At 32.2% G+C, this 288,358-nt stretch overlaps 12 protein-coding genes and 1 long non-coding RNA gene across 30 annotated transcripts; 5 read left to right on the top strand and 8 right to left on the bottom strand.

Annotated features, from left to right (window-relative positions):
* Window positions 1-28,720: 28,720 nt before the first annotated feature.
* On the bottom strand, window positions 28,721-52,985 carry LOC132747627 (uncharacterized). The gene is made up of 3 exons (XM_060737060.1): window positions 52,541-52,985; window positions 36,594-36,989; window positions 28,721-34,866 (listed from the first exon to the last, which is right to left on the bottom strand). Exons 2-3 carry the CDS (start codon window positions 36,985-36,987, stop codon window positions 31,538-31,540), a joined length of 3,723 nt encoding a protein of 1,240 aa, XP_060593043.1. The 5' UTR covers window positions 36,988-36,989; window positions 52,541-52,985; the 3' UTR covers window positions 28,721-31,537.
* A 20,216-nt stretch (window positions 52,986-73,201) lies between these two features.
* LOC132747615 (uncharacterized) lies at window positions 73,202-81,065 on the top strand. Its single transcript, XM_060737033.1, has 4 exons — window positions 73,202-73,462; window positions 78,987-79,120; window positions 80,225-80,371; window positions 81,030-81,065. Exons 1-4 carry the CDS (start codon window positions 73,360-73,362, stop codon window positions 81,063-81,065), a joined length of 420 nt encoding a protein of 139 aa, XP_060593016.1. The 5' UTR covers window positions 73,202-73,359.
* A 4,208-nt stretch (window positions 81,066-85,273) lies between these two features.
* LOC132747625 (nuclear envelope integral membrane protein 1-like) lies at window positions 85,274-107,348 on the top strand. Of its 3 annotated transcripts, none has more exons than XM_060737059.1 (5): window positions 85,274-85,413; window positions 94,372-94,465; window positions 96,092-96,456; window positions 99,418-99,579; window positions 101,668-102,274. In XM_060737059.1, exons 1-5 carry the CDS (start codon window positions 85,310-85,312, stop codon window positions 101,843-101,845), a joined length of 903 nt encoding a protein of 300 aa, XP_060593042.1. In that variant the 5' UTR covers window positions 85,274-85,309; the 3' UTR covers window positions 101,846-102,274. The 3 variants fall into 3 exon arrangements, with proteins under 3 accessions (XP_060593042.1, XP_060593040.1, XP_060593041.1); XM_060737057.1 differs by lacking the exon at window positions 85,274-85,413 and adding an exon at window positions 90,872-91,716 and having other exon boundaries at window positions 101,668-102,255; XM_060737058.1 differs by lacking the exons at window positions 85,274-85,413; window positions 101,668-102,274 and adding exons at window positions 90,877-91,716; window positions 103,357-107,348.
* Window positions 107,349-110,344: 2,996 nt separating this feature from the next.
* LOC132747624 (collagen alpha-1(XII) chain-like) lies at window positions 110,345-116,255 on the bottom strand. The gene is made up of 8 exons (XM_060737056.1): window positions 116,137-116,255; window positions 115,498-115,638; window positions 114,121-114,200; window positions 113,671-113,742; window positions 112,500-112,707; window positions 112,087-112,172; window positions 111,583-111,733; window positions 110,345-110,676 (listed from the first exon to the last, which is right to left on the bottom strand). The coding sequence occupies exons 1-8, from the start codon at window positions 116,162-116,164 to the stop codon at window positions 110,363-110,365; spliced, it is 1,080 nt and encodes a 359-aa protein (XP_060593039.1). The 5' UTR covers window positions 116,165-116,255; the 3' UTR covers window positions 110,345-110,362.
* Window positions 116,256-121,724: 5,469 nt separating this feature from the next.
* LOC132747622 (cytochrome P450 2D20-like) lies at window positions 121,725-173,498 on the bottom strand. 12 transcript variants are annotated; one of them, XM_060737052.1, is made up of 7 exons: window positions 173,326-173,498; window positions 126,435-126,999; window positions 125,359-125,571; window positions 125,024-125,144; window positions 124,308-124,567; window positions 123,503-123,630; window positions 121,725-122,331 (listed from the first exon to the last, which is right to left on the bottom strand). In XM_060737052.1, the coding sequence occupies exons 2-7, from the start codon at window positions 126,996-126,998 to the stop codon at window positions 122,112-122,114; spliced, it is 1,506 nt and encodes a 501-aa protein (XP_060593035.1). In that variant the 5' UTR covers window position 126,999; window positions 173,326-173,498; the 3' UTR covers window positions 121,725-122,111. The 12 variants fall into 12 exon arrangements, with proteins under 12 accessions (XP_060593035.1, XP_060593028.1, XP_060593034.1 ...); XM_060737045.1 differs by lacking the exon at window positions 173,326-173,498 and adding an exon at window positions 165,539-165,664; XM_060737051.1 differs by lacking the exon at window positions 173,326-173,498 and adding an exon at window positions 164,450-164,577.
* LOC132747614 (uncharacterized) lies at window positions 160,748-162,353 on the bottom strand. The gene is made up of 3 exons (XR_009628146.1): window positions 161,727-162,353; window positions 161,273-161,349; window positions 160,748-161,029 (listed from the first exon to the last, which is right to left on the bottom strand). It is a non-coding gene; the product is annotated as an uncharacterized LOC132747614 (long non-coding RNA).
* Window positions 173,499-175,176: 1,678 nt separating the features above from the next.
* Window positions 175,177-177,773, bottom strand: LOC132747621 (uncharacterized). Its single transcript, XM_060737042.1, has 4 exons — window positions 177,361-177,773; window positions 176,675-177,068; window positions 176,111-176,298; window positions 175,177-175,747 (listed from the first exon to the last, which is right to left on the bottom strand). Exons 1-4 carry the CDS (start codon window positions 177,641-177,643, stop codon window positions 175,284-175,286), a joined length of 1,329 nt encoding a protein of 442 aa, XP_060593025.1. The 5' UTR covers window positions 177,644-177,773; the 3' UTR covers window positions 175,177-175,283.
* A 393-nt stretch (window positions 177,774-178,166) lies between these two features.
* On the top strand, window positions 178,167-201,250 carry LOC132747620 (galactose-3-O-sulfotransferase 2-like). 3 transcript variants are annotated; one of them, XM_060737040.1, is made up of 4 exons: window positions 178,167-178,185; window positions 192,373-192,430; window positions 194,395-194,426; window positions 199,375-201,250. In XM_060737040.1, the coding sequence occupies exons 2-4, from the start codon at window positions 192,407-192,409 to the stop codon at window positions 200,639-200,641; spliced, it is 1,323 nt and encodes a 440-aa protein (XP_060593023.1). In that variant the 5' UTR covers window positions 178,167-178,185; window positions 192,373-192,406; the 3' UTR covers window positions 200,642-201,250. The 3 variants fall into 3 exon arrangements, with proteins under 3 accessions (XP_060593023.1, XP_060593022.1, XP_060593024.1); XM_060737039.1 differs by lacking the exon at window positions 178,167-178,185 and adding an exon at window positions 189,701-189,874; XM_060737041.1 differs by lacking the exons at window positions 178,167-178,185; window positions 194,395-194,426.
* Window positions 181,198-219,390, bottom strand: LOC132747619 (uncharacterized). Of its 2 annotated transcripts, none has more exons than XM_060737038.1 (4): window positions 219,247-219,390; window positions 183,332-183,579; window positions 182,130-182,924; window positions 181,198-181,834 (listed from the first exon to the last, which is right to left on the bottom strand). In XM_060737038.1, the coding sequence occupies exons 2-4, from the start codon at window positions 183,468-183,470 to the stop codon at window positions 181,371-181,373; spliced, it is 1,398 nt and encodes a 465-aa protein (XP_060593021.1). In that variant the 5' UTR covers window positions 183,471-183,579; window positions 219,247-219,390; the 3' UTR covers window positions 181,198-181,370. The 2 variants fall into 2 exon arrangements, with proteins under 2 accessions (XP_060593021.1, XP_060593020.1); XM_060737037.1 differs by lacking the exon at window positions 219,247-219,390 and adding an exon at window positions 189,458-189,607.
* An 8,313-nt stretch (window positions 219,391-227,703) lies between these two features.
* LOC132747613 (galactose-3-O-sulfotransferase 2-like) lies at window positions 227,704-233,531 on the top strand. The gene is made up of 3 exons (XM_060737032.1): window positions 227,704-228,161; window positions 228,620-228,660; window positions 232,154-233,531. Exons 1-3 carry the CDS (start codon window positions 228,159-228,161, stop codon window positions 233,367-233,369), a joined length of 1,260 nt encoding a protein of 419 aa, XP_060593015.1. The 5' UTR covers window positions 227,704-228,158; the 3' UTR covers window positions 233,370-233,531.
* A 4,517-nt stretch (window positions 233,532-238,048) lies between these two features.
* Window positions 238,049-261,264, top strand: LOC132747617 (uncharacterized). The gene is made up of 6 exons (XM_060737036.1): window positions 238,049-238,259; window positions 257,738-257,896; window positions 258,216-258,912; window positions 259,567-259,742; window positions 260,054-260,277; window positions 260,751-261,264. Exons 1-6 carry the CDS (start codon window positions 238,236-238,238, stop codon window positions 260,977-260,979), a joined length of 1,509 nt encoding a protein of 502 aa, XP_060593019.1. The 5' UTR covers window positions 238,049-238,235; the 3' UTR covers window positions 260,980-261,264.
* LOC132747629 (uncharacterized) lies at window positions 241,274-246,809 on the bottom strand. Its single transcript, XM_060737064.1, has 5 exons — window positions 246,374-246,809; window positions 244,915-245,617; window positions 244,357-244,532; window positions 243,477-243,700; window positions 241,274-241,502 (listed from the first exon to the last, which is right to left on the bottom strand). The coding sequence occupies exons 1-5, from the start codon at window positions 246,512-246,514 to the stop codon at window positions 241,274-241,276; spliced, it is 1,473 nt and encodes a 490-aa protein (XP_060593047.1). The 5' UTR covers window positions 246,515-246,809.
* A 10,654-nt stretch (window positions 261,265-271,918) lies between the features above and the next one.
* On the bottom strand, window positions 271,919-281,710 carry LOC132747616 (uncharacterized). 2 transcript variants are annotated; one of them, XM_060737035.1, is made up of 7 exons: window positions 281,437-281,710; window positions 280,520-280,613; window positions 276,251-276,400; window positions 275,133-275,833; window positions 274,496-274,671; window positions 273,600-273,823; window positions 271,919-273,429 (listed from the first exon to the last, which is right to left on the bottom strand). In XM_060737035.1, exons 4-7 carry the CDS (start codon window positions 275,167-275,169, stop codon window positions 273,201-273,203), a joined length of 666 nt encoding a protein of 221 aa, XP_060593018.1. In that variant the 5' UTR covers window positions 275,170-275,833; window positions 276,251-276,400; window positions 280,520-280,613; window positions 281,437-281,710; the 3' UTR covers window positions 271,919-273,200. The 2 variants fall into 2 exon arrangements, with proteins under 2 accessions (XP_060593018.1, XP_060593017.1); XM_060737034.1 differs by lacking the exon at window positions 280,520-280,613.
* Between the last annotated feature and the right edge of the window lie 6,648 nt (window positions 281,711-288,358).

Genomic DNA, 288,358 nt, shown 5'->3' with positions numbered 1-288,358 from the left:
TTGTTGTGTTTCCACAAGCCTTTGCCATGTTTAAAGTCGTCTAATTTTAAGTTTAATATTACAATGGAATGGTCTGATTGGTAGCTTGTAGTTATGGAAACATTTTCTACAAAGTGGAACAAAGTTGAAGTTATTAAGAAGAAATCTAGTCTTGCTTGCTGAAGAAGCGTGCGTTTACGCCATGTATATCGTCTTAAAGTTGGATAAGACTCTCTAAACGGGTCAACCATATCTCTTTGACCAATATTAATCAAAACCGTATCTCTAGCTTTACTGTTATTAATATTTTTATAGTTAAAGTAGTCTTTTAATGGGTCTAAAACTAAATTGTAATCACCACATAATATATATGAATCATTCCCTATCCTGTCAATTAAACTGAATATTTCATTAAAAAATTCGGGTTTATCAGTATTTGGGCCATATAAATTTACTAGAGTAATCTTCTGCCCTTCAATGGTTAAGTCTAATACTATAAAATTTCCAATTGGGTCAATAAATTTGTTATGGATTTTGTAGTCAATGTTATTATTAAAAAGAATCGCTACCCCTCTGGAGTTACATGTTCCAGGGCTTAAAATACACTCATTATTCCATTCACAGTATATCTTTTTGTACATATCTAACGTAAAATGTGTGTCTTGAAGACAATAAATGTTACACTGTTTTTGTTTTAAAAAATGAAAAACGGATGATCTTTTTTTAGACCCATTCAGGCCTCTACAGTTCAGAGATAAGACATTTATATTACTTTCAACCATATTGAAGTAATGCAGAAAAAATAAAAGAGATAAGTTAAAATATAACCAAAAAATATCATTAACATTATGGCAGATTGCGTCTCACATACAATACAAAAAACGAATACACAACAAAAAATACTTGAATTAATATTTCAAAAAGGTTTGACAATAAACCTCTTTTAACCAAGACCATTTTACTACAAATAAAAAATTGAAGCATTTATATTTCTTACACTTTTGATATATTGGCGTCAATACTTAACATGATTAGAAACTTTGCAGTCTATACATATTTATATATAGTCATTTTGAAATTAGAAAGTAACTGCTAGAAATGTTTTTTATACTTGTATTTTAATGACAGAAGAAATGATATCTTAATAGCCAAAGTAAAAAAAAGATTTATTTTTGAAAAACTGCACTTAATAGATGTTACCATTAAATACAGCTAAATTGCATTTGTAAGGAATTAATATATTAGCGTCATTTTTTTTTTTTATTTTGTCTCCTTTGCCTTTTATGTTTAACGGTTTATATCACTTTTAAGTTTGTGTACTTTAGTTTCGATATAACTTCCTTTTTGTTTACAGCGTCCTGACTGATTTTTCATATGTTTATTGAATTTCCGGTGTCAATGAGAGTTTTCGTTTGAACTTACTTAATTTCGACACTTTCTAGTTCACTCTAAATAAGGTTAAGATGCGAGAACCTTAGCCCTTCCACTTGTTGGTTTACTCCATACCCTTCTGCACACTTAACTTTTTCAGTTTTTTTTGTCCTCTTCAAGACATTTTAGCCGTAGCCTCTTTGACTACCAAATTTGACTTATTTGACTTAATTTCCATCATCTTTGTGCAAAAGTTAACATTTCTGTCTCTTGACGGAAGCGATTTGTTGTCTGTTTTGGTTCTGTGTATTGTTGTTTCAGATTTCTTAAATTGGACCACTCGAGTCATCTCTTTTCTACAGTTGGAAACAGCTTGTTTGACATTGTCGTTCGAATCATTGTTTTAAATATCCAATGTTTCTTACATTTCGAAAACTCTATAGTGAGGTTTTTAATACCTGTGATAATGTTTTCTTATTTTGTCACGTACTAGTATTATGTCCAAGGGTGCCAAGGGACGTCTCCTTCCTGTACACATTCCAAATTCGGGATTGGCGCTTATCTAGTCAGTGTTCGATAATCCTATCAGTAACGTATGTATATGTTAATCCACTAGCATTTCTTATCCTCATCCTCCCCGACAATGTTGTTTACAGACCCAAAACAGAATGGTTTAATATAGCTTTATTACATTCATACAGACACATGCTTCTGAACATTACCTGATCTATAAACATACATGCAATTGCCAGCCAGAGATGGGATTATCAGTACACAAAGACAGGTTTATAAATACTTGACACTGAGTGACCGCTACAGTTTCTTTGGTGTAAAGCCTATATCAGCAAACATTTTGCAGTCCTCTCTCACCTGTTGGTACGTGTAAGTCGTTGAGAGGAATATGGCAACGACAGAAGATTTGGAACTTAGAGGAACTTCACTTCACCACGACACGTTGACTAGTTAAGATCCGAGCGCGTGTTTGCACATATAGGGCAAATCATAGAAGGCAAACTACCAACACTACAAAGTTGAAAAGTAAAGCCTCTATCTCAATCTTCGTCTACGGAACAGCTGTCAATGACATTGACAAAAGATTTATTTGATTTTGGCCTCCGGCCCATATCAACAAAACATATACATTACAAGCATGACATGATGTAGTGCCAGTGTACTATATAGATCAAATACAATTTATAACTACTAGTATAAATGTATATGAAGTGACAGAAATAAACTATTTTAACATATATGTATAGTATATACCCGCCAGAATGTGTAGATACATAAATGATTACATATTTAACAATATCATTAAGCAACAATCTACGTTCTTGAAAAGCACAATATGCAAACACAGCCAATCTCATTATAATATCTACATTTTTCGATGACATCAAAATATTGAACATATTAATATTAGGGGACTGATAGAATTTAGATGGGATATATTTCTCTCTAAAAGAGGTTAATCTGGGACATTTTAAAACAAAATGAAATTCAGTTTCGATTTCAGAATTACAAAGTTTGCATATTCATTGAATTCATTCAGTGTAAGAATACCCCCCTCTTTCTATTTCTAAGTCATGTGAAGAGGTCCTTTATTCACCCAATGCATTTCTAAATTTTTTAATTGTTACACAATTCAAATATATTTCATGTTAACTTATAATTTACATACAATGACAGTTTAGAACTATTTCCCACATCAGAATACCAAGTTTGAAGATACTGTAATCCCCCCTTTTTTGGGTAGCTACCATAAGTGATTTTCCCCATGGGATTGGAAATTCACCAGTATCATATCACTGGTTAAAAATTTTATTCAAAAGAGGTAAAAGAATATCAACACCTGTTATGAGAAATTCAGGGATAATATTATCCTCCCCTGGGCTTTTCCCACGTCTGAATGATTTAACGGCATACAAAACATTATTCATCAGTAATTTCTGCATTAAAAATGGAATCTTCTAGGTCATTATCAATAGTCATTAATACTGTCATTATCACCTAGAATGGTTTAACAATCACCATTAAATAAATTTTCAAAATAGATTTTCCATGCATCTGTACTAATATTATATTGAGCATTTTCTGTATAAATTTAACCTTTCTCCAAAAAGCTTTGGGATTTTTGCATTTTTCAATTAACTCATTTAACTGTTTTCATTATATTCCTGTTTTTTTTTGTTCACATATGTTCTTATATTTTTCCTCGAACGTTTAAATTCATTTAACAATACTTCAGATTTATTCCTATAATTTCTTAAACATCTATTTTCTGATATTTTAACTCAGTACAATATCTATCAAACCATTTTGAAAATTATTTGTCTCTTGTAAAATCGTGTACGTTAATTAAAAAATGTGAACAATAGAGATGTAGTCTACGAACTTTTTGAACAGCCCTCGTACGTCGCTGTTAAAGATACATGTACGTGACTGATAAGAGATTTAAGTCTGTTTCGGGGCAATTCGTACTACTGTCAATACGGACCCGATATTTTCTTTCTAAACGATACTCATTGTATCGTAGGTCAATAGACATTTCAAATAAAACATTGTGAAAGCTTAACATATAATTTATGTATTGTGTTTATGTGTATATGATAAAAGAGATGACTTTGATTTTGGTATAGTAAATTATCCACATTTGGATGGAGACGTACCGCATGCGACATCTTACGGGGTTTATATATCTCAGTTAATTAGATTCGCTAGAACTTGTAACAACGTAAAGGATTTGAACGAGCGAAATATTTTCATTACCGGTAAGCTACTCAAACAGAGCTACCGCTACTATTAATTACGTAAATATTTTACCAAAATTTTGCAATCGTAACTTTGATTTAATTTCAAAAGTCAATAGTGATCTAAAAACACTTCTGCAACAAAATATTAGCTAGCCTGATTTTTACGGGGATGTTGTTTACAGACTTCGCAAGATCTTGGGTCATTGTAATTCTTCTGTTGTCTTTACTAAAATTATTAAACGTTTAATTAAAAGGCGTAATGACCCTACTATTTTAAGGCATACCGCATGCTTAGTGTTTAACCCATTTACAAGTTGGACGCTACGCTTCCCTCTTTTGATAACATCTGACGGACCAAGTGGGAGACTATATGATGGGACAGTTTTTAAAGCCTTTTGGGACTGAATTGCCTTAATGTTCGTCTTCTGTCATGCTTCGTCGGGCCGTTGTAGGTGATCTTCTTGTTGCTCTGTCTTCCTTTTTGTTATGGTCATTGGGTTTTCTTTTGTATGTTTCTACATCAGCATTTTCGTGTTTAACTTATTTCACCTTTTGTAACCATGACAACTGTTAGAATTTCACTTGACAGAGATTAATTTTATTTACACTGTCTCGTTTATAGGAACATGGTGGGGCTAAGAGTGAGGTTTATTGCACCATCGACCAGTTTAAACTCCCCAGCAATACTCATGCTGCTGACCGTTCCAAGGCGGCGCCCCTCTGTGTTCCTCGGATGTATGTCTTTGTTGTTTCATACTGTTTTTGTGGCACTTGTGTGTCCCTTGTTGTTTTGTCGTCTACGGTTAGTATCTTCCCCTTTGCCACTAGTTTTAATTTCTTTTTTCTACACCTCCCCCCCCTTTCGCAGGTCTCCTGTCCCCTTCACCTGTGCCCTTGACTTTATGGGCCTATTACTCAATCATTGATTAGTTTCTTAGAATTCCGTATCATTTACTAATTATTTCTTTTTATGTATGATTTTAGTGATTAACCTGCCTGCCTTTTGCCCTGTCCTGTTTATGTTTGGGTTCTCCTGGGCTCCTTGCCACTGGCTCTTGTTGCTGGATTGTGTGGGGGTTGCGTTTATTGAACGCCGCCTTTCCTTGTTGATCTTGTTTATCATATTTTATTTCGGCATAAACAAATATTGATTATAATTCATGTTAAACAAGTAATTGCTCGAGACGATGGCGGAAGTTTAGATTACTACACACCTCTATTTCATTTTAGTCTTTTATCTGTGAAAAATAACGTATTGTGTAATAATCATCTACAGTAGAACTTGAACATATGGCTGTTTAAACTCAAAATAGGTCACTTTTACAGCAAAGTATATGAAACTGAAGTTGGCTACACATTATATTACATTATCTAAAACCGTTCATAACATGAGCATATTGTTTGACATTCATAAATATAAAGAATGAATTGCAGCATTTTGTCATAAAATAACAAATTGTTTCGTTATAATTATACGGAAAATTGATTTTGCATATTTCATCGTCTTGTTAAACGCATCCGAATAATAATATTCGAAAAGTCCGCAGTGTCTGTAAACCGTAGTGTCTTGAAATCTTGACAAAAAGGTTGATTTTCATAATGTACGCAAAATGCAGCCTCGTTGCCTTTTTAACCATACTACGTCCAGTTGGTGAGTAGATTTCATATCTAAATAAATATCTAAATAAATACAAATAATTTGCTTTATTTCTGGTAAGAAAATAAAGAAATTTTACAATGAATAAGGAAGTAGATTTGTAACGTTTCGTCCCCGTACAGATTCGCCTCATAACGATTCGTATGTCTATGGCTTATTCCTTCGGATTTTACACTTTATATCATTGTGACCATGATCTTTCTCACAGTGACCTCAAAATCATTTGAATGCCATCTACTGATCGCTGACGATGTCCATATTAGGTGATGTAAAACCATGGCAGAATCTTGTCACGTTATTTATCGAACAAGTATTTACATTAAGCGTCATTGTTACCCTGGCCTTTGACCCTATGACATCAAAGGTCAAAAACTGACAATGGGTACTGTTCCTACCAAATAAAGTAAAGCAGGGCACATTCCTTCATAAGTTGGATAAATAAAACCGGCCGTTAGTACGTACGTACTTAACAAGTAGGCGTCTATAATAAGATGCTCAGAGCTATTTACGTGGGGATGCACAAAAAGGCCATAATTTAGTCGAAATGAATGTCAGCTTTATTCACCTTACACGGTGACCTCCTTAAATGACATGTATCAAGTTTCAAGTGAATTCATTCAGTTGCTTCAAAGATAAGTGTTGCATGATCAACTTTTTTTAGTTTTAAAAATTCATATATTATCATATATATATAGTGCTACCAGATTGGTTAATTATATTGAGCGCACTACATTATTACATTGTATCGGTTCAAGAAAAATTCAATTTCCTGATCCTACAGGTGAAATGGTTGTTAATGTAGGTGGGTATTTTTGATGAAAGGTACATTGTCTTTGTGTTCTGGGTATTAAACACCGTTGCATATTGTACATGTTTGTTTGAAGTTTGGTTTTTACTTCTATGTAGTTCTTTTGTTGAATGTCCTGATGCTGTAAGGGTGATGTCATCTGCGATTATGTCTATTTCTGAAGTCTCAAATTGAAGTGGCAGATCCTTGATATACATTATACAAAGAAGAGATCCACGGACATATCCTTGAGGTACACCTTATGTAACCCTCTGCTGACATAGACAGATACACTGACTGTCCGTGTTTTGTTTGCAAGATAAGATGAATTCCATTTAAGTGTATAAGAAGACAATTTGTTATAATGCTTAACAAAAATTTTAGTATAAACAAGGTCAAAGACTTTGGATAGCTGAATCATTTATTGCAGTTTTTTCAATTGTCAACTTTATTTTATTGTTATTTTATTTACAAAAGTGCTTAGCTTTGAGCCCTGAAATAAACATGAGATTGTAGAAATTCTTAAGATGTTCAGATACATGTTTTTCAAATATTTTTAAAATGAGTGATAAAAAGGTATAGATCTGGTCTGTAATATTTTCAATCAGATTTGTTTTACTTATCAATGGATATTATTGTTTTAATATGGAAGGGTACTTTATTGTTTTAATACTCATAATGATAACAAATGATATCGGTCTACATATTACAATCTATGTAGTTGTTAGAAATCTAGCGCTGATTCTGTCAAGCCTTTATGACATCAAATGAGACATAAAGCAAGACTTATGTTTTCTTTACATGAACTGTTTCTATTGGTTGTTTCACAAAGTTTTGAAAATCCAAATCAGTTTTTCCATTTGACATTTCTTTGAACAAAATAGTATAGCCCTTTGATCAAATTTGGCCCCCCATTCAGGAGAAATTAATTATCAATCAGCTAAATTTTGAGCATACATTTAAGGAAAGCTCGGACAAATATTGTTTTTTGTCTAACAACAACTCTATCTAGATATTATATTTAACATTTAATTTACTTCATATTTATTTTCATTCGTCATCCTTCAGATTTGTATTCACTTTAATACGGTGTTCCGTTTGGACACGTTTGGACAATCGTGACATTTTATTTATTCTGTACCCGCGATGCACGATGGTACGATGGTGAAAACGCGATGGCACGATGGTACGATGGTGAAAACACGATGGTACGATGGTGAAAACACGATGGTACGATGGTGAAATCGCGATGGTACGATGGTGAAAGTGCGATGGTACGATGGTGAAAACGCGATGGCACGATGGTGAAAACACAATGGCGCGATGGTGCGATGGTACGATGGTGAAAACGCGATGGTACGATGGTGAAATCACGATGGTACGATGGTGAAAACGCGATGTAACATCGCGTTTTCACCATCGTACTATCGCGCCATCGCGATTTCACCATCGTACCATCGTGATTTCACCATCGTACCATCGTGTTTTCACCATCGTACCATCGTGCCATCGCGTTTTCACCATCGTACCATCGTGCATCGCGGGTACAAAATAAATAAAATGTCACGATTGTCCAAACGTGTCCAAACGGAACACCGTACTTTAATCATTTTAACTCACTTAACAAATAAATTAATGAATACTAATACGTTATCTTGATTCCACATTAATTGTCGGCCTAATAAATGGCTCCGAGGATTCTCATTTTAAAATCGAGCGGATGTGCTTAAAATAAAGAAACACTTGAATCCCAAAACAACAAAATTGTAACTGCTGCATGCTCAGCTAGCTAACTCTTTTGATAAAGTAAAATTTGACCTTGTTGTGTCAGTTTATGCACGTAAACCGCTCATGATTATGAGTTTCCGGCCCATGGCCGCAAACTCATAATCGGTCACTTGCACGTGACACTCATTATCAATTGAAATATCAGGTAATTTATTTCTATATAACAAGAGCATTAAATGTTTAAATATGTAATATTGTAATTAAGTATGCTACATGTATTTTAAATTGAGGAAGATCATTTCGTATTTATTTGCATAAAGGTTTGAATACCGAAATTATGCTGTTGTCGATTAAATATCATGTAAAAAAGTCGAATGGCGTGTTTTCACTTTCTAAGATATGAACATTTTTGACGAAATAACGAAAAATTTATACACTCGGTTTAAATTATGAAAAAATAGGTTTTCTTTTGATAACAGTTTAATGCATTTAACACTTTTATCGATGCACTAGTACTTAAGATCGATTTTCCTGCAGACGCATTGAAAAAAAGAAAGAAATCAATGTGATAAACTGTTTCAAGTTTGCGTTTCATGGTTTCAATATGTAACAAAATGCAAATGGTTATTTTAGCCTGCAACTTGTGTCGGCTTTTCAGTCGTCACACACTAACTGAGGTGAAAGAAGGCGATGGCTGGTCTACTTTGCTTTTTATTTTTACAAACATTTAGAAATAAAAAAAATTGAAGATTATTTCTCAGCCATTTGTAATTATATTTTAACGTTCATTGTTCCGTCTTTCTTTTTAAATCTAAAACTGACGAGAAACATGCATTTATAAGCATTAAAAATAAACGAGCGTGTCCGTTTAGAAAACGGGCCTGTTTGTATTTTGACTGGAGCCATTGTGGCGAACATCTCTTTCATATTTTAAGGTATAAAATAAACTCAATACTTTAAGCCACATTGGAAAATTTTATTCTTCATTTTAACAGTTTAAATTTCACAATATCAAGTTATATCCAATAAGTAGTTTACTACAGTTTTTGTAACTATAATTTCCGAATTTCATCATAAACGTCCAAATAGTCCGAAAGAAAGAAAAGGAATGTCTGCATGTGAATGTATGATAGCTTTTATACAACATGTACAAGTCCCTGAAAAAAATCATTAAATCCGCAAGTATGCTCCGTTGGACGAGTCAAATGATACAAACATACTCCGTCATTGATTGCTCCTCTTATAAAATTCTTTGTATAAAGCGCTCCGCTAGCTACTTATAAACTCCGCCTAACTGACACAGATACGATTTAGTCAATTTCGGAGATAAAATAAAAACAAAACAAAAACAAATAAGCAAGCAAAATTAAAGAATATTGTTCACGACAGCCATTGATATGTACACACAAAACTCGTTAATTACTTAAGCTTGGTTATATTCCAATTGAAACATTGCTTACCCGTATTAAAGGAAGGGAATGCACCTAACGGTTGGTTACTTCTCTTCTATACGTAAATACATCAGTCGGACTAAGTGGACACATCCAAATTGAATATATTATTTCTTTATATTCATTCTCAAGTTTAAAGGATGATTAACTTCTTTAATAAAGTAGGGTTATATTGGTTGAGAATAAGAATGTAAATAAATCATTATCAAACGATGTACAGTATATTGCAATTGAACATAATATTCCTAAAAGAAAATCGTACCGTATAAACTAGAGCTATAAAACTAGTTTTGCATCAGTGAATTGACACATTTTTTTCTAAAATGTATCATAAATATAATTCCAGTAAGATTGTCATAGAAATTAGTCTTTTATTTGCTTCAGAAGGAGCAATATCAAGTCCGGCAGATATGGAAATATGTGAAGGAGATGATGTTACAATTCCTTGGTCTTATGATGATGCTGACTCTGACATTGCTGCAGTAATTTGGTCGGTTAATACCACAACAGATATAATGACGTATTTTGGTTCAAGTAGAAGTCCACAAAATGGATATAATGTGATTGCTGCGAATAATTATGGTAGCATAACCATAACAAATGCCCAAAGAAGTAATACTGGAATATATCAGATCGATGTTGCCGCTCTGCAATTTAATTCAGACAAGGTGGATCTATTGGTCTGTGGTAAGCGTTATGATAAAAAGCACAAGATATAGAGGATATAAAGGACATTTGTTTGTTTTTCATGCAAGATCGAACTATATTTCACATAGTAAACACCAGATGCAATATTTTGTGTGTAGATGGCGTATCCGAGAGTGAAATTATCACAGCTGATGTTTACTATGTGAATTATATTTCATTCCTACATTCAAAATAAACAAAAAAGATATTTCCATAAATCAGTAAAACACACTTTATTGTTTTGCATGCAAGATCGAAATATATTTCACAGAGTGAACGCCATATGCTATGTTTTGCGTAGGAATGGGCCGATGTTCACTCTGTGAAATATATTTCAATCTTACATTTAAAATAAACAATAAAATATATTTCATGCTTTTTAGTGGTTTTAGTCAGTTTGACTTATTTTGCCGCGTAACGCCATGCGCTTTCCTTCTTGACGTCATTGCATTTATAGTTAATTAATCATACTTATTAAAAATGAGTTATTTTCTTAGCTACAAAACATTATTATGTCATTGTTAAAATTTCTTTATGTTTCGAAAACAGCATATGCAAGTTACAAGTCTTTCTTTGGTCGAGTATTTTTCTAAAGATCCTTATTGTTATTGAAGTTTTATTGGACGTTTTAAAATCTTCTAATTAAGAATTTTCCATTGAACGTCTTTACCTCGCATTGCTAAAAGATTGAAAAACTGTTATAAATCAAGTTCAAATTTACGTTTATGATATTTAAAATAAAATATCTTCTCATGTTATCAGGAAATATAAATGATAAATCTTCTTTTTCCGATACCATAAGTAGACGTTTAAAATCTTAAATGAAATAATGATAGAATAAACTTTTTCTTGTTGACATCCTTTGAGAAAAGTCAGGTCATTTGAGTTATTCTTATTAAATTTCAGAATCAGCATCATCAAGTTTAACTGGAACATTAACTAATTCTGTTATACAGTGTACATCATCAAAGTTAGGAGAGCCAGAAGCACAATTGTATGTCAAGGTAAATTGATCATTAAGCAGTATTCAAAGAAATACTATCATTTTCTGAAAATTGATAAATAGTGCTCTTTTTTATAGCTTTAATAATTTAACTTTTACCATTTTATGTTAAGTTATTATGTAAATCTAAACAATGACTACTTCAAAATATCATATCAACGACACCGGGCTATATATAATGATATTAAGTCTTAATGACTAAGTCTATATAGTAATATGTACATAAAATATTAACATTATCGGTTGCCAATGATTAGATACTCAGAATATTTGTCCTTGATAAAAATTTTCAAAATCCGGACTTCTTAGTAAAACCCCATAATTATTATCACAAATATGTTAAAATGTAAATTATGCTTGATTATGAATACCAAAATGAATTAGGTTTATGCGTTTTCAACCAAGTAGGTCATTGATAGAGAAAAAATACTGACGTAATTTAAAGATGTCTAAAATAGCATTTAACAGCTGATGTCGACAACAAATAGCTTTTGAATTCATAAAAAAACAGCGCAAATCTGTTATATAAAGACGAACGTAAATATTATTTTAATTAAACATGTTATGATAATAACTATAATAATAATAAATAATTATTTTAGTTGAATGGTTCTTGCGTGACAACATAATAGAGAAAATAAGAGTCCCTAAAGAAAGCCCAACACGGCAAAATTGAAAATATTGCAGGCTCGTTTTGATTGAGCCTGTTCATGGACGGTACTGTCAAGTGCAAACTACCGTCCACACCCCCTAGCACCGGCTTAAGCAGAATTCAACATTTAACATGAACTGGTACAATTTTTAAGAAGTTCACTTACTGACCGACTATAAAAAACGTATGTGTCATTATGTTTGAAAACAATATATGTACGTAACGTCTTGTTCTTGAGTGAAGATGCAAGTTCAGGTATTGACCGACTTTATACAAAACGCATATCAATATGTCAGTATGGTAGTGTGAAATGAAATGAAAGTATATAGGTCCAAAACAGTTTATTACATTTTTAAGCTGTGTGGTTGAAACTTTATAAGGTAAACGGTTGATATAAATACGTAGATATTTGCTGTAACTTCTTTTTCGACACCAAGGGACATAAGCAGGCTGTAGTTATGATTAAATCAAGGCAGTTATATGAAAATTGCTCTAGTTGATGTATACTTGCTGACTTAATGTGACTATGCTCAACACGTATATTAGAACCCCAGAACAACTAAGTTTATTTATATTTGTCGGTACAATCAACTATCATTGTAAAGTTATTTTCGTTGATAAAATTTCGAAAAATTTCGTCTTCTTATGAGGTAACGCCAGTTAGACAATTTGTCATATTACATGACATCATGATCTGTGAATAAGGCTTTTTTTCTATAATTAAAGCAAAAGTGTAACTGACTGCAAAGTATCAATGTAACAAATAGGCTTACACGAACGGCAAGACATGTAAGCGGTTTTGAAGGTTATTCTCTGATAAGCATATTCTACAAGCATCTTAATATTTCCCCCTGATTACAACACAAATGTACTTAAATAAGCAAGCCTTTTAATGTGTTGCCACTGATTAGGATATTCTACAACACATATATATTCAAATTAGCAAGCAATTTTAAAGTTCTGCAACAAAGATGCACTACAATTGGCAAAGGTTTTCAAATACGTAGGAGATTTTAACCTTTCAAAAATGGGCGAGAAACCTCCTTTCATAACGCGTGTCAGCCTGGCAATTAATACAAATCTGGAAAAAGAGTGATCCCTCGGAAGCATTAATCACAACGAAATTACATGACAATTGAAAATTCGGTTTGACCCTTTACTCCCACCGACGTTTGTAAGACACTGTTAATTTTTTATCGAAAACAAAACCATCTCCGCAATATCAACAACAGATACCAGAACGTCTCTATATATGCAGATTCATTTGATGTTTTCTCATCAAACTTATAGATTATATTTAATACAGTTAATGCTTAATGCGACGCTTTTCAATGCCTCATGACCTTGTCATATAGATTTATAATTAATCGGGTAGTGTTTTAATGAATTTTATAGTAATTGTAATTGTTATCCTATTTATATAAATTATAAGAAACTATATATTTAGATAATGAACTAAAAAATCAATGAGAGCTTCTTTCTATTCTACAATCTACTCATATCCATATCGCTCTATTGACGATTCCTTACAGGCACTAAAATATCTGTTTAACCATAACAATAATATTTATTTTGTTTCTTTTTTTTACAAGCAGATAAATAAATTAAGGAAACAAATCAGCATATAGTTGTAATAACTAGTAAAATAAGTTCAAGACAGGGTGTTGATTCCACCACAGAGTCACGGGCAAGGAACCCAGACGAGCACCGAATATTTACAGGTTGCAATTTTTTAGTATAGATGTTCGGGCGAATCTCATATTCTATTATAATCGTATTTTGTGCAATTTTTTGTGTTGTTTTGTTTATTGGTTTTATTTTTCATCATGCTGGTTGGACTGAATTGACAATCATCTGTTATTATGCCATAATAATTGGTATGTGTACGAGTAAATTTAAAGCCCAGATGCAGTAGAATTTTATTCTCCCCTGTTGTAAACGCCACTAGTAAGAAGTTACATTTTCAAATACATTTAAACTATATACATTTCGTGATTTTTTTCCAGGTAAATGGTGTAGCAAAGTCTTCAAGTAGTGCAACAGTTAAAGATAGTGATAAAGTAGAATGTTGTATATCAGGATGTGCTGCAAAATGCATTGGTGGCGGAAATGAATATTGCGTACTTGTGCAAACTGTCAGCAAGAAACGAAGTTTCAAATAAATATGTATTTATAACATGTATATTCAAACTTCTTATGTGTTATGCCCCCAAAGGACGGCATATTAAATCGAATCGTCCGTCTGTCTGTCTGTCTGTCAGTCAGTCCGTCCGTCCGTCCCGCTTTATATATATAGACAGTGTAGTTGTGTCCGCTATGCATGAAAGGATTTAATTTTTTCTTTTATATACGAAATAACCATAGATATATGGTGTGTCGTGAACAAGACTCCGATTTCTACCACTAAGGTCAAGGTCACTTTGGAGGTTCAAACTTTGTCATTTTATATTATATAAATTTAGAAGGTGGTGGTCGTGTTCGCTCTGAAACTTCAGTATGCAGAATAGGATTTTAATTTTTCTTTCATATATGAAATAACCATAATAATTTCTGAAAATCGATGTACTCTATTGTAGCATATATAACAAAAATAAGTTTACATAAATAAGTATACTTAAAGTAAGCGACTTTTATTGTGGAGCCTTCTTTAACTTTGAGGTCAAGATTGATGCAAATTTGTAGAAGTCCACTAAGCAATGCTACATATCAAATAATTTAGGTTGAGGTGTTGATAATGATTTCGACAAAATGTTAACAAACTTGATAAAAGTTATAAAAGTTTAACAACACAAATTATGTGTGCATATCTTGTCAAAAAGTCATTGTTTTATTCATCCACCAATAACTAATTATAAACCAAACACAATCTTAAAGTACTTACCTGCATCAGTAAGGGTGTTTTAATGTCATTCGATAGTCAGGTGGCAACAACTTTTGAGAAATTTTTAGTTATCTAGTTGACAGAAATGTTAAGGTATTGGATACCTAATGCAGAATCTCCTTTCTGAGGAGTATTCGTTTTCCGTGAAGACAAAGAGAGTCGATAGGGCGTGGGTTAAACCCCCAGAAGAGTCATTTTTTCATTATTTTTTTCATTTCTATCTTCTTTTTGTTTTGTCATATTTTAATTTTTTTTCTTATTTTTGATATAAAATCTGAAATCAAGAAAAAATCAAATTTGTATGCATAATTTTTACTATGAATTGTGTGAGTTGGATAGAGTAACAACTTTAAATGATTATAATTTGAAAACGGCAGGATAAACTTTCTTTTTATTTTTCACAAATGTTGGTTTGAACAATAATTATTTTCAATAAATTGCTTACATAATATATCATACAAAGTACAGACAAATAATATTTAGACAGATTCAAAATTGAATAACACTTCAATGTATACAGAAATTAATAAGTGTACTTAAAGTGTAATCTGTCAGAATAGATAGAAATGTTTAGATTTGTATCAAGATGATTTAAATTAAATAACATTTTGATGCCCCAATTTTATAGACAAAATCTAACAGATTTGCATACCCCATCCTCTTCTTATTTGATGTAAAATAACAAGAACCTGTCTCAATAAACTTAAAAGAATCTTTTCATTGACATTTGTCATTGGTTTTATTTCTAAGTACCTTTCCACCTAGAAAAATATGAAAATAGCAAAACTTTTCTTCAGATAATGAAAACATATTCTTTGTTGTTGTTGTACGAAACTGATAAAAAGTTATACTTCAATTGTCAATATTTTTCAAATAAGATGGTAAACTTTTGTAATATTTTGTATGTATGCTCAGAATATAGTACAGTTTATTAATATAAAGTTTTAAATGCCTTTTGAAAAAGTGTAAATGTATTTTCTTCTTTTGTGCCGAAACCAAATTGAGCTATTCGTTATCAATGATATTCTTCATCAATTCAAATCTAAATCTGAATTAAACCATGACACTTTATAATATCACTATCATGCCTAAAAGTAGTAGTGATAAAATGATACTTTTTTCTTGATGCTAGCAATTACGAGACGAGTGATTTGATTAAGAGTTGACCTGTGCGTTGGTCACGTTACTTTCTACTCACAATTCTGAAATATTATCTTCATTTTATTTTTTTGTAAGTAACATTGATGTGATGTTTTGAAAGGCACACATATTGTAGCGATTGCGTATGTTTCTAACCATTTTTTTATTGTTGATTGTGAAGAAAATAGTACTAGATATAAGTAAATAAACATGTTAATATATTCCGCAAATTCCAATGATTGTAGTATTTTAGTAGTACTTGATAATAGTAAGTAAACATGTATTTATATCTCGCAAAATTATCCTTAGTCAAATTTCGTGTAGAACACAATCAAGTTAAATCAATAATGGCTCTCAAAACCAAAACCTGTCACCGAAATAGCTTAACATTTGTATCGACAATGGAAATCTTTCATTTACTTCAATTAAATATCTATCATTAACGATCACATAGTCTTACTTTTAAAACGTTGTAATGATTTTTCATTTTCTCTACTTTTCTCTTTTTTAAAACTTTTTTTGTCATTTGTAGTAATACCAGACTAACTTTCAGACGTCTCTTTGGATATATATGTGTTTTTGGCATGTCAGAACGTTCTGATGATATCAGCTACATTTGACTCATGACGGTGCTTTGTCTTTTTTTGCTTTCTACCCTGACAATTACATAAATGAAAAAACATAGACTAAGTGCCGTCATGTATGTCTGTAACTGTAACAGAAGATATTTTGTCTTCCTTCATGCAATTATTCTAATATCCATTTATCTCAATTCTCTACAGTTATATTCAATATATAAATATATAATGTTGTTGTCAATAAATGTATCACATAACATACAAAATAAAAAAAGTTAAGGTTTTTCCAAATAAAAAGTACTCGGAGAACTTGGAATTTACTCTAAGCTGTATTCTCGTCATCGTTTTCGCGACTACCACTTTATGGCTTCATGTTTTATTAACAATGTGTGGAGATATTCATTCAAATCCGGGACCAGATCATTCTCAATCTTTCTCGAGCTCAGTCTCATCAGAATCTTTTCTTGATAACACTCTCCATGATTTTTTTAAATGTTCAAACTATCTTACAGTTGTTCACTATAATGTTCAAAGCATATTTCCTAAGCTTGACATCCTTTATGCTGAACTAAGTAATCTCGATATTCTTGCTTTCACCGAAACATGGCTAGGTGACTCAGTGTCTACAGTGGATCTCTTGTTTCCTGTATTCCATGAACCCATTTGAAAAGATCGCACCAACGATAATCATGGTGGGGTTCTTATTTATGTCAAAGAATCTATCTCATATGTACGTAGAACCGACCTTGAGCTAATCATCTAGAATGCATATGGTTCGAACTAAGAATGTCTAGCGTTAAGAAAGTTTTGTTTGGCGTTTTCGATCGGCCCCCTAGTTCCGATAAGATTTATTATTCTCTTATTGAAGATTCATTGGGACTAGCCATAGATACTGGCATTTCAGATGTGATATTAACAGGTGATTTCAATTTGAACATTGACTCTCAGACTTCTTCCCGAAAAGTACAAGCACTATGTCAACAATATGGACTTACCCAAATCATTGATGAACACACACACTTTACAGAAAATTCTTCGTCACTAATTGACCTGTTCTTTACTAACAACAATGTTATAAAGGCTGGGGTTGGTGATCCGTTTCTGCAGCAACATGTCAGGTATCACTGCCCAATCTTTGCTGTTTTTACCTACATAAAACCCAAAGCTAAGTCTTTTGATAGAACTGTGTGGCTCTATGAGAAAGGCAACTATGACTTGCTGCGTAGCAAGATGAATCTAGTTAACTGGGACGAACTTCAAGATGATGATATTGACACCTTTGTTGAGAATATTACAAACACTATCATAAACATATCAAAACTTTGTATTCCAAACAAAAATGTAAAAATCAAGCCTAATGACCCTCCGTGGATGAACAATCAAATAAAAACAAAAATAAGGCAACGTAAGCGCGCCTACAGAAAAGCAAAAATTTCTCAAAGTCAACATCATTGGTTAAAATTTCGCAAACTCAGAAATGAAGCAGTTCAGCTAGTCAAAGACAGCAAATCTCGTTACTTTCTTTCATTGTCTGACAATCTTAAATCAACGTCCATATCATCAAAAGATTGGTGGAAAATCCTCAAATCCTTTATATCATATTCATCAAAAAAATGTATTCCTTCTCTTATTGATCCAATTACTAATTCCATTGTATCTGAAGAACGTGAAAAGGCTAATCTACTAAACACTTTTTTCAAGAACCAGACAATGGTTGACGACTCTAACAGGGATTCCCCCAGACCCTCAGACACAGACAATCAACAGACCTTGGAAACGATTTATATATCTCCTTCTGAAATTGAGGATGTACTGAAATCTTTAAAAACCGATAAAGCATCTGGACCTGACACTATCAGTTATCGAGTTTTACATGAGGCCTACCAACAACTTTCTCATCCCTTTCACCAGCTCTTTAACTTCTCACTAAGATCCAAGAAAATGCCGACATCCTGGAACTTGTCAAATGTCTGTGCTGTATATAAGAAAGGCGATCCTGCTGTTGTAAACAATTATAGACTTATATCTTTACTCAACACTACTGAAAAAGTATTTGAACGAGTAGTCTTTAAACATATCTTTAACTTTTACAGAGACATTTTATTCTTCACTCCATGTCAGTCGGGATTCTTGCCAGGTGACTCAACTGTAAACCAACTTGCGTATCTTTACAATAATTTTTGCAAGGCTTTAGATGATGGCCTGGAGGTGAGGGTCGTATTTTTTGATATTATTAAAGCATTTGATAAAGTTTCGCACCAAGGTTTGTTAGTGAAACTTCATGAATCTGGAATTCGTGGAAATGTACACCAATGGCTTTCTGATTACTTAACAAATCGTAGACAACAGGTTGTTCTTCCTGGTACCATGTCGGACTGTGTTACAATTGCATCTGGAGTCCCCCAAGGATCAATACTTGGGCCTCTTCTATTTCTTGTTTATATCAACGATATTGTTCAAGATATTGGTTCCAACACCAATCTTTTTGCAGATGACACTACTCTACATCTGATAGTTGAAACACCTTCTGAAACACATGATACAATGCAGAATGACATACAAAAGATTTGTCTTTGGGCTGATAAATGGCTAGTTAACTTTAATCCATCTAAATCCGAGTCAATGATTATATCTAGAAGAATTAATAAACCACATCACACACCTTTCTCCATGTATGGCCAACAAATCCCTCAAGTTTCTGATCACAAACATCTAGGAGTGTTTTTTTCTGATGATTGCTCTTGGCATTCCCATATCAATTTATATAAAAGAAAAGGCATGGAATAGAATAAACATAATGCGTAAACTTAAATTCAAACTAGACCGAAGGTCTCTAGAAATCATATATACATTCGTCCTATTATTGAATATGCTGATATAATATAGGAATTGTACATCCTACGAAAAACAAGAATTAGACAAAATTCAAAATGAAGCGCAGCACGTATTGTGACGGGTGCAACAAATCTGATATCGTTAGCTGATTTATACAATGATGTAAATTGGAAATCACTTTCTGACAGAAGAAGGAAACATAGCTTATTCAACTTTACAAAATGAAAAATTGTCTGACGCCATCCTATCTATCGTCTATTGTACCAGATCTTGTTGGCCTGAATACTACATATAACTTACGTAATTCTCAAAATATCGATACAATTCGTACAAGAACAACTCTATACTATAACTCCTTTCTACCAACGGCACTTCGTGAATGGAATTCCTTACCGGTTGAAACCCGTCAGCTACAGTCATTGAATTCTTTCAAAAGCTCTTTGAACGAAGACAAAATTAAAACACCCCGACACTTCTATTATGGAGATAGACGGTCACAAATTCTTCATACAAGACTTAGAACGAAATGCAGCTCTCTTAATCACCACTTGTTCTTAAAAAATAAAGTATCATCTCCATTATGTAGTTGTGGCCTAATTGCAAGAATTACACACAAATAAGAAATGCACTTTTTCAAACTTTGACTCCAATATGTTCCATTGATCTTCGAACCCTTCTATATGGAGATCCGTCAAATGATTATCAAACAAACATATGGATATTAGATGCAGTATTTGAATTTATAAATAGCAGCGGACGTTTCCACTAGATGTATTTTATACTACTAACATTTAATATACTGCAATATATTCAATTTGACCTCTGTTCGTTAGTCTGGTCTTTCCAAAAAAATTTTATTTTCTTTTGATATATATTATATATACATATAATATTTTTCTAGTTAGCTTGAAATAGTTAATTTCTAGACTTGCTAAATTTGCTTTAAGTGCCAGTCTAAATAAAAAAAGTACTTATTTTTGTCTGTTTTCTTTTGCTTAGTACTCATCTGAAAATTGTCTTATTTAGTTGCATTTCTAATTTCTTTTTCTTTTTTTCTCATTGTTTATGTTTAAACTAAATCTTGCAATATTCTTACTTAATAATTTAAATGAAATAGCTATCCTGCCATATATGTTTGTGTAAATATCCTTTGTTATCTAGGGAGAGGAACTATATAAGTTTTCTTTCGTTCTAATCCCTTTCAATTTATGTAACAATTATACACATATAAAATGTAATATATGTAAAATATTGAAATAAATATGTTTAAACTAATTACGAGACGATTCTCCCCAAAATCCTTATCTTCATTCATTTTTAAGCGAGAAACCCTAATGACAAAAAAAAAAAAAAAAAAAAAAAAAAAAAAAAAAAACTAGCAAGAACTTTCATGTAATGCGTTCGAAAGTATGATGGTGAAAGTGAAAATTCGAAATAACGAAACAATGAAACCTGATGGTGAAAGATTGAAGGTGCGATGTTATTTCGAATTTTCAATATCATAATTCCGTGTCGTTTTTTTTGTTGTTGTTTTTTGTTTCTAGTTATGTGTGTATCGTGATGTGTATCGTGATGTCCCTAACAGGACACCGTAAGAAAGGTTTTTGACTTTATCTGCAAATTATCATCGTCAATACATTATGAAAGAGAGTTATTTTCACTTCTTAATTTATGTAAATCTTTATTGAGTGCATATCTTCATGAAAATTTATGAGAAAAAGAATCAATAGGACACGAAAAAAATGCACAAGGATGGATGGATGGATGGATGGATAGATAGATAGATAGATAGATAGAATGGCATCGGTTAATATTGTGACAGTTTTTAGTATTTACTTATTATGTGGAACATAACAGGACAGACAGTAAATAATAGCCCCCCTTTGTATCTTTTCCACGTATTCGCCCAAAAAATGGCTAAAGCGACACCATTTTGCCTTGTTTAGAGTTAATGAATGGTATTTTATCTCCATAATAACTTTTTAAATAAGAGAAGTAAAACCCATTTAAGACAATTTCAACAGTCCTTTTGCATTTTAAAGGTCTTAACATAATTTTACGAAAATATTCGAATGTCATTGTTTATAATGATATCATAAATATATAATTTAACTCTATACTCAGTCATTACTTAGCCATTAACCGGCTGTCAGAAACCAGTATACGACCGTTCACCGGTATCTATAGTCATTTGTTGCTTGTCCTTATATGTCATTAATCATAGAACCTTTAAATAAAATAAAATAATCAAAGAACCCTTAAATTTTATATCGCGTCGACTGTACATTAACTGAATTTGAAACAGTTATTCACCAACTGTATACCCAGTAACGCTGGAATTCGCAAATAACGCAGGAATTGTGCAAAAGTAACTCAGAATTGTGCAATTCTGTGGCCGAAAAGAACACCACGGACTTTTGTGTGTTTCGTCGATATCTTTCAATACAAAAACGTAAATATTACATTATGATTTTTGATATTCGTGTACCTGAGACATTTGCCAAACTACTCGTTTTATATTCCACTTATATTAGTAGATAAAATGTGACTGAGGTCAGTTTTACGAGGTAACGCCGATTTCGTGGATGATGTACCGAACAACTGCGGTTACCTCTTTAAAAGAGAAGAAAATTATTTTACCTGCTTCAGTGTATTGTAATACACGACACTTGTAGTTTGCCAAATGTGTAAGATATACTGAATATGTAGAAAATAAAGTTTTAAATGCGTTATTGTATTTATTAATTTCGCCGAAACACAAAAGTCGCCTTCTAAACAAAAGTCAGGTTCGTCATTCGCACGAATGATCTAAAAAAGTAAACATATTCCTGGAGAAATGTGTAATGCTCGTTAAAGTGTAATGTCCCAGCAGCCGTATATGTGTTCATTCATTTCTTTTAATTTGATTTATAATAAAATATTTTAGCTGGTTTACTTACCATGTTATTCGTTTTGGCCATGGCGTTGCACAGAATCGGCGTTACTTTTGTTGCATTATTTGCGCATTCCTGCGTTACTGGATATACACGATGGCCTTGTACATATATCTTTAGGAGTATGATAATGAGATGGATTTAGAAGAGAATATTGGAAGAGCAGAAAGATCGGGAAGTGTTTGTGGTGAGGCGATGGAAGGAGAAATGAAAGCTGACACGTTGAAAATGGATAAGGGGCGTGATTAGAAAAGAGATCTAATAGTACATTTAAGCATTTCAAAATATCTTAAATGTTATAATATTTTTTTTTATAATTTCAAATTTCAGATGTTTTTTTTTAATCTTAATTGTTCTGTTTGACAGGCGAAAATATTTCAGACAAATCATCAAAGAAATCAGCTAGCTATATTATTTTTTACAATAATTGCTATATCATTCCTTAATACATTTTGATTGTTTCTTTTTGTTCTACTGTTTTGCTGTTATTGCTAATCAAAGTTAAACTGTTAAAAACTTCTGAGATAAAATCATGATATTAATTTGCTTTTTTTCTGTTCCACTAATGTCAACAAAGGAATTCTCATATTGTTACATTAGCCATAAGTTTATGTTTGAAAATATTAACTGTTGTATTTATCTTTCAAATTTCTTTTTAATAAAGAGAACATAGTGTATTTTCATTAAATGGTTGTCAGAATATTGCCATGACTGGTTGAAAGATTACAACATCTGTTCATTGTAAATATATATATATCAAGAAAGCAAATGTCATCTGATTGTACTTTTCTTTACATTTTATGTGTACATTGTTCTTTGAACATGTTTTTATTAATGAATGTTTTAATAAAAGTATTAAAGAATTTGTTTTATCTCTCTTCTTTATCTTGAACACTTATACATGAAGATTACTCAATAAATGAACAAAGAGGAGCGGTGACACTATGGTTAAGGTCTCTGCCAGTTAACCCAATGATCGTCTGGTCAAATCATACTCGGGTCATCGCTATGAATACTCATACGATACCAGCACGTGTTAGCTCTAGGAAAAGAACTCTAAAATATTAAAATAAGTTGCATGGACTTGTTTCGAAATCAAACTTAAACAAGAATGTTTACACTAAACTAAGTAGACGAACAGCTTCAGCTATGCAAGTAAGATGTCAATTATCATAGTTAGTTACAAAATAACATATAACACTAGTAAATGATTATATGTAAGAATTTCTCCATATATCTAAACATTTAGCAATAAAACAATAAAGCATTTTATAATTAAAAACTTACTCCTAGACAGGAGATGGTTTGTTCAAGCAAACAAAATGCATTAGCTTTACCTTCACGGTCAAAGACATATACGCATTATTTTATGCTAACGTTCAAGGTAATCACACGCCGTGTGATCGCGGCGGCTAGTAGATGCATAATAATATGCATTTTTCCATTCAAGAATGGGGATAATTTTAGTCTGTATGCATTAGGTTCTACTTTTTCCACAAAAATATGCAACTTACTTCATAACGAGCACATACCAAGAAAATTGATAAGTGCTTCGGATATTCATCTTTAATAGAGAACAATTGTCAAAGCTGATTTTGTACATTACCTGTGACCGTTCACATCATTTGGAGGCGTCTTTGATGTGCAGCATCAACATTTGACTTGTTTACAGGTTAATATACATTGACAGTAATCTTAAAATCTTGCTTATTGAAATAGGATTTTCCTTAAAAAATGTCTTTCTCAATTTTCCAAAGAGCAGAACTATTTATTAAGAATAATTTCCTTACTATAAGATACTTGCATGCTAAGTTCAGTTTCATTCAAATCAATAACTTGTGAAATTTGGCTCAGAATGGCCTTACTAAATGCCCCTTTAAAGTAACAAAGGGCCATAACTCATTCATGCACGTTTAGATTTTAAAGTAAACTAAAAAAGAAAAAAACATAGTACTATTATTTGACTCATGCTGATTTTCATCAAAATCTTATAAACAACTAGTAAAATATAGCTCAAAATGTTAATTGTCTTTTTAAAAGCGCCTTTTTGAAATAACAAAAGGAAACAACTCAAAACGCATGTGCCAATTTTCATTTTTGATTGATATTCTTAATAGTTTTCTAATTCTTGCTGAGTTTCAAAGTGTTATTAACCAGTTGTAAAATATAGCTAAATATTGCAATAACTAAAAATACCCCCAGGCGAATTTTTATAACTTTTGGTCGTCCTAAGCTGCCCCCCAATCCATCGCTACAACCCTTATCCATACAACCATTCCTACCAAAATTTATGCAAATGGACAAACAGTGGTTCCCTAATGTTCTTACGGGACATTTATAATGTGGTTCTCTCTATTGTTTTTTTAAGCCATACAAAAGCAAAAAGCCACATAAAAGCATTACGGAATGAATGACATCAAAGAGAAAGAACAGTTACCTATTGTCCCTCTAGCCACTTTATTACTGTCCCGTTAGAGCGGACAGACCGACTTACGGACGGAAAGTACTCGTATGTATGACTAATGTGATTCTATTACTTAATATGACCGATTATATCAGGACTATATTGCATAGTTTTACTTTTATACGGAATGTTTCTGAATTGTCATGATTGCTATTACCATTACATTGACGTTATGCTTGTAAATATTATTGTATTATAGATGATGTACAATGTACAAATCTTAATAAAGTATATGTTCTCTTCTGTTCTGTAAAACAACAGCTTGACAAAAATAAAGATTCTAGCGTCTCTTGTAATGTTGGTATTAAATATTTCCTCAAATTCGTCCCTGATTATATCGCCCAAAAATGTTGCCAGTTCTAGATAAAGTACCAACCAATTAATCAGCATCTTCCTTTGTGCGTCTATGTATCCCCGTTCCTCGTAATAAGCTGGATGAAGATCCAAGCAGCATATAAATTACTGTTCGCTATCAGTTTCTCTACTTGTAATAGAGTTGGTAAGGGAACAGCATGGATCCTGATCAAACTGCGCGGATGCGCAGGCTGGTCTGGATCCATGCTGGTCGCAAACCCATTATGTTGGTTTTGTCGTACGCGGCTCATTTATTAGCTTTAATTGAAAATTCCGTATTGTATTGAAATAGAGAAATTCTACGACCGCTTATTACGGTCTTCATTTCTTCTCGCTATTTTTAACTCTTTAAATCACCATTATCAATGTCATATCATAACTATATGTTGGTGATTCTACTCTTGTGCTGGCGGCCCGTTCATGCCTGAAATAATTTACAGAGCATCTGAGGTTTTCCCATCAATAAAGCTGGAGAGTCACCCATATAAAATTTACTGTTTGTTCAACGTTAACCTTAAATCGCACGAAAACACAAAATCTTAGATTTACGTCAAATAGGTGATTTTTTTTTTACTTAAAACAAATGCATTTTTCTGCTTGGAACTTGAATGTGTAAATCAATTAATGACATAAAGTACAATTATATATGTATAATCACTATTTAGCAATTATAAATCAGAAATTGGTTTCTTGCAATCTTTCATTCTAGCTTGCCGTAATTACGTCTATTTGTACGACAGAATTGCCTGCAAAAATAGTTGCTCGATAAACTTTTGTTTATAGTGTCGTTTTTAATAATGTTAAAAAAATAAAAATACATAAACCAATTTATCTCATTGCTGAATATAATATTGATGAATATGTCTTTTTGTTGTTTTTCCCCCTCTTGTTTTTCCCTCTCTTTTTTCACATTTTTATTTTCTTGTATATTGCAGTATAATCATATTATTTAACAAGATATGTTTGTAAAACATGTATGCCCCCTATCAGCAGCCAATTATTCATGTGATAAGGTAATTATGCATGACTTCTGACCCAGTGATCAAACAATTAATAAGGGTTATCAAGTATCTACTGGTCATGACCTTGACCTTTGACCCCTTGACCCAAAACTCAATAGGGGTCATCTGCGGGTCAAGACAAATCATCATACAAAGTTTGAAGTTCCTAGGCCTAAGCGTTTTTACTTAATTGATCAGAAACCGTTTTTACTTACAAGGTCAATGTGACCTTGACCTTTGACCCCTTGACCCCAAAATCAATAGGGGTCATTTGCTGGTCATGACTAATCACCATGCCAAGTTTGAAGTTCCTAGGCCTAAGGGTTCTTTTATTATTGATCCGAAACCCTTTTAATATACAAGGTCAATGTGACCTTGACCTTTGACCCCAAAATCAATAGGGGTCATCTGCTGATCATGACCAATCACTATGCCAAGTTTGAGGTTCCTAGGCCGAAGTGTTCTTTAGTTATTGATCAGAAACCGTTTTTACTTACAAGGTCAATGTGACCTTGACCTTTGACCCCTTGATCCCAAAATCGAAAGGGGTAATCTGCTGGTCATGAACAATCACCATACCAAGTTTGAAGTTCCTAGGCCTAAGCGTTCTTAAGTTATTGATCAGAAACCGTTTTTACTTACAAGGTCGATGTGACCTTGACCTTTGACTCCTTGACCCAAAACTCAATAGGGGTCATCTGCTGGTCACCACCAATCATCATACAAAGTTTGAAGTTCCTAGGCCTAAGCGTTTTTAGTTAATTGATCGGAAACCGTTTTTACCTACAAGGTCAATGTTACATGACCTTTGACCCCTTGACCCTAAAAACAATAGGTCATCTGCTGGTCATGACCAATCACCATACCAAGTTTGAAGTTCCTAGGCCTAAGGGTTCTTAAGTTATTGATCGGAAAGCATTTTTACCTACAAGGTCAATGTGACCTTTCCCTTTGACCCTTAACCCCAAAATCAGTAGGGGTCATCTGCTGGTCATGACCAATCACCATACCAAGTTTGAAGTTCCTAGGCCTAAGGGTTCTTTAGTTATTGATCGAAAACTGCTTTTACCTAAGAGGTCAATGTGACCTTGACCTTTGACCCCTTGACCCCAAAATCAATAGGGGTCATCTACTGATCATGACCAATCACCATACCAAGTTTGAAGTTCCTAGGCCTAAGGGTTCTTTAGTTATTGATCCGAAACTGTTTTTACCTAAGAGGTCAATGTGACCTTGACCTTTGACCCCTTGACCCCAAAATCAATAGGGGTCATCTACTGATCATGACCAATCACCATATCAAGTTTGTAGTCCCTAGGCCTAAGGGTTCTTTCGTTATTGATCGGAAACCGTTTTTACCTACAAGGTCAATGTGACCTTGACCTTTGACCCCTTAACTCCAAAATCAATAGGGGTCATCTACTGATCATGACCAATCACCATATCAAGTTTGAAGTCCCTAGGCCTAAGGGTTCTTTCGTTATTGATCGGAAACCGTTTTTACCTACAAGGTCAATGTGACCTTGACCTTTGACCACTTAACCCCAAAATCAATAGGGGTCATCTGCTGGTCATAACCAATCACCATACCAAGTTTGAAGTTCCTAGGCCTAAGTGTTCTATTGTTATTGATCGGAAACTGTTTTTACCCAAGAGGTCAATGTGACCTTGACCTTTGACCCCTTGACCCCAAAATCAATAGGGGTCATCTACTGATCATGACCAATCACCATACCAAGTTTGAAGTTCCTAGGCCTTAAGGTTCTTTACTTATTGATCGGAAACCGTTTTTGCTTACAAGGTCAATGTGACCTTGACCTTTGACCCCTTGACTCCAAAATCAATAGGGGTCATCTACTGATCATGACAAATCACCATACCAAGTTTGAAGTTCCTAGGCCTTAAGGTTCTTTAGTTATTGATCGGAAACCGTTTTTGCTTACAAGGTCAATGTGACCTTGACCTTTGACCCCTTGACCCCAAAATCAATAGGGGTCATCTACTTGTCATGACCAATCACCATACCAAGTTTGAAGTTCCTAGGCCTTAAGGTTCTTTAGTTATTGATCGGAAACCGTTTTTGCTTACAAGGTCAATGTGACCTTGACCTTTGACCCCTTGACCCCAAAATCAATAGGGGTCATCTACTTGTCATGACCAATCACCATACCAAGTTTGAAGTTCCTAGGCCTAAGGGTTCTTAAGTTATCACTCGGAAACCATTTGGTCTACGGACCGACGGACCGACGGACCGACAGACCGACGGACCGACGGACCGACAAGTGCAAAGCAATATACCCCCTTTTCTTCGAAATGGGGGCATAATAATACTAGTAATTGTAAATGGTCAAAGGCATATTACATGACCATTTTGCCAAATAAACATGTTGTGTTTTTGTTTACTGTTTGACAAATATGATAAAAATATAATAAACAAACAAGGCGTAAATTTAAAAACTGAAATTTACTGAACAAAACAGCAGGGAACAGTGATCGGAAATTGAAGATCATTGATAAAACATAAAATGATGTCATCATTACATTACAAGCTTTCGTTTATAAAATGGAAAAAAAAGTTTATGCAAACAATGGCATCCGTTCGAATTTAACAGTGAAACGAAGTCTATTTGCAGCTGAGCCAAGTCATGACAGAACCAACATAATGGGTTTGCGACCAGCATGGATCCAGACCAGCCTGCGCATCCGCGCAGTCTGATCAGGATCCATGCTGTTTGCTTACAGACCCTATAACAAGTAAAGAAACTGATAGCGAACAGCATGGATCCTGATTAAACTGCGCGGATGCGCAGGCTGGTCTGGATCCATGCTGGTCGCAAACGCACTATGTTGGTTTTATCGTGACGCGGCTCAAATTAATTGACAAAGAAGACAATGGATATGCTTTACATTAATACCATAAATACCATACATTTACATTTATGTGGAACGATAAAATGAAAGTGAATAAACAATAACAAACATTATGAAACCTTTTCTTGTGTCTGGAAATATAAGAAAACAACACAGAAATATTTTCCAAATTAATTAAGTGATAAAGCATCAACTTAAAACATTTTCGTTCATCCAAACATAGAAAGGGTGCTAAACATTTTGAGCAATAACATCAAAAACAATAAAATCTTTTGATAAAAATATTTATCATCAAATACAGAGAAATATACAGCAAATGACATATAGTAATGCTGTGTTTTAACATTTCCTTACCAATACCATTAAGGCAAATGCATGACATGTAAAGATGTTTTTATCACTTCCTTGCGCATACCATTTAGGCTAATGCGCGACATGTAATTTTTTTTTGAACACTTCTTTACGCATACCATGTTGGCTAATGCATGACATGTAATGATGTTATATATTCAGCAATAAAAAGGTTGTATTTATATTATATAATATTACATACTTGAAGCATTCCTTTAACATGTTTAATGCTTTAATGTTTAAAGAAGTTATAAAAATATTAAAGTACAGTAAACCTGCAGTATAGATTAAATAACTCGACACGTTATTAATGTTCTACAACACCTACCGCTAAAAGTACTAAAATATGACCAATACTTAAAGACTTAAAATTGCTTTTTTAACAAACAAAATCCTTTCCAACAAATATAATGCAAATGATGACAAGCAAAATTATTGGCTAATATCTAATTCCGTAGATTATTTGTTATAAACAAAATCGCGACTTAACTACCAAGGAACCTTATAAGATATGGGAAGCACATAATAGCGATCATCTACTTGCCTTAAAATGGAGTATTTAAACAGGTAATAATCAAAGTACAACATAAAATATTCATAAATTTGTAAGTTCTGGATATTTAAAGTGTCCATCCATGTTCTGTAGGGTATATTAAAAATGCTAATTAAAAAGCTGCCAATATAAAAATTACCAATATGGATAATGATTATACTAATTGTGACAAACATTGTACTGATAAACTGATACATCAATAATGTTTATAGACATTATACAATTTAAGTATTATGTTTGGAATAAAGAAGATTCTCTAGCAAATGAAAATAAGGTTTCTTTAAGTATATTAGAGCCGCGTCATGACAAAACCAACATAATGCGTTTGCAACCATCCATACTGTTCGCTTTCAAACTCTATTACAAGTAGCGAAACTGATAGCGAACAGCATGGATCCTGATCAGACTGCGCGGATGCGCAGGCTGGTCTGGATCCATGCTGGTCGCAAACCCATTATGTTGGTTTTGTCATGGCGCGGCTCATTTTCATAAAAAAAACTACTATTCACGCTACAAGATACAATGTCATTTTCAACACATCATTGAATTATCTTATAAAATGACGTAAATTATTGTTAAAGTGTCTTAATATAATTTAGCAAATTTACAAAGTATAAAGCCTTCACTACATACGTTTTCTATCCAAATTGCATGGAGATTCAAATACATGTGCAATACATTTCCAAAATTGACTTATTATCAGTAAAACATAAATGTCATAAATGACAACTTTGAAGGTTGCTTAATATGAAATGATACTTAGCTGGTTCTCTAAATGTAAGCCTTAAAAATAGTTTGCAATTTAATATCCAGTAAGTATCTTTCATTAAGGAGGCATGTAATTGAAATGAATTACATATCATTAACCTGAAGTCCCAGCTTTTCAGTATTGTTTTACATTATGTTATAATACTGAACAACTAAAATAATTTATTAATTATCATTCATGCTAAAATAACCATCTCTAGTCTTTACGTTACATACATAGTCCTTTATGTATGTTTATTCGACAAAATGAAAGTACCATTTAAGACAGCCATGTACTGTACATAATATATACATACATAAATATGCCCTCCTATTAACACAACAGCATTTCTAAATCTAAATACATAGACATTGATAAAACCGCGTTTATTTAAAGACTGGTCACATTTTTCAAATGTTTTGGCAGTTCTTAACTATCCATATAACTAATGCATGGTACAGTCCAAAAGAGCCTTTATCTTGACGCAAAACATTTATTCCTCTCGTAATATTTATTTAGTTTCATTCTTTTAATTGAAAACTGAACATTTTGACTTCAGATGAACTGCGTCGAGTAGGAACATAGTTACATACACTATGTATGTTGACTTTATAGCAGTTTACATAAAGGTAAAAAGTCTAACATTTTCAGCCAAATGGAACAGATGGGACCTACATGATTGCTGTTCATGAATCAATGAAACAAAATCTTAAAAAAACATAACAAGTTTGAAACGTTACAGTTAAGTCCAATTCTTATTTCATTTAGGTACGTTAGTTCTAATTTCTTCTACTGCTTTTTGCTTCTCCTTTAAAAGTTCTTTTAAACGCCGTAATCGTTCTTCTCTTGCTGTAACTGCCTCCTTGAAGGGCAATGGTTCAGTGGTGTCCACAGTAGCTTGCTCTGTCGTTGAATTACATGCTTCTTCTGACACAAACGCACCCGACTTCTCACAAAGTTGAATAGCTTTACAATCGTTAACATACTTTTCTCCATGTTTATCTTTATTATTTATTGTTTGTCCCTGTGTCGCTACCGATGGACTTGTTGATACGTTCTTTAGTAAAGAAACACCACCTAATGACTCGGTTCTTCCTTGTAAAGTTTTAGTCTCCTTTCGGGCCTCTAACTGACTTCTTACAGTATTTGATTGCCCCTGCTTAATCACCGAAGGGTTTTTAAATGGCGAAACAGGTTTTTGAATCGCATGTACACCTTGCATATTTGTAACGCTTTGTAAAGTTTTTGTTTTCGAGTCTGGCTGAGAAACAAATTGATTTCCCATAGCAGACATTGCATTTTTTAAGTTGACAGGAACAGTCTGCAACTGGAGAATACCAGGCACTGAAGAATCCATAGGTTTCAGATAAACTGGAAGTACTGTCAATGGACTTGACTTCGCAATATCTGTATTTCTCAAAACAGGATGTGAAATTACTGGCTTAGGTGCTAACTTATAACTCCCAGAACTAACAACATTTGTGAATGCCGTTTTCATGTCACTTTTTATTGCAGTATTTCCCACTACGTTATTTGCTACACTAAGAATGGGCGTTACTCCTTTTAAAGTATTTGCACTTCCTGCCAGGTTTGTATTTTTTATTGTAATATTTGTCCCACTTAATTTTCCACTGTTGGCAATTCCTGTCTTTGATACAGCTCCCACATTTGTTAAAGTTACAGTTTGCAACTGACTTTTGTTTTCAGAGATATTTTTTGTATTTGATATTAATGTCATTTGCGTGGGAAGTACCAAATTTCCTGGTTTCACGTTGGGTACCACTGCTAATGTTGGCTTTTTCTGAGACTGAACATCTGAATTTGAACCTCCTAACAACGTTGGTCGAATTCCATCTGTTTTTTGAAGTTGACCTACATTCCCAGTAGTTGCAGTAGAATCCAGATTATTTGATTGTACACTTGAAGTTATTATATCACTGTTGACTACGAAGGCTTTTGGTTGTGCCTGGTTGCCTTCTATTGGTATGAGGACATTTTTGCCGTCAATCTTCAGCAAATAGAATTTACACTTTTCGATCTTTTGAGGAGAAGTTGTACTAGGAGTGCTTTTAAATGGAACTGACTGTTGTTGTATTGATGTTGAACTGTTTTGCTCCAATTTATTTTGTACTGCAGGTGATGGTGATACCTTGTGGACAACTGTATGAGTTTGTACTGACGTTGCACATGTTGGTGATTTAACAGCTTTTACTGTGTGTATGTATGATTTGTTTACGTATGGCTGGCTGACAATAACTGTTGGTGACATGGGTTTGTTAAATGGAATCTGCAATACAGTCGGCACGCCACCACTTACACTAGATGGTGACGCTATTGTGGAAATACTCGATGTGTCAGACTTTGGTGGAAGGAATTTGGCTTTGATTGCATCAGAATAAGTTGGTAACTTCGAATACATCTGATTGGGAACAAAATAATGCAACTGTCCATTATTCGTATTCACCAAAATAGGCGTTGATGCTACATTTGATGGTTTTGTTGTATAAGAAGTAACTGTCGTCGTGCTAGGAACGCTCATTAAAACTTTTTTGTACACACCGTTACTATATGCTACTGTAACAACTTTTGTGGTGTTAACAGCACTTGAACTGACAGTACTTGAACTAGAAGAAGTTCCGTATCCATCATCGGGTGGTTCCTGCTTTATCTTTGTATTATCAAAAAGCTTTTGAACAGTCTCGGGAATTTTAAGTACTTTATACTTTTCTTGAACATTTGCCTGTTGTGATGTTTGTGCATTTGAATACAAGGTTTCTTGCTTTGGTACAACGGTTTGCTTTATCTTAATCCGTGCTTTATACATATTTCTGTCTAAACTGTCCCTAAGCAATTGTCTAGCACGCACATATTGGTCACCGTCTTTAACTTCAGAGGCCATGCATTGTTCAGTAACAAACTCCTTTTGCGTTGAAGGTTTAACCGTCTCTTGTAAAAATCCGCTAATCAAGTTCTCCTCTTTCGGCAAATCTTGAATAAGAACAGCGTCTTTGTCAACATTTTTGCTACGTTTCTGTTTTGCATTTTTTACATTATCGCTAGATTTATGCTGATTAGCATGCATACCGGAAACCAGCGGGGATTCCAACAAAGACTGTAAAGCAGTTGTCTTCATATTTATCTTTTTTGAGCTCATTTTTGACTTTTTACTATTGACTGTAGTTTTAATTACATCATCATTTTCTGCGTTTTCAATTTGAACCATTGGCTGTTTTACTTTCTTATTACTGGCCATTGATACCTTTCGTCTCTTCTGTAATAAGAAATCAAAACTGATTTCTTCCTGTTTCCGTTTACTTTCTGTTTCAGCACGTTTCAGTTGAGATTGTGCTACCTCAAATACGCGCTGTTCTTCGAAATCTTTCCTACTCATGGCGTAATCGACTCCGTACTTCGGGTTCACTTTTCTTACACGACCGCTAACATTTGAAGTAACATCTGACTTTAAAAAACTTTCATATCCTTCAGGTCTTAATCTTTTACTTTTCTTCAGATTCTGATTCAGGGAACGCTTTATTCCAATCAGTCTTTTAAGTGAATTTAATTCCACTTTGTGTTTCTTCTTCACAAAAGCCTCTTGAAGTTTTTCTAACTCTTCTGTACTGTAATCTTTCTCGTTCGCATTAATTGCATCTTGTAAAGGACTTACAGGTCTATCAGCAAAATCCTTTGGTAATTTTGATATCGTTCTTCGCACACGAGGGTGAACTTTTTTACCAAACGCAATTTTGCGTGCAGCTATTTTCAAGTCATGCTTTTCTATGATATCTTGTATCTTTGTACACTGTACAGTGTTCTTTTTATTTTTCTTAAACCTTTCCTCTTCAACTTTCATCAAATAAAGCAAATAGTCTTTTTGCTTACTGGGGGTTTTCACATCAAACACATCTTTTCCAGCTTTAAGACGGCGCTTGAACATGATCTTTTTGCACATATTCGAGCACTCAACAAAAGATCGCTTGAATGCTCGAGAAGATATAGATACTTTTGTCTGCATCGCTTGTTCAATATTTGTAAGAACAATGTAGCAAGGATCTATTTTTGTGCATTTCTTCTTTTCCACAGGTATGCCTAGAAAAAATAGATTATTTTTATAATTTTTCACAAGTTTAATATTATTTTACCTTTACTTAATAAGAAATACGAACTAAAACACAAAGCATACTAAAGCAACAAAGTTTATGAGATCGAATATTATTATTATGACTACTTTTTAAACTATATATGCTAGCCAAAATATAACAATGACGTATGTCCAATACTTCATCGCTTCGACTTGTACACACGCTTTAATTTTATTCTTTTGTATTAATATAAATATAGCCAGTAAACATGAGCTTCATTCTTTCAAGAATAGTGGGGAGCGCAATTAGAAGTAAAAACTTCAGAAATATAACATTTACGTATGTCCATTATTCACTCCGTCTTCATGTTCGTTCCCGGCGGTTTAATTTTATCTTTTGTAATAATAAAAATGATCAAAGTTAATCATGATAAGATTATCAAATTATACATTAATTTTTGGTAGATGTCAAATAAAAAAATCGTTATGATTACATCCATATGAAAGGTCACATTGGAGAGCTATTTGCAATCCGTATGAACTCCGAGAGGATTATGAATAATTGGCGAGGTCGTCAGAGTGTACTAGTAATTATTTAGCAAATCGTCACGATTATCCACGTTCCGGTAGGTTACTACATTTTTGTAGATGTTTTTCTAATCTTGTAAAACAAGGAACAATGTTATTTATAAAATATTTACATGTATACTTCATTAAGAAAAATATATTGCAAAAATATTTCATTAATTGCTCATAGAATACGCTCTTCACCAAAACTTTATAAAGATGTGGGCGATAGAAAGTGTGGCAAGCAAGTTGGTCCCTAACTCCTATACATACGTATTTCGTATTTTAATCTGAAAATTTACCTCTATGTGTGACCTTGACCTGGGTTGCAGGGCCTGCATTTTATGCGCGACACTCAGCCACATAATAATGCAAAATTTGTTCCAAGTTACATTAGAATCCCTCAATGCGTGTTAAAGTTTTTTCCCCATAAGAGATTTGAATGTGACCTTGACCTTTGGCCTAGAGACCTGGCTCATATGCAGGGCACTAAGTTTTATAGTGGTAAACAATTCTATAAAGTATCATAAAAATTCCACCATGCATTTAGGAGATATGCTCTGGACAATATCTCGATAATTAATCATCTCTAGTGACATTGGCCTTGCAAAATTAACCTAAATTACATGTGTCATAGCCGTTGTCATGACAGTTACCATTTGTGTCACAATCCCTCAATAATTGATGACAAAATGGTCCCTATACATATCTTCATATTTCTATCTGAACTTTGACCTCCATGTGTGACCTTGACATTGAAAGCAGAAACCTTAATTTAGCGCGGGCTACAGCCAAGTTATATTGAAATCCCTCTTTGCCTGTATAAGTTTTGCTGGTGACAAGCATTTTTCAATGAACTCTGACCTAGTGAACTGGTAGATGTGCGCGACAAGGCTTCTTATAGCGGTGAACATTGCAATGAAGTTTCATCAAAATTCCTCCATGCGTGAAGGGTGCTCCGGGCAAAATTTGACGCCTAAGCCTGCCCGCTAGGTGCGTGTCCATTATATGTCTAGTATTTCAAGCACAGGTGTGGTATTCTATGGCCGTTCATCGTTTAAATATGTTTCAAACTCACACTTCGGACTGGTGTAAACAAATAATCAGTTAAAACGGTTCAACCTATAAGAATTGTTCACACATGAAATATTTCCTATATACTACCTACCTCTTTTCAATGGTTCTTCCGGCGAAAGTATAGGTGGAGAAATACAATCAATATTCGTATTCAGAGACTGTTGAAGAAATGGAGAAGAATCATTGTCCTCAAGTAAGAGAGAAGGTGGGGCATCTGGGTCCTCCATAAAAGACATCGCCGATTCAGTTGATTTGTCCGAATAATCTGCCATTTGTTCAGAAATGGCTTCGTCAATGTGAGATAGAAATGTACTTTCTGAATTGGTTTCGGAACCGTATAAGTTTATGCCAACTTTCCCATTCTCATCTCGATCAGGCAACAATTGACCCTGGTCGTCATAGAGATCAGTTCTGTGGCTGTCATGACTTTCCTTTCTGTCATCCGCCAATGAAAAAACAGCGCCAATCTTAAAATCGAAGTCCATACCTAAAAATAAATGACCAACTTGTGAAATAATGCAAGAATGAAAACATCGATATAAGGAGACTATAAAGTACAAATGTTGTTAAATTTTAGCTCGAGGTACAGTATTTTTATTTATTAAAAAAACGTACATATTCGGTCAAATTTGTCAGTTTCCGCTGATCTTCTCAATTTTTATATGTGTATGTAAACAGTATGGTTATTCACGAAACATCGCAAATTTGCAGACACGAAACCTTTAAATGTTAAGAATACGTTTTTAGGCTCGATCGTCAGACTGCAAGACCATTCTGAAGTCTTTAAACAATGTTTCCAAAATAAGTGCAGTCTAATGTATGTTTTTATTGCAGTTTAAGAATTATAAATGTACGGTTGTTTTAGTTGTGTCATAGTTTTGCACGATTTATATTGAAGTGTATATGTAATTGACAGGCGGATAGATACGCCACTCGAGGACTTTGCAATGTACTGTACAGGTCATAGTGTCCACCCACCCATCCTTTTAACCGTTGTGCTAGCTTACGGAACGTCGGTGGTTCTACTCAGGTACCCCTTCGTGCCTGAAATAATGCACGGAGTGGCACCTGAGGTCTTCCTCCACCAGTAAAGCTGGAACGTCGCGATAAGACCTATACTGTGTCGATGTGACGTAAAACCCAAACAAACCAAACCAAATTAACCGTTGTGAGTCTTAGACAATATGTTCTGACTTAAAATAGCCATTAGTCTATTTAGTTGCATAAAGATAAGCCATATGTTATAATATAATTATAACTGCAGTCAGTGAATTAAGCACGTTTTTAACTTTACTGGCAGTAAAGCTTTTGGTTGTTGTTAAATGTAGATATCATATCGACGTGTTAATAATCAAAATAATAGTATATTTTACAGACTGTGAGTTAGTTCAGAGGTTCATCTTCCGAAGACATAAAGTGTTATATTTTGTATTGATGTGTATAAAATGATATTAAAACAATGCGAAGGCCTTCATCCTATTTCTTCTCCAAATCTCTCCAGAGGCGTGCACGTCGCGGAGAAGGCACACGGCAGGTCAAGGTCAAGTCATCTTAAGTACCAGAGGTGATTGGTTGACCTGTCGTGACTAACTCTGGAGGGTGGCGCTAACAAGAGCCGTTTTATGTCAACCGCCTGTTTGCAGCCGTCACGGAACTTGATGCTTTTCCGGTATTGTCTTTCCTCCATCGAACGAAGAACAGGAATTAGGAAGATCGGCATGAAAAAGACGTCCCCGATGAGACTACTAGAGTGGACCGGCATGGACGCTGAGATCTCGGACATATGGAATTTCCGGCGCCGAGCTAAAATAAACCTAAAAACAACAACAACACCCTATTTCAGTGTTGTTGTTTATTCTGTCCCAGACTAAAGGTCTTATAACTCTTATTAGGTGATAAATGATTTATTTTCGTTTAAGCAAAGCAAATTAAAAAATAATTGCCGTTACCATGGAAGCTAAGACATTCGTAGCCAACATATGCAATAATAAATCGGATCAATCGTATTTTTACAGAATTAAAGAATTTAGTTAACGACAGCTCAAAATCAAGTACACGTATACTTTCTTTTATTTCAAGCTAGTTTTTGTAATTTCTTTTTTCAGCCATGATGCAAAGTTTAAAATGATAAATATTAAAAACATATATTGTTGTGTTTCAATGAGTAAATAATTCAAAAAGAGGTATAACTCGAACAACCTTAGTATTATTCCGCAAATTAGATATAACATAAAATTGGTTGCATAGAATTTCAGAACATTTTGCATCGTGGCAGAAAATTAATTAACACATTGAGTGTTGTAAAATAATGTGAGCCGCGTCACGACAAAACCAACATAGTGCGTTTGCGACCAGCATGGATCCAGACCAGCCTGCGCATCCGCGCAGTCTGATCAGGATCCATGCTGTTCGCTTTCAGTTTCTCTACTTGTTATAGGGTCTGTAAGCGAACAGCATGGATCCTGATCAGACTGCGCTGATGCGCAGGTTGGTCTGGATCCATGCTGGTCGCAAATCCATTACGTTGGTTTTGTCGTGACGCGGCTCATATGTTGCTTGCCACAGTTTTTACTTCAATAATCATGTAAATGTTTTTTGCCATTTTTATTATAAACTAAGCAACAGGAAATTATTTATTATCGAATAACAAATTTACAAAATATTGTTAACTATAAGAACAAAAGACTTAAAGTATCATTGGACAGGCATTGTAACGTAAATCATAAGGTGTAATTACGCGTAACAAAAGGTGGGGTAATGCGAATGAAGGCGTAATAACGCAAACAATGCAGTCTAACGGAAAACTCTATCCCCACCGCGATACTTTTGTAGCAATACAGCTGACCATTATCTAGCACAGCTGAACGAGTTCTTATAGTGTAGTTTTAGAAATTTAGATTTTAAGGCATGACCTGACTCTGGGTTTTCCACAAATAGCAGATCTCGGTGAGTAGAAAATTGGCAGTTTAAACATAACACATATATTCCAAATAGTTCATGTACATTTCTTGAACAACTAAAAGTTCATATTTACACAGGAAAATTATCTACAAGAAAGGTCGTATGCTGTTTGGCAGAATGGAGACAATATTCAAAATGTACACACTTTTTCTTATAAAAGTTAAGAGGCAAATTGGTAGATTTCACGAGCTTCTAAGACCGTTTATTGGATAGACATGATTTATTCTTAATATTTTAGTAGTTCCAATATATTTCCATGATAGGATTCAAATAACGGCAATAACTAGCTAAATAAATCGTGACAAAGAAGTTGAACGCCTACGGACCAGAAACCATAATTGCTATTTTCATAATTTTATAAGTTTGATTATTATTATTTGATAATAGCGCATAGAACACATAAAATTGGTATTTTAATCACATATTAATGTTTAATAAAGTGCCTGGTGCATTAGTTTTTCATTTCATGCTCAAGAAATTATTATTACAATATCAGACAAAGCAATAGCTGATAAACTATATTTGTAATCCGATCGAGTGGGTTTACAAAACAGATACATTTGAATATAAAAAAAAATCCGCCATCAAAGTGTTCGTTTCACAAGCTAACATCTTAAAAATTAAACAATGACAAATTGTTGACCAAATCAATCCAAAACGCAAAAAGTGTCGCCTTTTCATATTTATAAAAACCAGGTACCATTGGACACGAACATCAAGTATTTGTAATGTTTGATTAAAGACCGTTTCGTAATGCTACAAACAAAGTTAAGTGATAATTAATCTATTGGTTCAGAATGGGAAGGTGTTTACAGGATTTTCTATTTTATTGCTTTGGTAGCTTCTAAAAGGGGCCAAAAGTGGCAAAAGGATTAACAGAGCAATTTTGACGTTTCAGATTATTAATGTTACCAACGGACGCTGCAGCATATAATCTGCTCATAAAAAAACTCGTCCTTGACCATGAATCTGATACGGCCTTTTTGTTGCTGTTGTTGTTTTTTTACTTACTATAATCACCTGCCTTACCAAACTTGACAAATATGCTACAAAATGTGTAATGCAAGCAGTTTATAGCGGTTTATGGTCAATCAGTTTGTATCCATTAACACCTACATAGACATATATATAACGAATGTGCCCCATCATGTAACGTATGCGGTTAGGCGGCTACTATAAACTTTCAATTCAATGCATAAAACACATCATAAATATACAAGTTGAGCGCTGTATACAAGACAGACCTCAAAAACATTAACGGACGTGAGAATTATTATTATCGGATATTTCTTAGAAATCGCAAATGAAAACTTAACAGTTTGACTTTTTCAGTGTATACGCCTATATAAACAGTCTGTCCTTCCAACAAGTGGTCTCTGTTGATATATGGAAAACTCAAAAGCAAAAATCGGTATACTGCAGACAGAAAAAAAAATACCAGTATGTTTTATTTACAAATGTACAGAATAATTGACGGTCGAATTGTTTGACATTTCCTGAATATAAGCTTCCTTCTAAGAAAACTTTAAAACAAGACAGTCAATGCGTTACTGAGGTTACTTATGTTGTTTGGCGTCAGACTAACCAACTGTTGGCCTTTGTTGAAGTTTTTCTTTAAAAGAATTTGGATTGAAAATTACAACAGTTTTCAAAGTGTTCGTTTCACTAGCTCACATCTTAAAAACAATGACAAATTGTTGACCAAACAATCCAAAACCAAAACGCAAAGAGTGTCGCCATCTCATCTTCAGAAAAAAACAGGTACCACTGGACATGATGAACATTGGACGCTGGCATGATTTTATCAAATAAGTCCCCATCGTGACCTTTTAAATGCATGGTAAGAGTTTTACTATTCAAATAAGTTTTTCTATCGAATTTCTGCGTTTGGGGCAATTTATCTATCTGCGTTGGTGTTTTTTCCCCTAATATTAGCTACGATGACCTCATAAAGAGGCTGACTAAATGACTTCACAAGTTTGAAAGATTACAAACAAAGTAAAGTGATAATTTAATCTATTGATTCAGGAAGGAAAGGTGTTTACAAGGTTTTCTATTTAATTGCTTTAATTTTGGTAGCTTCTCAAAGGGGCCAATAGTGACAGAAAGATTAAAAGAGGGCCATGATGGCCCTGAGGTCGCTCACCTGTTTATAGGCCCCCGGAGCGGGGCCAGTTTAAACCCCAGGGCTTTTATTTGAACAAACTTGGAAGACACCCATTAGAAAATGTTTCATGATGTTAAGTTTTTACTACACACATATAATGAAAAAAATGACCCCCCCCTTTGGCAGGGCCAATTTTAACCCAAGGGCTTCTACTCGAACAAACTTGGTAGACACCCACAAAAAGATGTTTCCTGCTTAACAATCTAACCTCTAGCTCATTGGGTTTTTTAAAAAAAGATTTTTTAAGTTTTTACTATACACATATAGTTAAAAACAATGACACCTCTGGGGCGGGGCCAGTTTTAACTCCAGGGCTTTTATTTGAACAAACTTTGTAGACACTTACTAGAAGATGTTTCATGCTTAATATCTAAACTCTAGCTATTTGGGTTTTTTCAAAGAAGATTTTTAAGTTTTTGCCATACACATATAAGGAAAATCAATGACCCCCGGGGCGGGGCCAACTTTGACCCCAGGGCTTTTATTTGAACAAACTTGGTAGACACTTACTAGAAGATGTTGCATGCCAAATATCTAAGCTCTAGCTCTTTGGGTTTTTTAAAAGAAGATATTTAAAGTTTTTTCTTCGGTTGCCATGGCAACCAGAGTTCTGCATGGAATTAAATTCTTTGAACAATTTTAAAGGTGACCACCAAAGGAACATTCCTGTGAAGTTTGGATGAAATTGGCTTAGTGGTTTATGAGGAGATGTCATTTAAAGTAAAAGTTAACGGACGGACGTCACTTTGTGACAGGTGAGCTAAAAAAGAGAAATTTGACGAAAGTTCCAGATTATTAGTATTGCCAACGACGGACGCCGGAGAATATTATATTACCTTCTCGTCCTTGACCTTGGTTCTGGACAAGACGCGGTCTTTTTGGCTTGCAGCCACGGCTGCAAGCCCATTTGTTTTGGTAAAGTTGTTCCGGTTAGGTGGTTTCCTGCTTACATTTGTTAGTGCATGATTGAACGAGAAACCAGCTGCAATCGTGCCAATCGCAACTTTTTGGCCCTTTCCGTCACTCTTCGGTTTAATGATTATAGCCGATGTAGTTCCGATTGCAATCGTGACAATTCGGGCGATTCCGTCATACTGCGGAATCAGACGAAGTAATATTACGGAAATCTAAGCTATTTTAGTTACTTCGGTAATCCCAGTTTGTTTATATAAATAGGATTTCTATTTTTACTTGATTTATCGGTTTAAACCGTAATAAATTATAAACGAAATTGTTCCGTTTCAATTCTTTTTCAAGACGCAAAAGTTAGTTTCTTTTATAATTGTTTTTGTCTGTATTAGTTTTATACAATCAGGTACGTATATTAACATATATACCTGATACAATAGAGGATGGTTACGTCTCCAAAGGGTGGTCTTGCTTACCAAATCACACAGAATATTAGTGCATGATCGAGTTATATTTAGATCTAATGAACGCAGTGAGGTAATCTAAAAATAGCCCATGCATATCATTAACCTTACCACGTTAGCGCATCGTATCTGTGGTCGTGCATGCTTATTAATTGGTACCACGTAACGAAGTATTTTAGTGCATTTACTTGTCCATAAAGATGCTATATAAATGAAATTAGCAACTGCCAAAACGAATGATTTCTCTGGAAATGAAATGTGCACACTTGTTTCCTTTTCAGTATGATAGAATAGTTAGTATTTTTATGATTGATTATTTTCTTTATAAGTTTTATACAATAGAGAATAGATTTCAAATCGTTTTGACAAAATATATTCGTTTTTACAAAAAAAAAACAACAACTAAATAAACACTTTATGATATTCAAATACCGTAATTCAAAAAAAATTGTGATAATAAATTGAAAAAAAAAAAATTTAAAGGGTTGGGATGAAGGCACAACTGTGCAAGCCTTTCCTTTTAAAAGGAAACTTTATTTGTTGCTGTTGTTTTTTCACGCCCGTTTAACTCACAACGAGTGTAAAATGTCCATCGGTAAAAATGTTGTGAGCAACTTCCGTTCCTCGTTGTGAGCACCCAGCTATGACGTGTGACACGATAAACAAGGTGAGTTTTTCATAATTTTTGAAGATTACAGACATTTATGTAAAACTATCGGAATGCAGTTAGCTAGCGATGTGTTTTCCGAGTATGCACATGTAATGGTGGACAATTTGATGGAAATACCGTGCGACGCAGTCACTCGGGGTAGCTGGAAAACTGGAGACAACTTCTCTCCGGACCAAATTTAACATTGAAAACGTCGTTTCTGGTGAAGTTTTGTGCATTTTAACCTAAAACAGATGCCCACAAGTCTTCAGCGTAAATTATTATCTGAAAGTCTTCATAGAAACGAAGATAAACCCTTTTTTGCTTTAATCCTCGTTGTGAGCACCATAACCTCGTTGTGAGCAAGACAAGCGCAGTGCGTGTCTGGTTTTAATATGTAATTCAGATGGTGAAAATACAATTTTCAATCTACCAAAGCAATTAAAACGTTTTTGCACAGCAGCATTTCTTTGCAAGACGTTGTGCATACCCCGAAGGGAGGCATATTAGTTTTGAACTGTCCATCCGTCAGTCCGTCAATCCGTCCGAAAATTTTAACATTGGCCATAAGTTCCTTATTAGTGAACGGATTTGATTCATATTTGAACACAACATCCCTAAGCACAAGACCTTCCTACGGACCTGTACTTTTACCTTGACCCCTGAGTGGCCTTTACCTTGAAGGTCAAATTGTCCAAAAACATTTAAGATTGGCCATAATGTCCTTATTAGTAAATCAATTTAATTCATATTTAGGCACAATACCTCTTTGGACAAGGCCTTCCAACTGACCTATATTCTTTTGACCTTGACCCCTGAATGACCTTCACCTTGAAGGTCAAATTGTCCAAAAACTTAGAAATTGGTCATAACTTCCTTATCAGTATACGGATTCTACTCATATTTGGACACAACACCCCTTTAGACAAGACCTTCAAACTGATCTGTATTTTTTTTTACCTTGAACCCTGAATGACCTTCTAGAACAACCAAAAATTTAACATTGGTCATAACTTCTTTATTAGTAAGTGGAATTCATATTTGGACACAATGCCCCTTTGGACAAGACCTTCCAACTGACCTATATTTATTACACCTTGACATTGAATGACCTTCAAATTGAAGATCTTATTGTCCAAAAACAAATCTGGTCCATAAATCAAAGGACAAAGCACCACTCCGTGGGCATTGTCAACTTAACGTGACAGTTCTTGTTCTACATACCTTGGTCAGTCTTTAGCTCAGGATTAACACATGTATGTGTGTATCACACAGATTGTGAAATTGTTGAAATATTCATAAACTCCCCGTGATGTTCACTCGTGCCACACTATAGTATACGAAATAAAATACCTGATTTACCTCCCCTGATTAGTTTTTCGCGGAGGATTACTTATTTAGTGTGTTGTAACTTTTTAACACTACACAAATATATTCTTAGCTTAATAGATGATGGTAAACAAAAAAAATACATATACCTACGATTTTGCAAAAGTTTTGTGTTTTGTGCAAATGGTGGTGAACTAATAAGGGGAGGTAAATTATGTATTTAATTGCATATACTTCGTGTTGTCAGAGTTAACATCGAGGGCAGTATGTGTGATATAAACATGCATGTATTTATCCTGAGCTTCATTCATAAAGAAGAACTATTGCAAAGAAAAACTATTGTGCAAAAATGTTTTGATTGCTTTTGGTAGCTTGAAAATTGTATTCTCGCCATTTGAATTACATTTTAAAACCAGACAAGCACTGCGCTTGTCTTGCTCACAACGAGGTTATGGTGCTCACAACGAGGATTAAAGCAAAAAAGGGTATAGCTTCGTTTCTATGAAGACTTTCAGATAATAATTTACGCTGAAGTCTTGTGGGCATCTGTTATAGGTTAAAATGCACAAAACTTCACCAGAAACGACGTTTTCAATGTTAAATTTGGTCCGGAGAGAAGTTGTCTCCAGTTTTCCAGCTACCCCCAGTGGCTGCGTCGCACGGTTTTTCCATCAAATTGTTCACCAACAGGCAATATCTTTACATGTGCATACTCGGAAAACACATCGCTAGCTAACTGCATTCCGATATTTTTACATAAATGTCTGTAATCTTCAAAAAATATGAAAAAATCACCTTGTTTATCGTGTCACACGTCATAGATGGGTGCTCACAACGAGGAACGGAAGTTGCTCACAACATTTTTACCGATGGACATTTTACACTCGTTGTGAGTTAAACGGGCGTGTTTTTACTTACTAGAATTACCAACCTTACCAAACTTAACAAATATGATACAAAATATGTAAATGTGCAAGCAGCCTAAAGCGGTTTATGGAATATCAGTTTGTATTAACACTTACATAGACAGATATAAATATATATAACGAATGTGCCCTATCATGTAACGTAAGCGGTTAAGCCGTTACTATAAACGTTCAATTCACGGCAGAAACAAATCATAAAGATACACTAATCGCTGCATAACAGATAGACGTCAAAAACATTAAACGACATGAGAATTATTAATATCGAGTATTTCTTAGAAATCGTAAATGAAAACTGTAACATTTGTTTAGTGTATGCACCTATATATACAGTCTGTCTCTCGAACAAGTAGTCTTTGTTTATATATGGAAAACCACTGTGCACTTATAGTCAAGAGCAAAATCGGTATACTGCAGACAGAAAAAAAAATACCACAATATTTTATTTTAAAAAAGTGCAAAATAATTGACGGTCGAATTGTTCGACATTTCCTGCAGGAAAACTTTAAAACAAGACAGTCAAGGCGTTACTAAGATTACTTATGTTGTTTGGCGTCAGACTAACCAACTGTTGGCCTTTGTTGAAGTTTTTCTTTAAAAGAATTTGGATTGAAAATTACAACAGTTTTCAATCAGCAAAACAATCACAAAAACATAATAAGTAAGTCATTGTAAACTATGCTTCTTTATCAATTATCTATCCAATGGTGTCCCGTATGTTCTGTTGAGAAATTATAGGCTTAGCCGGCATGTCTTTGAATATCTATTACCTAAATAGACACTTAACGACGAAAACACACATATAGCGAGTATAGACTACCCTACTTACAGTCACTGAAACGTGTCTTTCTTAGCTATTTATATTTATTCATATTGACATGTGAGTTAAATATGCTCTGCGGATCTGACTAGCTCGATATCATCACATTTCTATCTTATATGAGCTCCACAGATGTCTGAATGCAGAAACAAAATGAACAAGAATTTGTAACAGAGTAACCAACGTCCCCTGCCTCGGGGAAGTTTTATATGAAGCATAAAATTGTGCTATTTCAAAAGATTAAGGTATGGATCTCAGGACTTTCAGTCCAAAATTATCATCAATGCAAGATCTGCAAATGCAACAATAAATTTATTAAAGAAATAAAATGAAACACGGAATTAAAACAAGAGCTGTCACAGGAGACAGCGAAGCTCGACTAATAAAATACTGGACGCAGTAAGGAGGACAAAACTATGAAAGAAAAATCAATTATGTAAAATTATGTATTAAGTTATAGTAAAAAAATAATATTTGTTAACATTAATTCCAAGGTCAAGGGGAATAATTCTAGAAATAGTCATGCTAGTGTTATGGACCTTGTCACACAACAGTTGTGTAATGATAAGAAATATATATTTGAAGTTTGAAGTAGATACCTTAAAAAGTAAAGAAGTTATTATATTTCTTAAAGAAAATCTTAAGTTCAAAGAGAGATAAATCTGTAAATATTGCTTCAAGAGTTATGAACATTGTCACATAAAATGTAATTGATGATAAGGAATAAGTATTTGAAGTTTGAAGTAGATATAATTAAAAATAAAAATGTAATGATAAAAAATAACATTTTTCTAGTAAAAAAATCTAAGTTAATGGGGAGATAATTATTGCAATATTGGTGCTAGAGTTATGAACCTTGTCACATAAGATGTGGATGATGATAAGGTAAATATATTTGAAGTATGAAGTTGATCCCTTTAGAAATAAATAAGTAACAGTAAAAAATAATATTTTTTATGGAAAATTCTAAGTTCAAAGGGAGATAAATCTGAAAATATTGGTGCTAGAGTTATGAACCTTGTCACATAAGATGGGGATGATGATAACGTAAATATATTTGAAGTATGAGGTTGATCCCTTAAGAAATTAAGAAGAAACAGTAAGAAATAGTATTTTTTGAGGAAAATTCTAAGTTCAAGGGGAGATAAATCTGAAAATATTGGTGCTAGAGTTATGAACCTTGTCACATAAGATGGGGATGATGATAAGGTACATATATTTGAAGTATGAGGTTGATCCCTTAAGAAATAAAGAAGTAACAGTAAAAAATTGTATTTTTTAAGGAAAATTCTAAGTTCAAGGGGAGATAAATCTGAAAATATTGGTGCTAGAGTTATGAACCTTGTCACATAAGATGTGGTTGATGATAAGGAACATATATTTGAAGTTTGAAGTTGATACCTTAAGAAATGACAAAGTTATAGTGAAAAATATTTTACTGCACCAAAACTTTAATCTAAAATCTGGACGCGGACGCCGACGCCGGGGCGAGTAGGACAGCTCTCCATATACTTCGTATAGTCGAGCTAAAAATCTATCATGTTCAGCTTTGACCTCTAAGTGTGACCTTGACCTTGGAGGTATGGACACAGGTGTTACGCATGACATATCATCTTACCATTGTGACTATTTGTGCCAAGTATATTCAAAATCCCTTGATCTATGAAGAAGTCATGTACGGGAAACAAAATATACCATATAACAGGCTCTGTTTAACCTTTGACCTCTAAGTGTGACCTTGACCTTGGAGGTAGGGGTGCAGATGTTGTACTTGACTTATCCTCTTATTATTGTGACAATTTGTGCCAAGTGATTTCAAAATCCCGAAAAAGTTCTAGATTGGACACAAAATATACCCTAAAACAGACTATGTTAATTTTTGACCTCCAAGTGTGACCTTGAACTTGGAGGTAGAGATGCAAGTGTTGCGCATGACACATTGTCTTACTATAGTGACTATTTGTCGCAAGTATTTACAAAATCCTTTGATCTATCAAAAAGTTATGGACCGGACACAAAATATACTCTGTAACAGACTATGTTAATCTTTGACCTCCAAGTGTGACCTTGACATTGGAGGTAGGTGACCGGTTTTGCGCATGACACATCCTCTCATTATTGTGAACTATTGTGGCAAGTATTTACAAAATTCTTTCAAAGATAAGAAAGTAATGGACCGGACACGACATAAACCCTAAAATACACAATGTTGACCTTGAATGAGCAAGTGCGACCTTGCCCCTGGGGATAGGGGTCTGGTTGTTGCGCATGACACATTGTCTTATTATATCAAACATTTGTGCCAAGTTATTTCAGTTCCTTTGACAAATGACAAAGTTATGGATCGGACACGAAAGTGTGACAGACGGACGGAGCCTATTTCTATATCCCCCTTTTTTCTTCGAAAAGGCGGGGGACAAAGAAAAATGGGGGGGGGGGGTGAGAAATTCTTACATAATTGCATGCGATCGTACAGAAATATACTCACAATCAATATTGAAAATCAATATTTTGTGAACGTTTATTTTTTTTTTTGAGAAATCTTGCACAATGAAAATGATTTGGGGAAAAAAGAAGAGAGCAAATGATCTCCAATTTGCACACAAGTTATTGGTCCCGACCTTCAACAAATTGTACACAAATCTCGAAAAATATTTCCAGTCCCGTCATGTCTAAAAACCTCAGCGGGGAAACCTTTAACCAATGGTAGGATACTTCGTCATCGCGCACCTGCAAGATGCTCCAGTCGGACTTAAGTCAATCTTTGGTGCACTACATTAATGATTTTATTTTTTTTATTCTTACTTTTTCTTAGAATGAAAAAAAAACATAAATAGAGTCGACCAAAAAAAACAGTCCGATTCGGAGCATTTTACAGGTGCACGATGACATATCATTGAAAGATTTTTCTTTTTCTTTGCAAAAAAAGTAGTCCGAGCAGTGTAAGCAGATTAGACTAGAAAAAGAAACAATGTTTTGAGATTTATTTCACCAAATGCCTCCGACATCAAAAAAATCCATCCAAATGCATATAAAATGAAACGGCTTTAACAGGGTTTGCAGTTCGATAATATGATCCTTAGAAAGAAGCATACACTCTATTTCATCAAATAGGAAGAAATGAAATCCGGACCAATCTTCCAGGGATTTTTTTAACAAGGAAGATTTTAATCGCTTTTTGTTACAGAACAATCACAATACTGGCATAAGGTGTGGGGGAAAATCCACATCATGTGATTAAAAAAAACGTTTAATACATTAACACGAGATATTTCAACATAGAATATTTAGATAATTTTGATTTCGAGTAAGAGGAGAAGCTATACGAAAGTTGTTGATTTACCAATCAAAGACACTTTCGATTGTACTGTAAAAGTTGTAAGGCTGATATTTTTGATTATTATGATAAGACCTAGCGAGGTGGGTGGGGTGGCTTTTTTCGGCCCCTGTTATATAATGAAAAAGACTAGTCGTCACAGGTCATTTCCAACAACCTCCGTATTACATGTATATAACTGTTGTCTGGTTATTAGATACAGACTGAGGAGTGTGGTCACTGTTAAAGTTCTGAAGTGTATTCTAAATGCAATCACGTACATTGCTTGCATTAAAAACTACGACATTTTTTGTCATTCATGTGCAAGGTGCAATAGAAGAATCTACATCATATCCTATTGTTCTTAAACTTCTAAAACAAAAGATTTAACATTTATTTTGGCCCAATAAAGTTCACCAATCTTTTACTTTACTTGCTGTCCTTTGCTGTAAAAATCTAATATTGTTGAGAGTTGTGTTGTTGTTTGTTGTTGTTGTTGTTGTGATGGTTTTGTTATTGTTGTTTTGTAAAAGAATATAAAATAAAAAAAATGGTTATTCACCATAAACTACATTACAGTACTTCTGATCCGACTTCACCCATCTTAAAGAATCGAGGTACAATATAATTATATACAGTATTCAAAACCGTTATTTTTTATCGGTATTTTATGTCAATCAATATTTTTGTTATCATTGATAGAAACGTTGAATTACTGGATTGTCAAGCTATATTAATTCTTTCTTATAAAAAAATAAGCATAAACCTCACTACAGCTTATTATATTAGCATCACATGCTTTTCTCTGTCAAGGTGAACTATCAAGGTGAACCGTCATCCACGCTAGTTTAATAGTTCAAATTGTAATTAATTTTCGAACTGGTTGGAGACATCAAAATCGGCCACCATGAAACCCGGACCCCCCTTAACGCTTTAGTTGTTCAACAACAATCACTTTTTTTCAAAAAGTTATTCTCCGTACATGATTGGTTAATCACCGTTGTATGTTTTTTTTAAACTGGTAATAAAATCTATACTTCATTTGCACACATTGTAGTTTCAAATGGGTACATGAAAGAATATATTCCAGTGCAATTAAAAAAATAAAAGAATTATATGTTAACATGAAAATATTATTGTAGTCTGTATCATCAAGACGTTTGAAAGAAAATCTCAAACGTCTGGATGATACATACGAGTGACCTACAGGCTACTAATCGACCTTCTCAGACTCCGGTCTCCGACGCTCACCGGTCTCCAAAGACTTTCTTCTATCGATCGATTATTTTCAACTGTATTCTCGATACAAACGTTTTTTTTTTTTTTTTTTTTTCCATACAATTTTGAGAACAGTAAAATGAAAAATCTCTAAATTATTAAAACTTTCACGCATGAAACCATTTTAACTTGTCTTTTAAAGTTTAATCTGTGTGTGTTAGATAACGATAATGTTTCTTTCATAATTTACTAGTGGAAGTGATGAGTCTTTTTAAAACAAGTGTGATTCGTCATAATCCACGAAATAAATACAGTTATACTTATTTTATATTACGTGCAATAATATCGGGATTCCATTCGTTCATTCTTAATGCAGTACGTACTGCTTAATTAGGATTACATAAATATAAGACACTGCTCACAACTTGAACGCTGATAAAAAAGAATATGAAAAAATAAATAATATAAAGTATAATATAGGGTCTACTGCTTTTTTAACCTTTAAACAAACACATACGCCTTTTCACATGTGCAATGCTTAAAATTACTTAATATTTTTCTTCACAGACCGTAATTAATAGGCTACATACATCGGTTATAACCTTAAACATTACTTTATAATAATGTAATAACTGATTGAGTGTAGTAAATTGGTTTGTTCATCTCATCTCAGTAAGCAAAACTTGGAAATAGATAGAAATGTGCCGCTCAGGAGAAAAGGAAAATATGAATATGCATATTTGAAACAGTTTTGTAATTTACTATATAGATATCATCTATATGTTTCCCCTGTGACAATGTAACATAATATAAATTTTGTTGTAATTTTAAAGGTTATCTGTATGTTTCAGCAAATATCAGCGTCAGAAATTGATTAAAATCCTACAAAATTCAAACGGCATTGATAACGGCCATATCACGGTACGTTTTATTAATGACCGGATTCCGCATAACAGCATTTAAATCACCCGCTAGTCGTCAGTCATTTGCATTGTCACATAAACCATTTCTTATTTAATACAAAATGTACACTAAAGAAGTTTATTAATTTAATCAGTTGTTAACAGTTTCCATGATACGACATTTCGGCAAATAATTTTATACAATCATTCGATCTCTTTTTACATATTTGACAACCGGAAGAACACGTGATTACGACGTCACATTATAGATGAAAAATATATGAACAAAAAGGCGAGATATCTTGATGTTCACTAGCTCTTTACTGACGTTAATTTCACAAAAGATAAATGAAACAAAAGGTAATGTGTTCTCTTACCCGTTAAACTGTATGACTCAAATAAACTACGGCAATAGTCGCTTTTCCTGTTTACTTTTGTCTATCTTGTAAACAACATGGCGGAATAATTATTGCTTCCCACAATGCACTGCGTGTATGTTAAGTGCCGGACACGGAGGAATAACACCTAATATACCTTTCTCTACACATAATGATTGCATTTTAAAATGAAATATATTTTATTACATGAATATAAATGGTAAATATCACTTTTGAACATTTATTTCATAAATAACATATGTTTCAAGATCTACTTCTTGACACATAGATAAGGCCAGTATATATTAATGCGCACTGCAAATATAGTTCTTTTTTAAGTTTATAACTAATCGTGCCAGTGTTTGCTGAGACACCAAATTTCTAAAACTTGATAAAAACTGGCTTTACTTTCTTTTTTAAATAAATACGTCAATGAAATATGGATCTATATCCTCAGGCATATAAAGTTTTGATCGGTGAAAGTCACATGATACACACGCCTTATGATCCGGTCCCGGATGAAAGTGTACGCCTACAGTTAGTTTATTTTCTATTGTCTTAGCTATTTTTAAACCGCTTAAAAGTTATTTGTAATGAATTTAGAAATTTTTATTTGTTTCTGAGTTGATAACTATCATAGATAAAGGAAATATATATTTTTGTTTTCAAAGTTTATAATCACTATGTGTATTAGTGTCCGTGTCGTAAACTTGATATCATTCATAATTGGAGCGGAAACCACAGCAGAGCGGTGTTGTAGTAAATATCGCTATTATGCACGTACGGAAGTTATGTAATTTCTAGCTGTACTTAATTATACCTGATTTCTTGTCATAACGATTGGAAGCATTTGTTTAAATATTTTTATTACGTTGGTTTGATCCCATGTTGATATTTTATGGCTACCCTTGTTTAAATGAATAATTTATAGAATAGTTTGGACATTATAGCTCTATAAAACGTGAACAATATGCATTTATTACTTATTAATGTATCACTTCTGGAAATAAAATGAAGTTAGAAAAAACCTTATATTCTTATTAATTATAGATTCTAGTGATCTGGTAGTTAAATATAAACTTACTTATTTACATGTACTTATATCGTCCCTTGTCTAATAGATTCTAGAGCATAAACAAGTGAATATAACACCTAAATTCAATATTTTAAACAAAATATGGATCTACATATTTGATGAAGGGGTTTACAAGAAAAAAAATCAGAGGGATGGTACTTTTTGTTATTAAAAGTCTTGTTCCGGTGAGTATGTAGCCTCTGTTTAAAAAATAAAATCAAGCAGACGACACATTAAGAAGAGATTTAAATTATTCTAAAATGAAACAGCAAGACAGTTTAAGGTAAAACGTAACTAAAAGTTTCATGGTGTGAAATCTGCCCAAGATTATTCTTGCTTTAGAGTTTTACGTCTCACTTTACAACGGCTCTACGGAAATTTAAGCTATTGTTTAATAATATTTTATTGCTTATATAAACATACTTCAAATATGTTAAAATTTTTAAATTCAAAATGGTTGGCCCAGCTGTTTTTGCAACATTATCAAGATCGATTCCTGGAAAAGCGAAAATATACCTGCAAATATTTGTATATTTATGAATATACATGTATGCCTTAACACTGTGCTTATCACGTGATATTGTGTGGTATGCGCGGAGGCCTACAACGCCAGTTCTGGTTTTATTTTCTTCCATTACAATCGTTAAAATTTCCTTATTTTTTTTTCGAGGTAAAGTATACAGCCCGCTTATTATTGTGAGAAATCCATAGGTGGGGGGGGGGGGGTCAATATTTCTTCATTAAAATGAACCGTTTGTTTGAAAAATCAGAAACTCACGAGGTTCCGCTCAAAATTTAAGACAAAAAAGCTGATATTTCCCCAAGAAACATTGGTCATTGGTGATGTCGAAGTTCCATGACTTATTTTCCCAGCATATATTTTTCAGTTTCAGCTCTTCCAGAATTTATAAGAGGTTGTTTCAAAAACACTTCCGTTGTGCATACACACTACCTGTACATCGCCATATTTATAATTTTTTCCAGCTGCTCAGCACATTTACTACTTGATTTTTTGATTATTTTGGACAGACTTTACAAAGGGTGTAGACAAGTACTTAAATCGACACAAAAATAATGTGCTTAAATTAAAACAACAACAACAACAAATGCCTGTTTGGTATCTGTATATATAACGCAACAGTGTAAACTCATCAAATGATTTTATTGATGATAAACCATCAAAAAATATATTGGTAATTACCATTTTTATTTTTAGAATACATGTACATATTTTTGAAACCAAAAATACTTTGACACAGATATTGTCGTTTAATTGATTATTTCCGGTTGATATATACATTCACTTCCCATCATCAATTTAATATCAAGATACCATATCCCACCGGAGCTTTTCCCACCATTATGCATGTCATGTGCGCCATTTTGTATAGGTTAGCGCTAAATTTTATGAGTGGTTAAAATTATATGGTTTGTTTATAATTTTTCAAATACTTCGGTAAATTTAATTTATTTAATCGGTACTAAATTGTCATTAAATACTACCCAGTTGAATCAGCGTATCACGTTAAATCGCACGTGTTAAGATTCAAAAAATAATTTCAACCACTAAGTAGGTTAGTCAGCATATTAATTTCATTTTCCATTTTCCAGATTTAATTGAATTTATGCAGACTTAACAAATACTAACGTAATATTATATGGTTAGCATCTGAGTATGATTTTTTGATGTTGTTGATTCTTTTCCCTATTTTTTCTTTTGTTGCTGCTGCTGTTGTCGTCCAAACCGATAAGCTTACATCGACCAACACACTATTTGACCTATTAGCGAGGTATGTTTACTACATCGTAATGAAATATAACCGTCGTACAGAAAATTTAATTTTATTTCAGAATATTTCCATAACATTGATAAATTATCACTTTTGCGTCCACCCAAATTAAATGCATCAATTAAAGAATTTAAAACATTTCGATTTCATTGGACAAAATATAATTCTAGCCACTAAAGCTTATTTAAGTTTATTATCCCTCACTTGTTTCGTAATGTTTACTTCCCATAGGCCTCTGTGAGTTATTCTTACTGTTAATGCAAGTGTACCACGTGACAAAGAATTTTGTACTGTTACATAGGTAATAGTACTTTTTAACAGTATAAAATCTGGTCACGTGGTCTATTTTCTAAATAAAATGGCCGCCATTTTTTCTCGATTCATTCTTATTTTCCACGATAGGACATCACCAAAGTAACTATGATACCCATAAAATTTAGTTGTTTTCACCCTGGAGTGCTTCTCGCGTATAGAATATCTTTTTGTTGAATAGTCAAAAAGTAAGCATCTGTTTTCAACGGAAGTAATTGCAATGTGAATAATTATGTGTCAAAGCATGTTAAAGCATGCAACAAAGGATTATTAAACAAATTTTAATCAGTGAAACGTTACAGATGGTGGACAGTCATAGGATATCATCGTTATTTTGTCAAAAAACATGCGAAGAATATTCTGGATACAAAAGGACCAGATTTCACAGATCATAACCGTATAAATGGGCTAGTGTTTTGTTTTCCAAATAAAACACAGCTTATTCTATGTTTATGACTAGTAGATATCATTACTTGCTTAAAGAATAAAAGGAAAAGAAAACTTCTCAAGTAGGCCTGAAGTACACTTAAAACTTAAAAGGTAAGGACAGTTAAGTTATTGTTACTCTTGGTTTATTTTTGTTACAGTTAGATTTAGTTGACAATTTCAGATCATCACAGTATTTTTGTTCGAGGTAATAAAATAGATAACACATGGGTTTGTGAGTAACAGTAAAAACATCATCCCTCGTAAAAATACTGTTGTTACCCTCGGCTACCATCGGGTAACAGTATTTTCCTCGGGATGATAGTTTTACTGTTACCCACAAACCCATGTGTTATTTATATAATATCAGTATGTTTTATAGGAATATCGATTTTTTAAACAAATTTATTCACAGACATCATGGAAGTACACTAGCTATAACTATAATATTAAAGAGGAGGTTCCGTTGGTAACAATAAAGTTAAACAGAATCGAAGATATATCAATCATAAATGGTACAGGTCTTGATAGTTTCTTTGAAACAACTAACGTTGACCCATGTTACAAAACAATAAAGCTAGCCGAGTCAACGCCAACTCAAAACGCCAAGAATAATAAATTATACATATTTATTACATGCTTTTCAGTGGTTTATAGAAATATATCAGTGATATAAAACTGGTAATTTCACTGTCTGAAACAGTGAAATTACCACTTTGATAATTTCACTGTTTTGAATTTAAGCCCCTTACGTTGTTTCAGTGAAATCCCAGCGTGCACAGTACTGGGTACCAACTTAATGACGTGACGTCGTAAATGACGTCACGTTGTATTATTATTTAGAGTGCTTTTCATTCAGTATTAGGTTTAATGTCTTTTATAAACGTTTCTTTGCATATAATAAAAAGAAAATTTGTTTAGTTTTGTGTAAGATCGAAATATATTTCATCTTGTGAACACCAAAAGTTCATATTTCACTCGTGGCTGCGCCACTCGTGAAATATACCTTTTGGTGCTCACTCGGTGAAATATATTCCGATCTTACACTGAACTAAAGAAATATCCTCTATTTCTTTGATTTTATTTGTAAAACATACAAGGTACTTGTCAATGTCATTATGATGTTGGTATACTATTATTATTATTATTATTATTATTGTCATCATCATCATCATCATCATCATCATCACCATTATCATCATCATCACCATTATCATTAATAATAATAATAATATTATTATTATTATTATTATTATTATTATTATTATTATTATTATTATTATTATTATTATTATTATTATCAAACTAGGCATGGAACTTTTCAATCGGACATTATCTGAAAAAAACAACCAGAGGACCGGTACTTTTTCAAGATTTTTCTGAATTTTCGAGATTACAGCTGCCTGCCAATTAAGTTCTGTTTTATGTTTTTTCTTTGTATCTTTATAAACATGCATTATTGCTACCTAAATTCAAATATTGTTTGTTTGGTTTTGCTCTATGTTTACAGGTTTTCTAATTACATCACTCTCTGTGCCGGCGCCGACTTTCACTCTCATCTTATTCAGCTTACTCAGTTCTGAAACTTGAATATACGTGTATTTGAAGCATTATGATATCATCCTGTTACAATGACAATGTTAAAGAAAATTGTGACATCCCTCTGTCAAACATAAGATAATATCAGATACCAACAAATCCACGGCATGATCTACTTGGAAAAAAAGCAACCTGTACTGTATGAAGGTAAAGTCCAATATTAGAGTTGTTACGAGGATACAACATTGGCTGGGGCGACATCGAGGGATTTTTCTGCTAAAGAAATTTCGAGGCCGACAGTAGGAGACAATGACATGATATAGAATATTCAATATGGAAACATTAATACCATGAATACTATCTAGATTCTATATAACACACCATTTACATATCTAAAAGTTGAATTCTGAACAAGCCTGTACCGAGAGACATTGGAGCATAGCTTGTATTTACCACTTAAGATTCAAAAGTTAATTTAGAAACATATATGCGTTAATTAGGCTGCAAATATACTAGTATGACATTTTTTAATGAAATGGGTAAATACTAGTGGTGACTATTATATATACAGTTTTAAATAACAAAAACAACATAACACTAAAAGAAACTTGTCAGTATATTTTAATCATCGCCAAACCTACTAAAAAAGCGGAATATTTTTGTTCCGAACATTTTATTCTGTTTTCGTACAATATTAATGTGTATCAAATTACAGAGACATTCTATGTTAGAAATATTTCAAGGAACGACCATATGGTTATAAAAACAACTTAATTTAGAAGGAATGTCTTCATACTTGAGCACATCAACCTTAAGGACAATTTTAAAATTGATCAAACCCAATTTGACAATGACTGATAAATGGCGTTGACCTTGAAGGTCAAGTTATTGTAATTGCAGTCTTTTTTGCTGTAATGAATATACTTTGTTAAGTATTTAATTAGTTATTTTCATACTTAGAAATCACAATCCATGGAACAAGACATAAAAGAAGACTTAATTGAACTTGGCATTGACCTTAAAGAAATAGTAAATTTCGCAACGATTGGTAATATCTTTGTTATTTGTTTATGGTTTTGAATTAAACTTTTGGAAAAAACTTTGACTAAACTGACATGTAAGTTACCTCAAATATGACATTGACCTTAATATATATGACCTTGATCGTCAATGTCAAATATTCAATTTATCTTAGATTGTTATTTATTTACGGATTTCGTATATCAAAATCGACATGTTGAATTATTTTGATATGACCTTGACCATAAACTGACCTTTACCGTCAATGTCAATGAGACATAGAGACAATGAGACAATGAAAATAGAACATATAGTGCTGCTTAAAATTATGAAGCCGTAAAACATATGGATTTGTCCCATTAGATGGCGAGCATTGTGTATTAACAGAAAACTAAACAATAATTAAAATAGAAAAATGACAGAGTGTACACGTAACGAGTACGCCTTGGTTACTGGGGATAGACATCATAGACAGCCCAAAATGTGATAACAAAGATCAACAATTGAATGCGGCATTCAAAGAATCCACCCCTCTACAAACCGCGGCAACACCGAACCACCAACACGGAACCCACTAAGACTACGAGCAAACGCAGAAGTGGACCAAGTGTCGAGACGCCACAACAACTAAAAATTACATTAAGGAATACTTAGTAATCACAAGAAATCACTACGGAATGTTTCAAAAGACTGTCGGGTAAATGGGTGAAGGGGGAAATGGACCTTGGGGCATGGGAGGTGTGTTAAAAAGTTAGGTAAAAGCATTGAAAGGATCTAAGCCTTCGGCTTTGCAATTATCAGTGTACTATTTCTGAAAGGAACTATGGTGATGTCAAGTATAGCCTAAAGACATAAAGACATAAATTAAAAATGCTTACATAGATCAACTGATGCACTGGGGGAAAGTATGAAAAAAGTGATAGAAATATATTTACAATTGAATTAACAAGAGCCACCGCCGAACGGGGACAACGCTCGACTTTTCTTCTTAAAGCAAACAAAATAACCGAAAAATTCAATCATCTGACATTGACGGTAAATGTCATTTAAATGTCAATGTCATATCTGAATTATTCAACATGACTGTTTGGTCACAAGTGTTGTTTTGTCCATATACATGTATGTATTAAATCTGTATATGAATAATCAAATTATGACATCTTAACCAAAATTCAAGAATTTGACCTAGACAGTCAAATTCCTTTAAAGGTCAAGGTCAAAGTCAGTTCAATCATCTTTAGCAGTTCTTGTCCAAAAGTTGTTTTAACCAAGTATGCATCAAAATCCAGTGACGTCACGGAATGGAGTCGGCGACAAACTCAGATCGCGGGAAATAATTAGAAAATGTTGAATTATTCCTACACAGCTACGCGATTTTAAAAAGTTATCGGTATAGGGGGTATATTTTGGATATTATCATTAATATTGATAGAATTTCAAGTTCCTGTGATTATACTGAAAGCCAAACGGAGTATGCGAATGATCTGAAACTTTGCACATAGACCTACATTAAGTGGTATAGAAATATAAAAAAAAACACCAAAAAACGTAAATTCCATTCATGATTTTATTTGTTTAACAAAGTATTAAACTTATGAATAAAGTTCTGTTTAGAAAAGGGTCGGATTATTGTTTTGTAATACTTTGTAGTGTGGTCTTTAGATGGTATTTTAATGAAAAGTTAAAGTACATAGTAAACTATTTCCTTGAGAGATTGTGAAAAACAATTATATAAATAGAGGATATTGAATGCAATGAGTGTAGGTTTAATACTGAATTTATTGAACAAGTTGAATAAAATTATATTATGCTAGCCTTTCAACGAAATCAATACACTTAGTAATGAAGCTACACGAACATACTATTTTATTACCTAATGCCGTCGATAAATACAAATTTCTTATTTACAACTTGTTTATTTCCGCTGAAATCCTTTGCATGCCCGGTGATAAAATGAGCTGTTGATTGGTCAACATTTTTAAATGATTCACCCCTGTTACTATGCCACTATTCCGTAATCGAACGTCAGTGGAAGTGGTTTTAAGAAAATCAAACATTTGTTGGATTCAGTTGTAAACAGTTTACAATTAAAACAGGTGTTAAAATGCTATTGGTATGTTTTTGCAATATATAATATAGTTTAATTGCAAATCATAAGGTAATAAAACAGTTATTTAAATAGGCGAAGCTTTTTAATATGCTCGCTCATAGTATATCGCCATTATTCAGAGTGCTATAGACCTTTTTACATTACGATTTTTCCATAGAAACGGATGTTGCATTTTGCGCATGCGCATTTTGATTAGGGCAAAAGCGCATTTACGATAGACTACATTTAAGCGTCCTGAAAAGACTTTAAAAGATGTGATTTCAAATAACATCATCCAGAAAACAAGATTTTTGGAATGAATTAAAGCGGTAAGTTCTTTATCGTGTATTGATATTTATAACAGATATACAAAATTAGCGGGACTTATAATTCAATGACCAAAAGTCATCTGTTCAAGGCATTATTAGATGACTTTATCATCAGTAGTTTTAATTGAAACTGCAAGGTGTTAAAGATAAAATTTTATTACCCATGTATCACATAATACATGTATTACACAATTGGTATTCCTTGGAAATGGATTGGCAAGGCGGTAAGTGTCAAATGGCAAACAGATTTACACGTGACCGGTTGTTATTTGCCAGCTAGTTTACATTCAACCGAGACGTTTTAGTACCATGAATAGTTAATCACTTAAAATTATGAAAATCGTAATTTAAGTAACTTTTATATCAATGTTTATTAATTTTGAAATTAAAGTGGCAGATAGTGTACTCACGTGCATTTTCATGTATTACGAGGAACCGGAAAAATTGTGTGTTATTTCACCACCCATGTTAATGATCCTGTAACACAAAATTTTATGGTTTTATATCATAAATATGATGCTCAAATTAAGATTTATCAATTTTGTAAGTTCCAAAAAGCATTATTTATAAAGATATTACCGAATTTAACAGTTCATGTAAATAAAGGGAGGTAATGAAAAAATTATTTTCTATGTGTGGTATACAACCTCAATAACAACATGCAGGATTTTTAGTTTAACTTTAAAAAGTTTGAGAATTGTTAAATATATACGTGACTTAAATAATTTCTGTTTGGGATCACAGTGGATAAAATGGGTAAACTGAAAACTAAAAATACATTATCGCGTGTTCCGACTTTTTTCATTATGATAATTAACCTCGATTTTATATGTTATAAAATTTCTTTAGTTTTTATATGGACGATTTCAACAACAATTAAATTGACTTCTTTATTTGCTAATACATGAATATATATCCGCAATTATTTTACTACATTTACCTCAATCTCAGGTCCGTGATCGTAAGGGGGAATTCTTATAAACAATCGTCTTTTCCATGCCTTTTTATGGCAATCTTGGCCTTTATCTTTTGTGTTTCTGTTAAAATCTTTTTTAATGATTTTCTAATATTTACCTTAAACTAACTCGGAATTGTCTATGAACTTCTACTACATTTCTATGTAGGGCGATGCTCTTTTTGCCCTACGCAGATTGCGCACGCACAGGAAAATACTACTTCCGGTCAATTTGTCATAGCAACGGACCGCATCGTAAAAAGGTCTTTATATATTTTAAAAGTCTCTGGTTAAATTTGTTTAGCGGAAATGACGTCACGTCAAAAAAACTGCACGGCCGGGCAATACCGTTTCAACAGAGTCGCAAAATCGGCATGGGTATGTGATAAAAAAGTATAATGATATATCTTTAAAAAGTGAAAATATAATAAAAAATAAATTTCAAAAAACATCACAGCACCAGACAGCCTTTGAGTAAAGTTGTATTTTGTATTGCCAAAATGGCGCCATGTTATGAACATATAATAGAGGAAAACAGCTTCTCGTCAACTGCCGCTATCGAACGTTTCATGGTATATTATTACTTTGAAAAACTTGTAAAACAAGTACAAATGTTGCTGCAATGCAGCAATTAAGAAGCTCCGCGCAAAAATGCGCTCATTACAGATACCTTACCAAATCATTTCTACGTACATGTCATGTGCTTTTCGTACTATTGTACATTATTCTAGATGTTTTAGAATCAATTTTCCATAATAATACTTATCGGAGGCGCTGTCCATAAGAGAGGGGTCAGATATCAAATTAAATAAAATATGCTTTAATTGATGCCTACCTGGTATGGAAAGTAATTCCAATACAAACAAGACTTACGGGACTTGTAAATGTAATGTGACATGACAGTAGTGCAACTGTCACCACTGTAGTCAGTAATATTAGATGGTAAAAGATATCAAAGCATGTACATTTTCTTTTTCACATATAATGCTACTCATTTTCTACTAATAACAACAACTAATCATGGTAAGAAATATAAATCAAAGCACAGAAGGCGCTGAATTTGTTTGGGTCTCAGAATGTAAGAAAGGTACAGGTTGTGAGATTATATGTATAGTGCCACCAATGCTTTCAAGCGTTTTAATTGTAGTAAATTGACTATAAGACTAATTGCAACACTGATATTCAATCCAATGTTTATTTGACTTAAACAATTTGGAAAAAAATGAGTTGCCTTTACTGGGATTTGAACTCCAGACCTCTCGCTTCCTAAGCGAGCGCGAAAACCCTTCAGCCACGGTGAATTGATATGTGAACGGCCTGAAGAAAACCATATTATTCTAAATTAGGACTTGTAACGACTTTAACTGTTGTTTAACACAGATGTAAATAATCCTCGAGCTTACTATAAGCATGTATATTTATAAAGAATCAAAGGGCTACAAGCTCTGTGGTATTTTCTGATCTTTGCAATCTAAATCGTGCTGTATATCTGTATGTATTTTCCTGTATAAGTTTATTTTTATGTACTATAATTCATCTTGCAAGGCACCAGAGTTTGATACATACGGAATTTTGCATAACTAGAGTTGCATCAAAAAATCATTTATGTTCATTTTTTATGACAGCCACACTTTATCCTTGCATATCATGGCTACTTCCTTAACAAAGACACTTAAAAAAGAATTAAAAAAAAATTAATCGAATGGGATTCGAACGCCAGACCTCTCACACACTAGGCGAACGCGTTACCCCTGCACGACGGAGAAGTTATACAAACGATGCCTGAATAAAATCAAGTCATTCTAAATTTAGAACTTGCATTGCATTTCGGGTTTGTAATCCTCATTTTAATTTCGAGGTATTTTGTTCACGATAAACCTGTTGTTTAAAATTGAAGTAAATAATTTAGCGAAAATCTTCTCGCCCAAACAGTCCGACATGTAGAATCTATATATTCCACTACTCGGCAGTCAGAATTCTTTGTGAAGTATTCGGTAATCGACATCGCTAGAATCTATATATTCCACTACTCGGTTTGTATAGTATTCGGTAATCGACATCGCTAAAAATAGTATTTTCATTGATAAAATCATATTCATCCGCGTAATTTGTGATTGTGCATTTATTGACAATTCTATAAGCCAACGCTATTTTTAAACTTTGAATGCGTTGTAATTTGTTGGATACTTGTAACAAAATAAAACTATTTCTTTCTTTTAAAACGCTAGTTTTAAGCTGTTTTGAGAACTACTTGTTGTTAGGTTTGTCGTGAAACTTCTGTGTCAGAAATTGAATGTCCGCTTTGTATTAACTTATTTTCGATCAGAAAATACAATAAAACAATATATTATTAGAAATTTTCATCCATTCGGGAATTATTTTGCTTGAAAATTAATGCGCCTGACTTTGACCATCTTTACGCAGTGATCTCCCTTGAATTTTTCGGCGTTAGTGTACATATAAAAGGAAGTAACCGCTTCAAAAAAGTGGACTACTTTCGGCATTTGCAATTAACAGCATTAGACTCTGAAATTTCGCTACCATTATTTGTTTGGTCTGACGACCCAAACAAATAAAAACCATATGTAAATAAGCCAAAACAAAAACTTTCATCGGCTTTTATTCAAAATGTCCTTTACATACATGTTTCGCGGCAAATGGTTTATCGTTGGTATATTCACAAGAAAAGCATTGATGCAAAGCATCAGAGAGCGTCCAAGCAAGAAATGCAACAAATGACGATGAACTAGTAGACATCTGATAACCAGACATTCTTTTAAACTTTTCAATGGTTAATTGGATTTAACAAGAATTGTATATCATGGAAAAATGGGCGGACGAAAGACATTGTTCATCATGAACTTTGGTAGGCTTGCTAGAGATTAGAATATTAAATGTATTTTCTTTGGAACATACAAAACAGTAGTTAAAGTGAACAAAGTCTGTTTTTCTATCATTATAATTATAACAAATATACAAACAGTAAATAAAAATAGTTACAAAAGGGACATATATAAAAATATTACATTTTTTCATGCCAAATTAAAAGAAAATGGTTTCTATTAATAACTGGGACTTAAGATACAGTAGTTATATTTCAAGTCCCAGATAAATACTGAAAGTAGAACACACACTGGAATGAAAAAACTGGGATGAATTTCAAAAAGACCAAATTTAGGATTTTTTTTTTGTTATACATGTTATATGGTGAAACATTATTTATCAATATAATGGAAGACTGTTACCTGAATTTTAGACAGTATGAGGAAATTCACATGTTATATGGTGAAACATTATTTATCAATATTATGGAAGACTGTTACCTGAATTTTAGTCAGTATGAGGAAATTCACAAGCATCATGTTTGTGCGCGAGTCAAAGACGTTAAAGCTACTTGACATTGGTGATAAATAAAGGGCTATTGTTAATTGATAACGCTTTAACAGAAATGTGTGATTCTTTATAGGCGGGGCTTAATATGCTAAAAGTGATTCTATCCCATAATTCAAATTATCGAAGTTACTGTATACAATGAATAGTTTAATTATACAATATATATTTTCAAATATAGAACATACATATTGAATATTATCGCAAACAAATATTTTACGATGAACAAATATTCAGTAGGATTGAATAAATATGATGGTATTGAATATAAAGTTAGAGATATACAATATAAATATTGGATAAAATGCAACGTTTAACATGCCATGTTAGGGTCGATTTAAATATTCACGATAAAAAATATCAAGGCCGTAAAATATGAAGGTGCTATTAATTAACCGGAAAGAACCTACGGAAAAGACAATTACAAAATGATAATACTATGATATAACAATTCGTGAAAATTATCTTCCTATTTTCTTTTCGATACACTAAAGAGTGCAATTTATTATTTAATGTTTGCATTTTATTTCCTGAAAAATTCTCCAGTTCGTTTATTTTTATTTCAATAGCGCGACACGAATGACCGTACTACTTCTATATATAGATTTTCGTACTTTCACAATGTTAAGCTAGATCATCCATTTATAGCTTTCGTTTACAGCAGTATGTGTACAGATACAAAACGAATTTAAGTTGTTTTTTGTTTTGTGTTTTATACTGCCTAACCAGCGGTTTAGGTGTACAATTTGTTCCCGTTTTCATTCATTAATATGAAATGCTGGGAAACAAATATATGACTTGCCTAGGAAGGAATTCTTGATTCCGAATTTATTTTTAGCTGTAAATCGAAGGGATTATTTGACAAGAATCGGGCCCATGGAAAAAAATAGTAAACACAAATATCTCCGCGCCTGTGGGCATGTAAAGGACCTGCAGAGTCAACATAAGTTTTATCAATAAGATAAAAAGAATTATTATTTTTGTATCACAGTGCATTGTGTATATCATATTATGGCTTTCATTTATTTCATTTATTGTTATTTATGACATGATAAATGCTTTTCTTATTCCGGGTAGACATGCAAAGCCTCCTTCTTCAAGGGCCCTATCATGTTTCTTCATAGAAGAATGCGTTTTCCGAGGTGTTCTGTCTGTTTAGGTCAATTCAAGATATTAACCTTTAATAACACAATTTTCAACGGACAAAGCTTCGCATTTGCCAAAGCTTCGCATTTGCTTATTACGATATTATTCTTGCTTAGACGATATTTAAAGATCCGACATTTTTCTTTCATATAACCCCTTTGTTAAGCTTTAACTGGCAAAATGTATATGTACTGTAAATAAAACTTTTTTTTATTATTTCCGCCATATATGAAGCAATTTCTAACAAGAAGCGCCTTTGTTATTTAAAAAATTAAAAGTTTCTGAACAAGTTATTCGACTGTTATTTTAATAATTATTTCGTGCATGCGCCGCCTGTATAATCAGAAATTAACAAACATAATTCTTCCATTTAAGTTCTTTGTTGTGATGTTGTTTTGTTTTTTTTTGTTTTTTTTAAGATAATAAAATTCATTTAATTTTACCCATGAAATATGGTGCTTTATCAGTTAAATATATTTCATATTTTTTAAAAATAAATATGAAATATAAATATGAAAGTAGGCGGAGTCAAAAGTCATATCTATTTTAAGGGACTTCTTTCGCCATTTTGTTTGAAAAATCTGATAAATACAAAACAACTTTCAGTTGAATTTTGCTTTGAAAACTATCTAAAATGATAGAAAATGGTCTAACTAAGAAAATAAATCCGAATACCAATATCTTTAATTCAGTTATTACACCGTAGGGAACGTGTTACAGTATCGCGTTTTTCGGTTACAGTATAGAATTTTAAAGATGGAGGATTATTTGTTGGGTGGACAGGTAGGTGATTTTTATTCCGGTCCATACTACAAGTAGTTTAGTTTCTAAAAGTTGTTTTTGTACTTTGCTTGTAAGGAATAGAATACGGTATCTAGTCATATATTTCTTCAGACTCTGCACCGCAGATTTATCGTTATATTGTCTAATAAATATGCAGATTTGACAGTTTGAAAATTTGAATCGAGAGACCAACGCATTTTTCTCCAATTTCGACATTATTTATGCATGCCTAGAAAAAGTAAATCTGCAAAACGTTAGTCCTTTATATTAGGAAACGTTTATAAAAGTAAATGACCAGTTGAACATATTTTCCTGTTCGTTACATGCGTGTGAAAAAATAAACAATGTTACAGTATAGAGCGAGGTGATTTGTGCAAGGTTACAGCATAGACCTAGCGATTTTTATCCGATTTTGTTACAGTTTATACTCAGATTTCGGTTACAGTTTAGACCTCGATATTTTCTATATATACTAGGTAAAATGTATGAATATTATATAGACTTTTTAATCTCTGTGAGCTTATTGGCCCGTTGGCTATTCTTTCGTCTGTCGTACACATGTGTGTTCAATCTCATCCGCTCAGTAACTACTTGACTAAATAGTAAATGTGATGAAATGTACATTACTTTCTACCAATTAGTTGTTCAAATGGTTTCGGTTGCAATCGGGGATACGAAAACCCAAAACATAGATTTTAAAAAAGGCAATGTTTAAAGACCCTTATCGTCTCGAACCAAAAGCATTCAAATCAAATCATGATCATGGCGTCATTTCGAATGCTTCTTTGTTGAATTTACGATTATTTTGTCATTATGAAATCAAAACTCGTTTTTTCTTATTTCAGACATTCTGTATAGCAGTTTTCATGTTTCTGAAAAAGAATATAATATTGAAAGATATAAAGTATAAATTAAGGTCAGACAATTACAATATCTTCTCTAGTGTGCCAGATGGAGGTACATAAAAGTGGCAGAGTCGGGATAAGGCCGACCACTTCAAATTATCTTTCATTTACTGCTGTAGTTGAAATCCAATCATTACTTTGGATTCTTTGTATGTGAGGAATTTATCAAGCTAATTTACGGAAGGTCGGTGGTTCTAGTCAGGTGCCCGCTCGTGTCTGAAATAATTCACAAAGGGTATCTTGGGTCTTTCTTTACACTAAAGCAGGAATGTTTTCACATGACCTCAGTGTCGTTGAAATTTAAAATCCAAGAAAACCAAACGTAATAAACCCTTTTAAATACTTACAAAATACATTATGGTAGATGGAAATTCCAACTTAAAATAAAATTTAAGGTTGAAATATTGCTCACTTAAATACTGTTTAATCATTCTTCGGGTATTGCCTGCTTGTTAATTGTGTCTTTTAAGAGCTTATCTATGGTATGCAGGCTTCATAACCCCGATCCCCTCTCAAAATTTCCTTTTATTTAGTTTCACTCATTGTATTCTCGTTTAGGGCACACGAAATTTTTAACCTGGGGGTAATATGCCGCTTTTCATAGAATGGCAATAACGTGTCACATTGAAGGTTCCATGATAACCGCCATATGTACACATCCACAGATGTTAAAAAATCTAAAGTGTACCAGTTCATGTTTAATGTGAATTCTGCTGAAGGCGTGGACGGTAGCTTGCAGTTACCACTACCGTCCATGAACAGGTTTAATCAAACTGATCCTGCAACATTTTCATGTTTTCCGTGTTGGACTTCTGTTAAGGATTTTTTTCTCTATTTTATTACTAATAAGCATTATTATAATGTGTAATGAAATCAAGCAATAATCTTTCTTCTCTCAATACAATTCGATAATAGTTACTGTTGTTGTCGTGAAAACAGTCCTTACTTAGGACATTACTTATTCTGCAAAAAGTCTCAATCTGAAACTTAAAGTAAGAAAAATAGCAAACTATAACTTTTCTACTGAAGAAAAAAAGTAATACACCCTTTCAAGAATGTATTAAATGGAAAGGTATGAGTTAAATAATTATTTCAAAAAAATAATGGATACACGAACTTTGTTTGAAATTTGGCAAGTATCTAAACTGTAACCGAAATCCGGGTATAAACTGTAACAAAATTGGATCAAAGTCGCTAGGTCTATGCTGTAACCTTTCAAAATTAACCTCGCTCTATACTGTAACATTGTTTATTTTTTCAAACGCATTTTACCAACAGGAAAATAGGTTCAACTGGTCATTTACTTTTATAAACGTTTCTAAACACAAAGGACTTACGTTTTGTAGATTTACTTTATCTAGGCATGCTTAAATAATGTCGAAATTGGAGAAAAATGCGTTGGTCTCTCGATTCAAATTTTCAAACTGTCAAATCTGCATATTTATGAGACAATATAACGATAAAACTGCGGTGCAGAGTCTGAAGAAATATATGACTAGATACCGGATTCTGTTCCTTACAAGCAAAGCACAAAAGCATCTTTTAGAAACTAAACTACTAGTAGTATGGACCTGAATAAAAATCTACCTACATCTCTTCCCATAAATAATCCTCCATCTTGAAAATTCTATACTGTAACCGAAAAACGCGATACTGTAACACGTTCCCTACGGTATATTAACGCTGTACAGACGTTTAAACAGTTCTGTACGTGACGTCACAATGTAGCGCCAAATATCGCGTGCAAAACAAGACGCAATTATATATTACTGCGCGCTGTACAATTGCAGTTGCGTAGCAAGCAATAGGTTTCGTAACATTTTTCTTTGATAATGAAATTAAATAGAAAGGTTATTTTTTCGTTTTTCGTGAAATATGGTATATATTTTCACTCAACATCATAAAATGCCACATATTTTATCATGTTTCGTGAAAATATATTCCATATTTCACTCAAACGAAAAAAATATCCTCTCAATATTTTTAAAAAAATATATTTTTTAATCCTTATATAGTTTCATACTCTTCAATCGTTTTCCTATATCCAAGTGACGCATTTCAACTATGCAAGAGATGGTTAAATTCTTATCATTGTATACGAAGATTTTTTGTCAGAATCGAATGCATATATGCAGTAATGTTCGAGTTAATTACTTAAATTCACCATTGCACCGGTTATTATCAAAATAAACTATTCTAAACTTATGGTGTATCATTAAGATAACATCAAATAATTAGTAAAGTTGTTCAATATTGATAAAATCTATTATTTCGCCCTATGCAGAGTGCGCATACGCGAAATGCTGCTTCCGTTTCTATGGATATATCGTATTGTAAAAAAATGTATTTATATATTTAATGTTTTAATTGATCATCTCTGACATACGACGCAATATTATATTGATACTTTTAGAGATAAAGCTAGTGTATGCGCTTTTTTTTCTCTAAATATATGTCCTTTAATTATCATGGGTTATAGGCCTTTCTTAATTAGGCCGTGTATGTAAGGAATCCAACAATGAAGTGCAATTTATTAATAAATTTAACGTCAAAGACCTACAAAATATATATATAGAGTCACTTTTTAAAGTTTTTTATTTTATAATTTTTTATATGATTACTTATACTTTAATCAGAAATGATTAACATGATATGTCCATCATTTTACATAGCTTAAAACAGTAATACACAAAAGATTGTAATATCTTAATTTCATAAATCAAATATCATCTCAAATTAATTAAGGCAGTTTAACAGTACATGAATATAAACAGTAAATAACAATTGTAATCATCAGTATGATCTATAATCTGCAGTAATCTGAAAAAATATACAATTATTATCTAACTGACCTTATATTCACAGATCATTTATTTTTTAACTTTACCATTTTTTTGTTAACTTACTTGTAATATAAAAAAGCACATGTATTTATTATACCTACAAATACATTCAGGCAAAACAAGGGAATTAAGTGACCTAATGTCGTTGAGCGCGTTATTTAAAAAAATCTGCACGGGACTGATTAATATAAACATCAAAAGACAAAAAGAAGCCCGACCTTATGGAGTAAACACTAAAGAATAACGCGACAGACGGCACGCACCGCAACGGCGGGCGTTGCTCAATGACGTTATATACATCACTTTCCTTTTTTTGTCTGAATTAATTAATATATTTGTATGTATAATAAATGTCGTACGCTGAAGAAGGTCGAAAGCTAATATTCCAAATTCAAATCTATACATCTTCCATTGAGTCAAACATCTGCTGGGGACCTAGACTTTTCACGTCACTAGTCAGACGGATAAAAACATGTACATTAAAGCAGAATTAGAGTTTAAAATGATAAAAACATGGCAGATGTGTCTAGGGGGAGACATGTTCAATGGCACCAGATATGAGAGTAAAGTATTCCAGTGGAAAATTGTCCTATGGAGATATGAATATTTGTAATACTAGTAGTCAGTTTAGTTTGGATCTGTTTGAAAACATGGGAATCATGGGAGGTACGAGTTATAATTGATCTTAATTGAAACATTACTGGTATGAGATAATCTGGCAGGGGAAAGGCAACCTTATTTGAAATAAATGATCAGACACGTACTGATCTATGCGTCTTTGTTCTAATTAGGCTTCTTCACCCTAGGGAGTCAAGCATAGCGCAAAACACTTGATGTACTAGTGTTTGCCATTTTCATGGCATTAAATTAAGCAGTGTGCTTGATTGCAAGGACTTCGGGAATAATTTGGACAAATTGGGGATATTTCTTTATTGACCGTCTTTAAAACAAATGATATTATTTGGTCTAGTCATGCAGCCTTAATTGTGGAGATTGAGCTTCTCAATGCCTTTCTTAGAGATTTGGATATCATTAATTGGTTGATGGGGGCTATAGTTTTGGTATTATTAGGGTATCTCTGGCGTGGTATCTGCCATATATCCTTGACTTTCATTCAAGCCAATGATTTGAGACACAGAGCTAGGAGACTTTGATGAAAAGACATATTGAAATTTAGTGGTTATGAATTGTGGCTTTGCATGTCTGCAGTGTGGAATTTGTTTTGGTTATTTCAGAGTCTTAAATTGTTGGGAATTCTTGAGCAGTGTGTACATATAGTTTTTTTTTAATTATTTTTATTATTCAGTTTATGTTGAGATTGCTTTTGATTTATAAATATAAAATTATCTAGGCAATAATCTAGGGTCGTTAAAATTCTCAGACCATTAATAATATCTTAATTTGCATGTATACATTCTTCAGAAAATTTATAAATAATGTCAATTGTTATTTTCTCACTTTAAAAAGATGTGCATCATTAATTATCATTTGTTTGTAAGCAATGTATTTTGTTTTATGCTTAATAAATTCGTACATAATAAGTCGTATTTTAATTTTTGTTGAATATAGAAATTATTTAAATAATCAGATTAATATCTTTGAATATCTAAGAAACTGACGAAATATATTCGAAAATCTAATAAACATATCAACATTAAAACAAAAAAAGGATGTAGACAGCTTTGAAAAACCGGAAAAAAGCTAGTTTAAAGTTTCAGAATTATATGAATGGAAATTAACTGGATTGAGAGTCTGCTGGTCTGCACAATCAAATTAAGTGGGTTATTCATTTTGTTGGAAATGGTTTAGAAGTTTACATTTTCAATTCTAAATGAAATAAACATTGATCATATATATTACGTATATTAAAATGTAAAAAACAATACATGTTGCATTGCATTGATCTGAATAAATAAACAAAATAATGTCCAATTAAACTTCCATAACAGACACTTTTAAATGATCGAACGCTTGGCCAGGTCGTATCCCTAGCCAATTACGCATGCGCTGTAATCGTAGTGCTCAAATAATCTCATAGACAAAATTTTGATGAAATTATAAATTCTTGTAAATTGATAAGCACTTATAACTTTTAAACAATAAAAAACAAATATTAAATCGTAATTTACCTTATGAGGCAAAAACAAAATCTCTGTACTTTGCCCCAGATAAATTATCGAGATTATAAATGGCGGTGAAAACTTCTCGATTTGAAAAATGTTTTGCCTTAATTTAGAAAACTTTTTATTTCTATATTTATCACTTTGGACAGTTGCAAATGGATCCGATTCTTCAAAAATGGAATGTTCTAAACCACAGTGTATGTTGCTAATTGTATACATTACTACGTAATTTTCATTTTGTCATTTGTTTTCGCGATGTTCAGCCGTCAAACTCGTAATGATTTTCTTCCGATTGTTGTTTGTGTCGTTCATCTAGTAATGTTAAATTCCATGAAAGACATAATAAATATTATTACAAACGTGGAAAGATGTTTTCTTTAATTATAATTGCATTTTTGGTAATGAAAGAGTTGTCAATGATTTGGTTAATAAAAACTTATTACACTTAATCCTTGGGACATTGAAAAATATATTGCATGTTAATCAATGCATTACATGTTGTTTTATGTCTATAAGAATTAGGGTGATTCCGCTTTGTCAGTCATGTTTGTTTTCACAAAGTCTGTCCAAAGTGAAAGTAGGCCAAAATTCATATAACACAAAGCCAACCTTGTAATATGATGAGCCATTTGCAAGTACACTTCCAGAACTTTCTTTGTTTTAAAGACTATTTTAAACAAAAATAAAAATGATAACAATAAGAAAATTTACTTTGAATGGGCTAAATTTCGAGTGTAGGACAAAAGCCCCCCCCCCCATGTAAGCCCCCCCCCCCCATTTAAAAATGACAAGGTGGACAATGAATTATATATACAAATTACACAATAAGAACTTTTGTACCTTTTAATTTAAATCTAAATGTAAATTATCTTTCAAAACAATTGCATTTATTTGTTAAATTAAACATACAGATTTTGACTTGTGTCAATACATCAAGTACCAGATTTAAACTGACGAGATTCTTATTAACAATTGTTTGATGGACTGGGGGGGGGGGCTTTTGTCCTACCTGTATTTTTGATTGGGGGGGGGGAGGGCTTTTGTCCTACGTGTAAATTTCATGGGTGGGGGGGCTTTTGTCCACCTTGTAGCTTTTGTCCGTATCCCCTAAATTTCTGATGACCAAGAACATTCTGTTGCAAAGTTTTATGCACATTTCATGAATGGCAAAATCCAGTTAAAAGTCTGTTTTAGTATCAAAAATACAAAAAACTTTAAAAAACATAAATCTTAGGAAAGTAGTTTATCTGACCTTGAAAAAACATGGCCACCATGACATGTGTAAAAAAGTAGTACCATGAAAATAAACATAATTTACCTATTTATTGTGTACATGACAATCAGACACACTTCACTGTTACACATAAAAAGATTAGATTTTAAAGTTTGATTGTGTTTTCATTTTAATTGTAGTTCATAAGGCTATAAATGATGATTGTCTTCTTGCACTACTTTTTTACAAAAAGAATGGAGGCCATGTGCTTACAGGGTTGTCATTAAGAGGCGGCAGGAGGCCAAAATGCCTGTCTCAAATGCATTATGTGCCGCCTCAAAATTAAGAAAACACTCTTTGTTATGCATGATAAAGACAGAAATGACCGCCTCAAGTTCAAAACAAACCTGCTGCAAAAAATGTTAATGACAACCCTGGCTTGGAAAGACATGAGATACAGATTTATTTGGAGTAAAGTTTTGAAAGATTTTTGTATTTGCTGCAAAAAAATAGCATTTGTTGGCACTAAAACAGACTTTAAAAAGGATTTTGCAATTCATGAAATGTGCATAAAACTTTGCAACAGAATGTTCTTGGTCTTCAGAAATGTAGCATATTCAAGGTAAATATTCTTATTGTTATCATGTTTATTTTTGTTTATAATTGTCCTTAAAATATAAACCTGGAAGTGTACTTTCAAATGTTTCATCATTTTACAATGTGAGCTTTGTTGTTATATTAATTTTAGCCTACTTTCACTGTGGACAGACTTTGGGATTTAAACCAACCAAATTAGGAGTCCAAAGCTCTACCTCTTTATCACTCTTCATACATGCCATGACGTCCGGGAAAGTCCCGGAAATAACTTGGTGTCTGTCCCGGAGATGATATTATATATGTCCCGGTAAAAAAGAATATCTAAAATAATCTACTTTGTAGACAGAAATTTTACATTTTTTATATAATCTTATTGTCAAGTTATTATTAACTATTCTGGATTCTGGAACGCTAATAACGAACAATTATCCCCATCCAGCACATTGCAATATACAGTAAAAGGTGACACTTATCCTTTGATTGGTAAATCTATGTGCCCCTTCCAACTAACAATTATCGGGCCGGCAACCTCCAGGGTCAAGGTCCCACTTGCTCATTCAAGGTCAACATTGTCTATTTGAGGGTATATGTCGTGTCCGGTCCATAACTTTCTTATCTTTGAAGGGATTTTGTAAATACTTGCCACAATTGTTCACAATTATGAGACAATGTCATTATGTGTCATGTGAGCAACAACCGGTCACCTACCTCCAAGGTCAAGGTCAAAGATTTACATAATCTGTTATAAGGTATATTTTGTGTCAAACTTTTTCATAGGTCAAGTGATTTTAAAAATACTTGGCACAAATAATCACAATAATAAGACAATATGTCAGGCCCAAAACATGGGTCCAGTGATTTTTCTACTTATATAACAGACTCCGAAAAAAGGCTTCTTCCCAATTGAAATTTTCTTTAAAATCATGCAGTTTTCCCAAAAATCTGAACTTAAACCAGCTTTTTTACTTCCCAAATCAGCAATTTTAGCGATAATTTTTCCCAAAATCAAAAGGCTAAGGCCTCTTCCCAATAAATAGAGAAAAAACACTGGGGTCCCTACTTAGAGGTCAAAGATTAACATAGTCTGTTATAGGGTATATTTTGTGTCTGATCCATAATTTCTTCATAGTTCAAGGGATTTTGAAAATACTTGGCACAAATAGTTACAATAATAAGACTATATGTCATGCACAACACCTGCACCCCTACTTCTTAGGTCACACTTAGAGATCAAAGCTTAACATGATAGATTTTTGAATTCCGTGTTTCATTTTATTTCTTTAATAAATTTATTGTTTCATTTGCAGATCTAGCATTGATCATAATTTTGGACTGAAAGTCCTGAGATCCATACCTCAATCTTTTGAAATAGCACAATTTTATGCTTCATATCAAACTTCCCGGAGGCGGGGGATGTTGGTAACTCTGTTACAAATTCTTGTTAAAAAAAAAAGTGTAACTTGCAATCCAGGACTAAGAAAAGTTGAGCATTCTGTTCCTTTGACAGCTCTTTTTTATTATATGCCCGAAAAATTTCGGGCATATTATGTTATACCCCCTGGCGTCCGTCCATCTGTTAGCAATTTGGTTTCCGGAGCATAACTTAAGTTCCGTTTGGCCCACAATATTCAAACTTCATAGGATGATTGTCCATATTGGGTAGAAGACCCCTATTGATTTTGGGGTCACAAGGTCAAAGGTCAAGGTCACTATCACCTTAAAACTGAAAACAGTTCAGTGATTTTCCTACTTATATAACAGACTCCGAAAAAGGGCCTCTTCCCAATTGAAATTTTCTTAAAATTCATGCAGTTTTCCCAAAAATCTGAAGTTAAACCTGCTTTTTTTCCCCAAATTAGCAATTATTTTCCCCAAAATCAAGAGGCTAAGGCCTCTTCCCAATTAAGCGAGAAAAATCACTGCAGTTTCTGGAGCATAACTTAATTTCTGTTTAGCCCACAGTGTTTAAACTTCATAGGATGATTGTCCATATTGGGTAGAAGACCCCTATTGATTTTTGGGTTACAAGGTCAAAGGTCAAGGTCATTATTACTTTAAAACTGAAAACAGTTTCCTGAGCATAACTTCAGTTCAATGTGGTGCACAATATTAACTTCATAGGACGATTGTCCATATTGAGTAAAAGACCCCTATTGATTTTGGGTTCACAAGGTCAAAGGTCAATGTCACTATTACCTTAAAACTGAAAACAGTTTCCAGAAGATAACTTAAGTTCCATTTGGCCCGAAGTGTTCAAACTTCAACGGATGATTGTCCATATTGGGTTGAAGACCCCTATTGATTTTGGGGTCACAAGGTCAAGGTCACTATTACTTCAAAACTGAAAACAGTTTCCGGAGCATAACTTTAGGTCTATTTGTCCCACAATATTCAAACTTCAAAGGATTATTGTCCATATTGGGTAAAAGAACCCTATTGATTTTGGGGTCACAAGGTCAAAGGTCAAGGTCACTATTACTTTAAAACTGAAAACAGTTTCCGGAACATAATTTAAGTTCCATGTGGCCCACAATATTCAAACTTCATAGAATGATTGTCCATAATTGGTAGAATACCCCTATTGATTTTGGGGTCAAAGGTCAAGGTCACTATTACTTTAAAACTTTTAAAAGTTTCCAGAACATAACTTAATTTCTATTTGGCCCATAGTGTTCAAACTTCATAGGATGATTGTCCATATTTGGTAGAACACCCCTTTTGCTTTTGGGGTCTGAAGGTCAAAGTTCAAGGTCACTATTACCTCAAAAATGAAAACAGTTTCCAGAGCATAACTTAAGGTATTATGACCCTAATGGGCACTATCAGGAACTAAAAATTGACATCATAAGTCAGATGTATACCTTAAAGTACACCTGCAAAATTTAAACAAAGTTTACTGTACGGAAATCAAGTTATGGCCACTTTTCTGAACTCAAGCTAGGATGTTATGAGGGCCCTTTTTTAGAATGTAGGAACCTTTAAATAATCTGCAATAACATTCTAAAGAAAAATGTTTTCCCATTAATTTTTGGTAAGAAACAAAAAGTACCATTCAGCTAACAATCCAAATAAGCAAAATTATGGTTTATACTTTATGAAATCTGTATTAAAATGTTACCCTACCCCACCCATTTTTACCACGTGTCTGACCATTTTTCTACTTAGGGAGCCTAATTTAAAAAATTCTTAAAATTTACCCAAATGAGTGCCTGTTTTCAAAGTTTCCCTAAATTTTTAAAAAAGTATATTGGTTGATCTTGTAAAATATGAAATACTTTTACCGTCTAGTTTTGATTATATTACACTTTGAAAATATCAGGTACCATATTTATTACTAGATTTAGCATAATTTAGCCAATAAATACCTATATAAATTAAAAAATCAAAATTAAACACTTTTTTCTTTCCAAATGGGACATGAGAGATACATAAATGATGTTAAAAGAAAAAAAGAAAGAAAAAAAAAGTTGGCCATTCTGGGGATTGAACTCATGGCCCTCATTTTCAATGTAGTTAACAGTAGTTCTAGCCTATTTGAATACTCTTCAAAGCGGAGGTAATGCATTAGGGTGCTAATACCTTAAGTTCCATTTGGCCCACAATATCCAAACTTTAAAGGAGGATTGCTATTTGGAGGATGTAATACTTTATTTAATTTATGTAATGTCTTACAAATGCTTTATCCTTACTAAAAAAGAAAACAACACTTTCGGGCATATAATGCTCCGCCTAGCGGTGCTCTTGTTACAAATGGGATAAAATACATCCAAAGAAAATATTTTTTATGAAAGTCAAGCTTGTTCTATATAAATTAAATATCAATCTTAAATAAAGCATGTCATAGATAATTACTACTGACCGGGTACTATTTTGTTTATGAATTGAACACATTTTAAATTTTATTACTGCAGGTTTTATTTATAATAAGAGGAATGCTTCAATTGAAGTGAAGGTCCGGTACAGTGAACTCAAAAAATCTACAGTAACCACTTTCTGTTTTGGAGGTCTCCTTAAGTCAGTGTTACATTTGTGGATAAACCCTGTAGTAAGTGTGATATTTCTATACTGATTGATTTGACAACTGTTTATTCTATATACATGTAGTATTAGTAATAAGTTATTATGCAGGAAAACTGGTTGGAAGAACATAACAATAGAATGTGTTAAAATCCAAGTCAGTGTGAAAACAAAAACAAAAATTCTTACACGCTTTTCTCCTATCAAACAGATTAGCAAGTGAATACTTACATAAAAAATGAATTATTGCACTTTGCCACAGCATAAAAAGGAATGCTTACAGGTAATATTATAAATGTCAGATATGACGTAAATAAACTAAATGACATCATAAAAATTAATTAAAAGAATTACACATATTTTTATCAGTTCTCTTTTAAAGCTCACCTGAGCTAGCTCAGGTTGAGCTTTTAGGATCGTTGAATGTCCGTCGTCTGTCCACATTTGTTCGTTAACACTCTAGTCGTCACATGTTTGCCTCAATCATCACCAAACTTTGTCAGGATGCTTGTCTAGGTAATTGCTCGGATGAGTTTGAACATGGGTCATCTCAGATGAAAAACTAGGTCACAGGAGCTAAAAAAGGAAAACCTTGTTAACTCTCTAGTGGCTACTGTTTTTATTCAAATGTCCTGGAAATTGGTCTGCAAGTTTGTTTTGATGATTTTTAGATCAAGTTCGAATATGGGTCACCTGGGGTCAAAAACTAGGTCACACTGCCCAAATATGGAAAAATCTTGTTGTCACATTTTTGATTCAATTGTCATCAAACTTGGTCAGGATGCTTGCCTAAGTAATTGATTTGATGAGTTCTGTGGGTCAGGTGTGCGATCTAGGGCCATCTTGGCCCTCTTGTTTTAAGGATGGAAATAGATATTATTTTTTCTTGCATTCAAGTATATTAATGCATGGCTTATTATTCAAATACTTTATAATTAAACACTCATTCCTGTCAGTCTTTGTGATTTTTAATTCCGAACCGTGCATTATTCTACAATAACAGAATTCAATATGTAGCATTTGAAAGTCTTGAGCCAGATTGTAAACATTGATAAAAGTGGGCTTTGGAGTCCAATAAATAATAGATATTACACTGTATTTCAAAACGATTTAATTTTGTATTCCACACCAGCTACATATAGCTAAAAGTGAAGCATCTCTCAATGAAACAAGTAAATTCATCACCTATTATGGAACTTCTGTATCTGATGTCCATGAAAAGAGCAAACGACAAGGATATGTTGTCATGCAGGTAATGAAAATGTGTTTATTCGTTGTTGTAACTTTTTGTTCAGTTGTATTATATTGTAATTATTATTTATGAAAATAAAGACTATCTTGTTTTAATGAGAAATTCACCTTATTCAAGACCAGGCCTATCTAGACGTTAATGTTGAGTAGCTAGTCTTAGTGAACACATGACATTGATGATTAATCATGATGACATACATAATTTGCATGGATGAATTCGATAATTTACCGTGATGACATAGATAATTTAACTATGATGATATAAATGATTAACCATGATGATATAGGTAATTTACCATGATGACAAAGATAATTTACAGTGATGAATTCGATAATTTACCGTGATGACATAGATAATTTACCATGATGACATAGATAATTTACAGTGATGAATTCGATAATTTACCGTGATGACAAAGATAATTTACCGTGATGACATAGATAATTTACCATGCTGACAAAGATAATTTACCTACATTGATGATTTAGATAATTTATCATGTTGACAAAGATAATTTACCATGATACCATAGATAATTTACCTTGATGACATAGATAATTTACCATGATGACATAGATAATTTACCATGATTACATAGATAATTCACCATGATTACATAGATAATTAACCATGATGATATAGATAATTTACCATGATGAATAGATGATTAACTATGATGACATAGGTAATTAACAAAGATGATATAGATAATTTACCATGATGACAAAGATAATTTACCATGATAAATAGATGATTAACTATGATGATATAAATGATTAACCATGATGACATAAATGATTAACCATGATGATATAAATGATTAACCATGATGACATGGGTAATTAACAATGATGATATAGATAAATTACCATGATGATATAGATAATTTACCATGATGACAAAGATAATTTACCATGATAAATAGATGATTAACTATGATGATATAAATGATTAACCATGATGATATAGGTAATTAGCAATGATGACATAGATAATTTACCATGCTGACAAAGATAATTTACCGTGATGACATAGATAACTAACAATGATGACATAGATAATTTGCCTTTATGACGTAGATAATTTACCTTAATGACATAGATAATTTACCATGATGACATAGATAATTTACCATGATTACATAGATAATTCACCATGATTACATAGATAATTTACCATGATGACATAGATAATTTACCATGATGAATAGATGATTTACTATGATGACATAGGTAATTAACAAAGATGATATAGATAATTTACCATGATGACAAAGATAATTTACCATGATAAATAGATGATTAACTATGATGATATAAATGATTAACCATGATGATATAGGTAATTAGCAATGATGACATAGATAATTTACCATGCTGACAAAGATAATTTACCGTGATGACATAGATAACTAACAATGATGACATAGATAATTTGCCTTTATGACGTAGATAATTTACCTTAATGACATAGATAATTTACCATGATGACATAGATAATTTACCATGATGACAAAGATAATTCACCATGATTACACAGATAATTTACCATGATGATATAGATAATTTACCATGATGAATAGATGATTAACTGTGATGACATAGGTAATTAACAAAGATGATATAGATAATTTACCATGGTGACAAAGATAATTTACCATAATGACATAGATAATTTACCGTGATGACATAGCTAATTTACCATGATGACATAGATAATTTACCATGATAAATAGATGATTAACCATGATGACAAAGATAATTTACCATGATAGATAGATGATTAACCATGATGACATAGATAATTTACCATGATGACATAGATAATTTACCATGATGACATAGATAATTTACCATGATGACATAGATAATTTACCATGATGACAAAGATAATTTACCATGATGACATAGATAATTTACCATGATGACATAGATAATTTACCATGATGACATAGATAATTTACCATGATGACAAAGATAATTTACCATGATGACAAAGATAATTTACCATGATAAATAGATGATTAACCATGATGACAAAGATAATTTACCATGATAGATAGATGATTAACCATGATGACATAGGTAATTTACCATAATGACATAGATAATTTACCATGATGACATAGATAATTTACCATGATGACAAAGATAATTTACCATGATAAATAGATGATTAACCATGATGACAAAGATAATTTACCATGATAGATAGATGATTAACCATGATGACATAGATAATTTACCATGATGACATAGATAATTTACCATGATGACATAGATAATTTACCATGATGACATAGATAATTTACCATGATGACAAAGATAATTTACCATGATAAATAGATGATTAACCATGATGACATAGGTAATTAACAATGATGACATTAACACATATTTTTGTTCTATTCAGATGTATTTAAAATTCACTAACCCACTAAAACGACAAGACTTCCGAACCTTTTTAATTTTAGCTTTATATCATAGATAAAAACTTTTGATTATAAAGCTAAATTTAAAAATTTAAAAGGTAGCTTTCAATTCATGAAACAACTACCATAATAAATAAAATTTCTTTATTGCAATTTTCTAGGGAAGGGGAAACATTCAGGTGTGAAATAAAAAATTTTTAATCAAATAGCATGAAAATTACTGATTTTTTAAAATTGTTTAAAACATTATTTTTAAAAGATAATTTTACTTTTTTTTCCTTATTCAAAAAGCATACCTTTACAAAATTTAAAATTTTCCTGCAACTTTGAAAAAGGGGTTTTTATTTTATTTTTTCACCAATTAAAGAGAGATAAAAAGGGGGGCATATGGCTTTTTGCGTTTTTTAAATTTTAAAACCTTAACCTGCTAAATTCATAATTAATTTGCCCCCCTTTAAATTTTGAACAATACATTAAAGTTGAAGGGTTTTTAATAAAAAAACAAAAAAAACCCCAAAAAAAGAGCCTTTCAACGATATCGGTCACCAGTATGTTGTTTTATCACTCCAGGTCCCAAAGGTAATGCCATAAGTAAAAAAATTTAAGTAAGGGGGAAGGGAAAGGGTTTTTGAAAAGTAAATTAAATGTAAAATGAGTAAGTAAATAAAGTTTTCATTGTGTTCAAACAAAAAGTTTGGGAATTTTAAATAACAAATTAATTATTAAGTTAAGTAGAAGTAAAGAAGCAATAAAGTTAACAAGTAAAGTAAGCAAGGAATGTAAGCAAGTAAAGTTAGTAACTTAAGTAAGGAAGTAAAGTTAGTAAGTAAAGTAAGTAAGTAAGTAAGTAAGGATTTCATTTAATGAGGCGTACACATTTGTTTAAGGTATACAGTGTAACTTCTGAATTCCGGAACTTCTAAAATCCGGAAACTTCTGAAATTCGAACATTTTTCAAGAAATCAAAACCTCTGAATTACGGAACTTCTAAATTCTGAACGATTTTCTGGTAAAATTTGGGTAATATCAATTAAAATTTACTTCCAAAATCCGGAAATTAAAAAAGTGTGGAGGAATATTATACTAATTGAAAAACCTTCAAAATGTCAGTATCTTCCAATTAACAGTACCCATTTATCTTGACACCTATTAGAATTACAACCTGTCAGACACTTGTTTAAAGTGTGAAAATTAAGAAATTGAGAAGAATTATGACATTATGCTACCGTATAAGTACTTTTTTCTGCGGGAACTTTATTTCTGCTATTTCTGAGGTTCATAATGACACCGCAGATTTAAAAACCTCAGAAAATTAAGCCTTTCCCTATGTCTATGTCGGAATATGTCAACTACCGGTATTGTATAATTACATTACCATGTACCGTTATGGGCTTTTGTAGATGGGATTTTTTCTTTATGTATCCGTCATGAATAAAATATTAGAAAAAAGTTACTTTACTTGTTCTGTGTGTTTAAATGAATATCATGTTTGTATGATTTTCGCTCACCCTAAGCTTGACTTTTTTTTGTAAAATAAAACTATTATAGTTTGACGGTGTAATAAACATACCCTTTTGTATTTGTACAATATCTTGTGTCTACGTGCGATTTTACCATTGTTTATTTTTCACACCTCATATTGATACACATGCAGTATTACAATTAATTGTTGTCATTGCACGTTGTTGATTTTTGTTAATCAACGTTTTATATAACGATACATGACGATTGCGATGAAACACATTATAAGTCGTCTGCATGTTTACCGGAAGTAATGTACATGTTACATCAACAAATCTTGAAATTTTGTTTGTTTGTATATGTTAATTTTGTAAAAATATCTAAGTTAAAACGCAGAAATAAAAAAAAACATCAATGCGAGAATGATGACACCGCAGAAATAAGATACGCAGAAATTTAAAACCCCTTATTTTAACAAAAATCGCAGAATATTCAGCCCGTAGAAATAAGTACTTATACGGTATTGTACTATCAGCAAATTCATTTATAGTGATAATGAAATTTGAAATAGGCAAAGTCCTATTATTTTGCTATTTTATTAATTTAATCAGCTTCATATATTTTTCATCATATCTTTCTTTAAAACAGTTGATGTATAATAATTGTACTTGTTCAGATGATTCTGAACTTCTGAATTCCGGAAACTTCCGAATTCCGAACTTTTTGGCAAGTCCCACAGGTGTTCGGTTTTCAGAAGTTACACTGTACATACAATGTTTTAAACAACATATAAACAAAAAACATCATAAAGTTATTAATTATCTGGAAACATGATTATATAAAATATTTATTTTTTACACAAAAAAGCCACATTTTAAAAGGGTGAGGGTTAAGTGGTTTATTTTTGGTTGTAAATCCTGACTCGAAACAGAATATCTTGATTGTAAATTAAATGTTATAATTATATACAAGATATATTTTGTGATTGAAAATATCTAAATAATTGTTGTGTAGGCTTGAATTATGCCCCTAAAAAAAGTGATTACATAAATTATGATATAAATCACAATAAAATGTTAATGGAGAGATTTATCATACTTTCAGCTGCTGATTTATGGTTCATTGCCTACTTGATAATAGGGATTGTCATCTTCTTCTCTGCCAATTCTTGGAGTCAGTAAGTAGCCTCTCTTAATACATAATTGAGCCGTGTCATGACAAAACCAACCTAATGTGTTTAAGACCAGCATGGATCCAGACCAGCGTGCGCATCCGCGCAGTCTGATCAGGATCCATGCTGTTCGCTATCAGTTTCTCTACTTGTTATAGGGTTTGTAAGCGAACGGATGCGGATGCGCAGGCTGGTCTGGATCCATGCTGGTCGCAAACACATTATGTTGGTTTTGTCATGACGCGGCTCATATATTCTGCCAAGCTACAGTAAGAATAGACAGCTGTGTTACAGGGTACATTCTATAACAGACATTTTATATCCAATTTTGTACAAAATAATTCCATGTTGGTTCCTTATGTTTTGTAATTGATTTTTTTTTTCCATTACAAAGAAACTATGTGTGGGTGGGGATTTTATATACATCATATGCAGATGTAGGTGTAAACTTGTTAGTAGGACAGTCATTTTCTAGATGATAAGATTTAAAGACCAGGATTGATTAATGTATTTTAACTTCCTCTTAAAACTATCCAATGATGTGACAGTCCTAATATTTTTACAGAAGACAATATGAGTTTTAGGCAGTCTTCTGTAGCAACCTTTGACTTTCTGTAGCAGCCAGTAACTTTTTTATGTCGCCTTTTGTTTTTTTGTGTCGCCTTCAAAAGGCGACATATATGGGTTACTTTTGTTGGCGGCGTCGTCATTGTTGGTGTCGGCGTCCCCTAAAGCTTGTCCGGAGCATAACTTAGTCACTTTATGTCGGATTGACTTCAAACTTGGTATGCATGCTTCTTTCAATAACTCGAAGTGCAATGCACAAGGACCGGTACTCTGCACTTCTTAATTTTTGAGTTATTGCCCTTTGTAAATTTTCATACTTTAGTTTTGTCTGGGCCTTTTCTCTTCATCTATAAAAGCTATGGACTTGAAACTTCATAGGATGATAGATCTCATTAAGAAGTGCAGTGCATAAGAACCGATACTCTGCACTTCCTAATTTTTTAGTTATTTCCCTTTGTTAATTTTCATACTTTATTTTTGTCCAGGTCATTTCTCCTCAAGTATGAAAACTATGGACTTGAAACTTCATAGGATGATAGATCTCATTAAGAAAAAGTGCAGTGTACAAGAACCGGTACTCTGCAGTCTGCATGTCTTATATTTGAGTTATTACCCTTTATTAATTTTCATACATTATTTTTGTCCAGGCCATTTCTCATAAATTATAAAAGATATGGACTTTAAACTTCATAGGATGATAGATCTTATTGATAAGAAGTGCAGTGCACAGACACTGCTGCTCTGCACTTATTATTTTTTGAGTTTTGCCCTTTGTTAATTTTCATACTTCATTTTTGTCCTGGCTAATTCTCCTAAACTTTATTGTTCATAAGGCGACACATCCGACTCATGAGTTCTAGTCCATTGCAGTTGTTAACTTTCCATAGCAACCAATGACTTTCCATAGCAACCATTGATTTTGATGAAGGGCTGATTTTAAGGGTTCAAGCATCAGATATGCAGCAACCATTAATTCCTATGTGATTGTATGAGGCAACTAAATGTGTTTAAGTCTATGCATCTTTTAGCTTCAGCAGGTGAGGTTGTTTTGACCCCTGGTGTTGCTTAAAGTCTGTAACATCTTATGCCCAAATCTTCAAAAAAAAATATACATGTATTATGGAAAAATACATGTTTGGGTTGGGAAGAAGAATCTAGCCACATTTTGTCAAAAATATCGTGAAAAGTGGGTCCTGTGTTGGTATGGCAAACCTTATTATTTAGAAAGGAAAGACAGATTACTTTTAAATGCTAAGAATGAGTTTTTGAAAAACAAAATCTGTCACTTGACAGTGATTATTATACCTTAGTAATGTCTCAATTTCAAAGTTTCAACATGTGTCATAAATGAAAGGTAGGAGTCAATAATTGTAACCTTCACCTTTTAGAAAGAAAGGGATGTTTCTTTTGCATACATGTGACATGTCATGTTCATAATTATGCAGTACAAAATCAATGATTTTGCAATCCTTAAATTCTAAGAGGATTACAGTCTGGACACAAGTCTTTGCATGTATACATGAATTCTGTACATGTGGCCTTGACCTCTAAGGTTCTTACAGTTCAATTTTGATACATCATCTTCAGGTACTCCTCAATGGTACCAAATTGTCTCAACCCCTATGACCCTAAATATCATAAATGGACTTGCCCATCTTTCATTATGGACAAAACCATTTATCATTTTTAGGGAATTTTTTTAAAAATGTGTTTAGATTGAAAAGCAAACTGATTGCAGACAGCATCTGTGTCGCCAATAGCCTTAACGGAAATAATTATTGTATTGTGGTGAAAAGAAGTAATTTTGGCATGAATGTTGAACATATGCGCTAGGTCTGACACCTGAAATCTCCCCGAGTGTGACCATAATATGTTAACATTGGTACAGGAGCCTTGCATGTATTATTAATATAGTCATGATATGTTAGTAAATTTGCATACAAAGTACCAATGGTAATTCTAATCAAATGTTAAGGATTCTTTGTTCATATTATTTTGATTAATCTATTTGTAATAAATTCTTATTGTTTGCATTCTTCATAGTAATGTGTATGCTTCTCAAAAAAGTCCATGCTAGCATTGATTTTTCTTTCATTTTGATTTTCTATAATAAATATATAATGCTCTTAATTACAATAAAAACAACTTTGAATTGAAATTGAATTGAATTGATAATTAACTTGTGAAACATGAATTTGAAAATTCCTGCATGAAAAGAATAATTTTAAGCCCTGACATAGAAATAAAGTTGGCTAACAGCACTTGCGTAACACAGAAAGGCAGCTTTAAAAGTACTCATTAACCATCTTCAAACCATATCACAACTCACCTGTTAAGACTTATAAAAGCAATCAAAGAAATGTCATACTTTAAAAATATAGATAACAGTTAATTATAATTGTAGGTTTAATATTTTTACATTAAAGTATAACTCCAATTTCATCCTCTAATGATCTTCACAGAATGATGTATACTTTTAATAATTTTGTATTTTTCTTTCACATATTGAAATGAGAGAATGAAAATACCTATTTGAATCTTAATTATTAGACTGAAATGAGGTGAAAATGAAATTGGATGTTATAAAAATCTTCAGTTTATACATTTAGGAGTGGCATTTATAACTACCATGTTATGAGGTGTTGATTTTAGCTCACCAGACCCAAAATGCCCATAGAGAGCTATATGTAGCTTTGTCTGTCCTTGGTCATCCTGAATCACTTAAAAATAGTGATGAAACTATACAGAAATGATCCTTAGGTGGCCTTTCATAAAAAAATGCCCAAATAGTTCTAGTCTTCTGGACAAGATGGTTGCCAGAGCTTAAAGTAGAAAAAAAAACTTCCATTACCACCTCCTTTTCAGTCACTTAGAAGATTTTGATGACATTGTACAATGTACATATATTCCTTTACAAAAATTGCTTAAATGGTGTTCAGGTCTTTTCTTCAAGATTGCTTCCAGAAAAAAAAAGGAATATGTTTTAAGTGTCATCTCCTCAACTGCTAAGCCAGTAGTAATGTAAATATACAGGAATGATCCTTAGGTGGTCCTTTCCTGAATTGCTCAAATGGCTCTAGTCCAAGATGGCCACTAGATCTAAAAAAAGACAAAACTTTCAACCATATCTCCTCCTAAACCACCTGGCAGATTTTGAAGAATCAGAACAGCAATCATCATTAGGTAGTCCTTTATAAAAATTGCTCAATTAGACATTTCAGCCTTTTTATCAAGATGGCTGTCGTAGCTTGAAATAGAAGTAAGCTTTAAATGACATCTCCCAAGTGGCATGTTTATTTTGATGACCATAGGTGGTCCTTTGCTAAAATTTCTGTAATTCTTCTGGTTTGCAAAAATGGCCACCAGAGCCAAAAAAAAGAAAAGAGAAGGATTTAAAAGACACCTCAATCTCATGGTAGATTTTGACGAAACTGTATTGCAATGATGGTTATGTTCTAGAAATTGCTTGTATTGTTTTGGTCTGTTGAACAAGGAAGATCCTGGTAATTAGATTTTATCTGTGTAGACCTTGTCCTCTGATGAGCGAATAAATGTCATCATGGCCCTCTTGTTTTATAATTACTATGTAACATTACATCAACTAGTAAGTTAATGCAATGGTAAGGTTTTAAATATTAGACCAACCACCTACCTGACTATCCCACAAAAGTACATTGTTATTGTTATAACTACAGTTTATTTGTGCATAAAGAAAAAAAAACCAGTACATTGGTAATATTAAGCAATACACACCACTCCTTTTGTTGAATGCAGGGTTAAAATTTAATGCCTTATTAATATATAGAAATGATATTGGTGTATTGTCAATATTTTTCTGTCAATAAATCAATAATCAGTTATTGATACACATTTAAAATCAACCCGATAATTTTTTACAATAATTAAATAAATTTCTAGAAATTATGAAAATTCATCCAAAACATAATTATACTGTTGCATGTGTCCATGTTTAAAAATATGCTGCTGTTACAACATAGGCATAATTATTTCATATTTAGAAATAATGACAGAAAAATCATGCAATGGACATTTATAAACAAGACACATCATAATATTTAATCAGGTTGAAAAGTAATTACTGATATCAAGGTTTTCATTTTTATCCGCGGTAATAGCTGTGCTTACTCAAGTTCAGTGGACAGGGTTAATATTTTAATGTTCAGACTGAAAATACTGCAGATTCTAACAGCATTTTTACCAATTATATAGATCACCAATCTGTTACAATGTAACAAAATGTAATAATGACCCTCCCCCCCCCCATGCATATTGATAAATTTTAATCAGTTATTAATATCATTATCATTGGTTACATGGTATAAAATATTTTTCAAAATTATTTAAAAAATAAAAAAAATTAATATTCCTTTTTTGTGTGCAAATTTTATTGTCCATTGGGGGTGGTGGTCGGATTAAAAAAAATTAAGTTACTTTATGTAACATTCTTTGCTTTATCCCAAAGCCTGACCAGGTATTGTATTTTAATTACTATATTCCTCATTAATACTTGCAATAACATTAAAATCACCAAAATATATATATCTGCAGATTGTTATACAGTGTACTTTTAATACAATGAATTTTGCCAGTACCAAGTCCAACAACTAAAAGAGATGATGTAAGACAAGTTTGATACTAAAGTGGACTACTTTCCTACAATAGTACAAGATACTTTATTTTATTATTTAAGTCTGTTTTGCAAATTATAAGATAAATGAGCTAATACAGTAATGTTTTACAAACACTTAAATAATGTACTATGTTATAAACTAGAGTATAAACTGGAGTATAAAGTCAAACTCTTTTTTGACCTCTGACCTACCAATTCGTGCATACATGTAAACATGAGTCACTCAAGCGTGCATGTTTACTTTCCCAATACACATTTATTGACATTAATGCAACACAGGTTGTGCATGATCATTATTGCATAAAAGTAGTATTTGAACAGATTTATGTTAAAGGAAGTTAATGACTTTAAATTCATAGCATACATTTATTCTGGAAACTAAGTAACAGTGAAGGATTTTAAACCTAGTGATAGTATTGCACTCAGCTGGATTTACTACAAAGTAGAATGTCGGCCATTTTTGTTGTCATGTGAAACTAGGTCAATCTTGTTTACATGCTTAGCACATAAACAGCTGAACTGTAACTGTACTGAGTTTGATACTGATTAAACTCTCAAATTAATATAGCTATTTGCAAGGGAGTTTAAATGAACAAAATATTTACAATAATTTGTGTTGAGTTGAAATGACAGGTCAATATTAATGCACATGTGAATTGGGGGAAAATAGGTCAAACTTGTTTTGGTTTTATTTTTGGTTTGCAGAAATTTCTGCTTTCTGTTTCACATCTCCAGATAAGGAAGTTTTTCATATGATGTATTACTACGCACTTTATGTTAACATATTTAACTGATAAGATAATTCGATCTTGTGTAAACAAGTTGTGAAGGAGGAATATAAAAATTATGTTTAACTATCAAGGTAACATTTATCACCAGGTGGTGGATACCTGGAATAGAATAAATGTATCAACCTCAGGTCTGTCAAGACCTTTTACTAGAGCTGTTGACGGGTTAAACATGGCTGCCAGTTCGGCTTATTACACCCTGCCATCGTTTATGCAGACGGGACTATATGATTTTTATCGAGAATGGGAAATGTTTTATGTTGACACATATAAATGGATTCATCCAAAACTTACTGAACTAAGGTGACATATGTTAAGTTTATATTTTCTGATTCTGTGATAGCTTGTGTTTTTTTGTCATTATTTAACAGATTATCCTTACTAATATAATTTATAGTTTTATCTTTGATAGTTTTGGAAACTCAGATTACATGTATCAAATTGGCCATTTCATACGTAACTTGACCTTTAAAGTTCTATACACTAAAATAATATAAAGCAGTGTCGGAGGAAGTTCAATTTTTAACATAAATTTGAAAGATAACACACAACAGCACAAAGTCGGAAAAAATACTACTGTTCATAGTTTTTAGCTCGACTATTCAATAAGAATAAGTAGAGCTATTGCAGTCACCCGAGCGTCGGCGTCGGCGTAACCACTTATGTTAAAGTTTTTGTAATAGTTCAAATATTTTCAAAGTCCATTGACATATGGCTTTGAAACTTTGCACACTTGTTCACCATCATGACCCCAACCTGTAGACAGGAGGAGGTAACTCTATCAAGCATTTTGACAGAATTATGCCCCTTTTTCGACTTAGAATTTACGTTAAAGTTTTTGTAATAGTTCAAATATTTTCAAAGTCCATTGACATATGGCTTTGAAACTTTGCACACTTGTTCACCATCATGACCCCCACCTGTAGACAGGAGGAGGTAACTCTATCAAGCATTTTGACAGAATTGTGCCCCTTTTTCAACTTAGAATTTACGTTAAAGTTTTTGTAATAGTTCAAATATTTTCAAAGTCCATTGACATATGGCTTTGAAACTTTGCACACTTGTTCACCATCATGACCCCAACCTGTAGACAGGAGGAGGTAACTCTATCAAGCATTTTGACAGAAGTATGCCCCTTTTTCGACTTAGAATTTACGTTAAAGTTTTTGTAATAGTTCAAATATTTTCAAAGTCCATTGACATATGGCTTTGAAACTTTGCACACTTATTCACCTTCATGCCTCCAACCTGTAGACAGGAGGAGGTAACTCTATCAAGCATTTTGACAGAATTATGCCCCTTTTTCGACTTAGAATTTACGTTATTAAAGTTTTTGTAATAGTTCAAATATTTTCAAAGTCCATAGACATATGGCTTTGAAACTTTGCACACTTGTTCACCATCATGACTCCAACCTGTAGACAGGAGGAGGTAACTCTATTAAGCATTTTGACAGAATTATGCCCCTTTTTCGACTTAGAATTTACGTTAAAGTTTTTGTAATAGTTCAAATATTTTCAAAGTCCATTGATATATGGCTTTGAAACTTTGCACACTTGTTCACCATCATGACCCCAACCTGTAAACAGGAGGAGGTAACTGTATCAGGCATTTTTTTTTACTATCAAGCACGAAGAATAGTCGAGCGTTGCTGTCCTACCGACAGCTCTTGTTTTAATTGTGGTAACCTTTAAATTGCACAATTTACTTCTGCTATGGAGATGAATATTATTATTCAAAAGTAGCCAGAGTCAAAGAGTTTTTACCTTTTATTTTCCCCACACTGCCATGACAGTATGGTGGATCTGTGCCAAAGTAACAGGGATATGTCCACTGGTAGGAACATTTAGCAGGGATTTTACCATGTCATTTAATCTTACACGTGGGAAGTGGTGTTACATGTACTAAGGGTTATCAAAGTCCACTCTTTTCACTTGGGATATGTTGGACATGTGCATAAGTAACATGTTTTATGATATTGATTAATCTTTAATCCAATCAATTTGCAAACTTTTTGAAAGCCATCTATACATATTCAATGTCAAAATGTAGAGTATGTAATATCTTTAAGTTGCAAAATTTGATCACTAACATCTAGCCTTTACACCTTGATGTTTGGGATGGACTTGGAATGATGATTAGTTTAAAACAGTTTATCTAGTACCACTCTTCAATCTGACATGAATCATATGGTTGGCAATAACAATCCTGAAATGGAACAGAATCCTGAATGGTGAAATGTTGTTGCAACATTTGGATGAAATTAATAGACCTGGTTTTAAGCTTGACTGTGTGATGCATAGTTTGTACTTGTACTCATTATGCTTTACTATCATTAGCACTGAGAATAGTTGAAAAGCTCTTGTTCACCCAGTAAGAAATTGTAGATCAAATGAAATATCACATTTTCAATGTGTTTGAAATCATTTTTGTCCAATAGACAGGGGCTTTAAAAATCAATTGTTCATATTGCCAAAGTTGTCCCACAGTCTTTACAGACAACTATCATACCAATGAAAGTTTTCCAGAATTTACTATACAAATACTATACTGACTATTGAAGAAATACATAAAATAAATTCAACAAATATTAAAGTGAAAATTTTGCCTGCACTGGATTTCAGTGCTTCAATATAATGAATCTTTTCAAATTTACTTTGGAAAATCAGCTAACTATTATTCAGCTGTTTGTATAATAATAAGTTATATTCAAAATACTTAATTACTGTTTGTGACATATTTAGTTTTGTGAATGCTTACTATATTAGCTCTAGCCTATACATAAAGTAGCCTTCTGTTATAAAGGCATTTTGAAAATATTGCAAGCATTATTAATGAATATATTTTCATGTTGTGTCTGTGTTTGGTCATAATGATATTTCGTAATGTCAGCTAAATAAGGGATTAGTTGATATTGTATAATAATGTTAATAATGTCTCTTTTATTATTTTCTATAGTAATACGGCTCTTCACTACAGCACAGGTGTTTCTGTTGGCGTTATTGCATCTGTTCTAATCCTGGTATTCATAATCTCACGCCTTTTACCGTCGGTAAGTCGAGAAATATTTATGTTACACTTTGTCCAGATTCTATGAATAATTAATTCTTATTGTTGTAGCTTGTGCCAATTTTGACAGTTTGGTAGACGTATTATCAGAATGGCTGCAAAATCAATTTCATTTATCTTTATTTGATATTTTCAAGGTAAATCATGGAAAGATATTACGTATTTCAAATGAATGGTTTGCTAAATATCAATTTCTGAGCAAAATGTTAGTTTTGTTTGTCTTGTGTAACAATTGACATGTTTCATTATATTTTGTCTGTCCAGATAGTTATCTTAAATTGCAAATTATTAAAAGGAATTACATGTACTTTCTGTGGTGTACACCAATGTATATAAATAAAGAATATATTTTGTTGAACTTTGTTATACTCATTGAAAAGATGGTACATAATATTTAATTGATTCATAATTGAACAAGTTAAAGCCTTAAATGCCTAAAATCATTACACTATACAGTAAAATTTGCTGGGGCTACAGATGACTTTGTTTGATATACATTGTAGACCTAAGTTGTCAGTCAGGAAAAGACACTCTAAAAATGTTCTTGTCAGAAATGACAAAGTATAGAGATTTCATTTATAGCATCATTGCCTTGGAAACCTTTTTGTGTCGTCTTGAAAAAGGCGACATATAGGGGTTACTTTTGTTGGCGTCCCCTTAAGTTTGTCCGGAGCATAAGTCAGTCATTATAAGTCAGATTGACTTCAAACTTGGTATGCATGCTTCTTATAATGACTTGAAGTGCAGTGCGAAAGAACCGGTACTCTGCACATCTTAATTTTTGAGTTATTGCCCTTTGTAAATTTTCATACTTTATTTTTGTCCGGGCCATTTTTCCTAATATATAAAAGCTATGGACTTGAAACTTCATAGGATGATAGATCTTATTAAGAAGAAGTGCAGTGCACAAGAACCGATATTCTGCATTTCTTATTTTTTGAGTTATTGCCCTTTGTTAATTTTCATACTTTTTTTTTGTCCAGGCCATTTCTCCTAAAGTATAAAAGCTATGGACATGAAACTTCCTAGGATAATAGATCTTATTAAGAAGAAGTGTAATGCACAAGAACCGGTACTCTGCATTTCTTATTTTTTGAGTTATTGCCCTTTATTAAATTTCATACTTTATTTTTGTCCAGGCCATTTCTCCTAAAGTATAAAAGCTATGGACTTTAAACTTCATAGGATGATAGCTCTTATTGATAAGAAGTGCAGTGCACAGAAACTGCTGCTCTACACATCTTATTTTTTGAGTTATTGCCCTTTGTTAATTTTCATATTTCTTTTTTGTCTTGGCCATTTCTCCTAACAAGGTGACACATCCGACTCGCAGAGTTCTAATTAATTCTTCTCAAGTAATGATCCTTGGGTCTTAATTGTCAGTGACAAAGGGATAGAAAAAAATATTTTTGCGGGAACAATCCTTTACTTACACTTTAAAAGATTTAAAAATCTTTCTGTTAACTGACAGACAAAAGTTAAAATGTTAACGTAGCAGTATAAGCTTAATTTTAGTTTAACTATTATCAACAAAAATATTTGATAAACTAATCATGTGCATCAGATTTTATCATTACCTATTACGCTACAATTTATTTAAATTTTTCAGAGATTGAAGAATCTGGGATATCTTTTAATGTTTTTTGGTGGCTCGGCCTCACTATGGATTCTCACAACATTTACCAGCATATTGAACAACCCGATGGCGGACACAGTTGTAGAAAATTGGCAGTATGTGTTAGGTTATATTGTGACAGCGGGAGTGTTGAGTTTTGCTATAGTATATAGATACGGACCAGTGACAGACGAGAGATCGTTAAGTTTGATACAATGGTTTTTACAATTACTGGGACTCGTGCTTGTTTATAATAGTACACAGATACGTGAAGTTTCTATAGCATTGATTATTATACTGCTGACTATTTATAACTTTCCGAGGAGACTTATATTGAATGAAAGAAGCAAAAACTGGTGGTAAGCATAATATTCCATATCTAAAAATGCGTTTTTTTTTATAGTTTTCATTTATATTTTCATGCCACTCAATTGTTTACATTGCTTTATCACAATTCTTTTTTCATAATTATCTCAACATAATGGTTTGACAGAATGTCATTTAAAGGAATAGGAATGGATGGGTTGATGTCTGTCTAATATAAATATTCATCATTAAAAAAGAGGTACCATGACAGTTTTTTTGTTGACATCAACCCTTTAAGTGAGAAATTCGTGTTTTAAGACACTGTTTTTTACTTGAGAAATAAGTTCATGGGCGCCGCCATTTTGGCGTTCTGTCATTCTCGCGAGACAGACGAGACCGAGATTGTGACGTGTTATACCCACTTCCGGTAAAGGTGTACACGCTGGTACAACTGAAATATACCTTGACGAAGAACTTAATTAATCTTATTGCGTACATTATTTATTATTTATGAAAACATCATATGGAACTGCATTGCTTTAATTAATTAATTGAAGACGCCGCGGCATTAATTATCATTAATTTTGTCCGATTTTCAAGCTTGCTGATGATCCCACCACATGATTTAAGCAATGACTGCTTAGTTTTCAAAGATAAACCATCAATTTAATTTGGGTACTTTGAGAAACTTCTTCAAATTGATATATCCTTTTATTTGGTACTTAATTTTCGCTAGACAAGCTGTCTGAATAGGGTACATCGCCGGTCATGTATCTTTTTCTCAGCGGTAAATATCAACTAAATCCAATGTGCAGATATTTCCTGAGGACGCGATTTTCCGACATTGACGCTAAAAATAAAATGGCGCAGGAAAATCGGCAGCTAGACTAATATCGTATGAAAACAAAACTGTCCGTTCGGTTAATTAGGCACCCAGTCAAATCTGGTACCAACAGCAACAGGTTGCCCATTAGGCATAATTCCCCTATTATTACGCATATTCTCGGGTTTATCCAGTTCCCTATAGCGTTTTTCCACGTTATCTACTTACCACACAGATACGCATTTCTACTACCGTAAATTTAATCCAATAAAACAAAAAACATAAATCTACTTAATTAATATTCAAAATGATTATTGGTAACTGAAAAAATGTGTTGCTATTGTATGAAATGCTGTAATTTACGGTATAACTTGACTCCCCTAAGGTCATTCAGTTCACTGATGAAGCGTAAAAAAAAGTCTATTTCGTCATTAGAATATTTGACAAGGGTGATTAACCAATCAGGGCAACATTGTGCATGATCAAAAGGTCTGTCGGCACAGAGGCATACAAGGAGCAATAAAAACCGTTAGTACACAGTGTGACAGGAACATTTGGTGTAAATTAGGAACAATTAAAATGGATAATGCACAGTATTGGCCATAAGTAGTAAGAACCAGCAATTGTGTGAATAAATTATGCAAATGAGATTTTTGAGCAGCCAATAAAAATGTTTTGCATGCAGTTAATATTAGGCTACGATTACGATGTAAATAAATACCACGAACCATCATTGACAGACATGTAAACAATTTACTTTTCAAAAGAGTTGCTTATATTTTTGAAATGTGTACATCACTACCAACATAATTATGTTCACACCTTTTAATTTGAAAGTCAGAATCAAACTGCAAAAATTTAATTACATGTACTATTAAGAACACGTTTTAGTAGGATTTTAATAATAATGATAATTTATCGCCGTTCAATAATTAACAGCCAATTATTCGTTGGTGCGTTTGTTTATTTAATTGCATTATTTGATTGTGAAACTTTGTTAAATAATAACATGTGTATTTATTAACTCTGTGAAATATTGTTTAATTACATTAAGATGAGACTTTAATGAACATAGCATTGTTTGGAGTAACGGGCATCTTTGGCCTGAAGTGGTGCGACCGGTAGACGTTGATTTTTTATTTGTTTCTTTATTTTATTTTTTTTTTTTTTTTTTGATATTGTTACGTATTTTGAACAATAAAAAATCGCCTCTACACCTCCTGTGAAAATTAATTTGTCTGGTCAATACTTTATTATGTAAATATTTCGCTACGATTCAACTAGATTTATCATAAATCTAAGATGTGGGGAAATGACATCACGCGCACCTGTTTTTATACGGCCAATACACAAACATGGCCGCGCCTACTGATTTGTAGGCGATTTAGCGATTTAGCGATTTAAATTTCGTTATCATTGGTTTAATATTATTATTTGGCGGCATAAAATTTGCAGATTTATTATTTATAGTATTCGTTTTCTGAAATCAAGTTTTTATTCTAACCTTGTTTTTCCCTTTAAGTCATAGTTGTTTTCCGTTGTGTGAAAATCTATAAGTTATACACCTACTGTGACTCATGAATTTGGTGAGTATATAATTATGAGCCGCGTCACAACAAAACCAACATAGTGCGTTTGCGACCAGCATGGATCCAGACCAGCCTGTGCATCCGCACAGTCTGATCAGGATCCATGCTGTTCGCTGTCAGTTACTCTACTTGTAATAGGGTTGGTAAGCGAACAGCATGGATCCTGATCAGACTGCGCGGATGCGCAGGCTGGTCTGGATCCATGCTGGTCACAAACCCATTATGTTGATTTTGTCGTGATGCGGCTCATATGTTCCCATTCATTGTGGAAGAAAGACTTAAGAAGAATAGCATACTGTCAGTTGCCAATAAACTTGATATGCTATTTAGAAAAAATGGTGTTAATTGTGTCTTAGCATTATATTTTCAATAACATACAAATTTGTATGATGATATATAATGATCTCAGATGAGTTCCCTCAAATACTAGTAAATTCATTATTGGATGTATATGCTGACAGTGAAGATATTTATAGAGTAGCCTTTGTGTACAGGGTTTTTGTCTTATATAAAAATGTAAGTATTTCACATGAGAAGATCTGAAGGAAAGATTGAACTGTACTTTATATGAAAGTTAATTATATTCTTACTTTATGTATCAGGTACAGGTTATTCCCCCCTAAAATAAAGCTTCTAACTGAAGACGAGTACATCATTCAGGGAAATATAGAGACAAAGAGAGAACTTGATAAGCTTCGAGAATACTGCAGGAGTCCAGAATGTCAAGCATGGAAAATGATTAGCAAGCTTAAAAGTCCACAAAGGTATTTTATGTTTGTAACATTAACTTAACCCTTAAAGCTGCATGCCTCCAGATGAACCAAAATATTTCAAGAAAATCAAACTTGAGAAAAAAAGCACTGAGATTTTAAGAAAAGTAAAAAGATTTTAGATAAAAGTAATAATTTTCATGTTATGTGAGATTTATGACTGATTTGATAGTACTTTTTTACCATTTTTCTATTCTACTGCGTTACTAACGCAGTTGGAGCTATTTTTGCATATTTTAACCTGTTTTGGGTTAACTACATGGGTCATAAGTGCTGTTTGCAATGTGAATTCTTTTTTCTTTGTTCACTTAACAATACATTTGTACTTTACTTTTTAATACATTTAAAAAAAATTCATGAAAATTAGCATGAATCTGGAGGCGTGCTGCTTTAAGCCTACTGAATTTCTAAAATGGACTGGGTCCGTTTCTGTTCCTGGCACTGACCATTGTCTATTTAAGGGATATCAAGATGAAAATGAAAAGTCAGTCAACCAACACAGGCATTTTTTTGGCTTATTTTATAGTCGATATTCAGTCATATAGTATATTATTTTCCAAATCCACAGGAAAAAAATACCAATCGAAAGTTACAAAATAAAAATATTGAATAAAAAATCCTAAAATCTTTGAAAATAAGGGCTTCTTCACTGTTGTAGTGCTTAAATATTTGAAGATGCCATCCTAGACAGTGATTGTTTGCATTCATTTAATCACTGCAAAATTTCAGTCATGCACAAGCAGCTTTTTTTCCCCCAATTTTTAACAAAACCGCTGAAATTCCCAATTCCATGGGTATGGGTCATGTTCCGAAGATCCTGGGGAAAATCCTGCAACAGTATAGAGCCTGACTGGACTACAGTTAAGTTCAGACTGGCCTTACTCTATACTGATCTTAAAGACCTACTTCTTTACTGATCCGGTAGGTTAAGGGTTAAGTTTTTTTGTGTGCTGTAACTAACATAACACTGGTATTTTCTGTAGCAAAATCAAATCTTTTGTGTAATTTAACAAAGGGGAATGTCACATACACATTCTTTCTTCTACTTTTAAATAAAGCTGGTTTAAAATAAATGGATTGCTTTGTTAAGTGGCTTTGTTCTGCTTACATGTGCTTTATCTTTATCTGTTAACTTTCAGATTGTATGTTTGTTTATTGATAAAGCAGTTGATAAATTATGTTTAGGTTTGATACATTTGTAATGATAGGGAAGATACTACTTGTTAGTTTTACCCTATAAACACTGCTAAGTTTATGTAATGGATTTGCACTCCTTTTTTTAGTTATCAATATATCAAAAATGTAAAATTATGTAGCAAACATTCTAATTTAACAGGTAGAAAAAATCTAGGTACAGGGTGTTTCATAATATCCGTCCTTATTAGAAAGTTACATATTTGGTATATTTGTTTATCTATGAGATCAAATTAGATATCATTTTAAAGGCAAAAGACATACTTTCCTTACAAACATAAAGTGAGGAAAAACATTGACATCATGACATAATAAATGATGTCATTTCCTGGCGCACTGTTTCAATAATGATGCCGTCAAAAGAACATTAATGTGAAATTATAAAATTGTACTATCAAACAAAATCACAGAAAACTGTAATAAACACAATGGAAAGAAGTTCTCCAGATCTGGGAAAACTAAGTACAAAATCAGTACAAATTCACACTACAAAGAATAGTAAGATTATTTGAAGAATCTGGCACATATACATATTGGAACAAATTCCAGTCTGAAAATATGTTAAATAACTGCATGGTACTTTTATCATTATGACTGAAATTCTTTTATATCAAGTGCTTAACCTAATGAAATAACATCAAGATCTTATTTTGCTTAACAAATGGTTCTTGCTTAGTGGCTAATTTGCTTGTTGGTAAAAAATGTAAACACTAGATAAAACTGTACTTGATTATGAAGATTTCTGTTCTTGCTGGTATCGTCTGAATTAAATCCTCAATTGTTGCATCTTTCAGCAATAAATTGTTAATTTTAACTGGTGGATTTATCATCATTGAGTATCAGGCTATGTGTGTTGTAATTATTTAATAATTTAACCGTTTCTTATAGATTTGCAGAGTTTATCATGAACGGGACATGGCACGTATCGGAGTCAGAGATGGTAGAGTATGAGACCCAAGATGACCTGGGCGATAGTGATCCACCCTCTGACACCGAATCTGAACTTGTTTTTGTTCTTGGCTCTCCATCTAGGACAGTGCGTACCTCGTTCACCAGAGGATGCTGAAAGACATAGATCTTTCTTCGTGTGAAGTTCTTTGGCATTGTGTTTTTGCCAGAGGGTTAACACAAACAAACTATCAGAAAACATTTTGTGACAATTGGATTCTGCACTATTTTGTGTAATGGTGGCAGGTCACTTTTGTCTTACAAAACAAACTTATAACACATTGTCATGTATTGTACACAAAATAATGTATTCAATTATGTTTTATATAATCTGTATTTTCTTTTTATAGTAATCTTTATACTGCATTTATTATAATAATTATTTCAACTACATTGTTAGGAAAGCAACTGTATTTAACATTAGTTTCTAAGATATAGGATATATGAATCAACAATCCAATTTTTTATTTTACCTCAAGTATGATATTGACTTTTATAATTGTACTTTTTATTGAATATGCACTGAATTTTTATATCATATTTGTTTGAAGAGGACTTCAATATAAATAAATCATATATGTAAGATGGCTATACATATATTTTACTGTATCTGTATATTAATTACTTTTAAAATGAAAGAAGAAAAAATGTTTTTACTTTATTTAATTAAATTTTGATATCTTAATTAATTTAGTAACAGAAATTTGCTTTGTTTTAAATATTCAATATCAAACTTTTTTGTCTGTGTTTTTCATTAGTTTACATATAGATCTATATAGTGGTTGAATGTTTTATTATATCACAATTATTTTTCAAAGCTTGTATACATTAGCTTTCAGAGTAAGATAATGGTTATCATTTACTTTCAGATAAAATTGTTAGTAAGGACCACCTAAAGTAACGATCGTAAAATTCGTGGTCATTTTTATTTTTCAAGTTTTTTGATATGACAGGACTAAGAATAGTTTTGTACCATGTAGTGTTGGTCTGGTCACATGGTTATAATACTTTCTATTTTGGGAACTGTATCATATATTTCAGGGTTTTCATTGGTCTTTGCCTTTCTGCACAAGTTTTAGAATCATCAAGCATATTAGAAAATTTTCTTGATTAACCTTGGGCACTGGACCATTAAAGTGTGTAATATTCTATATCATTCAGTCACTGTGTTTTTTTTGATTATGCAAAATTACCCTAAAATGAAGGGTTTCAAAGCTTGTTCATATTGAGGAAGCTTCGAAATGAAAAAACTGATAATGAAATTTAATTCTGACCTTTATTTCTTTATTATCTTTAGTATATTTGCTTTTTAGTGCTCATTTGATTTATGTAAAGAATTAAGAAATGTATGCTTTTTACAGACCGCAGTGAAAATTCTGTAATGTTTTTAACAAGTTTTAACTTCAAAGCAAAAATATGTCTTATATCAAGATTTATATTATCAAAATCCAAAAATGAAAACCTTTGAAAAAAGAGTTTATACCTCAAAGCATTATGATTAGGTGGTCCTTACAAATTTACTGTGCATGTATATACATTTTGTTTAGTTGTATGATATAAATTTGGGCATTTAACTGAGTAGAAATTTATATAGTATATACCATACATGTTGTGTTTATTTTGCTGTAGATTTGCAGATTTTGTGGAGGGAAATTCGTGGCATGTAACTAACGAGGAGCTGCTGGAGTATGACTCGGGTCCTGATCCTACACCACCCCATCTACTGAGTGACGATGATGACCTCGAGGAGGAAGAGATGGATTTTATTTTGAGCTCACCATGAAACAAGTGGCAAAGTTGTCTTCTAGTCCCATTTCAGCAAGATGCAATATTTTGTACTTTCACCATATTAGGTGGCATTATAACAATAACTGACGAGAAGATAACATCTGTAGTGTTTGATCTCCTTATTTTATATAAAGATGAAAAAAAATAACTCTACTTTATGACTATAGATATGTTATCTAAGGTTTGATGTTGTTTTTTTTAAGGGAACAAAAAATGCTAGACAGATTTCATGGATCGTACATAAGAACAAAAAATAAGGTTTATCCGTCCAAACATCAATGAAGCAAAACATTGAGTGAGTCAAAAGAGTTCTTGCCTCTGTCTTGTTACACTATACAGACTATTTACATGAAGCTATAAGCCAAACATTCTTTGTTTTCTTTTGCAGTTCAAATATTTGTGTAATGAGAATTTAGGAGATTTTTCTCTGTAGAAGGCAAACATCACAGTAATAATATATGACAAAAGTAATTTTATAACACTAGTGCTGCTTTTGTGCCTCCCTAAAAACTGCACAGCCATGAATAAATTTTCATGTGATTTCATTTGGGTTATACAAACATAGCATGAAGAAATGAGCCAGGTCACAACAAAATCAACATAATTGGTGTGCGACCAGTATGGATCCAGACAAGCCTGCGCATCTGTGCAGTCTGATCAGGATCCATGCTGTTCGCTATTAGTTTCTCTACTTGTTTAATAGAGTTGGTAAGCGAACAGCATGGATCCTAATCAGACTGTGCGGATACGCAGGCTGGTCTGGATCCATGCTGGTTGCAAACCCATTGTGTTTGGTTTTGTCATGACACGGCTCAAATGTTAAATGTTAGCCTTTAAACATGTCAAACCAAAAGAATGTCCTTTTTTTACTGCAAATACTTAGTCTTTATTTTAGATATGTGATAAATAGAATATTAAATTTGTGTAGGTTCAATACAGGAGTTATTAAACTGGTTCAATAAAATAAAATAATGCTGGCTAAAGGCTCGTATGTTGAAAGTTTTATATTTTACTTGTTCAATAAATTCAGTATTGAACCTACATTAATTCATTTAATATACTCATATAAATTTGATTGCTATCGCTCATTGGTTTTTGTAGAATAATTTATTTGAATATAGGAAATAACATTGGAAACTAAAAAAAGAAATATTATTAAGCATTTCTTCCATAGAATATCTTATTGATTCTCCTGTTGAAATATTTATGGTGTTTGAGATATATTATTAGTTATAAGGATTTTGAAAGGTTATAAAGCCCTATATAAAAGTTTGTTTGCATATATTTAATCTGAGCCTCTAGGTGAGGTAATATTGCAAAGGACTGTTTATATACGGTCATATAACCAGGCTGTGAAGAATCTTTATAACAAATTTATAATACAGCAAACTTATTTAAGTACAGAAAGAAAAAAAATGATAATACTTCATAAATAGACAATAGCCTTGCCTATATAAATGTCATAGTTATCCGAAATAATAAAATACAATGATAAATGCATTATGGGAGTCTGATGTTTATTAATGAGCCGTGTCACAACAAAACCAACGTAATGCATTTGCGACCAGCATGGATCAGCACCAGCCTGTGCATCCGCGTAGTCTGATCAGGATCCATGCTGTTCGCTTACCAACTCTATTACAAGTAGAGAAACTGATAGCGAACAGCATGGATCCTGATCAGACAGTGCGGATGTGTTGGCTGGTCTGGATCAATGCTGGTTGCAAACACACTAGTTGGTTTTGTCATGACAGGACTCATTTGTAGATGCAGCTGTGTTAAGACAATTTTTAAACAAAATGTAGGACTAGTATTAACACTGTAAAACTGATAAATAAATGGCATAGTGGCATTTGATACTGGGGCTGTTAAAAGGAAGAACAATACCATTTGTTATACCAAACATTGCATGATGTTTAATTTTTACCAGTCATATATATTCTTTAACTATGTTTAATTGGATTTAAAGATTTGTAAATTTTGATCCTAAACTTTTTGAATTTATATAATGGAATTGGTCAGCTTTGAATCTCGAAGTTTTAAAGATTTCAGTAGAGATAACAACAGTATAAAGCCTTACCAGGCAATATTAATGCTCTATTCTAGTGGCAAAGGCTAATTTATTTTTCTGGCAGGTTAAGGGTTAACAATGTAAGTATAGACTATCATATGATACACTGTAATATATATGTTCTTTTAACAGTAAAAAGAACTTTTTGTAAATTGTAGCTAACCCCCTAGGCTATTTATTGTTTTATCTTGTCTTTTCTATCTGATTTTTATGTGCTGTGTATATTTTTTTTTGTGTTGTAAAAAGTTGAAGTAGAAATAACAGTATTGGTTGTTTAATTTTTAATATAAGCTCTACAATGATGGTTGGAAAGTGTTTTATAATTTAATCATGATGTATGGTTGCTAAATTCACTATTTTCTTGCTGCTTAAATATCCACGTGACTGACATGTTGTTAAACTTCATTGAATGATTATTTGTATAACTGTTGTTTTGAAGGTCACTGTGCAATATAAAAGAAAAAACAAGTAACTGGAACCATTGTATGATCAAATAGGGGAAACTATCCAAGTCTGAGTTATATTACTGTATAGAATGATCACGCTCAGCTTTAATACCTGTTAATTATCATTTTGTAAGGATTGAATGAAGTTCAAGGTCATGGTGCCAAGACCAGCTATTGTAACTTAGCCTATAAGGATGAAATAAAGGTCAAGGGCATAGTGACCCAGACACATGAATTTGGCTTTGTTAATAATTATTCAAGGCACCAAACAGTAAAAAGATGAAGGGTTTACATGGCCCAGTGGTTACCGTTTTTGCCTCAAAATTACTTAACCCTCATTGCTGTGGGTTTGAGTCCCAACAGGGACTTTGGATTCTTTCATGTGTAGAAGCTATCCAGCTGGTTTATGGAATGTTTGTGGTTCTACCCGTGCCAGTGTGTGCCTGAAATATAGCACAGGAGGGCACCATATGTCTTCCTCAACCAGTAAACCTTGTTAGTCCCCCATATGACAAAGTTTAATTCGAAAGTTTCCTAACTTAGTGTGTTTACTTTTTACCAAAAGAATCTGATAATTCCTGTACATGATGAATAAAAGAAAATTTTTAACCTATTTTGAACTTTGCAATTAGATACATTTGTACTGCAGTACCACACAACACAACTGAATTTCATCACTTTACCTTCTCTTTTTTAACTCCAAATATGAAATGAAAATCCAGTCCATGTATTATTTTAAATGGCTTGACTACTCTGTTTTATATATTACCTTCTTCTGAAGAATGGCATGTGTAGGACTTGATTATTGATATTTCTTGTTCTTAATTTATACTCTTTACAGATATTTGTACCACTAGGTTAGGGTAAGACTATAAGGGGCTGTTGAACTGGTTCACTGTATTATACAAAATAATAGTGCATTACTTTTTATAGCCGAATAATACTTAACAAAATTTTCCATTGTGTTTTATTTATTGGTATTACTCCAGAAAACATGATTTGCTGTAAGTTGCAGCTTCCAAAAATTGTATCGCATAACTCCCTGAAGACTAACACCTAATAGGTATATTGTGTTTCTCTGAAATTTGGAAAATATTACTGCATATACATTACTATTAAAAAGATGTTATATATATTCTTAAATTTACATTTCTAAGATTTTTACCACGGTTTCATTATTTAATTAGTAAAATGTATTTTTGTAAGTTATGTTATATATTTAGTTATATATCATACTTTCCACATCATTGTCATCATTTGTCATTAAGGTTATTATTCATTATGTTTTATCACAATTAAACCATGAGAGTTTTAAACAGTTTTGTTTTATTTCACATTGTTAGTTTATCCACCAGAACGGGAGCGGTGGCCTAGTGGCTAAGGTGTCTGCCTTTCAACCCAGAGATCATGGGTTCAAGCCCTACACGGGTCACGACCAAGTTTCTTCATATGACACCAGTACAGGTTGGTTCCAGGAAGAAGACTCGAAAGTGATTAATATAAGTTGCAAGAACTTGTTTCGCAATCGGGCTTAAATAAATATGTTTAAATCTCCACCAGTCTATAAAGGTTGCCGTAAGTGTAGAAGTAGCTCAGTGGTTAAATTGTCAACCCAAGGATGGTGTGTGTATGAGACCTACAGTGGTCAAAATAATTAAATTAAAACTGGTTTATTGTTGAGGGTGATTCTAACGGGATATAGGTATGATATAGGCGTTGCTGATTCTAATATGCTTCTCATCACAAGCTATTATAGTTTAATACTGAATTACACGGAGTGGCACCTGAGGTCTTCTTTGAAAATCGCCATATGACCTTAACTTGATTGCTGTTGCCAAAGATATGGACAACATCTTAAGAAGAAAGAGTCGGACTGTTATGATTGCTACGTTGTCAACATCATGCATAAACTTTAATGTCATTATTATTATTACCACTTATTCAAACATTTTAAAAGTTATTAACATGAAAATTAAAATGCATGCTAATCGTGACGTGGTGCTTTTGTTAGACAAGGGGCATTATTTTAAAATGTTTAGCTTGACTAATCGATAAGAATAAGTAGAGCTATTGAAGTCACCAAAGCGTCAGCTTAACCACTTGTGTTTAAGTTTTTGTAATAAGTCCATTGACATATGGCTTTGAAACTTTGCGCACTTGTTCACCATTATGACCCAAACCTGTAGAAAGGAGGAGGTAACTGTATCAAGCAGTTTGACAGAATATTGCCCCTTTTTCAACTTAGAATTTACGTTAAAGATTTTGTAATACCTCAAATATTTTCAAAGTCCATTGACATATGGCTTTGGAACTTTGCACAATTGTTCACCAACCTGTAGACAGAAGGAGATAACTGTATCAATCATTTTGACAGAATTATGCCCATTTTTTACCAAATATTTTCAAAGTCCTTTGACATATGGCTTTGAAACTTTTCACACTTGTTCACTATTATAACCCCAACCTATAGACAGGAGGAGATAACTGTATCAAGCATTTTGACAGAATTATGCCCTTTTTCAACTTAGAATTTACATTTAGGTTTGCATACGAGTTCAGATATTTTCATATTCTTTTGAAACAAGTGGAAATTCTATACTCTTCTTTGAGAGCAAAACAGGACTCTGTATATATGCCTATAACTGTAACATTGATTTAAAGAAACATTGATTTAAACATAATAATGTACTTTTGTTATTAACTCAGAAAATTTTACATTATCAAGGCTCTTTTATTATCAAGCACTAAGAAAAGTCGAGCGTTGCTGTCCTACTGTCGTCTTGTTGGGGTTATATCCCCTTTTTAGTTCACGTGCGCACAGTGCTCAGAGGTGAGCTTTTGTTATAGAAGTATATATGTCCGTTGTTGCGCACCATTTCTTTGAACAACATCTCCTAAACTGCTCAAAGGAGTATGCCCAAACTTCAAAGGAATGATCATTAGGTTGTCCTGTTTAAAAGTTATATAAATGTTTTCAGTCTGATGCATACGTAGGTCCAAGGAGCTAAAGATAGACTTCAAAAATGAAATCTTTATGAATGTTCTCCTTGGATTTATTGCCAAGTGGACCTCTACAAAAGTAAGATAAAATCTGCCCATGGTTCAAGTGTTCCCGCACTGGTGTCGCTTAGTATATCTAGACTGATATAGTAGTAATCCTTGAAAAACTTCTCAGAAACTGCAATGTATAGAGCTTAGATAGTTTGCATTTAGCATTATCATCACAAGGGCTATTTATATTTAGTATTTTAATACTGCTCCTGTGGTCAAATTTGACTCTGTCCTGGGTCACATTTCTATATAGACATGTATAGGAAAATACAGTTTAGTCTTTTTTGCGAAAAAAAAAAAAACAAACAAAAAACAAACAAAAACAAAAAATACTATTCCGAGACTTTAGATATTTGGCATAACCCAGTGAACCTCCACAAACATTTGTGTAAGTCAAGCCCCAGGGGTCAAAAATGGTCCCACCGTGGGGTCAGTGTTTGCAAGATGTATGTCGTTAAAATGCCTTCAAATTTTTCTTTGAAAGAGTGCAGTGCCAAATGTTTTGATATTTTGCATGTAGGGTCACTTTGTTGTCCTTAACAAAAGTTATATTAATCATGAACCTTGGTTCAAAATCGACCCTGGATAGGGTCACTTATTTTGTATAAATTTGTGTAGGAAAGTACATTTATGTCTTTTTTGTGTAACTGCAATGCCTAAGGCTTAGACAGTTACTTGGCATGTAGCATTAAAAGAAGCAGACATCTACAAATATTATAAAAATTGTCAAAATTCGGTTAAAATTGACCTTATTACTGAAACCGTAACCTTTTCTAGCAAGGTATCTCAAAATGAACGATCAAGGGCAAAATTGGTTAATTATAGTCGATTTCCTTATGCTCTTTTCTTTCATCTGATCAGACTTTTGTATAAATTGTTAAAAACAAGCCTTAAACTGTTCAATAGAATCCTGAACAAGTAATAAAGATGGATGAAACTTTGTCTGTTAAAATAAGGGTTATAAAAGTAGAATTTTAGCGAATTAAATTTGATATAGACATGGATATGTGCCAATATGTGGATTATAAAAGCTTTCAATTTGTATTGCATGGGTAAAAGTTTCCACGTATTTGCATAAAGTTCAGGTTATTTATACTTCTGACAGCACTCTTTCTATAAATAGATTAAGAGTTTTCAGGGACTTTTTTATATTTTCAACTTGCACTCATGGTTTTGAAACATCTTACTGTATTTCTAGCAGTATAAGTGACCTGGAATCATTCTTGCAATGTTTTAACTATTTTGCCAACAAGTCTTTATAGCCGGTTGGTAAAACACTTTATTCACATAAGTTTTGTGCAATTGCACTGGTAAAATAAGGCAATGTGAAGAAAGATTTCACAGTGTAAACGTGACCCGTCTTCACATACTGCAGCAATTCCTGGGTATCGGCATTTGGTCCAACACCAATAGCAATGATTGTGACACCATCGTCTTCAAGCTTTTTGGCCTCGTTAACTGCAAGATCCGGTATATCGGTTCCACCGTCTGTTAGGATGATAACAATGTCTTTGGCGTTAGGCCGGGCACCATGTCTGCTGGTAAGTACGGAATTGTGCACGAGATAAAATGCTGCGTGCGTTCCAGTAGAGCCTGTATAAATTAGAGAATCATTAAAGTCAAGAAAGATCACAAGTTTAAAAGACAATAAACAGTAAAACGTTTGCTATATAGTGTTTCAAATAAAAAACTTTAAAAATGTGTGATTCCATTGGATAAAATATTGACAAATGAATGATTGACCAGAGCCCAACCACGACATCTTGTTCCATATTTGTCTAGACCACTCTGAATATATAGAGGAGTTTGTCCCCATTATGACATTATTCTCAAGACACTATATATAGTTCAGCTAATTTACAGCAGTGTAATTTATAAGGCATTTGTTCCATAACGCGTAAAGTGATTGTGAACAATGTTCTTAAAACCAAGTCCGTTATAATGATACGCGCTTTATATGTTGGAAATAAATAAAAAACCTTAACTTTAGTCAGATAGCGTGGTTCACTGATTACAGCAGACTGACGAAAAAAAAATTCAGTTGATATTAGAACCGAGTTATTACATCCTTTGTCGAGTTTGGAAGTTACACTTATTTACGGGACGTACACATGTACAAATATATAGTACGATAACATATAATATGCTGTTATTTTCTGGACAGAATTTAAACGAACTTTAATCACTTCAACAAGAAGTGCCTATACAGTGCACGCCCTTGTTTGAGATAAGCTTTTAGTCTTATTTTACAAGACAGTTTTGGATAATCTGCAAAAAGTATGTGACTAACAGTGTCGGTCAAATCGAAAAATGATGAAATAAATCATGGTCTTTCAAAGACATGTACAATAAACAAAATCTCTAATAAGTTCCGTAGTCTTTGTTCACAAATATTACCAATTTATAGTCAAAATACAAAAAATGTAACACATTTTATTCCCTTAGTACTTTTAAGAATAGTGCACAATATATAAAGAAATATTTTTGAACGTTGAATACCTTGTACATATGGGATGGTCATTGCAGCATTCTCTAAATCTCTTATAGATGTATGGTCTGTTAGATACCACTCGACGCGAGCAGTGTCACTATATTCTACCACTGCCACCTGAGAGTCCATAGGTCCAATTGTCAAACCACCGATCAATTTCTTGAGAACATAACAGTCGTAACAAATAAATTTGACGGAAATGTTTACGGTCCATAAAATAATAGACTAGAACCTATTCAAAATAGTTGCCTATTAAGGAAATCCTAAAATTATTAACATGTTTTAATTACATGACAATAAGTTAAACATTATATGGTTGAATATGTTTTGATTATCTCCGGAACTTAAAATGTACGTTTATAAGAGCATTTGAAAGAACTTTAAATCGGCAAAAGTATGCATGCTACCTTTGAAATTACAATACAAGTTAATAATCTCTGGGTCGTGATTCAGTTAGAGTAGTGATACTTGGAATGAATATTGCATGCAGAAAGTATACGAAATTCGATTACCTGCACGAAAGATTTCATGTAATTATGATTTGAACTACCCACGCTGGTGGAGCCGTCTAGAACAAACACTATATCTCTCGAACAGTCTGGAAAAAAAACATACATATGAAATCGTAAACATTAATTTAATCAGTTTGTTTAAAATCGCTTTTCACTTGTTTTGTGAAACTAACCACGTAGGAAATAATACAACTTATATTTATGTTCTTGCCAGTCTTAAAACACCAATTATGTACCGGAAAACAGAAAAGATTATAAATAAAATATTGTAATTGCTTTTTTCACATAATTTAAAATATTGTCTTTATTGTCTGCTGTACTAAAACATTGTTTAACTGTCATTAAGTCCTTCTGGTTACAAAATAAAATAAACATAAATGATGATGCGTTTTTATTGGTATTACTTATCTTACTATGTAACGGTTTAAGCGTCGTCGTCGGTAACGTTGTAACTGTTGTAGTCGGCAATGTCGTAGTTGTTATGAATTCCGTCGGATAATTGCATTGATCCACATCGCAACAATGGAAGCTTAAGTCTCTTCGCGCATGCTCGACAGAAAACATACCGTCACTGCGTTTGCCAATGATGGCATGGAAACCTAGGCCAAGACCCTCGCATGTCTGAAAGAGTACAGCGAGCCGTTATGACAGATATGGCTTTATAATATAACTTTATGCTTTATATAGTTGCAATATAAAAAACAGGTCAGAATTGTTAAATCTTACACGCTGTCTTGCTTGTCAAATTATCCTTCAATGCTTTGGGGTTGAATCCCGACAAGGACCTCGTATTTTTTCATGAAAGGAAGTTATCCAGCCAGCTTACGGGACGTCGTTGCATCTACATAGGTATTTGTTTGACGAGAGTGGCACCTGTGGTCTTCCCCCACCAATAAAGCTCGAACGACGCCATATGACACAGTCTGTGTTGGTGTGACGTAAAACACAACAACACAACATTGTTTGTACTTAAGGTTTATGCGTGACGAGAAACGCTTTCAACTATTACTCGCAGATTATTCCGTCAAATATTATTTTTAAGGTTTTGTTTTCATAACCATATAAAAATATGAAATATAGGGGTCACCTTATTTTACAACAGTATTTGTCTCTCGTCAAATATGCCCTTTAAAATTTTTTTTATTTTGTGATATTATTAAAATTTCCACAAAGTTACTTTTTGGCCATAATCCCTGATTCATCTTTTGCATCCGTTGCTCTTTGTCCAGTACAGTTAAAGTAATTAAGTATTTTGTATGGAAGTCAAAATACTACTTTGTTTTCAATTTTGCTTATTTGAAAAATAATTTCATATTCAGCTCTATATTCTCAAGGCATCTTTCATGCTTTAAAACCATTATTTAATCGTAATAAAACTCATGTTACACATTTCTAAAGATGGAAATAATAATTTGTTTCTGAGGCATAATGTGCCTTTAACATCCAAGCAGCCTTTAAAATGACTTGGTAAACGCCATATCTGGACCGTACAGGGTAAGTTTCAAATTCTGTATAAAGCCTTAAGAATTTTATGCAAGACCAAAGATAGTAAGATCATAAAAAATCTTCACAAAAGATGTTTACCGTTTTAGATTCACACGACATGATAAACTCTTTGGACCCATCTGGGTTAACATGGGTTTTCTGCATGCATACCTGGAAATCAAATCGTGCAAAGAGCGAAACCAACTTTAATATGTTGACAAGAACTACTCTCCTACTTACAAAATAGCTGTTAAAATTAATATAATCACTGTAAGACTGTGTGTATTTTAATTAATATTACGATTACAATTATCTACTTCAGTTATTATAACATTTCAACGTTTTGTGTCAAGAAACGGTTGGCAAGTAGTCAATAAAATGAACGAAACCACAAACGATATGCATGGTATGGCTTTGTAGAATCAAAACGAGATACTACTGTAAACGATAATAATAAAATGATATGTTACAAATGTATAAGAAAAGCTATTTATATGATGATATTTATGTATTTTGTCGCAAAAAAAAGATGAAAGTAAGCAGAATTACCTCCCCAGGGGAGCATGCTTTGGTAGTTGTACAGTTGTCCGGACTACTGACACCTATGGGGCAGTCGTAACACACGAGAGCTGCGCGACAAGAAAAAACACCCAAATATATGAACAAGATATAAAATCGTATAGCTTTGTTTACAAGTAAAGAAAGTTCATTGAAATGGTTATCAAAATGTGAAACTGTGAATGTAATATATATTTATTAGTGGTATAATTGTCCTATTTGATTGATATAGTTAAGATCTGTATTTATAAAGCCTGCGCTTTAAAAGGACTCCACTGATCGTTGTTGTTGTTGTGTTTCTTTGTGTTCTTTTTTGTGTTTTGTTTGTTTGTTGTTTTTTAGACATGAAAAGACTGTATTTCCCCCACCCCGAGATTTATGTCACATCGGATAAATATCTGAACAATAACTTGTGTGCAAATTTTCATCCCCTAACAACGGAATATATTTTCCAGACTAATTTTTTATTATGAAAAAGTATTTTTCAACGTTTTCATCAAATCGGTTAAAAATTTCACTTACCACCTATTTTCAATTTGATTTAGAGTATATTTATATATCATCCATTGCAGATTTCTTCATTTTTTTAAAAGCTTTACTTTGTGTATGTTAAAAGTTCAAATTTTATATTTTAGGCTTCTTTCTTATATCAGTGGTGTTCCTTTGGTGCATACAATATTTTGAGAGTTATACTCGTTAAGAACAAAGCAATAAAGCTCAAAATAATCCAGTCAAAAAACTTGAAATAAGATTTCATTTTGCATTTCATACCGAAAGACTTTTATTTATTTTGCAGCCAGAACACTAACGCTATAAGCCTGCATTTTTTTTTATTTTTTTTTTTTTTTTTTTTTTTTGGGGGGGGGGGGGGAGTAATGATAACAGACTTAAACATTGTACGTTGTTGTTGTTGTTGTTGATGATGATGATGACGACGATGATTTTGTGTTAAAAACGGGATAGACACTGTTTGTATTGGGTGTTTGACCTAAATGAATTTAGCAATGTTAAAAATTAGTTAACGTATGTGTTTCAGGTAACAAAAACAAGCAGAAATATATTGTTATACCAGATCATTTTTATACGGGACGAACTATCCGTAAAAAAATGGACATCTTGACGTACAAAGTTCCCCGTTGTTGTGGGCTAAGCCTATATTCGTTGCTATTTAAGTTAGATAACGACTTCCTTTATTCACGTAGAAATATCAAATGATAAAATGTATCTCAAGTAATTAAAAGTTACTGAATTATGTAAGTGTAATTCTTAAAGAGAAAAGGAAGGCATTCTGTTTGAATATACTTTATCTGTCTCTATTTGTTGCTGAAAATATTTATAATTTTTGGTGATAACAACATTCTTACTTACGACATTGTCCACAAAATCGTTTACAGTTCGCCGACAGAGCCTGGTCCTGACACAGGTCTGGTTTGTTGGCTAGAAACAGGGAGCAGGCAGCCGTGCTGACGTCTTCACAAGCTGGCTCGACTCCGACAAAGTAGGCAAATGCTTTTGATAAATAAACATGGTGATTTCAATTATTTTTTAAACGTATGTGAAATAATTCTGTCAAATTAAAACACGTAAGTCATGCTAATAAAATGAGTTTTGATCATTTTGGACAATGAATGAATGCTATTCATTGAATTAGGGAAACTGCGTTTATTTCGGAAAATTTTAAGACATATAAATCAATTCAGGTGCCATGTCCTAGATATTACACTGTACTTGAATACAGCACAACAATTATTTAATTCAATCTTTCCGAAGTAGATTTGAATTTATTCATAATTCTGTAAGACTTTGTATATCATTAATATTGTTCATGTACATGACAAAAACGTTATAATACAAGTCGTCTAGGATTAATTTCGTTTAGATCTTTAAACGTTTAATACTAAAGCACATTAACATCGTGGGCAATATAGTGAACTTCATACCGAAAATTCTTGTTTCCTTGTTTTGTGAGTTAACAACTAATATAAAATCATTAATTTAAGATCTTACCAACACACAGAATATACCAGGATTCCATTTTAAGCCCTTAAATGTGTCTTATATGTTTATATTGATAAGGGAATCATATCAGTTAGTACGGTCTATCTAGACATAAAGATTGCCAATCTTACACATGTTAATAACTAACTCATTTACACCGTACACAACCACGATAATTGATAAAATCTGAGACCAGGGGAGACAAACGAGATGGATAGACTCAATGTAAAAGTAAAGTTTAGATAGGTTTAAGTAAGTTCAGGATATATTTCTTTAAATGAACGGCGGCATAGATCAAAAGTTTGGAAAATTTAAAGCTACTTGCCCATTTACGGCTTAAGGCCCATCATTTCGGGTTTTCGTGTGCGCCTGACAATTGCTGTGTGCGTCAATTGCTCTGAGGTTCGAATCATGTATTTAGTTTTGTAGTTTCATTTAACGCCAAAGTGATTACATGTGTACATAATAGATGTGGAAGAAGACCTGCCCTTTACATGACGAGTTTCACATTCGGTCAGAAATAGAATCGAATAAAGGGATTTACGAAAGACTGATGGGTACGTTTCAACTTCATGAATTCGTGATGAAGGTGAAATCGGGAATTCATGAAGTTTAAACGTCCCCACTATTTATCCTCGTGAATTCACAAGTTTACCTTCATGAATTCACATTTTCCACATACGAAATTCCTCAGTTCGTGTAGTAACCACGAAGAATTGTGAATTCACGAAGATGAAATCAGGAATTCACGAAGTTTAAATATCCCCACCTTTTTTTTAAAAAGCAAACGGGTGTGCAGACTGACCTGGCTTTATACTGGTTGGAAAGAATTATAACGTTTGGTCCTAGTAGGTAAAGGGTTAACCTTTCATAAAAAATAAAATGACACAACTATAAACTTTCAATGTTAAATAACTATATAGCGCTAAGACATGTCTTTGTCTTGGTAATGCATGTTTCACGTAACGAAACGTGAATCACCCTTCGGGACTGCTTTTATATGTTGTTTTTTCCGTCGCACGCAACTCTGAACGTGGCGTTATCCACCCACTATAGTTAGTTTTAATAACAGTTACAGTTACGCCGAATCAGCTTAACGAAATATATATACAAATACATTCTTATTATTATCCCTTTATTTCTAAAACAGACTCCATTTTTTAATTCGCCGATATCAAGTTTCTTATTATACACTAATTGTCCAGCTGTGACAATCGGCATTAATGTTAATTAAATAGTGTTACATATTCATTTCTAAAATAATGCCAATGTTTTAGGTATTTCATACTGTTTTCCAGTTATTTAATTGTTATAATTGATCGAAAATGAACACAATATCTAAATGATCTATATTAGATACAGGATACATGTATTAAATATTTGTCGCAAATAGGCATGTTCATAATAAATATTATTTCTGAAGACAAAATGGAAATCAGATGGGTACAATATTGATCATGTTGTTATTTTGTAAAGATATGACAATTTAAACTTTATAAGTCTAAAACACTTAAAGATACAATGTTAAAAGAATCCTGATATGTGAGTTGTGTAGCAGGATAGCTTTATTTCAAAGAGACGTGGCCTTTATGTACCGCAAAAGAAAATGATCCATTATAAAAGAGGGTAAGTACAGAAATGGTTCGTTGATAAAAGCGCTTGAAGTATATTTTTTTAATACAATGTACTTTGAAGAGGATTGGCCATTGTTGATGGCAGATTGATCTGCGGAAAAAGTTAATTAAAACACAAACATGTATATGAATTTAGTTGCGTTGCCTTACTATTATGTCCTGCAAAACTATTGTTTAAAATTGAATATAACCTTTACATTATGTTTTTATAATCATTTACCGTATTCAAAATAAGCACTAAACTATGGTGCCTGATCTCTGCCATTCGTGTCTTTGCCCTTCAAAAGTCGAAGGCGAAGACACAATAATATGCTCACTTATCGTGTATTAGCCTTTCACTTTTGAGGGCGCCGACACGAAGACACGATACATTTGGGTGACACCATACATTTTATAACGACATCTTTATAGGCGAAGACACGAGACTTTCTTCTGTAAAATTATCTTCGTATTTATTTTTGTTTCATCTTTTCATATATACATAAAAATATATATAAAACATAAAACACAGACATAAGATATATGAAAAGCCATTCTATTCTAATCAGAATTACAGGAGACTGTTTACTTTTGCTTCTAAGGAAGACAACTCCACAGGCCATATCACAGCAGTTTACTGTTTTATGCACTGAGGAATTGTCCCCCCTCCGCTACACAAATTTCATATTATCATTACCATTATGAAAAGAATATGTTATATTACATCAATTTATTCACATTTTTTCTTTCAGAAGTTTACTTTGTGGTATAAAATTGTCACAATGAATAAAACATTAATGTGAACATTATGAATGGGAACAAAATGAATGACCATTACATATGAGCCGCTTCACGACAAAACCAACATAACGAGTTTGCGAGCAGCATGGATCCAGACCAGCCTGCGGATCCGAGCAGTCTGATCAGGACCCATGCTGTTCGCTATCAGTTTCTCTACATGAAATAGGGTTGGTGCGCAGGCTGGTCTGGATCCATGCTGGTCGCAAACCCATTATGTTGGTTTTGTCGTAACGTGGCTCATATATCATTAAACATTAGAAAGTATGTCATTTGTTATATACGTTATACATTACATTCTGCAATGTTACCAACTAAAGTATGTCAAGGACTTACAATGATTTGTTTTCTCTAACATAATTCTGTCAAGATTATCAAAAATTTGTTTTGTACTGAAACACCAGTTTTTACATTTTTTTACTACCAACTATTTAAGCATAAAATTATATAATAAAACGTTTTAGTTTAATCTGGACCTAGGCATCTTACACAGTCTGTGCCAAAAATTAGAAACACTTATCATCTGTTTCCTGAAAGTTGTTTGCCAGCCCATATCGCCTATCAGAACTGCCGACGGAGATAAACTGGATGTCCCTAGGAAAAGACACACATAACACGGTGTTGAATTGAGTCAATACAGAAAAACGATTTGTTTCATCAGATAGCTGCTCCATATGCTACCACTGACCAAACCAACGAGTCAAATAACTTTGTATAGACATTGTAAGACATTCCCCCTAGATACATTTTTAGTTGTTAAGAGACCTAAAGCTCGGCTGGCTGACTGAGCAACAAACTTTGCTGTGACAGAGTAGTCTAAATTCTCTTGAAGTGTTAAACCTAAGTATACATATTTTGGAACTCATGCAAGATTATCTGGTCCACATTTAGAGGCAAAATTGGTCTTATTTACATTATTTGGTCTAAAATGCATTACATTGCTCTTTTTCGGATTAATTTTCATATGACAGGCACATGACCCTTCATACAGAACATCTAACATACTTTGGAAATCGTCCTCAGTTTCAGAAATGAAAACAATGTCATCAGCATAAAGAAATATAGATAACTTTTCTCGTTGGCAAGTAACACCTAAGCATATCACGACCTTCTGTGTCTCTACAGAGTTAATATAGAAATGACAAAATGACCGTGGTTTCATTAACCATCTTTAATACAAATTCTTCACAAATTCCCTATTGACGGAGTCTATGCTTGCTAAAATTTTATGTTAAAGTTCAACAATGTATATTGCTTTGGATTATAACGTTTTTTTCAACAATATTGGTCAAAGTTGACAATTTGTCAACTGTACTACAACGTGTTCAAAACAAATTTGTTCATCTTCAAGATTGGTATCCGACTCTACCCATGCTGACAGACGTTGGTTATGAGTACTACAATACAGTTCATACATTGCATCAGCTTATGCAATTCCTCGATATGACATTGGGTATTTCCTATCTTGGGGATTGGACTTTGGGATCGGGTTGATGATACACTTTCCCCAATCTAAAGGAACCATACCTTTGGAGAAACAAATATTAAAAAGAAGTTGGAGACAGGAGACTGAAGCGTCCTTTTTAAACACCTCACTCGGCAAAGCATCTATCCCACTAGCCTTGTTATTTTTGGCCGGCTTTATAGCATTCCTGACTTCTAAAACATATATCTACCTTTCATATTTTAAACATGTGTTTTGTCCAGGAGGTGCATCATCATCCCAGTCTACAAGATCGTTTTTATACATGTATTAACATTATATTAATTTTCAAAAGGTGTTTTCCATTTATCAAGTACAGATGGAATATCTGATACTTAATCTTCGTTATCATTTACAATTTGCATAGGAATTGTTTTGGATTTATGAGAAACAACACCAACTCTACCAATACTTTTCCAAAATGACCGCGAGTTGCAATAAAACAACTGACATGGTTATCTTCGCTGTCATACAAGTGAAAAAGAATAAAAAAGAAGGGAGGTAACTAGTGTAAAAATAACGCCACCTTTGTATAGGTGGAATATCATACAGAAGTTTTGTATGGACCAGAAAGTACATGTATATAAATTACAAAGATAGAGTGTTAAGAAAGCTTTAAGATAGATTGTGTAATAACTCAAGAAAAAAAGTTGTCTCGGTCATTTTCTACAAACAGTAGAATGTTTATCTGAAATTTGTTAACATTATCAATACAAGGTAAAAACTAACCACTAGTTTCACTTAATGTGTCGTCTCTTGGACTTTTATTATTAGTCAACAGGAAAATATTTTCCCACGACATTTCAGCCAATCACTCTACATCACTTAAATCCATTATGAAAAGGAACGACCAATGTCGAGTATCCATTGATTATGATAATTATTGAAACTTTACCTCGCGTTCAGACGATTTCAATTTAACAGCTAGGTTGTCCGAGATGTTAAATAGTGTTAAACTGACAGACACTTAATTGGAATTACACAAGAAGCTACATGACTGTACATGTATATCCTTCTGTGTTGAATAAATTATACGGGAAACACTCTGATGATTAAATCAGTAATGATAAAATGAAAGATAAATTGATTAGTTTGTTAGATCAAGATAGAAACATGTCCTTAAAACCCTTAATTACAATATTCGTTTGTTTGTTTCATTTTACGCCTTTTCCCAACAGTATTTCATTTATATAGGCGGGCAGTTTCCTGGAGAGTTACACCAGTACTAGACTACCTTACTCTGCGCTAAACTACCAAAGCATCTCCCGGGGATCGAACCCATGCCAGAGAGGTAACTGGATTAGAAGTCATCGACTCTATCCCCTCGAACACGAAGGCGGTAGTTACAAAAAACGAAACATTCTTTTTTAATTTTGAAAACAAAGAAAAGAAAAAAAGCAGTAAATGAAATATTCTTGCTCATATTTACATCTCTTTCTAATGCATTTTAGCCATTAAATGAAAATATAAACTGCAATTTGTACTTTTAAATTGATGGATTCATTTTAGCATTATAAACAACTGGTGGTATTTCGGGCTCCATGGCAAATGATAATTGTATGACAAATGATATTAATTTACGACTTGCCACTGGGCAATATTCCTATTTGTTAATCGGGCAGATAAGTTGAACGGTTATTTTTACTTTCAAACATTGACAAAAATATTTGTCAGAATATCAGATATTAGAACAGAGCGAACACTATAATTTATAACATTTATTCATATCCATTTTAATAAACCTTTGCCATTTTATCACATACTCGTGCCGCTTTTGCAACTTTTTAAAACGGTTTTATATTTTGACGTAAAGACTCGCTTCACTATAGTGTCAATGTAAAAATGATTCTTTTTCACTTTAAACAGTATTTATTTTGTGTATGTGATAAACAGAATTTCATATTCGTGAATGTGTATTAATTAATTTAATGAATTAAATGATATAATAATTCAGTAAATTCAGAATATTCTCTATAAATTGCACATAGTGTCATTTGAAGTACCATCTCTTAAATCAAAACACTGTTTATATCACCGAATAAATGCACTTGTTTGTTCTTTAGTGTCATGGACACTGTAATACAACAATTTCAGACTTCGGAATCTGGTTTTCGAACCATACATTTAAAGTTTGGGACTCGCGTAACTACTCCTGGTAGGAACTCTCTCGGATCACAAGCTGGTAACGGTTCCTTGTCACATGGCAAGACTTGCAAGTTTTTCAAAATATTGGCAGTGATCAAAAAGATCACATTTTCTGAAAACTTTGATCCAATACATTTTCGAGGACCAACGCCTGTCACGACAAAACTGAAAATAGAAAATAATAGTCAGATTTAGCAACCTACAATGTAAAGGAATTTAAAGTAAATGTAATGCAAAACCATATACCACGTGTTAAATGGGTAGTGAACAATTTTTTATCAATTGACCGTATATAGTCTTGTTGCTCTTTGCCAATTAACAATACAATGTAAAGAATTTTAAGATGCACAGTTTCCTAATTTAATGTGGGAAAGTTAATCTCCAAATTAAATAATTCAACACTTATTTCGGCTTGGTCATATTATATGGGATAGGTTTTTGTCATACCAACGCAATGCAAAAAAGTCTTACAATCCCGCAAAATACAGAAACACAATATGCCAAAAGGATTTTTTTATGCCAGCGACCCGACATAAACATATATATTTACTAATTTGATTTTTTTCATATAGATACTGCTCGTTCTCACATCTATATACATGTGTTATATACAAATTAGGGCAAGCAATGTTAAAATCTGTGACGTTAACTCAAGTGGGAGCAATTACTGTGGGAAAGAGGCAATTAGGGTTGTGTAGATAACTTAAGTGAAATAATTTATGGTGAAACTCAATGAAAAACAACAATAGGATGCATTCAACTTTTGATCATTAAGGGGAATCATTGAGACAAACCTACATCAATGTATTTGCCTGACCTAATTATGGCCATTACCACTTTTCTGTTTTTAACTGACATGCAATTTTAGTTTCTTCTTCGCGTGACTGCTATCTCCAACAAAATATTATATAAGGCCAAAAGGACTTAAATCGTACTGCAACTTCATCAAGTAAATGTAGTAGAAAACCTAAGTGACTGAGTGGTAACTTCAGTACACTTGCCACTCATAGCTGTATGTTCGAAATCATGAGAGAGATTTTGTATTTATTTATTCATGCGAGGAAGAAGCTACTAAGCTAGCTAACTCAAGTCATGAGTTCTGTCTTCTTTCTTTTGTCCTAATCTGACTAAAGTTCAGATCCATACTTAAGTATTTTTTTGCATGTAGCGTAAATAAGGAGCTGATTTTAATCAGATTGCATTTGTCCTATATAATCAACCAAGGGGCGCTAAGATTTTTCTTTGCAAGTAAAACTGGAACGTCACCATGTGACGATTTGACTTAAAACCCACCAACTTTAGAAGTGATTGAGGGTGATATACTTATTTGACTTACTTTTTCATGGTTGGATGATCATCTGCTATCAATTTACCCTCTTGTGTCAGAAACCGTTCAGGTTGAAATGTCCATGGATCCGTCCAGAATCTTTCGTCATGGTGAATTCCAAACAAATTTGAAAATATCTGGAAGTAAAAATATTAAATTGGGTTTAACAATCTATCGCAAAAATCTTTTTGGCTGGGTTTTAAGTGGCACTAACACAGTAAATATCATACGGCGGCTTTCTAGATTTGAATACCAACAAAATGTAAGTATTCACTTACCATTTAAAACAACGTTCATTTTTTATTATACGGATGTAGATTGGAAACTTTTATCTGTTACAGTGTAACTGCTAGATACTCGTTATCTTGCTAAACAATTATTTTTGTTACAAAATACTGATGATGTTAAATTTAAGTGCCTGTGCAAAAATTTCTCGTTAAAGATATTTTTATACATAGCAAATGAAAGAAACTTTCTCTCAGGCTAATTGATGATTGAAGCACATTAAAAAATTGAATAACTTCTAATTATTATACGCTTTTTCATGTATATATACACATTGTAAAGCGATGAGAACTGATAAATGTGATTTTTCTCCTATAGTTTGAAGCGATGGTACATAATTCAAGAAAGATGTAGACTAAAACAGAGATTTATTGCTACAAAATATCAGTACATAAAGCGTTTCATTTGTAGAATTTCAAGTGTAGCCTCTCAATTGATTTAAATGACAAAATGATAATAGTTGTAACATAATGCTCAATATAATCCCATTGCTTTTGTTTTAACTGTGTAATATTTGGTAATCTTTTACCTGTGTATTTTTTGGAATATTGTATTTCTCAAATTTTGCTGCTCCAGACCTATTGCAATGCCTTGCTGATATAGGTAGAGGTGTGTGGAAGCGTTTAAGCTCCAGAATACTTGCGGCGGTATATGGCGTCTCGGTGAACCGGTCAATGGTTACTTGTTCAGAACTGTTTTGTACTTCTTGTCTGATTCTGTTCTGTATGTCTGGGTGGTGTGTTAGCACCAGAAATAATACTGATAATGTATGTTTCAGGGGAACAATGGCTGCAGAATAAAGAAAACACTGTTTGTTAGCTTTTATCATAGACAATTGGCATTAATCAGTTACTTTAAAATAATTTAATTGATAAACTTCAATGCAGGAGAGACTGGCCCAGTGTGTACCTCTTTAAAGTATGACCCAATTATGATAAGCCATTTTGGACGGAAACCATGATAAAACAGGGAACTAGATAACCATTCTTGAATTATATGGGACCAATTTTACATTCTTAAAAACATAACAATTTGAATACTAGTTATATTATATAACACACGCATTGTGATCTAAATTGTTTAGGGGAGTGGTGGCCTATTGGTTAAGGTATATGCCCCTTTAAATAAATATGTAAACTAAATAGTTTATGTTAGTTTAACATAAAATATCAACTATAATATCTATATGCTCAAAATAAGGGGTTGTATAATAAAACTAAAATAATGATACAATAATAAACATACCAGCTGCGGTGAGATCCATGATTACACCCATCATAAAGTCTTCATTCAGCCAAGTTTCCCTACTCTCCTCAGCTATACTAGCAGCCAGCTTCTTTAACATTGCCACCAGTCCATCTTCACTCTATAAAAGTCATTCTTTTGTTAGTAATTCTTAAATATAAAAGTGGAACTTTCTTGTCAATTAATGTCAGAAGTCATTAAACAGTGACTGTGAGACGTGCAGAGAAGTCATTCAACCAACAAAAACATACTGAAAACTTAAACACAAAAGAGAAAAGACGTGCTTTTTAAATTATGTCAGTACAGTAATTACTATATCAAAAGCAATGATTTACCTTATTTTCTGTGATGAAAAACTGTTTTATTTTTTCTTTCTCGTCATTGATTTGGTCATAAGCGTCTTTTAATTGACCAGGAATCTTGCGCACACCTGGTATTGTTGTAAGAATCGTTTGATTTTTAACTGTTCCAAGTTCATTTCCAGCTTCCATAAAGTTACAGAGACTTTTAAATTCGGGGTCTTCTTCTTTAATCCGTCTACCAGAAATCTGTTAAGAATTATTTTCGTTACAGAACATATGTAAAATTAACAGCACCTACACAATTTCCCCATAACTTTAACACTTAACTTGGTGGATACTGACCTAGCGGTTTATCCATTAACACTGACCTGGCAAAAACAAGTTATACTAACCTGGCGGATAACACAGTTTTACTGACCTGGCAAAAACAAATTATACTAACCTGGCGGATAACACATTTATACTGACCTGGCAAAAACAAATTATACTAACCTGGCGGATAACACATTTATACTGACCTGGTAAAAACAAAATATACTAACCTTTAGGATGACACTTAGAGTGACCTGGCAGTCTTTTTTATCGACTACATTTCAGTAACTTTTTTTAACATTTTCCCGTACAGCAAACGATACCCCAAAGTGACATTGGGATCTTGATATAGTACATTTAAAACAAACGTCCACTGAGTTAGAAATGACTTCTTCAAAGGAAATTAAATATGTAGGATAATTTTCAGTGCGTAGGTAACGCAATCTATGTTGTCTAATGGCCTTATTTGTGTAAAACGTTTAGTTTGATTCTTATATTTCATTAAACGGTAATGTCATGTAACACTTTCAAAAATAAGAAAACAGTGTATAGTTAAGAGTCAACATTGGGGAAGTAAAACTTTATCTTCCAGTTAATTATTCGTAGGTCGAATGACAAAAGTTAACATGTTTCGGACACCAAATCATGGCCATAAACTTATATTACTATTTATCATAATTTGATCAAGATAAGTCAAGAAAATTATAGTCTGCAACTGAAAATAAAATGTATTAGTAAAGAGCAAACGTTCAGTTTATATCAAATTACATAGTACTAGTAAAAGAAGATTGCCTTACCAAAAGTCCTATGACCTTGACACTGAATCTGTCTAGTATGTCAACAATATCAACCAATGCTGAATCTTCTGTTTGTTCTAATGTTTTAACAATGTCCCCACACTCTTCACAACATTTTTCATAGAACCATTTTTCCTGCATCAGCGTATTTTCTACATAATTCATAGAAGCTATCTTTAGGGTCTGTTGTATATCATCACAATTCCTAAACACGATATCTTGAGTTCGGTTTATAACATATTTACCCATGAAACTTGCTGGTCGGTCGTTAAATCTGTTGGCATGTTCACAAGTGATAAACATACTGCGTAGAATATCCGGATCGCTTATAACAAGAAAACTTTTCCCAAACACCTTAAACATGAACATGTCTCCGAAACGTTTCTGCCAGTCCATGAATTGTAAGTGCATATAGTCCGTGTCCAGATTAAATGCCTGCCCGATGATAGGTGGGCCACCTGGCCCCGGGGGTGCAGCCATGACTGGTTGTACTGTTTCGGGCTTTATATAAGCGGTTGCTTTCTCATGATTAAACGGACACCCGTTAGCTTTCTCTTCATGCATTCTGCAACAAAACATGGTAAAATATAACGGAAAACATATAGAAAAAACACTGTTAATTCGGCAAACATAACGTAAATCACAGCAAAACATAGAATGAAACACAGCAAAGTAACGTAAGATATATTTGTTTATTTCTCTTTATAACTAAGCTAATTATGTAGAATATATACTTATATTGCATTATGATCAGACAGCGTACACTTTTTGAAAATTTTAATATAATATTGACTTAACAAGATAATGCGTGAAATGATAGCAGTCATTACAGATTTGATAGACTCAATTAATGTACACATTTGCATACAAAATTACTAAATTGTTGACTATTAACATACTTCTATCCTGACCGATATTTTATACCGTGGGTAATATATAGTAGTTTTAAAGGGGGCAAAAAGAAATGAGCCGCGTCATGACAAAACCAACATAGTGGGTTTGCATCCGCGCAATCTGATGAGGATCCATGTTGTTCGCTATCAATTTCTCTACTTCTCCTGATGCGCAGTCGCAAACCCATTATGTTGGTTTTGTCGTGACGCGGCTCATATGTAATTACGAGCCACTTATTGCTGGTAAAACAGTAGAAGACATTTTGGATATCCGTGTTACATTAAAAAAAGGAGTAGTTCAAAACAATGAATCCACTTATACAAGCGGAAAAAATTCTTAAGAATTTGAAATGTTGTTAAGGGTGGGTAAATTGATTGATTTAATCTCTATGATGGGATTTTTATATGTTTGATACACGTTTAATTACTATAACATAATTATATTGAATCCAGCACACAGTAAGATAATCAATGTAAAATGAAAAAGCGATGACCAAACGAAGTTTGTATATTTATTTATTATATTATTTTATATATCTCTATCTTAGTGACAGGCATTTTTAAGAACCCGGATATATACAATATCTACAATTCATTGTCGTCACAATAATGATTTATCAATAAGCATTTGTTATTGTAGTTAAATAGACTGCAATAAAAAGAGTATTAAAATAGGGTATTCTGATGGGTTGACAGAATCGTTTGTATATTAAGAAACGCACAGGTGTCGTTTATCGCCGAAATCGTAACTTAAAACGACAAAAGTTTAAAGATGTATTGCTTTGGTCACGCGAGCTGGCTTAAGTGACAGGGTAATATGGTCAACAATTGTCAACAATAAACAACAACAAAACACGTTTGTCAGAAATTTATTAGACTTGAATTGAGTTTAACAGAAATAAAGGTTACTGTAGGTTGGTCATTGTAAATTGATTACACATAAATGAAATTATTAACGCGATTTAATCTACTTATAAACAGGGAAATTCAGCTTATTGAACTTAATAACATTTTACAAAGAAAGCTACGACTATAACCGAGGTGTTAATTTTAACTTGTATAAAGTCACTTAATCTTCTCTAAATACTTAAAACTCTGAATACCCTATGACAATATACGAAGTGTTAACTCATTCCCAAGCAAAGAGTAAGCTTAGCTTGATATAGATATGACCTGACTTACCCGGAGCAATTTAACATGTTCTGTATATCCGATAATACAAACAAATAAAAAACAAACTCAAAATAATTAACACAAGTATACAACGTCCTCGTATTGTTATATCGTACGTGTATATTAACGCTACCGACAAACAATTTCAGCGACTAATGTACTAGCTATGCTAATAAACTATCCAAGGTTTACAATAAAAAGAAAGAGAAATAAGATGCTCTCAGGCCTGACATACTGTAGAAGGTACGTCACATGTTTACACTATAAATGACAATGTAAATGGTTCTTTAATGTCTCTGAATAAGTAATTTCAATATCAACTTCCGTTGAAAGTAAAGGTGACACTGTCGGGTTACCTCAATAGAATCGGGCGACTCGGGTTCGATTCCCGGACAGTACAGGTCACTTTCGTTGTTATTGAAAATTAAATCCTTTCTACGGCCATTCGCACTGTACTTCTGCTTTGACATGTTTAGAAGTTTCAGTTTCTTGCAAAAGTGATGGCAGGAAGGATGCCGTGGCTAAACTGGTGACACACAAACAAAATTTCTTATGAATCATGTGACTCAATGCTCGAGTTTATCTTATCAATGAACAATTATTCATTTAAATCTTATGAATCAATGCTCGAAATTGATCATTCTTTTTAATCTTATGAATAAAATGCTCGATATTGATCATTCGAAAGAATCTTATGACTCAATACTCATTCTTATGAATCTCATAAATCAATGCTCGAATTTGAAAACACTTATGAATCACGCAATGTGAAATTGGTGTCATTATATTTTCCTGGACATTTGCTTCCTTCAGATAGATGAACATATGAGCCGTGTCACGACAAAACCAACATAATAGGTTTGCGACCAGCATGGATCCAGACCAGCCTGCGCATCCACACAGTCTAATCGGGATCCATACTGTTCGCTGTCAGTTTCTCTACTTGTAATAGGGTTGATAAGCGAAAAGCATGGATCCTGATTGTCAGACTGCGCGGATGCGCAGGCTGGTCTGGATCCATGCTGGTAGCAAACGCACTATGTTGGTTTTGTCGTGGCGCGACTCCAATATCCTATGTATATGATTTGAGGCGTAAGATTGTTCTGAAAAAACCTTTTAACATTACTTTTGGTGATTCACAAAAAAAACAACATTAAAAATATAACAACAGCAACAAACCAACAGGATGCTGTAATAGAAAACTGATTTGCAATATTAATGACACTTACCTTTCTATCCAATTGTTTAATTCACGGTTTTTATCAGTAAATATGAGTCTTTAATTAATGCCTGGAACTGTTTGAAAGATATACTTATTGACAATATAATAGTAATTTACTTCATTAATGTTCCAAAACTTTATGTTGGTTTTACATGTGACATAACTACTTAAAATTTGTGTTTGACACAAATGCAACATTGCCTTTAGTAGAACATTCCTTTTGTACTACATAAAGACGTTTATTGTACATTGTTATATTTATGTAAACGATCTATTTTGTACACGGTTATGTTTGTACATCGAGCAACGCATGTAAATTTACCGAATTTAAAGAATTAATTTAAAGAGTTAAAGTCATTTAACATTTACTAACCTGATATCTTAAAAAAAACGACGAAAATGATATCCTTTTAAGCTAACTGTTCAGAACAATCCTTCTTCATTCACTTGAGAGGTAATAAAAAAATGAAGTAATTAAATAGATGAGATCGGGGGAAAACCATAAGGATGTTGAGGTAACAGCACTTAGAAATTTTTGTTAAACTTCCCCCCTATATAAGTACGTCAGTATGTCATACAAATGGGTTTTTAAAGCGCGAAAATTTGTACGGTTGCTAAACAAAGTCTTAAGTCGAGTAGATGAATTCTCCTCTCTTTAATCTTTTAACTTGACAGCATGTAAATGAAAGCAACAAACTCTGTTTATTTTTGCGTAAATCATTATTAACCCTTATTATGCTAAATATCTAAAATGGACTTATTTTTCTTTCCATCTAGACAAACCGTCTTATGTTGTTAGTATAGCCATTTAGTATATAACATTACCAGTTTTTCACAGACTTCTTATTCTTTCAAGCATTTAAAAGAGTTTTTTTTTCATTGGGTAAAATTTACTAGACCCTTTCTAGACCTTTCTAATATATTTGAAGGTATAAATAAATAAAATGAATAAAAAAAACAACAAAACTGGTAACTGTTGGACTATTGTCACAATGCTTTACATTAATCAAGCCAAGTTTCATAACACTAGATGTCCCTCTTGATAATATTTAACTTAAACATGTGTGTAAGTGAAAGACTTAAAGAAGTTATTCTATAGAAAAAAAGGGTTTGCGGATATTATAAGCAAGCATTTACTCATTTTCAAAAGAAACTAATTTATTACATTCGATATAATATTTTCAAACAACAACAATATCACAGCCTGTCTCGTGAATAATTTAGTGTAGGAAAGAAGCTACTATCAATATTTTATTTCGAAAATCGAAGTTGTAAGAATATAACCTTTTACAGGTCTGTCAAAACAATTGTTAATAAGGATAAATGATGAAATTCAAAACGTTTGTCAAGATCAAAATGGCGCACTGCAGTCTGACAATAGTTTCTATTGTTAGTGCTGATAAGAACAAGCTCGGGTATATGAACATAGATATCTCATCACCGAGTATTCTGCTTCTAGAATATTGTATATTTGCACGTGAAAATGATGATATATTGGCCTGGGCAAGATGTCGTAAATTTAAACCAGAACTTATCAAATAAAACTCCATTATAGGTTGTTTTGAAATGTTTATCGAAGCAGTACACGAACCCTAAGATGGAACAATTTTAAACCCAACATTTCATAATACCCGTTACCAACCGTCCGACGTGTGTCACCAATGACAGGTCATCCGGGTGAGGGACATGGAAATCATTTTAAAATCTGGACATAATAGTAAGAAGAAGTTATCAGTCATTCAGACGACATCAAAGAAATTATCACATATACACATGTACGGGGAGATGATTCATTGTTCGCATCACTTGAATATAACACCTATATATGATAATTACATTTAATTGATAATATTGTTATTACTTTAACAGTTCAGCAAATAACTGCTGACAATTAAAAACAAACTACTAGCAATACTTGTATAAGCATCATTTGGCTTATACAAAATATATTTCAGTGCGATTTGTAGACATCTAAAAGCGTACAGACATACTTTCGCGCCTGTTCCCGGAATCAACTAGTATTGAGCAATGAGTGTAGCCCCTGATGGGGTTTGAATCCATACGTCTGACGATTATTTGGTTACTATTCCGACGCATTTACCACTATTTAATCCCGCATCATTTGAATGCACGAAATTGAAAACTTGCAGAATATCTGTAAAACCACCAAATACGCTAAAGTTGTTTTAAAGCAGCACGCCTCCAGATTCCTGCTAATGTTCATGAAAATTTTGAAAATGTATTCAAAAGTAAAATATTGTTAAGCTGACAGAGGAAATAATATGCACATTTCAAACGGCACTTATAACCTATGTAAATTACTATAAAGAGGCCAAAATATGCAAAATTAACCCTTTCTTCGTTAGTAACGCAGTAGAAATATGGTGAGAATTACTGAAAAAATTGCTATCAATTAAAAATAACATGGAAATTATTACCTTTATCTTTAGTCTTTTTACTTTTCATAAAACATTAATACATTTTTCTCAAGTTTTGTATTCATCCAATATTTTGGCTCACCTGGAGGCATGCAGCTTAAAAAAGAAAATATAATATATCAAGAAACACCTACCATATTTTTCATGTAATACGTTTTGATAATAACATGAAACGCTCACAATATAATAAGAAAAGTCCACACAACCGGTAATCCAGATCGACCAATTGCGGTATTTAAAATATTTCCAGATTGTTACGAAATCTTAACTCTGTAAGTGCACCTGGTGCTGTTTTGTTTATATCAGTTTCATAATTTGTATCCGTTTCTACCAAGCATGTGGCAAAAACACGATGAGAAATAGTCTTCGAAGTAAGTTTTTTCCAGACCAAACTCTCTCATGGAGTCTAAGATTAACGTGTAAATTACATCAGTAATGAAGGGATGTGTTTATAACTGCAGAATTCTTATACTTTTTTTGAGGATGTGATTTGTTGGGATAAAGTGCATCTTGTAACACCCTGGACAGCATTTTTTCTTTAATCTAATATTCTTAAAGGTTGCCTAACCCGTACAGATGTTGACTTTTAATTGAGTCTTATACTTGACGGTATGCAGAATGCAAGATTCGCCTCATCTGAAAATTTCTGAAATTTAGAATGTATATAGTTGCTACAGCATATCTTTCTAAATTGTTTTTTATTTGATATTTAATTAGAGGTTTTGGTAGTACATGTATATACAATATATGGTACATTTAAATTTGTTCTCAATGATATACAGCTGTACCTGACGAGAAATATCCGGTATATATAACATTATAACAACTGTGCAAAATAAAATAAAATTTGAAAGGATGAAAATCAAATTGCAGTTTCACAGTTTATAATCATATAAAGAGATCAATTTGTTTAAAGTAAAGCTCTTTGTGTGTTTATTGGTCAAGTAAACAGAAAAAGGTCAAGTACACTAGATTAGGGCAAATATACAAAAAAATGACATTCATTAGTATGACGGAACTGATAAACATGTTCGTGTGACAGCCAACATACAGCGTATCTTAATCCTGGTCATACATTAAGTACTTAAACTCAGTAAATCGAACGTTATTTAATTTGTCCTATTCGTCTTCGGGATTTTAATTGAGCTGATGCGGATCAATTTGAATTTATCGTAGATTATTCATACTCGTATTTTGTTTATGAAGTAAGACAGAAGGAGTTAAAAAAGGTGTTTTGAAGCGCGCATGACAGTATTGTCAGTCAAACAGGTGTTATTCAATGAATATAAATGAAATGTGCAGGTAGTTTCTGACATAAAAACAACATCGGAGCTGCATCATATATCTAAACTTTCCTGAAACAGATCTAAACAAAAACAGTTCTCTTTAATTTGAACTTTTTGACCATTAATTCATCGTCTGGAAAGGTTTCGGAAAAGATTAAGAGACAGGTGCCTAATGTTTGAATATTAGCTGGAACAAAGTTTAGCGCTCTATCAAAAGAAGGAATTTGTAATGTAATTAGATGGCAATTACATTTAGAAACAGCGGAAATCTGTTTCCTTTTACCCTCCCAGTTTTTACTTCTGTTCATATGAAATATCTGTTTTAATAAATGTTATTTACTATTTTAGTATGTAGCTACAAAAAGTATTGGAATGCTCAAGACCATACAAGCATTAAAGGTTTATGAAGCTCGGAGAAAAAGTAAAAATTATTGTAATTTCGACACGCTTCGTCGTAGCTTAGCGTTCTTCGGCCAAAGGGCGTCTGATTTCAAAACTGAACAGTAAAGAAATGCATATAGGCAGAATTTTCATAGGCCATTTTAACACTAATAATCTGTTCGATTGATACTTTTGAACATCTTCCGTTATAGGTAGAGGTCTGTTCGATTGCGCGATGGCAAGAAGTGTTGGAAATATAAGTTATAATAAATATAAAAACAAAATAATGATATTGTATAGATGTTTTTAATTAACAGTTTTTCTACAGATATATGGAAATAAATATGACAGATCGCCTTTTTGATACTTTAGCGTTCGATTGGGTTTCTCTTCTAAGGTGTTCTAATCATTAAATTCTCTTCTCGAAACGGGTATTAGACGATTGAAACGAACTTTCGACTTATTTACAGTTGCAAAATTCTCCGTGGATTAGTATAGATTATCTACATAATGTATGGGAACATAACCGAGAACAAAATTTTTATACCAATAAAATATACCCTTTGTCCAAAGTCATGAATTTTATTTTTAGTTCTGAGAAAGATATCAATCCATTCATATATGACATCCGTTGTAAATTAGGAATATTTAGCAACATTTAAAAAATTGAAACAACTTTAAAAGCCAAGTAAGCTGATATGCTTTTTCATCGTATGTCTTATAATTCTTCATTGGTGATTAAATTTAAATTATTCAAAATAGAAATATAAGGTAAAGTGTTGGTATCAATGAATTCCATCGAAAGAGTGATTTAAAGTTTAGGTATCTTTCTAAGGACGACATTTAGTTAGATTTCAACCGAGGGTAAAATACAAAGACCTTTCAGATAATTCTTCAAGCAAACCACTTCGTATGTTAAAAGTCAGTTATCTTACCCAACTTATTTCATCGAGACCCTATGCTCAAAATCAATGTGGTTCCCAAAATTCAAAATGGCCGCCAAGATGGCGGCTGAATTTTATTAATTTTTCACATACTCGTTTATTAATGTTGAAAATACCAAATTAAGATATTCTTAACATTTTTAACAATAAAGATTGTAATTTAATTATATGTATATATTTATATGTTTATTATAGGAATAAAATTAATTTAAACAATGAATTTTAAAACAATTAAAAAAAATATTTAACACCAGAATTTATTTGTCGTCATTAACTATAATAAACACACATACAAATTCTATAGATATTCACGTTACATGCTCTACGGCCGTTATTAAAGCCGCCCATATATATTGACTTGCAGATTTCACTTATTTCACGAGTTATTTTTTTCAGTAAATCGAGCCTATTTTTGGCAAAAGTTACTGGCACAAAATATTGACGGTAAATGTTTTAAATTTTTATATCATATGTATCAAAAGGCTAAATCCTGTGTAAAGTCCGGTAATATTTTGTCAAGCTTTTTCACCAGTGATTCAGATGTCCATCAGGGTGAAAACCTTCCACCCATATTATTTTCAATTTTTCTTAATGATTTTTCTAAATTTATGTCGACATCGTTAGAGGGACTAGGATCATTCTCAAAATAATCATTTGATTTATTACGTAGGAATGATTTTGATGTACAGTAAAAACCCTCATATAAGACCACCATCGGGACTGGACCAAAGTGGTCTTAATTGTGGGGTGGTCTTAATTGTGAATATTCTTATCAATGCTTACACACTTTTTGACCATGGTCTATTTTAGTCATTTTGTATGAACAAATAATATATATACCTGCAAATACAACATAAAACTATGTTATTAATTTACATCTGATGGGAAGAAAGAAATTTAATATCAAATTCTATTTTGTCTGATTTCAATATCAATAATAATTATAATATGGTGTACATAATTCACCCATCAAATAGAATATTAGTTCTTCGCATAATCAATGTGCTTAAAGCAAGATTAAACCACTCTAAAATTTACTTTCTCACCTTATTTCATACAATATCCCAAAGATATAAGGTGTTTTGACACCTTGTGAAATTAGGTGGCATGCCTTAGAGCATTCAAGCTGATAATGACCTAGGTAGGTGTTGACCCTAAATCAGTGGTCTCATTAGTGGGGTCAAATAAAGAACAAAACAAAGAATTGGGACTGAATCTGGTGGTCTTAATAGTGGATAAGCGAGATGGTCTTAATTCTGGATCATGTAACCATTGACCTAAAGAACAGAAAATTCCATACTTTTAAAAAAATTGTCACAATAGCGGGGTGGTCTTAATTCCGGGGCGGTCTTAAGTAGGGATTCTACTGTATATCTTAGACTTTATTTGTTGCTTTATGCGGATGATACGGTACTGTTTGTGGAGTGCCAGTCTGATTTTCAGGGTGCCTTAAATGTTATGTTTGATTACTGTTAGAGTTAAGACTTGCAAGTTAATGAGGATAAGACAAAAATAGTTTTTTTTCTAAAAGAAAACTTCAAAGTATGACTTGGTTCAACTTTTGATAAAAAAGCTTTCGGTCCAATATGCAGCTTGAATATCATCAACTGGTAAAAATCCTGCTAGAAAAGTTATATTTAAACCAAATTACAGCGACAATATTTTAACAAACTTAAGGAAATAAGACCCTTGTATAAAAGATAGTTAAGAAACACTTAAAATAGACCCAAAATATATTCTTCAAAATGTTGAAGATTTTTCTCCGTGGACATTCTCCAGAAAATCAAATTAGTCAAATTTAAAAAAAAAGCATTCATTTTTTATGTTCAAGTTTTTTCAGAACATTTTTCAAATTTCAAAGAACATCTTCATTTCATTTATATTTACACGGACGATTCCAAAGATTGTTGGAAAGAAGTTGCAGTTGTCTTTAAAAATCATTTGTAAATATATTCTAGTTGCAGCTGTTACATATAAAAAAGAAATAATATAAAAGGCATTGTATTTAGTCGATTTTAATATATACTGAATTACAGTGAGAGTTCTTGCCAGGATTTAGTCTTCCAAACTGATAAGATCAGCTATTCTTTTAGAAAAGCATAAATGATAAATCATTTACTTAAATGCAACTTACGAAACAATGTAGAAATGTTGTTCAAAAGTGCTCGTACATGTAGTTGGATGGCTGAATACTATAAATATGAACACCATCATTATATAGCTTTGCAAATCTTTATCGAGGTACGTGTGTTTGAGTTTTTGTGTCGCCTCTACGGAGAAGTGGCGACAAATAGGGATCACTTCTCCGTCGTCTGTCTGTCCATCTGTCTGTCTGTATGTCTGTCTGTCCGTCCGTCACAAAACTTGTCCCGGCTACTCACCATAAACTACAGGTGCAATTCCATCCAAACTTTACAGAAATGATCAGTACCAAGTCTAGTTGTGCATATTGTCAACATTTTTTGGTTCAATGATTTTTGTCAGAGTTATGACCCTTTAATGATTTTTATTTTTAAAGTTTGTCGGGACTACTTCTTTTATACCACTTATGCAATTTCAATGAAACTTTTCATGATTGATCTGTAGCTCAAGTCATTGCGTATATTGCAAGGGTTTTCTGGTTGAATGATTTTTGGTCGAGTTGTGGCCCTTTGATAAAAAGGTGTTGTTTACTGTGTGTTGCCAGATACACAAAAGTTTGTCCGGACTACTCCTCATAAACTTCTGGTGCAATTTCATCCAAACCTTACAGGATTGATCAGTACCAAATCTTGTTGTGCATATTGTCAGCCTTTTTTGATTCAATGATTTTTGTCAGAGTTATGGCCCTTTAATGATTTTTATTTTTAAAGTTTGTCGGGACTACTTCTCTTATACCACTTATGCAATTTCAATCAAACTTTTTAGGATTGATCTGTAGCTCAAGTCATTGCGTATATTGCAAGGGTTTTCTGGTTGAATGATTTTTGGTCGAGTTGTGGCCCTTTGATAAAAAGGTGTTGTTTTCTGTGTGTTGCCAGATACACAAAAGTTTGTCCGGACTACTCCTCATAAACTACTGCAATTTTATCCAAACTTTACAGGATTGATAAGTACCTGGTCTATTTGTGCACTGTCCGTCTGTCAATCCGTCTGTCACAAAACTTGTCCCAACATGAAATTGGCCATTATGAGGCAACACATGTGATCACTGATCGCTCTTGTTTACTAAACAATTAGCAGCGTTCGTATTGAGAAAAAAGTACACAAAAAAGCTTTTGATGAATAAAGTCATTTCTGTGCCATAATGGCTAGGTCCTTATCCAAAACCATACTTTCGAGTTTTAGATTTTTGTCAGTAAATCATATTTTGGATACTAACGCTTAACCAAATAATACTTCTTACATAATGATGAAAACATGTAAACTGCTGAGGAATTTATGGCGAAAGATGTTTAGAATAGATATAAACATACCAAACAATGTAACAGGAAATACGATTCAGTAATTCCTCACACGTAGAATAAAACAAAACAGAACATGTTAGACTCTTTCATAAAATATAAGTGTTGTTATTTTTTCTTTCTACAGACGTGCTTATCTTATCACTATCCAGGTACCATGTTCTACGCCGATTATAAATAAGTTTTATGGATACATTCAGATAACACTTGGTCTAATCTGAGACAATGTAACATGTGATATATATTGCTTCATGAATTCATAGAATTTATGAACAAACTTTTACCACTTTCTCGTACGAAAAGAATTGTTCATTCAGCATGTATATGTATTCCCAAACAATTCTAAAAGTAAAAAAATCACATTAATTAGACCCGTAAGGAATGAATCAAAAGAGTTCAAAATGCTATAACTGTAATTTAGTTTCTACATCAAATGTGGTACAATAACAAGTTTCACAAAAAATGTTCGTAAAAGAGTTTAGCTGCAGTTACTGCTTTATAAATTCCACGAATAACACTCCCAGTAAGAACCATATTGACATGAATTGCTGGAAATTACGTTTTCTACTTCATATTCATGTAGGTAAATGCTCGTACACACGTAAGTACGTAATTCAAAACTTTAATTCATGATATGAATCCGGGAGCGAATTTTGATGACAAATGTTACAATAGTAAATTACAGTAACTTTATTAGATAAAAATAGTCAATGATGTTATATTTTCGATCCTTGAAGATCGTTCATCACGACATCAAATAATGAAATATAAGTTTTATATTCCACTAATATAAAAGCTTGAAAAGCTTGAAATAAATAACATAATATCATGCTCAAATTACGTGCATAATAAATGGACGTGATGAATTTTTATTGCACGTTTAACTAAAAAGTTGAATCAAAATCTTCTATATGTCAACTAATATCATTGAGAAATTTTCGTAAGTTAAATCTTTAATCACAGATAATTCTTTCCCGTGATATATCTGTTTTGATGACCATGTTTCACAATAGTAAAGTCGCTATGTTCGTCACAAAGGATTATTTTGAACGGATTACATCCAAGCTGAAGCTATGCAACATTGATATATTACATTCCTTATGTAATAAAAGTGTTTTCATGACAGCAATAAACAGGTTTCTTCTCTTGAAAAACAATCAGAAAATATAATAAATCCATGCTGCACTCATGCAATGCTCCTTTGTTAATTTCAAGTCATAGTCATACAATAAAGGATATACAAATTAAACGTAAGCATTGATGATTCAACACCAATGCGAATATCAAACATTTTTTCTAATCTTTCTAAACCCAGTGAATGAGTTTAGCTTAGTCATTTGTAACTTAACATATTAAACTAACATATTCCAAGGTAATAGTAATAAAGATTAAGAAATTAATCTAAACATATCTTTTTACTACTATGTGTGTGGCAGATTCAAACTAAGCGTAAAATATTTAGCCAAACAGCTGGGAAAAATACTCGGTTTATCTTAACTTGAAAAATTGTTATCTTTTTGGGGCAATTAACTTCTTAACCATTTACACTTTATAATATAATGTGCTTGTATATTACATTAGTGTTATATTGTTTTATGACAGTCTTTAATGTATTCAAAAATAATACTTTAATCATAGTAGACAAAAAAAAAGATACTACATAATTATGAAATTTTGAAGTAATTAATATGCGATATAACTTTTTTAGACCCCTAAAAAGCATAATAAAAATAAATTATAAAACAACATTGCAGACCAATTTCGTTTAATCTATGTGTGGAATAAAAAGTACAACATATCTCCATTCCCGTGTACATGCGTAAGCGGTGTTAAATCTTTAACACTAAAAGTCTACAAATTATATTAAAATTTCAGTTACTTCAAAAATATGTTTATTTAGAAATGTCTTAAAAGCCTTTATTAGCAGTATAAATATAAGATAGCCTATGTAAAACGTAAATGACATGGAAAATGAGGGACGAGATGAAACAAATGATAATAGCCTGGTAGAAGGTGACAACGCGACGAACTTGACTATAATGATTGTGAACAGGAAAGTGATTACATTAATACGCAGCAAAGAAGTGAAGAAAGTGATCATGATTATATTAGTGATAACTTGAGTGCTACATATGATATAAATAGTGACGTAAGTTCAAAAGACGAAAACAACAACGACTATGAAAGTGATGTTTGTGATTACCAGTATAGTGATATAAGTGTTGAGGATGATGAAGTGATTTTAAGCAGTGATGGTGAGTCTGCACATGGAAACATTGACAACAAATGCACAGATGTAGTGCCGTCAAAGGCTACAACAAGGACTCAAACTTTGATATTAACATTTACAAAGAAGACGACATACATTGGACAAAATGAAATTGAGACACACATGAGTGCCGATCAAGAATACTATGATGATTTTGAGTAACTATAAACTTTGGCCGGGAGTGTCGCGAAGAACGCGATAATATTATTGTTTATTTTGTTTTTATCCGCCGGCTTGGCACTTAATTGTTGTGACCGCCGGGTATTTGTTGTAACCGCCGGGTTTGTCACCGGCGGGTTTATGTTTAATTATATGTACATGATTTTCATGATATTTACGTGCATTACGTGGTATATAAAAGGAATTGTTATCTTGTTTGAGTTAGTTCGTTTTAGTTCGTTAAAAGTAAAGGATTGTTATGTTGAAAATTAAAGAAATAAAAGTTTAAAGGATGTAAAAGACTTATTTTAATTCCAGCGTAGTAAAGATTGCTACAACTGTCCGTCTGTCAATCCGTCTGTCACAAAACTTGTCCCAACATGAAATTGGCCATCATTAAGCAACACATGTGATCACTGATCGCTCTTGTTTACTTAACAATTAGCAGCGTTCGTATTGAGAAAAAAGTACACAAAAAAGCTTTTGATAAATAAAGTCATTTTTGTGCCATAATGGCTAGGTCCTTTAATCAAAACCATACTTTCGAGTTTTAGATTTTTGTCAGTAAATCATATTTTGGATACTAACGCTTTACCAAATAATACTTCTTACATAATGATGAAAACATGTAAACTGCTGAGGAATTTATGGCGAATGATGTTTAGAATAAATATAAACATACCAAACAATGTAACAGGAAATACGAATCAGTAATTCCTAACACGTAGAATAAAACAAAACAGAACATGTTAGATTCTTTCATAAAATATAAGTGTTAATATTTTTTCTTTCTACAGACGTGCTTATCTTATCACTATCCAGGTACCAGGTTCTACGCCGATTATAAATAAGTTTTATGGATACATTCAGATAACACTTGGTCTAATCTGAGACAATGTAACATGTGATATATATTGCTTCATGAAATCATAGAATTTATGAACAAACTTTTACCACTTTCTCGTACGAAAAGAATTGTTCATTCAGCATGTACATGTATTCCCAAACAATTCTAAAAGTAAAAAAAATCACATTAATTAGACCCGTAAGGAATGAATCAAAAGAGTTCAAAATGCTATAACTGTAATTTAATTTCTACATCAAATGTGGTACAATAACAAGTTTTTCAAAAACAAATCGTAAAAGAGTTTCGCTTCAGTTACCGCTTTATAAATTCCACGAATAACACTCCCAGTAAGAACCATATTGACATGAATTGCTGGAAATTACGTTTTCTACTTCATATTCAAGTAGGTAAATGCTCGTACACACGTAAGTACGTAATTCAAAACTTTAATTCATGATATGAATCCGGGAGCGAATTTTGATGACAAATGTTACAATAGTAAATTACAGTAACTTTATTAGATAAAAATGGTCAATGATGTTATATTTTCGATCCTTGAAGATCGTTCAGCACGACATCAAATAGTGAAATATCAGTTTTATATTCCACTAATATATTTTTATGAACCGCCACGCGAGGAATAACAAACTATTAAATTGTGTTTAATGGCCATACCATACTATAAGGTTACGAACGGCTAAAACCCGTACCTTCCGTGGCGGCGCATAAAGTTTGCTGATGCTTTTTGGCATAGCTTATATTTATGAACCGCCACGCGAGGAATAACAATCTATTAAATTGTGTTTAATGGCCATACCATACTATAAGGTATGGCCTTTGTTTATTGTTTTAACCAACAATACTTAAACATGTGCAAAGAATAGTACATACATTAATATTATGCAAATTAATACAATATAGAAAATACACATGTAGGAATAATAATTAATTGAGTTTTACTATAATAGTAAGAAATGTGAGGGTTTCGTAAGAAAAACGCCATAAAAGCTAGAATTAGACTAGCTTTTCCCCACATTTCACTGCATAGGAGAGAAGACCAAGGTTAATGATGTTGAAACTTTAACCAATAAAGGGCTTATTTAACAGAGAATTTTTGAAGGTATAAAAATTGGTTAATGGTATTTTTTTTTTTTTTTTAACTGAAGCTAGCCAACCTATGATATTTAATGAAATAATAATGAAACATATTATTTGTCACACGCCCCAGCAAGTGACCCGAATACATATACACACAATGTTATAACTATTGTCACCAGCCCAAGCAAGTGATGAAATGTGAGGGTTTCGTAAGAAAAACGCACTGAAACATGTGCAAAGAATAGGACATACATTAATATTATGCAAATTAATACAATATAGAAAATACACATGTAGAATTAATAATAAATGGAATTCTACTATAACAGTAATAAATGCGAAGGGTTTATAAGAAAAACACCCCCTTACATAATTATTAACATTACAAGTGTTACAGAAAGTATTGCATGTATAAAAAAGTAAATACTGCCTATCTTTCTAACAATCACTGAAATATGTGGGTTACACTGAGACCCTTAAAATTTTGTTGTGGTGAAGGGGGTGGAGGAAGGTAAAATTTTTGCTTCCTCTTTCTACGCTTCTTAGTAATTGCTAACTGGTTTAAGACGATTTTATGTAGGGCTATTATTCGTTCAGCCGTTTTTACGAACGGCTAAAACCCGTACCTTCCGTGGCGGCGCATAAAGTTTGCTGATGCTTTTTGGCATAGCTTATATCTATAAACCACCGAAAAACTTGTAATAAATAACATAATATCATGCTCAAATTACGTGCATAATAAATGGACGTGATGAATTTTTATTGCACGTTTAACTAAAAAGTTGAATCAAAATCTTCTATATGTCAACTAATATCATTTAGAAATTTTCGTAAGTTAAATCTTTAATCACAGATAATTCTTTCCCGTGATATATCTGTTTTGATGACCATGTTTCACAATAGTAAAGTCGCTATGTTCGTCACAAAGGATTATTTTGAACGGATTACATCCAAGCTGAAGCTATGCAACATTGATATATTACATTCCTTATGTAATAAAAGTGTTTTTATGACAGCAATAAACAGGTTTCTTCTCTTGAAAAACAATCAGAAAATATAATAAATCCATGCTGCACACATGCAATGCTCCTTTGTTAATTTCAAGTCATAGTCATACAATAAAGGATATACAAATTAAACGTAAACATTGATGATTCAACACCAATGCGAATATCAAACATTTTTTCTAATCTTTCTCAACCCAGTGAATGAGTTTATCTTAGTCATTTGTAACTTAACATATTAAACTAATATATTACAAGGTAATAGTAATAAAGATTAAGACATTAATCTAAACATATCTTTTTACTACTGTGTGTGTGGCAGATTCAAACTAAGCGTAAAATATTTAGCCAAATAGCTGGGAAAAATACTCGGTTTATCTTAACTTGAAAAATTGTTATCTTTTTGGGGCAATTAACTTCTTAACCATTTACACTTTATAATATAATGTGCTTGTATATTACATTAGTGTTATATTGTTTTATGACAGTCTTTAATGTATTCAAAAATAATACTTTTATCACAGTAGACAAAAAAAAGATGCTACATAATTATGAAATTTTGAAGTAATTAATATGCGATATAACTTTTTTAGACCCCTAAAAAGCATAATAAAAAATAAATTATAAAACAACATTGCAGACCAATTTCATTTAATCTATGTGTGGAATTAAAAGTAGAACATATCTCCATTCCCGTGCACATGCGTAAGCGGTGTTAAACCTTTAACACTAAAAGTCTACACATTATATATTAAAATTTCAGTTACTTCAAAAATATGTTTATTTAGAAATGTCTTAAAAGCCTTTATTAGCAGTATAAATATAAGATAGCCTATGTAAAACGTTTAATAGTTCCTGATGATATGGAGATGAAGGAAATCAACATGGAATGATGGAAACTATTTTAATTGATACAATTATACAGAAATGTAAACTACTGAACAATAAATGTATTGATCGTAAACGAAAAATTTGTTAAACGATAATTTTGATAATTAACATCAAAGAATAGACGTGTCTCACCATGAAGAATAACAGTATCCTTTTATCCTTTCTACGAAAAGTAAAATTTCACTTAACTCGTATCACTGCTTCCGATGCTCCGAAAAGCAAGCATTCTTTACTATATTTACAGCTCTTTCAGACGTCTTAATTTTGAATGGCCGAGTTAAATATATCTCTATCGTTCATTGCAGTATGAAATAGTTAATCCACATGGCCAAAAATGTTTATACAAAACATCTGAGAATGAATTAGATTGAGTTCATGCCAGATTCTTGCAGCAACACATAATCAAACAAAACAGAAACTTATAAAGTTATGTAGTGCGAGGCCAACATTTACAGTTTTTATATCATCATTATCACCCCTACCCTCTCCCACCATCCCACATGCCACAACCCTGTTATAGCAATAAAACATTTTGTTTAAAATTCATATAATGGCTAAATGATTAATATAATCAGCATGTATTAAATTGAAATACTCACTAAATAAAGTTTATTATAAGTTCATGTATGTACGATGTTTTCATTATCTACTGAAATACTTTATTGGAACAGTGTTGGTGATCACTTGACATTTGATTACGGTTTTACGGTAACATTGGGTCAACGCTAATGAGTTTTGTTAGTTTTTCCGTTATATCTTTCATTATTTGAATAATAAACATATACATGTACTATGTTCCAGGTAGGTATTTTTCAATTCCAATCTTATAAATTTCTCCAATGTAGCTCTTATACTTTTCCAGATATGCTTGCAGAAATTCGCTTCCAAAATTTCATTACTGATTGTGACAAAAAGTTATTTAAAGCAAGCAACATTTTAGATCATAACAAGATATAATTGAAATAAGCGAACATAGTTATATTAACTTTCAAATATTGAATGAATATGTGTTAATGCTGAGAGTAAGAGTCTAACAAGAACAAATATAATTTGCTTTTGGCCATTTCCGAAAATTAGTGTAAGTGGACCTTGTATTGAAAACACAAACACTTTAATAAATGTGACTAACATTTTGTTGCAACACAGACATGAGTGTCAATGTTTATATTTCTCATAATGTAAACTTCGTTCCGACATATTAGTTATATATTATGTATCTATACATCTTTACCTTATTGTTTTATTTAGAGTAATGAGAGAAATAACACAAATACTCTATAAAAGGAGATAATGTTTCTATTTATGACATTGTTCTAATAAATAATAATAAAAAGTGGTTTGTCTTGGTACATGGTAACATAACATTACTATACATTAATTTATAAATAAGTTAATTAAAAAATAAAACAGACAAACAGTTTGAAACATAAATACCTTCTACTGTTTATTAAACCGATGACAATATTTTGTTTCCAGTACCGTGGTACACACGAACAAATCATAGCGGCAGAAAATGTAGTTCTTAACATTTCCACCAATGTCTTTTCTAGAAGCACAATTAATTTTCTAAATAGAAGAAGTTAATAAGTGAAGACGACCGGTTCTTTTATTAACTGAAAGTTTATGCATACAAAATATTAATTCAATACAAACATGATATGGTAGGTAAACCTGGTCATCTAGAATAATGAACAAAGATACTGGAGGCATTATATATGTAAATATGTATCAGTTGTAACTACTAGTATATTATCTCAACGTTTATGCTCATCCGAGATCTCAACATTTAACCATTTAATTCTGTAATATGAGAATGAGTTCGAATCAAAGCACGCCGGCAATTAGTTCAATAAAAAATAATTGAAATACATTTTGATAAATTTTAAGAAATCTATGAATAATTACAATCCATGTTAATTTTTAATGTATTATGAAAATATGGCACGATTTACTCTTTTTATCCACAAAATATGCTGGTCCAGTTTTAAGCTAATATAGAGAAATTTCTGCATATAAGTCATCTAAAAAAACACATGTTTCTGATTATCCATTCTTTCAGTGTAGTGAGATTGAAGTCACTTGTTATTTAATTTTTTTTATTTTAATCTCCATTCTGCATATACATGTATACATGGAACAAAACGGTTTTTTTGTAATAATTTAATTGAATTACATATCGCTGTTTTTATCTAGCAAGAATTATCATCATTATTTGCTAATTTTAAAAAAGAAAGTACAATCCTAAACATTTGCAAAGTCTCATTTTCTTTCCTCCGCCCTATGACTTCTTCCTTGTGTCTTTCATTAAAGTAATGTGCAATTATATAGTTTAAAATCACTTCACATCACTATTCTAAACATGACATTTCTTCCTCATAATTATTTTGAATAATGAATGGTCAATAAGTAATCTTTCCTTTTTGAGGTAACCCTTTGTCTTATGGCTTTTTTTTGTTATTCTTTATTATATTTTATATTTCATTTATTGATAAATTATTTGGTTTAAACAATATCTATTTCTTCATTAATATTTACAGACAAAATAACAATATATAAATTGTCCTAATTAAGAGACTTACAAGAATTAAATCTTTTATTTACCAAGTATTAATCAATTTAAAATGATTTCTTTATAAGTAATAAATAAATTGTGTTTTCTTTGACAATATTCTATAATTGTTAAAGCATATAATAAGGAAATAACGTGAAACAAAGGTTATGGTAACTGTTGGAAAACAAAATCAAGAGCCCCCTTACTTGCACAGTACCTTATAAATTTACTGCAGAGTGGCATCAATTTTAAACACAAAGACAATATATTCCAAATTCAAGAGTAATATAATCTAATCAATTTACATTACAAATTCATATGTTTGCATTGTGAAAGCGTCCGCATGAATAACTCAGTACAGAATTGTTATAATACTGAAAGAAAATTATTTTGCAAAACGAGAATTCAGATCGGTTGGAAACAGTTACCTCTGACTGCTCTCTAGTGGACCTGAAGTCAATCAGAGCAGAAACGGGGACCTAGAAGCTCCAATAAAGTCTTCTTGCGACGACATGCGTCCCAGTTCGTGCTTGGCGTGCTCATAAACCTCGACCCTCACTGGTGGTCGGAATCCAGGAGTACTCCCGATTTCAAGAACAGATTTCAGAGAAAACAGTTATCACCATATTCATAACTAAGTTAATAATAATTAAGTATATACACGCCTTTTTCACCCCTCCCCCTTTGTTGTCTCAAATGATTAAAAAATGTCTTATTTAAGCCCCCAACACTTGTTTTTGTTTGAGAAATGTTGTTCAAAAAAATGACCACTTTTTCGGCGCGGCCTCTCAACCAAAAGAAACATCAGGGGGTTTCCAGAAGGGGGATGTGCCTCCTTCTGTTTGGGGGGTTTTGAAGGGGGCGGCAGTCCCTCTTATCGCCAAGAAAATTAATTTTGGATTTGTGAGAGGCTTATAATGACCCCAGATTGATTAAAAGGTAACGTGTATGTACAAACGCTTAAAAGCATTTGACTCTATCTCAATCCATTGAGAAGTTGCAGCACTTTGAAATAAATTTTGATGGAAAAATCAACGCAAAAGAGTGAATTTTGACAATTTTGAGATGTCCCCTCGTTGCCATGGTAACATAAAGTTTAAGCCTGAGCATGTTGTTGCAAGGGTAAATGGTCCAGCCAAGTTTGATTAGTATTGAAGCAGTTTTTATTGTATTATAGCAATTTGAACTTGTAACGGGATACTTTTCAAAGAAAACAGCCATGTTTCACAAAATGCTCATGAAGCAATGGGTTAAAGTAATGTGATAAATTGACTTTTGTCTCGTGAATAATTGCCAGCAAGCATTCTAGTTAAATATTTTAATTGTTAGATGTATTCAGAATAAATCAATTACATTTTAAAAGTGATTTGAGGGAGCATGGCTAAATGTAGGCTCCTGTGAGACAGAGTTTTGTATAAAAATGGGTACCGATAATGTATGAGAACATAACCGAAAACAAGGATGTTATTCAATAAAATATGAGTCCCTTTGTGTTAAGTCGTGAGTATTATGTTCATGTTCAGTTCTAAGAAAGGTATATCCGTTTGTCTATATGACATCCGTAAACAAGGAATATTTGATCACCACAAAAACACCTTGTTTTATATCATTTTATTGTTGGTTAAATTTTTTTTCAAATTAGAAAAACAAGGTCAAGTTTTGGAGTCGCTTAATCCTATCGAAAGAGCGATGTGAGAGAGTGCTTTTTAAATAAATCTTAAATTGCAGCAGTCATCATAAAGAGTAGTTATAATCTGTACTGTATTACAACGATAGTTCTGGACAGGATTTATTCTTCCAAACTAATAAGAGAAGCCTTGCTTTAGAAATGTATAAATAATAAATCAATTATTCAATTACGACTAACGTAAGCAATATAGAAATGATTTCCAAAAGTACATGTAATTTGATGGCTAATACATATAAATATTAACACAATCATTACAAAAGTATTTAGCGTTCATGTCAACACAATATTGCACACATTTTTTCTTTTTTTGCCAAGGCAGGTGTGTCTCAGTTTTTTCACTTTATATTAGCAGAGTTCGATATTTAGCGTCAACGTCATTATCCTTCATCAAACCGAGGTTGCATTGCAAGTTACATGTAATTTTGTTGAGATTAATGCTTCGATCCGGGAATTGCACTTATTCCAAATTTAATTCATTACAAAAAAAAAAAATTATATGCTTTCCCATTTAAATTCATACATTTTTAGTGATATTGATTGTTCAAAGATACATTATGCCTCCAACACAAATATTTTCTTAACACAGAGCAAACATGAGTTTCATAACGTTTAAATATGTTAGATGCTTGTTACAAAATGACAGCAGCACTTAATGTGAAAAATTATTTGTCATAATAATAGCAAATTGCTAACAAATTAGTATTTTGACCTCTATAAAAGATATTTAATCAGTGTAACTACACTTATTACCACCAATGCATCAGAAGACGAAGATTGCCGGTGAGGTTTTTTTTATTTATTTTTTTTCTTACTTTTTAATGTGGAAGATATAAAAGTACACTAAAATGTAAAAGCATTTGACAAATAAATATAAAAGAATTTCTGCGCCGTGATAGCTAGTTCCCTGAATTGAAACCATATACATACTGTCGAGTTTGAAATTTTCGGCGGTAAATTAAGTGTTTGATACTAATGCTTAACGACAGTAGCAGTGAAATATTTCTTACAAAATGATAAAAACTTTCACTCCTAAGGAATGTCTGGCTTAATGTTGAAGAATTAATACAAACATACCAAACAATGTAACAGGAAATACGAATCAGTAATTCCTCACACGTTATCCAATTAAATGCACACAATATAGAACAATAAAACAAAACAGAACATGTTAGATTCTTTCATATATAAAAGTGTTGTTATTTTTTTTCTTTCTACAGACGTATTAATCTTATCAATAACCAGTTACCAGGTTCTACGCCGATTATAAATAAGTTTTATGGATACATTCAGATAACACTTGGTCTAACCTGATTTTATTCGTATAAAAACACTGTAAGTGTACAGAAAATGAACAAGATAAGTTTTGGCGGATTGATCTTATGCCAAATAACTACTGTAACACAATGTAACACGTGATATATATCGCTTCATAGAATTTATGAACAAACAATTTTTATTTTCTTGTACGAAAAGAACTGTTCATTCAGCATACAATCCCAAACAACTCTAAAAAAGTTAAAAAATAAGACACGAAAGGAATGAATGAGAAGTGTTCAAAATGCTATAACTGGCAAGTTAATTTCTACATCAAATGTGGTACTATAACAAGTTTTACAAAACAACTTAATAAAGAGTAGAGTTTCAGTTATCGCTTAATTAATTCCTCAATTGAACGCAGTACTAATCCCACTTTAGTTAAAAACTAAATTGACATGAATTGCAGGAAATTAATTTTTTCTGCTAGTAATTTAGCTAGATAAAAAGTGATTCAGTTTGGCGGTTTGGTGTACATTCAACGTTTTTTATGACATTGAAAATTCAACTTTCAAATAAGAATATCAATTCAATGATATTTTAACGTTAAAGTCTAACCTTTTATTGAAGCTGAAGTGCATACTGCTTGATATGATTTATAGATAATAAGTAGTAAAGTCATATCATATATACTTTCAGGATCGATTTGGATGTCCATCAATTTTCCCGGAATTAAGAATATTTGGGTTTTCCCAGCTAATCGGGGGATACAAACAAACTTTTACAATTACAGCTCCAAAATTAAGCGCAACTGGTTGACTAATCTATTGTGACCGAAAATAACGGTAAAAGTTTGTTCCGGGGGGATTGGCAAGGAAAACCCCACATTTGCCGAGTTCCGGATAACATGTACTGTAATACTTGTTGATGATGTTAAAATACTTGTTCAGACATTTTTGCAACATTAGCACTTTTTATAATAACTACCAAAACATGCAATATAGCGCAGAGTATGTGACAAAGAAGTAAAACTAGGTTAATATAGAAATACACGAGGGCGTGTCTTAAATAACACATGTAAGAATGGAATCTTTTCTTACTATAAATTATCCGTTGATGGTGAACTAAAATATGTTCTGCCCATTGGCAACCATTGTTTTGTTCATTGACTTATCAGAAATTTTCATTGTGTGATTCTCTGAAAACAGGTGCAGCTAGAATAAGATATTCCGGACATACAAATTAAGTGACCGACTTAAATGAACAGTTTAAATTTTTACATCAGATGCGTGATGCCATTGTTCTTGGATCCAACAAACAATTTCAAATTACTTCTTCTGGACCTTTTATAACATGTATTTTGAATTTTACTGTTTGATTAATCAATTACATCCTCGCCCCTTTTTGCCCATATCCGCCTTCCCCGATAAAGTTGATGTCAGCCAACTGCTGTCTAGATCTATATATTCTTATTATTTAATTTCATTATACATTGTGTATATTCAAAATTACAGTTATGCAGTAAAACATGTATTTTATTAGGAAATTCATTAAAATAGCATGCATTTGCGACATATTCAGAATATAGATTCAATTCATGTCACAATCAAACTACGTGCATAATGAATGGACACTTTGATTATAAGCAATGAAATTTTATTGTTTGTTTAACCCAAAAATGTGTATCAAAATGATCTAAATGTAAACTTAAGTCATTGAAGAATGTTCGTGTGTGAAATCTTATAAATACAGAGAATTCTTTCCTGATATATATCTGTTTTGATGACCATGTTGCACAATTGTTATTTTTGCCACCAGGGATAATTTTGAATGGATTACACCAAGCTTAAGCTATGCAACATTGATGTATTTCATGCCTTATGTAATAAAAGTGTTTTTATGATAGCAATAAACAGTTTTATCGCATGTAAACAATTCAGATAATATAATAATCCATGCTGTACACATGCAGTGCTCCTTAGTTTATTTCAAATCATACTCAAAACAATAAATTTTAGAGACGAACATACAAATTTAACGGACACATTGATGATTGAATATCAAGGCGAATATCAATCCCAGTGAATGAGTATAGCTCAATCATTCACAACCTGACATATAAAACTAATATATTCCAAGGTAATAGTAATAAAGAGTAAGAAATTAATGTAAACATATCTCTCTATTCATCTGTGTGTGGCGGATTTTAACTAAGCGTAAAATATTTAGTTAAACAGTTGGTTTATCTTGACCTCAAAAATTGTTATCTTTTTGGGGGCAATTTTACTTCTTAACCACTGAATCTTTCTGATATGAAATATTCCTATATTACAGTGTAATATTGTTCTATGGCAGTCTTAAAACATGAAAATTCAACTATTATAACTGTACAGGGAAAAATGATACTAAACAATTATGCAATTTTGAAGTAATTTATACATAATGTATAGCAAATATAATTTTATACCGATTGCGAGCACTATTTTTAATGTACGCTAGCTTTACTGAAGTATACACCAACATTAAATAACAATTTGCGTTTGTAAAATTAATCAAATGTCAAAAATATTAAAAATATATCTCAATTCCATAGCACATGCGTAAGCAGTGTTTAACAGTAAAAGTCCAGAAATTATTATTTCGGTTAGTCTTATTGAAAAAATGTTCTGATATAGCAATGTCTTGATGAAAGTCTTGATAAGCATTTAATAGAAAATGATGAAAATACCTGAAATTACCCAAAATCGTTTTTTTCCATCCATGTAACAACATGGCCTATCATATAATTTCGAAGACAAATTGTTGCTTTGAGAAAGTCATTCCGAAAAACATGAAATTTTTAGAACTTTTACAGACCTCTTGTTATTGAATGACCGAGTTAAATATACCTCTCTATCTCATTGCTGAATGAAATAGTTAATCAACATGGCCAAAAATGTTTATAGAATAAACTAGATTGAGTACATGCCAGATTTTTGCAGCAACACATGATAAAATAAACCAGAAACTTATGTAGTTATGTAGTCTGGGGCCTACATCATTAATAAAACCAGTTTTTTATAATATCATTATCACAGGTATTCGGCGTGTGCCAAAGACACATCATGACCACCCTCCCCTCTACCACCATCCCACATGCTACAACCCTGTTTATAACAATAGAATATTTTTTAAATATTCATATAATGACTAAATGATCAATATAATCAGCACTAATTTTCTTAAATTAATCATTTAATTAAAATACTCACTAAATAAGTTTATTATAAGTTCATGTATTTTACGACGTTTTCACAATCTGTTGAAATACTTCAATGGTACAATGTGGGTGATCACTTGACTTTTGTTCACGGTAACATTGGGTCATCGCTAATGGGTTTTTATTTTTTTTTATTTTAACTTTCATTTTCTGAATATTAAACATATACTATGTTTTAAGTAGGCATTTGCCAATTCCAATGGTATATATTTTTCCAATGTAGCTCTAGTACTGTTCCAGATATGCTTGCAGAAATTCGCTACCAAATTTGCATCACTGACAGTGACAAAAAGTTATTGAAAGCAGGTAACAATTCTAGATCATTACAAGATATCATTGGCATCAGCAACTATTTACTGAGAACATGGTATATATCTATTATCAAATATTGAATGGATATTTGTTCGTGAAGAGAGTAAGGGTTTGACAAGAACAAACATAATTTGTTTTTGGCTATTTCCGAAGAAGAGTGTTATTTATATTGAAAACACTAACATTTTAATAAAATGACGTTACTGTGAATGTACACCATGTGTAGTACTAACATTTTGTTGTACCACACTGTTTATATTTCTCCTAATGTAAACTTCGTTCAGACATATTTGGTATATATTATCTTTACATTTCCATCTTTTTAGTGTAATAATAAAATAACATAATAACTCTAGAAAGGAACATAATGTCTGTATTTATGACATTGCTCTAATAAATAAAAAAGAAGTGGCTAGTCCTAGTACATGGTAACACAAGCACTACATTACATTGTTTCATAAAAGTAAGTTAATTTGAAAGTAAAAGAAACATACAGTTTGAAACATAAATACCTTCTACTGTTGATTAGACCAATGACAAGATTTTGTTTCCAGTACCGTGGTACACACGAATAAATCGTAGCCGCAGAAAGAGTGGTTTTTAACATTTTCACCAATGTCTCATCTAGAAGCACAATTAGTTCACTGATTACATAAAGTTAATTACTGAAGATGAACGTTTTTGTATTAACTTAATCTTTATGTATAAACTTTATTAATCTAATACAAACATGGATATAGTACGTAAATCTGGTCAACTAGAATAATGAACAAGGATACTGGAGGCATTATATATGTAAATATATCAGTTGTAACTACTACATGTTGTTGTTGTTGTTGTTGTTGTATATTATCTCAACGTTTATGATCATTCGAGATCTCAACATTGCTGTACCTAAATTGAGTTAGCTTTGAAGAAACACGCCATGTACATGAGAATAAATCAAACATATATACAACATATTTTAGGAAAAATTTAATTAAAACAATCTATATGACTACTTATAATACAGCACAAACTGAATGTACATGTATTATAAAAATATGGAATGATTTACTATTTTTATCCAAAAATGTACTAGTCCCATAATGAGCAAATTTAGAGAAATTTCTGCATATTATGACAGCCATGTAATAGTTTTGTATGTTATGTTAAATGTCCTATGCTGATTAATTCACTTTACTTACATCTGACAACAGTTTTACACAGTATAAACCATTTTCCCATTATAGGCCCATTATGCCTCAGAAATGATTTATATTTATTTCTCAAAAGCTTTTAATTAATGGTGGTGTACTTTTACAGCATCCAAACAGTTACTCATTGGCCAATTACCTGAACCATCTTTTTCATCTGTTGCTTTTTGGCAATAATTACAGCTACAGTGAATTAGAATTTAGTATGGAAGTCAAAATGCTATACTTCGTTTTCATTTTTCTATTTTTGTGACCAATAATTTCACATTTTCAGGTCGCATGCATCTAATTAAAACCATTTTTTCATGTTTGCTCTTACTAAAGAAGTGAAAAAAGTTTGTTTCTGAGGCATAATGTACCTTTATTTTTTTTTTAAAATAACACAAATCCCGAGAGTGTTGCTTTAAAAATTGTTGAATCGCATATTTGGTTGTTATGTAATGAATTAGTATATTTACATTCTGATTATCAAATCATACTCATTTGGTTCACAAACAATCCGGCTTATTAATATTACTAAATTTAAAGCAGCATGCCTCCAGATTCATGCTAATTTTCATAAAAAGTTTACAAATGTTTCATAAGTAAAATATTGTGAAGTAACCAAAAGGCAGCTATTTATACATTACAAACACCACTCACAACCCATGTAAATTGCCAAATTGAGGTCAAAATTTTCAAAATATTTACTGCGTTAGTAACGCAGTAGAAATATGCTTATACATACTGAAAAATAAAATCTATCATAAATCGCATTAATCGCATAAAACATGTAAATTATTACTAAATTTTTTAATCTTTTTAATTTTCCTATAGTTTTAGAACATTTTTCTCAGGTTTGATTTTATTGAAACATTTTTGCTCATCTGGAGGCATGCAGTTTTTAAAACGCCATGGCTCCAAGTTTCGGCTAAATTATACACAACTTCAACACGTAGATAATCACGTGTACACATGCTGGTCATCATGAAGCATTGAAGTTCATAGAAACATGGCTAAATATAATTCACTCGACCCAGAAAACGTAAACTTTCTAAAAATCACGTAGTGTTGAGAAGTATTGTCATACTTAAGATTCATGTTTTTAAGTAGCTCATTACAAGATCATTACTCTTCCTTTCTGGGTTTGTTCTTAATTACTCTACAGTTAATCAACTCACATCAATATACCATAACACGGGGGAGGAACTGTTACACGAAGGATGGAGTTCTTATGATAACTTGTTTGGAGTTCTTATGATAACTGTCACGGAGTTCCTGGTAAACGTTACGGATATCTGTGGAAAATGTTTCTACATACTTGGAGAACTCACGTGAAAATGATAATTTTTACCTTTAAATGGGGAAGTTTGAGATGCTTAATTAAACATTAATAATTAAACTTGCCCTACATTTTGTATTATGTTTCCGAAAAAGCTTTTAGTCCATTTTCATCGCCTTTTTTAAAAAAAAATTGGGTAGTTTTGAGTAAAATTTCCAAATAATTTGCTCATTCATACATATTGACCTTTTCATTTGTGATCTTCTTCGTAGCTATACTTAATTACATAATTATAATGCAGAGTTGCAAACATAAAGCCTAGGCTAATAAATTTATACCCGATTTTTCAAATGTCACAGAGTTCTTGTGATAATTCAAAATATGTCCCGGAGTTCTTATGATAACTTTTGTTACTACCAGTGTATTTCTTGTGCTTAATTACGGCACGTTTCAGTGTATTTTATTAGTCAATAAGTGTGTAAATCATTATAAAGCACAGTACGCTTATCATTTGCATATAACGTTGGTTTTGAGCGTATTTCAGTTCAAGAGAAGAAATGTAACAGTTCCTCCCCCGTGCATCATTTTGTCAAGCAAATGGAGTTTCAAGTCGTCTTTGTGACATTTCTAGACTAGTAATAATATCTGGTTGTTCGTTATTTTTGTTATTGATGCTGGAATTCTTAATGTTTGGTATTTGCAATAAAAAGGAAGAATCATGGTTGCTCAATTTCAATCTCAACAAAATTGGATACATTATTAAAGCTGAAAACAAGTACACGACAGAACCACTTTCTATTCTTTTTCAAATTGCTGAAGAAGAATCTCATGAGCATCTATGAGCCACCTTTCCAAAAATGGACAGGACGTATTGATAATATTAAACATAAAGCCTGGCAAAAAATTAAAATATGCAAAACCTTGAATTTACTCCAACTTAATAGGAAGTCTCTTGAATCAATATCGGGTAAGGTGATAAAGTGCATCTTGTAAAAATCTTGACTGCAGTTTTCTTTAATTTAATATTCTAAAAGGTTGCCTAACCCGTACAAATTGAAAATGTTGCTTGTTAAGTCTTAAAGTGGACGATAATAGTTAATGCGTCCGTCCGTAGCAGAATGCAAGATTCGGCTTAACTGAAAATTAGAATGTAGATAATGGCTATAATATATCTTTCTAAATTGTTATTTATTTGAACTTTAGTAAGTAACTGTTTTGGTAGTATATAATATATTGTGTTTTTAAGTTTGTTCTCACGAGAAATATGCGGTATATAACATTGTAACAGATGTGCGAAACAAAATAAAATTGACAATATGTTTAAGCAGTTTTACAGTTTATAAACAAATTTAGAAAAGTGAAGTTCTGTATGTAGTTATTGGTCAAATAAACAGGAAAATGTGATGTATACTAGAAAGAGTTTAAATTTAACTAAAATAATGACCATCATTACGAACTAATTAACATGTTCGTGTGACAGCATACATACAGCATATCTTCCAAAACAGACTTAGCTTAATCCTGGTTATACAATAAGTACTTGAAATAAGTACAACGAACGTTATTTGATTTGTCTTATTCGTTTTACTTGAGTGATCTCTTTGTTGAAACATATTTCTTTTGCAAGCTCGATTGTAAAACAAATTTATTCATCATAAATCAATTACTTTGTATACCTGATTTGAGGAAGCATTGCTAAATGTAGGCTCTAATACACGTTCCTGTGAGACAGAGTTTTGTATTAAAATGGGAACCCCATAATGGGAACAAAACCGAGAAAGTGTGTTACATCAATAAAATATACCCCTTGTCCTAAGTCATGAGTTTTATGTTCATGTTCAGTTCTGAGAAAGATATCCATCCATTCGTATATGACATACAATATTTGGTCACCTTAAACAATTGAAAAACCTCTAAAAGGCAAGAAGCCCTGGAAACATTTTTGATATGCTTTGCCATCGTACGTCTTATAATTCTCCATTGTTGGTTAAGTTATATTTTTCAAATTAGAAATATAAGGTCCATTTTTTTTGTCAATAAATCCCATCGAAAGATTGATTTAAAGTATAGTTATCTCTCTTACGGACAGTGCTTTTGTTTTGTAAATATATTCTAGTTGCAGCTGTTTCATATAAAAAGAAATAATATAAAAGGCATTGTATTTAGTCGATTTAATATATACTGTATTCCAATGATAGTTCTTGCCAGGATTTAGTCTTCCAAACTAATAAGATCAGCTCTTCTTTAGAAAAGTATAAATGATAATTCATTGATTTAAATGTGACTTACGTAAGCTTGTTCAAAAGTACTCGCACATGTACTTGGATGACTTATTAATATAAATATTTACACAATCATTATACTAGTTTATCTTTGCAAAGCTTTATCGAGGTACGTGTGTTTGAGTTGTTTCCTTAATAAGTAGCAGCGTTCGTAATTGAGAAAAAGGTACACAAAAATGAAAAAGGCTTTTGATAAATAAAAGTAAGAGCATTTATGTGCCATTATATCTAGGTCCATTAATTGAAACTATATATATGCTGTCTAGTTTCAAACTTTCGGCTCGATACTAATGCTTTACGACAGTAGCAATGAAATATTTCTTACATAATGATGTAAAAACTGTTTACTCCTTAGTAATTTCTGGTTAAATGTTTTAGAAATTAATACAAACATACCAAACAATGTAACAGGAAATACGAATCAGTAATTCCTCACACGTTATCCAATTAAATGCACATAATATAGAACAATAAAACAAAACAGAACATGTTAGATTCTTTCATAAAATATAAGTGTTGTTATTTTTTCTTTCTACAGACGTATTAATCGTATCACTAACCAGTTATCAGGTTCTACGCCGATTATAAATAAGTTAATGAATACATTCAGATAACATTTGGTCTAACCTGATTTTATATAAAACACTGTAAGTGTACAGAAAAAGAACAAGATAAGTTTGGCGGATTGATCTTATGCCAAATAACTGCTGTAACACAATGTAACATGCGATATATATTGCTTCACGAATTCATAGAATTTATGAACAAACGAGTATTATTTTCTTGTACGAAAAGAATTGTTCATTCAGAATATATTTCCAAAAAATTGCTAAAAGTAGAAAAAGAAAAAGAAAACACCAAAGACCCGTAATGAATGACTCAAAAGAGTTTAAAATGCAAAAACTGTAGGTAATTTTCTACATTAAATTTGGTACAATAAAAAGTTTTACAAAAAAAGTAAAGAGTTTAGCTTCTCTTAATAATTTCCTCAATTGAAAGCGAATAGCACTCCCAGTAAAAAACTAAATTGACATGAATTGCAGGAAATTATTTTTTTCTACTTCATACTCAAGTAGGTAAATGCTCGTACAAGTACGTAATTCAAAAATGTGTTTCATGATATGAATCCGGGAGCGAATTTTGATGACAAAACTTATAACAATATATTACAGTAACTTAGTTGGATAAAAATAACTGTTTTGATTTGTCAGTTTAGTGTATATTCAACATTGTTATGACATTGAAAATTCAACTTTCAAATAAGAATATAAAATCAACGTTATATTAACGTTAAAGTCTGACTTTTTATTGAAGTGCCTACTGTTTGATATATATGTAATTGATAGATAATTAGTAGAACCATATCGTGTATACTTTCATGATAGATTTAGATGTTAATCACAATAACATCAACAGTTAAAATTCCATAATTTGTAAGTTTACTGGTCACCTGTAATACATATTGATGATGTTAAAATACTTGGTCTGGTATTTTTGAAATATAAGCACTTTTTAACATTTCATTAAAAAGAACAAAAATATGTTTTGCCTATGGCAATCATTGTTTTGTTCATAACTTATCAGGATTTTCAATGAGTGTTGTTTTTTCTAAAACAGCTGCAGCTAGAATAAGAAAAATGAAAGATCGACTCATAAAATGAACAGTTCAAATTTGACATCAGATGCATGATGCCATTGTTCTTGGATACAACAAACAATTTCAAATTACTTTTTTCTGCAATTTTTAAAACATATTTTCCAAGTTGCACAGTTTGATTAATCAATTGAAATGGAAATCATATGATTTTGAAATGAATTATTAAATAATATAGTAAAAATTTGTGTTTTCGTCAAAGTCTCCCTCCCAGCAAACACAAGACGTCATACTGACGTCAGATTTAAGTCAGGTTCTGACGTCGGATGACGGTCGGAAAAACGGTTGGATTTGAAAGTTTTTTTGACGTAATAATCTGACGTCAGGTAGACGTCAGAATCTAACCATTATCTAACCTTTTTCTGACCAAAATCTGACCATTATCTAACCATTTTCCGACCTCAATCTGACCATTTTCCGACCTAAATCTGACCATTTTCCGACCTAAATCTAACCAGTTTTTAACCTTTTTGTTTTACCACATTATAAATATTTTCTGGCTAATCCTGCTTTGATCGAATTTAATGTTACTCATTCTATTAAGTAACTTTCACTCCAATGAAATGTATAACAAAAAACTAAAATCAAAAATATGTTTTTATGTTTTTTATTTATTTAAAATAAAAGTTCCAAGGCTAAATACTTTTCATAAATTAAACAAAAAACATAAAATAAGTTAATAACAAAACAAAAAGTATTACAAAAACAATGACATAAATGAAACTAAGAAAACATATACACATATTAAAGAACAAAACATTTCAATGAAAATATTATAATTTTAAGAAAAGTTAAAAGATTCGGATAATAATGTTTCAAGCTATTTTCAGTATTTTAACTATACTTCTACAGCATTACTAAAACATTTAGTGCCATTTTGCATATTTTGACCTCCTTTTGATAATTGTCACTAAGGTATACAGTAAATTACTTCCTTTTAGTTACTTCACAAAGTTATACTTTTAAATATCCATGAGAATTAGCACGAATTTGGAGGTGTGATGCTTTTAGATATGACCTTCTCTCACCACCCCTCGTCTGTCCGGAGAATACGTTAATGTCCAATAGCGTTTGTGATGTCATTTTCACTGAAAAAAAAAGAAATTTATGAAAAAATGGACAAATAACAAGCTAAAATGTTTTTCATGGTTATCTGCCCTTTAGAAATTTTGAAAGTTATCTTAACTTAATGAACAATTTTGCTAGCTTTTTATAAGAGAGCTTTAACAAAAATTGAAACTAAACATGAATACTGAAAATTTAAAAGGCCGCTTTAAAACTCCAGTTTAGTATGGATTATAAGTATGTAATAGAATTTACAAAAATCTTACTTTGCCATGTTTCTTTTTACATAATCACGTGTTTCTGTCCCTCCGACCTTTGAGAGCATGTCCAACACTTGAACTACCTGAAAAGAAAATTATATTCTAAATTATGTATATTCTACGTTTGAAACACAAGTCTTAAATTTTTCATAGTTTCAAATTAATGTTTCAAATGCATTCTCAATTCTCAGATTTTAACTGACAAAAACATCACAGGTTAAGAAAAATATGAAAACTAAGCATTCTCTTTGGTAGTACTGAAAGGCACATTATAAACTCTCCACAAGCAGAGTTAAAACATGTCAAATTTGAAAAGATTTATTATCACACATTATCGCGAAATTGTGTGACATTTTGCTTCAACTGTTCAAATAATGATAATTAATTTTAAGAATGCTTGCAATCATGCAATTATTTATCAAATATAATGTAGAAATAAATTTAAATAAATTAAACTGACCCTTTTGTTCAAGAAAATCTAAAATATTCACTGTATCAATGCATCCCGATTCCTGACCGACAGCCAAAACGTAACGCCTACGAATTTGAATTTCCATCCACGTGGCTGTAGATTCGAATTATAGGTTAATTATGTTTTCTTTCCCTTTTCTGTCACTATGATTAAATGTTAAAGCACTATTAAAAACTCGTGATTTTGATACATATAATGTACCACAAATGATAATATTATAACGTTAAATGATTAGAACTCGTAAACAGATCTGTGGCTATAAATAGATTTCATAACAATAACACATGTAACTTGCCTATATACAGCGCCACCTATATGTTTTATTAGGATGCAGCGCCGCGATCTTGGTCTGTATATATATATACTCACTTCATTTGTAAGCCAAATAACATTTGAAAAAAGTTTAAATGATTACAACAGTGAATAACGATTTTTTGTTTGTTAATTTTTTACCTACCGTCAGGACGCCGACCAGAACCTGACGTTAGTACGACGTCAAAAAGAAACGTCTAATAGACATCGGTTTTTTAACGTCAGATTTACGTCGTATTTTGGTCGCCGACGTCGTGACCAAAATCTAACGTTAATCCGACGTTATTTTAACGTCATGTGTTTGCTGGGCTCCTCTTAGCCTATACCCACCCCGATTAAATTGATATCGAAGGTAATTACCATGCCAACTACTGTCTTGATATATTCGTGTTATTCAATTTCATTATAAATTCAAATTTATAGTTATGCAACAGAAAGATGTATTGTATAGCGAAATTCAAAACATAAAGATATCATGCCTTTATGACATATTAACCCATTACCCGATATACACGCCTTTTAACGCCTTTTTCACCCCCCCCCCCCTTTTTGTTATCCCAAATGGTGAAAAAATGCCTTATAAAATTTAGGCCCCCAATACTTGTTTTGTTTGAGAAATGTTGCTTAAAAAAGTGACCACTTTTTCTTCGCGGCCTTCCCCTCCGAAAGATACATCAGGGGGTTGCCAGAAGGGGGATGTGCCCCCTTCTTTTTGGGGGTTTGAAGGGGGCGGTAAGAAAATTTTGGACTTATGAGAGGCTAAAAATGACCCCAGGTCGAGCATAAGGTAACGTGTAACCAACACTGTAAAGCCTTTGACTCTATCTCAATCCATTGAGAAGTTGCAGCACTTTGAAATAAATTTTGATGGAAAAAATCAACGCAAAATAGTGATTTTTGGCAATTTTGAGATGTCCCCTCGTTGCCATAGTAACAGTAAATTTCAGACTGAGCATGTCGTGACAAAGGCAATGGTCCAGTCAATATTTGAGCCAAGTTTGATTAGTATTGAAGTATTTTTGATAGTATTATAGCAATTTAAACTTGTAACTGGTGACTTTTCAATGAAAACAGCCATTTTACACAAAATAGTCATGAAGTAATGGATTAAGAATATAATATTCAATCCGTTACATAATTTCATGCTCAAATTACGTGCATAATGAATGCACACCATGATTGTAAGCGATGCATTTTTATTGTACGTTTAACCAAAATATTGTATCAAAATGTTCTGTATGACGATTAATGTCATTGAGAAATTTTCGTATGTTAAATCTTTAATTACAGATAATTCTTTCCCGTGATATATCTGTTTTGATGACAATGTTTCACAATAGTAAAGACGCTATGTTCGCCACAAGGAATTATTTTGAACAGATTACATCCAAGCTGAAGCTATGCAACATTGATATATTTCATTCGTTATGTAATAAAAGTGTTTTTATGACAGCAATAAACAGGTTTCTTCTCTTGTAAAAAAATAAATCAGAAAATAAAATAAATACATGATGCACACATGCAGTGCTCCTTGGTTAATTTCACGTCATAGTCACACAATAAATAATATTCTAAAGATTCTAAAGACCGACATACAAATTTAACGGACACATTAATGATTAAATATCAAGGCGAATATCAATCTATTTTCTAAACCCAGTGAATGAGTATAGGTAAATCATTCATAACCTAACATATAAAAGTAATATATTCCAAGGTATAAGTAATAAAGAGTAAGAAATTAATCTGAACATATCTCTCTATAACTGTGTGTGTGTGGCGGATTCTAACTAAGCGTAAAATATTTAGCCAAACAGTTGGTTTATCTTGACTTCAAAAACCGTTATCTTCTAACCACATGCCTCTTTATAATATAATATACTATAATATATTACATTAGTGTAATATTATTTAATGACAGTCTTTTAAAATATGCAAAATACAACTTTTATCACAGTAGAAAAAAGATACTACATAATTATGCAATTTTGGAGTAATTTATATACAATATCAAATTTCTTTTAGATCAATAATAATAATTCCATTGCACATGCGTAAGCAGTGTTAAATCTTTAACATTAAAAGTCTACAAGTTATATTATAATTTCAGTTACTTTTATTGCAAAACTATGTTTATATAACAAAGTCTTAGCAATGCCTTGAAAGTCATGATTAGCTGTAAAAATATAAGATAGCCTATGCCTATGTATGTAAAACGTTTAATAGTTCCTGGTGATATGTTGATGAAGGAAATCAACATGGAATGATGGAAACTATTTCAATTGACACAATTATACAGAAATGTAAACTACTGAACAACAAATGTATTGATCTTAAACGAAAATATTTGTTAAACGATAATTTTGATAATTTTACATCAAACAATAGACGAGTCTCACCATGAAGAATAACAATATCCTTTAATCCTTTCTACGACAAGTAAAATTTCACTAAACTTGTATCACTGCTTCCGATGCTTTAAGAAGATCATTCCGACAAGAATGCGTTCTTTACATTTACAGCTTTTTACAGACCTCTTGTTATTGAATGGCCGAGTTAAATATATCTCTTACGTTCATTGCAGTATGAAATAGTTAATTCGCACGCCCAAAAATGTTTATATAAATCATCTGATAATAACCAGGATTGAGTACATGCCAGATTTTTTGCAGCAACACATATTAAAACAAAACAGAAACTTATGAAGTTATGTAGTGCGAGGCCAACATTTTCAGTTTTTATATTATCATTATAGCAAGTCAAAAACTATCATGACCACCCCTACCCTCTCCCACCATCCCACATGCCACAACCCTGTTATAACAATAAAATATTTTGTTTAAAATTCATATAATGGCTAAATGATTAATATAATCAGCATTTATTTAATTAAAATACTCACTAAATAAAGTTTATTATAAGTTCATGTATATATGATGTTTTCATAATCTACTGAAATACTTTATTGGAACAGTGTGGGTGATAACTTGACAGTTGATAACTCATTAGCGGAGCCTCTGTTTACTGGGAACATGGTATAAACATGTATTTATTATCAATGATTGAATTAATATGTGTTTATGAACAGAGTAAGGGTTTGATTAAATAATGTTTTTAGCTATTTTTCGAAAATGATTGGACCTTATATTTTAAACACTAACACTAAATGCCGTTACTGCGGATGTTCGTCATGTGACTAACATTTTGTTGCACCACAGACATGAGTGTCAATGTTTATTTCTCATAATGTAAAATTCGTTCAGATATATTTGGTATAAATTATGTATCTATACATTTTCTCTTAATCGCCGTTATAGTGTAACAATAAAAATAACAAAATAACTCTAGAAATCTATTTATGACATTGTTCTAATAAATAAAAATAAAAAGGTGGTTTGTTCTGGTACATGGTAACATAACATTACTATACATTAATTTATAAAATAAGTTAATTTAAAAGTAAAAGAAACAGTTTGAAACATAAATACCTTCTACTGTTAATTAAACTGATGACACGATTTTGTTTCCAGTACCGTGGTACACACGAACAAATCATTGCAGCAGAAAATGTAATTCTTAACATTTTCACCGATGTCTTATCTAGAAGCACAATTATTTTTCTAAATAGAAGAAGACGACCGGTTTTTTATTAACTGAAAGTTTAGGCATACAATTTATTAATCTAATACAAACATGATATCGTAGGTAAATCTGGTCAACTAGAATAATGAACAAGGGGACTGGAGGCATTATATATGTAAATATATCAGTTGTAACTACTACATGTAGTATATCATCTCAACGTGTATGATCATTCGAGATCACAACATTGTTGTACCTAAAATGAGTTAGCATTAAATAAGCACGCAGGCAATTAGAGCAAAATAAATATTCAATAAAAAATAAGTAAAATACATTTTAAGAATTTTTTAAAAAATCTATGAATACTTACAATTCAGGTAATATTTTGAATGTATTATGAAAATATGGCACGATTTACACTTTTTATCCACAAAATATGCTAGTCCAGTTACAATCTAATTTAGAGAAATTTCTGCATATATGTCATCTAAAATAAGAATATATGTTTATTAAAAAACATAACTGATTATCCATTCTGTCAGTGTAGTGAGATTGTAGTCACTTGTTATTTCATTTTTTTTATTTCAATCTCCACTCTGTTTATGAATATATACATGGAACAAAACGGTTTTTCGTAATTATTAAATTAAATTACATGTCGCTGTTTTTATCTACCAAGAATTATCATCAATACATGCTAATTTTAAAACAGAAACTACAATCCTAACTGAACATTTGGAAATTTGTCTTGTTTATTTCCTCCACCTTATGACTTCTTCCCCGTGTATTTCATTTAAGTATCATGCAATTAAATAGTTTTTCAACATCACTTTACTTCACATCACTTCATCTATTTTAATAGACATTTCTTCCTCATGTTTCTTTTTTAATAATGAATGGTCAATTAGTAATCGTTTCTTTTTGATGGCTTTTTGTTATTCTTTATTATTTTTTATATTTCGTTTATTAATTAATTATATATTTGGTTTAAACGATATTTATTTCTTCATCAATATTTACAGATAAAATTACAATATATAAATTTTCCAAATAAGATTCTTACAAGAATTAAATATTTTATTTACCAAGTATTAGCCAATTTAAAATGATTTCTTTATAAGTAATACAGTAATGAATTACCTTTGACAATATGCTATAATTGTTATAGCATATAATAAGGAAATACATGAAACAAAGGCTATGGTAACTGTTGCGAAACGAAATGAAGAGCGCCCTTACTTGCACAATACCTTATAAATTTACCACAAAGTGGCATCAATTTTCTATCTTAAACACATAGACAAGATATTCCAAATTCCAGAGTAATATAATGCATTCAATTAACATTTCAAATTCATATGTATGCATTGTGAAAGCGTCTGCATGTATAACCCAGTACAAAATTGTTAATATAATGAAAGAAAATTATTTTGCAAAACTAGAATTCAGATCGGTTGGAAACAGTTACCTCTGACTGCTCTCTCGTGGACCCGAAGTCAACCAGAGCACAAACTGGGACCTAGAAGCTCAAATAAGGTCTTCCTCCCAGTTCGTGCTTGGCGTACTCATAAACCGCGACCCTCACTGGTGGTCAAGATCCTGAAGTACCCCCGACTTCACGATAAGCTCTTTGTACAGGTTTCAGCGGGAACAGTTATCACCATCTTCAGTACTAAGTTAAATAATGATAACAATTTAATGATAATAATAATAATAATAATAATAATAATAATAATAATAATAATAATAATAATAATAATAATAATAATTAATTATAATAATAATAATAATAGAAAAGAAGATCACTAGATTCGTTTATTGATATCAGCTCAGTTTGCATATATACAAATACAGGAGCAAAACATTATATAAATAAAACATACAAAGTCACAATGATGAACAGCATGCAATATCTCAGAGGACAACTTAAATCATGAGATTATATACGGTAACCATTATATAATATAGTTAGCTATCTATTACATAATAAAAAGATAAATGTCATTATTTAAATAATAATCTTAAACAAAGTGATTCCCTCAGAAGCATTAATCACAACAAAATTACATGAAAATTGCATATTTGGTTTGATTGAGTCTGTACATGAGTGATAATGATTAACGCCCCCTGGCACCAGCCTGAGCGGTACTCAATTCTCAACACTTAATAGCGCTAGCATCAATTTAATGTTCTAATGTGCTCTCGCTCTAAAAATGTTATAACAAACTTAGCTTTGTATATGCATATTATGCATTCAAAGAGAGAAATGAGATACAAATGTATTAGTGATACAGGTACTGTCAATTAGAAATCAGTATTGATATATATTGAGGATATGCTTACTACTAGTATATTGTTGATATCATATTCGCGGAATCATTTTGTATGTTGCAACACAGATACTTAAATTGGAATCTGTTGATATAAAATATATGAGAATATGCTTATAACATTATTAATGTTACTTTTAAGGAATCGATTAGTTTGTTGTTTTCAATTTTGAAACTTCAGTGTTGAATAAGTTTCTACAATGATATGATAAATGGATGGGGAATGTTGTACGAAGCTTAAGTCTGATGAAAACACTATTGCCTTTGATGTTAAGGCTATATAATTTATTTCTTGTATGATAGTTTGGGGACCTTTCTGTTGAAAATGTGTCAGAGTTAAATCGTATACATATACATGCACAGTGCGTTAACTGGAGTGCAGGTATTAGTTACCCGCACTCCAGAGCATGTCCATTGATTGGCTCATTTTTGCTGGGGTTTACATATTGTGACGGCAGAGTAAGGGGAAGCGACAGAAAAATCATATTCAGATGTTCGTTCATTGGTTCCTTTTTGCCGGGGTTTCATATTGTGACAACAGGGAACGTGTTTTTATGTTTGACTATGATACAAAAGAGAAAGAACATCAAAACACTCGGCAATCTGATTAATACTCGGGGCTACGCCCCCTCGTACAAATCAGATAGCACCGTGTTTCGATGCTATTTCTATTACTTATTTGGCAAAGAATAGCCATAAGTGAAGATCTTATGTTTTGTTTTTCGTTAAGATCGACTCGCACCTTGGTAAACTATTCAACAATATTTAGTGCGTTTTAATGTAAACATTATCATGAACCATTGTACATGTTATATTCCAGTTAATATGATATATTTCAATGTGAATGGTACGGAAGTATAAAGTTTTGTATTTATCGATTAATGTCTTAAAGTAATGTTGTAAATTGACTTTTGTCTCATGAGTAATTGTCTCCAAGCATTCTAGTTAAAATATTTTAATTGTTAGTTGAAAAGGTATTATTTGCTTAGTAAAGCTATAAGCTAGATATTTATATTTCCATTCCAAACTAGATTATCAAAGCTGCTTTTATATTTATTGTGATATCAATTCAAGGATTTTGCCTTCGGTTATATATTCTCAGTTCCGAGATAAAATAATTGTAACTTTTTCAAAGCATTTATAACGATTAATATCAATCTGTACTGGCCTCAGTTAAGAAATTATATCATAATGTACATATTATTGTAATGGGCCGGTGGCAAATATCGATAAATAAATTGTCATTGTCATTGGCATCAATAATCCCGAAGGACCAGAAAAATATAACAACACTGAAGTGAAGTACGGGCAACTTTTTACAGGCGCCACACGGCATTTGACAGCTGCTGTTGTGCCATTTAGGAGTTGATTCCATTCAGAAACAGTAAAGTTGGGTGCTGCAATGTATAAATCTAGAATTGGCAGAATTGCGAAGATTATATGTAGTAATATCGCCAACATTATCAGGGACTAAGTTGGATAAGTACGACTTAATTATGTTGTTTTTCATCTTATAAAATAAAGTCTTCTCCTGATTTTAAGCGGTTCAAATCCAGTTTCTGTGTATACGTTTGACATAAAAACAAGTTTAATAGCCCCGGTGATAACTCTGCAAGCTTCAAGATGTATTTCCTCAATTTCATATTCCTGATGTGTTGTTATGTTATCCCATACGACATCTGAGTATTCAAAAAGTGGTTTAATAAACGTATTAAAGATGATTTTTAGAGATTTTATATCAAGAATAAATTTTAATTTTCTCATGACGTCGATTCGTTGCCAAGTTTTTGCTTTGATAGTGTCAGTATGATGATTCCAAGTGCTATCATTTGAGAAATTAACACCAAGATGTTTGTAGATTGTGACTTCCGGTATTTGAGTACCGTTCATTCCAAGAGGGGAGGTGGATAAGCCTGTATCATCAGCAAATAGTCTTATAGTGAAATTTATATCACAAACAATATCATTGATATAGACAAGAAAAGGAAGAGGACCAAGAATGAAGCCCTGTGGAACACCAGATGAAATATTGATATCAGACATTGCTCCAGGAAGTACGACTCTCTGTTTGCTCTCCGACAAAAAGTCACAGAACCAATCAAGTAATTGATCTTCTATACCAGACAACTTCAATTTATATAATAGACCTATATGCCATACACGATCAAACGCCCTAGAAATATCACAGAAGACGGCGCGAACTTCTTTACCAACATCAAGAGCTTGATAGAATGTGTCTTAGATAGATACGAGCTGGTTTTTAGTAGAGTCATTAGGTACAAATCCAGATTGCAAAGAGGTTATGGAGTTGTTTAAAACACATGCTTGTGAATATTTTTTCTAACACCTTGCTGATAGTGCTATGAAGAGATATTGGTCTATAGTTTGATCTTGAGGGTCATTTTTTTTAAATACTGCACACACATGTGCTAACTTTCACTGAGAAGGTATTTTCTAATAGATAAGGAACGATTAAAAAGATTACAGAGAGGATTTGCTAATTTTTCAGCATGTTCTTTTAGTATCCTGTTGTAAACGGTATCTGGCCAAGACGCTTCACCTCATGTTAAAGATTTTAATGGTAGAGTTAATTCATCTATGGTGATAAAATGTGACTAAGTTACGGATTGTCAGGATTGTTTTCAATGTGGGAAGGTCTTTGTTGTTATCATTTAACTCGGTTTGAGTTTGAAAAAAGTTATTTAGAAGGTTAGCCGTGTCGATATCTGATGTAAAAGGAGTACCATTGTCAATGAGCGTGTTTATTCCGGTGTTATGTGATGATGATGATGGTGTAATATGTTGTTTAAGTAGTTTCCAATAGTCGGATGAGCTTATGTTTTCATTTTTATTTTCTCTGCAAGTTTTATCGTAAAAGTTTTTTTGGCATTTCTTAGAAGTTCAGTAGTTTTATTTCTAAATTGTTTGTATATGTCCCAATGTTGTTCTTTTTGTGTTCTATTTGCTCTGTCATATGCTCTTTAACGTGTCCTCATGAATTTTCTTAGATCATTGTGCAGCCAAGGTGGGTCGGAATGCCGAACTGTAATTGATTTAAGAGGAATATGTTTTTCTGAGAGTTTCAAGATTTTATCAGTTACATTTGAAGCGTAAATGTTGATATGTTCATGGAAGGGAGAGTTCCACTTAAAGATACATACATCATTTTTTAAATTATTATAACCGCCCTGATTTCCAAACAGACCTTTTGAAACATTTACGATGGGATTTGGAAGTTTTTAAACAGCAGTGAATAGGACAGTGATACCTTACATTTTGGACAAGAAACGGTCCACCTACACCAAATAAAGTCACCTCGCATGTTATTAAAAGAAAAATATCAATAAAGACTAATAAGATTCAGTAAAGTGTGTTGGCTCATTGATAACTTGTGTCATGTTATATTGTGAAGCTATTCTATTTATTTGTGTGCTTGTGGAAGACTTAAGCATATCTAAATTTTAACTCACCCGTGATATTATCAATATTATTATAAAATACTAACACTAAAGAATTCTTACTATTTGTCAAGACAAGTGAAGAAGATTTTGGCGGTCTGTAAAATGTGCCAAAAGGATTTTCTTTTGTTTTGTAGAAGTTCAATCCATATACACTCTACCCACAGAATTCCGTCCTTCTGTGAGCTGGAATATGTTTTCAACATAAACAACTACACCGCCATGGTTATCTCCACGACGATGGCTTCTAAAAGGAGAGGGAATATCGTCAAAAAGTAGTTTATTTATTTGGCCTTTTTTCTCTCTGTTTTTATTTATCAACGCCTCTAAATTACAATCGAAATGCATGTATATAATAAGTAAACTATGATAAATAGATAAATATATTTTATTTTATAGGAGAGATATTTATAAAAGTCAATGATTTCCTTCTCGATTGTAGTGGAATTTGTTTATATGTGTATGTAATTCACGAAGTAAATGTAAAATTAAATTGAGAGAAAAACTAGAATAATATAAAGGTTGAAATTGTAATGTCAATTTTCATAAACGTTTGGTTCATTACACTTACGTACAAATTGCGGTTTTCATCGAGAAGATTGTGCATAATTATGTTATTATATATATTTTACGAGGATAATTTCAGGATAGAATTTCACCTAATTTCATTTAACCTAAAAAAATAAATAATTCGGCCCAGTTTAGGTAATCGTTTAATTTTTATTTATTTATTTATTTATTTTATTTTATTCTATTTTATTTTTTTTATTTATTTATTTATTTATTTTCATCAATGAGGTTTTTATTTTAGATGTGTATATATACAATAAATGTTAGTTAAAATATACGAGTAAATTTATATATATACAAGATAGTATCAGTCCTGTAATGTTGTTTGCAGTTGACCTAGTTTAAAAAGATACGAATCTGTGACCTATATGTCACGTTGTTATTTATTCATATAGCCCCCAGACGTATTCAATTGAAAAACAACCAAAATAATTTTACCTTGTACAAAACTTTGATTTATTGATAATACACCAGGGACAACCTTTGTTAGTTGTTTGTATCGCATACATATGGATATCACTCGAGTTAGGCAACAACATACATTAATGTATTTGGGTAAGCTGGGTGAGAGTGAAAACTTGAAGCTTATATTAATGGAACTTATCATTATAATGGTGCCACTAGGAAACATGGAAGTGACAAAAGGTAGGCTCGAGCCCAAGATCCCTGGATTCAAAGCTTGACAGCCCCGGCTCAAATGTGTTTCATTATAGCAAATGATTGTAACAAATTATGGGTTAAAACAGCACAATATGATTTTAAATTTCCTTTGTTGTCAAATGCCTGTCTATGATGGTTATTTACTAAATAAAATTAAACTTTTTAAATGTTATATAACACTTTTTGGAGAGAGTCAGTATCTTCATTGAGAAAATAATTTAATGTATCATTCTTGTTCAGATGAAAACCTTAAAGGTCTCAATCCACAGCAAGATTGAAAAAAGCCAAATACAATGAATAAAAATAATAATACAAAAAAATAACGTTATAATTAATACAAAAAAAACTTTATACTGGTATTCTATATATGTTTGCTTGAGCCTTTGATGAACGAAATATATACATCATTCAACATTTAAATATTAAAATGGTGAAATTTAGAAAGCTATAACAACACTCAGCGAGTCACTAACTGACAAAATTCGCCATTATTAAATTTATATGCTCGGTATCTAACTTCATCTTTGTATAACGATATGTCCCAAATCATATGTAAACATGGAAAGTCCATGCATGCCATTGTTGTCATGGCAACCGAAAAAGGGTTACAGTACTAAAATGTCATACTTTTATTAGCAGCGGAACTTAATAAATAAAAACAGAAATAACACTTACCAAGAGCTGCTATACAGGACACCGTGTACCATAATTGCGGAAATTTGACAATAAGCCGAGGAAATTTTCGAAAACTGCAGGAGAATGATATAACATGGAATCGAAATGAGAAGATTTATGCACGTGACGTCATACCAAACGTGTTTGTGTCCAACCTCTACACTGAATAATATTATCTATGCTTTAAATAAAATACTTCAAAATTTGTAGACATCAGTACTTTTTAGATTATTCATGAGGAAGGAATCACTTAGCCCTTAAAGTTAAGAACAAAAGGAAACCATGCAATTTATGATTACTCTTAATATCTGTGGTTTCCTCTACAACATTTGTTTCCTCCCAGCTTAAATGTATTTCTTAATGTCAAAATACTTCCTTATGTAAAAATCTAATTATTACATGACTAACGATTTCCATGTTTTGCAATTGGTCCAAACACGGTCACGTGACAATCAATAGAAAGTGACATTGACCTCGACCTCTAGGAATAAACTACGTAACAAAGCATGGCGCTAAAATACGTAATGGCTTTACGGTATAGAGGGTAGTAGCCGATCAATCAGAAACAATATTACCTAAAATAATTATCTTGTGTAAATGTCGAAATACAACGATGAAAGAAAGAGTTTTGCTTTTTATTCTTTTGAACATTAACAACTTTAGAAAGGGAGCCAATGCCGTAGACAGGAAAACACTTCAGCACTTTGCGTATGGCTGTTTAGTGCCTGTTTGCGTGAAAAATAAAATTGGCAAACCCATTATGTTGGTTTTGTCATGGTGCGGCTCATTTTATGAATAAATCGTTTTCCTATATCACAAATCAATAATCGATTATACTATATCCTTGTTTACCCGGGATTTATCATTGCTATGTAAAGCTTTGTCCTTTATTTCATTCTGTTTAGTGATCCTTGTTTTTATAAACATAAACATACATTTTTTCTGCTGATAATGCCGACGCGTCTTGTATATATGCCGTTTAACTTCCTGAAGAACTGAAACATGTATCTGCATTCTGTCTTGCAGTATGTTTACAGAATTTACAAACATTGTGAGTGTCAGAATGTCTAAGATACAGGGATATTTATTCTATAAATACTGCTTAGGTTTTTAAATTATAAATGTTTAAACTGGCACGTAAATTTCATGTCATCCTTGCAGCTGTATACATATTATACATGTATATAGATTTACTGGGAAATGTTTGTAGTTTGGAAGATGTTTAGATATCACATGTTTACGTGCCATTTGAATGCTTTGAAAAAGTATTACAGATGTTCAAAATACTTTATTGAACGTGAATGAGATTCAGAGGAACATATTCATGAATTATGAAATTGCAAATACATGTATTTTATTTTGATATGCCGTGTTTATCCTAAAAAGGTTTCAAGGGGGGTGGATTTCACCCGCTTAAACGGTCTACTAGCGGAGATCAATGCTACCCTTTAATTTAAGAATTCAACTCATTTTTATGAAGATAAAAGCTCGTCAACGTACTTGATGATCAATTCTCTTATCAGCTCCTGTTTAACGTCATGATTATATGTTCAAAACACTTTAGGAGACTGGTTTTATTTAGAGTATTAGAGTATTTTATGTTTATTCTATGAAATAACATCTGCCCTAATAGTTTACATAATCCATCTGGCTTAAACATGCACTGTACATCTGTAATTGTTTCTCTCAGCGGTGTTATATCTATCATTCCATCTGCATTAACTGCAATTTTTTCTATCTAAACATAGGTATACGTTAACTGTGGTGTTTTCTTTATTACAATAAGCAAATAACAACAAGTACAACAAAACACTACAGAATCAACAACAACAGAATTTTTTTGAGCATTGCTGTATAATTATGTTAATTATTACAAGCAAATAACAACACTTTGGTTTTAAAAGAGAAAAAAAAACGATTGGTTTGGAAATTGAAACAACTTTTCAGAACATTTAGCGTCAAATTATACACAATTCCTTATTTCCAAAGAGAATGTGCCTGGACACTGCCCCTACAGTAGTGTTTAACGTCCTTATTATATCGAGATTAATTGGCCGCCGGTACCACCTGGCATACATGTGCATACCATAATTTGTTGCCCAATTATAATTTCCATCATATATCAATTTAGTATTTTGCCAGTTAGGTCTGGTAAAATTAAACCCTTCAACGTGAATAAGTTCCGGATGGTTTTTCGCTAATGTATTTGGCACCCACAGGGCGTTATACGCCCAGATTTTCTTATAATCATCTTTATAACTTTTATACCATAGATTAAGAAACGTTGCATTCTTCTTGGACATGACAACTTGTGAACCCATCGTTCTCTTTAACTCATGTCCTTGTGTGTGCTGAAATCTCCTCAATGAATCTATCGGTCGTAGCAGAATTTCATCAAAATCTAAATAAATACCTCCATATTCTGTAATTTCAAACAAGATATAGGTAAGATATATTAACAATGACAGGAATAAACAGGTTTAAATAAAAACATTTGTAAAATAGAGCAAACATCATACCAGGTTTACAGCCATTATATTCGCCTATATTACGTATTATATCTCTTTAAATAAAAAGAAATGCAAATGTATAATATCTTATTTGGTCAAAGGGACGTAACCCTATCACTATATACCTCAATGCATGACAAAGTTACGTACCATTAATTATAAACTGACTGAAATTGAGATAGTTTTAAAGAAGAAATAATCAGTACCCTTGTAATGATGAAAAATATATTAGATATGAGCAATTTATTCGGATGTTTTTTGTGTAAATACAATACCTAGAAGAGCCTCTAAACGCATAACGTCAGATGAATGTTCTTTAAATCTTAGTTTATTTCCAAACACTGTTTCTGGCCTCTCCCTGCGCACGTGAATAACATTAGGGGACATATGTAGAAAGTATTCCCAATATGGCCCGTGCGGCACGGTAGGTCCGTGTATAAGAATAACGCATGGTTTAACGAATCTGTTGATGAAATTAAAAAAAGTTTAAAAAATTTTGCCTTATTATTGACAATATTAACAAAAAGGAACATTTTTATTTCATATATTATCAAAATATTAATATTATTTATTGTTCCTCGTGAAATATCACGTTTCTACGTAATATGTTCACGTTAAGACTTGATAAATTTTCTTTGACCAAGTGACTATGTTCAAATCCCGCCAGGAACCTTGGATTCCTTTATGCATAGTCTTACGGGAGATTAGTTAAGTATCCACTTGTGCAAGAAAGTGAGAGGTGACCTAAAAGTTATACTGTCGGTGTGACTTAGATCCATACTACATTAGAATAATTCTATACTAATATCTAACAAACTTTGTTATTGTTATGAACTTACCTTAAAACGCTCATTAAACTTAGAAAGTTAAAATATTCCAGTTCCTTGTCGCCATACCATACATAGTGTACGACATTTGGTACCGGGTTGTCATCAACGCAACACTTGTCTATAAAATGTGTTAAACAACTGTCCCTAAAATCTAATTCAAAAATTTCACTTGAATTGTAAGTCTCAGATACGTCTATGAGTGCATTTCTATAGTAACACAGCAAACTAAACTTTGATCTCTTCACTGGTAAATCGTTCAATGAAAGATGTGGGCATTCTCGTTTGTGTACGAAATTCCAGTCGTCCATATTGGAAACTAAATCTGGTTGAATAAGATGGTCTACCCACGGTGACGTCATCATACGGCATTTTCTTGAGACGCTTTTCTTTAATTTTTCGAAATCTAACAATACGAAAATTAAAAACTGGCAAATATTAAACTTTAAATATGCAGCTTTTAAACAAAATAATTTTCGGACATTCTAAATTATTGTCTATATTTTTCACTTAAGTTTTAATATGAGTATATATCTTAATTTGTTATAGGCAAAAGTTTACACGTGTCTATGTTGTTTTCCCCTCTCAATTAGATTTGTACACTCAACATGGCTACATGTTAGTACAGACATAATCTCAAATGATGCTGAACTGAAATTTACGTTATTTGTGGTGACGTTTTATGTGAACTAACTTACCATGTTTGATGTGGACTTGCTCTGGAATTTTTATTGGCTCTGGGACTTTCAATGTGACCTTCACTAAATTATCAGATTTATTTTCGATATGATTATTTACTCGTAGATCCATCCAGTATATCTGTAAACATTGAATACCCACAACTACAAGTAACATTGATATCCATAGTTTATATCCCACGATATCAAACCGTTTTGTCCGGAAAAGAATCCTTCTTGCACGTGTTTTAATCATTTTTGGTATCACAGAACACGTGCGTAAAGTTATGATTAAATTATCCATAGAATATCTTATGACGCGGTTATTTTTTATTCAAATAAGGTCAAGCGAGAAATAATATTTCAGTAAATACACTTCTTATCATGTCTGTATACATGTATGTTCAAATAAACATTTTTTTTTCATTTGTTTGACCACCTCCTCAGGCACATCAAAATATAATAACGAACAAGGCCCCAAGGGAATCTATTATCAAAGACCATGGAAGATTTTAAATATTGATAAATTTATAATTAATTGTTATTTCAATTAATGGGATAAAAATGAACCATAAGACTTTTTTCTAACTTACTAAGATGTATAAACAAATATGACATTCTGTTTAAAGGAGGAAAATAACACTGATTTTTCCAGTTTTCTGTGACAATAATCTTGTATGTCAATTCAATCTGAACACAACGATTTATATAAAGGAATTATGTGATGTGAAATATTTCAATTTATTGACTTTAAGAAATGCACGTAGACAGAAACGGTCAAACATTTTTCAGAAGCTTATAAAGAAACTATTAGTTACAAGAAAGTAACTGCATCGAGCAATTCAGGTATTTTTTTTACATACTTTATTATTTTCAACAGTAAATCACATGTATAACGTATCTTTTATGTCTGGACGAAATTTGCAATTGTTAAAAGTGTATATATTTTGATGGCAAATTTTACAGAAACATTTTCCACATATAGAACGCATAATTATAGAAGAAAAATTTACGATTATTATGTAATGTGTGTTTTTTTATTGCAAGTCCCATGATTTATTTATTTTTATTTATTTCAATGTTAAAACTTTAAAGTTGTAATAAAATGCTATTGTTGGTAAGTCTTAACCGTTGAGCAATGATTTCGCACATGCATCATTCGCCATAAAGGAAGCGTCTATACGACATACGGAATTTCATTCATACAGGCATTTTAAAATTATCCTTTTTAACATTCATACTTCAGACAGCGGAGTTATAAATTAATACTTATTATGTAATTTAGTAGTAAAATACTGTAATGACTAATTTGATATCGGACATGGATGTTTGATTTCATATTATACAAAGTGGAAGTACAGATAATGCTTTACATAAAAACTCAGTACATGCATATATAATTTAATACTGAATCATAGACTAATTTACGAGCTAACAATAAGACAAATGATATCCATGTCTAAATAAAACAAATGATTGTTTTAGTTTCATGACATACAACAAAATAAATGCTTTTATTAAAATACATGACTACTTCAATACTTTATGTAAATCAGTCAACATTCATAAAACAAAATATAACATAAGTTTAATGTAATATGAGCCGCGTCATGACCAAACCAACATAGTGCGTTTGTGACCAGCATGGATCTAGACCAGTCTGCGCATCCGCGCAGTCTGATCAGGATCCATGCTGTTCGCTAACAAACCCTATAACAAGTAGAACAGCATGGATTCTGATCAGAATGCGCGGATGCGCAGGCTGGTCTGGATCCATGCTGGTCGCAAACCCATTATGTTGGTTTTGTCGTGACGCGGCTCAATTATAACAAAACATTCCTTAACCACAAATTTAATTATTTTAAGTGAAATACAAAATTTAGTAATAAACGTCATAGGTCAACCTTTCAGCTTATTTGAACACATAGTTACAATGTATATAACAGTTATTTCATATAAAGTTAGCCACGTAATAGAAATGTCCACTGATAGGGGAGAAAATGTGCCAGCGGCCGTTTTGCTCGATAGATTGTTATTAAGAAGGCAATAGGTTAAATTCAATATTTTTCTCAGTTTGTGAGAAACGTTCGGATATAAAGATAAAGAAATAAAAGTAGTCATAGCACCAGACAAAAAGGAGCTTCACTGAGCTCAACAGTCTAAACATATAAAATATAAAATTCTTACATATTCAAAATGGTGTACTTAAAGTCATAAAATATGCATATGATTATAAAGAACATATATTCAGAGTAAAATCGAAAATCGAGTTTTTTTTTACGATTCTCACCTCTATTTCAGTGAAATCGTTTCAACGTGGGTCATTTTACACAAAAATTATCCTGACAAAGAAGTGAGGGAATTATTTGAAATTTTGCACACAAATTATTAGCCCAGAACTACATCAAATGCTCTCGAAAAAATATTTCCAGTCCCTTCTTGTAAAAAGTCTTAAAACCTCAGTGAAGTCCCTTGAACAAATAGTAGTAACAAGTAATAGACCTAAATCAATCTGAATAAAATTAACTCCTATTTAATGCTACGCCTTACACATGTTATAAGTAGATCTGAAGTTTAGTCAAATTGAGACCTATAGATGTAGTCGTGAACATGGTTATTAAAGCACCCCACAAACATATCAAACATTACACTCATTGATCCGCGTCACGAAAAAAACCAACACAATGCGTTTGCGACCAGCATGGATCCAGACCAGCCTGCGCATTCGCGCAGTCTGATCAGGATCCAGATCCATGCCAGCCTGCGCATTCGCGCAGTCTGATCAGGATCCATGCTGTTCGCTTACAAACCCTATTACAAGTAGAGAAACTGATAGCGAACAACATGGATCCTGATCAGACTGCGCGGATGCGCAGGCTGGTCTGGATCCATGCTGGTCGCAAACCCATTATGTTGGTTTTGTCATGACGCGGCTCAATTTTTATCCTGACGCTTCATGTAATAACTGCGCCATCGTGATGCAGCAATAATTATCTTAACACAAAGTAATATATCTTTCTGAAATTATTTCATACATTGTACAATCAAATATATCTTCATGATACTGCATAAATTCAAGATCTATTCTTTAGTTGCATGCCTCCAGATGAGCAAAAATTAAACGTGAGAAATATGTACTAAGATTCTAAGAGAAGTAAAAAGATTCAAGTAATAATTACAAATATAACATGTTGTATGGGAAAATAATAGTTTTTTTTGCAGTATTTATCGCCACATTTTTTTTCTGTGTTACAAACATAAAAGGTCTATTTTTGCATATTTTACATTTTAGCTCATTTACATAGATTGTGAGTACCGTTTGCAACGTGTATATTACTTTCTTTGTTAATTCACAATATTTTATTGTTTAATACATCTCAAAATTTTCCTGAAAATAAGCCTGATTATGGAGGCATGCTGGTTTAATTCAATACACATCTTCATAAATTTTGCATGTTCTTATTCCATACGTTTATACACAACATAGAAAATATCTATAATTTACAATATTGAAATTTATCAGCTCAACTTTATGATAATTTATAATTCTATTTATAACATTTCGAAAGCCCCAAACGACATAAATCATAAAAGAAGTATCAATTTAATTAAATAATACACTGTCAGAATGGTGCAATAAATAAAAGCTGTCAATTTACTTTAACCGAGACCAGAATTGATAGATTTCATATTACGAACACTTTTAGGTACAGTACAATGAAATATTTTAGGCAAATGATTTGGTATGTTTTACCTACAGTGATGTTTTGAATAGTTAGAAGTTAGTTTCGATCTGATTAATACAAAATTAGGTAATACAGAATTAGGTTTAGTGTTATTGTGTAAGAAGCTTTATTAAAGGCACACACCCATTCTTGCACTAAACCAAAACTAAGCAACTAAAACTAAGTCTCAGAGTTTAAACCAATACGACCAGCAAGTCTTAAATGACTCATTTTTTATAATTGTTTCTTATTTGCTTTATATCAGATTCGTTACCTTTTTCAGTTTATAAATGACTAATGCACCATCTACTTAACACACAATTCCTTATTTCCAAACAGCACGTGACGACACACTGCGCCTATAGTCGTATTAAGAGTCCGAATTATTACATTGTTCGTCTCATTTTTATACCATCGTATATACAAATGCATACCATAGTTAGTTGACCAATCATAATTCTGGTTAAAAATAAGATTCACTTGCTGCCAATTTGGGCGCGTAAAATTGTATCCTTCGACGTGAATCAAATTTGGATATTGTTTAGACAATTTGTCTGGTACCCATAATGCATTCCATGCCCATGATTTCCGGTAATCGTCCCGATAACTGTTATACCAGTGATTTAAAAATGTAGCGTTCTTTTTAGAGATGACTAGTTGGGATCCCATTGTGACGTCACGCTCGTGACCTTGTGTGTAATCATATTTTCTTAAAGGTTCCAGAGGCCGCAGCACAATTTCATCAAAATCAAGGTAAATTCCACCATAAACTGAAATGAAAAAAATTAACTTAAATCTCTCGAATCTTTTTTTAAAGAACACGACTTCATAATGATCAACAACACCGAATTTAGCCCAAGGATGTATTCTAGTTTCTGCTTGCTCCCTTTTATCGAACTTTGCAGAATTTTAGTTGTATCATTTTAAAACTATCTTATATATTTCCTTATTTCTTTTTCTTTATTTCTTTATTTTATTTTATTTCAGACCTTTAGATTTTAGATTAGCATCTACTTATTGCACTTAAAGATTTATATTGTTAGAATGATTTCAAGATTCACTTACATTTTAATGCCTCAATCCTCATGATGTCAGAGGCATGTTCCTCGTAAGCTAGCTTTTTACCAAACACCATTGTAGGTTTCTCTCTAACAACATGTATTACATTCGGAGAAATGCTAACAAAATAGTCCCAGTATTTTCCTTTAGGAATATAAAGGCCGTGAATGAGAAATAAGCACGGTTTTAAGAACCGTAACGCACTCATAAAACTAATGAATTGAAAATAACCTAATTCTTTGTCCGCATACCAAATAAAATGTACGACATTTGGTACGGCTTTTTTCCCGAGACAGCAATTATCTATGGCTTCCGACAAACATATATTGCCGAATTCCACTGATGTAATATCACGTGTTGACGTTGTCACAGACGTCACAAATTTTGAATATGGGCCATTACAACGTAAAGAAACTTTATGTCTTTGTGTTGGATAAATGTCAACTGAGAATTTAGGACACGCTGCCTTTGTTTTAAAATTCCAATTTTTAAGATCTGTTGGTTTATCTGGAACAACTAAATAGTTCGTCCATTGTGAATATTCAGAACATATTTCTAGTCCCCCTTTTATTTTGTCTACACTGTTCTTCTTATCATGCACAACTGCTTTCGCCTTTGGAACATTTTTATCTTTATTTTCTTTCCGTTCAGGTGCAACTACATAATTTTGTTCTTTCGAATCAGCAGCGTTATATATCTCCTTAACCTCATTAATTTCTAGATCTAAATCTATTTGATTTACATGTTCTCCTTGGTTGTTCTTTAGATAGTCCAAGTCTTTATCCTTGAGTGTGACAATATCTGTTGTAACAATAAAGAAAAGGTGATGTTTAAGTCAAAGATGTATGCCATTACATATTAAACTGAGTCGGATATTTTATTATAAATAAGAATACGATTCTGATAATTTTCAATTTATTTTCCAAATGACAATGATGTTAATCCAAGGAATCATATTTCTTTAATTCAAAGTTTACTTATCAACTAATTATCGCCACTGTTCCTGCAACTGGGAAGTAAATTCACCTTATCTTTGAAATAAACCTGTCTAAGTCTAAGTTTGATTTTGTTTAAAGAATTGATAGAGGGTATATAGTAATCTGTGTATCTCACGAAAGTAAATAATTACAAACATAGACAAATGATATAAAGAATAAGAATGTCGTCGCATAAAAAGAAGGGTTGGATTTTGAGTGTTGCAGACTTACTTCGAATTTTCACTGTTTTAACAGGTACTAATACAAGTAGGTAGATATTGATCAAGACGCTGCACGTGAGCAGTATTGCCGAGAGTGTACTTCTTACAGATCGCTTCTTATTTGACACTGTTTTGTATGCTCTCAGCATTGTTTCTTTGCGGTCTTTGTGATCGTTGGGTTTATTTAAATAAATCGTCTGCACGGTATATGTTGTATACAATCAGCATATTATTCCGTCATTCACCACGGTACTTAATCTGTTCAAATAGAAAGAAAGAGTTAGTAAATGCACGTTGCGTAACTTGCTTTGTATTTACTGGTTCGCTTCTCATTTTGTTCCAAAATAATTTGTTTTGACATTAAAGTATTTAAAAATTAAAAATGGCATAATCAGCTACCCGGGCGTCTAATATTGAATAACTTTTTTATTTTAAATATTGCTATGGTAAAACGATACAAAATCTGATAACTATAGAGATAGAGACTCTTGATAATGAGTAACAAAAAATTAAAAGTTTACAGCATATCCACATGGTTATATTTTACAACAAAAATCCGTATTAAATGACAAAGATGCAGTGTATTTTACAAAACAAATGGAAAGATTAAGCTTAATGTCTTAAAACTATCACACTTTACATATACCCGTGCCTTTTTTTGCAACTCTACGGCTATTATTTAAACGTGGCGTTACGTGCGTTATACAAACTTACCCATATTAGTGTCAAGACGTAACACTCTAATCGACTCTATGAAAAAGATATTTATTTTTTTAATGTAAACAGTTCTTATTTTATGTTTGTTACTCTTGTTTTTGTACCTTCATCACTTCTTATATTGAACTCGTTGACTGAAATAATATTATGCTAACCAGAGGCCCACAAAGTTATTCTTTCATTAGACTCGTTCAATAAATTCAGTATGAAACATACACTCATTCAATCATATAAAGCATACTCCTTGTTATTTCAGAATGTCCCCTGGCTTACGAACAAATGAATCACGTTTTTCTCTTAATCATTGGCTGTAGCAATTAAAAACATTAAACTTGTTTATTTTGTTGGTTTTATTTTTTTACAAAAGGCATACCAATTAAGATGTGTGAGTCAAATGAAATTAAATCAAGTATGGCTTGTGTCATGGTTTATAATGATTTATGGAGGTATAGATTTCAATGCTACGTGTACAATTATGAAACGTTTCAGCATTAGTTTAGTTTCAGTACCACTGCACATGCTGCAACGAAATTAATTCGTTTTACTTTTACTTTGGATAGAAATTTTTAAGTGTTAACGATTTGTTTCATAAACAACTTAAGTACATTGAAGCAAATATTTTGTCATCTATAAATATTGAAATAAAGACTGAATAAATATTGACTGGTCTGTTGTGTGTACAACATTGATTTACCCAAACAAATACTCTTTTAATTTACTTATAGATTCCGTTCTGTATGCGCAATGGTTTTAAAAACTTTATTTAGTATAAATATCAAGATCAACATTTTGTTGGATTAGGTAACAAGTACATGTAATCATTCTTCAACGTGGCGAATTTACTTTTGTCATGAATTTCATTTTTTTTTGTGATTTGTGGTAACTATTTGATGTTAAAAATTAATATAATTTCAATTTGTACAATATACCATGGGCATATTTAAGACAAATTAACATCTCTTGGAAATGATTATTGAAAATAAAGAGAACAAATAGAGAGATCAAAAGAGAAGAAAAATAATAGAATGTGAATTGAAAGCTCACGATTTATTGGCTTATTTTATGTAAAAGATATGTAAATTTGTGTGTAAGAATTGTTTGGTCTCAATTTTCAAAAGAAATCTATGCATTGCTCCGTTCTATCTTCAAACTTAGCGATTGATGTAATCAATGTGTACATAAATATTATCTTTCCACTTATCAATACTGTAACAATGATTGCGTGTGTGTGTGTAAATATAAGTAAATTGCACTCATTCATTGTTAATCAATTGATTGCATCAATATACTTACCTGTAAATGTTAAGAGAAATTGTATTACTTTTATCGTTTATTTGCTTAAATCTTTTTTTAGAAATTGTACCAAAGATTGTTACTTAAACTAAAGTATGGCAAACAATTAATAAGATACCAGTAAATGGTTTGTACAAAGGTTCTACGCAATACAAATAAGGGGGAAAAATCAGACTTAAGTGCACTGTGATATAGGCCAAATAACTACTGCAAGGTATCTGGAAAAAAAAAACAATCAGTGCAAAATGATCTAAAAAAATGGCTTATAAAACGAGAAATAGTGTTTCAAATTATTTTGCCCAATAGAATTGCAGAATATCCTATTTCAAATGAATAATTACATAACACATTTACTTAAGTAAATCGGTTAAATTTAATTAGTCAAGTAAATCGACATATTTATACTAATTGGCTAAAGTGACTGCGCCGTCCGTGACCAATTTAATGTAGTAAATGCTTACTAATTAATAACCATTAATTATACTGAATTACCTTTATCAGAGAAGTTATTTAAATGACGTCAGTTCATTTATTGACGTCATTATGTATATCGGCGTGTTTTTTTTCTAACACATGCATTTATCGTTAAATAACAAGCTAAACTGTTTTGTCTTTCTAAAAAAATGCAAATATTAAAAACCATTTAAGTTTTAATTTGATAAGAAGAATTAGGGACTCAGTTACTGTTATTTATATTTATCATTGTATCATTGTATTCAAATATTAGTAGGCGGGCAAACGGACATATGAGTTGGCGTTCTTACCGCATCTACATCATGGGGTTATTTCTTTGTTATGTTTGTGTCTTTTAAAGCATTTTCAAATGCTTTAAAAGTTATCTTCAATCCTATAGTACAAACAGAGCTCACAGTGTTGTTTTTTGTTTTGTTTTGGTTTTTTTATGTTTTTTTTAGGGGTGGGGAGTTGTTCTTTTAAATGGTATAGATAGCGCTCTCGTTCAGTCATTGAATTATATTTATATCTTATGAACATTATTCACCACACGCTTATCCCTTTATGTACCCTTTGAAAATAAATGAATTTTTTTTTCAAAAATTAACTTCAAAACATTTATCTCAGGTATGTATTGAGATCAAAATATTTTCCCGTATATGCATCGAAATTGGGTGTTCTAAAGTTTTTATTATTCTAACTTACTATGCATTTCACAGAAGAAAGTATCGTACTATAATTATATAGCAATTTTGTAGTTTCAAATAGATTTTCTTTATGATAAAATTCATTTGAATTGCCCACGGTGATTCAGAAATTGACTTGACAATTGACCACTGGTACAAGTCGGTCATTTGTACTACAAATATGTGTCATCAAGATATCAACATCACATCTTAATTGAATGTCTTTATATCTGAGTCTGATTCTTTACACATAAGTATAAAAAGGGAACTTTTAATTTAAGCATGGCTCTTCATGGTTTGTTTTGCTTTTTAGTATCTTTAGCATATAAGCCGCGTCACGACAAAACCAACTAAATGCGTTTGCGACCAGCATGGATCCAGACCAGCCTGCGCATCCGCGCAGTCTGATCAGGATCCATGCTGTTCGCTATCAGTTTCTCTACTTGTTATAGAGTTGGTAAGCGAACAGCATGGATCCTGATCAGACTGCGCAGAGGCGCAGGCTGGTCTGGATCCATGCTGGTCGCAAACGCGTTATGTTGGTTTTGTCATGACGTGGCTCATCTATCTGCATATTTTGACTAGTTACAGATGATGTGTGTTGACAGTAAACTTTGCTTTAATCATTTAATTAGTGATCTTGACAATTATGTTACATATTAAATCTTTTTCAAATAAATCAACACGCAAATGTAGAGACGTGTTGCTTTAATTACTAAAGTTAAGGTATCATCTTATTACATAGTAAATGATAGAAGCGTGGAAAAAGGTTACAGTCCTGTTAATACATGTATGGGATTTTTTTATTATAATTTTGCATGGTTAGCGTCAATTAAACTTTTGAAAAATGTAATAGCACATTAAGCGTCAATGACAGGAACGTAAATAACACAGTACGTAGAAGACAAGAGCTGTCAATAGGACGGAGTGCCCGACTTCTCTAGCGTGCTTGATAGTAAAACAAGAGCCTGATAATGTACGAGACTACGAGTATAGGAAGCCAGAGGATGAATATTTCATTTCAATATATATATATATATATATATATATAATACTTTTACAAGTCTTGGCTATTGACCGAAGAATTTACTTATTTTACGTAAAATGGAACATATTTCATTCCCAATCCATGACATTGTTATAATTCCGACAACATGAATAACGTTTCTAATAAATGCCATCATTTCTTAATATACTCGTTACATGCGTAACCTAAACCACAACATAAGGCCATTATTCAGTCAAAATCCATGCCAAAGTTATGGTCCTTGGACAATGGCCTCTAAAATAATTCCAAATCTATGTCTTAAGTTTATAGTGAATTTTTACAGTAGTTTTTTTTTAATTTTTAAGTTAAATCAAGATTTCATTTAAAGTTCAATTAACACAGAGTCATGAATAACATCTCTGATAAGATTCAAAATCTATATCGGACTTAAGTTATTGGCCTTGAATATAGCCTTCCAATTACGATCCCGAAGACGTGATTCAAGTTTCAAGTGAATACATTTTATAGTTTTAAAACTTGATGTTGCATGAGTATTTTCTAATTTCACAAAGGGGCATAATTCTGTCAAAATCGATGCTAGAGTCTTGGCTTTGAAAAGTGATCTGAAATAAATGTGTGAGGTGGCAAAGGGGTTAAGAGGTATAATGCTATACATGTTGCACGTAGAACTTTAACCGACTCCCAGATGAGAATGGTATATAGGCTCATTATTCTTTAAAGAGTCGAAGTACAAAGAAAATTGAACAACTGTTGATATTTAAAGATAATGCGTTGTTGAACAGATAAAAAATTTTACTTGTTGAATATAATAAAAAAAAACCTAATGTGACAATGAAAATGTTTCCTTAAGATATTGGATAGTGTCAATGAAAAGATAATAATTTTATATCACATTTTAATATTAGAAACAGTATGTCAATGGAGACACAAAGTTTATTACACGGTTAATACTAGAAACAGTAAGTCAATAAAAGTGGACACAAAGTTTATTACACGGTCAATATCATAAACAGTACGTCAATGAGAATTCTGCGATGGTTATTGCACAGTTAGAGTAAATAAAAAGATAGCGAAAACTATTAATAGATTTGTATTTTTAAAAAGGTCGTCAATTTAACATTTAATTGATACTGACCATGCAGTTAGCGCCAAAGAATCACTCCATTTGCTTTTGCTGCATACGTTTTATGTGTATATTGGTTTTAAATGCATTTTAAGCAATAAAATAATTTTAAACTAAACTAATAAAAAACAATGTTATTTACTCAATTAATATAAGAAACAGTTCGTTTAATGAAATATAACTTTTTCATAAGAAGATAACGAATGCTTTTTCACAGTAAATAAAGGAAAATGTTTAACTTTTGATACAAAACGAAAATGAAAAGATAACAATCTATAATATACGGTTGACAATAGAAATAACGTACCCATGACAATTTCGGAAGAAAAATGTAATAATTTCACAGTAGGAATGCGACAAAGAGCACCCTTGCAAAGTTCGCGGAGGACATATCATATGCATGAAAATAAATCATAGAAGAGAGAGCAATTTCGAAAATTTAATTTTTTATTGTTAGACTTAAATATAGGTTTTACAAAAATATCTATATTTACAAAAGATATGCACAAATTGTCAAATAAAAGTAATGCTATTTCATCATGAAAATAAAACAATAGTAACGAGAACTTAAATTTGCTTAAATCGTAATTTAAAACTTAAGATCGGAATTTCCAATTTTTTAAACATTATTTTTTACATCCATCATTACTGGTTATTATAATACATAAACTTAGATGAATTATTTGCCCTTGAAATCATTACGTTATTGACAGCTTTCAGTTCTATTTACATTATCGTCATATTTGTAAGATAAACAATTATTCTATTTAAGATCATACTATGGTATACGTAGTATATATTTACAAAAAAAATAATAAAAATAAACAATAAAAATAATAATCTAAAAACAAATACCATTGTCCAATATAAGCAGTAGATGTAAGTTCCATTCAGTTTTATAATAATTTTGTTTAATGATGTCCACACCTTAAAGGTCCTCCGTATTAATGTTAAGATTTTTGGAGAAAATAGTATGGTGTATTTGTTCCTTATACACTTGTCCTTTTGTTATGTCTGATATAATCGGATACTCGGCTATGGTCCGATGATTACTTAAAATCGATGTTATTATATTAAGCTATAGGTTGCCTCTGCGCTTTAAAGGAATGGTGTGTACTACAATGACCAGTTATTTTGAAATACCTTTTTAATTTATTTTGTTGAGTGTGAAAAACGTTTTGATTGTTTACCAGGGTATTTCTCAAATATATCATAAATTAAATGTACATGCATGACAATACAACAATGGATTTGAATCGCAAATTTTGAGAGGTATGTTTTACATTGTATTTATTTTATATAATTTTTTTACTTGAGTCACAAATTTTTAATGAGACTGTAAGGGGTGGGGTACTTGCTAATGCAATTCGGACCATTTCACATTTTCCCCAAGGTTTATCTAGTCGTGTTCATAGCAATTTCTCTAGAAAACTTCATGTAATTTCGTATTCGTCTGACAAGTTTCCGACTCATCAGCTCGACTGGAATATCCGGCTTCTACTTGAACCATCACAAACACTACCAGGAAGTCGTCACGTGATTGTAATAGTATTACTTTTGATTTAATAACAAAATAAGGGTTGGTAACATAAACATTATATAAACCTAAATTCTTAAAATTGTCTATGCACCGTGTTTGCCTTTATTCTTTATCCGAACGGAACAGCGCAATTATAGGTGCGACGTTATTGATCTGTAAGGGTGTGTGAAATTATTAGATTTTGTAATTACGAACGCGTGCATTTTTCTCATTGTATCCTTTTATCACGAAACTGATAATCGTATAATATACTCCTTTAACGGGTCACTATTTTAACCTCTTCGTCAGTAAATGACAGAGATCAATATTCCGAATACCTCCGGTTATTACAATTATCAAATATTCTAAATGTTAACACCCGACCACGTTCTTTGCAAGATAAAACATAAACATGGTTCCTGATTTTGTTCTTTCTATATTAATTCATATCGCATGGCAATAAGTGTTATTTTTTTTTTTGTTCTTTCTAACCCATTATACTCGGTACATTTCCATTTATGATTTGAAAATTGTATTGATATTAACAGTACAGTTTTTCCACTTTAGTCATAGAGAACAAAAAAAAATTTTTGCACCTGTTATATATCGGTTTTAAAAGTTTTTTTACGGAGGTTCAAAGGGGTCATAAGGTCAATTGGGGCATGGGGTAACACATTCAAGATAAAAAAAGAGCCGGTTTAAACGAGTGATGCTCCCCGAACAAGTTTTGGACACAGAGAAAAAAATTTCTTGCTTATATCTCTTGTAGTTTCAGAGTTATGTCCCGGACAAAGTTCACAGTGCAAAATGAACAAAGAGCAATAACTCCAAACTAAGGCAAGGCAGAGTTACGTTTCTTATGCAAAGTACGAGCGTACATCTACTTAATGAGATCTATCTACCAACAAAGGTTCTTGTTGATATCTCATTTCAGATTTCATTATGTCCCGGACAAAGTTCAAAGTGAAAAATTAACAAAGGGCAATAACTCCAAAATAAGGCTAGGCATAGTTACGGTTCTTTTGCACTGCGCTTCTACACAACGGTTCTTTTACATTGCAAACACCACTTTTAACGGCTGCGCTCACTGACTTATTATATATAGCCAGCTGTGAGGTCCCTTAGACAGCATTAGCTGGTATTGGTTCATTTTATCAGGGGTTTCCATTTGATACAGAAGTGAAAGGGCACAAGAGAGGGTACTGCACATAATATTTTTTTACTGATTTCTGTTACAAAGAATAATGAAATTTCGATAAAACAGTTATTATATATGAAACTCGTAAATTACGGGGGTAAAACAGTCTCGGGATGTTCCTACAAAAAAATCGTCTCGGCCTAACGGCATCGACAGGTTTTTGGGCGGAAATATCTCTCGATGTCGCCCCCGCCACTGTTATACCCATGTAACTAACTCGTTTCATATACTAGAACTATTACATATCACAAGAGCTATTATTTTTGTATATAAAATCTTGTATTTTTGTATATAAAATCTTATGATATTGCACGTTTGTTACGTCGTTTTTCATTGGATAATCGTGTATAGTACAGTTTTATATACACATAGGCAGTAAATTTATGGAGAAATCTTTTTTCTTTCAAAAAGGAAGTTTGCTTTATTATAAATGCTTTACAAAGATTCCCGACAGGTTATATGGCCGTGTATTAACGGCTGTTAACAATATCTTATAAAACAACTGCTGGTATTTTGCAGAATCAATGTTTGTACGTCATAATAAACGCGACGTCAAAATGACGTTACACTATTTGTTTTGCCTCATGTTTCCTTCACAAGTTATTGATCAGACAAGAATTTTACACTATCACCGTGTTCTTGACCTCAAAATTAAAAGTTTACTTACTGGACACGAGCAATGGTCATACCAAGACCTTGCAAAGAACTTCCAAAATTATTGATTGGGCAAAGTTTTTCCTTCAAGTACCACTGTGACCGTGACCTTTGACGTCATGACCTCAAAATCAGTTGGGGTCATCTAGTGCCCACGGGCATTATCCATGCACAGTAACCTTAAACACGGCCTATATGTTCGTAAGAAATTGATCGGAGAAGGATAACAGGCCGAAAGGAATGGTCGGAATTTCGTATGGGCGGACCACCCTATCACAGCATGAAGTGGGAACATAAAAAACTAAGTGAATCATGAACGCTAATTATTGTTAATTGTCAATTTAATTTTGTTTTGTCATTGTCATTATTGTTAATTTGTTAATTGTATAATTTTTTCAGTGAGATCGAGCTGATGAGAAGATAAGAAGGAAATATGAAACGAGCAGTCAATAAAAAGGTAAATTATTCTTAATATCTTCTTGGATTCATATTAAACTAAGGACCACTTAAAGTAAGGAGTAGCTCATTACATAAAGACACGAATGTCTTCAGTGGCATTTGTACAGTATAAAGTAATTTGACAGATACTTTAACGACATATGATACTGTTTAAGGAGTGTATAATAATAATAATAATAATAATAATAATAGAGGCTACAAATAAGTTGGAACGATATAAATTGCCTAACATCATATTTATATTATTTAACAGACTTTAAATGATTTGCCTACAACACATTGATTAGTTAAAGATCCTGTATGTTTTGTGATTGATATTGTTACTGTATGTATCATACACTTGCAAAATATTATATATGTATATAATTATGCAAATAAAACAATTTTCAAACATCCAAGAATATGTAAAATGTGTACTAAATAAATTTCTAATTACCTCCCTTTATTTACGCAAAATGTTAAATTGGGTAATATCTTTATAAATAATGCTTATTTGAACTTACAAGATTGACAAATCTTAATTTGAGCATCATATTTATGAAATAAAACCATGAAAAAAATGTGTTACAGGATCTTTAAAGCCGTGTTAGCATCATTAAAACAGCTTTTAATGTTCAAGACTGTAAAGTTTATATAAAATCTTGATAAATATAGACATTTTGAATATAAAGAAAGGACAACACATGACAAATTCGACACATTTTCTCGTGAATAGTGTCCCGATCAACCTGTAGGTTTCAACACGAAGTTGGAATCTATTTGAGCCGTCACGACAAAACCAACATAGTGGATTTGCGACCAGCATTGATCCAGACCAGCCTGCGCGTCCGCGAAGTCTGATCAGGGCTTACAGACCCTATAACAAGTAGAGAAACTGATAGCGAACAGCATGAATCCTGATCAGACTGACCGTAAATTGTCAATCTAATATATAACATACATTTGCCTTTATTACATGACTGCAAAAGCCCATGTTATTTCTGTTTGTATTGACATTTCAAATAAAATATTCAGGTTATTATAATTTTCAACATTTAAATTTACAATAACTTTACACGCTTCAGTATATATTAACTTTTCTAGTGTTACTTTACCAGCAAAGTAAATGTAATCAAATTGAAAGTCAACTGTAATTACAATGTACTGTCATAATGGCTTTAGAAACAACATAAAGTATATAGTCTGTGTCGTAAGAAATTTGTTTAGAAAAGTCAACACAATAGTCTCATATTGAACATTCATAAAAATCTGTAAGTTACAATATCACGCACATACAAAAACATATTTTTAAAATTTATTATACTGTATATCTATAGAGAATCAACTAAACTTGTACACTGAACAAGCGATATTTTCAACATGGTTTGAAATGACAAACTTCAAGCTTTACTTGCAAAAGAAGATATATTCAACGCTATAAATGCTGTATATTTGTGTAATGACGAGGAACTGTTATGTTCAAGTCATATTGAATAATAAAATTTGTTCTGTTCTGCTATAAAGTGTTTTCCCCTCCTGTAGAAGTTTTAACATCACAATAGAAGATGATAGAGCGGCTTGGAACATGGAATGCTGCCATATCGTTGTGTGGTTACAGGAGACTTTACAGCTTTAAAATCAATGATCGTACCAATACAGCCAGAAATGCTCTTGTTCGCTTTAGAATAATCATTTTATTTTAAGATCATTTGAGCCGCGCCGTGACAAAACCAACATAATGGGTTTGCGACCAGCATGAATCCAGACCAGCCTGCGCATCCGCGCAGTCTGATCAGGATCCATGCTGTTCGCTATCAGTTTCTCTACTTGTAATAGAGTTGGTAAGCAACAGCATGGATCCTGATCAGGCTGCGCGGAGGCGCAGGCTGGTCTGGATCCATGCTGGTCGCAAACCCACAATGTTGGCTTTGTCGTGACGCGGCTCATTTATTCTTAATATAACATTCATTTAAACATTTACAGGTGATGCGGCTGAAGTTTGACACCGTCATTTGGTAAGTTTCTTTAATGCATATTTTCTGATTAAAAACAAAAAACAAGCAAAAACATGTCAGTGTAATTAGTGTTTATGAATTGATGCATCGGCAAAATATCAATTTAACAATGTCCCATGTAGCCTAAACATTTATTTTGAGTTCTCAACAAATTTATTCTCAAGAACACACGCTTATCTTTGAACGGAAAACTTGTACATTTTGTCAATATTTGAACTCATAAAAAGATGTGTAAATTTACTCTTAAGGAGAGATCACCCCATGATACAAAGGGCTCTACATTTTATAAAATAAGTTTAATGACAAATGCGCAAAGAGCATGAGATCTGGCTGAACCATGAAAAGTTCCAACCTATACTTGCTTTATTGTGTAAATAGTTTTAATTAACTTCACAAAGATAATATATAATCATATTGAATTCGATCTCCCCCTCCTCTTTAATAACAGTAGTAGCGTAGCGTGCACTTCCGTTATTTAAGAATCGCCGCTTTTTTATTCGTGTTTTTACTTTTTTTATAAGTACAACTGCGTTACTGTCATAAAAGTAGACGTTCTAAAGAAAGTTATCAAAATATTGAAATAAAAAATTTATAAGATACTTTAAAAAAAAACAGTATCATAAATTAATAAAGATATGACAGTTTTATAATTAACTTGAAATCTTTGTCGAAAGTAATCCGATATCACCTAGCAAACTTTCAAACTTTTTAAAGGAATATCTTCCGTTTCATATTATATCTACAAACAAGGTAAAAGTAACCTCAATCAAAATAATTTCTATAAGAAATATGTGTCATTGACCTCATACTGAAATACGAAGCCTTTGTAAACGTAATTATCCATCGTGACTATAGTATAATTAAGCCGCGTCACGACAAAACCAACATAGTGCGTTTGCGACCAGCATTGATCCAGACCAGCCTGCGCATCCGCGCAGTCTGATCAGGATCCATGCTGTTCGCTTACAAACCCTATTACAAGTAGTAATACTGATAGCGAACAGCATGGATCCTTATCAGACTGCGCGGATGCGCAGGCTAGTCTGGATCCATGCTGGTCGCAAACGCACTATGTTGGTTTTGTCATAAAGCGGCTCAATTACACTTGTAACTGTAAATGTACTGAAATACTAAATGTTCGTGATAACAGATTTCTCCGATTGAATTAGATCTACACCCATTTTTTTTCATGCAAGTAGTTGCAGGTGTAACTTGCGACTCCCAAAAGAATTGAAATAAAATGTGATTCATATTTTAACATTCAAATTAAGTGGCTCGCCTTCATTGACATAGAATAGTTTCCGTGTAATACGAAACCCGGATATGTTGAATAAGTGCTGTTGGTTATGAAAAATAAAACCGACTTTGTTTATACAAGGTTCTCCTTTATCACGATATATGAAGGAACGCTATGACTCAAAGTTCATTCGGATATGCATGTATAAAGAAAAAAATATGTTGGCGTGGTTTGTAAATGAAAAGAACATCCTTGTTTCTGCTTATACGCTGGGCTGGCCATGATGATGTATTGTACAATTATATATAATTATAGACTAATAATAACTTTATTTTGTAATAATAACACATTTAGCAATTCTGCCTTTACCACGTGACTTTGTGATCTGTGTGGGGCGTATAAAACAACAACAAAAATTTGTACAAATAACGGTCCAGGTGGTATTTTCTTCTATTATTATTGCTTTCTTTTCTCTTTCTATTTATTTATTTATTTATTTATTTATTTATCTATTTCATATTATTGTGATATTTCTTTATTCTACATGGGATAAAGAGTAGATCTAACTCATTCTAGTTAGTCACCTATACATGGAATGTTTGCTTAAGGTTAAAAAGTAAAAAAACAACAGTATTTGTTTCGCAAAGTGAAACCGCGCGAAAGCCCTAATGTTCAAAGTTCAAACATACGGTTGCATCTTTATGGAAAAAATACTGATTTTTTTTTTAGTAAACATATTATGCATTTGTTAACCAATAAATAGGTAGGCTAGACACTTAATTTGGTTTATACAAATTTATTTAGTTCGATTGTGTTGGAAGCTATAAGCTTATTGAAACACTCTCGAAGACACTTAATTTCATAGACACGATGAAATATTAAAAAAATTGGAAGAAAATACTACAAATGTACCTGAACAGTCTTGTATTGTTTGTTTTTCCCAAGCAGATCACTTGTGCGTGATATAGGCACCGTGGTTAAATTGTGATAAAATGGAGGTATATTTGCTATGGCATTAAGTTTTACAGTAGAATTATGTGGTAAAAACAAAACTAAATATGTTCACATAATATCGGTTACTAAATTTTAAAATCAAAGACGTGATGTGTTATGTCTGTTTTCGCTTTTACATAACAAATATGATTTACATCATAGTGCTCATAGTAAATATTTTATTTCATCAAAATTATAACCATTAAAAGCCATACAACTCCAAGCTTTATGAACTGATAAAAGAAACAACAATACAAAATATGTCTCAATGGCGGACATCCGCCGTGATGTTCGTAGTATTTTAATACGGTAAACGGTAAAAGGGATCGAGTGAGAGTACACTTTGCATATTTAGCCCCGCCTATAAATTAAGCACGAATTTCTGATAAAGCGTTAACATCCTGATTAAAATACACTCATGAGCGTCACTGTGAAATCACACATAGTATAGTTTTCATTGAACAGAAAGAAATAAGGAGATCAGGTAAGTCGACCATCTATGTGTACATACTCTTTTTCATTATGGAACAGATATGAGGGGATCGCGTAAAAGGATCAGGTGATCATCTTGATGTACATAATTAAACTATAGCTTTCATTGAACAGAAGTAAGGGGATCACGTAAGATAACCAGGTGATCATCTAGATGTATATATACATGTACTATTTGCCTCCGTGGCCGAGTGGTTAAGGTCGTTGACTTGCCCCTCACCGCTTTGGGTTCGAATCCCGACAGGGACTTTGGATTCTTTCATGTGAGGAAGCTATCCAGCTTGCTTACGGAACGTCGGTGGTTCTTATCAGGTGCCCGTTCGTGCATGAAATAATGCACGGAAGGGCACCTGAGGTCTCCCTCCGCCAGTAAAGCTGGAACGTCGCGATAATCTTACGTGATCCACTTATTTCTGTTCAATGAAAACTATAGTATATGTACATCTAGATGATCCCCTTGTCATTTTACTTGATCCCATCATATCTGTTCCAAAATGAAAAAGAGAATGTACATCTACATGATATCCTTGTAATCTAACGTGATCCCCTTATTTCTGTTCAATGAAAACTATAGTATATGTACATCTAGATGATCCCCTGGTCATTTTACGTGATCCCCTCATATCTGTTCCTTAATATAAAAGAGTATATGAACATCTACATGATCCCCTTGTCATTTTACGCGATCCCCTCATATCTGTTCCATAATGAAAAAGAGTGTGTACACATAGATGATCCCCTGGTCGTTTTACCTGATCTCCTTATTTCTTTCTGTTTAATGAAAACTAAAGTATGTGTTCATCTTGATGATCCGCTGGTCATTTTACGTGATCTCTTTAGTTCTGTTGAATGAATACTATAGTATATGTACATCTAGATGATCCCCTTATTTCTGTTCAATGAAAACTATAATATATGAACATCTAGGTGATCCCCTTGTCATTTTACGCGATGCCCTCATATCTGTTCCATAGCGAAAAAGAGTATGTACATCTAGATGATCCCCTGGTCACCGTACGTGATCCCTTTATTTCTTTCTGTTCAATTAAAACTATATTAAATGTACATCTACATGATCCCCTTGTCATCTTACGTGATCCCCTTATTTCTGTTCAATGGATACTATAGTATATGTACATCTAGATATTCCCTTGTATTCTTACGTGATCCCCTTATATCTGTTCCATAATAAAAAAGAGTTTATGTACATATAGATGATCCCCTTGTCATTTATTTGATCCACTCATATATGTTCCAGAATGAAAAAGAGTATATACATCTAGATGTCACCTGGTCATCTTACGTGATCCCCTTATTTCTGTTCCATGAAAACTAAAGTATATGTACATCTAGATGATCCCCTGGTCATTTCATGTGATCCCCTTATATCTGTTATATAATGAAAAAGAGTTTATGTACATCTAGATGATCTTGTAATCTTACGTGATCCCCTTATTTCTGTTCCATGAAAACTATAGTATATGTACATCTAGATAATCCCCTGGTCATCTTACGAGATACCCTTATATCTGTTCCATAATAAAAATGTTTATATGCATTTCCCTCATATATGTTCTTTAAGAACTACAGTGTTTATACACCTTAAAGACCAGATGACCCTTCTTCATATATATTCCATCACTACTAATGTATATTTACATCTAGATGATTCCCTGCTCATCTTACATTAACCTCTCATGCATCTTCTATCAAAACTAGAGTATATGTTCATGTAGATGATCTCTTGGTCCTCTTATAATGTGATTCCTCATATATCTTTAATGAACATAAGTATACATTGTGTACATGTGCATTCAGATGATCCTACAATCATCTTACTTGATATCCTAACATAGGTTCATATGCTCATTAAATTATTAGGCATATGAATGAAAAAACATTATTGTACAATTGTATGTCCTGAAGTTTAAAGCCTGTTGCCATTTTTTAGACATATGCATATATTTATTAGGAGGATTAAGCATATGCATTATTTCACAGTGACGCTCATGATTTCCATAGATTAAGTCTATTTTAATCAGGATGATAACGCTTTATCAGAAATTCGTGCTTAATTTATAGGCGGGGCTAAATATGCAAAGTGTACTCTCACTCGATCCCTTTTTCCGTTTACCTTTTAATACTGCTAGAACAATGTCAATGTTAATTTTTTAATTAGATTTCGAGATTCTAGTATCATGACATATATCATCTGTTTGTTTTCAGGTCCGTATTTTTGGTGATGCTGATCTACCTGGCGCTTTCTTTTACAATACATTCTCAGTATACACAACTGGTGTCGGGAGCAAATAAGTTTCAACGACACCAACTACACAACGCAGTTAACACCAAACATGAAGATTCCGAAAACGATGTCGTTAATGGTGTTGACGATACTTTAAAAGTTAGACGTCAAAATGATTTAGAATCGGCCAATAAGGCTTTTCTGAATATAAGCAGTGAACAAAAGAATAAATCAAACTTGAAACTTAAACCGTCTACGCACATTGCCTTCCTTAAAGTACACAAGACAGCTAGCTCAACTGCCCAGAATGTGTTTCTTAAATTTGGTGATGAAAATAACTTGACGTTTGTTCTTGCCCACACAAAAGGTGAGTCAGGTTGGTTAAATGTTATCAGTTATACTAATTCAGTAACAAATACGAATGTTGTGCCTCCACCTCCTGGAAAACATTACGATCTACTTTGTTGTCACGTGATCTACGACCGGAAGTCGTTTGAAGCTATTTTACCACCGGATACAGAATATATTGGAATAGTGCGGGAGCCAATTTCCAGATTTCAGTCCGCAGTTAAGTATTTTAGTCCAAATTTCATTTTAAGATTACCAGGAAAAACACCTTTATCTATATATGCTAAAAATCCTTTAGCTTTTGAGCCGGAAAATCCGCGCAATTCACAAACAAATAATCGGATGGCAACAGAATTCGGATTTCCAACTGAACTGTTTCCAGGAAAAGAATTGAACGGATCACAAACAGATATTGACAAATATCTATCAAAACTAGATAAAGAATTTAAATTCATAATTATTTCAGAAAAATTTGAAGAGTCAATGGTAATTATGAAACGATTATTGAATTGGCATACCAAAAGCATTTTATATTTAGACAAAAATGTGGGCGGTAAAATAACCAATACAAGAAAGATTTTACCGCCGGAAAATATTGAAGACATTAGAAAATTCTTATACTTAGATACAGCAGTTTATAACTTTGCGATGAGAAGGTTTAACAAATATGTTGAAGATGCCGGTAAAGAATTCAGTGATGAGGTTGAAAATTTTAAATCATTACGAGAAAAGGTGATAACTTATTGTCATCAATCTAAAGCATTATCTATGTTTATACAAGCCACAAAGTGGTATCAGGAATTTACTATTACCAAGACAGATTGTAACATGTTTACAAAACATGAGAAAGATCTTATACAGCGGCAGAGATTTAGAATGTACGGTGTTTTAGAAAATTAGTTTGTTGTATTATTTACGTGATTTGTTTATTGTTAGGCAACCCTATTGTTGCCAATTGTATTAAATATACATTATGTTTTCTAAATTAGGTTCAACTTAAAATCTACTTCTTTTTAATGCGTTCAAACGTTCTAGTCTGGAGTGTTGTATATTTCACTGGTATATTTTCGCAAAATATATCACATTCATTAAGTTCCCCGATTATAAACTCTTTTACTATTTAAGACTACTTAAACATAGCACTCCTTTTCATCCAATATAATAGGTCGATAAAATACCAAATTATTAATAGTATAAACCCACGGATTTCTTTTTCAAAAGCATTTATTCTTTATCAAAGAAATCTTGGTTGATGACATAGAGAATTGCCGAAGGCGTTCTATTTTGTCTGAATTAAGTGACCACAGTTGTAAGAGAGATGTTATAAAAGTATGATTAACCGTTGGAGACAAAAATATCATAATAGAACAGTGTGATGTTAAGCGGTTATTGTTATCTTTTAACAATGAAAGTAGACCTGCTCAACAGACGAGAATTAATTTGCAAAAAGGGCGCGGTACGCTAACAAGTTGCAGTCGTATTTTCCCACGGACCACATTTTGTCATTTTTTTCTTAAAATCTGCTTTAGAGTATGTAAATCTTTCCGCTAAATTTGCACTTATCATATTTACTTTGTTAGTCATCGTCTGCTGCAGAGATATTCATATATATGTCTGAACTGATTTAAAATTTACTATTTATCTTTTACAATAAACTATTAAAATTCCATATTTTTTCCAAATATACCACTCATAAACAATGTCTGTCGGTAGATTTACCTTTCGTTTCGTTTATCTTTCTTAAAGTTTTATTACTTGTTCCATTCATCCTTCGTTTTGTTTATATATGTCTTCCAGATCATCACTCACCTTTATAATCACCCCTCATACTTGTCATTTATTATATATCTACATCTACGTTTGTCCTGTAGTATACACAGCATATGTCTAGTCACACTGTGATACTGTAGATATTGAACTGTACAATATTACTGATAAATCATACAGTTGTTTCACAAGAGCAAATAAATTTGTCATATATAATATATCTTTGTTCTATTTCATAAGTTAAGAAGATGACATTAGTTTAAATAAAATATATAGAGAGAGTAATGAGCTTATTTAACATCATCTTTAAAGAATTGCTTAGAAACATGAATAGTGTATTTGATAAATTACAAAATGACATTTTTTCTGCCCATGAAGCAATATCCCAAAACTGCATCCCAATTTGTTATAAGAACATGTGCATGTAGTTCAGCCCGTATTTTTTTTTAATTGCAAAGTGAGAACCCTCTCACTTACTGCTTTAAATCTTAATTAGAAAGCCGCCCCAGTTATCCCAAGTTGCTACACCTATTAAGTATTATGTATTTACAATATACATCTTAGAATTTTGATATTTTGTCTTTTTAGTGCATAAATAAAAAAAAATGCATTCTTTTGTCATCACAATGATAAATAAATATAAGAATACTCGAACGTTGTAGTGCATTGTTTTATCATCGCAATGATCAATTGATACAATAGCACGTTTAATTAAATTGTTTTATTATCACAATGATTAATAGATACAAGAACATATTGCTGCACATTGTTGTATCATCACAATTATTAATAGATACAAGAACATATTGCTGCACATTGTTGTATCATCACAATGATTAATAGATACAAGAACATATTGCTGCACATTGTTGTATCATCACAATGATTAATAGATACAAGAACATATTGCTGCACATTGTTGTATCATCACAATTATTAATAGATACAAGAACATATTGCTGCACATTGTTGTATCATCACAATTATTAATAGATACAAGACCATGTTGTATTGCATTGCTTTATCATCATAATGATTAATAGATATACGAGACAACACATTACATACGTATAACACATTGTAGTTCATAGAACATATTGTAGAGCCTATTTTATCATCACAATGATTAATAGACACAAGAACATATTGTAGTGCATTGCTTTGTCCTCCCAATGATTAATGGTCATAAGAACATAATTATTGCACTGCATGGTTTTATCATCACAAAGAGAAACATATACAAAACACTTTGCACTGCATTGTTTATTTATATTCGCAGTGATTAAAGAATACAAAAAGATACATTAAAGTGTATTGTTTTATCAACACATTGATTATTAAAAAAGTTAAAATACGCTGATCATTAGTCAACATATGCGGCTTAAATTTAAATTCGTGGATGAAGAACTATTTGTGACACTTGTCGTCAAGAGAATGTTTCATATACTTGATACTAGTATGAAGTATAAATTTAAATATTTGTTTTACGTAAAGTGGAGGACGAGACAGACGAATCGTGATTTTATATCATCCGTATTTCAGCACAATGCGAAGTTAATTTGACAAACCCAATACCGGGGTTTCTATTAAAATAAAAAAGGCGTTGATATGTATTACAAAACTGTTTATCATGTCAATTGACGTTGTTATATTTTTAGATCATACTTCATCACAAATCACAATGACAATTGAAATATTTTAATCACGTTCTTTTAAAATCGCTTATAACGATTTACATCATATGAACACTTTGCTTAAATAGCCACGTCAGTGGACTTCGTCTTGATTCATAGATTAAGGAATGCCTTTTGGACCATCATGGAATACTGTTATAAAATACTACGATAATTATAATGTGATAGAATGTTATGTTTTAGTTATCATACTGTCGCATTATCACCATCGTACTGTCGCGTTAGTTTAATATCATTTTTATACACACAATATACAATTTTACAAACAAAATCATTGCGTGTACATACATAAGGGTTGGGCCAAAAGTTCTAAAATCGTACTGTCGTATTATCGTACTGCCGCATTGTTGTGTTATTGCACTGACGCATTGTCGTGCTTTCACACTGTCGTGTTTTATTTTCTTGGTGAAGAAAGAAGAAAAGTCGTTCTTAAATTCCGTTCAAGGTTTATAGAGTGTAATCGTCTCATCTATATGGTTCTGCGAGTGAATACCACAGATACCACAGATAAAACAACACCACAGTACAAAATTATGATAACGGCATGATAGTTTGATAATACGACAACGCGAGAGTACCAAAACGAAAGCGGGACAGTACGGTGATGATAATGTAACAGCCGATTATGATAATAATTTTATTTCACAAACGCTCATTATTTTTGGGACAACGAAAACAAAGTATTATTTGATTAAGGACGCATTTACATTCAATGGACAAATTCTTTCTGAATTCTGAAAATTGGCCTTTCTTAATGTAGTAAAATAATATAAAGGAGTATCGAAAACGAATGTTTTGGTTTAAAACTTGTTTCATTCATAGTGACAATTGTAAGTCTGGGTCATGCGTATTTTACAATAACCGACACCGTAGGTTGCACCAAATTAGCCCAGATAAAAAAAACTACTAAGCTGTTTCAAATGACACACCGTTAACAAAAATTATAATACTTTTTTATCTGATTGGTTTCTAAATCCGATTGGTTCCTATAAATAAGCAAATTAAATTCATCGTTTCATAAGAACTATTGAGAAGGATTATTAAGAAGGATACTTGAGTCCCCCAAAAATGATATACCCAAAAAGTTGGTCCACTTTTTTCGCTGTAGATATGTGCTAGAGACACAGGGCATCGGCCGGTGATATGAAGAATTTGGAAGAACTTGGGAAGGCAAAAAGCAAAACCGAATCTTGTGCCCTGCGAAACAGCAGCTGCCTATGTACTTCTGAAGTCGAGGATATTGACCCTACAAAGTAGGCAGTGACGGCGAGAAAGAGTAGAAGAGTGTGTGAGCCATAGAACGTAGTGACGGTTTGATCCTTGGCACCAAAAGTCCTGATCAGGGCTACCTCATCTCTGGTTACTATAAATTTAGGTACTCATTGTCGTTACAGTGACCTACTTACCTACTTTCGTCTTTGACTAATACTCTCAGAGGAGGGGGGGAGGTGTCGAATGTATAGAGGTACAAAATTTTAAGCGAGGTGAAATGGTAGGTTACAAAGTAATAGCGGATTTCAGAATATTAGCAATCGTCAGAGTGAGTTTTTTTATATAAAATTGGTTGAGTATTTTACTGACACAACTACAAATTTTGAGTTGATCATGTGGATCTCTGATGTTAACATATAGTTTAGGTTGAAAAGTGAAGTTATTGAAGGTAAATTGGCAGTACCTGATATTGTGACGGTAAAAGATCAAAGACCATATCGTGAATGTTTGGTACTATTTCTTCTTACAAATTAGCTTCTAAACTCATTATTGAATTACATAGCACAAATAACTTTTGTGCAAAGATAAATATTGACGTCTTGTTGTGTAGATATGTATGTGTTCGATGGGTTTTGGTACGATAAGATAACTGTACGCTACAAACGTTGACAGTGCTAATGACTACTATAAATAATCTTTGTTATCTTAGGACCTTGCTTAAAATTTGTCTGTATTTTACTGTCTCTTCTTTGTTGCTAATGGCATTGCTTATACTTGTAAATACTCACATAATTCTGCCACTTTTATTTCAAGAATAATCTTTTATTCACCTTGTAGATCTTTTCAAATAAAATGCACAGATGCGTGTCTGTCTGTTTCCCAACATATAGCAAAATATAAATACCAAGTATATTTTATGTTTTGACAAAAATATTTTTTATAAATAACTAGTGTTGATTCAATTTAGTTTATTTAAATTTCAAAAAGTAGAAAATCAGTAAAGTAAGCCTTGTACGTATTTTATTTACCATGTAGAAATGAATTAAATTATAGTTTACTATAGTTATTGACCATGAATTATTAAAGGGAAGTAAATGCTAAAATATTTATTTTGTAAAGTTACATAAGTTATTGCCCCTTTTTGTCACTCGAACGGCGGGCTTTCCCAGATATAAAACAAAATGTATTGATGCTAAATGTGATAATGTTGGGTAAAGATAGACAAATTCTAGAGCGTTATTTATATATATTCTAATGTTTTTTTTTTCAAGTAATTCCCTGTCTCCTATAACTTTCTTCCTTTTCATAAAATCTTTATGGGTTTTCCTCTCAATGTCTGGCTGACTGGTGGAATGGACTGAAAATGCCCTTTGATGCTAAACATCATACTACATTTTTTCACATTCATAAGACTATACTCTGACAATATTTTCCGTAAATAGGACACACATATAAAAGGACAATGTGCACTGCCATGTGTCTGTCCGACGGATCCTTCGTTAAATACGGTTTGTCACACACATACCTTAATAAATTCTCATTACTATGAAATATTACTATGAAATATATTAATTCATTTTGACCGTTGTACACAATTATAACATCTGCTCCGCATTCGCTATTCTATTCTAACAAAAAAGCAACATTTAACAAATATTTGAAAGAAACCGGTCCTACCAACGCTTTTATTTTGTCACTTTACTACTCCATATTATTCCGTATCGTATCATTTCGCCTCGCTTTAAACAGTAACGAACCTTTATAGTTTAACAGTTTATTGTCTCATTCCAAGCATGTCATATATACAATACATCACAATGTTCAATCATATTAAAAAACATGTTGGACCAATCTCGATAGATTTATAAGAGACATTTAAAAACATGATGATACTGGTAAAATATATTCTATAGCTAAAAACCAATTTACTTTATAACCAAGTTACATGTACATGTATATATAACAGACATTTTTGTTTATTCCTTCATGGAAAAAACAATATACTTCAAAAAAATAATGCCCAGAATATTTGTGACAATACTACTGCAATTTACTTGTTATGTGAGTGAGGCCAAATATGTTCATACAAAAGTGTAAGTTTAGTGCAGCATACATGTACCCAGCATTGCTGTATAATTCTCATTATTCAGTAAAAGAGTAATAATGTTCCAAATGAATGCATATATCATGGAGTATAAGGTTGTAACCCCCAAAAAAACACTTGACTGTGAAAGGTGCGTGACCTAAAATATTTGAATAAGTACACGATTATGCTAAATGTGTAATCCAATAAGTACATGATTAAACATGGTTTGTGAGTCCCAAGGTACAAAATTGAGCATGATGTGGCAATAAGTACATGATTGAACATGGTATGTGTCCCAATAAGTACATGATTGAACATGGTATGTGTCCCAATAAGTACAAGATTGTACATGATGCATAACCAAATAAGTACACGGTAGAACATGGTGCGTGAAAAGTCATTATTCTGCACTACCTTAAATGACAGTATAATGAATAATATTAACAATAATTGGTTGGTTGGATATATTTGAATGTATAGGGTGATCGCCTTCCAGCATGATACATTTGTGTGCCAGTGTAGATAACATTAGTAGGGTACAAACAAACTGCACTAAACTCAGCCCAAAAATCAACCATTTAAATCAAGCCTATACACAATATGTCTTAATATTCAATGTCGATACACAGTGGCAATGTACTGCTATATCATTGCCACAGTTAAATCTTCCTTCACAACCAAAATAAAACAAAAATATCTGTTTTACATCTTCAATTATAAAATATAAAACTAATTGTTGTTAAAAATGATGTACTATGTACACTACTATTATTACATTTCTACTACTTTAATAAAAGGATTAAAACATCCTATTTACACATAAACAAATTCCTTCTTTGTAGTATCTGGAAGCAGGTTTTGGCACTAACTCTTATTACATTAGTATTACTAAATATAACTTTTAATTTCTCATCACTTTTCAGGTCGATAAAATTGTTAACAGCAACTGCAGCTTGTTCAAAAAGTACATTTCTTAAATCATTGTATAACTGACATTCTAATATTACATGAGTTTCATCCTCTACCACATGACAAAATGGACATAGACGTCTATCTACCTGGAGATTTTCAAATCTTCCGGTTTCTATACGAATTGGTGCTACACCACATCTAAATTTGCTAAAAGCTGATCTGTGGCTAACAGGCAAAATCATTGTACAAAAAAGGTTCAACACAATATTTTTCTTTAAATATACAATATGTCCGTAATTTATTCCGGCCTCTACCTGATGAGCCCGTGGGTGCATTAATTTTATCAAACCACTCTGTTTTAAACTTAGCAAACATACGTTCTTCTACAGCTTTAACAATATTATTCTTGGATATAGGTATGGATATATCATTATATATTGAAAGGTCTAACTCATTCAACTGTTTACGAACCCAAAAATACCAGTTTTTACATTTGATTGACTTACAGGAGGCCCAGAGCGCAATTCGCTTATTTATTCTTGTAGTATTGGTACATGAGAGACGGGCCCAAAAATTGACTAATGACTTCCATTGTCGTACATGTGGCGGCACCCATCCCATATCACCAGAAACAGCTGCTGTTGGTGTGTATTTCCCAACACCAAGGAAAAACCTCATTGCCCGATGTTGCACTGCTGCAATACAGGAGTAATTTTTATGACCCCATATAGCAGCTCCGTAGGCAATAACCGGCCATACAACAGAGTCATATAATTTGGTAAAAACCTCATAAGGCAAACCACAAATAACTTTGCATTTGGCGATAAGTAGACCTAAGGTACGACTAGCGCTCTGAGCCACCATTTTAGCTGTTATACTAAAATCTAAATACTCATTAATTAACAATCCCAGATATGTATATTTGTCAGAATAAGAAATAATATGTTCACCACATCTAAATTCATGTTCTGATCGTGGCATAGACTCTGTTCGGAAGTGCATGACATTACATTTATCAGGATTAATACTCATATCATTTCGACCACACCAGTCATTCAATGCATTTAACAATAAATAAATAAATAAAGAGCATCTTCACTATCTGCCAGAAGAACGATATCATCTGCATATAGTAAAATGCATATCTTTTCTTCTCCAATATTCACACCCACATTAAATGACTTTAGATAGACAGCAAGGTCATTAACATATAAATTAAATAACAGAGGTGATAAAATACATCCTTGTCTTAAACCACAATTAACATCAAACCAGTCTGTTTTATGACTATTTAGTCTAACACTTGCAGAAACTGTAGAGTACAATGATTTAATTGCAGTTAAAATTTTTCCATGTAACCCAACAGATATAAGTTTTGACCATAAAATATTCCTATTTATACAATCATACGCCTTGCGAAAATCTATAAAGGCTGTAAAAGTTGATAGCTTACATTTCTTACGTGTATCTATAATATCTACTAGTGATGAAATCTGGTCTATCGTGCTTCTCTTATTTCTAAAGCCGTTCTGTTCATCGACAAGTACATTATTTTTCTCAACCCAATCATTTAATCTCATATTAATGATTCTACGATACACTTTATATACGGACGATGCAAGTGATATACCTCTGTATGACATTGGGTCTCTACGGTCAAGGGTTGAAGACTTTGGGATAGGGTTAATAATACACTTCCCCCAAATTGACGGAACAATTCCATTATTAAAACACAAATTAAAAAATACATGAAGAAAATATATAGCAGTGTCATTTTTCAACACTTCAGCTGGAATATCATCAAATCCAGAGGCTTTACCATTCTTTGCTTGTAAAATAGCTTTCTTAACCTCTAAAAGAGAAATCTGACCATTAAAGGAACAATTTTGATTACTATCTTCTGTTACAAAAACACTGTTTGCATCATTATTTGTAATATTAACATGATTAAACAATGAGCTAAAATCCCTTCTCCACTTATCTAGAACATCTTGTATACAATAAGAAGTAGAACCGTCCTCTAACAAAACTTCTTCTGGTATTTTATTTTTACCACTATAACTAACACCAATCTTACCTATTGATTGCCAAAAATTTATTCTGATCAACCTCACATTCTTGTAACAAGTCATTTTTGTAAACTATACCAATAAGTGCGCTTACATTTCTGCACTTCTTTGTCAAAACACTTACGACTATTTACATAAATAGCTTTTAACAAGTTTCTATTATTCCTCACTTTACAACTTAACCAATTTCGCTCTGCTATACACAACTTGGACCACAACTCAGTCAAATGGTTATTCCACCATGGTTTCTTAATTCTACATTTTTCTAAAATTACTATTATTATTTCTTACAGTTCTGTATGATATATTTGTATACATACTATCTTTCACAATATCACACCATTGCTTATACACACTGTCAATACTATTTTTATTTACAACATTTTGCTCCAGATTATCAATTAAAATATTAATCTTATCTAAAACAGATTGAGTATTCATAAAATCATTTGGAACATTTTCCAGATCAAACTTATCATAACCGCTATTAACATAATCTCTACTACAGTTCTCACTTAGATTGACAATATTTTATTAATTCGCCATGACAGTAATGAGTGATCTGGTAAGCATGTAGGTGAAAAAAACCAATATTTCTGCAACAATTCTGTCACAGGTGTTTACAGTAAAAATCTATAAAATCATTCATACTTTCATGCAGGGAAAAACAGTAGTCTACCACCGATGAGCCCTTAACAGAGATTGATGTAAAATTATCACTGCAATTGCTTCTACCATTTAGTAAAGACATATTTGTGTTAATTAAAAAATCTATTAAAATTTCACCATAATGATTCACCGTAAAATCTATAACTTTTCTCTGTAAAACATTATCTACCCCAACAATGAAGTCATCTAAATCGCCACACCGACTATTTAGGTCTCCACAGACATAGATTGTACCTTCTTTTTGATATTGATATATACATGTTAGTAAATGATCATAAAAGGCATAAACATCAAAAACACGAGAAGAATTTTCAGGAGGCAGATAACAGACACAAGGTAATAAACAATACTTCGCCTCGCTTTAAACAGTAACGAACCTTTATATGTTAGTCCCCTGAGTCTGTTGAAATAACACTGAGATAAATTACTAATATCACCTTTTTGCGCTTCAAAATTAAACCGTTTAGGGCACGACTGATGACTTGTCCTTACTGGACAGCGAAAGCTGCTTTTTGTGTGGGGTCACATTACACTCCGATAAGGTTTTACGGGCTGAAATTGCAAAAGATTAAAGGTCTCCGGCCGGTGTCAAGTCACCAGTGAGGCAGCGTGCGGGTCGGCGAGGTTTTTTTTTTCGGCATAAGGCGCATCGCCAGCTCACCGTAGCAGGCACGATGAAAAAAACATCAGATACCCGACCGGACACCTTTTAGTATCGGTTGAATGTCGGTTAGATTTTAACACCCTTGTCACTTATTATTGAGGTATCCGAGCGGTCACCGGGGCAACTCGGCTGGTAACAGGCCGGGATCCGTATGGACGCCGTACGTTGTACGTATCGTTCGTACTGTGCCTCTACACTCCAAATGCATGCACAGGAGTAATCAGTTCCTTGCGAAAGTGAAGGCAATTAGTACTAATAAACTGCTTGACAGATTGCCCAGAAACGATGCGGTGGCTGAACTGTGCTCTGGTGAATTTAACGTGGCTTCCAGTCGTGATCCGGAGGGTAAAGTACCAACACCATGACCCCCTCAACATTTGCACGTCTGCTTAGCTCAGTCGGTAAGATCATCTCTGACATTGTGATTCACTAGTATTTCCCGGGCTGGCCAACTAAAATTACATTTTTTGATTAGATCTGCGGATGTTTAAAAATTCATAATGTTACCATAACATGTTGACTACTTCTTAAGGCGGTGCTTGGGACGTGGACGGTAACTGGCACTCCACAGTGCTGTCCACGAAGAGGCTCAATCAAATCAAGTATGCAACAGTTTAATTTTGTCGTTTTGAACGTTCTTTAGATATTTTGTGTCTCTATTTCTAAATGTTTAGATATCGTTCATGACATTTACGATTAAAGGACCACTAAGATCTAAAAGCCTTAAACTCAGACATAAATTACATTGCATGTCGATTTTTTGTGAAACTCTTATCCCGATTTGTGTACGCTTTTTGTTTTAGAACATTTTGCACAATAAAAATGGTTGTTGGAAAAACGGGCAGAGTAAGTGATCTGAAAATTTGCATACAAGTCTTTGGTTCTGACTCTTGTCAAATGGTATACAAATCATAGAAAAATATTTCCAGTCTCTTTATGTAAAAAAAACAGTGGAGTTTCTTTAAATTCCTGGCAAGCAGGTCAGAAACTTTAAATACAATTGAAGCCGTAAGAATATAATAAGCCGTAAGAATATAATTGAAGCCGTGGGAATATAATAAGCCGTAAGAAATTAATACATAGCCACATAGTCATTGCAATTTTTTTAATTTGTTAAGTTGCTGGAGTGTTGCGGTGCATTGTTATGCATCGTATCAAGTTTTGTCACTTATATTTTCAAGCGTCGTATAAATGTTGCGCGTCATATAAAGTGTTGCTTATTGTCAGACGTCGTATAAAGTGTTGCCGTTAATTGTCATGTGTTGTACAAAGTGGTGCGGTTTATTGTCAGGCGTCGTATAAAGTTTTGCTTGTTGTTAGACGTCGTATAAAGTGTTGCGGTTAATTTTCAGTTGTTGTATAAATTGTTGCGGTTAATTGTCAGGCGTTGTATAAAGTGTTGCAGTTTATTGTCAGGCGTCGTATAATGTGTTGCGGTTTATTGTCAGGCGCCGTATAAAGTGTTGCGGTTAATTGTCTAGCGTCGTATAAAGTGCTGCGGTTTATTTCAGGCGTCGTATAAAGAGTTGCGGTTACTTGCCAGATGTCGTATAAAGTGTTGGGTTTTTTTGTCAGGGATTTAACTCACTACAGTGATGGAGTAATAATTTCGGACGCTTGAGAAATCATGATCACGAAATAGAAAAATATCGCTTTTTCACCGATTTTTACATTTTTCATTTTTTTATAAATCGGAGATGAATAAGGCGTCTAGTGCATTTCGGCGGGCAAAAGGCGATATTTTAGCACGCCTTGTATTGGCCGGTATATACCGGAATTCGACACTTAGTGTTATGCTCTAACACTTCTTTAGTCTCACTCTATTGTCAGGCGTCGCATAAAGTGTTTGGATTTGTTGTTAGGCGTCGCATAAAGTGTTGCGGTTTGTTGTTAGGCGTCGTATAAAGTGTTGCGTTTTATTGTCAGATCAGATGTCGTATTAAGTGACATGCTCTATATCATGGTTTATTGTCATACGTCGTAGTAAGTGTCTCTCCTAATGCACTTCATTGGCATCTGATGATGATAAAACAAAGCAATTCTCATACGGCATAAGATATTTGAAATGGCTCTATCATGATTCTGTAGGTTTGGCATTCTGTAACAAACCCAAGAAACCTCTCCAGTATGCATTTTTAATATAAAGCATAACATACAAACCATACGATGGTGTCAAATATGAATTGGTAATTAATGGATAAATCATATAGAGGATATAGTTTATAAATAAGTAATGCGATTCTAACAAACGATCAAAGACTAACGATAAAATTGAGTTACTTTTGGTGTCATTTATGATTTCAGTAAGAAAAAAGGTGGAAACCGTACCATATACTCAGTCGTCATAATTTCAGTAATATAACGTGTACAAAAAATTCAAAGAATTGAGGATGCAAATCTGATCTAGACATAAATAAAAAAAAATGGATTGATAATTCGAAAAGTTTCCGGGTAAGATGGACCTTTTTGTTGTATCTGTATATTTCTATCAATCAAATAAAATGTACAAAATATCTTAACCAGTGAATAGATAAAACGAATTCGGTCATTTGTTTTTAGACAGTCAACACGTTAAATATATATAGACATTACAGTGTGACATTCATTGTGCCCAGTCATATACTAGTAATTATTGACATCTTTATCTTTATAATCGACACTATGAAGTCGCAAATTGTTCTATACAGTGCCGGTTTTACTTCAAACAAAAACGAGAGGATCATAGTACCCCTAAATTGTTCCATTTTCTATGTATCAAACATTAATTTGTATAAATTTATTATGAAGTTTGACGAGATGTTTGGTAACAGAATCAACGTAACATCCAGCATTGTCAATTGTTGGCCATATTGTACCTGAGTTTAATTTTTCGTTTACTATCTCTTGGTAGATCTATAGCAAACTCAAACCTCAAATAATTTTATTGCGTTGAGCATACAATTTTTGTTTATAGCACTTACAACATATCTATAGGCAGAAGACATGGACTTTTCAAGGAGCACAAAAATACAATGTAAAACATATGAATTCATAATTATGACGTGTTTGAAGTTCTGTAAATCAATTTTCTAATTAAAATTGCATACTATAAATATTAAACAATTATTTTGGATTCAGACAATAATAATTTCGTAAATTTTTTCAAGAGGCCATGTATAAAAGTAGCGTCTAAGAAATTTTGCGAAGGTCAGCATATTGTGAACATGTAAACAAAAAGCGAAATTCTTTTTAAATTTGCATAGAAGAACAAATATTGCGTATTCTTTCATGTTCAGGTATGCTTGCATATCCCCCCTTCCAATATACGAGTACAAGTCGTGGGATGACGTGCGAAACTTTGTATCTTTTGTCCTTAATATAGTCAAGATAACTTTCTTTTAAATTCAACTTTTAGATTATATTTTATAGAACTGTATGTATCTACACCTCTAGAATTATTGATAGAACAATACCAACTTTGATAAAAATATGTTATATTTGTCGTTTTATAATATTGTAGTCAATTAACATGCTATATTGGTTTTGCCAAATATACGATAGTCCGCATTTATCAAGTATAATTTTGATTTGATAAGCCCAATTTCATTTATTATATGTGTTGTTTTCTTCAACAACAACTTTAAGCATGTGAAAGGTTTTAAAAAGTAGCGATTCTTTCTTTCATGTCAATATTTACCATAATTAAAGATCCCGTAACACAATATTTCATGGTTTTATATCATGAATATAATGCTCAAATGAAGATTTATCAATATTGTAAGTTCCAAAAAGCATTATTTGTAAAGATATTTACGAATTTACATCTCACGTTAATAAAGAGAGGTAATTAGGAATTTATTTCCTATAAAGTCTTAGTCAATTTTTTTTCAATAAGAAATGAATGCACATTTTTAATGATTACATATAATGTGGACAAATATTTGCAGTACATATTCTTCTATGTTTGAAAATTGTTTTACAAGAATAATTATATAGATATAAAAAATTTCACTTAAGAGTGGTAACATCCTAAATTAAGACATACAGGATATTTAATTGTCTATGAATGCTCATCGGGATCCTAGCTAATTCGCCGTAAAGAGCGTCTAAATTTGTAGAGCGTTTGACAGATAATACCGTTTGTGGCGCCGTTATATGTCGCAACGCCGCTAAATGTCGCACTTGCCGCTAAATGTCGCACCATTGACGCTAAATGTCGCAACCGCCGCTAAATGTCGCAAAACCATTTGACGTTAAATGTCGCAATGTTAACGTTAAATGTCGCACGAATTTCCCTTACCGTTAAATGTCGCAATACTACCGTTAATGTCGCAATATGTAAATTCATGTTAAAATCATGTTTAAAGTAGAATTATATTACTTTTTAACATTCTCATAGTTATTTTAGTTGTAATAGCCATTACACAATAATTATCTTTGTCTTACTTGGTTTCTTTAATGAACATATATATCGAGGTTTTGAGCTACTAAATAATGTAATCTTAAAGCTAGAAAGGATAATTGATACTAAATTCTCAATAGATAAGTATTTTTCTCTTGTTTAACATTTTCATTTGTAACACTGATTGACAACAGATTAAAGGTATTATGGTATTGTCACTCTCAGAATTTGGTTTAAGTTATTTCATTTACTTTCTCAGAAACTACCGAATTTACTTTAAACGTGGTTTAGTTGTTCACTATGATCATATGATGCAATATCAAAAGGCAGATAATCCTAGTTATATTTTGCAAAGTTATTCCCCTTATTTCTCTAAGATGTTTTCGCTCTGATTAACCTTTTGGTTACGGCTAATTTCAAACATATTAACTTTAAACTTTAAATACTTATTTCATATGAAGTACTAATGCATTTCTAAAGGACAGATGACCCTGAAAGGTATTTTTTCTAAAATATCTCCCTTTTTATATTTAAAAAAAAAAAACATCACAAATATTCACTTCAAATGTGAAATATTGATTGAATATCAAGGCAAATTTTTCATTTTAACAGAAACGGCACATACGTGAAAAACATAGTATGAAATGCACGGTCAATACAAAAATCATGTAGTACTCCTTGATCATGTAGTATTCGGGTGCTAGATATGAGCGAATTTTACGATTATATGACCGGAATTTTTGTAAGCAGCCAGCCCGCATAGAGCGCGAGACTTGTAACCTCGACCTTGTTGGTTCTATTCCCGGGTTGGCCACAGTCTTTCGAATATTACTTTAAATCGAGGTCCAGTGTACAACTTGGCACGTTAAAGAAGGGGAAGCTTCTGGAATCGGGGCATCTTTCTATATCTGTAATTGCACTATCCTCCAAAATCTAAAATGACTTGTACTCTTCTGGAGGACTCGCCAATATGGGCAAATTCACACACAGTAAGCAGATGTCAAAGTTGAAATAAGAACACAAGATTTACTACATTTTACGATTTGTCAAACACTATTTACGCTTTGACATTGTGGCAAGTGATATTTCACTCGCCAAGACGCTTTATACTATGAAAGATCCTCAGTAACTATCATATAATAAGAATACAAATAATTGATTAAGCTCATATTGGCCTTGCTGTTTGGCTGAAGACAGCTAGCCGTTTTGGCCAGAAAATTTAGGCCTTTTATATCATTGTTTTGCTGTAATGAAAATCTTTATCTGTCACGCTTCATGATAAATATTTCAATGAAATAAAATCTGACAATTTTCGAAAAACACAAGGCATGAATTATACTTGTACATATGTAACGACGATATTGGTTAGATATCTGTAACCACTTTTATGTTCGTCTTAAAATGCGCATGTCTAGTACGTCATAGTGAAGTTCAAATGACCATAAATAAAAACATACGCACAATAGTGTATTTATTTTAAGATAATTTTAAGAACTTTATTTTTCAAAAAAAAAAAAAAAAAATGGAACAGATGTGTAAAGAAAACATCTTTTTAATTTATTGCAACAATTATATGAATGGCCACTGCCTTTCTGGCGTTAAAATGGAAATAAAAACACGCATACGACTAGCAAATTTGATAAAAGCATAAACTGTTTGTGTGAACTTCATCCTGCAAATTAAAATCTATTTTAGCATTTGTAACCATGGCCCATTGATCCCTTTCTCAATTTAAAGGAAGAATACCATGCATCTACAGTTATCTACCTTCCAAATATGAAATACATTTGTCAATAAATAAAGGCTGTAAAAGTGTAGAAATCTATTTTAGTCTATTTTAGAACTGGTGACCTTGACCCAACTGAACCATAACTCTATCCAAAGGAGAAGACCTCAATTCAATGTTCCTACCAAATATAAAAAACATCTTTCAAAAGAATATTGTTAAAACACCTGTAAAAATGTTAAAGTCTATTTTTGGCATTGGTGACTTTGGCCTTTACTCACAGGACCCCCAAACTAAACCCAAAGGAAGAGGACCTTCCTTAGCATGTTTGTATTAAACATTTTTTTTGCCGTTTTATTATTTTGATCGTTCCATTTTTTTTTTTAACATGACACCAATTTTAGGCTGCCAGGCTCTTAGACCGCCAGCTTTAGGCTATTAGACTACAAAGTTAAGTGCCCTAAAGGTAAAGGCGTTTATTTCCATAATCATACATGTGTATGTGCTTTTGCATGACCTTTCATAGTGATTTTACTGTATTTTAAATTGTTTTCATATTTATAAAATAAGTCACTTTAAGCTACTAGGCTGCCGACTCTAAGCTGTTAGATTGCCAAATTCAGGTTGCAAAGCTGACATCGATTGGCTGTTAGGATGTTAGGCGGCCATCTCAGGATACTAGGCTACCAACGTTAGGCTTACAGGGCGTTAGGCAAACTCTTAAGGTCCTGTGTCGTCGGCAATTTAGGCCTCCTCTTCCGACAGCGAGACAATTTGCCTCCTCAGTCAACTAGGCCATCAGACTGCCATCTCAGACAGCCTGTCTCTTCTGCCATTTTACAGACACAATTGTACTAAACTATTAACAGAACAATGCCAGTTTTGCAGTTTCATACAAATAGTAGACAATTGTATAATTATCAATATGTACTTGTATACGATCAGCTAAAAATCGAACGCAAAACAATATACATTTATTTTCAAGATGAGTATTATCGCCGCCTAAATTGTAGCGCAGTTCCATATATACTAAATTCACTCGCTTTCAAATTGAGTAGGCAGATTTAATTAATATGATACAACAATAAAACTTGAGTTAAACATAAAATTACATCTTGCGACATTTAACGGTAGTGTTGCGACATTTAACGGTAAGGGAAATTCGTGCGACATTTAACGTTAACATTGCGACATTTAACGTCAAATGGTTTTGCGACATTTAGCGGCGGTTGCGACATTTAGCGTCAATGGTGCGACATTTAGCGGCAAGTGCGACATTTAGCGGCGTTGCGACATATAACGGCGCCACACTGTTCTACAAAATTTGGAGTGAATGAGTTCAACATCAGGTCCGACATGATGACCCCAGATTTCAGCCGTGTAATTTAACGTAGAAGCTACAAATGAACCGAATAAAGCACATTATTTGGACACAGGTAAATTAAACTGGTTAAAGACAGTGAACAAATTATGTACGAACCGTGCTGGGCGTTCTGTTCCAATTGCCATTTTTATATAAATGAACATCCAAATATTTAAAAGAATCTACTTATTCTATATGATTGTTAAATAGATAAAAATCAAATCTTGTATGGCGGCGTTATTTAAAAAATATGTCTTTTGTTTTGCTAGCATTAAGACGTAAGCACCATGTATTGCTATATTATTCTATGTCGTTCAACACGGACCGTAGGGATTTTGGATCGTGAGTAAATAAAACTGCGTTATCGGCAATAAGTAATAAAAACAATTGAATGTCGCCAATGTTCATTATTCCATTAATATCTCTATTAACATTATAAACAATATTGTTTAGAAAGAAGAGACACAAAATGCTGCTGGCGGCGTCACCTTGCTTCACTTTATTAAGTTAGACTAAGTCGAATTATACCTTACAAATGATTTAACCGTAGAGCACATTTATTTTATAGCCAATACAAATTTTGTGCTTACATTTGCATTCATAAGTTTTTGCCACATGTAAACTCCATCATTTCTGTCGAACATTTTTTCCTAGTCGAGGAAGGCTACATATTTTTTTTCTTTTCAGCAAGAGCTTTTGAAATAAGAGCATGTAAAATATAAATACTCAATACAGTCACTTTTGAAAACCAAAGTGAATATATTTTTGAAATAATGTTATTTAATGTATTCGTAATTCCTTTAAAACTTTTGTTCACTGTGATTTGTTACGAAATAAATGGTACGAACAAAAACCGTCAATATCTAAATTGTAATGCAAGTTTTTTGACAACCAAGTCTCGCTCAAAATAATTATGTCATGTGATTTAATTAATTCTAAAAAGTCAATATCTGATAACTTACGAACAAGTCCGTTAGTATTCCACAAGACAATGTCTAATTGCTCCCTGTGACCTCACTATGCTGATGATGGAACCTATGGTTTTCCATTGACTAGCAGTTGATCGCCAACAAATCGCACTTTCCCCCACTTCTTTCGCTCCTGATCGACTATAGAATATAGTAGACTATGGTTTACGCGCATCACGCCATTCTTTAAGACTTTGATCTCTAACCCCGAGATATTTTGCTTTTATCTCGTTTTTTAAACTGAATACTGCTGTACGAATACGTTCACGCTCCGCCTAGCTTTGAAATTTGACAATTATTGGGCGATGTTTCTTCATGTGACTTGTACGGATTTCCAGGTCGGTGAGCTCTATCAAAAAGCATTTTATGGAATCAATTGATAAATTATTCTCTATGAACGCGTTTACCTCCAGCTTACAGTTCTCCACTTCCATTTCCCATAGCAAGGTGCTTAATTAAATCTTACTTCTGTCGGAATTATATGTCGATAAATTTATCACACTTCCCAGTCATGAAATATATAATCGTATCAAATCATTATTAAGGGTATACAAATAGGTTTTAATGGCTCTGAATCACTTGAATATGAACTGTTCTCACAAGTCTTTTAGCTATTATTCACCATTGACACGCATACTGGTGCAGGTCTTTTTTACTAACCAAAACAAAGATTTATTCCTTCATTATGTTATCAATTTGTGAGTTAAAAATAACATAAACAGCATATTCTGACTTTAGAATTCACGTGCGCACGTGTTTGTTCACAGCGTTTTAAATTCTTACAAATTAATGACCATTGTAACATCGTGTATTATTTGTGCAGAAATATTTTATATTGATTTATTTTTTGAAAAATATGGATATATTTGTATCGGTTCTAATCAAATATTCGCGTTAAATTCAATTATTCTGCGAGATATTACGAAATCTAATCTGCATTTTTATGGATTTATCAAGGGCGTTTAATTCTGTCTGGAGAGTTGGCTTATGGAACAAAAAAAGTTAGACAATAATATAAACGGTAAGTTTTTCAGAATAGTTAAGAATAGGCATTCGAATATTAAGTCACGCGTTTATCGAAATGGAACATATTCTTCATTTTTCGAGTGTTATTGTGGAGTAAAGCAAGGAGAAAATTTAAGTCACGCGTTTATCAAAATGGTACATGTTCTTTATTTTTCAAGTGTTATTGTGGAGTAAGGCAAGGAGAAAATATTTCGTATGTACTCTTTGCATTATTCCTTAAGGATCTAGTGCAATATTTAGACATTAATAATTAATAAAATGGCATGAAAATACAATGACATGAAAGTAAACATGATACATTGGATGGACGAAACAAAAAGTAAATGTCAAGAATAAAAAGCATGATGGCTAATACATACTTTTCTATACACAGTAAAAAATATCATGTAAAGTATACATTAAAAGTAGGTTGAAATACATATACATAATATCTGAGCATTGATAATCTGGTATCGTAATTTGAAAGCCGCATTTATATAATTGACAACGCATTATTGTTTCTTTATTTTACAAACTTCGTAATAAATGGGTAGACTTAAACATACTTGGTCTATTTCTATAATATTTCTTAATACAAAATGTATATATATTTCTTAAATTTTCATATGCAGGACACTTAAACACAAAATGGAGCTCATCCTCAATTTCATTTGTATTGCAAATTAAACAATATCTTAAATTACGACCTATTCTTTCACGTAAATATCTATCTGTCTGTATTCTAAGATTATGAGCTGAAATACGGAGTTTTGCCAAAGCTATTCTTAGTATTCTCGATACAATATTTTCTAAGTAAGGTGACATTCCAAAACTGTCTTTTACCGATTTATATAAAATAATACATTATTAGAATTTATACTAACTCTCCATTCTTGTAAATATTCATCTATTAATCTCTGTTTAAAAAAAAAACAACAATAAAATAATTTTGATTTACGCCTGAAGGGTTTAACCATACACCCAAAAAATCGTATTTTTCTAAAAGACTTCGTGCATTTGCAAACAGTTTGTATACCCTATATTTATATCAGACATACATGAATAAACAATTGAATTTATAATAATATTACTTGAACTTATTATCTTAAACCAAAATTTTACAATTCGGACATATCTGTTTATATACAACGGATATCTTCCGAGTTCACCATGCACAGCTACGTTACTAGTAGATGTTCTAACACCAAGAATAGTTTTACAAAATTTCAAAGAAATATTTTCTAACCTTTTTGACTTACAAAAAAACATACTTTACTTGCATACATTAAAATAGAATCAATTAAAGAGTCAAACAACTGTAAGGCTACTTTTGGTTTTGTTTCATATTTTGTCAGATTTGCCACTAAAATATTAAGTCCATATCAAGTTTGAGTATTTAAGTTAAAAATCCTGTATAATTCAATGTGACACCTAGATAATTAAAATCATTTACAATTTCTATATTATCTTGACCATATAACCAGTTTTCTCCTGCTCTTAAACCACGCTTCTTACGAGAAACTACTTTTTTGGTTGTATTTACATTAACTTCTAATCCTCATTTATTACAGTATTAATGAAGATTATTTAATGAACTCTGGAGATCTAGAGGATTTTCAGCAGTTATTACCATATTATCAGGGAACAAAAGTAAAATGGGGCAAATGTTTTGAAGGTTTATACCAGAATTTAAATTATTTTGCAAATTAAGTTCTAGATCTTCAATAAACAAGGAAAACATAACTGGGGAAATTATCTTCCCTTGACGTAGTCCAATCAAAATATCCAAAAAACAAAAATCAGAATAGTTATCACAGGACTTTACACAAGAAATAACAGAGTTTTACATACTTCTCATTATTCCTAAAACCAGCATAATACATCTTAAACCAAAGTGCATTCGGGTATATAGAATCAAAACAACGTTTTAAATCAATAAAAGCACAATACAATCTTTTATTCTAGTTTAAATATTTTTCAATTATAGAATGTTATATAAAAATAGCAACCGTAGTCGAAGTACCTTTTTTAAAACCAAACTGTGCATCAGAAATAATGTTATTTTCATTACACTAAGTTATTCTTTGATTAAAAAAACTAGTAAATAATTAACCAAGATGACTTAATAAGGTTATTTTTTCTGTAATTATTAACATTTTCTTTGTTTCCTTTTTATGTAATGGTATTATACAACCTCTTGTCCAGATTTCAGGAAAATGCCAGATTCTAAAATATTGTTAAATAGTTCTGTTATATGTCCAGGCAAAATATCGCTTGCTTCTATAAAATATTCGTTTATAAGATTATCTTTTCCTGCCGCTTTATCTATTGTAAGCATAAAAATTGTCTTAAGTACTTGTAAAGTTATATTTCCATCTAATTTAGAAAAAAACAGGGTTAAAATCATTAACATTTTGGACATTGTTAAAATCTTCTGCTCTTTCATTCAAGGGAAAAAAATACCTCGGAGATCATAGTTTCAAGATATGTTTTAAAATCGATCAAAGGTATTCACAAATTATTAATTCCCTGTTGATTTTTAAAATAGCGCCAAAAATCACGTCGCTTACTCTTTTTTTATTTTTTTTTGTTGCCATTTAAAAGTACGACGGTTTTTCTTAACACCATATTTATATCTATCTTTAAGATGAGCTAATTCTAATCGACCAGTCTCTGTATGTGGCATATTAAACTGTCTATGTATGTGACATATTAAACTGTTTAATGCATTTTTGTACAATTGTTTTGCTTCCCCACAGTCTTAATCAAACTATTTACAGAAATCATCAATTTCAAATACATCAAATCTTGGAAATGTACAACCATATTATAAAAAAAGAGGATTTGCCACTTCCCTCACAACACTCGTGAATAAATTCACCGTATTATTTACACTGTTTACATCATTTACATTACATTCAATAATATATCATTTAAAACAGGCAATTTTGCTATTTTTCCAGAACGATATAATTCTTTATTATTATCACTTAATTTGATATACTCATAATTAAATACTTTGGAACCGAGCTACACAAAATGTCAAAATTTAAAGCAGCATGGTCGCTGAATTCATTAAAATATAGGGCATGAAAATTGTTTATCATTTCAAAATATTTGTCACACAATAATAAATAATCTATCAAGCTAGCACCATTGTCATTGTAAGATGTAAAAACGACCGTTTGCTTTTCTAAGGGAGGTAGCTTTGCACATGTCGAGTAATTTATTACCATATGAGTTACTCCCTTTGTCCATTGAAAATCTTGGCAAGGGTGCTACATCGGAGTCGATGTCGGTCACAAATCTATCACATAATATATAGCCATGTTTGCATGATGTCCTTGCATTAATTACAATCACCTGAAACTAACACCGTGCCTTTCGACTTTAAATATTCTTTATCATTTTGCAAACAGTCGTACAAATCTATATCTATCAAATTTGCAGTGGGTGAGTTTTCTCCCCATTAATAAACCGCAGCTAGGTAAATGTCAGAAGCATTGTTAAAGAAATATTGATCAAATTTTAACCAAATAATTGTGTCATGTACATTTTATATATTAATATACCGTTCTTAACATTATATCTGAGATACACAACAAAACCACCGCTATTTCTTTCAGCATTGCGATGTCTGAATTTACGATAAAAATATATAACATGGAAACCCTTCCAACTATATTTCACTCGATTTACTAGTCCATGATTGAGTTAAGATGATGACGTCATTTTTCGTTAAAAAGTCAGTGAAGTTTTTGTCTGTTGTTTTACTAGAACTCAGTCCGTTATAGTTCAGTCCGTATTTAAGCCCTTCCGCGTTTTTACTAGGCATCTGTAACTATTTTCCCATTAACATAAAGTTTTCGCAGGACACCCATGCTGTATTTCCGGCTTCCTTTTCTTGTTTCATCTTTCGGAAAAGTATCTTCCTTTTTGCTACAACTTCCGGGGAAACTGTTCCGTTATATAACAATAAGTATCCTTTAATTTATGGCTGGATTTACGGACAATTTCCATGTCGGTTTGCATACGATTCTTCGACTTCTGTTTTGCGCATGGTTTTGATCACTTAATATAGCACCCGTGCCGTGCGCTCTTTCAATTTTAATGTTCGACACGAAATCTTTTGGGAGCTGTAATATTTCCACCATGAAATTTCTCAAAATGGCTTCAGTTTTTTTTGTGCTTTTCATATTCTTCCTCTTTAATCCCACCAAAAATAAAATTATTACGATTATTGATTGCGACTGTATGTATAATAAGGATTCTTTCATCTCTTCATTTTTCTTCTAAAGATTGCCGATTATTTTAAACGCTTCCCCTGTTTCAATTCCGCAGACGCTATTCGATTTTCTACACGATCAATTTTCTCATCACTGAGTTTAACTTTTTAATCTACATGCAACCGTAAACGGTTTAGTCCTTTATCAAATTGTCAACTTTGTTTTGTAGCCACTCCACTTTTGATTCTACCATTCTTTGAATAGACTCCAGAGATTCAAGTTTTTATTTGTTTGGGTCGTCAGACCAAACAAAAAATGGTAGCGAAATTTCAAACTCTAATGCTGTTAATTGCAAGTGCCGAAAGTAGTCCACTTTTTTGAAGCGGTTACTTCCCTTTATATGTAAACTAACGCCGAAAAATTCAGGGGAGATCACTGCGTAAAGATGGTCAAATGACTGGTGCATTAATTTTCAAGCAAAATAATTCCCGAATGGTCGAAGATTTCTAATATTGTTTTATTCTTTATAGATATACATGCTCATAGTAAGCTCCATGATTATTTACATCTTTGTCAAACATCAGTAAGCGTCGTTACAAACCCTAATATAGAATAATATAGTTTTCTTCAGGCTGTTAACAAATAAATTCACCGTGGCCGAGGGGTTTGCGCGCTCGCTTAGGAAGTGAGAGGTCTGGAATTCAAATCCCAGTTAAGGCAACTTATTTTTTTTTCAAATTGTTTATGTAAAATACACATTGAATTGAATATCAGTGTTTAAATTACTCTTATAGCCAATTTACTACAATTAAAACGCTGGAATGCATAGGTGGCACTTTACAAAAACAGATTGGTTTATAATCTCACAACCTTCACCTTTCTGACATTCTTAGACCCAAACAAATTCAGCGCCTTCTGTGCTTTGATTTTTTATCAACATCGCTTAATTCTATGTTCCTAACGTAGCAATAATTTCCGCATTTGTAGACCAACCAGATATGTCCTCCATATTGAAGGCGCTTTGTCAGGGTTGACTTGACCCCTCAATACATCAAATCTATTATCGACTGGTACAGTTACTTGTGATGTTGATTCTTGATCTTGTTCGTATAATATAGATTTCGTCTCACGTAAAACCTCGCTTACCTCTATTGACTGGTCTGTAGCCGATGGTGATAATCTGAATTTTGATAATTTACTCAAATTGTGTTCATCATCACTTTCACTACTTTTTTCCTTTTTCCTCTCTTTTAGTTTTTTTATATTATCGTAATATTAGGTCCATCCTTTCACTGATTAAATTCCCTCTCCACTGATATAAAAATCCAAAATGTCAGTTTACTTTTCCAACAACAAAAAAAACAACAAAAAAACCCACTCAATTTCGAGAGACACAAAAAGCAGGTCTTATACCTTTCGCACCATACTGCTAATTTTAAAGAAGGCCTCCCATGAAGATATACCATCGTAGAAAACAATTAACATATCTTTATTTTAAATGTGGCCATCTAAACAATATATAGAAACAAAAACATCATTAAACAATAACAAATGTTCCATTACGATTTTGGCCTATAGCTTTTTTGACAAACGCTCAAATGCTGACGAAGCAGTCTTAATATATGAAGAACCTGTAAAATTACAGGAATGTCTTAACGACATTGTACAATATTATAATATTTGGAATCTTAACATTAACGTAAGTAAAACTTAAGTTCTTGTAATTGGGTCAAGAAATGATAATATTTTTAACTTCATTATTGGTGATACACATTAAGTAGACTCATATAAGAACCTTGGGAGTATATTCCATTAAACTAGGTAGTTTTTTTTAGTAAAAGGAAACACTTGGCTGATCAGGCAAGAAAGGCATTACACTTTAATAGTTTATCAGAGAAGCTACAATCTCTCACCAACTGACCTCGTGCTTTCAGCTATTTGATCATACCATCTTGCATATTCTAATTTACTCCGCTGAGGTATGGGGATATGAAAGCTCGACAATGCTAAAAAAATCAATTTGAATTTCTAGGAAAATATTACATTTAAGAACATTATGCATGTTGTACGCAGAAACTGCCAGACACCCTATCTGGTTTAACAGTTATATGTAGGGTGATTGGAATAGGCTGGTGACCGGAAATCAAAATTAACTTTTTTAACTAGCCAGTGTATGAAAATAAAACTTTGAACCTAATTGGATACTTAAGATTAAAGAAATTCTAAATGAAGTAGGCAGTTTTGATTCATGGCTTAAACAAGGAGACATAAATAGCCAAACTATTAAAAATACCGTGAAACAAGTCTTATATGAGATCAAAACCTGCAAACAAGACATTCGTCTCTTAACAATTTTAATGAAAGACGAAATAATTTTTATATTTAATGACTCTATGAAACTTGAAAATTACCGTCTAAATCTAAATATATAGAGGATATTAAAATTACTTCTATAAATACAGGATGCATTTTCTTCGAGTGGTATGAAAATAAATATTTCACGAGTGGCAGTATAGCCACGGGTGGAATATGATAATTTTCATTCAACAAGAAGATAAATACTGTATTTATAGAAAAAAAAATGAATTTTCTGTTACTTTTTCCTCTTTTTTTAACCTTATGAATAGGAGGAATTCCCTTTTAATTTTGATTGTTGGCTGAATTTAGAAGAAAGTAGTCCGGCACAACACCAGTGAAAATACGGTAAATATGTTTCATTGCAGTGAAAGTAAATTTTTATAGTGAAAATACTAAAAATAAAAACACGCATTTTATTTCATCAATATGCATCTATAAGTATAAGAATGAGGTTTACTTAAAGTAAATACTTATCATTTAAAATTTAGAATAGAGAATGATCGTTTCCTTGTTCAAACATGCAAAGAATACATGAACGCAGCGTCTTTCAAATATTTGAAAGACCCTTCTGAACGTAAATGCCTAGTTTGTGATTCTTTTGACATAGCAGACGAATTTCACTATCTGTTACAATGCTTTTAATGACAAACGTAAAAATATATTCATAGACATTATTATAATAGACCTAATATGATAAAATTCAGGCAACTACTCACAAATAATTCAGTCATATTTTTTAATAATCCTAATACTGTAAAACAACCACCAACATATTTGACATCTACCCCCGAATCCCAATCCTTTAAATAATATGTTGTCTAATTAATATAAATATTGATAGTACTTCTTCCGAAGCTCAGCTGCCATGTTACTTAATTAATAGTATATTGATATAGTATGCATTGATAGGCCATGTATTGGATACTCTGTGTTGCTACATGTAATTAAAGTTAGTTAATACTATTGTTCTGTTCTGTACTATTCTTTCTAATAGCTTGAAGCAGTTTTCATTGCTGACAGTGATTTAATTAATGTATGGTTCAATTATGACCGTCACAATGTTACCGCTTGTAGATCAGTATCTGGAAGTTAATTAAAGATTGCAATCATTAGTTGACCATTTCATTGTCATAAAATATTTATTTTTGTACACGTACTGATTAATATACGATATCTAATTTGTTAACATTTTAAACAAACAATTCTGGAAACAAAACAAATTAAGGGGAACACTTATTGCGTGGAAACTTTTAGATTATAATAATTTCATAGATGTGGAGAACTGTAACCAGACATTTAAGGATTTAAACAACGCTGATGGTGAGTTATAAATATTTACTTTTAACATTTAGATTTGTTTATTGGAGTTTTAACTACATATTCGTTTATTTATAACATCACGATAGTACGTTGTTTAATATGAGTTTTTTAATGATTGAAAAAACTATAGAATACGAGTATTTTGTGTCTTTTTGCTGTTTTTGTTATCTCATTTTCTTTTTTAATTTTCGTTTAGTTTTATAATGATATTGAATGTAATTAGAATAAAAAAGAGTTATTTCACATATCAATAAAAATATATTGATAATAATAATAATAAAAATAATAATAATAATAATAATAATAATAATTATTATTATTATTATTATTATTATAATATAATAGTATTCGCAATTATAATAGTAGTAGTAATGATGATGATGATGATGATGATGATGATATACAAATGCATATGAGTAATTTTATTCGACATGTAGTTTTTGTTTTGCTATCTTCAGATGAGAGTTCCCTGCAAGGTGCTAAAAGTAAAGAAACCTTGGTAAGTAATTTGTATTTTTTATTTACCAACATCATATGCATTGTTTTTTTTTATATATATTTATAAAGGTAACAGGTACCATGGTGCTGTATTAGGTATAAGCTAGTATTGTAAGATGGGAAATAATCACATGTATCATACGATGTGAAATAATAGCTAGAATGTTACGAACTGAGATAAAAATTAATATGTTTCAGAATCTATATTAAATAAAAGCTATTTTAATACAACTTGAGATAAAAGCTAATATGCTTCGAACTGAGATAATAGCTAGTATTCTACAAATTGAGATAATAGCTAGGAAGCTACTATGTGAGATAATATATAGTATGCTGTGAGATAATCGCTTGTATGATAAGATGTGATATACTAGTCTAAGAGTTAAGTTTGTACAATGTAAAATAATAGCTAGTATGATACGAACAGAGAAAATAGCTATTATGCTACGATGTGGGATACTAGCTTGTGTGTTAGGATGTGAAATAATAGTTGGCATGTTGGGATATGAAGTAATGTGATGTGAGATAGCATCTTTATTACAATCTTATCTATACATGATTGCAAACACATAAAACATAGATACAAAATAAGATAAAATATGACAACTCTGTATAGCCATTCAAGTATTTCACAAAATACGAACCTTTACGAATTATTGAATATTGTCATTATAGTTGGAATGCTTCCGATGTAATAAGTTACAACAAGCTAAATATAATTTGATTATTGATATTAAGTTAGAAAATATTTACAATTAAACATCAAAGAGTAATCATAGAATATTGGAATTTTAAGTATGATAAAAGAAACCATCGATTTATACTTTAAACACGATCGTAATGTTATCGAATTTTCATTCTTGTCAATTGAACAATCAGAGCTCCCTTTGTGGGATTGTCTATACATAATGATGGAACTTTCAGAGACTTGTTTGTCTAACCCTGAAAATTGGCATTTTGTTCTGCAAATGTATGATGAATATTAAGTTGTGTTTATTCTGCCAGATTCACTTGTTTTTGTAACAATATAAAACTGAAAATATGAAATTGCTGGCAAACATTTCACCCGTGAATAATCAACAATACTTGTTCACTTTGTATTTGATTTAACATTTCCGCAATCGAACAGTTTTGCAGACTTATATATAAATAATCTGTTGTCTACGTTATTTAGATAACGGACGACCTTTTGGTGATTGGCTGATTTGTATTGGCCGGGTTTCTAATAGCAATAAGCCCATGTATGCATTGTGTGTCTATGTGCATTTTTGTACTCGTCTTGTATTCGTTAATTTATCGATCAATTATTTTAGGTTTTAATTAGCTGCACTAATAAAATTTAAAGAAGAAATGTATAAATTTGTTCCCGGTATGTATCTCAGTAAAGGTGCTTTATGCATGCGCAAATTTGTACGGCAAAGGGAGTTTCAATAATAAGTTTGTAAAAAACAGGTGAACCTGCCTCAATGCTTCAAGTTTTCAAAACAATTGTATTTTCATATAGAATTTATTTAAAAGCTACTAAATTCCCAGATATCTGCTTTATATGTTATGAACATATTTTAGATTTATTTGACTTCTTATACTGTATTGTTGAAATAAAGCTATAGTGTAGTCTGGTCCTGGGGCTCAGTTTTTGTATTACTGGTATAATGTTAAATATCCTTAAACCTTAAACGGAATGTTCCAAAATTAAAACAGTCCAAATCTATTACACAAATTCAGCAGGAGAAGCGGTAAAGATTCAAATACAGCGAGAGATGACAATGATGGGACTTTGAAATATCTGAAAATGAGTCATTATAAAAGTCCATATTTTATATAAAAAAACACACACCTTTTTTTAATTCTATAAGTTCCCAAAGTTTGTTGCCTAAACATCGACAATGATACTTTTGGGGACAAGCTATGTTTTAAGTTTATTCTCTATACCTGATTTACAGTACAATAGCGATCATTGATCACATGTATCGAGTGGCATCTACTTGTCAAAAGACAAAAACTCATTAACAGGGTAAAACTCTCTTTTTATTCAAGTGCAATAACTCGGTCATAATTATTCAACCGGAAACCCGTTTAATATGCTCAAGTACTTGAGGTACCGATAAATCCTGTAAAGTTTCCATTAGTAGAAAGAAGTTGACAGAAATTTAAAAATAAAAATAATTAATAGGTCATATCTTTGACAAAAATAATTGAACCGGAAAATGCAGATGATATGATACTGATCATTCAGTAAATTGCTACTCTGTTGCAGGGGACACAAACATGTTTGATAGGTCTTGATTTTGAAATATATACATGTATAATAATTGCCTTAGTGGTGTTCATTCTAGAACAAAACCAGTTCAAGTATGCATCATGTATCATTACAGACAATTAAATCTAAATATTAACTGTAAAACAGACAATAAGGCAAAATCTATATATAGATTTCAGTATTATGAAAAGAAAGCACATCAATAAATGTAAATAATGGCATGTAACAAATAGTTTTATTTGTTATACTGTTGTAATTTTACAATTACCATTATAACAAGAACAACATGTATTGGAACTCGGTATCGAGTCTGTTTCACTATATTGAACAAATATCATTAATTTACTTCCTGTCATTTACATATTAAGAATATGAAAAGTCTCTTCAAACTGTTTTAAAATCGAATTGTCGAACAATAACTTTTAAAAGAGTATACGAAGTCAATGAAAAAAAAAATAATTCGTTGTTTATTTCTTCCAGTATCTGTTGTTATTGTATATGTTTATATAGTGATATATTCTGTTGATCTATTAGATACCGTAAAATGACAAATATATAGAGGATCATCGAGTGGTATGCCAATAAATATTTCATGCTCGAGTACCGGTAGCCATGGGTGAAATATGATAATTTTTATACCACAAGATGAAAATAAATCCTGTATTTAGAGAGAAAAAAGAATTTTCTGTTTATCAGATTCATTTTTCTCTTTTTTGACATTACAATATAAAGTAAAAATACTTTAAAAATATTTCCAGTAAAAATACGGTAAATATGTTTAAATGTTTATGAAAAATACGCATTTTATTTCATCAATATTTCTCAATATTTCAAGTACATTATAAATTACAATTATATTAAACTCTGTTTACTACAGTACAGTTGATTGACCATACATGAAAATCTATCGTGGCGAGCAAAAATTACATTGATTGTACAGGAAAGCAATATTTTTGGATTTCTTTGATAGATTGAAATAAACTTGTCTTGTTGGAACTGCCAACTGTTGATTTAAGTGATCAAATAACGCACCTTATGAGTTTGTAGACCGACTCTGCATTATTATGACTGTATATGCCCACCTTTACCTCGTTTTTATACCTATATGAACATTAAAAATGTTCACGTTCATTTGTATAACTATTATAATAAGATGTATTAAGGTTCAAAACACCCTATTTTGAAAATAAGAGGAAATAATTTGAATTTAATTCCAATTTTCTTTTATTTTCAGGATACTACTGACTGCCATTGGGACAATATTATTTTGTTTAAATTTTGTAGATGTGACTATTTCCAACCAATCAAAGCTGTTTCAAAATAAAATACAATTATTACATCAGTTGCAACCTGAGATTAAAGTACCCAATCCAATTTTTGAAAAGGATACACATATCGAACATGAAAAGGGAAATGTTATCGACTCTGTTAGACAACCAACACAAGTTCTTCAAAAAGAAATCCAACATATTGCTTTCCTTAAAGTGCATAAAGCTGCAAGTTCAACTGCTCAGAATATATTTCTCAGATACGGATGGAATAAACAACTTACATTTGTCCTATCTCCGGCCAAGAATCCATTTGGCTATCCTAATATTATAAGTTTGAGAGAGTCGCTGACAAATTCGAACATTTTACCACCACCGCCTAATAAACATTATGACATTTTGTGCAATCATGTATTCTACACAAAAGAAGCGTTCTCTAAATTTATGCCAAGTGATACTGCGTATATAGGAATAATCAGGGAACCTTTTGAATTATATAAGTCAATCTTAAACTATTTTAGACCAAGATATATTTTCAAGAAAATCGAAGGTCCAAATCCTGCATCTACATTTTTAAGAGATCCTAAGAAATTTGAGCCAAAAGGACGTGTGTCCAGCTCCTGGACTAACAATCGTATGGCCGTTGAATTTGGCTTTCCGGAGTCGGTTTTCACAGTATATAATGAAACTATAGTGAACAACTACTTGGCGAAGCTGGATACAGAATTTACGCTTGTGATGATTGCTGAGTACATGGAAGATTCTGTAGTTTTAATGAGAAGACTATTAGGGTGGCAAACAAAAGATATTCTATTTTTAAACTTAAATATTGCGCATAAAAAGAACGAATCTATGCTTTCACAAACCTTTGATCGCGATTTCTATCGCAGGTATGCAAAAGTAGATTATGCGTTGTACAATTTCTTCTATATTCGTTTACGGAAACAGATTCGGGAGCAAGGTGTAGATTTTGATGAAGAGCTACTGGCGTTTAAGGATCTAAGGAAGAGAACACAAGAATATTGTTCTCAGACTAAAGTTGTCCGCCCTTTGTTTGTGGCGGAAAGTAGGTGGGGTAAAAGTTTTACTATCGGTAAATCTGACTGTAATGATATGCGGAGAGGCGAGATAAATTTTGTGACTATGATACGAATGAGACAGTATGGAAGTAAAGACATCTAAGTGTTACAAACAAACTTTTCATGCTTTATAGATCATTGGTTATAATATTTTTATACTTTTGCTGATGTGCTCTTCAATTATGATATCGTTTTATGTCATTTTCATCTATTAAAAGATGAATTATTTGTAAAATTTCATAAAATATTAAACAAAATAAAAACATCTTATTTGATACAAAAATGTTGTAGTAAGAGAAAAAGACTGCCCTAAAGAACGCCCTAACGGCAAAACTGAAAATGTCGCAGGTTCAGTTTGATCAGTAATGCAAGACATACAAGTTATGAAGAAAGACAAGAAAAAAATCTCACTAATATTATATAATTATAATTAAACGATGTATTTAACGCTTAACATACACTGAACGAATAAATATTCAAGGGCGTTGAATTCTAGAACACAAATTATATATGACTTATAAAGAAATCCAGGTGAAACTTCTACGAGTGAAGTAAGCTATTTATCAACACTTTTCATATTTAACTTATTTCTTTTTATTTTTGTTTTGTTTTGTTAATGAATGCCTACTGAGTCACAAGTTAGGGAACTATGGGTTTGAGTAAAGTATTTACTTGGATAATTAGGAAGTATTCGGCTTTCTGACATTACTTTCAAACTTAATAATTATCATAATTATAACTACATTTAAAAGATATAATCAACCTTCACCATTATTTTTTAGATCTAGCTTTGGTTAATTAACCTAAGTATATACGATAATTAATTAAATGAAATATAATGTAAAGACGCCATTGCACTGTCTTCTCTTAAATTTAGTTCATACACATTTATTTTAGTTCGATTGTGTTGGAAGCTATGGGCTTATTGAAAAACTCTTGAATCCGTTTCCAGAACCAATTGGTACTAAGCAAGGAGTGTAAAATGTCTTGCTGACGGAAACAACGGCCTTGCCCTAACGGGGTTTAAACCTTAGCGGCTATTAATCCTTATATTACTAGTCCAACGCGTTAACCACTCTGCTACACCGTAACTCTTAGCTTCTCTTAAATTTGTATGATATTGCATAAGATGTTTACACAGCAAAGGGCAAAGAAGTTTCATCAGTTTTTTCAATAGCATGTCAATACAAAATGATACAGGTGGACATGGAATGTTGCGTAGAAAAACTTCAAACAAATTTAATCTTCAATATATAATTATATATGTAATGGCATAACAAAGAAAATGTATTCCTATTATAGATGAGAAGAAGGAATCTCAGCACTTTACTGATTCGGTCCTTTCAATTACCTAGACAAAAAAGCCTCACAGAAATTGCAAAGACGTGAATATTTTAAAATTTCAATGCTTAAATTTTGTTTCACCATCTTACTGGTATATCGCTGACATTTATAAGAGCACTGAGTATATATATATAATTATAGTCCACATGAAAGAGGCAAAGTTTCTATTATGAATAATACATATCAATTTGAATTGTAGTAATTTTGCAAAGTGTTTAGTTGCCAATAACTGAATTGTTAAACATTAATATTCAAAGAAGATAGAACAATAAGCATTGTTTCATGATAACTATTTCCAGAAAAATATAGATGGATGAGGAATGGGGGATCGTTGATGACTGATTATTGGTTAACCAAGGGTTGTTCTACTGCTTGGAAGTTTTTGTATAAATAAGTCATCTGACATTATTACATCAACTAGGCAACCTGATGTCTTAGACTATCACCAGGGGAGGCCATAAAAAACTTTCAAAGATATGAAATCAGAATGTATGACAATATCACGACAAAACAAAATTTGTTTCAAAATTAATTTAATTCAAGACTAATAACTTCAAATTCCGTTCAACATTTCTTAAAACATAAAATCGAAGAAGAAGAAAACACAGCAAAAAACAACAACAACATTTCGTTGTGCGGGCAATTACATTTTTTAGTGTTTATTTTTGATTTGTCGAAATGAAAAATAAACTCAATGAGGATTTATATACAGATTATTTTGAAAGGATGACTTTGCCCATAAAAACAATTTTATAAAATTGTATATTCATTGAAAGTAAATACCGAGTAAATGGAAAAAGGCCAATTTGGTCCTTAACAGTTTTCATGCCTGCTGGTCCATATGGCATATTAGTAAGTCAACACTTTACATGTATTTAGTGAGACAGGAGATAAGAGGTGACTTTCTACAATAAACTTGCATCTTCATTAGATTGAAAGCATTTATATGATTATGATATTTTATCACACTGTTATATTAAATTATTATAAATTGTGACGGACTGATACTGATCCAAATTATTAAAGTCTTTGTTGAACGATAAAAATGTGCCATTGAATGAATTGAAAGATGAATTAGTTTCGAATAAAATTGATATTGATAACTTTACAGATATTGTATATGATGTTCTTTTAAAAATTAATGGTAAAACTTTGAACACTAAAAAGCCTAAACGTGTAATTAAAAAAGAGCCAAGGTTAGATTATTGTTGTAAACTGGCGACAACATTTTTCTTGGATAATAAAACAATTTTCCATCAATATTCTTAGCTAGCATTTTGCATTGTAGAATTGCTTTTTGCAATGTTTAAAAGAAAGTAAAAAAGAAAGTAAAGTGTTACTTTAATTATGGGTAAATGGTTAAGTTATCTTCCATAGATGAAATTAGTCCAAGAAAAGTTTGGAAGTATATACCTATATATACATATATTTAGTAATTACATTTGGATTAAAACAAGGAGAACCACTCTCGCCATTTTTATCCTCTTTGCAAATGATAGGGGGCAGGGGACCTAAAAATGAACAATTTTGTATTTCAGTGTCACCAGAAACACAATTCCAAATATTTCAAAATCTGTTTCACAGGCAGATACCTAACTAGTTGCACAGCATTATTCAATGATATATGACATACATTGAAGAAAATAATAGTTTGCATGCATTGCTCCTTCAAAAAATGACTGACAGTAATTTATATTTACCCCCACCCAGCCAAAATCACACCTAAAATATACCAATATGGGCAATCTTCATGAAGGTGCAGCATACTCCAGAATCCGCCCGATTCCTTTAAATATATCACTAACACGCAGTGAAAGCTATGGCATTTTCAAAAATGACCAATAAAGTGTCTGTCATACGTTTAGATTTTTCACAAAATTTATCTGAAATTTCTTACTTGTTTGGCGCCAACTGTCAAAGCTTGATTTTTAACTTTTTCACCTCCATTCGGAGAGTCAGAAATACATACAAAGCTACCAAAATGCTTAATGGTAAAAACCCAAAAATACTTCTCATTTCCTACACACAAACAAGAAAGAATTACAATGACAGAGAAATAACAGAAATTATCAGTACCTTCAAAACACCATGACTGAGTTATTAAAAAAATTGACCGGGGCCATCATTCGAATATGTCCCCTGCCCCCATATATGTGCTAACATTGATCATAACTATCTTACTGATAATGATCTTAACCAGTTATGTATGTTTTTTTTGTTTTCTATTTGCTGAGTATATAGCGCTCCTCACCACTGACCCACAAGGCTTACAAGCCCTAGTAAATGTATGTAAATTCTTTTGTTTTGTGTCAGTTATTACTTTTATTTCTTTTTTATGGACATGGTTAGTAATTTATAAAATAAAAAAATGAAGACAAAATGTTTTATTGATTGCAAGGTGTTTCCGGAGTTTTCTAGTATTTATTATTGGAATAGGATGAAATACTTGATTGTTTATGTTAAAAATTAATTTGAGTTGAATAACAATATGTAGCCGTTGCTTTCGGCGACCCATTGATACAGTCGTTTCATGCATGCCCAGGTCAGGTTTTATTTTTCACCGCTTGTGAAATGGCGTTTCTCTTTTCCATAAAGAATGCCTCAAGTGTTTTGGTGCTTCTCGTTAAGTTTAATATACCAGTTGAATCGGAACATATTTATCTGGAATATGGTACATGTTTATTCTGATATAACGAAAAACTGCAAATACCATTAGCGGTGACCAAATGTAAACAATTGTCACGTGATCACCCATCCCGTGTAGTCGCAGAGCATATAGAAAGTGCTCAGCTAGTGCAAAACAATACGTCAAATGAAAAATATTTGGTTTAAGGTCCATTATACTTTAGAAATGCTATCATTTTTGTTTCTCCAAAACTGTTTTTTTCTTGTTACAGTTACCTAAAACATACTCATTTGCTATGTACATGCACTGTCTTTTTCATATTTAGCTATGTTGGCAATTGGTATGATAATAGTGAATAGTATTTTGTATGGAAGTCAAAATACTACTTTGTTTATAATTTGTTACCTTCGGTACATAACTGCATGTTCAGCAATTTTTTTTTAGTCGTAAATCATTTAACATGCACTTTAATAATTCATGATGTAAACATTTTTTAAACACATATTTTACATTTCTAAAGAATTTAAAAAAAAAAGATTTCTGAGGCATAACGTGTCTTTAATCGTTTTGCTTTGATGTCATTGATCAATTTTATTACTTGTAGTGTAAAAATATTAGACTTCATAAAATATTGGTAATGATCTATAACTATTGTTATACGATGACACAAATAAACAATCAAACTACTATGATCCGTTTCAATATTTAAAAAAAATGGGTTGATATCAATGATAACAGTATAAAAATGCATTCAAATATTTGCTGTTTGAAGAACGATAAAAGAAATTTATTACCGTTTACACTTAACAAACAAGATAGTGACAGTGTTCTTGAATTTGAAAATGACAATACTGGATGAAGCTTATAAGAGTGCCTTGCTGTAATGGAATTCTATTGTATTGTTATCACAAGTCGATACTAGAAATTATACGCATGGATAAAAACATAAGGGTACATCGCTGTAAATATCCACTATTTGATATGTGATTTACATGTATAATGTTTTCAGGAATTCAACTTTCGGTAAATATATTATTTCGTCGTTCTCAAAAGACATTTAGTTTATTCTATCATGTTTTGAATTTATATTTAGTTTAATTTATATATTTTATCAATATTTTATTTTGTAGAAATTTCTTATCCTCGATTGTTGTATCAAGTTGATGTATTTTTATAGGAAACTCGACGTAAATAATTCTTATTGTGATAATTTACAAAAATATTGTTGATACACTAATAATTACGTGCCCGGCAAGTTCAACGCCAAGTAAACGTGATAGATGGTGTTCAAAATATAATTATTCTATTTAAAAATAAATCGGATTCTGTGTTATTTAAAAACCCTTCGACATAAACTTTAAATATATGTACACCCAAAGTTCAAAATTGATTTAAATGTACTTTTACAAGTCACATTTCCAAATTTTGCGTCCGTACCATGCTAAGAGGGTATCCGTGCTTTGAATAAATGAGAAGTGTTTACCTGCATTGCTGCGAAACAGAAGTAGAGTGCTATATAAATTTTACATACGTTTTAGACTATTTATATGAAGATAATATATAAATGTAATATATAAATGAATACATGTTATACGTATGATGTGTGCGTAATCAACCGATTGGTTCATTAAAACCCAAAGAACATGACGATGCGTTGGGCGATGCCTGACATCGCGATCTTTGAAGATGCAGTGATTGAAACACAAGACATAAACAAAGACATAGCTAAAACATTTTAATTCTGCTTGGTTCATTTTCATGAGAATTTGATCACAGTGTAAGTTAGCACACCTCTTTTGTTTGTGACAAAATGAAAACATTAATAAATGAATATAATGGTCCTTGTCACACAATCCCTGTCATGAAATTCTAGAGTCCAATTTTAAACAATTTAAACGATATAATTGTTCTTGAATGTACTTAGTGATTGTTCCAACGTTCCAATAATAAATCTTCCAATACAAATAATTAACCACCTGTTGAGACAAATTTTAGATTTATCCGATCGTTTACTCAAAGTTTTAATAAAACGTTTTATTTGTTGGGTTTTATCACTCTTTTTTTAAAATTTATATTGTTTACATTAAAACACGCTTATAAAGTGATAGTGGACAACTGAAGTGTACTTCTGTTAAACCGGAAGAGTGCCATTACCATAATTTACGACCTTATAAATCATGTTACGCAAAATGTTAAACGATCTAGAAAATTTCCGGTTTTGTTAACATTGTACCTTTATTTCAGCCCAAGAGCTTGAAAGTTTGTCAAGCATGAATAATATTGTCAACAAATTAGAATTTACGCAAAATGTATACCATATGCTGGGAGTATGCATGCATAGCGTAGTCATTTGTTTAGGTAATAAATTGACTTTCTCAGACTTTTTTGGTGAAAATGAATGTTAAGGAACTCTTAAGCAACACTACAATAGCATCGCAAGTTACCGGACCAATGTGTTCATATAATGCATTCCGTTCTTTACTTGTGCTCAAATTTATAATATCTGTCATATGTTGCAGTTCAGATCGAAATATCCGTCCAGAGGGTACCCATCCATTGAGCGGATATACCGATCCGAACCGCAAATACATGTCAGATATTTATTTTTAGAATGTTTTATTTCGATACTATTTTCTAAAAGAAGCGTATGAATTTACAAATTCATCCATATTCGTATTAAGTATGTAACAGAAATTGTTATTTAAAGCTCGCGTCGCCGAAGTAGATCCCAATTTAGCTGTTATATTTGTAGTGCTTTTTCTGCAGCTATCCTTACTCCTAACATTAAGCAAAGTCTGTCCACCCGACCATAACTAAATGGTTAGAGGTAGAGCGCCAGAGTCTCTTATGTTCTATCGTATCAAGAAATATGAGCCGCGTTATGACAAAACCAACATAATGGGTTTGCGACCAGCATGGATCCAGACCAGCCTGTGCATCCGCGCAGTCTGATCAGGACCCATGCTGTTCGCTATCTGTTTCTCTACTTGTAATAGGGTTGGCAAACGAACAGCATGGATTCTGATCAGACTGCGCGGATGCGCAGGCTGGTCTGGATCCATGCTGGTCGCACACCCATTATGTTGGTTTTGTCATGACACAGCTCATATATTACTGTTACTCATCATTGTTCTGCAATGTAGATTTTGCCCTGTAGTCAATCAAAACACTTCTCATTTTATCACGATTTGACCACTGGCATCTCTCAGAGTACCCTTCAATTGAAATTGAAAGCATCCCAGCAGCCCCTGTGACCGTTTTTTGAGTTCCAGTGTGGGGGAGCAAAGTTTTAGCGTTAAAATTTGACCAACCTAACAAAGGATGAAATTCCACATGAGACATGTGATGACCCGCTCATAGCCTCATAGCCTTATTATTATTCCATAGCGGTATTCTAAGGTCTCTCCATATGAACACATTTAATGGAATCGCTGAAAAATCTACAAGTCAGTCAATCCCTATCAATCTATCCATAACTGGTCAAAATTAATCATAACCTAGTTGCGTGCTTATATTTATTACTATCTGCCCATTGAGTGTTTTTATTTTTATCCACCATAGATTTTGGTACTTCATTTAGCAGTATAAAATCAGAATACAACAGATCAAAAGACTTGAATAGCCTTTTCAATGCTTCAGCACCTGACAAATATTACTATGTGTTAATACAAACAAATGGTTGTATAAGTATGATGTGATATACCTATACAACTATTAAAAGAGTTTTATCGCATGCCATGATGGTATATTTTCTTGTCGATCATGCTTTTGGACAATTTTATACCTGTTGACCTAATATAACTAGAAAATGTTTTTTATGTTAAACTGAAAAAAGCCCCTATTAAAAAAGGAGTATTGAATAATCCTTTGATTAAGATGATTAAGACAACAGCATTTTTTTCTAATTTTTAATGAGGAATGTTTGCTTTTCTATTTTTCATGTCTATTATACATACATGCAAGGAGTAAAACACTGTTGTGATATTGTATTGCTTAATGTTCTGACTTACGTAAATGTCCGTGAAATAACATTAAATTCACAGTTCTATTTCTTCTAGTCTTCTAAATACGTCATTTTTGATAGTGTCAGCCAGTTGACCAATAACATCGGAATGGGACCGACGAAAATCGGTGCATTTAGTCATGTTTTTCATATGAAACAGATACATTTCTGAAAGGCGAAAACGTGTGGAACTTGTCTTCAACCATTCCTTTCTACAGTGTCTATAATGATGTATAACGGCTTCTCCCATGTTCGCCACGTAACTGAAAAAATAAGAACATACTTTGACAAATAAGCTGGGCATGTTGTTGTTTAATTTTCCATTTTTTCATTATTATGGTTAAAGAAGCATTTGTTTTCACATCCAAGTTAGCTGGCGCTACTCGGGTGTCTGATAAAGACACACTTTTAACGGATTAACGAAAAATTTGTTATGTTGCCGTTACTGTGTTGTACATATAACGTAAAACTCAACTTAAGCGAAAATGAACCCAACTTTAGCGAAAACAATAAATTAGTAGTGAACAAGGGGCAAGGAAAAGAGAAATAATTTATGGATGAACATTTAAATGTATTACTTCTACATTTTTAATAAGATGTTTTCATTGAATTTATGCTTGTTGAGTCGTCCTTGTCAACTTGGGTCGGAGGATAATCCCATACTGACCATACAAAATCACTTTGCATATACATTCAAAGTTGGTATAAAATAATACAAGAAGACATGATGTCAATTGCATGGACTTTGGTCATATCCTAATTGATTTCCCCTTTTTGGATAAAAAAAAGGTTGAAAAAAGATAGATTGTTTGGATTTGAAGTGTTTGCATTTGCAAGTAAAAGTATATAGTTGATTAATTTATTATCATGGATACACATAAAATATTTTTGTTCATATTTAGTTATTGTAATTGATAAATTTAAACACTTCGTTCCAATACTGTTGTATATATGGACATTCCCAAATGAAATAATCGATATCGTAAATGACAGAAGAACAATAAGAACATAAAGTTGATCCGAAGATTTTAGATTTATGTAAAAATAGTTTGTTGCCACATATCTATGGATAAACTTTTATTGAACATTTTAAAGTCCAGTGTCTTTGCATCATAAAAATGTCAAATATTCATTGCATTCCAATTCAAATTATTGTTACGTTTTTACTCCCAGTTCTTATTTAGATTTTTTACTTAGTTTATTTTTTTTTTCGGCCAAAGGCCGTCTGATGTCACCTTTACTTCCGTTAAAATGAACAATAAAGAAATGAATATAGGCAGAATTTTCATTTGTCATTTAAACACTAATAGCCTGTTCGATTGATACTTAAGAAGAACTTCCGTTATAGGTAGAGGTCTGTTCGATTGCGCGATGGCAAGCAGTGTTGGAAAAAGATATAAGTCAGAATAAATATAAAAAGACAATAATGATATTTTCTAGATGTTTCTAACAGCTTTTCAATATATATATGAAATTAAATATGACAGAACGCCTTTTTGATATTTTTACGTTGGATTGGGTTTCTTTTCTAAGCTGTTCTAGTCATTATATTCTCTTCTCGAACCGGGCATAAGAAGATTGAAACGAACTGTCGACTAATTTACAGTAGTAAGCTTTTCCATGGAATTAGCGTACAGTATCTACTACATCTTTGTTTTATTGTAAATTCCTATTCAAATTAAATTCCATTGTGATTAAAATCAAATAATGTTGTTTATATCTAAGATGACAATTAATGGGGAAAACATTGCGGGTAAAAATGAACTGAAATTAAACTATTGAGGACGAATAAAATGTTCTGTTTGCGGTAAGCATTGTTAGTAGTAGCTTATCCTATGCAAATTAACAAGTTTGACTTCGGCCTAGTATCTTTTTAAAGATACTTTTTATTAAATTTTAATTCTTGTGCGATTATTGCTTACGCTCTTAAAGTTTGTGTTTCAAAAAGTAATGAAAGTATCTAAAATATCGTTTTCCTAAGCGTTACTGACAAGTGTTTTAGGGATTGATGCAATGATTTCATAGTAGTACAAATATTCATTTCTATTTACATTAAAATGATTCTGTATTTGTACGAATGTATTCAATTTATTTTCATATGTGTTCAATATTTCGTTTCTGAAATATGCAAAATATTTTTGGTTATCCAAGGTGTATTACATAATAGTTTGCCATCAATTTCGCTATTGCCGTAAACTTATATGAGCCTAGGGAGTTAGAAACGATAATTAAATTACCTCGTAAAACCCTGTAACGGATAAGCTCCATGAGTCCACACACTTCCTTGTCGTATTCGAGATGGCATATATACACCCTTAGTTCTGTCATACATTGGAAATGTACAGTTGCTATATCGTCCGATATGAAGCGGATGGCTTTTGTTTGACGGTCCCCACGTATATGCATGGATTCTAACGGAAAAGAACAACGCTCCAACATTATCTTTCCTAAACTTATTTTCCTAGAAATTACAAAAAGAACAAATAATGCATAAAGTGTCTACCCGAGTGTAGGCACTAAGCGCAAAAAAAATCGGCATTGGTACCATTTACATATTCGTGGAATAAGATGTATTAATAATATCTGTCATATGTTGCGGTTCGGATCGGACTATAGGCGGGTTCCCGGGGGACGGATATTCCGATCCCAACCGCAAACATGTGTCAGATATTCTCTTGCATATTCTTCCATTTTTCTTCATATATTAAATTTTTTTTCTTAATCAAACAATTTTCCATGAACATTTTTGTCATTACACCCGTAACTATTTTCTTACAACAGCATATGAAATTACAACTTCAATCATAACGGCGAAATAATGCCATCCTAAGCATACCATTGTATAGCACGCCCCTCATCTGGCTTTTACAGATGAATTTTCCGGCATGGGTAAAACTAACGGAATCACCAGTCTATATGCAAGACAGTCTATTCAGTTCTTTTGGAAAGGTTTTGATTTAAATTTGTAATGCTGAATACGAAAAACTGACTATTCATTCTATGTTAATGATCCAGACATAAAGCCAATTCCGATAGAGTAAATTATAATGCACATAGCATACACTTTGTTATATTTATTTATTCGCCGGATGTCCGGCCACTTTAAAAGTCACTTACTAAGTATATTTTCCAAGCATTTTTGAAATGTTTCGTTCTCGGTAGTAAGAACTCATCTGTATCGACGACTGCAACATAATCATAATTTCTAAGTCGTTCCTGGCAGTCAAATAACACCACTTGTTCATCATTCCAGTATTGATCGTTCTCATCACCAATGTTGCGTTTAATGATATCTGAAAATATTCGTTCAGATAAACACATAGTTTCAAGTATAGTTGTGAAAATTGTTTTATGTTTCCAAAATATTTTTTGTTTGCTTACTAGTTTCCGTTTCCTTTGTCGGGAGAGGCATATTAAAATGACTTTGTCTTTCAAGACAAACGGGATTTTTTGTTTCGTACAGGGCAAAATGAGTAACTATATTTTCTAATAGTTCTGAACAAAACAAACAGGAAATTTATACGGACATCCTTCCGAATTAACTTTAAAAAAATGCTCATGTTCATAAACTTTTTTATGAACTCTATTACTTTCTAAATTGTTCTTTAAACAAGACGTCGAATATCTACCATTGAATGTCTTTTACTTTATTCCCCATGTGTATATATACCTTACCTTTCTCGGGAAAGTCGAAGTCATAAACCTGAGCCATTCCACTTCTTTCATAAAATTTTAGAACCTTTGCTGCTTTTGAATTCAATTGGTAGGTATATGCTATAACCTTGTCAACACCAAACAATTTATGGATCTCAAACCATTCTATCAGCCGTTGAGCATCTAAAGATCCATATGTAAGTTTTACACATACACCAACATTCCGACTTCTTATATTTTTAGGACGTCTTTTAATATGTTTTATGATTGTAGGTGTGACATAGAATACGTTTTCCTCTGGACAAGTTTCATTCCTATCTGCTAAGATCGTGATCGAAGAAAGATCTTTAATGTCAAAGTTAACTGGGCATTTGAACTGTTTTGCCTGTAAATTAAAGATTTCTAGAAGTAACCAATGAGATTTATTCCAAGATAGAACGGAGACGAACGTGCCATTCTTTAGTCTGAAGCAACATTTAAAATCATGAGAGGATCCGCTTTTATGTTCCCATCCAGTGACAATAGCTGTTGGAGATACTTCAGTAATATTTTGGGTTTGATTATGTTTTAATGCGTGATCGTTTTCTATATGGGCAATAATGGCAGAAAATAAATATATTCGGTCAGTTTTAGTTTTTATATAAGATGGCACTTTTTTTGCAGTCACTTCTCGATTTGTCAAGTGTGTTACATTTATTTCTAGTTGTTCGATAACGTCACTTTGCTGAAATAATAAAAAAAAATATTTGCGTTCATAAAACCTGGTTTAATTATTAGTATCAAATCGTTTATAGTAGCTATAATATAAATATACAAAACTAGTTTGAAATGAACGAGTATCGGGTCTGATTGCACAATGGTACGCTTTTAACTTTGGGACCATATGCCACTTTTCATAGAATGACACAAACGTGTCACATTGAAGGTTACATGATGACCAAAGAATGAAGACATATGCAGGTGTTTCTAAACTCAAAGTATCACCATTAACGTTTAATGTTGATATTTTGAATTATGTCTAAGCCGGTGCTTGAGATACGTGGACGGTAACCTGTACTTTCCAGTACCGACTATGAATAGGCTCAATCAAATCTTTTTATTTTCCGTTTTTGGCGTACTTACGTACGTAGGGATTCTTTTCTTTTTTCTATTGTATATACAATGCAATATCCCAAAGTATTCAATAAAACATTATAGATCCACTTTTACTTTACTTTATTGATACGGACTTGTTAAAGCATATAAGGTATATATGTACTGTTTTTGAAGGGTATACAAATTGCAAACATTTCTGTTTTTCAATTATTTAGCATGCTTTGGAAATTTTCAGGTAGTCATATTACAGTTAAATTTGAAATTTGTGAAAATATACAGGGGCTTTCTTATCTGTGAATGGAGTTTAAGTATATAAAAAGTTATATTACCCTCAAAACAAAGATTATCCTTGAAATGTGTGTAAATATATAGGAAGATATATTACCTTTAAAACAGAGGTCAGACTGGAAATTAGTATAAATTGTGTAGAAGCAAGAAAGATAACTATTATCACCGCAGCTGTATACACCATAATATTTCTCTTCCGGCGAACTCTGTAAAAGTCGCAACAGGACCGTCTCCTCATATAGCGAACCTGTTAAACAACAAGACATTATTTTCATATTTAAATAATTGGTCATGCAAAAGCTGTAAATAAATCTAGAAATAAGGATAATACTTGATATCAGAGAGTATCAAATTGTATTCATTTCACACGAGATGTCATAAAGTAACATTGAAATGTACATATAAAGGTAACAGCGTATTTACTCATTCATTATTAACGTACAGAAACTAGTCTATATAGACAGAATTGATTGTGTAATAATGCGATGTTGCTAAAATTGTATACCGTTTAGCACGTCTGTTTCGAAGAATTAGTCAAGCTATTATGATTACTGCGTCGTCGTTGTTGTCGGCGAGAAATATTCGCAGTTGCAAGACAAGAAACATTTTTCTGAAAGCTATATTATCAGAGATGTGCCAATTTTAAGCATAGCTGCTTATAAAGTAGAACGATCTTAAAGCTATCGAAGGTACTGGCAAAAGCCTGTAATACTTAACTGTCATGACAATGCAAAGTTTAAAAACAAGGGACGTTATCAATACTCTAGAAGTTGTGCTCCTATATTCATCTTATTTAATATTGAATATTTGTACAAATTGGTTATTGAGAGCTGTATTAAAAAACTATCAAATTGTATTGATAATGAGGACAAGGTACATCTGTAGTACAGAATACATAACTAAATAAGCAGTATTTCTAGAGTAATGGCATTTTTTCCACGCTGAAAATAATCATACGATTGTCATTAATACCAATATTTTGAACATTTACACTCACAAAGTTTTTCAACTTATTGAAAAGCGAAGTGCATAATAGCCATAGAATAAATAAATTTTAGAATAGAATAAAAAAAATCCAACCATGACCTTTATAGGCATATTATCGCATAATAATGATACTGTACAAGATGCACAGAACTTAAGACAAAACATGACTTAAGCTTAATTATGATAAGCAAACACAATAAACAAAAGACTTTGTAACAATAAGACACTAAAGCATATGTTAAATGATAACAGTGAATAAAGGAGACGGTGTGAATACTAGTAAGCCAAATATAATGATCCGCTATATAAGTTCAGCCAGATGCAACGTTTTTTAGAAATTCGAGTCTAGACAAAAACATTTATGGACAAAGTTTGTTACAAGATAAACAATACTATTATTCTCAATAAACATTATACTTATTCTTACTTTTTGGAGTTTTAAAGTTTGTTTCCGTTTCAAATATACGAGATATTAAGAGAGTTTTTCAAAATCATAAATTAACATCTTACTATAAAGTGTTCTTCCGTTTCAATATCTTGAAATAGATAGCATTTCCGAATTTTATCTTTGACAGTAATATTTAGATATCTTCCAGTTTCTACTTTTAGTTTATGAGTACTAATATAAACTAAGTATCATAAAACTCAATTATTTTAGTCGTGGCTTTTATCAAACAAGTAATATGACCGCATGTTGTGCACTTGTTGTAACCTCTTCTTACTTTTCTAAAATAGGTAGGAACTATTTTCCAAAAACAGTATGGCTGCCTACAGTGCTATGTCAAGTCGACCATAATTTTTCTAACTGAATGTATCGAAATTCTACACCCCCTTACTTTAACCAAGGAAGCATACTGTGATGTTGTGGCTCATTCGTTTGTAGGTCCTGTTATCTTTGTCAGGTCATTTTGACAAGTAACTGAGAAGTAATAAGCATAGGATAGTCAATAAAATTTGTTATGGACATTGCCAATAGCTCGTAGTTGATTGATTTTGAGCTCAGTAGTTCAAAGTTAAGATTCCTGGGACCACTGAAACGCTTTGGTATACAGTCCTTATATGAAAGATGGAGGTTGTTTGTGACTAATAGATGACCTCTTTAAATGTTGAGGTTAGTAGATTAAATACTAAAGGTCACCGAAACATTGGTCACTTAACAATTATCAGACCACTTTAGTCTACATTTCTATGACTTAGTGTGTATAGCATATGACCAATATTATTTGATAAAAAGCAATACTTTTTAAAGACATTGCTCTGGCCATAAGACGAATCTTATTAATGTCTCATTAGGTCAATGTCTAAGCGATACCCTGTATAAAATCCTTATTCCATCGATAACAGAATATTTGTGAAACTTGATAAAGACATTGCCAATAATTATTAGATAACCCTATTTTTTGAAGTGTGATGGATACATTGTCAATAGATCATAAGATTCCAAGTGATTTGGGAGTTATTTATTCAACGGACAAGGACATAAGCGGCCGCGTCAACTACATAAGCGGCCCAAATGTGTAAGGTCACGCACTATTAGTTTGTTTATCAAACTGTATAATAGGGTACCGTATAATCATCTATGTCATCAATTCTGTGACACTTCGGGAACATGTGAAGATGAAAGTGTTAATGTGTTAATTGGAACAATTTACGTCTTTCATTCTCTGACTTGGAGCACTGATAATTACATGTGTTGTCAACAGGTGTTAGTAGCGAACAGAGAAGCGAAAGATCGTCCATGATGTTGACAAACATTGAACTTTAGGTAAGTTGACTCGTCAACTGATTAAAAATAATTACAGTTTGAATATTAAATCGGATGACAATTAAAAGAATAATTTCACTAATGATTGATCTAAAGCCACTGTTACTGCAATGTTAATATTTTCATATCTGATTGTAAAGTGTTGAAGTGTCTATTCACATGCAAACCCTATCAAAATAAACAATATTTTTCATTGTTAAAAATACTTAGTGTCTATTTCATATTTTGTTCTCATTGATTTTTAGATGAAGTCAATTTATAGTAATGTTTTTTTTTATTTTGTATCTGCAGATCACCAGATTGTCGGGTAGAAGTTGGGAAAGATCTTGGCTCAGTCCAGCCTGTGAGAAGAACTGCTATACTGGCAAACGGTGGAAAACAGGACCTCCCATGACTAACTTCACATGATGTTCTTGATTACATTTATGCTGCCATGTGTATTTATTTAAATGGAATTTGAAAACCAAATAATATTTTGTCTATATTTTTGATAATAAACATGTGCAGCTGTAATAAAATGAAATATTATAAATATGTGTTTGTAATCATAATGATATATAACTGCTAGCATATCTTAGTAAAGATAGGCATGTATCCCTTGCAGAATTATTGGCTACAACTTTGGAGCCATTGGCTCCAACTTTTTCTGATTGGCGAATTTGGTGGCGCAAACTAATTTTGACCCAGAGGGAACCCTGTGTATGTAAATATGCGACCGTGAGAAGTGAATGACTTTAGAGCATATATGAAACAAATATATTAAATTATATTAAATAAATTATCGCATGTAAAATTATGCATGTCAAGTACTTTGCTATTTTCCAAGAGCAGCTGTTTGATGTTCATTTTTGTAATTCTTCATTTGATTTCAGCATAATGAAAAAAAACTTTTAATGTTTCAAATGTATAGATTTTGTTGCTCCCCACAGCACATGTGACAATGCCGGAATAAGACGGACACTTTGCATACAATACTATTGTTTTCATTGGATCCTAGGGATCACTCTTAATCTCCGATTTGAACTATCGCACCGAACTCACTGTATCATCCCGTTTTTCTTTTATCCATTTCTGCTCCCCCTCCCTATTTCCGACCCTGCACCTTTATCATTATGTTGCCCTTTAGAATAATAATCTTCTTTAATTTCCTTGTTTGTTTCTATAATTTCCTACTTTGAATTATTTACAATAATACCCCGTCCGCGCTTAGCCCTCTTCTTCTGTTTTTTGTTTGGTGTTCACCATGTTCATGTTCATGTTGAACACTCATGTAATCACGGTGTATTCATTCATATCTTGCGTATTCTTGTACTTTAACCTAAATCTAGTTGGCGACAATTTATTCGGTGTATAGTCATCTAATCATCGTCTACGTTGTTCGTTATTCAGAAAGTACTTTTTTAGAAATGTCACCAAAATGATGAATGGTCATGCCAAAAATTGAAGATAGACAATTAAATTTAAGATATTTATCATGGTATGTTTCTTGATTTGTTATTTTGTTCTTTAAGAATGCATTGAGATACTCTTTAGAACAATTTGATTGGCAGACCATTCGTAACACTGATATTTACCAATGGGTCTCTGCATTTACATCTACCATATTTAAATTTTCTTACCAATATATTCCTAACAGGTTAATCACCATCAGACCCACAGAACCACAGTGGATATCAGGTGAAATAAAACGACTTATACGCAAACGCAAGCGTCTTTTCAAACAAGCTAAACTCCATAATCGAACTTCGGACTGGTCGAAATTCCGCCAACTTAGAAATGAAATAGTTTCCCTTATTAGAGATGCTGAATCAGAATATAAAGCCAAATAAACGCAGACTCTCACTAATAAAACATCAAATAAATCATGGTGGGCCACAGTTAAAATGTTTATCTCCCCTTATAGTCAAATAAGATCTATTCCTCCACTGCTCAATGACTCAAATATTCTATATGACAACGAGGAAAAGGCGGACGCCTTCAATCGTTTCTTCGCTCAACAAACATTTCTTGACGAACCTGATTGGCAACCCATTTCACCAATTTATTCTTTCTCCTCAACTCTATCATCACTTCACTTTGAACCATCTGATATTGAACCATTATTACGAACACTACCACTTCTTCGCTCAACAAACATTTCTTGACAAACCTGATTGGCAACCCATTCCACCAATTTATTCTTTCTCCTCAACTCTATCATCACTTCACTTTGAACCATCTGATATTGAACCATTATTACGAACACTACCACTTGGGAAAGCAGTTGGTCCTGATTTAAAAAACAATCGCGTTTTAAAAGAAATATTGTCTCAATTAGCTGTTCCTTTGTCAGATATTTTCAATTATTCTTTGTCTATCGGTACTTTTCCTACTCAATGGAAGGTTGCAAACGTATGTCCAGTTCATAAAAAGAATGAGACCAATGTAATTAGTAATTATAGACCAATTTCACTTCTCTGTTCCCTAAGCAAAGTTTTAGAAAAAGCTGTTTACAAACACGTATATATTCATCTTATTAGCAAACAACATTTTAACAGAATATCAGTCTGGTTTCCGCCAAGGCGACTCAACTATAAACCAACTATCAGTTATTTATAATTCTTTCTGTGAAGCAATAGACAATGGAAAGGAAATAGAATTGTATTTTGTGATATAAGCAAAGCTTTTGATCGGGTATGGCACAAAGGACTCATAACTAAATTGTCATCTGCAGGAATTCGTGGAGATTAACTTCTTTGGTTTCAAAGCTACTTATTCAACAGGCAGCAAAGAGTCACTGTCCAAGGACCATCATCTTCTCTTCTTTACGTCAAGGCTGGTGTTCCTCAAGGATCCATTCTCGGTCCACTGCTTTTCCTTATATTTATAAACGACATTGTAATAGATATCGACGCCAACATCAGACTTTTTGTAGATGACACAAATTTATCTCTTATCGTTAAGACACCCGAAATAACAGCAAATGTACTAAACTCTGATTTACAAAAGATTAACCAATGGTCTAAAGAATGGCTGGTTTCGTTGAATCCAGCAAAGACCATATGTATGACTATATCTCGGAAAGCTATCAAAACACAACATCCTCCCCTACTTCTGCAAGACCAAGTCATTTCTGAAGCTTCTTCTCACAAACATTTAGGAGTTGTTCTATCAAACGATTGTTCATGGTCAAATCATCTAGAATATATTAAAAACAAAGCTTGGACAAGGATCAATATTCTCCGAAGTCTAAAATTTACACTCGACAGAAAGACATTAGAAACATTATATTTGACATTTATCCGTCCATTATTAGAGTATGGAGATATACTTTTTGATACTTGTTCAGCTTGCGAAAAGCATGAATTAGATTTGATTCAAAACGAGGCTGCCATAATAGTCACAGGTGCTACTAAACTTTGTTCTCTTGCAAAACTTTATGACGACCTAGGATGGGAATCATTATCAACTCGACGTAGTAATCACAAACTGGTCTTTATTTACAAAATACGAAATAGTCTATGTCCTACTTACTTAAACACTCTAATCCCAACACGTCAAAACGAAAGATTCACCTTCAGAAACTCCTCTGATATTCTTCCTATCTATTGTCGAACATCCTTTTATCAAAACTCTCTCATCCCGTCTAGTATCCGTTCTTGGAACACGCTCCCTCAGAATACAAAATTATCAGAATTTTTACAACAATTCAAACGACTTCTTTCAAACCCACACAAACCCCCTAATTATTTTAACACAGGACCTCGCAAACTTCAAATCCTGCATACTCGCTTAAGACTTGGCTGTAGTTCCTTAAATGATGATATTTTCCGAACAAATATTTTCGAATCAAACATATGCGCTTGTGGTCAAACAGAAACAGTGTGTCATTTTCTTCTAAACTGTCCTTTGTATCAACATATGCGAGATATTCTCTATAGGAACATCATACAGCTAGATAGATCCTTGATCATAACTCACACTCTGCTATTGCATGGTTCTAATTCCCTTTCAAACAAGCAAAACGTAGAGCTTTTCAAGTCTGTATACCTTTATATTGATTCTACGCAACGATTTATATAATGTCTGACTGCTACTGCTATGCTGCTTATGTTCTTTTTTTATTGTCCTTATCTTTATTTGTTTAATGTCCTTTTTTGTGTTTTTTTTCTTTGGTTGTTTTCTATAGTTTTTTATTTAATTCTTGTCAAAACTTACTAAAATTTTGTCATTACCATTAACATTTTTTCCTTTTCAATCTTGCATTATCAAATGTGTTTACTTTTTGGTAACTTGTTAAATTACAACCACCACAGACATTGTAGATTGTTATAATTGTTAGATAATGGCTTCTATAAGCTTCTGCTTTCGGCCAAAATCTATAATTATTGTTATGTTGTTATTTACACATGTACAAATATTCTAAATAAAATATGTTTAAACCAAAAATATTCAAACCTGGGAGACAATTGTTTCCAAGTTCAGTTTTTTCGTTTGATTCACGAAATCTTTAGAGTTGAAATGAAATGTAAATAGTTTGTTGTTTTGCAATACTATATGTACATTTCAACATTTATCCTACCATATCATTTGTGCATTGAAGTGAAAATTTTAAAGTTCCTCCAAGATCAATTGTTTCTGTTTGTTTTTGCTTCTTTCACACGTTTATTTCGATGCTATTAACAGACCTATGCAGTTCTGTAACTTCAGATATATTAAAATAGTCATAATTTGTCAAGTTCACTATCAGAACACATCGCACCAAATGATCTCACTTAAATGTATCACGATATATATGCAATATACATTTATATCAGCATGTAACAGATTGTGCATGCTACCAAATTACATATAATAACCATTTTATTATACCTATTATTCAATAATATGTACAAAGTTTCCGATTTTGTCATTGCCCTGGGCTTTTCTCTTTCTTTCATTGTTTAAGAGCTTCAAGCTTGAAGAAATGAAGAATCATATTTAAAACGAAAGCAAAAAAAACTCATGTATATGTACATGTATTTGGGCATTATTGGCAGTTGTATGTTAAAAGACAAATTTCTAATATTTGCAAAATCAAGTTCATGATTAATGTTCATTTCTGTCTAAGCCGGTTCTAACGTCCATGAACAGGGTCAATCAAACCTAGCCTGCAATATTCTAAATTTTGCCGTGTTTGGCTTACTTTAGGGATTTTGTTTTCCATATTTGACATTTATTTTTAGATTTGAGTTTGCCGTCAAAATATAACAGATTAAAACAGATTAAAGCATTTTAATTTTCAATAGTTTTACATGAAATTTTGTATTTGTATATTGTAACTGTCCACATGTCCTTACTATCTTATACATGAAATTGTAACTGCATTAAAGGGTTCTCCAAGTCAGTTCGAAAAATAAACGGATCGCAGCCTACGGCTTTGGTCGACTTAACTGACTTACCGGTTCCTTTAACGCTTGGATGCTCTCAATGGCGAATACTTCTGTTAAATAGTTTTCTTGTTTACTCCAAATGATGTCAATGGTAGCGTTGAAGTGTAATTTTACATTGAACTTAAAGTTCATCGGTGTATATGTCCTTATAGCGTTGTTGCAGTTTAATTGATCCAAAAATAAATGTGTCTATAGTTATGTATCCTCAAGTTATGCAACAGACGGCACATCAAAGTCAATATAACAGTTGACATTAGAAACATTTTGTACATTTAGAGCTTTATAGCAGCATATATTGTCGATATAATGTGACTATTATTCAAATACATTTGCAATGTTTGAATGAATTGGTTCATTTAATTATACAGATGACCTTTATCTACATCAAATTGAAAAAGGAATGTTTTCAAAGATCCTGTAACTCAATTTTGTATGGTTTTACATAAAAAATATAATGCTCAAACGAAGATTTATCAATACTGTAAGTTCCAAAAAGCATAATTTATAAAGATAATACCGAATTTACATTTCGTTTGAATAAAGGGAGGTTATTAGAAATTTACTTTCTATAGAGTCTAAGTCAATTTTTTTAAAAAGAAATGAATGCATATATTTTTATGATTAAATATAATGTGACCAAATATTTGAAGTACATATTTTACATATTCTTCGATGTTTGAAAATTGTTTTGGAAGCATAATTATTTACATGGGTTACAACCTTAATTACAACATACAGAGTCTTTGAAGAGTACCGTCATATTTTTTCATCGTTTCTTTAATTGATCTTGGAAGACTTCTCGTATATCAATTTGCAAAAGTGCAAAACAAACTGAGTATCATAATCTAGTTCAACATATAAGATACATGTTTTTATGAGACAAATTTGTAACTAGATCACATATATTAAACTTTAACGACTTGAGACAAATTTAAAGAATGATTAAAAGAAAAAAGAAAGCCCTTCGATATCGCTACTTATTCGATGCCTTTGTGGGATCTATCCTAAATTATGCCTGTCTGGTCTGGGGCTTTACTAAGTCTAAGGAGATAAAGATAGAACATGTACACCTCAAAATTCTGTAAAGCGATTTTGGTTTTGACAAAACATGGAATGTTAAGACTTATCGATTGTTACTTACAAGAATGGCGTACAGATGTATCTAGTAATGGTGTGCTCAGACATTCATAATCATATGTAAAAGAACAGTTCTGTTTTGAATAATATTTAGACAAGATAAATTGTAAATGATTAAGAAGCGCTCTTACACGCCTGCGAGTGTCCTCTCACAGACTTAGAATTAGTCCGGAAGGTATGGTCGAAGCCGTGTAGAACGTCACGAAAGAACTTGTCAATTATGTGATGCTAACGAGCTTGTAGACGAGTTTCATGCAATGCTTATGAAAATCTACATAGCCAATATTTAGCGTTATTTTTACATTCGGCCTAGTGTGGCCAAATTTATACAATTACTGCAGTCTAAAAGCCATAAAGTACTTACAAACTTATGTTCTAAAACATCAGACAAAATGATAACTTAAGAAATCTTCAATATTATTACAGCGCTGTGACGTTCTTTAAATTATTTTGAGTAAATATTTTGTCAAACAAACTCAATTAAAAACGAGGTTATAGTTTGTTCTTCGCTTAAATTTATTGGTGTTCATTATTTTTTTTACAGAAGTAATTTATTGATATAAATATATATAATTGATTAATGGAGTTTTGTCAGTATATGTGATGTATTGCATTGTATGTATTAAATATCCCATTGCTCTATATTGTATTCACTTGTTTGTTGCTGTTTTTAAGTGTTCTTTTTTTTTTATAGTAAAATATGTGACCTAAATTATATTTAAATACGTTTATTATAAAGATTTACCAATGGTTGTACAAGTTATGAAATAAACTCTGTTCTGTTCTGTTTTGTCTCTTCTGATAATTATTGCGTCTAAAGAGCGAAATTTAGTATTCCGCATGTCTTAAATTTAGCTGGTCTCTCAAGCGATAATTATCGCCCTTTCTATAGACCAGGGACACTTATACTAACGAAATTTAACAATTTTCTCGATAATTATCGTCATAATTTTGTATGTTGTGTGTTCCTCGCGAGATAAAAATTGCGTTGAAGGGCGCATATAGTCGCATGAGAGACTAGCGAAATCTAATGCATGCGAAATTTAGTCTAACTACCGCCCTTTAGCGGCAATAATTATCGCGTGTTTCCGCTAGTCTCTCATTTGATAATTAGCGCCCTTCAACGCTATAATTATCACGTGAAGAACACATAACATTCGAAAATTAAAACGATAATGAAAGAGGTGAACTTTTCCAATTTCGCTAGTATATGTTTCACTGTTGTCAAGAAAGGGCGATACTTATCGCGTGTTACTAGCCAGTTTTAAGACTTGTGAAATTAAGTCATAAATTTCGCCCTTTTGAGACGATAATAACCGCGTGTTACTAGCGAAATTTTGTAGACGAAATAGGACACCGTAAGTTATACTTAATCATATGATGATGGGTTATAAGCCCAAGTCAGAAATAAAGTATTTGTTATAAAATGTTATACTTAAACACCAATCGCATTTTGTATTGTCCATACATGCGTCAAGGTCCGATGGCTTTTGTACCGCGTAAGCCGGCGTGAGGGATGTTGCACATTTTATTATCCCTCATGTACAGACTCAATCAAACCGAGTCTTCAATTTTCATGTTATTGTGTTGTTATTAATGTTTCCGAGAGATCACTTTTTCCAGATCATGAAATAAATGAATTGAGTTGAGCTGAGTATATGGAAACAATTAAATCATCTATTATTTCATTCAATAATTTCTCTCAGCGATAACCAAAGCATCAAGCATAGGACTATACCAAATGTGACATTTACATTCGTGAAATGAAAACTAGATGAACCAATATATTTTTGTTTTCTTATTGATAGCTCGAAGACTACAAGCTAACAATTCATATTGTCTCAAATGATATCTAGAGTGTGTATAACAATAAAAAAGTCATTTCTGCAGATCTACTGGGACCATAGCATTTTAGCCTATAAAAATTCATTTGAAATTTTTCTTTAAGCTTTCCATTGTTTCATATCAGATGTTTAATGTTATTTCATATTGTTCCACTTACTGGTCGATTTCTTTTGACTCATTTTACAATATCATAGGCTAGACTGCAATTGTCAGTCTTTGCCAAGTTTTGTTGTGCTGAGACGAGAACGGGCTTAAAAAACATCTTATTGATGTTATCATTGCATTCCTGTACATGTTATTCTACATTATCTTTCAGGTCATTTCAAAGCGCATATTCCAACGATTTGATATGAGCCGCCTATGTCAACATAGAATCACAAAGATTTACACAATATTCGTCGCAGTAGTAACATTTATGATTGTCTTGGACCTTGTTCAGTTTTCAGCTCGCCCTTTTACCATAATAGTTGGAAAGGTAATATAAATACCATAACCATAAGTAAAATTGTATGTATACTGCCATACGAACTTCAAAAGTATTCATTTATGTGTAATTTCTATGAAAGGGTTCTAAAAGCTTACTTTGCATCACCGAGAAAGAAAACGTGAAAATTGCAATATGGCCTTTTTGGTATGCGCATTAGTGTGAACAAAATTAGATTGTAAATGTTTATTTCCTACGGTCTTTTATAAAACAGCATTTGAAGATAATTACATTCGACGTAGATAAACAAATATAACTTTAGGCTTTAGATCGCATACGATTAAAATTTATTATATTTTTGTTGTTTCAGAAAAGTAATGTTTTTGGTCAACTTCAAATTAATGTGAACCATATGAGAACTTTGGATGTTGTTGAGAAAAAAGTGCCGCCGTTTATAAAAGTTAAAAATGCTCGAACATATTTATTTTCTGCCATCATTTCCCGAGTCGAAACCAATCACAATAAACAAAATCAAACCAAAATAATAACTAAAGTAACTTCAACAGCCATAGTGACAGGATGGGAACTTGGAAAGTATTCGTCGGTAGATTTTAAATGTTGTTTTAGATTAAAGAATGAAAAATATGTCTCGATAATTTCTTCAAATAAATCCCATTGGTTGTATGTCGGTAAGGCTAAATTACAGGCAAAGCAATTCAAATGCTTGATCAATTTTAATGTTGAAGACATAAATTCCTTAACTATTTTGTCCGACATTAATGCAGCTTGTCCGAAAGAAAAGGAATTCTATCTTGTCCCTACTATTGTAAAACGTAAAATCAACCCCGCAAATGTAAGAGAACGGAAAATTGGTGTTTGTGTAAAACTCACATATGGATCTTTAGATGCACAAAGGCTGATAGAATGGTTTGAGATTCATAAATTGTTTGGTGTTGACAAGGTCATAGCATATACCTACAACTTAAATCAAAATGCAAGCAAAGTGTTGAAGTTTTATGAAAAAAGTGGAATAGCTGAGGTTTATGGATTTGACCTTCCTGAGAAAGGTAAGAACTAGGAATTTAATGAAGATATAGATTAAGAAAAGCTGGTGCACAATTTGAAACAAGAAGCAAAGCAAACGATGAACTTACCGTACCAAATCAATGTTATCAGCTGTAATTTTTAAGTATTTTTGATACATGTATATGACATAATGAAACGACAATATACTCAAACGTTCCAGACCAAGGTCATTTATAAACATTCAGTCATTGTTTTTCCCGCGATAAATGGTCTTATACACTTGTTTTTATGCCATGGTTAAAAAATACTAAATCTTATACGCTCTAGTTTATATAAATATTTTGAAAAGATTGTTGTCTACTAACAAGAGACTTTAGAAACTGACTACTGTTTCAGATACCTATTATTCTAAAGGACATTTTTTGTGTGCATACATTACTAAATTACTTATTTCTTTTTCATCAAAACACTTTCTGACGTAAGATACCTTGTTTGAAAATTCGTTTTAGGAGTATGGATATCATAGGTCAACTTTGACCAATGTAACCCCTGAGCTTTTATCGTTGGAGATCAGTGATTGATTTTTGTATTAACCCTAAAAAAAAAAATTTAAAAGGATTCAAACACGCACAGCATGCATCTGCTAGAAGGTGTTTTTCCAGTGTTTTGTGATATACGTGTGCATGATGTTTCAGGTGTAATATCGCGAGATGTTGGAGTGAAAAATATGCAATCATGGAATGATGAACAGATAACATTGTTTGACTGTCAAGAGAGACTTAGTAATTACGATTATGTAGCTGTTGTTGACACGGACGAATTCATTGTTCCAAATACAAAGCGGTTCCAAGACGCTTGGAAAGTATTTTTGGTAAGATAAGTAAAGGCAGTATAAAAAAGCAACAGTGATTTATCGAGTGTATATTCTTTTAGAGCGTCTTACTTTATCAACATACTGATCATATATATTGAATCACGTCTATTGTATGATATCAAGCTATTAAATATTATATATCTTTGATTGCATAAAATGAGTTATGAGTTTTGAAACTTTTAAATGGAAAGGAAGATTGATCTTTTATTTCGGAACATGGAATATTTAAGCTTACAAATACTAAAGTTCTTGCTAGAAAATATATAACAAACTTTGTCTTACATGGAACATTTTTGTTATTAATTCAGGATAAGAAATTTAGGAAAGTTACACTTGCTGGGTTGCTTTTTTCTGTAAGAATACATGCAGACACATGGGGACAAACGAACAAAAGTCATCCACTTTACATAGGACAGTATAGCAACTGTACGCTACCAATGCTGGACAGGGTTAAGGGGATATACATGCCGTCCCGGACTCAACCAGGAAGTGTTTCGACGCACGCATTTCGTCCTTTGAAAGGCTTTAATCGGTAGGTGTTTTTGTATATTTTGCTTTTCAGTTCTATATTTGGTAAAATAATTTACATACATACCATAAACTTGGATTTGTCACAAAAGTTCAATATCACTAACTGCTTAATAACGAAATCCAGAAATATTTGCAATGCAAATGGTTTCAGCTTGCATTTATCATTGGAATGCGATTGTTCAACTAAAATTAACGATTGGATGTATGTATTTTTAAATCAAACGGAACCCAAGCCAGAATAAATACTGGCCTGAAAACTTATAAATGCATGCATTTGTTCAGTCATTTTGTAAGATACTGTGTTAGGTATGTACACTATTTACAAAACAAAAGTTACAAATAATTCATTATGCAAGTAATGGTAAAGACAAAATTGTTTCTTCATATGTTATTATTTAATACTATTTTAATACTTAATAGTATTTTTAATGTAAGGAGTATTGAAATATAAAACGCTTCCTTTATAACTTGAAGGGCTTACGTGAAGGCACAGGAGGCTTCTATGCATCATTACAGAAGCTGTAGGAAGGAATGGCTTAAACCATGCTCTGTGGAGGTCAGCAAAGAGAAACGTTACCTGTATAATATGAAAAATACAACTAAATGTTTCGATCTCCGTCGATCACATTCACAAATTACAGAGGAATTAGCCAACGTTGTCAGAGATGAAGTGCTTTTGCAAGTTCAAGAAATCGGAGTGTGAAATCAAAAGTATATTTTGGTGGCATGTCTAATTATTTAATTTATATGAATGATTATGTAGTGGATATTTATTCAAGTGTTTTTTTTTTATAAATACAGGATTTGTTTTCATCGAGTAGTATGAAAATAAATATTAATTTTCATGAGTGGCGGTTGCCTGGTTACCTGTTGCAAAAGGAGTTGAAGAAGTTACTCTTTATCAAATTTTACAATACATGCAGGTTCTGGCCCCTACATGGACAGATATTGTATGAACTAGATTTAGTAAAGAGTCCTGTTTAAGGAGCGTGTTTCATTGAGTAAATCTCCTTCAATGTTTGATGTCATTCATTTTTTATGTGGATACAAATGCTGCAGGGATATTAATAACCTTATTAAGGTTACACTGTTACATTTTACTTAGCTTGTAGTAAGATTAATAGTGAATTGTATTTACACTTAGACCCATCTTGAAGCATTTTCAATTTGTCATGCTTGGCGTTCTGAAAGATTGCCATTTTCCTATTATTTTATTTATGAATACATGCTACATCGATACGTCTTTAAATTCCTTATTGTTTGTAAATATTTAATTCTAAATGATCATTAAATATGTTTTATTACAAGTGAGAATTACATGTTTCTTTCCATAAGTATTATATTCCCGTCACATAATGTATGGGGACTATACTGCAATCACTTTGTCGCACCCTTCAGGCCGCATGTTCGCTTTATAAACCAAATACCTGTTTAAGGATTTTCTTAAAACTTGGCTAGAATGTTAATTCAACAAGGCTTAGTGCAGACCTTGAATGTCATGCATCAGACAATTTTGTGTCCTTTCTTTAAATCCCATACCCTTGACGCATTTTCCATTAAACTTCGCTTAAATGTTCACTGCAACAAGGCAAAGTGCAGAAGCATTGTGTCGGCAGTCATCCTTGAAGGTTAAAGGTCAGATATCAGATACTGTCTTGTCATGCTCTTTAAATTTGAAGGTAAAATGTCGGACAATATCAAGTCTACTCTATAAATCTCATATTACTTAAATGATTTTTTTAAAACTTAGCTCAAATGTTTACCTAATCTAGGCCATTGGCAGAGCCCATACAGCAGATTGCAAGGTCAAGGGAACCCTTGAAGGTCAAATGTCTGATAATCTTTTGTCGCTTTATAAAGCCCTAACCAGTTGAAGGATTTTCTTTACACTTGGCTTAAATGTTTACCCAACAAGGCGATGCTGGGAACTAATGCCGCCCCCGATGTGGAAATACAAGGCCAAGGTCACGTCTCTAGGTCAAATATCAGACAATTTTGTGTTCGCTGTTTAATCCTATACCCCTTGACGAACTTTTTACATACTTGGTCCAAATTGTCTCCACAATAAGACAATATGCAAAACCAATGCTGCCACTGTGCAGACTCAATGTCAAGGGTATCCTTGCTCAAGGTCAAGGGTATCCTTGGTCAAGGTCAAGGGTATCCTTGAAGATAAAAATTTGCACAGTTTGTGTTAGTGGTATAATTTTTTTAACGTTTTAATGAGTTTTTTAAACCTTAGCTTAAACGTTAAATTACAATAGTAATTATAAATTGCACTACATGTACATAATATCATGTGTCATAGATATTGGGTAGGGTTATTCGTCATTCCTGTGACAGCTGTAGTATTTAGCTATTAACCGGTAGTTTATGATTTGTAATTTATTTTAAAATGTTGTATCATGAAGTACTTCTTTTACTTTCTGAAATAAATTAAACGGCAATCCCTTTGCAACTTGGGAAATTTTATACATTATCTTTAGAGATATGGTGCATGTTTTGTTAAATAAACATTTCATAACATGACTGCGCCATTTATAAATGTTTGCTTTTCAATTTGAAATGGTTAAATGGTAACTGTGTAATTACGACACAAGTCATATTGCATATGTATTTATAATATCAGTTAATGCTAGTAATATACGTTGACATAATGGTTCTAATGTCAACTTAAATATTGCATTTGATATACCGTCTGTTACAAACATTTACATGTATACTTGTAACATGTGAGTACATATAACTATAGACATATCCATTTCTGAATCAATTACACTAATATGGCGTTATGCATGTGTGGCAGAAGGATATATACTTCTCCTCTATTGTTCGAGACAGGTCTATCTTTTTCGGTTGGACCTGTTTTTTAGAAAAAAGAAATCTGTAACGAGGTCCCTCTTGGTTTATTTATTTATTTATATTTATTTATGCTCGATTGCGAAACAAGTTCTTGCAAGTTATGTTAATCACTTTCAAGTCCGCTTCCTGGCACTAATCAGTACTGGTGTCATATTAAGAAACATGATCGTGACCCAATTTGGACTCGAACCCATAATCCCTGGGTTGAGAGACAGACACCTTAACCACTAGGCCACCGCTCTTTCTTATGCACGTGCACAAACAGGTCTGGTATTTTCCGACAGTCGAGGTGATGTAAAGCAATCGGAAAGAAAGACGTCTGTACATGCAGTAAAACATTACAATAAGATAAATGAAAACTATGAATGAAATCAAAAATTATAGATGATTTTTATAGTATCCCTTTCATAAAAAACTAGAAACGAACTGTAAACGGGATAATGATTAATTTTTCCAAGGTAATTTAATTTTTCCAATTTTTAATGTAAATCATGGACAACCTATCAACGTTTCATTACATTTAAGATAAATTTGATTGTGTTATTTTTTCAAAGTTATAATCTAAACGGTTCATCCGGCACAAAATACCAAATACGTTCACAATATGAAATAGGTGGAAGCTTATGGTTTACTTCTATAAAACTTTTATCAAAGCGGTACTTTTCGACATTTTAAATGACATTATTCAAAACATGTTAAAGGGAGACACAGGCAAAATTTTCATTTCTTAGTTTTGAGTTTTTCAGTCATTATTCTGTAAATGACCTCAAAATGAATACATTTGACAGTCAAAGGAAATAAACTTTTCTCCATATAAAGAATAAAATGGCGGTTTCCCGCGTGGGTCAGGTTATAGCACAAGGATTTCACAATAGTTGTCAAAGTGAACTCTTGAAACGTTAAAGAACATGTCAAATGAATGACTTAGACTTGTTGCAATCATACAATATCCATAATATCTGTTATTGTCACTTCAAGGGTTTGTTCGAGTCATGTGACTTGTTTTAAAACTACTTGGTGATTCTATTCGGTTCTAAATTTTGTTCAACATATATAGATATATTTATGCTTCAAACCCAAAATATTTAGAATTTAAACAGAAATTCATGCTGAAACTTCAAGAAATGTCATTTTAGCGTGGTTTGAGTACATAAGATCATTTTAATATTTTTGTCATTATTTTGCCTAAATATTCCTTTAAACGCACTAAAATTACAGAATGTTAAAAATTGTACATAAACTTCATATCGAAAAAAAAAACGATAGCAAAACTATGTTAATTCGTGGAAGAGTTCAAATAAAGTCTACTTGATTAGCTGATTGATGCATCGTCATTTGAAACCGCAGTCATAACCCTCAATTAATAGCGATCAATTAGATTGATAAATCCCTATAAAATGCCCCTCTTTATATAGACTTTTGAAAATATATTGTTCGGTAAGCACCATTAATTCAAGTATAAGCAGATCGGTCTAGAAGAAACAGTGCTTGATCATACGGTCACCGTTTACTGACGTCATTCTGAAATTTATTTTATTTAAAAGCCCGCTTCATGCTTTTATACTTATATAATATAAGAAGGAACACATTTATGTACGGTATCATATTAGGATATACGTTCGAGAGACATTTCAAAGAAGACAGAAAATGCACTACTATGGAAAGCCATGGTTGTCTCATATTGTTATTTTTCCATTAATTTAACCATTTGGATAATATATAAGTTCACTTCGACAATATATGAATTGTTTATATATGCTTACTGTACATATATATGTTGTAAAAATAGAAATAAAATATTGTTTAAACTAAAACGCCTTCTTATTAAATCGGAAACTATTTTATAAATCCAAAGTACAATATATGAAAACATGCCGCCAGTGTATGAAATCAAGGTAGATATATATAATTTGGTTTTCTCAATATATGATATTAATAATAATAATAATTTAAAATATATTTATGTGACTTGAAAATTATCTGTTTTGCATCACAGTCAAAATAAGGATAAAATCAGGTAAACTTATCACTAAAACTGCATCACCAGGCCTGTTCTGACTATTTCAGAATGCTAATTAACCTCGATTTCATATGTTATAAAATTTCTTTTATCTTTTTTTATAACCTATTTCAACAACAATTTATCTGACTCTCATTTGAATAAAAGATATAATTGCACATTTTCTTTAAAAAAATCTCAATGTCAGGTCCGTGACCGCAAGCGGGCCCACCGTATCATGGAGCTAAATTGGGCCGGGTGTTATGTTGAATTATTTAATTTCGTTATTTGTAAACTGTCATACACATGTCACTATAATAAAATATTTACTTACTTACTTACCAACTTATAATATATTGTTATATATCTGTGACCGTATATAAGGGGGAATTCTTAAACAATTTCCTTCTCCATTCCTTTTTATGGCAATTTTGGCAACAAAGCTATAAAAGAATCTTTTCTATTTTTGTTTAAAGCTATTTTATATAATTTTTTAACTTAAACTAACTCGGAATTGTCTATGAAATTCTTCTGTATTTCTATGTAAGACTATGCTTTTTTGCCCACGCAGATTGCGCATGTGCGGGAAAATACTACTTCCGATCGATTTTTCATAGCAACGGACCGCGTCGTAAAAAGGTCTATTGCACTTCCGTTTTACATTATAAGTTTTGACAAGTCATTACGGCAGTTCGGCAAAATACCACAATGTTTTGACTTTATAAGACTGAGCTTTATCCAGTCAAATCCGCTTTTGACAAAATAGCATACAGTTGATCATCATAAGGCATGATTTAGCCCAGTCAACACCCCATTTCGGCAAGATAATGCGAATGTTTGATCTAATAAGACAATTCATTAGTGTACGTTGGCTAATTAACAAATCTGTTTGACACAATAAGACAATGTTAAGGCATTTAAATACCTCATTTTGACAAAATAACATAGTCGTTTGATAAAATAAAGCTGTGCTTTGACAAGTCAACACCAACTTTTGACAAGAGAACACGACTGTTTCAAATGATCAGACAGTCTTTTGACAAAACAGCTCCACAATTTGACCAAATAGCGCGACTAGTTTACACAATATGACACATTTCAGACAAGCCAAAACGACATTTAGACATGATAACACTACTGTTTGAAGTAATTAAACAATGTAAACAATGTTAAGACAAGTCAACATGACATATTGAAGAGATAAGACTACTGTTACTCATAATAAGGCAATGTTTAGACAAGTCAACAAAATACTATGGCAACACAACGCTAATATCTGACATTACAAGACACTTTCTAGGCATGAAAAAATGAAATGTAATAACATGAGGCAGCTATGGGGTTCCATATATTACAATACAATTAGATTGAGAGTATAATTATGATATTTAATCACACTTATATATTAACTTATGATAAATTATGTAGACTGAAACTGATCCATATTTGTTATAGTCTTTGTTGAAAAAATAAAAAAAAGAGTCATTGGATGAATTGTCGGATGAATTAATTTCCTATAAAATTGATATTGATAACTTTGACAGATATTGTATATGATATTCCTTTTAAAATTAATGGTAAAACAATGAACACAAAAAGAATAAACGTGTAATTAAAAACGTGCTAAGGTTTGAGTATTGTTGTAAACTTTGTTGTATAGGTGTATGAATAAAATATGTCAATTCTGACCAATTTTAACACTGGTCACATGAAAATATGCCATAACCGTAAAATAAGTGATGACACAGAATTAGTGATGTTGAGCATATGTTATTTTCAATTTGCTGAGTATATAGCGCTCTTCACCACTAACCCACACAGCACCACTGTTGTACAGCGTCCACCGGATATAGCCCCTAAAAACGCCGAAAACGAAAGTAGAAAGCTGCACAACGAGTACACCCAAGGTAATGTTTTAATTTCTTCATCATAACTTCATCGATTTTTCCAAACTCAACAAATGTCTGAAGCTAAATGTTTCTAGTTTTAGAGCAATATTGCTTTTGTCTGCAAATTGAATGCTTTTTTGATATATTGGTGATAAATTGTAGCGAATTTGTTAACATTTGCGAACGATGTTGATATTTACAACTAAATCAAGCCCAAAACGCATTTGCTGCATCAAATTCCGCCGTTAATACAAATTGTAGTTATCCCTCTACTTGTATTTGAGTTTTCACCCTTCAACTCGAGCTACTTTTGACAAAATTTGCGAAAAACGGCCTTGCCTTGTGTACAGAGTCTAGCACGGATGTGTACGGAGTGTTGATGGAAAAGTGTTAGCGAGTGTACGGGTGTAGTAGGTAAACGAATGTCATTTTTTGCAAAATAAATTCAGTACCGAAGCATATACACGTACGCTGATGAAGAAAACGATCAATGTCGGGAGCAACGATTGTGAAGTGAATGATTTAAATTTTACAAAGGATAATAAAAATGTTTAATTAGATTATAAACATGTTACGCAGCATGTATATTAATTGCAGTAGACAGTTTCCGTCCTGCTAGACCACGTTTTATGCGTGACTGTAAGTTAATAGGAATAATGTAAAACTAAAAAAAACGCAATTTCAATCCATATGGGTAGAACATTACAGCAAATTCTTTAATTTGTCTTAAACAATATCAAACCATGGTCGAGTTATGCATTGTGAACTAAACTTGATCTAAACTTGTTATATTGGTTTATTAGTTTACTGGTCTTAAGACTTCATTGAAAAACAAAAATATGTTAATGAGCTTTGGTAAAATCATTAACTACAAAGTGACCGCAGAGTTATGTACAGAACAAGGTCGAACAAAAGCTATTGATGACAAAAATAAGAAAATTCACATTTCTAAAAGGAACAATGTACCAAAGGATAGTCCATTCAAGAAAATCATAAAATTTGGCAATCTCAATGAAAATGAATTCTGTACATCTGATGTTTCTTCCACAAATGCTGACATGTATTGGACTTATCTCAAGAAGATGACACATTTGCAGAGTTAGTACAGATTCTACCAGCTGTGATTTATTCATTTTAAGACAGTGGTCAGCTAGAAGAATATGTACTATACAACAAATTGTAGCAGAGAAACGGTATCAAGTATCTCAATTCTAAGTCGACTAATAGCTTATATAAGGCGGCTAAAACTGTTTTATAGACAGTGCTAATGCCGTTTTTTAGAAAATGACACTCGTGTATAATCTTTTAAGTGTCTGATCAATTATCGACCTCATGTCGTATGTGTATGTTAGTTATGTATACAACATGTATATATCAATCACCATTCAGCGAGTTGGTCAGAAGACTCCTCAACATGTCTTATAAATACCGACAGACACTATTCATCTTATGGTTGTGATGATCTGACAATGAGAATTAAATGTAGTTATATTTTAGGCTCAAAAATAATAAAAAGTTAAATTATTGACCACATAAGTATCGCCCTTTTATTTATCCATGTTTAATCTGAAATGAGATTATTTCCAATTAAAAATAATATAAAAGACTATACTTTAAAAATATGTGACTGCTAGACACCGTTCAAATCTACTAAACCCTGTACATTAAACTACTACACCCCATTCACTTAAATTTGATTTCTTTGCTAGACTCTGTACACAAGGCAATGCCGTTTTTTGCAAATTTTGTTAAAAGCAGCTCGAATTGAAGGGTGGAAACTAAAATATAAGTAGAAGGATGACTATAGTTTGTGTTAAACAGCGAATTTTTGACAAGGCAAATGCGTTTTTGGCTTGATTTAGTGGTAAATATCAACATTGTTCTCACATGTCAACAAATACGCTACATTTTATCGCCAAGTGAACAAAAAGTATTCAATTTGCAAACAAAAGCAAGTATTGCTCTAAAACTAGAAACATTTAGCTTCACAAAATTGTTTAGTTTGGAAAAATCGATGAAATTATGATGAAGAAATAAGTTAAAACATCACCTTGGATGTACTCGGTGTGCAGCTTTCTACTTTCGTTTTCGGTGTTTTTAGGGCCTATATCCGGTGGACGCTGTACAACAGTGAGCATATAAGCCCACTTAGATGCAGTATATAGTTATTCATTAAAATGGGGCTTGAAAATAAATGTCTATAAAAAGAAAAATATGTATATTTGAAAAACGTTAACAAAGCCATCATTTTCAATGTTTATTAATGGTGAACTGCTTGAATTTGTTGACCACTTTTGCTATTTAGGTGTAAATAAAATTGAATTTTATTCTGTTTATGTACAATTTTATGTATGTGAAATAACAGAGACATTGTATGTTGTATCACTTTCGAAGACTGAATAGAGGGGAGTATGGAAACGAAGAAATGCTGCTGTTTATAAATTTTATCAATAAATTCATAAGATGCAGCGTTATACATTTCAAAATGTGCTCCAACAGTATTTCTAGAGTGACCTCTTATAAATGAAATATATCCTATTTAATATATTACTAAAATTTGCTAGACACCAAGTGAATTTATGTAAATTTCCTTTGTTGTGAGTTAGTTATTATTTTTATTTCTTTTTATGTACATGGTTTAGTAACTTTTAAAATAAAAAAAATGAAGACAAAATGTTTTATTGATTGCAAGGTGTTTCCGGAGTTTTCTAGTATTTATAGTTGGAATAAGATGAGAGACTTGATTGTTTATATCAAAAATTAATTTGAGTTAAATAACAAGTATGTGAGCCGTTGCTTTCGGCGACCCATTAATACAGTCGTTTCATGCATGCCCAGGTCAGGTTTTATTTTTCACCGCTTGTGAAATGGCGTTTCTCTTTTCCATAAAGAATGCCTCAAGTGTTTTGGTGCTTCTCGTTGAGTTTATTATACCATTTCAATCGGAACATATTTATCTGGAATATGGAATATGCTTATTATGATAAAACGAAAATAGCATTTACCAAATGTAAACAATAGTCACGTGATCACCCATCCCGTGTAGTCGCTGAGAATATAGAAAGTGCTCAACCAGTGCAAAACAATACGTCAAATGAAAATTATTTGATTTCAGGTCCATTATGCTTTAGAAATGCTATCATTTTTATTTCTCACAAACTGTTTGTTCTTGTTACAGTTTCCTAAAACATACTCATTTGCTATGTACATGCACTGTCTTTTTCATATTTAGCTATGTTGGCAAATGGTATGATTATAGTGAATTAGTATTTTGTATGGAAGTCAAAATACTATTTTGTTTATAATTTGCCACCTAGGACACTGCATGTTCAGGGATTCTTTTTCTTTTGTAAAACATTTAACATGTACTTTAATATTCCATTATCTAAACAAATTTAAAGACATTTTAGTTTTGTGGTTTAGGCCATGATACTGCCGCTGATTCAATCTTAACTGTAGATGTTATCACATGTTTATCCTTTGCAGACACTCCATCAAGACCAACAATATATCCTCATTTTTGTGCAAAGGATGAGCGTATTATATTTCATAAGTATTTACAACCTTATTGAGTAATAAAAACGCTAAAACGTGCCGTGATTTAGCTCAAGAAATACATTGGCAGTAACAAAAGTTATCATAAGAACTCCAGGACATATTTTGAGTTATCACAAGAACTCAGGGACATTTAAAAAATAGGGTATAAATTTGTTAGTCGGGGCTTTATATTTGCAATTTTGCATTATAATTAGGTAATAATGTACGGCAAGAATGAAGACTTGAAATAAACAGGTCAATAAATAATTTGGAAATTTTACTCAAAACTACCAGATTTTAAGCAAGAGGCTATGAATAATGGACTTTGATTCAGTTTTTGACACATAATACAATATATAAGGCAAGCTTAATCATTAAAGTTTAATTTATCACCTAAAACGCACTTTTTAAATATGAAAATTACCATTTTTGAAGAGTGTTTTGCAGTATTTAAAATAGTTTTCCGCAAAGTCTGTGACACTTATCACAATAACTCCTTGACAAGTAATCATAAGAACTCCATCCCTCGTGTAACACTTCCTCCCCCGTGATTGAGTATGAACATGTCACGTCTGTTGATCCGACCGCCTAAGAGGACTTATAGAAATTGTAAAGGTGTTATTACTAGATCTAGCTATTTATATTTTTTAATCTTTATATATTCTACACATATTTTGTTATTTTATTGAATGAATATTATTTACATGTGTCCATAACATGCATAGCTTAGTCATTTGTTTAGAAAATAAATCGACTTTCTCAGACTATTTTGGTGAAAAGGAATGCTAAGCAGCTCTTATGCAACGATACAATGGCATCCCAATGTGTTCAAACAAGGTATGCCGTTATTTTCTAATGCTCAGATTTGTAAAACCTGTCATATGTTGGATTTCAGATCGAAATATCCGTCCAGAGGGTTATCCATCCATTGAGCGGATATACCGATCCGAACCGCAAACATATGTCAGATATTTATATATAGAATTAATTTTCTTTTGTTACCATTTTCTTACAGATTCATCCATATTTAGTATTTAAAGCTCCATACTTCCAGATGAGCTAAAATGTTTCTAGACAAGAAAACTTGAGTAAAAAGTACTGAGAATTTTACAAATGAAAAGATTCAAGATAAAAGCAATAATTTCTGTGTTATGAGCGATTTATGATCGATTTTGCAGTATTTTCCCCAATATTTCTACTGCGTTACTAACGCAGTAAGGGCTATTTTTGCATATTTCGACCTCTTTTTGGTAATATACATGGGTTATTTATGCTGTTTGCAATGTAAAAATTATTTTCTTTGTTCACTTCACAATATTTTACTTTTTCAAAATTTTCATGAAAATAAACATGAATCTTAGTTTAAACATATTTATTCTCAGAATATGTACATAATAACATTTGAAATATATACACATACAAAATTTGACAATATTCAAAGAAGAGGATTAGAACGAAAGACTAGGTCTTAAAGATTTCTTCTCCTTTTAGTTGTTAAATATTTCGGTGTCGAACTGGTGATGTAAAATTTTCTGAGAAAAATATATATACCATACGTATAATAGAAAAAAATATATATGAAAAACATGCATCTTGAGATGTGCTGCTTTAACAGAAACTGTTATTTGAAGCCCGCGTCGCCAAAGTAAAACCCAATAAAACTGTTATATTTGAAGCGCATTTTCTGCAGCTATTATTACTCCTAACATTAAGCAAAGCGTTTCTATAATCTACCCCTACCCCACCATAACTAAATGGTTAGAGATACAACTTCGGAGTCTCATATGTCCTATCGTATCAAGAAATATATGACTGTTACTCAACATTATCATGCAAAATTACATAATAATGTAGAGTTTGCTATGTAGCGTCAAGCAAAACGCTTCCCATTTTATCACCATTCAATCACTGGCATCTATAAGGGTGTCATGCAAACATTAAATTGAAAGCATCCCGGCTGCCCCTTTTGATTTTTGAGTTCCAGGGCAAGGTTTTAGCGGTATATTTTGATAAACCTAACAAAGGATTTAAAAACGGTTGAAATTCCTCATGTGATCATGTCATGATTCGCTCATAGCCTTATTATTCCGTAGCGAAATTCTAAGGTCTTTCAATGTGGACAGAATTAACGAAATCGCTGAAAAATCTACAAGCCAGTCAATCCCTATCCATCACTGGTTAAAATTAATCATAACCTAGTTGCTTGCTTATATCTATTTCCATCTGTCAATTTAGTGTTTCCATTTTTATCCGCCATAGCTTTTGGAACATGTAATTCCTTTAGAAGTATGAAATCAGACAAATTTTTGCATTTCTAAGCGGCAATTTTGATTTGATCTTTTGAACGCCAAGGTTAAAGGTCAACATTATTTATCTTTAGCATACCCGTATTAGTTTGAAACACTTAAGATACCATTTTAACCATAAAACCCTTGGATTCAAAATTTCACAAAATCAGTACTGTCTATTATACACACATACATGTACATACAAAGATGTATTTTATTAATATCTTATATGAATGATCATCAATAATTGACGGACAATATGTAAATTTATCCACTATATAAAAATAATAACAAGGAGTAAAACACTGATGTTCTGAATTATGTAAATTTCCAAGGAATGACATTCAATTCACAGTTCTATCTCTTCTAGTCTTTTAAAAACGTCGTATTTGATAGTATCAGCAAGTTGACCAATAACATCGGAATGAGATCGGCGAAAGTCAGTACATTTAATGGTGTTTGTCATGTAAAACAGATACTTGTCTGCACGGCGAACATGTTTGGTAGTTGTATTCAACCATTCCTTTCTACAATGTCTATAATGATGTATAACGGCTTCATTCACATTCTCCATATAACTGGAAAAAAAGAAATGGCTTTTATAAATTAGTTGGGCATGTTGTTGTTTAATGATTGTCATTTTTCTTTTTCATTATTATGGTAAGAGTTATTACATATTAGTTTGCCATCTTTTTTAATTTTACTTTAATTAATGAGCCTAGGGATTTAGAAAAGATGATTCAAGTACCTAGTAAAACCTTGTAACGGTTTAGCTACATGTGTCCACACACTTCCTTGTCGTATTCGAGATGGCATATATACACCCTTAGGTCTATCCAACATTGGAAATGTACAGTTGCTATATCGTCCGATATGAAGCGGGTGGTTTTTGTTTGACGGGCCCCACGTATATGCATGGATTCTAACGAAAAATAACAACGCCCCAACATTCTCTGTACTGAACTTATTTTCCTAGAAAACACAAAAAGAACAAATGATGCATAAGATGTTTGCTTTAGAGTAGGCATTATGCGTAAAAAAAATCGGCATTGGTACCAGTTACATATTCGTAGAATAAGATGTATTAATAATATGACGGTTCGGATCGGAATATGGGCGGGTCTGCGAGGGACGCATATTCCGATCCGAACCGCAAACATATGTCAGATATTTTTCTTGCATGTTTCAATATATATTAAATTCCTTTTTTTAATGAAAAATTTCCCATGCAAATTTTTGTCAAAACACTCTGTACTGTTTCTCTTACAACAGCGTATGAAATTACAACTTCATTCGTAAAGTTAGAACTTTATGAATGAAGTTGTAATTTCATACGCTGTTCTGCAAAATTATGCCATGCTAAGCATGCCATTGTATAGCACGCGACTCATTTGGTACCCCCTCAAATATTAGATGAAATTTCCGGAATGGGTAGAACTAACGGAAACACCAGTCTGATATGCAAGAAAGTTTGTTTAATAATTTTGAAATGGTTTTGATTTATATATGTAATACTGACTTTTCATTCTATGTTAATGATCCAGACATAAAGCCAGTTTCAATAGAGTAAATAATAATGTGCATAGCATACAATTTTTTTATATATTTATTTATATGACGAATGTGACTTTAAAAATGACTTACTAGGTATATTTTCCAAGCATTTTTGAAATGTTTCGTATTCGGTAGTAAGAACTCATCTGTGTCGATGACTGCAACATAATCATAATGCCTTAGTCGTTCCTGGCAGTCAAATAACACCACTTGTTCATCATTCCAGTATTGATTGTCCTCATCACCAATGCTGCGTTTTACGATATCTGAAAATATTCCTTAACAAGTCGTTAACAAGTCGTTAAATGTCAAATAAACTCATTCGTTCAAGTATAATTGAGAAAATTGTTTTATGGTTTACAAATTATATTTGTCTGCCAGCTAGCTTCTTTATCCCTCGACGGGAGAGGGATATCAAAATAGCATCGTCTGTCCGTTCGTCTGGCAAGGTGAACGAGATTATATTTGTTGCGTACAGGGCAATATGAGTAACGATATATTTTAATAATATTTAAATAATTCTGAACAGACAACATCAACAACAAAAAATTATAAGGACGTCTTTCCTGAATAACTTCGTAAAATCGGTCATAATTCTAAAAAAAATATTGAATGAATAGTTCTTTTTTGAATGTTCTTTAAATAATATGTTGAATATCTACCATTGAATGTTTCATTTACTTGATTTGATATGTGTATATGCCTAACCATTCTCTAGAATTCTTACCTTTCTCTGGAAGGTCAAAGTCATAAACCTGAGCCATTCCACTTCTTTCATAAAATCTCAGAACCTTAGCTGCTTTTAAATTTAATTGGTAGGTATATGCTATAACCTTGTCAACACCAAATAATTTATGGATCTCAAACCATTCTATAAGTCTTTGTGCATCTAAAGATCCAAATGTAAGTTTTACACAGACACCAACATTCCGATTTCTTATATTTTTAGGACGTCTTTTATGTTTAATGATTGTAGTAGTGATGTAGAATACGTTTTCCTCTGGACAAGTTGCATTTTTATCACTTAAAATAGTGATCGAAGAAATATCGTTAATATCAAAGTTAACTGGGCATTTGAACTGCTTTTGCCTGTAAAGTAACGTTTTCTAGAAATAACCAATGAGATTTATTCCAAGATAGAACGGAAACGAACGTGCCATTCTTTAATCTGAAGCAACATTTAAAATCAGAAGAGGATCCGTTTTTATGTTCCCATCCAGCAACAATAGCAGTTGGGGATACTTCAGTAATATTTTGTTTTTGATTTTGTTTAAATGCCTGATCGTTTTCTATATAGGCAATAATGGCAGAAAATAAATATATTCGACCATTTTTAGTTTTTATAAAAGGTGGCACGATTTTTGCAGTCACATCTCGATTTGTCAAGTGTGTTACATTTATTTCTAGTTGTTCAATAACGTCAGTTTGCTGAAATGATAAAAATATTCGGTTTATAAAACTAGTATATTTATAAATATCAAGAAGTATATCTAAACTTTAATATAAATAGACAAAATAAGTTAGAAATGAACGAGTGGTTCTAATGCACAGTCGTAATTTTAAATGACGATGTTTATCTTACCTTATTTCACTATATGACCCTTGCATTGTCTCATTGCTTTATATTCGAATACATTTTTTTTGAGCGCGTTCTTTAAGGATTCTGTTTTTTTTCTATCGTATATAAAACGTTAGACTGGAGATGATTTTAGATATATAGACAGTTATACTACCTTTAAAACAGAGGTTAGACTGTAGGTGGGTTTAAATATATAGAAAGTAATATTACTGTTAAAACAGAGGTTATTCTTGAAATGTGTGTAAATATACATGGAGATATATTACCTTTACAAAAGAGGTTAGACTGGAAATAAGATGAAATTCTGTTGGAGCGAGAAAGATCACTATTATTATCGCAGCTATATAAACCATAATATTTCCCTGCAGACGAACTCTACAAAAGTTGCAACGGGACAGTCGTCTCATAGTGCGAACCTATTAAACAAGACATGATTGACATATGTAAATAATTGGTCATACAAAGGCTGTAAATTATTTATCAAGAAATAAGAATAAAACTTGTTATCAGAGAGTATCAAATTGTATTCACTTTATCCGAGGTAAAATAAAACAACATTGAAAGGGACATATAAAGGAAACACTTAGCGTCTTTGAGGTTACATATTTATAATTAACGTACAGAGACTGGTCTATAGACAGTATTGATTGTGTTACGAGGGATGTTCGTAATGTATTGCTTATTTCTATCTGTAGACTTCAAATTTCAAGTTAGCTCAAAAGTGTTCATTTCATGCTCTCGAAGTACTCCCCGTGGTTAGAAATGCAAAGTTTCAGCCGATGTATTCACTTCTTGAAGGTGTCACGGTACGCTGATTTTGGCACAGTAAAAATATTCTAATGAATGGCAGATCCAAGTGCTTGTCAGGACTTGTATTTCCGCCCTGCAAGGAAGGATTTCAATTTCGGAAACAAAAAGAAATCACATGGGGCAAGGTCTGGAGAATACGGGGGTGATGCAAAACAGTTAATTTTTGTTTTCAAAAACGCCGAAACTATTGCGAAGGTATGAGCGGGGACATTGTCATGTAGAAGACTGATATGCTTAAAAGTTAAAACCAGTGACAGGGCGTCGTTTCTTATAATACTTTTTCTGTTTCTTAAGAACTACGTCTTGTAATACTTCCCAGTGATACTTTTGCCCTTTTCACCGGCACTTTTATTGCGACTCCTTCACCAGAGAAGAAGATTGCATGCAAAACCTTCTTTGCACTCAAAGACCGTTTAGCAATTATTGGGCGTTTGTTATGTTCAGTGGCTCAGATTTTGTTGCTAACTTTTCTGACTGGCTCAAGATAATTGACCCAAGTTTGATCACATGTGACGACATTAGCAAACTGTTTTGTCATATTTTGGAAACATTTGAAGCAGCTTTTTGGCCACCTTAACCCGTTGTCTCTTTTGCTTATCGGTCAACAGATGTGGCACCTATCTAGCAGAAATCTTTCCGACTTTTAAATGCTTCTTCGAAATAAAGTAAAACGTTGATAGTGATATGTCTACCTTTCATGCAATATCACGAACTGTAAATCTGGCATCTCCTTCAATGATATTCTTTATTTTGGAAACGATTTGGTTACAAATATCAGATTTTGACCTACATAATTTTTGTGCATTTTTTGATGCACTCTACACCAGACTCAAATTTCTTTTTCCATCGCCTAACTGTGTCATAAGACACACAAGAAGGGCCATAAGCAGTAGAGAGTTCTGTCATCAAACTGCTTCAAAAAGCAACCCAGTTTTGAGCGAATTTTGATGTATGCCCGTATTTCATCTTTTTTGTCGACACTTGTACAAACCATTTTTTACTTCAGTGGTCAATGACTGCGTGTATTTAAATTTTGCAAATTGTATGTCCTACACTAAGTCTTACATGTACATTTATACACCGTTGTGTAGGTATTGAATTACCCTACACAGGTATGTATTGGTTGTTATCGTGTACCTTGTGGATCACGAGATAGAGGACAATAAGCAATTCATTTCTTCTATTATGACCAATGACTGTGTTGTCGTTGTTGTCATTTACGATCACAAAGTTTTCAACTTATTGAAAAGAGAAGGCCATGATAACCATAAAATAGAATAGAATATAATAAAAAGCTTTCCAGTCATTGGCCTTAAATTGGCAAATAATCACATTATAATAACGATACTATACAAGATGCACGAACTAAGTTGAAACATAACAACTAAGCTTAAGTATTTTTAGCAAACACAATAAACAAAAGATTTTGTAACAATAATTAACCAAGGCATGCATTAAATGACAACATTGAATAAAAGTGACACTATGAATACTAGTAAGCCAAAAATAATAATCCGCTATATAAGTTCAACCAGATGAAACAACAGTTTTTAGAAATTCGAGTCTAGACAAAAAACATTTATGGACAAACTTGCTACAGCATTAATAGGACAAGTATTCTAACAAACCATCATATACACAAACTGTTCTGACCTTTTTGTAGTTTTAAAGTTTGTCAATTTTTCAGATATATGCGATATTTAGAGCGGTCTTGCAAAATCATAAAAATGACATCTTAACATAACGTGTTCTTCCGTTTCAATATCTTGTTAATAGACATCATTTGCAAATTCTATTTTTAACAGGAATATTTCAATATCTTCTAGTTTCTATTTCTAGTTTTTGAGCAATGATAAAGTTAAAACATCATAAAACTCAACTATTTTAGTCGTTGTTTTTATCAGACAAGCAATATGACCGCATGTAGTTCACTTCCTGTAGCCTCTTCTAACTTTTCTGAAATAGCTAGGAAATATTTTTAAAATACAGCATGGCTGCCTTTAGTCCTATCTCAAGTAGACCATAACTTTTCTAATTGAATGTATTGAATTTCTATACCCCATTACTTTAAACGTGGGAGCATACTTTGATGTGGTGGCTCTTTCGTTTGTATGTCCTGTTATCTTTGTTTGGTCATTCTGAGAGAAGTAATAAACTTAAGTTTGTTAAATTTGTTATTGCCTTTAGCTCGTAGATGATTGATTTTAAGTTCAGTAGGTCAAGGTGAAGATTACAGGACCCAGTGACATTGACCACCACTATAACGCTATGGTCTACAGTCCTTATATGAAAGATGGAGGTTGTGTATGACTGATAGATGACCTCTTTAAATGTTGAAGCTGATAGATCAAAACCTCAAGGTCACCGTAACATTGGTCACTAAATAATCATCAGACCAAAAGTCTCTTTGGCATACATTTCTGATTTGTTTTGTATAGCATATAACCAATAGTATTTGATAAAAGCGAAACTTTTTAAAGACATTGCTCTGGTCATAAGACGAATCCTATTAATGTAGAGGTCATTTGTGAATATCCCAGCGACACCCTGTGTAAAATCCTTACTCAATCGATAACCGGAATTTTTGTGAAACTTCATATAGACATTGTAAATGGTGATAAGATGACCTCTTTTTTATTGTCAATAGGAACATGGTTGAAGACTTCCTTTAGCAATTGGCCTGATGTTTATTTTGTGTCCAATGTTACGGTGGCCTTGAGGTTTTGATCTATTAACCTCAACATTAAAGAAGTCATCTATCAGTGTACGTTATTCGATATACAGGCAGCCCTTATTTTGAAAATTTCCATAATTGGTCTTGTCCAAATTAAAGAAAGTCAATTCTTTTTTTAAATATTTATTATGGTATGTATGTTTCTTGACTTGTTAATTTTTTTCATAAAGACAAGACCCGATATACATTTATTGTGGCGTATATCTATTAGATAAAACAGCATATTTTCCTTCTTAATCATTTTAATGCTATCCTTAGTCCGGTTTTACTTAAAAGTGGTGCAAAGCTTTTATAATGTTAGGTCATTAGAACAATTATTCTAGAAAAACTGTTTGAGCAAACGTTCTGATTTTTGTGGTCTGGACCTTCATTAAATAAAACTTTTTTTTAATTCAAGTCCCGTCATGTCAAAAAATCTCAGTGGAGTATCCCTTAAATTTATAAAAAAAATGAATATGATTAAATTTGGGTATGGGGTTTTATGTCAAAAAGTTACATAGTGAATATAAATAAAACTATTCAGACCTTGGAGGCAATTGTTTCAAAGTTCATTATTTTTTTTTAATTCACGAATTCTTAAGAGTAGTAAATGAAATGTAACTAATTGTTGTTTCGCAATACTTTAAAAACTATATGTATATGTCAACATTTATCCTACCATATTTGCGCATTGAAGTGTATATTTAAAGTTCGTCACGATCAACAGTTTCTTTTTCTTTTTGCTTCTCTCACACGTTTATTTCGATGTTATTCACAGACCTATGCAGTTCAGTAAATTAACTCTTGCATAACCATGGAAACTTTAGATATACATTTATTAAATATATTGATAGTTTGTCAAGTTCACTTCAAGAACACATCGCAACAAATGATCTGTTGCACTTTAAGGTATCACCTACGAAATATATGCAATATAAATTTAATATCACCATTTAACAGATTGCAGATTGTGCATGCTACAAAATAACACATAATTACCATTTTATTATACCTATTATGCAATAATATGTACAGAGTTTCCAATTACGTAATTGCCCTCCTGAGGTTGTCCCTTTCTTTCATGTCAATGGTTTAAGCGCTTCAAGCTTAATGAAATAAAGAATCATAAATGAAACAGCAAAAAAAAAACCTCATGTTATCTTTTTTTAATTGAAGTATTTGGGAATAATGACAGTTGTTTGTTAAAGACAGATTTTAATATTTGGGAAATTAGATCATGATTAATGTTCAATTCTGCTTAAGCCGGTGCTAGCGTCCATGAACAGTTTGTACACACCTTTCTAAACCTAACTGCATTAAAAGGGTTATCCATGTCAGTACGAAAAAATAAACGGACCACAGCCTGCGGTTTCGGCAATCGCAACTACTGGGCCCTTTCCGTCAGTCTTCGGATAAGTACCTCGAACACAATAGTATGAATACACAGAGCGGATGCGGAATTACGGTCTAAACTTCGCTAAGAAACTAAACATGTAAACAAATAGTAATTTAATGCTGGTAGTTGTTGACAAGTTTATTGCCAAAATATGTAGTAAAAGTCCACCAAAAATAAGTGAAAGCATAGGTACAAAAGCAAACAATACATTATCTATAATATATTCATTATTATGGTTGTAGAAACCGAAAGTACAAAAAAACAACCTGTTGACATTTAGTCGGATTTGTTTGAAATTGAACATCAGTGAGCATATTTAAATTACAAATTGTTGTCAGTCATATTTTCTAGCATAAAAGTACCGGAACATACATTAGATGTCAAATGTATACATTCGTTTTACATTATCTCTGTTTCGTTTACATCTGAAACAGTGTGGAAGAACTACTTTCAATCCGTATTGTTTCCGAGGTTATTATAGATAATAGCCGAGGCAGTTCCAAATGCAGTTTTGGTAGACTAAACTGACTTACCACTTCCTTAAACGCTTGGATGCTCTCCCTGGCGAATACTTTTGTAAAATAGTTTCTTGTTTACTCCAAATTATGTTAATAGTAGCGTTGAAGTGTAATTTATATTGAACTTAAAGTGTGTCGCTATTTATGTCCCTGTAGCGTTGTTGCAGTTTAATTCATCCCGAAATAAATTATTTGTCTATAATTTGTATCCTCAAGTTATGCAACAGAAGGCACATGAAAGTTAATATTACATATGACATTAGAAACAGTTTGTACATTTAGAGCTTTTTGTAGCATATATATTGTCGGTATAATATAACTATAAGCCATGCTTGAATGACTTGTATGATAACATTTATCTACATCAAATTTGAAAAGGAAATGTTTATCAAACAGTACCGTCATATTTTAAACGTATATTTCCGTGATTTGGGAAGACTACTCATATATTAATTGTTGGCAAAACTGCAAAGCAAAGGGAGTATCATATAATTTAGTTCAGCATATAAGATACATGTTTTTATGAGACAAATTTGTAACTAGATCGCATATCTATATTAAACTTTAACGACTTAAGACAAATTTAAAGAATGATGAAAAGAAAAAAAATACGCTCAAACAAGAGGGCCATGAGGGCCCTGAGTCGCTCACCAGAAACAACTGCTTTTCGGAGTTGGAAATTATCCATTGTTAATAATTTCTGATATTAAATATGAGCATAGAATATGTTTAAACAATAATTTGAAGAAATGCCATGACCTGGAACGATTAAGCTTTAGCTTAAACGGCGCCAATCAAATTAATATAAGCAAACTTGATAAAAGACTACCTAATAATGCTACGAAGTTTGGTGATCATCTATCAATTATTCAGTAGGACAGTTTTTTTTTATATTTTTGGCTTTAGTGGCCCCTAAAAGGGGCCAATCAAATTAATAGCAAAATTGATAAAAGACATCCCAAGAATGGTACAGACAAAGTTTGGTGATCATCCATCCATTAGTTCTGTAGAAGAAGATGTCTAAAGGTTTTTTTCTATTTTTAGCCCTAGAGACCTCTAAAAGGGACCAATCAAATTAATATGAGCAAATTAAATATAGACTACCAAAGAATGCTAAAGACAAAGTTTGGTGATTATCCATCAATTAGTTCTGTAGTAGAAGATGTTTAAAGAATTTTCTATGCTTAGCCCTGTTGACCCCTAAAAGGGGCAAATTGAAGTGTGACTGTCAAAAGAATGCTAGTGACCAAATTTGAAGACAATCTGCCCAGCAATTTCAGAGAAGAAGGACGGACGCCGGAGTATCCTCCTTTGATACTAATAACTCACCCTGAGCCTTCGGCTCTGGTGCGCTGAAAAACATATTTAATGACGATTATGAATAGAATCCATATAGAAAATAACAGAGACATGCATTTATTAACACATTTTGACAAAAAGTGTTTTGTAAATCGATTTGTGTGAAAAATAAGCAAATATATTAACTAAGAATACGCTAAGCACGGCGGAACTGAAAATGTTGCAAGGTCAATTGTTTTCTCGTTTAGGGCACACGAATGTGTTTACTTTCATGGAATGGCACCGACGTGTCTCTTTGAAGATTCAATGATTATCCGCCGTATTAACACATCAACTTATGTTTTGAAATTCAAAATTTTGCTATTTCATGTAAAATGTTGAATTCTGTTGAAGCCGGTGCTGCGGGGGTGTAACTGTATGTTTTAGAACTGTCCATGAGTAGGCTCAATCAAACCGAGCTTTCGACATTTTCAATTTTGCCGTTGTGGTCGTTCTTTACTTTTTTTAACACCACATCATCTTAACTTGTTTGTGTCGTTGGGTGGAACAGCAAAAGCCGGTGCTAGACGGCGTGAGGGATATTGCACCTTTTCATTATCCCTCATGTACAGACACAATCAAACAGAATCTGCAATTTTCATGTAATTTTGTTGTAATTATAATATTTCCAAGAGATTGTTTTCATATTTTTATATCATGAAATAAATGAATTGAGTTGAGCTGAGTATATGGAAACAACTGAATCGCCGATCTTTTATGCCATTCACATAGCAATAACCTTAGCATCGAGTATAGGAGTACACCAAATGTGACCATTACATTTGTGATAAACTAACATATTGTTGCATTTTTAGTCTTAAAAACCATTTAAACATTTTCTTTAAACTTTCAATTGTTTCATATCAGATATTTAATATTATTTAATAGTGTTATACTTACTGGCCGATTTTTTGACGCGCATTTTACTATATCATAGACTAGACTGCAATTGTTAGTTTTTTGCCACGTTATGTTATTCAAAGATGAAAAAGAGCGTACCAAAACATCATATTGACATTAACTTATACTTACATAATATAAGAAGGAACACATTTATGTACGGTATCATATTAGGATATACGTTCGAGAGACATTTCAAAGAAGACAGAAAATGCATTACTATGGAAAGCCATGGCTGTCTCATATTGTTATTTTTCCATTAATTTAACCATTTGGATACTATATAAGTTCACTTCGACAATATATGAATTGAAAACGCCTTCTTATTAAATCGGAAACTATTTTATAAATCCAAAGTACAATATATGAAACCATGCCGCCAGTGTATGAAACAAAGGTAGATATATATAAGTTGGTTTTCTCAGTATACGATACATGTACCAATTCTTCAATATAATTATGGTATCAAAGTAACCTTATATGGAACCAGATGTCCTTATATGAATACGAATTATCAATATATACGATTCTTCCATAGCAACCAATGTTGCATTTCGCGCATGCGCATTCTGCGTAGGGCAAAAGCGCAATAAAATTGACAACAGTGTATGATACTTTAAGGCTTTTAATAGTCGTGATTCCATGTTATATCAACCAGAAAACAGTAATTTTGGGATGGTTTAATGCGGTTAGTACTTAAAACGTCAATTGATATTTATAACAGATATAATAAATATATGCAGGACTAATAATCCAATGATCAAAAGGCGCATACAAAAGACGTATGTATAAGGTATCATTAGACGACTTTTCATCCGTAATTTAAATTTAAACAGCAGGGTGTTCAAGATTAAATTTTATAACCCCTGTATTACATAATATTACACAATGTGTATTGTACGACCAGGTGGTGTCAAACAGATTGACACGCGACCGTGGTTGCATGTGTGTTTTCAGCTAGATATTGTATCCGGGACCTTTGAGAACCATATGACATAATTAATCACGTACAGTTATGAAAATCGTAATTTAAGTAACTTTTATATATACCGATCTCATCAATGTTTATTGATTTGTGAAGTGACAATTAGTGTGACTTGCATTAAAAAATATTAACATGTGTTACGAGGAACCGGATAAAATGAGTGTTATTTCACTTTCCTTAAAAATTTTGGAAAAAAACAAACAATTTAAAATATATTTATGTGACTTGAAAATTATCTGTTTTGTATCACAGTCAAATAAAGGATAAAATCAGGTAAACTGAACACTGAAAATGCATTATCACCGGGCCTGTTCTATCTATTTTCAGAATGCTAATTTAACTCGATTTTATATGTTATAAAATTTCTTTTATCTTTTTTTATGAACTATTTCAACAACAATTTATTTGACTCCCATTTGAATAAAAGATATAATTCCAAATTTTCTTTAAAAAAATCTCAATGTCAGGTCCGTGACCGCAAGCGGGCCCACCGTATCATGGAGCTAATTTGGGCCGGGTGTTAAGTTAAATTATTTAATTTCGTTATTTGTAAACTGTCATACACATGTCACTATAACAAAATATTTACTTACTTACTTACTTATAATATATTGTTTATATATCTGTGACCGTATGTAAGGGTGAATTCTTAAACAATTTCCTTTTCAATCCCTTTTTATGGCAATCTTGGCAACAAGCTAAAGTTTAAAGCTATTTTATATAATTTTTTACCTTTTACCTTAAACTAACTCGGAATTGTCTATGAAATTCTTCTGCATTTCTATGTAAGACTATGCTTTTTTGCCCTACGCAGATTGCTCATGTGCGGGGAAATACTACTTCCAGTCGATTTTTCATAGCAACGGACCGCGTCGTATAAAGGTCTATTGCACTTCTGTTTTACATTATAAGAAAGAGTTTTGACAAGTCATTACCGCAGTTCTACAAAATACCGCAATGTTTTGACTTTATAAGACTGAGTTTTATCCAGTCAAAACCGCTTTTGACAAAATAGCATACAGTTTATCATCATAATGCATGATTTAGCCCAGTCAACACCCCATTTCGGCAAGATAATGCGAATGTTTGATATAATAAGACAATTCAGTAGTGTACGTTGGCAAATTAACACTTCTGTTTGACACAATAAGACAATGTTAAGGGGTTTAAATACCATATTTTGACAAAAGAACATAGCAGTTTGATAGAATAAAGCTGTGCTTTGACAAATCAGCACCAAATTCCGACAAGAGAACACTACTGTAATTTGGACAAGAGAACACTAATGTTTCAAATGATCAGACAGTCTTTTGACTAAACAGCTCCACAATTTGACCAAATAGCGCGACTAGTTTACACAATATGACACATTTCAGACAAGCCAAAACGACATTTAGACATGATAACACTACTGTTTGAAGTAATTAAACAATGTAAACAATGTTAAGACAAGTCAACATCACATATTGAAGAGATAAGACTACTGTTACGCATAATAAGGCAATGTCTAGACAAGTCAACAAAATACTATGGCAACACAACGCTAATATTTGACATTATAAGACACTTTCTAAGCATGAAAAAAAATGAAATGTAATAACATGAGGCAGCTTTGGCGTTCCATATACTACAATACAATTAGATTAAGAGTATAATTATGATATTTTATCACACTGATGTATTAACTTATGATAAATTGTGTAGACTGAAACTGATCCATATTTATTATAGTCTTTGTTGAAAAAATAAAAAAGATTCATTGGATGAATTGTCGGATGAATTAGTTTCCTATAAAATTGATATAAATAACTTTTACAGTTATTGTATATGATATTCCTTTTAAAATTAATGGTAAAACAATGAACACTAAAAATTAAAAAAGAGCCTAGGTTTGATTATTGTTGTAAACTTTGTTGTATAGGTGTACGAATAAAATATGTCAATTCTAAACAAATTTAACACTGGTCACATGAAAATATGCCATTACCGTGAAATAAGTGATGACGCAGAATTAGTGATGTTGAGTATATGTATTTTATTTTCTATTTGCTTAGTATATAGCGCTCTTCACCACTGACCCACACAGCATATAAGCCCACTTAGATGCAGTATATAGTTATTCATTAAAATGGGGCTTGAAAATAAATGTCTATAAAAAGAAAAATATGTATCTTTGAGAAAACGTTAACAAAGCTAACATTTTCAATGTTTATTAATGGTGAACTGCTTGAAGTTGTTAACCACTTTTGCTATTTAGGTGTAAATACAATTTAATTTTATTCTGTTAATGTACAATTTTATGTATGTGAAATAACAGAGACATTGTATGTTGTAGAATATTCGGAGATTGAATAGAGAGGAGTATGGGAACGAGAAAATGCTGCTGTTTATAAATTTTATCAATAAAATTCATAAGATATAGCGTTATACATTTCAAAATGTGCTCCAACAGTATTTCTAGAGTGACCTCTTATAAATGAAATATATCCTATTTAATATATTACTAAAATTTGCCAGACATCAGGTAAATTTATGTAAATTTATTATGTTGTGTGTTAGTTATTATTTTTATTTCTTTTTTATGTACATGGTTAGTAACTTATAAAATAAAAAAAATGAAGACAAAATGTTTTATTGATTGCAAGGTGTTTCCGGAATTTTCTAGTATTTATAGTTGGAATAAGATGAGAGACTTGATTGTTTATATCAAAAATTAATTTGAGTTAAATAACAAGTATGTGAGCCGTTGCTTTCGGCGACCCATTAATACAGTCGTTTCATGCATGCCCAGGTCAGGTTTTATATTTCACCGCTTGTGAAATGGCGTTTCTCTTTTCCATAAAGAATGCCTCAAGTGTTTTGGTGCTTCTCGTTGAGTTTAATATACCATTTGAATCGGAACATATTTATCTGGAATATGGAATATGTTTATAATGATATAACGAAAAATAGCATATACTAAATGTGAACAATAGTCACGTGATCACCCATCCCGTGTAGTCGCATAGAATATAGAAAGTGCTCAACCAGTGCAAAACAATACGTCAAATGAAAATTATTTTATTTCAGGTCCATTATGCTTTAGAAATGCTATCCTTTTTATTTCTCAAAAACTGTTTTTTTTTCTTGTTACAGTTTCCTTAAACATACTTATTTGCTATGTACATGCACTGTCTTTTTCTTATTTAGCTATGTTGGCAATTGGTATGATTATAGTGAATTAGTATTTTGTACGGAAGTCAAAATACTACTTTGTTTATAATTTGCAACCTACGACACTGCATGTTCAGCTATTCTTTTTTCAGTTGTAAAACATTTAACATGTACTTTAATATTTCATTATCTAAACAATTTTAAACACATATTTGGCATTCCTTAAGAGAACAAAAAATGATTTCAGAGGCTTAACGTGTCTTTAGTCGTTTTGCTTTGATGTCTTTTGTCAATTGTATTACATGTAGTATAAAATATTAGACTTCAGAAAATATTGCTAATGGTGTAGAACTATTGTTAAACCATGACAAAAATAAACAACCTAATTAGATAGATAGATAGATAGATTTCGGCATAAACGTAAACATGTTACATGATAAACTCAGTCTGGTACAATAAGAATGCATAGATTCCTGTGAAACAAAACAATCACTTAAGTACTCGGGGCCATTTGGGTTTTACTCACTATGATCCGTTTCAATATTTAAAAAATGGGTTGAT

Source organism: Ruditapes philippinarum, unplaced genomic scaffold (genome assembly GCF_026571515.1).
Source record: "Ruditapes philippinarum isolate M1 unplaced genomic scaffold, ASM2657151v2 ctg1011_1_1_1_1, whole genome shotgun sequence".
Lineage (NCBI taxonomy): Eukaryota > Metazoa > Mollusca > Bivalvia > Venerida > Veneridae > Ruditapes > Ruditapes philippinarum.
The sequence above is the reverse complement of the archived record's forward strand: the minus strand, read 5'-3'. Positions and strand labels throughout refer to the sequence as shown.

What these genes read in the sequence shown, in the direction of transcription:
- LOC132747627 (XM_060737060.1), bottom strand. Translation starts at nt 36,987, where the DNA reads ATGGACTTCGATTTTAAGATTGGCGCTGTTTTTTCATTGGCGGATGAC. An exon ending in GGAAGAACCATTGAAAAGAG is followed by an intron (nt 34,867 to 36,593) that starts GTAGGTAGTATA and finishes TATTTTTTCTAG; the next exon opens with GCATACCTGTGGAAAAGAAG.
- LOC132747615 (XM_060737033.1), top strand. Translation starts at nt 73,360, where the DNA reads ATGTTTTGCCTTAATTTAGAAAACTTTTTATTTCTATATTTATCACTT. An exon ending in ATTTGTGGATAAACCCTGTA is followed by an intron (nt 79,121 to 80,224) that starts GTAAGTGTGATA and finishes ATTCCACACCAG; the next exon opens with CTACATATAGCTAAAAGTGA. An exon ending in AAATGTGTTTATTCGTTGTT is followed by an intron (nt 80,372 to 81,029) that starts GTAACTTTTTGT and finishes ATGATGACATAG; the next exon opens with GTAATTAACAAAGATGATAT.
- LOC132747625 (XM_060737057.1), top strand. Translation starts at nt 91,472, where the DNA reads ATGTTTAACTATCAAGGTAACATTTATCACCAGGTGGTGGATACCTGG. An exon ending in CCAAAACTTACTGAACTAAG is followed by an intron (nt 91,717 to 94,371) that starts GTGACATATGTT and finishes TATTTTCTATAG; the next exon opens with TAATACGGCTCTTCACTACA. An exon ending in AAGCTTAAAAGTCCACAAAG is followed by an intron (nt 99,580 to 101,667) that starts GTATTTTATGTT and finishes CGTTTCTTATAG; the next exon opens with ATTTGCAGAGTTTATCATGA.
- LOC132747624 (XM_060737056.1), bottom strand. Translation starts at nt 116,164, where the DNA reads ATGGAATCCTGGTATATTCTGTGTGTTG. An exon ending in ACGATTTTGTGGACAATGTC is followed by an intron (nt 114,201 to 115,497) that starts GTAAGTAAGAAT and finishes CTTGTCGCGCAG; the next exon opens with CTCTCGTGTGTTACGACTGC. An exon ending in GACCATCCCATATGTACAAG is followed by an intron (nt 110,677 to 111,582) that starts GTATTCAACGTT and finishes TAATTTATACAG; the next exon opens with GCTCTACTGGAACGCACGCA.
- LOC132747622 (XM_060737045.1), bottom strand. Translation starts at nt 165,633, where the DNA reads ATGTTAAGAATTACATTTTCTGCTGCAATGATTTGTTCGTGTGTACCA. An exon ending in AGTTTAATTAACAGTAGAAG is followed by an intron (nt 127,000 to 165,538) that starts GTATTTATGTTT and finishes GTTTTGTTGCAG; the next exon opens with AATGCATGAAGAGAAAGCTA. An exon ending in ATATTCCAAAAAATACACAG is followed by an intron (nt 123,631 to 124,307) that starts GTAAAAGATTAC and finishes TTTTACTTCCAG; the next exon opens with ATATTTTCAAATTTGTTTGG.
- LOC132747621 (XM_060737042.1), bottom strand. Translation starts at nt 177,643, where the DNA reads ATGGATAATTTAATCATAACTTTACGCACGTGTTCTGTGATACCAAAA. An exon ending in GCAAGTCCACATCAAACATG is followed by an intron (nt 177,069 to 177,360) that starts GTAAGTTAGTTC and finishes TCGTATTGTTAG; the next exon opens with ATTTCGAAAAATTAAAGAAA. An exon ending in AGTTTAATGAGCGTTTTAAG is followed by an intron (nt 176,299 to 176,674) that starts GTAAGTTCATAA and finishes TTTCATCAACAG; the next exon opens with ATTCGTTAAACCATGCGTTA.
- LOC132747619 (XM_060737038.1), bottom strand. Translation starts at nt 183,470, where the DNA reads ATGCTGAGAGCATACAAAACAGTGTCAAATAAGAAGCGATCTGTAAGA. An exon ending in TAAAACAGTGAAAATTCGAA is followed by an intron (nt 182,925 to 183,331) that starts GTAAGTCTGCAA and finishes TTGTTACAACAG; the next exon opens with ATATTGTCACACTCAAGGAT. An exon ending in GAGGATTGAGGCATTAAAAT is followed by an intron (nt 181,835 to 182,129) that starts GTAAGTGAATCT and finishes TTTTCATTTCAG; the next exon opens with TTTATGGTGGAATTTACCTT.
- LOC132747620 (XM_060737040.1), top strand. Translation starts at nt 192,407, where the DNA reads ATGAAACGAGCAGTCAATAAAAAG. An exon ending in AACGAGCAGTCAATAAAAAG is followed by an intron (nt 192,431 to 194,394) that starts GTAAATTATTCT and finishes AAACATTTACAG; the next exon opens with GTGATGCGGCTGAAGTTTGA. An exon ending in AAGTTTGACACCGTCATTTG is followed by an intron (nt 194,427 to 199,374) that starts GTAAGTTTCTTT and finishes GTTTGTTTTCAG; the next exon opens with GTCCGTATTTTTGGTGATGC.
- LOC132747613 (XM_060737032.1), top strand. An exon ending in CTAAAAGTAAAGAAACCTTG is followed by an intron (nt 228,661 to 232,153) that starts GTAAGTAATTTG and finishes TTTTATTTTCAG; the next exon opens with GATACTACTGACTGCCATTG.
- LOC132747617 (XM_060737036.1), top strand. Translation starts at nt 238,236, where the DNA reads ATGTTTTCAGGAATTCAACTTTCG. An exon ending in TTACCATAATAGTTGGAAAG is followed by an intron (nt 257,897 to 258,215) that starts GTAATATAAATA and finishes TTGTTGTTTCAG; the next exon opens with AAAAGTAATGTTTTTGGTCA. An exon ending in ATTTGACCTTCCTGAGAAAG is followed by an intron (nt 258,913 to 259,566) that starts GTAAGAACTAGG and finishes ATGATGTTTCAG; the next exon opens with GTGTAATATCGCGAGATGTT.
- LOC132747629 (XM_060737064.1), bottom strand. Translation starts at nt 246,514, where the DNA reads ATGAGGAGACGGTCCTGTTGCGACTTTTACAGAGTTCGCCGGAAGAGA. An exon ending in GTCTGACCTCTGTTTTAAAG is followed by an intron (nt 245,618 to 246,373) that starts GTAATATATCTT and finishes TTATTATTTCAG; the next exon opens with CAAAGTGACGTTATCGAACA. An exon ending in CTTCGACTTTCCCGAGAAAG is followed by an intron (nt 244,533 to 244,914) that starts GTAAGGTATATA and finishes GAATATTTTCAG; the next exon opens with ATATCATTAAACGCAACATT.
- LOC132747616 (XM_060737035.1), bottom strand. Translation starts at nt 275,169, where the DNA reads ATGGCTCAGGTTTATGACTTTGACCTTCCAGAGAAAG. An exon ending in CTTTGACCTTCCAGAGAAAG is followed by an intron (nt 274,672 to 275,132) that starts GTAAGAATTCTA and finishes GAATATTTTCAG; the next exon opens with ATATCGTAAAACGCAGCATT. An exon ending in ATGCTTGGAAAATATACCTA is followed by an intron (nt 273,824 to 274,495) that starts GTAAGTCATTTT and finishes TGTGTTTTCTAG; the next exon opens with GAAAATAAGTTCAGTACAGA.